This window comes from Gymnoscopelus braueri, assembly GCF_963280865.1.
Source record: "Gymnoscopelus braueri genome assembly, chromosome: 18".
Taxonomy (NCBI): Eukaryota; Metazoa; Chordata; class Actinopteri; order Myctophiformes; family Myctophidae; genus Gymnoscopelus; species Gymnoscopelus braueri.
Window position 1 is genome coordinate 21,815,699 of NC_137618.1, and position 284,524 is coordinate 22,100,222.

Here is a 284,524-nt window from a genome sequence, read left to right on the forward strand (position 1 = left end):
GTGTATAGTTCATAAGAGGACAGTGGGCAGTACAAGCTGGAGAGACAGGACTCAGAAGCATTGTAATTGGCTAGTAGTATTCCATTAAGCCAGATGGACAGCTTGCGCCTGATTGGCTAGTTCTGGTCCATAACCTTTTAAGTTCCTCAGTCTGCCAAGAGACATCGCATAGCATTAGATATCAAATATGTATGAAATATGTATGAATTCAATGTGTGGGAATGGAGTGTATTAAAAAAGGAAGCATATATAACTGACATGGAGACAGGACTCAATTCCTGTTCAGCAGCCTGAAGGCCTGTCTGCGGAAACTGTCCCGTTATTTTGTTCATTCAGCAGTTGATGCAGCAGTATCGCCTAGCAGCATGAACAGATTGCTGGGTTGGTAAGTGTCTTCAACTTGAGGGTTTGCAAATGCCTGCACCAGGATAAACTCTCTCATGACAAACCTTTACTGGAGAGCACCTATGTACTGTCCGCACAGAACACAGAGAGGCCTGGTGGCTTGATCAATGAGTTCGGGATCCCATTCCCCTCACACATCCATGTTTCCGTAAGGCAAATCATTCCCTAGTTTCACGGTGGAATTGTATAGGCGCCTGCCTGCTGCTGTGCTAGTGATGAATGGAATCTCTCCAGCAATATATCCAAATGGAGCAGGTAGGTGCATTGAAAAACTCTAATGTCCAAAACGGTTTACCTATCATATGTGTGTGCAGTGTGCAGCTAACTATGTAGAAAAGTAAAAAAAAAAATACTGATTGTTGGAACATTATTTCATGACGTATTTGTTACTGATGTTTCTTTAAAAAAAACAATAAAGTGTGTTTATAAAAAAATTAAAAATAAAATAACTGCAAAACCTTTGAGAACTCATATGATAGCGTCCATCCCCTAAAGCACAGTGTTTGAAACAAACCTGTGTTAGTCTACTGTATGATCTGAAACAACTACAACTTGCAATTTGCAAATACTCATACGGTAAACTTGGACATAATAAAAAAAAAAATTGTTATCAATTGTTTTTATTATCATATCAGCAATATAATTATGTTTAAATTAATACATTTGCAACAAAAACAAGATACAAACACATACACTTGAAAAACATAATAATTTTATGAAAACATTTAAACTTCCATGATCAATCAAGCGAAATGTTAAAACACAAGGACACCTTTTTCCTACTGTAAGGTATACTGTAGTAGATAATGAGCTACACAACCTAAGTTTCATCAAACGAGCCATCCTCCAGCTCCAAGTTGGTAAAATAACGTGGTCTCTACAGCCAGTTGTGAAATGAGTGTGCAGGGACTGTTACTTATAATAGGTTGTAGCTCGTTGTCTACTTTACTACGGTTAGGTAGGAAAGAGGCATCATTTGTGAGCACAGAAGTTTGTGAATATACTTCAATGTTACAAACTCTACTAATAATAAGAAAAACTGCTGAATGAATGTACAGCTTCAACTGTTTCAGAGATACCGGTATACAGCAGATTTCAGTATCTCTTACTCCAAACTGCTCACGTAGGCTCCCCTCTCCTCGAGTCGAAGAAACATCATCAACACACCCACTTGCTGTGAATTTGATGGAAAATGACCTGCTCTGCCCTGACACATGCGAATGGGGCTCAATCATCACACTGATGTACTAGGGAGTTGGCAGTGTCAAGTCTGTAGCATGTCTGACTCAGGTCCTACTGAGTCAGACATTTGTGCTCTCACAGCCACTTTCTCTCTCTCTCTCTCTCTCTCTCACTCACTCACTCACTCACTCACTCACACACACACACACACACACACACACACACACACACACGCGCGCGCACGCACACGCACACGCACACGCACACGCACACGCACACGCACATGCACATGCACATGCACATGCACATGCACAAGCAATTGCAATTGCAATATCTCTGCCTGCCTCTCGGAGATAATAAAAAAGTTGTAGGCTACTGTGGCTTAGACAGTGCCTCTGCAAGAAGACAGCAGTATAAGAGAAGACTGCCCCCAAGTAGAGGAAAAGATTCACTACAATCATCCGGGAATTCAGGCCTGAAGTTAAATGATGAAAAAGAAGGACATAAACATCAAAAACCTGAAGTTGAGCCGGTGCTGAGCGAAGAACAGCATTAAATTAAACAACAAACAAACAAAATAAACGCTCACACACCATTGGGCTTTTAAAAACGTATTTATTGCACCAACTAAGTGCTGGGATAGCACTTACAATGGGTGCTATAAAGACATTTTTCAAATGAAGCCCAACAGTGTGCGAGTGTTCTTTTGTTCCAAAAACTGTTTGATTTTCCCATCGCTGTCATGTTTGAAATGTGAGTAAGCAGAGCAGATACTAACTATTTCTATGTACTTAAACTCCAAGTTTCTCTGAAGACACACACACACACACACACACACACACACACACACACACACACACACACACACACACACACACACACACACACACACACACACACACACACACACACACACACACACACACACACACACACACACACACACACACACACACACACACACACACACACTTACTTAATTAATTATTGATCCACCCACAGGACACTTGGGTGACACGATCTAGATGTGTGTGTTACCTGTGGTAAATGTTGAGTGATGGTAGTCCCAGGAGGCCCACAACACAGACTGTCCTACACTCACTTCTCTGGGATCTGATGCAAAGCTCTCTTCCCCCAGACCAATTTGTCCCAATTATCTTGCAAAACACATTCTGTGGAAAACCATGGATGCCATTACCAAGCATATACAATTGTGTGCATTCATGCACAGAAGAATGTGTGTAGATTTTAGCATGATGACATCTACAGGTGACATTATAACATTGCTTGTCACCACCCCAACTTATCAAAGCAGCTATGGTGTTGCAATGCCTTATGCCTGCCAGGGAGCCAATCAGACATAGGTAAGGTGGGTCTATCCCATAACATTGGTGGAATTCATAATAACGCATCCAGTGGGAAAGGCCCGTTGACAATCGTGTGATCTCTTCCACAGACTGCCAGTTTAACTTTATCTGACTTCAAGGCTGTAAGGCTGAAGAGGAAACAAAGATATTCTTGGAAAAAAATAATAAACACTGACAGAAATGTTTCTCTATTCCACTTACTGACCTTTCACAGAGCTAGGCTTGTTGGCGGTGACAGATATACAGAGACAGAAATAGGACCAGTTTCTTTCTTTTTTTTTACCACACTACCCTGATTGAAAATAAAGTTCCTCTGACAGGTCCACCAAAAAGGCATCAAGCGAGCACCTTCTATAACATTAAGAAGAAAATGTTAAAATGACATCATGTCTACCCCACCTGGCCTTTATCATGAATTTGATCTCTATGCTCATACAGTACCTTACACATTTCACCATTTACCTGACAGAAAGATGATTATGAATGAATGAAACACTGGCGGTGACCCCAGCCACCCCAGCATTTGAATGAATGAAACGTCAGAAAGGGGCTTAAAACCACCCGGAGGGAGGAAGGAAAGGGAAATGTGTACACTTGGATACAAATGGATTTACGCAGGTTATTCACGTTGCCACGTGAAGAAGTTGACCTCACGTTAAGTAAAGTTATTCGTTTTTTTCCTCCCCGATCATAGTAACCCCTCCTGTGACACTCGCGAAACTGCCTCTCATATAAGCGGACCGCTTTAAATAACTCCTAAACACCTGTATTAAGACATGGTTCTGTGGCGTGCAACGTCAAATATTAGACTCACAATCCCAACGCCCTGGGATCGAATCTCTCTCCTGCTGTTGTTTTTCTATCTAATGTAAAAAACATCGCAAATTATTCTATTAGGTTTAGGAATAGTTTCTGTTGCCCCCAGCGAAGTGGACCACTCGGCCCACTTGGTGAGAACAGCCCCTAATATTAAGTTAGTAAGTAGTTAGGCAAAAAACATATACAACATCGGCGGTGCGCCGTCTCTAGTGGACTTGAGTAAAGAGAGGCGTACATGCGTAGGAAAGCGAGTTGCCGTGCCGAACGTTGCGAAGTCCACTAGAGCCGACTCAGCGCCGTTTGAGTTATGTACCGATAGGGACAGAATCGTAAATTATCGCCCCCCCCCCAGACAATGCCAGCGCCAAGCACTATTTTCCACCATGGAGGAAAGACGGCCAGTGCTACCTTTTGGAATGGCGAAGCAGTTTGGGCCAAGGGGCGTTGCCAAGTTACTACGATCGGGGAGAAAAAAAAACACACGTCCGGCCCAAGCCCCCAGAACCGAGAGGTAGCAGTGAAGCGCATTGGACATGGTGGCCGTTCATAGGTAGGCCTACTGTATTACGGCTGGGACCAGACATATGAACGAGCGAATACTGTTTCGACCAATGGGCTCGACTCATGAGCTTGCGCACAAGCTTGCGCACGGGATTGCGCATGGAGGTGACACTACTGCGCATGCGAGATGACGCGCTAAGTGACGCAAAGCGCGTCATAGGCCCCAAATAGGCCCCGCCAGTCACATTTCCTAACCCGGAAGAAGGGGTGAAAGGAGAGTACTATTAACCTGGCTCCGCCAGATGAAAGAAGCTTGCAACATCTGGCAGGTCAGGCTAGAGTTATGCGCTGGGTGAGCAACTCCATACAAGTGAATGGGTGGGGATTTCCGGTGCCCTCTCTATTATTTTTAACTCTATGGTCCCGCCCCTATTAAATGTATGTTATTTTCGACACCATCATACTACGAAGTATGAATCGGGCTTAACCAGTGGTGGACAAAGTACTCAAATTTTTTACGTAAGTGAAATGATCAATACTGCAATGTACTAGAAATACTCTGTTACAAGTAAAAGTCTGGAATTCAAAATTCCAGACTTTTTGCTTGAGTAAAACTTGAGTAAAAGTATAAAAGTATCAGTATCAAAATATACTTCAAGTACAAAAGTAAAAGTAGGCTACTCATTATGCAGAATGTCCCATTTCACAAGTTTTCAAATGTATAAAATAAAATGTATCAAATATGCAAGGTTATGACTTTTACAGGGGCCAGTTTAGAATTGCAGCCTCCTGAAGGTATTCTTTTAGGGCAGTTTTGAAAGTGAGTAGGGTTTTACACTCCTTCACTACTTTTGGTAGGGCATTCCACATTTTTGTTGCATAGCAGGAGAACAAATTCAACCCCTTGTTTGTGCCAAATCTGGGTTGGACGTGATCAGTGGAGCTTGTAGAGACCGGCTATTTTCAAATGGCCGAAATTAATATAGGGCTGAAGTGTTTAATGTAACCTATGTTTTGTAATAATAATACAAATCTACAAAGTAACAAGTAACTAAAGTTTTCAAATAATTGTAATGGAGTAAAAGTATTTAGTTTTTATTTTTTATATATTATGTGGAGTAGCCTAGAAGTAGAAAAAAGTAAAAGTACTGAGTAAAGTAAAAAAAATACCTCAAAATTGTACTTAAGTACAGTACTTGAGTAAATGTACTTTGTTACTTTACACCACTGGATTTAACCCTCCCCCAGCCACGCACCGCTTTTGGCCCCCGCTTGGCCGCTTCTCCACACTGCAGTGTCTGGTCTCCCTCACTGCTGCTGCGGCATGCTGTCAGTGTCTGGTCGTGTGCTGCTGAAAGAGTTTTATTTCTTTCCAAAGACTTAACAAACAAACCTTTTACGAACAGTTTTGCCCTCTGGAATATCAGTATTGAGTCGTAATGTCAACCAAATTATTCACTGTTGTAAGCAGCAGTCCCGCTTTGAAGTGTTTGAAAACTTTACAAAACATTCCCACGAGGGGTTTTGGGTAAGTCTAGTCCAGCTACAATCAGAACGCGTCTTTTGGTGACGTTACCATGAGCAATTTGAACGTTACCATTATGAACACGAATGTGGCTACGATAAGACACCATTCTTGTTATATTTCTTCTGGCTCCCAGGAGAGGAGATTGCGGATTACTAGCCTTGGATCAAGACATAGATGTATTTAATCGAGTCTGGCTTTTACTTTCGTATCTATGATCTAGATATGCAAATGTCAAATCGATATACATCTATGATAGTCTTGATCCAAGGCTAGCAGATTACCATTCTTTGAAATAATGAATGCATTTTGTTTGTGACACGTTGACAGCATTGGAGTCGCATTGCTTGGTTCAGTCAATTTAAAGGGTCGCAGTTTTCTCACATTAAAAGATTACAATTCAGATGAAATCAAGACTCTCCTGTCGGTCTCAGCGGATCTAAAACATCGGATCAAGCATGAAAAGCAGGTAGTTATAGCGCCCATGTCCAAGGCATTTTAACAAAGGAGACAAAATAATTGTCAAGTTAATGTAACTGTCATGTCTATTTCAGTATCTCCCTCTTCTTCAAGGAAAGTCAATTGCCATGATATTTGAGAAGAGGAGCACCAGAACAAGAATGTCCACTGAAACAGGTGTCCGTTTGTGTCATGATTTGATCTAATTGCATGCTTAGTCTAGTAAAACATCAGTAATCGTGAACTTGTTACGTAGGCTACGCTAATTAACAAGGCACAGTGGGCTATTACATTAGTTCTAATTTGTAGAGCAGATGACCTACTGAACTTGCTTTGTGATTTGAGATGTGAGATTGCATTTTTAAATATAGCCTATGCTGCCACGTTAGTAGCTGACCCATGCCATGTGTTTAGTGGCCCAGAAATGATACAGGATACAAAAGAACTGCTGAAAAGCCTTTGTCTGTGCCTTACAAAAAGGCACACTGTCTGTCTCTAAACAACTTTCTATTCTGTTATTTGTTTTCCTCCTTCAAACAATCAGTTTGTAAGTTATTTTCATGAACAATGCATGGCCTTCTAGTTATTTCATAGATTTAGGTAAAAAATAAAAATAAATGTATAGTTGTTGATTTAACAATCATTTTATTTATATATATATATCATATATATATATATATATATATATATATATATATATATATATATATATATATATATATATATAACAAGCTTCCTTTCCACAGGCTACCAAAAGAATATTGAGTCCTTGCACTTGTTCAAATGAGCTTTGGAAAACTTTCTATCGTGACAAAGAAAGGGATATCGAAACATTGATACATGGACATTTACATCTATTGCAAACATTTGAACAAGTGTGTAGACTCAATTTTATTCCATTGTTTCTGCTCAGCCAACCATATTTTATGTTTCTTAACAAGCCCTTGTGTTAACCTGTGATAACGTTCACAGGTTTTGCTCTGCTGGGTGGGCACCCCTGTTTCCTCACATCCCAGGACATCCACCTGGGGGTGAATGAGAGTAGCACCGATACAGCTAGGTGAATCTGTTCATCTAGTAAAATCCTATTATAAATGTGCAAAATCTCTGTCCGTGTGCAATAGTTCACGTTTTTCGAGAACTGTCTGAACGACGACTTCAAACTCTGCTAGAGCGCCGCAGACCCGAGGGAGTGCGGTTCTGTTTGTTGAATACTTTATGTGTATTCTATGCATGTTCATTTATCTGCAACTTACAGGGTGTACACTCTCAGAGTTCAATTAACACTGAGGATTTACTGTATATGCAGGGTTCTTTCTGGACTCTGTGACATTGTCTTGGCAAGAGTGTACAGCCACTCCACACTGGAGGAGCTAGATAGAGAGGCCTCCATCCCCATCATTAATGGCCTGTCTGACCTTTACCACCCAATCCAGATCCTGGCCGACTTCCTCACCTTACAGGTACAGACACACCCATTTTATGATATGCAACTTGGAATGCCTTTCTGCTTGCTAAACTACTATCATATCATTGTAGGAGCATTATGGTTCCCTCAGCGGACTAACAGTAAGCTGGATTGGAGATGGAAATAATGTCCTCCACTCCTTCATGATGACTGCTGCCAAGCTGGGAGTTCATCTTCGGATTGCCACGCCCAAGGTCTACTACTTTTCCATTAGACTACTGGCATGTACGCTACAGAACTACAGTATAACAGATTCATGTTAATAACTGCTGTAAATGACTCATTGTTGATTGATTGTATATTTTATCATTATATTAACTGATGATAGACTATACATATATATTATCCATATACCCACTAGCTGGCTGACACTGTATATATCGTATATCAGCCTCACATCTATCTGTCTACCTGTCAATCTACCAATCTCTTATCTATTGATCTCCGGTGACATTAATTGTTTCATCTGTTTGTGACCCTATTTGTGCCCTTATTTTTTGTAAACCGTAGTTCTCTAATACTAAATGAAAAAAATACATACTGCAACTAATAATAATTTAGTCCCCACACACTTTGGGGTCTTTTTTGCCACAGTATACATTTATCACTATACATGAAATTTGTTCTCTGCATTTACCCAGCCTAACTATTAGGAGCAGTCTGATTCCCAGACAGCCTCTCTACCCATTCAGCTACAGCCACCCTGTACATAGTATGAAGACACAATGTAAAAGTATCTCATCTCCCTGGTTACAGTACTATTATCTAGACTAGAGAGCCTCCTAGTGTCACCAACACCTGCTGCTAACGTCTCACCAGCCACCTTAAAGGGATATTTCACTTTCAAAAAAACTTTGGGTCATTTTATCTTCTACTCAGGCAGGAACACTGATGATGTGTGCAATTTGTGCATCCGTTTTATTAACTATGTGTGTGATGGAGTTTGTTGAGAAATGTACTGTACTTGTTTTCAGGGATATGAGCCAGATGGAAGTGTTATTCAAGAGGCACAGAGACTTTCCAAGCAGGTGAGTGTTTCCACAATTATAATAATATTCAACTGTAAAAACGAGGCTTGTCATGTATAAAATATGAAGTACAGTAAAAGATAAATGGCACTTAAAACTACGCTTGTCATGTATACAATATGAAGTGCAGTAAAAGATAAATGTAAGAAGCTATTTTAAACAATTTTTTGGTGGAAAAAGACATTGGTTTTCATTTTAACAGGCTGTGTGTGTATGGAAATAGCATGTTTTGAATCAAAGCAGCTTGATATCATTTTTGTCTCCACATATTGATTTAGCATGGCACAGAGCTAGTGATGACCTCTGACCCAATGGAGGCGGCCCACGGGAGTGATGTCCTGGTCACTGACACCTGGGTGAGCATGGGACAGGAGGAAGAGAAGAAAAAGAGGCTCAAAGACTTCCATGGATACCAGATTACTATGCAGGTAGGTGAAATGTTATGGGCCAGGAAGGTGCAACACAGCATCTACGGTTGGTTTATAGTCGCACTCGCATACAGTTTGTAGCGGCATTATAGACTGTGAAATTATTGTAATTTAAGCTTCTCAGCTGTGTCTGTAACAATAAACCGAGGATACGATTTTATTTTTAAAGGGTAAAATAGTATTAATAAAAAGTAAGAGTAATAAAGAAGAGAGCCATACAAATAGACAATATCTTCAATCTTGTACAGTCTGTTATCCACCTCTCTCTCTCTCTGTGTCTCTGTGTGTGTGTGTCTATATCCAACTATCATTGTTATGAATAGGTAGTTTAACTGTTGCCTGAATGCTCCCTACAGACAGGAAGCGTGGCCAAACCAGACTGGACCTTCCTGCACTGTCTGCCCCGGAAACAGGAAGAGGTGGATGACCAGGTTTTTTACTCAAAACGCTCCCTCGTCTTCCCTGAGGCTGAGAACAGGAAATGGACCATTATGGTGGGTAACCTAATATAACCTAATATATTGTAGATGCATTACATCGGTTTGATCCCATTTTAATCTGTCAGAACAGTCTGAGTCTATATATGGTTGTCAGTTTTATCCAGTGTGTTTATTCTCTTCTTTCAGGGACTGATGGTGTCTCTGCTGACTGATTATACTCCACAGAGGCCAATTAAGTTTTAAATTAAGTATCCCCAGCCCCTGTCAAATACCAAGTCTCACAGCTTTGTTGGAGATTTTGAGCAAGTGTACACTGTTTTATAACATGGATGCACCTACTATACTATGTAATAATCTGCCAAATCTTAGGGTATTAAGTTATAAATGTGTAAAGTGTACACAAATGTGCCTCAGTCACACCATGCTCTCTGCATTCAGCTACAGCTGAGGGTTGTAAGTGATGGCACAATATGCTAACATTGTGTCCTCGTGCAATCCTGAAGAAACATTGGAATTATTAATTGCAATAAAATGTTTGTGTATAAATCTTAATGGTGCTGAAACATTTCTTTAATTCATTGATTCAAACTTTTATAAGACGAAAATCATTGAGGTTTCCCTTATTTTGCAATGATGTCAAGAGTTACATAGAGTTCAAACAAAATATACAGTTAAACAAATCAAAGAGGACAGTACTCAGTGAAAACAATTGCACACTGAGGTGACAGGATTTGAGACATCAGTTTGAATGGTCCAGGGTAGTTGTTGATCAAGACAATTCCATGTGTTTGAAATGGGGGCAGATTTTCCAAATTCCAAATAAACCTGCAGGACTTGGAAGCATGAGACAGTTAGTTGAGCAAGTTTGTTAAGTTCCTGTGGTCCAGTCCGTCCTAGATGTTATATATCATAACTCATCAATTAAAGTCCAATGTTTGTTACTGTAATCGGAATTACTACAAATATAGATTTTCATCTCGGATGGTAAATCTTGGCTACAGCAGATTGAGGGAAAGTGCACGGGCGCCATCAAGCGGCCCGAGGCGACAACATCCCTCTTCTCTGATTGGCTGGCTGATACTGACGTATCTGTGCGGGAAGCTTTGATCTTCTTTGGTGGTCCAGGAGGATAAAAGTGATGCTACTTTCATTCACAATATATTGCAGTCCTACTATAAATAAAACGAAGTGGCCTTCATTGTTACTAGGGGTAACATTATGAACCATCTAGTCTACAAGTAGAGACTAGAGAGCATGCAGGCTGCATCCTACCAGATCAAATATGATTGTGACGAAGGTGTACATACAATATGTCAAAATGTAATTGGCAACAACACGCACTGAGTGCCATAAACTTCCTGTCATGGATGAAGATAGAAAAATAAGCTAAATCATCAGACCACCCACACGCCTCTAAATCTGCTAGGAGAGAGAGCGCAGTGTTGCCATGTTCGCGTATTATAAGCGACTTTGGGCTTGTTTTTCTGTAAAGTTGGGGGTTTCCTAATAAAACCAGTGTCTCAAACATTTTCATGTCATTTTAATTTTTTTTTTTCATTTTAAATAGCAGAGCTTGTAGATTGGGTATTTTCAAATAGCTGATGAATATAGATTTCAAGTGCTGATGTGGCCTAAGCCGCTTCTTTTGGGCTTGTTTTCATATAACTGGTTGCTTGTTTGTCTCGCAAAACCTGGCAATACTGAGAGAGAGAGGGAGAGTTGAAGTTGAGTGTTGGGAGGAGGAGGAGGAGGAGGACGCCATTGCACCAGCAGCTGCAGCAGCTGAGCTTGAAGAGGAGGAGGGATAACTAACTAACGATGGCAGGAGGGGGTTTCGGAGTTGTTTTTAAGTTCAGTGGTCGTTCGACTACGGTGTTCTAAAACAAAACAAATAGAATGGGAACATTTAATTTGGAGGAGAGAATGAGGAGCAACACCAACATCTTAGAACCGGTAAGTTTTGGTACTTTCTCCCCCGTTTTCTCTTAAAAATGGGCAAAAAAGAATGAAGAAAGTTTTGGCTAACGTTTTAGTTGTTTTAGCTAATGCTAAGTAACTAGCAGACTGTGGTCACTGTGCGGCACTTTGTTCACAGTTTGAGACCGATTAGCGTACCTTGGGTGGTATGGCTGAGGAAATGTAAAAAATCATGTACTGAAAGTTGTTTGTATTAAACTTTACACAGTGGTGGGGAAAGTACTAAAATGTTTTACCTGAGTAAAAGTATCAGTACCCTATTGTAGAAATACTCTGTTACAAGTTCGGCGTTCAAAATGTACTTGAGTAAAAATAGAAAAGTATTGGCACCAAAATGTACTTAAAGTATCAAAGTAGAAAGTAGCCTACTCATTATGCAGTTTCACAAGTTTTCAAATTTGATGCAACACATTGTGACTGAGCTTGTAGATCTGTAGCCCCATTAAGTACCTCTCACTCTGTTTTCAAATAGCCAAAGTATAGGGCTGAGGTGGTTAATGTATGTTTTTAATAATCAAAATCTAAGTAACTAATGTTTTCAAATAATTGTAGTGGGCTAAAAGTATAATATTTGCCTCATGAGATGTAGGGGAGTAGGAGTAAAAGTATTGAAAATTGGAAATACTCCAGTCTCCAGTAAAGTAAAAAATACCTAAAAATGTTACTTAAGCACAGTATTTGAGTACATGTACTTAGTAACTTTACACCATTGATTATGGTGTTACAAGATGTTATGCAGGTATGCTTCAAGTTGAAAGAGGACGCATGAGGCGAATGGATGTTTAAACGGTTTCATACTGAACTGTGCTTAAAAATGGACTTACTTGAGTTGTCCAAACGGCTTTTATTTAAACTCTTGGTAATATGCGTGAGATCATGAGCTTATTGAAAGTCACGACTGCATTTGCACCGTGAATAGCAGGTTAATCATTGGAATGTTAGTAGGACCCCAAGGTAACATATATTCCATCAGAGTACACAGGACAATTCCCAGTGTTGATGTATCAATTCATTTGTAACTCTTTGAGGATGTGCGCATTAAACCAAATGGTCCTTTACGGGTCCATTTGGTTACATCTGTACACTGACTCGGAATGCGGGACTCCAGTCTCCAGCTAGCCCATGAATGGCTGTGATATACGTTTCATGTATTCCAATCCAGATACACAGCCATATATCACCCCCACGCCCTCCCGGGTAGAAGACTCATTTAAAGTTGTGGCGCTGTGTGTGTACTCACTCACTCACTCACTCACTCAATAATGAATTGCTGCGACTTTGAGTCAGATATTAGTTTCATATCCATTTTGAAAGTTGTGGCAGAAATCGTGTGTTTAGTCAAATATAGGGGCACACAATTGACAGATGCGTTGCGATTGGTGTGGGGGTAACTAATCACACCTGTCAATTTTTGTGTGCCCCATACTGTATTTGCTCCCCAAAGGAAGTTTTCACTTGTTCTTCAGTCCAGCAATCATTTCTGAGTCTACGTTGGGTAGGAGAATGTTGTCCGTGTGAAGCTTGTGGAAAAGTGGAGATATTTTACTAAACACACATTTTCTGCCACAACTTTCAATTGCATGTGAAATTAGAGGACAGTATCTGACTCCAAGTCGCAGCAATTAATTATTGGGTGAGTACAGCGCCACAACTTTAAATGTCGTCAAGATGAGTCTGCAACCTGGGAGGGCATGCATGGGGGTGATCTATGGCTGTGTATCAGGAATACATGAAGAGCATGTAATATCACAGCCATTCTAGAGCTAGGAGATCCCTTACTAAGGCCACCATACCACTACAGTAACTGCAGATGTGCTATAATGTATAAAGTAGCCCACTCTACCATACATATTGGTTAAATATAGTTGTATTAATTAGAATAAGTTCTGGATTGCAGCTTTAAATTAACATGTCTTTACAATGTTTTGGACTAACATTTCATATTATTCATCGATATTTCTTCTAACCATGATGCACTCTGTCATCAGCGCTCCCCAACTATGCCTTCACCTCTGTGGCAGCCTAGTCTCTCACCATGAACAACAGCAGGAACTGCACCGCTCTGGGAAATGGCGAAGGTCCTGCGATCCTGGAGTCAGTTTCTATTGTGACCATCACACTCCTGGCCTGCCTGGGGAACCTACTGATTGTGGCGACCCTTTATCGGAGGCCTTACCTGCTCACACCCAGCAACAAGTTTGTGTTCAGCCTGACATTGTCCAACCTGCTGCTGTCCGTGCTGGTGCTGCCCTTTGTGGCAGTGAGCTCAGCCAAGAGGGAATGGGTGTTCGGGGTGGTGTGGTGCAACTTCACCGCCCTGCTATATCTGCTCATCAGCTCTGCCAGCATGCTCACTCTGGGGGCTATTGCCATTGACAGGTCAGTCACAAGGCATGCAGATGATAATCATGGATGTATGCATGTGACTGAATATAGTATTAGTCATAGATGGTGATCTGGTTAAAAGTGTATTTTCTGTCTCCTTTCTATGTTTTAAAGTATTATATATGTTCACAAATGAAGGTTGAAAACATTCAGAGATTAGTAACAAGTAAAGTTTTAGGTACTCTTCTAAGTAAATGTGTACATTTGTAAATAGAGTAAACCATGCACTCAGTCATGGTTTTATGCAAGACATTTGCCCAGTTCAACAAAAAAGTTGATTAGCAAACACAAAGTAGCCCAACTATAACTGACAGCAAAATTAATGCACCATTCATTGATAATTCTGATTATTTACCCAATTTTGTCTTCAGGATCTAAACATGCCCAGAGACTACTCAGTAATCCATCTTATTTAACTATTTTAAGCAGTTTGAGTTGTAGATTAGTCTAAAGCTTTATATTAGTCTAAAGCTTGCATTCAGTAGAAAGCATTGTGTTTTAGGTTTGTTGGGAATTAATACTGAATGCTACTTCTGTTGCACTTATGCCGTTAGTTACTCGACCCATGATGACGGATCACAAGGGACTGTGTAATGTAGATGTTTATGACCTAATGGCATTCTGCAGCATACTGTATTTACTGTTCATACATGGATTTCACCTCTGGGGATTGTGGAGTATAGGGTAGATTTTGTTTTGCAACACCTCACCTACGGCTGGGCGATATGACTTCAAACTAGAAAAAGTGCTCCTCGGAGCACAGGTCTCCACCAGGCCTGGCGAAGACGATATAATAAACATCACGATAATTTCAAACGTTTGCCTCGACTACAATTTTCAATTTTTGTACACCACCATTGGACAACAAAGTATAATTCACTGTGAAGTGGTTTGATTCTATTTTTTTTTTCTTGCCGATTTGTCGATATCGGAAATAAGGAGGAAAAAAAAAAGTGCTTCTCGATTATTTGATTAACCTACATGAGCAAGATTAAATATCGGTTTCGATATATTTTTTGGTTAATTTCCCAGCCTTAACCCCACCCCATCTGTGTTCTCTCTGCTACTTTTTGTAAATATAATTGCAACGGTCCAATAAGGAGAAACACCAACAGGGACTGTGTATTATTTGCTTAACTTTAAGATTGGTCACTGTCATCATGCTGCTTGGACCAGATACGTTTTGAGAGATATTTTGAATTGACTGTCCAGAGACCTAGGGTATCCACAATTTCATTCCTCTCACCCCAACAGGTATTATGCAGTGCTCTACCCTATGATCTATCCCATGAAGATTACAGGAAATCGGGCTGTAGTGGTCATCGCCTATGTGTGGCTGCATTCTCTGGTGGGCTGCCTCCCCCCACTGTTTGGCTGGTCTGCCTATGAGTTTGACTGCTTCAAGTGGACCTGCGTTGCATCCTGGCATCGGGAGCCAGGCTACACGTCCTTTTGGGTCATCTGGTGCAGTCTCCCACCGCTGTTCGCAATGTTGATCTGTTATGGTGTTATATTCCGCGTTGCCCGCATGAAAGCCCGGAAGGTGCACTGTGGGACCGTGGTAGTAGCCAAGGACGACTCTGCAGGTTCTCTGAAGAATGGCCGTAAGAATTCGAACACCTCGACCTCCTCCAACAGCAGCCGACGAAGCCTGGTGTATGCCGGGAGCCAGTGTAAGGCCTTTGTCACCATCCTGGTAGTCGTAGGCACCTTCCTCATGACATGGGGTCCATATGTGGTGGTTGTGTGTACTGAGGCCTTATGGGGGCAAGGGAGTGTGTCTCAGGGGATAGAGACTCTGGTAGCCTGGCTGTCCTTCTGTAGTGCAGTATGCCATCCACTTATTTATGGTCTTTGGAATAAGACGGTACGGAAGGAGTTACTGGGGATGTGCTTTGGAGATCGCTACTACAGAGAGTCATTTGCCACTCGCCAAAGGACATCGCGCCTCTTCAGCATCTCTAACAGAATCACAGGTTTGAGGACACATTTAGCTTTTATTCTGGTGTAAAATGTGACTCATGTAACCCAATTTTGCATTACTGTTCCCAAGTTGATGGGGAGCTAGTTTATCATGGTAGCTTTAGCTAATGGAATTGCAAACACACTTGAAATTTCTGTTATGTTTAGTGTTTGAATGAGATGTATTGTATGGTGATTAACCTATTGTGGTCTTGCAGACTTAGGTATGTCCCCACACCTGACAGCCATGCTAGCTGGTGGGGGGCAGCTGGTGGCCCCTGGGAGCAGCACAGGAGACACCGGCTTCAGCTTCACTCAGGACTCATGTAAGTCTTGCTCACAGGATCCTGAAAAAAATGTCTGCCTTTAAATTCTAGCATAGGAATAAAGTGATCCATTCAGTGCACAATGTATGAGGTTATAAAGATGTCTTTGGCCGGAAGATAATGTTAAATTTCAATTGCACAATACCTCTAGCACTGTGGTACGGTCAACCTCACATTCCTGTTCCACAGCTTGGCAGAAGATGCATAGGACATGTATTGTCATGTGTGATAAGAAATATGCTTGATGGCGTCATTGGTATTCTTTCCCTTGAATGTGGTGTGGTGGCCAGTTTGTCTAGCTTAGTATTAATTAGTTTACTTTATTTATTTACCATGGACAGTTCAATAACTAACAGGAATGGCAACAAAGCTAAATTGTATCTATAGTCCCTGATCTACATACACTACAGCAGTTAACCAAGTTTACAGCCATGTGAAAATAAAAAGTATATTTCAATACATTAATAATAATAATGAACATTTAAAAGAAGAGTATACTAATAATTAGCTTGATTTCTTCTATCATTTTAGTTGTCATTGTTCAGTGGGTAGAGCACTCGCCCTTGAATCCCAAGGTTCTGGGTTTGATCCCGGGCACTGTCAACTCGGTCTATGATTAACATGGCTTGGGTAACTAAGACATGTGGGTACTGGGAGCTCACTATTGATGTGGTGCTCCACATCCAGTTTTTATACATATTTTTTTGATTTACGCATAAAGAACCCTGAAAATAAAAATTAATAATAAAAAATAAAATATCACAAAGAGGTTATGCGTTAATGTGCTAATTTGGAGATTGAAACACTTGCCAAATAATTTCACTCGCATGACTATCGATTTTGCACAATTATAACTAAGTAGTATTATAAGTAAATGTATATATTGGGCCTGTAAGTAGAAGCCATTTTTAATACCTCGCCTTCCAAACACATTTCAGATGATAAAATTAATGAATGTCACTTTGTTAGTGGACACATTGTATATCCTACACTTTAAGATAAGATCTTAAGATCATATAATACTCTCCTACGTGTCATGAATAATGAATTTGAAACTCAGGTGACAGTTTGGACCAAATAAGATTTTGCAGGATTTCCTCATTCAAGGACATGGTGACCATGGGCACCTGGGCAGCCTGGGGAAAGCGTAATGACTGGCCAGATGTATCATAAGTAAAAAAGGTGCTCGGGTGGGGAAAAGTCAGCAGAACTGGTTTGCCAGTGATTACGACCCAATTCAAGCATGTAACTTCTTAATGTCATTTATGAATAGTCTGATTTTCCGACTGCCTGATTGAAAGAAACATTTCACAGCCATTGTTCAACCAGCAGAGGTCAGTGTGCAGCCTAATGGACAACAAGGGAGGCCATGTAAAATATTATTTTCTGACAAAAAAAAGTTACACCTACTGCATCAAAATGTAAAATTCTCATAAAAGTAGTGGATGGAAATGTGCATAAATTAGCTTTTTCTTTTGCAGATTTTCTGAAAATTTGATTAATATTTCCAATACATTTGAATGGAAACCCAACTAGTAATCCAATCTGACCTACTTGTCACTGCGTTTAGTTCCCTAGTGGTTGTACTGTAGGTCTAATGAAGAAAGCTGATTAATTTACTACTTAAGGGAAATTTCACTTTCAAATAAAATAAACATTGACAAAAGTAATGGAAAAATCACAGCCCCCTCACCCTTAAGAAGAACATTCTAATGCGTGAGGGGGACGTGATTTTTTCCATTACTTTTTTTCATCTAATTTTTATATATTTTTAAATGTTTATTTTATTTGAAAGTGAAATATCCCTTTAATAGGAAACTTGTACTTTTTATGTTGTTGCTTTGGCCGTTAAATATTATTCAAAATCCCTTCTGCCTCTAACTTTGTCATACAGGTACAGATGTGATGCTGTTGGATAACTTCTCCACTGATGGCTCCTCCACTCCCCACTACCATGGAAACATAGCCGGGAAGAGGCGGAGCTCGGTTACCTTTGAAGACCAGGTGGAGCATTCCAAAGGTATATGTCACTTCCCGCCTTGAAAGGAGATTAGAGGGAAGCTGGCTCACTCCATTCTCATTCAGACTGAGTAATGAGAAGTCTGTCAGTAGACAACTAGTAGGCCAAAAAAAAGGACTGAGTGAATGAAAACAATCTCAAACAGAAGCTGTCCTAAGATGTTATGCCGAAATTCATACCAGCAGTGTTTTGTTGCAAAATGGGCGTTTCTGAGGTATGAGTGACTCTCATAAATAAGTGAGTTTTGGTCCAGTTTATAGGCAGGGAGAAGTACAGGCACTCTTATGCTCATCTATACATTTTAGGTAAGAAATAGGCCATGCAGTTGCTCAATCTTGATTAATTTCACATCTATAAATGCTACTTGAAAAAACGTTCTTGTCAATATCCAGTGCTTCTGAGGCAATCCGACAGTCAAATATTTGTACGCATAGTATCACATGGGCGCACAATGCTTTGATCAGGATGTCATCTCACTACTCTCTCTGCATTTGCTGTCTCTCTCTACTGTCGCTATCAATAATCAAAAATTCCCCCAAAATAAAAATGTCATTACTTCAGTAGTCAATTGCTGTTCATCTTAACTCTTACCCTGCCAGAGTTTTTTCAAAAAGTCTGTAGCCTCTGCCAGGGTTTTGACCGATTTTGGTACCTTTTCGCATAGCCACAGAATATTTTTCTCCAGTATGATTGATCCCAGATAATTTCTAAGCACAGATGAGATTCAGGTGTGGTTTCACAAATGTCAACGAGGTCATTATGACCTTGTTGTCATGTGTTGTTTTATGTTTGAAAATAGCTCAAAACCAGTAGTTTCAAACCAAAAAACATTGTGAATTGTTTGTCCGTTTCAATTTTAACATTGAAGTGGATGGAGCAGCTAATCTTTGGGAATTGTTATCTCCTTATTCGTTTGGAATATCGAAAAGGTGTCAATCTTAAATAATTAGAGAATCTTTTTAGATTTTTTTTTTTTTTTAAATAGTTTTTTTTTTTTTTTTTTTTTTTTCAAAGACGTTTTTAAACGTCTTTGGCAGGCAATAGCTGAAGGCCCAAAGACGTTTATAAACGTCTTTGGCAGTTATAGAGTTAAGTGTGTTAAATACACACTCAACACCACTTGAGATTGACAGAAACTGACCGCTATATATGGAAGTAATGTATACCTACTTACCTAGTCTGTGCCTACTTCAGAGGACAGCACCGCGGTGGGGAAAGCTCACCATAGACCAGTGTTTCCCAACCTTTTTGGTGCCAAGGCACACCTGGCATGGCCAAAAGATCCCAGGGCACATCTAGATATACGGTGCGCACATATATATATATATATATATATATATATATATATATATATATATATATATATATATATATATATATATATATATATATATATATATATATATATATATATATATATATATATAAAAAATAAAGGGAACACTTTGATCCCTTAATTCTTTTGAGCAGTTTTCGTTAGCATTATGTACACAGTTCATATGAGAATTAAGGGATCAAAGTGTTCCCTTTTATTTTTTTGAGCGCTATATATATATATATGAGAGAGAGAGATTATTGGGCAGGTATAAAGAAACCTTGACCATTACAAAATGTCTTAGGCCTACAAATGTATAAACTTGGGTCAGTGCAATGAATGGAGGAGTCTGATTTTACCTTCCCAGAGTAAAACTTCTTTGGTAAGTATATTTGGTACCCAATATACTTCTAATATCTGATAATAATCTCTAATAATCTATTGCGGACACATTATTGCAGACGCATGCGCTGTTGCCCACTACAGACGAACACCAAAACTCTCGCCCCAAAACAGTCACCCCGGGGGAAATCCGGTGGTATTCACCTGGTATTCCTAAACGTAACCTCATTAAACTATGCCTAAATCTAACCTTATTCCTAAACGTAACCTCAGTAAAACTAATAATATGGCAAACCCTAAACTTATTTCTAACCTTATTCTCAGTAAAACAAATACAGGAATACAAGAACCGCTGGTCCGCGTAAAGAAATGGGGGCGAGCGTGTTTTGGGGCGAGTTTTCCGGACGACGGCACCGCGGCTTGAAGTTGCAAGAGATTCTCTCCGCGTGGAGTAATTAAACACCACAAACTACACGGATTACGTTGACACAAACACACTGGCATGATTTAGAAGCACTTATTATAAGAAAACTAACACTTATGTTGATTTAACGTAGGCCTGTATGTGTTTTATTGTTGGACATGCGGCAGGTTATAACATGGGCTTTTGACAACCCCTCTTCTTCCCGGTTTGGCGGATCTGCTGAACGCCGTATCGGCCCGTTCCGACCCACTTTCATCCCTGAGTACCTGCCAGGGGAGTACATGTGATGGCCCCATGAAGACAAAGCCACACATTTGCATTCCTATGGGCGAGGGTCGATTGGCTGTGCCTGTGTGTCTGCGACGGACTAGAGCTCAAGGCAGCGGCAGCCTGAGCCCACGTATATATTGTGTATATTGTGTATATGTGTGTGTGTGTGGGGGGGAGTTGTTCTTTTTTCATTCTAAATTTGAATCGGAACCCCAAGACATGTCACACGGCACAAAAAGGTCCGCCGTGCCGAGGTTGGGAAACGCTGCCATAGACGATGCATAGAACCCATGCCGCTTTCTCAGAGGGCGGCAGCAAAAACACAGCTGCTAGATGAATTGAGCATTAGTCTGTTTGAGAAATATTCAGCAACATAACATTAATATTGTTAAATATCTGCCTCCACTCCTCAGCTGAAAACCCACCCACTGTCCAAGTCCATGCAGAAATACACAAATCTCTGGACACCTTTGCTTCCTGCCTGGCAAAGGCTATTGAAAGCGATGTAAAGTTCACTCTCTTTGGGGAGGGGACGGACCTGCCAGGGGGACTATCTGCGACCAAGACAACGCCGCGACCCAGATACCTTGACGGTCAGAGGCTGCGACTGGAGAGTATCGATGAAGGTATTGTCAAAGATGACAGAGAAGATGATGGGGACATGGAGGATTTATCAGCCTAAATATAAGTGGCTTTAAAGTACTGGGCATCGTAGAGATGTATTCTCATATCTTTGTTGGGTGACATAGTTTACATGCAAACATAGTAGATGAAGTTACATTTCTCTACCCATGAGGGGTCCATACTTGAAATGAGGATTTTTATTTTAAGTGGCACATTATTCATTCCACTATGTTGGACTCTATGACTTGCTCCCAATCGTACATATTAATGTAAACAAATAGGAAGCCTTTTACTACTGCATCTTAAATGATTCAACTTTTCTTTTTGAACAAAGGTTTTGTTTACTCCTGATATTAATCATAATCTTGTGTATCTGGATTTCATCATTTGTGCCTCACGAAATTAACAGAATCTGTTAGCCACCATTTGTAGCATTAGTCAGGTACTTAGAGACTGAAGCGTTCTTTTAATCTATAGATGCCCTATTTATCGAGTGCATAAGTATGTGGTACAAAGATGGTTCCTAAAATGTCATTTATGCCACAGTTTATTATGCCATATTATTGCACTTGAATATGCAGTATGAATAATCCGTCCTCAGCATACTACATGTTAGGAATGATAATCCTTATGTTAGTGTTAATCTATACAGTACAGTCCCAGAGGGAGAAGAATTCATACGTAATCAAGTTCAATAAGATAGACACAGGGTGTGGTTAATGCCAATTTCCAGACTACGACAATCTTTCCAAAGATGGAAAAGGATGTTTAACCACATGAACCCTAGCATCCCTATTCTGGGCATGTCATAGGTGAACATTCTGCAAGCACAAGCACACCATGCATCACAATGCGATGCTTTGTTTGCGAGCTTGTAGATCAGCTATTTTTGCAGAAGAGATTTGGTGCAGAGGGAAATAAGGAGGGGACAAAGTATAGACTCATGGGAAGTATATACTGTATAGTTTAAGCGGTTAAGACTCTTCACTTCCTCTAAAGAATCGAATAGGCCTGGATTTAAAACAAATAACGAAAGTAACAAAGTAAAACATTTAGATTTGCGCTTATCTACAGCCCTGTAAACTGGTGATAAGGAATATTAGTCGAGGGATCCTTTTGTATATTTGGTTTCCTCCGTGTATTAATAGACTGATTATTTTAAACACTGAATATTAGTTTTTACTCAAGTAGCGGCTGACCACAAATGATGACTGTGGATATTGTTGACCAGTTCTGGTGTTTTAGTCTTACCTCACACGTTTTTGTATGTTTGCATTTGGTACTATATTGTAAGAGGACCACAGTACATCAATCAGTATGGTATTAAACATTTGATTTCCACTATAACATCTTAAAGCAAATTTTGCATTTAAGTTTTGTATTCTTTTGTATGAAAATCTTTGTATAAATGTTTTTACATAAACAATTGCATGAAATCATTGTATTTATTCCAATATTTATTGGACTGGTGAATGATAAATCGCTTTATTACACTAACTTATTTCCTTTGTGGTGGGGACAATAGGGTGAGGTGAGTTGGGTGTAAATGTAGGCCATCCTGTGTTTAATGGAACAGTGATGGAATAAGTACTCGCATTTCCTTTAGTATCAATACTGCAATGTAGAAATACAAGTAAAGGTATCAAATAGGTACTTGAGTAAAGTAAAAAAGTATTAGCATCAAAATGTACTTCCAAGAAGTAGAAGTACTGATGCAGGTATGTCCCATTTCACAAGTTTTCAGATGTATAAAAACCTTTTAAAAATAGTAATAGTTTTTAAGTATAAAAAGGGGTAAAGTGGTTAATGTATGTTTTGTACTAATCAAAATATATACAAACTAAAGTTTTCCAAAGTACAACATTTGCCTCAGTGATGTAGAGTAGAAGAAGTAAAAGTATTGGAAATACTCCAGTAAAGTAAATATACCTCAACATTGTACATGTCCTCAATTACTTTCCACCAGTGTTTATGGCTACCAAAACAACCACTTGTCCAGGGGCCTATTTCACAAAAGCAGAATTAGGGGTTAAGCCTGGATTTAACACCTATCCTGGTTTAATTTAGCCAGGATTAGCGATGAATCGGTTTCATGAAAGCTGAATTATCTTGCCAGATTAGTTTAGCCAGAGCACACTGGATAAGTTTATCCATGACTCGATTTCACGAAAGAAAATGTACGCAATCCTACTTTAGTTACCATGGAAATTTAGCTGTGAAGTTGGCCTGCACAGAACCTGGCGTCTGTGGAAGAAATAAGCAACCAGCATCATGTCGTTCTGCACGAACGATAGCTCACTCGCGACATTCAGTGCACGTTTGAGTATCATGACACTCCACGATGAGCAGTAGTAGAGAAAATACTAACTTTGCATCGGTTATAATAGACGATTTTCACTCTTACACGGGCTCCCATTATGCCACGGAGGGGGTCGCCAGACTGAACGACACGGGACTCTCTGAAATAACTCAACGTCCCTTTCAATGATGGTGAGTTTATGTTTATGTTTATGTTTATTAAAGGATCCCCATTAGAGTCACATGACTGAGCCTCTAGTCTTCCTGGGGTCCTGAACAAAGAAAATACAATACAAATGTACAACTAAAAATACAAATAATAGTAAAATAAAAAATAAAATAAACAATACAAATGAAAATGAATACAAAAAGACAAATTAACATTTTAAAATCAATTCCAACAATCCAGTCAAATTAAACAAATAACAGTTATATACTTGACAAGTTACTTGCAAGGTATCTCTTAATTAGTTTTTTGAATGTAATTTTGTTATGGATTGTACATAAGATGTTTTTGGGCAGAGCATTCCAGAGTTCTATTGACCTGTATATACCAGTGAGTTTTAGAAAATTCGTTTTGGGTGTTTTTGTTCTTAAATTACCAGAAGCTGCTCAACTGGTGTTGTAGGCTACCCATGTTCTGAAGTCATGTGTAACTGTTTTGCCAAGCTAGGCGGCTTATTGGTGCTAATAATGTTCCGCAGTAGCATTAGAAGACTCACCGATAATTTCTGTTGAACCATCAGCCATGCCAGATGTTCATGCATATAGCTTACTTGTCCTGTATGAACATCCTAGTGCCAGACGAGCCGCTTTATTCTGAGCAACCTGTAATTTTTTCAAATCAGTTTGTGTAGCTGACGACCAGATTACAGGGCAATATTCTAAATTGGACAGAACTAAAGAATGAATAACTGATTTCATTATAGAGGGAGTGATGAAACCAGAACACTTCCTAGTCATCCCTATTCCTCTTCCCATTTTGATGACAATATTGTTTATATGTTTGGACCAAGATAAAGAGCTGTCAATAGTTACTCCCAGAAGTTTTATTGTATTCACTTGTTCAATTTGTGTGGTACCAATTGACAGTTTTAACAGAGGATTCTTGCCCAACATGTGTCTTGATCCAAACACATGAGTGATTAGCGACACATCAAAGATAACACTTAAAATGGGCGGATCTCTCCTTTAATCCAGTGCCTTGTTCTTCAAGTTTTTCCACAGTTAATTCAACACATGTTTGTATATGGACTCATTTTAATGACCCTGCACTCAAATAAAATGAAATAAATACAATAAGATATAATCAATTTAATTATATTACTGAAATAGTGTGACCATGAATCAAAATGGTTTCACAATGACTCATGTGATATGTCATTGTCACTCTGTTAACACTATAGTTCATATTGTTGTTAGATGTTTGATAATATATTACAGATGTTTTTTTATATGATAAAAAATGTCTGACACACACACACACACACACACACACACTTTTTTTTTCTTAATTTTTTAAAAATATATCAAAATAGATATAAACAGCTTTCCAATCCATTCGAGGCTCTTAAAAAACATCCAACATGGCCCCCCAAACAGTCAGGGCCTCAACACTAGGGCCTCCCTCAAACCAGAGGAGACTTATTCCATATAGGCCACCGGCATAAAGACTTTTTAAGTGCTATACTGTAGTTATAGCAGTGACTGAGACAACAGACTGAAAAACAATGCTTTTTAACTGAATGCCACCATTGGAGAGAAAGAAAGAGTGATATTATTTAATTTATAACAATTCACTATGAATACAACTTGTAATGTAGTGAGATTGGAATAGAGTTATCAGAGAGACAGACAGTCTGTCTGTCTGTGGACACACACACACACATGTGTATATTTAGGAAAAAACGTTATAGCTCGAGCTGCTATTTTCACTCCTTTAAATAATATATACATTTCATTTTAATTTTTTTGTAAAACGTATTTTGAAATAATTAAAAACTAAATGTAGGAAACAAAAAATAAAGGGCTATTTACTCGAGACCCTGAAAAATTGGTCCGCGACCCCCATATGGGTCCCGACCCAGGGGCCTCATACTGGGGTTTGCCTAGGGCCTCCTTAAGCACGCCCCTGTACGCTGGTGTGTGTCACAATGTTCACACTGGAATGTTTTTTCTCCAGTGTGGACACGCTGGTGTCTCTTCAGGTAACCTGACTGACTGAAACTCTTGTTACACAGTTTACACTGGAATGTTTTTTCTCCAGTGTGGACACGCTGGTGTCTCTTCAGGTAACGTGACTCACTGAAACTCTTGTCACAATGTTTACACTGGAAAGGTTTTTCTCCAGTGTGGACACGCTGGTGTTTGTTCAGACTACCTGACTCACTGAAAGTCTTGTTACACAGTTTACACTGGAATGGTTTTTCTCCAGTGTGGACACGCTGGTGTCTCTTCAGGTCACCTGACTCACTGAAACTCTTGTCACAATGTTTACACTGGAAAGCTTTTTCCCCAGTGTGGACACTCTGATGTCGTTTCAGTTCAGATGACTGACTGAAACTCTTGTTACACAGTTTACACTGGAATGGTTTTTCTCCAGTGTGGACACGCTGGTGTCTCTTCAGGTCACCTGACTCTCTGAAACTCTTGTTACACAGTTTACACTGGAATGGTTTTTCTCCAGTGTGGACACGCTGGTGTGTCTTCAGCTTACCTGACTGACTGAAACTCTTGTTACACAGTTTACACTGGAATGGTTTTTCTCCAGTGTGGACACGCTGGTGTCTCTTCAGGTCACCTGACTCACTGAAACTCTTGTCACAATGTTTACACTGGAATGGTTTTTCTCCAGTGTGGACACGCTGGTGTTTGTTCAGACTACCTGACTCACTGAAACTCTTGTTACACAGTTTACACTGGAATGGTTTTTCTCCAGTGTGGACACGCTGGTGTCTCTTCAGGTAACCTGACTCTCTGAAACTCTTGTTACACAGTTTACACTGGAATGTTTTTTCTCCAGTGTGGACACCTCCACTTGTCTCACCCCAATCATCACTGTCTTCAGTTACTTCAGTGTCAGATTCAAGCTCAACTTCAACTTCAGAGCAGTGTGAAGAGATGTCTTCATCAATTTCACTTTTCACTGCTAGTGATGTCAACATTGATCCATCAGGCTCCTCTGGTCTTTGAAGTAGCTCCTCCTGTTCCTCTTTAATGTGTGAAGGCTCTGGTTTCTCGTGGAGCAGACTGGGGCTCCTCTCCTGTTCAGAAGAATCGTCCTCTTTACACACAACAAGGTGCAGGATGTCTAGGAGCAGAACAATAACATGATATTGAACAATGGATTTCTAAAATGTAACACTAGTCTTCCTTTGTCCATGTAGAACAGGGGTCGGCAACCTTTTCGACATGAGTGCCATGTTTTAATTTTCTTGATAGTCAGTGTGCAATGTCAACATTAAGTTTAATTATGACACCACATCAAAAAGTTATATTTCCAACTGATTTTGATTGTCCATATACTATACATAACAGTTTTTTCTTCTTCTTTATCGGGATGTAATGATCATTAGACTCAATACAAATAGATCAATAACCCACTTATCTCCCAGACAATTTGCTATGTACCCTCTACACCAAATCTCTTTACCTAAAATAGCTGATCTACAAGCTAGAGATCTTGTAGATCAGTTAATTTCAGCAAATCCCCCCCCCCCCCCCCCCCATATGGATGCTAGGGATCAGTGTTATTATTGTAACAGCTCTACAACAAAACAGAAAATATGAAAGAAAGAGAGAGTATATGAAACTTACTGAGGTGTGGATGGTCTTCAGGTTCCTCCTGTTTAATAGAAATGTCCCTGGCTGAGTCTGGAGAGTTCATCTTCACTTGCAGTCTGGACTCCACAGACTAGTCTGAAATGAAGCAATTGAAAAAGGACTTTGTTAACTGAAGAAAAAAATTACAATAATATTTGCAGAAGGCAAAGGCAAAATGGCAAAGACCAACTCTCCAACATATGAATATTGGGAGCAAAGATTATAGGATTCATATATTAGGGAAGAAATCCTTCGTAATTTAGGATTACACGAGGAAGAATGTGTCAAAAGATGGATTCCTGCGATGCAAATAATGGTCTTAAGTGAATAAGGTGAAAGTAGCCAATCAGTTTTTCATGTTTCTGCAACCAGACAGAGTGAGCAATTTGTTTTAATCATCAGGATATTATCATTGTCATGATATATTTTGTCATGATTATTTCTTAGTAAAATTAGATATTGTGACAGCCCTACACAACAGAAGAGAAAAGAATAGTGGGTGCCTGGTCTTCAGGTTCCTCCTGTTTAATAAAAATGTTCCTGGCTGAGTCTGGAGAGTTCATCGTCACCTGCAGTCTATCTTGTTATGGACATGACAAACCTAAAATGCTGTTCTAACACAGTATTGGTGAGATGTCAGCTATACTCCATATGAAATATGAAATCTAGCCTAGCTGTAGCCCTGAAACATGACTGTCATACCATGATAGTCATGGGCCCACTTGTTCCTGGTTTGCGATTTTTTTTTACATTTACAACTGCCACAACTACATAAACGTTCAGATTTCAAATATAAAGTGCTGCTGACCCCCGAGCCACGGATGTAACAAGTTGAGGCGCAAAAGGTCTAAGTACCTGTATCTTCCGTATTGTTCAATAAAAAGCATTTTAATCCGATCGGCGGGCATTTTCCATTTTTTTGTGTGTAATGTATCAGAGTGCAATACACCTCCCAACCAGTAGTGTTGCATAGTTGAAAGCATCAGAGAAAATTCGGAGACAATGGCCGGCGATCGGATTAAAAAGCTTTTTATTGAACAATACGGCAGATACAGGACCTTAGACTATTTGCGCCTCAACTTGTTACATCCGTGGCATGGTGGTCAGCACTTTATATTTGATATCTGAACGTTTATGTAGATTTGCGCTGCAGTAATCTGATCACTGGTCAGTCAGTCTATCGTAGCAGCACTTGATTCTTGCAGCCCGAGCCCCACGGGCATCTGCTTCTTTCACACCCACAGGCAGAATACGTAAAGTACAGCGATTTGTTGAGTATTAGCTTGTCTGGCTCCTAGTTTATCGAGTTGAGAGAGCAACTGCACACGTAGCCAGTAACAGAACGGTCAGAACTGGCTGAGTCTGGAGAGTTCATCTTCACCTTTAGTCTGGACTCCACACACTTGTCTGAAATGAAGGAATTGAATAAGGACTTTAGGGTTCCATGGTTCTAGTTTCCCCTAAAAAAGGTGATCATTGGGTATTATTAATATATGAGGAAGAATGTTTTTTCCAAAAATTGTACAGTAAGTGTTAAAATGATATTTGTATGTGGACAAAACCCACCAGTTCATCAAGTATACCTGGTTGGCACCTTACCACCACCCATCTGACCAAGTCCCTCCCCTCCTCCTACATGACCACACCCACGTGTGTCGTTTTCCTACCCGATGGTAGTAACTTGGCAACGCCCCCTTCTGTGACGCACGTGGAACTGCTTCGCCCCGGGACCGTACCTATGTTCCCCGGGTCCTATGTTCCCCGGGTCCTATGTTCCCCGTTTCCTAGGGAGAGCGGGGAATATAGGACCTAACCTAAACCTAACCCTAACCATAACCTTAGTGGGGAACATAGAACCCGGGGAACATAGGTATGACCCCCTTCGGCCCTAATCACTGCGTCTCATTCCAGGAGGACAGCACTGGCCGGCTTTCCTCCATGGTGGAAGATAGTCCTCGGCGCTGGCACTGCCTGGGGGGGGGGGAATAATTTACAATTCTGTCCCTATCGGTACATTGCTCCAACGGCGCTGAGTCGGCTCTAGTGGACTTCGCAACGTTCGGCACGGCGGCTCGCTCGGCGGTGCCTCTTGTTGCTCAAGTCCACTAGAGTCGGCGCGCCTCCGACGTTGTAACTGTTATTTGCCTAACTACTTCCTCTTCCTAACTTAAAGGGATTCTAGGTAACTTTAAGGTGACAGCCGGAATGTAGACGGCATCCGGGAGCAGTTTGGGTTGGCGCCCCAGTCTGTGTCTTCCGTGAGGAAGAAGCCCAACAAATCCACGGTGAGGCCTTTAGGAGGACCATTCAAGCAAGACGCAAAGGGAGCCTGCAGTACCACCACGGGCCAAGACTATCTGGGACGTAAGTCGGGGCTTGATCAACCCTGGCTGGGTCACCTGGGCGAGGGTGTATGTTGCGAGACCCGAAACATCCTATGACCCCAGGCTACAACACTGATGATACGTCCCAGGTGCATCCATGTGATGTTTTTTCGTTATAAGCCTAAATTTAAAAATATTGATATATATATATTTTGCATTTTTTCCCCCTCTATCAGCCACTATGTAATGATGCTGGGGTGTTTTCCTGCATTGAAACAGTCCTCTTTCTGAAATCCGTATTTTCCCTACTATTTATGTTTTGACATCCGGGTATCCAGCTCTGTCCGGGACGTAAATGAAACGCACGCATGCATGTGCGTGTCCGTGTGAACTGTCCTGTCAGCGTCCTCGCTCAATGTTCTGTGATTGACAGCAAAGGTTGGCCAATCAGGTGGCGAGCTCAAGTGAAACCGAATGGAGCCGAGTCCAGCCTGATTGCACCCGAGCAAAAACGAGCGGCAGCCATCTTGTCTATGCGCTATTTTTTCTTTGGGTTTTAAAACTTGAAAACGCTCTCAAACTTATTTTTTGAGGCACGGAATTTACTTTTAAGATATCTTTTGGATAGAATTTAATTGTTTAACTTCATATATCTGGTCAATTAATCATGTCAGAGCCTATTTAAAAATAAAAATACATAGAACCGGCAGGGGCGGGCAGTGACACGCATTGTATCCGAATAAAGCAACCTATTTTCGGCATGGCCCGTTCAGAAGTCCCCCCTGCGTCACCCCCTGTGGTCGGGGAAACGAACTGCTGAGGAGGAGGGGGGGGAGTGGAAGGGCGGTGTTTGACAACAGTTTTTTTCTTTTTTTGATCTCTGAAGTTGCCTAGAATCCCTTTAATGGCTGTAGTCTGTTCTCACCAAGTGGGCCGAGTGGTCCGCTTCGCTGGTCGAGACAAAAACTATGCCTAAACCTAACCTTAATCCTAATAAAATAATGTGACACATTTTAGATTAGATAAATAAACAATGGCGGGAGAGGGATTCCATCCAGACTAGATGCTGGGATTGGAAGTCCAATGTTTAACGTTGAACGCTACAGAACCATGTGGTATTTAGGGATGGGACCATAATCCTTATTATCGTTTATCGTGATAAAAAAACACTCACAATAATCATATCGCAGAGATTTAAATTTATCGTGAAATTGTCCTCCGTCATACACTGGGATCAATTCAGCTTTGCCGAGCAGCATATCCGGTACCACTTACACCCTGTAGGATGGGTAAAACGCACCTATAAAGGACGTACTTGATACAGTCTTTTTTTCACTCTAAATCTCTTTGCCAAAAATAGCTGATCTACAAGCTCACAACGCGTCGCGTTGTGAGCTTGTAGATCTGCTATTTTTGGCAAATGTTCCACCCCAGACTAGGGATGCTGGGGTTCAAGTGGTTAACAAAAGTGGCATTTTAAGAGTTTTAAAGCATATTTTGATTATCGTGATAATATCGTAAATCGCAATTATTTTGGTCACAATACTCGTGACATGAAATGTTCATATGGTCCCATCCCTAGTGGTATTTCAGGGTTTGGGGATTTATTTAAAGTGGTCCGCTCATGTGAGAGGCAGTTTCGCGGACCCCCAGCAAAATGTATAGCATCAAAATCACTGTAACCAGTTTAAACCTAATTTATATACGTAGGTGATCTGAAAATAGCAGATCTAAAAGGTATTGAATAATGATGCATCCCGATGAGACACATTGGGCCCGATTCACTAACCTGTTTACGCACATATTTTTTACGTAAAAGGAATTTACGTAACTTCCAATGTTAGTAGTCTGATCCATTCATTCTTTTGTCTGTGAATTTTGCGGGAGGCTCGCTCTTTCTCACGTCTGCTCGAAGGCAGACTTACATAGGACCAAAGCTTTGGTATGTCATTAGAATGCATTATTCTTCATGAAAAATCTATTACAATAGTGCCAAACCTCAAATAAAATATGTATGTGCCCAACATTTGTCAACACATATATAAAAAAAAGATATAGGCCTATGGCCCTATGTCAAACGATCTATTGCTTGTAGGCTTATGCATATTATAGACATGATGCAAATTCAACCGATTTCTTTTTCCTTTTCAGCATTTAGAGCTGAATTAATATTCCCACTGCGTGTTTGCCGTTTTTGTAAAATTGTGATGTAACAATAAAGTTTACACATTATATAATTAGAAAATTAAGGAGAAAACCTTTGTCAATTAGCAGCAGACAGGTGAGTTTGGAGCTAAAACTGTCAATTTGCAGCCCATGAACAAGACAGGGAGATCATTTCCAATGCCATGCATTATCTGGATGGTCATTCTAGGTCTGACACAATACAGCATGACAGATGTTTAGTTGGTATAAGGATTCAAGGTGCATGAAGACATGGAGTTCTAACTTCCCTTGACAATCACATTAACATTACACATTACAGTCTGACAGAGTAAAGATACTACTGGTGGTTTACAGGATACGTTTGCACCTCATTGCTTATTATGGAGACAGATTAACCAATGTAATGATGTAGCATTGACAATAGTGACGTCAACAACAACAAACCCATACATGTATACTGCTGCTATGGAGCTCAAATTGTTTGTGTTTATGATCACCTTATAACAACCTAACAGCTAAGAGTAACTGGATGTATGTTCCAACTTAAACGATGCGTTAATAAAGACAAATAGATTAAACAAGACGTGATCCGTTCATCTAAAATGATACATAGATGCAAAACAACCTGAATGAGTTGATCTTTATACCTGCTGTGTTTCAGTGGTTGAGCTGCTAACAAACGTCCTCCTGCTGCTTAACGACGACACTGTTTAGAAACGACACGTTTTACTTTTCTTCGCATTTTACTTTGATATAAATCTATGGTATTTTAAAGTGTCAACAACAGTCAGTCAACACACCATGCTGTTTTCACTACTGCATTGTGGCACTAGCTTTGTGTTGCCAGATTTTGTGAGAGAAATAAGCAACCAGGTCTAGGAAAACAAGCCCAAAAGCAGGCCACATGAGCACTTTAAACCTATATATCTAGCTAGCCTAGTTGAAAAGAGCCAATCTACAAGCTCACAACACGTTGTGACTGTGAGCTTGTAGATCTGCTAGATCTGCAATTATCTTTGAAACATTTTAACAACACAAATCTGGTGCGGGGGTCCCTGGCGCAAAAAAACACAACTCGCCGCAACTTTTAATATTTACAAGAAACCTTACTTATAATAAGCAGACATGGCAACCCTGATTTGTTGTTCTTCTTGTCTGGCATTTCAAGGATGTTGCGTCCGACTCCAATCAGCAGGCGCGCCGCCTACTGGGCAGGAGAAGAATAAGAAAATGTGGCACTACAGATTCCCAAACTTTTCAGACGTGACCCCCCAAAAATTAAATAATGACATTTGAAATGGGGACCCCTCACCCTGACAACTTAAGCACTTGGCATTGTAGGAGTTGAGGCATTTAGTTAGCATTACATACAATTAGTATCCCAACCTGAAACTGTAGCTATCTTCTATTTAGTAAAGATAAAGATAAGATAAGATAGAGAGCTGGAGTGACACCTGTTACTGAACAAAAGTGGGGTTCAACCTTTTTCATGCCAAGGACCCCTAAATTGATATACATTTGGCCGCAGACCCCAATCTGAAAATGTTTTGTGCCAGGGACCCCCAGAAGCAATGATTTGAGTTAAAAATGTTCGCATATAAATATTCAAAGATATGCACAAATGTTCAAGATTTTTCAAAAAGAGCAGATCTACAAGATCTACAAGCTCATAGCGCGGCACCGAGTGCCGCGCTATGAGCTTGTAGATCTGCTATTTTTGTCGTTATCAGTGAGAACCAGATACAACAGGTTTATCAAGCTGTGGGCTAGCACACAGGAGCACATTGAGAATGTATTAAAATTGCATTAACATTAACATTGAAGTTCAACCTGTGGAGTGTGGATGGTCGTGTCCAGCAGTCCTATTTTGGACATGTTATTAATACACAACCAAACAACAAAAACAACAACTTTTAAAGAGGTTTTGACATGTTTATTAATTGAAATTCAGCATCTCAACATCTAAAAAGCTATGAGGTCAAGTTTTCAGGATGGATGGGGCTGGGGTTGGTTGGTGGAGGAGGTATCTCTCTTCAGTTATAGCAGGGGTCATCACCATGCTTTCTTGTGGTGGACATTTTGGTCAAAATTCCATTTTTTCCACAGACATGCAAAATGAGTGGACAATAATATTACCAGAAACACATAAAGAGCTAGCCCTGAATGACCTTATAACAGGTCTGTAACTCTGAGAGTGTACATTTGTAAACTCTCAGAGTTATGGTGGTCCTTGCAAATAAAACATTAAAGAACCACTAGTACTAGTAGGTCTCCTAATGTTCCATACATAGTGTCATAGTAAATCAGAGTCATACATATTCTGAAGAAAACTAAATAAGAACATTATAATGGTGTGTAAATCAAAAAAATTGCCACGGACAAGACCAAGTCTTTGCCACGGACACATTTGTCTGTGTCTGTGTTGATGACCCCTGGTTATAGTCTTGCTTGATCTCTTTTTTTAAAAACATTTTTAGTTGGCAGCCATGACCTTTTTACCAACACACAGACGTAAAGGGTGTTCAATGGCCCTGATTTATGGAAAAACATGCAAAAGCGTCAAAAGGGAGTTAGCTGGTTTCTGCCGGACAGCATAATTGTTACCGTTAACACTTGAAGGGATATTTCACTTAAAAAAAAACGTTGGGTCATTTTATCGTCTTACTCAGGCTTTTGGGAGCACCCCGGACAGTTTTTAAGTTGCTTGATTTAGTACTTAGATATTTGATATGATTCATTTTACCCCTTCCTATACAAACCCATTGTAACTACAAACTCCATTTTAACCATGTTAGATTCATCGGAAACACCCGTCCTTCTAATACGTGAGGAGACTGTTTTTCATTTATTTTTAATATATTCTTTGGAAAATGAAAATAATTAAATACAACAAAAAAATGTATTAAAAATGGAGAAGAGATCAACGCTGGAGCAACACAGACTTTTAAGCCTTTTATTTATTTAGGTGCAAGTATAGACTGACGTTTCGGTCTTTCGACCTTCCTCAGAGTCAGCTGATTAAAAATGGAGTTTGAAGTTATAATGGGTTTGTATAGGAAGGGGGCGTGTCTGATAAAATTAATATCAAATATCTAAATACTGAATCAAGCAATTTAAAAACTGTCTGGGTGGCTCAAAAAAGCCTGAGTAGACGATAAAAACGTTTTTTTGAAAGCGAAATATCCCTTTAAAACAAATGAATGTGAGGATTTAAAAGAAGAAAACAAAAGAGCTGGAGAATGTCTCTAAAGCAGGGGTTCTCAAACGTTTTTTCGGCCGCCTGGGCCACCACACAGGCAGAGGGCCCCATGAGATCTCAACACTAGGGCCTCCCTCAAACCAGAGGAGACAACTCTTGAGCGCTGCATTTACATTTGAATCGGCACAATCTAATCTACATTCACACTCTCTCTCTCTCTCTCTCGCGACCCAGGGGCCTCATACTGGGGTTTGCCTAGGGCCTCCTGATCATTAAGCACGCCCCTGCATACCTGCCAACCTCAGACCGTCTGATAACAGGAGATTTTTTCCAAGGGGAGGGGGGGGGGGCTCTTGACCACGCTGGGGGTCCCCCCCCAGGTTTTTTTTTTAACAGATGTAATTTCCAGTGTTCTGGTGGATTTTGGGAGTTTGACACTTTTATCAGGTTTTACTTACAAGGCAGCCTACTGTAAGTCATAAACAAAATATATAAAACATAACCCTAACCCTCAACAGTGGGATAAAATCAATATGGTAACGTCTTATGCAAATGAGCCATGTGGTCGAATGTAAAAAAACGAATGTAAAAAAACGCTAGTGCAGTCTGGATCTGTCATGACCGTCATGGATGAACTTCAACCTGGTGTTTGCACTTTCTAAATTTTTTACCCTTTCATTCATCTACAATTAAACGTTCGGATTTCAAATATAAAGTTTTTGACCCTGGCAAGGGTGGGAGTTGAAAGTGTGACTTCTACTTATAAACCGGCTGCTCCAACCTTCCCAGCTTTAGCTCAGTCTGAAGAGCTCTTGACTTCAGACCACAAGATCATGGGATCGAATCCTAGCACAGCATTTGAGCAATCTGCATTCCATGAGTTTATTATATTTGTTTGCCTTTATCATAAAGGACAATATAGGCCTATAGAGGATGAAATGCATAATTTATTAAATAATATAAAGGTAATATCAAATACATTGTAAAAAATGAGAGACATGACTTTATTAGCAAGACAGTCTTTTATTATATTATTCCTCATTTTGCTGTTTTCCCCTGAAACCCCTTTACTGTTACAGAGTAGAACTGCCTTAGAATCTCTGCTGATGATGTCACACAGACGCGTTGCTAGCGTGCATGTGTCCGTTGTAAAAACGTGTCTTTTCAACAGATATCTCTTTACCCACTGGGCACACACAATACAACGCCCATACGCCGTGCATACGCCGTGCATACGACGTCCGAGTCAGACCTCAGTCAGCAGCTGTTTTGCAAACAAGTAAGACGCGCGAACGCGGGAAGCGAACGCAATTTTTTTTTTTAAAATATGAAAAAAAATGATTAAAAAAAAAGTCACCAAAAAAAAAATATTTACAAATACAAAAAAAATCTGCGTTAAAGGGAGCATCTTAGAAAAATACAAATTCACTAAAAAAAAACTTTTAATGTTTTTGAACAATTCAACAAAGTGTTTGAAGTGCCTGTTTCACCCACTTCCGGGGGGCGGACCCAAAATCCGAGCCCGAAGTATTTGTTCGTAGACCCCCACTTAGGGGGGGTAGAAAAAGTTTCGGAGCGATTCGGGCACTTTTCATTTAACATGGGGTTTCAATGGGGAGTTTTTAGGAGCCTTCTCCGGGGCGTGGCTTCCGGGGGAAGGGGCGGGCTTAAACGCAACCTTGACAGGTGTGTTCAGTTTTCAAAGACCTTTCATTTGATGTATGGTACGTCTAAATTGGACATTTACTTATCTCAGAGGAGCTGCAGGCAGGCAGTGAACACAGACACACACGGACACACGCACACACACTCACAAGCCGAGCACGGTTTCATAGTAAGCTCCACTTGCGCGGAGGCGCGCCTTCGGCGCGCCTCCTTCCGCTGCGTTCGCAAAAATACGTTGAAACGATGTCGACACACGTCTGACTCGGACGTCGTATGGACGGCGTATGCACGGCGTTTGGGCGTTGTTGTATTGTGTGCCCAGTGGGTAGGGTAGGGACGTCTGTTGAAAAGACATGTCTTTGTGCAACTTGAATTATGGATTTTTGATTGCATTTTAAGTTTTAGATGACTTTTCCCAACCCCGTAGCCTAAGTGAACGGTGAACACCAGTGATATTGTACGTTTATTAAGTGGAATTCATAATTCATAATTGTCAATTATTGTTTCCCCCCTTCCTATAAATGTAAGGCAAGTTTTAGATTCATCACGCACAAACCTTACATTTCCCCACCAACATAGAAAGAATGCTATCAGTAATTTATCTAAGTAATGTATATACACAATAAAAATATGCTATGAATAATTATGTTGTCAGTGCTGTTTATAAAGCCCTGCATTGACTTTTTTCAGCCAGCAGGTGTTGCGGCAACAACATGAGACCAAAATACTTGATAGTCACGTGACTTTTTTCCTTTTGTAGTCAAATGCATTTATATATTTAAAAAAAAAAAAAAAAAAATATATATATATATATATATATATATATAATATATGAACTTTAACCTGGTGTTTGCACTTTCTCCATATAAACGTTCGGATTGCAAATATAAAGCTTTTGGTGGCCAGGGTGGGAGTTGAAAGTGTGAGTTCTGCTAGTGTAATGTTCCCCAGCTTTAGCTCAGTCGGAAGAGCTCTTGAGTACAGACTACAAGGTCATGGGATCGAATCCCAGCACAGGAACCTTGGCATCTGAGCAATCTGGCTCCAACAACTCTCCTATCTTTTTTCGCCTTGCTGGTTGCTGGACAATATATAGAGGATGAAATGCCTAATTTATTAAATAATATAAAGGTAATATCAAATACAATGTAAAAAATTAGAGACATGACACTTTATTAGCAAGACAGTCTTTTATTATATTATTCCTCATTTTGCTGTTTTCCTCTGAAACCCCTTTACTGTTACAGAGTAGAACTGACTTAGAATCTCTGCTGATGATGTGGCCATAGCTGAATGGTCAGAGAGCCTGCCTGGCAAGCCAAAATTCCCAGGTTCGCCAGGCCTTGACAAAGTGTCCTTGAACAAGACACTTAAAAGAATAGTTCACCCAAAAAATACTTATTTTCTATCAATTACACACTCCATGAAGCCTTGAATTCATGGAGATTTTTTAGTTTTTGACACATTCCTGAGCACAGACTCAGACATATTGGTTGCATGGCGCATATAATAGGCTATCACATTGTAGATTAGTAGGCGATAATTCCAATATTCACTCCTCATGTTTAAGCCTAACTGAATTATATATTTATGGACTTGTATATAAATTGTGTATATTTTTGGGCGACTTGTGCATTTAATTTGTCGGCAATACTTTGCCACGCTTTCTCCCTGGATCCATTTATTGCGGCCGTGTTTCCTTTATTGCTTATTATACATTTTACTTCCTCGTATGATTCCGGGGAGACATCAAATTTCTGTTTTGGGTCTTGAGTCAAGACCCCGGCTCCCGGGGAGACATCAAATTTCTCTTTTGGGTCTTGAGTCTTGGGACTCAAGACCCAAAAGAGAAATTTGATGTCTCCCCGGGAGCCAGGACCCAAGCCTCAAGACTCTTGAGCTAAAATGTTTGTGAACCACTGCCATTTAGAACAGTGGTTTTCAACCTTTTTCAAGCCAAGGACCCCTAAATTGAATATACATTTGGCCGCGGACCCCCATCTGAAAATGTTTTGTGCCATCACCTGTACTCACCTGGCATAAAAGGGGCTCTGAGAGCAGCTTGAGCCATTCATTACTAAACTACAACATGAAGAGACCACCGCTGAAGAATTGATTGATTGATTATACTTGCATATTGTTTTTATTAACGTTTTTCAGTTTTGTAGTCAGTGTGTGTAGTGTTGTTAACTTGTTTCCCCCGACATTTTTCCTCGGGGGGGGGGGGGGGGGATCTCGCCTGCCCTAAATGTAATTCCTGGGAACGCCACTGTTCCATGAGCTGCTGCAGTGCTGCTGTTCAGCTCTGGCCGCTCTGGTTTTGGGCTCCATGATTGGTCAAGTTCAAGGATTCTGCTATCGACTTTCATGGTCTTTTATAGGAATGCGTGAAGCCTGGCTTTGCCATCCTGGCTCGACACAGCCTGGCTTGACAAGGTCTAGCTCGAAAAAGTCGCTCCTTTTCAGCCTGGCTTGGCGTTCATGGAACGGAATAAACCAGGCTGTACGGACCAGACTTTGTCAAACCTGGATTTGACTTAAATCCAGGCTTATTCAATTCTCCTTTCGTGAGGCCCCAGTGCAGGTGTGACAGATCCCTGTTCCTCTCGTGGGTCTTTTGTGGCGCCCAAACACTCAAGTATCACAGGAGCGCTAGAATCACTCAAAAGTCCTTGAAACACTAAGAATCACTGTGCAAAGATCAGATTGTTCTTTATTTGTGGAAAGAATTTGCCAGTTAATTTGCTTGAGGGGTCAGTTACACAACTTCTAGGTAATCCTGACCTGACAATAACATCTCTGAGATGCATGAGATACATTTTTTAAAAGATTGGTTTGATTTAACCCTTTGGGGATGAGAAGCACAGATTTGTTTCAACAAAGAGTTAAAGCATACTTTGAGTATGGTTTACTTAAATCAAAAATCTTGTTTACATGCGTAACTGCAAGTGCAGTACATAAACATTTCAGGTCTTTACCTTGTGCTACAAATAAGAAATTTCACACATAACACTGATCAAAGCTCACTTTCTCCTGACAAAATAATATTGCACTTAACATCTTAACACACCAGTCACCATAGTTCCCTCACTCTCTTAGTATATATATCGTATATATATTTACTTGCTTGCCCTTTGCATTCACACACATTTTCTCAGATGTAGTTTTCTCATACAGAAACATCAGTAAGAAAGTCATCTTAAAAAACAAGAGAGGGGACTACAAATTCAACTAATTCTCATAAGGAAGTATTCTACAGTATACTTATACAAATCTCAAGTGCTTGAAAGCAAAAGAAAAACGGTGTTCAAACAATCAGCTGGCTATTGCTCATCCTCATTCTCCTGGCCAGAACCTTCAGAGCGATCACCCTCCAACCGATCTAAAAGGAGCAAATGGGCACATGTAAAGAGATACCGCAACAAAAAGGAGCAGGCCAAAGGCATGACAACGTGCGGGCTCATAAAAATGTTACTGCTCGGTTAAATAAAAATCAATTACGACTGCATTCTTTTGTAATAAAAGCGTTGAGCCAAGCCCAAAGTATTAGGGGGCTTACTGATGGCATGGCTGCCATGCATAATTACTAATAATTTCTTTAGCAGAATTTGGCTAAGTAAATAACTAGGTAGTGTGTACCTGTTCTGATATGGTTGAGGGAGGCCAGCATTCGAAGCATGAACGAGGCTGGGACTGTGATAGTGTTCCTAGTTTCCTCTAGCATCAGCTCGTTGCGAGTTATTACCTGGGAAGAAGAGAAGAAAAGTATAAGAGAAGGCTGCAGAAAGTGGGAGAGCAGGAGTGAGAATTTGACAATAGTACTCTTAAATAATTCTCTCATTCTTTTCTCTCCAAGTAGAATGATGGCAAGGATGAAATTCTGCCCTGATAATAGAAACGGCAGAAAGAAAGGGCCCCTGTCTCATTTGCAAGGAAGCTTCCTCATTAGGCAGCATTTTTAGGAAACTTGTAGGAAGCATCCTAGTTTGGTTCCTTGATTGGGTGAAAGATATAGAAATCATCAAGCGGTTCCATGGCAGCTATTCCCCCTTTTAGCCACTGCAGATTTCCCATGTCTACTGCGGTCTCTGTCACTGCCAACTGTTGGCCTGAGGAGGGTGTAGATTTCCATGTGCCTCCTACGATACACATGGAGTCAGCCTCTTCTTTTCATCTGACAGTGAGGAGTTTCACAAGGAAAGCATAAGGTTCATGGCATCTCCTCCAGATTCCCCTCCCTGCTGAATAGGCAACCAGACCAACCAGCAGGGTTCGCTGGTGCAGCGACAAGGACATCGGCAACCATTGCCAATATGTCTTTTTTAAGCATACGGCCAAGCCAGAGGCACCACAGCTGGGAATTGTGGTGGAGGATGTTCTACATCTACACCACCTGGACGCCTCTACATGTGGTTATTTTAAGATTTCTTTCAGCATTGCTTTATTTCTGATAGTGAGAGAGTGACAGGAGAGGCGAGAGAGAGAGAGAGAGGATGACATGCAGCAAAGAGCCTTGGGTCAGATCTGAACCGGGGTCAGCTGCAGGAAGGACTATAACCTTATTTATGTGCTCTTAACAGGTAGTCGAGTGGCCGCTTGGGAATTGGAAGGTGTCCGAGCAACACAATGAACCCCCAACTGCTCCAGATGAGCAGGTTGATGCCTTGCATGGTTTCCTCCACCGTCTGTGTATGAATGTGTGTGTGTGAAGGATGAATCAATGCACACTGTAAAGAGCTCTGGATAAAGGTGCTACATAAATGCACCATTTACCATTTAAATGCCTCAAATAAGGCACAAGTAATCAATAAAAAATAAAAACAATATTCAGATTCACGGAGCCCTTGAAATAATCCGTCAGGGTCCCGCTGAAGCTACACGCTACTCACACTTCCGATTGTTTGTGACATCATTGTTCTATCTGTGGTATTTTTTTCTAGATGTTTTCACCAGTTCTGTTGACATTCATACCTCAGAAGCAAGAAGTCTGTTGAACGACGCTGACTGTTCCAGAGGAGACCAGATCTTGATATCATAGTCTATCCCTGATGAGGCCAGAACTGAAAAAAAGAGCAGAGAATGAACATGAACACAGAAACTCACACAAAACTAAAACACTAATGGACCAATGTTATACATTTACAATTATGTCAAATCACTTCGCGTTCAGCGAACACAGAATAGAGTGTAACTCACTGGGGTCGTAAGGGTGTGGCTGTAGGCAGTTCACCACATGGTTGTCAGCCTCCAGCAACATGAGGTGCTCTCCGGAGTGTCGGTCCCAGATGAAGATGTGGCCACAATCTGAACCACTCATGACAAAGTTGTCGCCCCAAAAACAGGACTCCTTTATCTACAGTACAAATAAAACAAACAATAATCTATCTGTCTGTCTGTCTCTTATATGTCATCATGATTTGTGTGCATGGGGATCTCATCTTAAACAAGCTCAGTGCTTAATGAGTCTTCCAGTTTAGTAGACCTTGTATTGTGAATTTGTACTTCCATGTACTGTTGTTCTCATGTCTTACTAAATAAAGTACATCAATCAATCAATCCAAGTTACAGTAATGTTTATGATTTCGTCAAATTCAATGCGATTGTGTATGGTTTGAGAACAAACCATTGTCCTGGAGTTTCGGTGCCCCTTGTAAACTTGTTTAACTAAGGGTCTCCTGATATTCTGGGTCTCGCTCTCTTCCATCTCCCTTCTCTCCTTCCTCCTACGAAACAGCTCCTGAATACGGGCGGCCGCTGAACGCCTGTGAAACACAAGGTAACTCAATCTATCATTCATGCTTCTATCGACCCCATGCCATCACTCAATACCTTGTCATCATTCAAAAAGAATATTCAATTATTCAATCCATCACTCAGTTATCTAGTCCAGAGAGCAACGAGACAGTCACTAAACATGCTACTAATGATCTATTATAAAATAACTTCAGTAAACACAACTCAAAGCCAGAAAGCAGCCTTAATGCATTCAAAGAACTGTTTGCCACTAAATTACTGAAGAATAACATGGATAGTCTTGTGATAAGCACCCACTCATCCATATTAATTCAACATTTTCTAGGACATTCAGTATACACAAAATGCAGCTAGCCTGGAGGTAAAGAGGCTGTATTATAACTAGACGGTTGCTTGTGTGATCCTCTGTACCAACAGCAAATGTCACATCCAAGATGCCCACCAACTCTGCCATGGCAGAGCAAAACACTGAACCACCAAAAGAAAGTGTGCAAGCCAGGGGCACTAAACTGCTGTTGACCCTGTGCTCTGACCTTTGAGCAAGTGCATGTGTGCGTACCCAGGAGGGATAGTTCTGGACATTTTCCAGCCACAAACTCTGGCTGTCATAATTTTTCTTAAATCTTTGGCTCCCTCTAGTGTGTTTATGGGTTTAAGTGATGTAGTAATGAGGCAACTGGAGGTGGTGGACAGTATACACATGCAAGGCATGCTTTAACACTATAGTTAGCCATGTTTGTTAATAATTTGCAAGCATATTGGCCAAACTTTACAAAACAAAAACCATAAACATAATAGTGAAAAATGACAAATCACTTTTTCCACCTTGCTTATTTTTTTACTTGCCACACGCGTTGCAGGTTAGATGCTTTAATTGTCAGTACAAATATTTTACCTGATCATTCTATCTCCTACTGCAGATCCCCTGGAATTAAGTCTATATGTACAGTAGAATAATCAATGGCAAGGCATCCATAAAAGAAAACATAATTCCACACCTTGAAATACCATGCAAAAGGAGAGTGATATTTGAATCTAGTAAAAAGTGTGCACGCCTTTTCTTGCCTACCAGATACCAATGCATACAGAAACATGTACACTAATTAATTATATGCCATTGGTTAAGGTACAGTATGTATTGGTCCATACCTCTGCCCCTGTCCTCTGTACCTCGAAGAAGGGATAAGTATTGGATCATCATCACTGTCATCAGAGTCCTGGTTGCTCCGTGCCGGCTGCCCCTGTCCCCCTGCTCCCTCCTGTCCCGCCTGGCCTTCCTCTCCCACAGGCTCCTCTCTCCTGCACCCACCTGAAGTGTCCTCCATACCCTCCGGCTGGCTTCTCTCCGGGGGGGAGGAGGTCGTGCCGCCCCCCTCAGGGGAGGCCTCTGCTGGGGCTGGGGCAGACAGACTGCCCTGTGAGCTGGAGGAGGAAGCCTCACACGTTGGCTCTGTACAGGGAGCAGGCCTGCTCTGGGTTGAGGGTTCGGACACAGCTGAAACTGGAATACCAGCAGGAAAGGCAAGGTGAGATTGAGTCATGAACAGGAGTACACTTACGCCTGACTTATACTTAGTTGTGCGCCGGTGTCTAGCAGTGAAAATAGCAGATCTACAAGCTCACAATGCATGGCAGCGCATGATGTGCAACCAAGTATAAATCAGGCTTTACAGGTCTAATTCTTTCCATTTTTACACTCATTAAATTTCATCAATTCGTTTCTATTATGATTGCCTGTGTTTGTCACCTTGCTGTGATGTGGAGCTCTGTTCTGACAGGCACTCTTTGTTCTGTACAGGGTCAGATGGTTTGGGCCCTCCGCTGCCTCTGGAGCTCGATGTTCTGCTACTCCTGAAAGAGGACAAAAGAAAATAGACACCTCAGAACTAAATCTATTCTCAAATGGAGTGAGAATAAGTGTGGAAAAGCTTAAATGAATGAGCATTTCCCCACAACTTGAGATGCATTCAGTTTTTTTCAGCAGAAGACAGAATTCTCACCACTCATCTGTGAAGTCCAGTTTGATGGTACTGGTGGTGGTTCCTTCAGAACTGTAGTGCAGGCTCAGGACTGGTTCTGCTGCACTGGTTCGGCCACTGCTAGTTCCAGTAGTAGTGGTGGTGGTGGTGGTGATGCTGCTGGAAGCCACCGATTCACTTGTAGGTGCAGGCTCTGTTTCAATAGGGCATGAACATACAGCATCTGAGCCTCCTGGAAAAGGCAAACAAAGAGACAGGAGAAAGAGAAGCAGTGTGAATTGAGGATGAATCACGATCAAAACACTAGCTCATCCTACCTGGCCAAAACATTCAGAGAATAAACTGACAAATGGACACGTCTCAAAGACTCTCCAATAGGCTTGGTTGTGCATAGGCATGCAGACTTCTGTTGCATGACCCCCCAACGGACTAGCACACCAACAACACATGGACACATGCAACAATGCTGGCAGGTTGGGTATAATGTACACGCACACTATAAAGAAGACAATGGTATCAATTATCAATAGCAACACAGAAAAGATGGTGCAGAAACACACAAATTCAAGCCCTTAAAAAGGGAACATTACACTAAGCCCAATTTATGCTTTGTTGTACCAACAGGTTCCTCGTGGAAAATAACTGAAATCCGTTATTCTTCAGCAAGTGATGCAGTCGTACAGCAATTTATAAATTAGCCTTTAGTGCAATTAAAGAAAAGAAGGTGCCCTCAGGCTCAGGTTTTTGTTGTTGCCCTTTTATCTTAGTTGAAAAACAATTACAAAAGGAACACTATTTTTAATCTATTAGGGTCCAACTTGAACTACACCTTGGGAAAGACAAAATTACATCATCCAGTCCACTGACCAACATCGGAAAATCAACGGAGATGGGAGATTCTCTGACGAAAAAAAAGGGACAAGTAGTGGTTTCCCCAAAGGGCAAACAGGAGTGCATGAGCTGGATCAGATAGGCAGAATCTATCTTTCCACACATTACATTACTGAGGGAGGGGGAGATTGTCTCATGCAAATGCAAAAGCTGCATCACACGTGGAGACATAGAGAAGGGGCAGCGGGAAAGTAGTGGTGGATAGCGACAAAGCGAGGGAGTGGAAAATGATGGGAGAAAGGTCTGGAGGAGCGTGTGAGAGAGGGTAGAGGTCTTGCATAGCCAGACGATTGGATATCTCCGCCTACGAATCAGTAGGCAGAGGCATCTCTGAAAGTCTGGCTAAGTGAGTAAAGGGTTGAGGAGGGCAGAAGAGAAGAGAAAGCAAGAGGCAGGGAGAGAGAAAACGCACCCTGCTGCTCATCAAGAGTCATGGATCCCAGCTGTTTGTTTACCACAGATGAGGGGGAATCTGGAACACAAATGAGACTGACTAAACATCGGACAGTGAGTTCAAACCATCGGGGGCACACAGTCAGGGCACATACAGGATAGAGTTCAAATTCATGTACACGTCAAGGCCAAGCATGAAGCCACCAAATTGGGCAAAGAAAGGGCATAACGCATTCCCCTCAATGAGCTCCACGGAAGGAGCCCTATGGGAGTGTCATCCTCTACCCTTCGCCCCCAATACCTTTTTTCTGTAAATATATATAGTATTGTTTTTAGTGCTGATATGTAATGTATTGTATGTATTGATGATGAATAAGTACAAAGGGCCACAGTGAAAACAAGCTCCCCAGGGCTTTTTGTCCTTTTGGCATAGCTTTTGTATCTGTACTGCCCTACTGTTTTCCCACACTTGCAAATAAAGTATTCAATCAATCAATTAACCGACATAGTAATACTGTGAAAACCGCATTTGAGCTTCAGTGTCATTATTCACTATAAAGACTGTAGTATTAGACTGTCATTACACCCATGACAAACTCACATGAGCTTATCTTTATAGAAACAATGTGACAGAGGTCTGCCTGAGAGCCGACAGAGAAACATTCACACACAAAAAAAAGGTATATAACCATATAACTCTCTCTGTATCACCTGCCTGTAAGCTATGTACGGTACAATTGTAAATGGAACTCGTACAGGACATCACTTCATTAACATCCCCGACATACTTTGAAAGCTAAGAAATGTGAATGGCCATCTTGTGATAGGTGCTGGATGGACATTAATGTATTAATATCCCATTGGCCTGTTCTGCCTTTTTTTATTCCACCAAATTTTGGGGATTCACATGCTAGAATTGTTTCATGCCGCTAGAATCAGCTCATAAGTAAGGCCTGTAGTACAAAGTGCAATATGGCGAATGTATTACAGCAGAGCGCACATGACAACCACACAAACATCCAGATCTTGTCAGAAGTATAAGTGATTAATAGTGCAAGAGTGCTGGTTTCCCCTGTTAGAGAAATATTATCTGGTTATGGGTTGGGTCACTGATGATATCTTCTAGTCATGAGACTTGAGCATTGTACATTCTACTGCACTGTCAAACACAGGTACACAACCACACAAGCTGTGGGGATGCCAAAGCAATGCTCCATGTTGGCTGTTGCCACACAAACAGGGAAACTATAGAGGTCTCAAGCAGCAAGTGGCGTGATTGATTAAATGAGAGGAATCAGGAGTTGAGGACTGAACATCACAGCATAAAGGGGAAAACATCACAGCTACACAGTAAATCCTCAGTGTTCATTTTGATTTATCTCAGAGAGTGCACAAATGTAAACAAATGGACCTGTACGAATCCATGTGGGCCCTCTCTGTGGATGGATACAGAACAGAATGGATACAGAACACTGGATTTTACTGTGTATAGCGGTTAACGTGGACGTGATTTTGTGAATGGGTGGCGGTGGGGGATTATTTTAATTCTGTCAAAATTATACCAAGCCACTTCCTCCTAGTTTTACGGCACACTTTGTGTAAAGAGACAACTCTGCCATGCCTAGTAGTGGTGAGGAGCGGGATGGGATGGGGCTGTGAGTTGAGGAGAGGCCAGGCAAACGACAGCTATGAAAGGGGGCGGGTGTGCAATCGTGGGAGGGTGGGGCAGGAAACCTGTACGGGGGGGCCTCTCAGCAGTGGCTGTGGCAGCAGCAACAACAGCAGTAGTGGTAGTGCCAGCTCTTTCTGACTGTCTCTCAGTGGCTTCAGTAGAAGAAGAGGCTGTCCGCTCACCCTGTCCTGGAGGGTCGGCCAGCAGCAGCAACCTCTGCAAGCGCCTACACACTAAACTTACCGGCAGCCGATGAGAGCCGTACTCTGACAAAGAGGTAGAGGGAGAGAGGAAGAGTGAATGCAGGAGCAGGAATACTGGGAGAGGAGGGGAAGAGGAGGGCGATGACGAGAAGGAAAGAGCGACAACAGAGGCAAAGGAAGGAAATGTAGCAAATAGTATGCAGAGTAAAAGATAAGAGTGAGGTGATGCTGCCGCTTGAGTGGAGTGGCTCCAACACACACACACACACACACACACACACACACACACACACATACATACATACATACATACATACATACACACACACACACACACACACACACCACAGAGACTCAGCGCTACAAATTATACAAATGAAAGGCAGATTACTCTGCTGGACTGGGGGGTGGGCACTGACTTTCTGGGACTGCACTTTTTTATTTACGTGCCCAGGTGAGGAACAAGGAGTACTTGCGCTTTTTTTCATAAGGATGAAACTCTTACCGGACAGTGTGGGGTCTAAGGTGGGTGTAGGCGTTTGCGTTGGCATGGGAGTCCCAGCAGTGTCAGCTCGACTCCTCTGCTCCGAGTCCGGGGAGGGGGTGGGAGGCGAGGAGGAGGCGGCCGAGCTCTCCACTGACGAGGAGCTGGAAGGAGCTGGAAGGGGAGGTGCTGAGACGATAGATGATGACCCTGAGGAGGAGGAGGGTGATTTAGGTATGGCGTTGGAGGCAGCGGGGCTGCCACACGCCTCCGGTTCCACCGCGGTATGCCTCACTGGAGCGGCACTGGGGCCCTGAGCAACGGCCAGCATGGGGGGAGACGGGGCAGCGGAGGTCCCCTCTGGACGGAGAGCCGTTCCTATAGGCGAAGAAGAAACAACACAAATGGATGCTTAAGCATTGTCCCGTCTCAGCATCTGCAGGAAAGCTCATCTTGCATCATTCTGACGTGATGTTTGGTGTGTCTCACCCCTGGGTCGTGTCTGTGGCCTGGTTCCTCTGCTGCCCTGAGCTTCGCTGGCCTCCTCAAACCAGCGGGAAAGCATGTCGGACATTCTTTGCATCAGAGACACATTGGGACTCTGCTCTCCTGCACGAGTGTGGACACAGTGATTTAAGATCAGACTTAGCTCAAACTAAATACATGCATTGCTCCAGTGTGCTATTAATGCTAGTATGAAACAGGTGGGCATCATGAAGTATAACTAATATGATAAGGTATTGCATTCTCATGCCAGTTCACAACAGAGGCTGCAAATAGCTTCAGTCTTCATTCCACCCTGGAAGGATGCCGTTATGTCCCGTGTGAAGGCCTTTCCCACTAGACATGCTGCACACAGCTCCTCTTAAGATTCACTACACTGGTGCTTGCAAGTGAGCATGCAGATCAATGGACGTAAGAGAAAATAGACACACACGAAGCAAAACATTATTAAGGGTGCAGGGGCCCTTGAGATGGTCCATGGTTGCTCAGGAGAAGAAGGCCAAAATAGGGGACTGCGACACCCATGCTGAATATGTGGACATTGACATTGGCTCAGTGTCATCTCATTCATTTGTTCTTCTCAGAACAGAAACATCCCTGAAAAAATACAATTAATGAAGTTAAGGTATTCTTCAAAATATCACACTACTTCTCTTCATAGCCCTAATACTGTATGTGCTGGTGTGTGCAGTCCTTTCTTGCTAATGGCATCCCTGTAGATTGGCCAGCGCTTATTTCAAATTCACGGCCAAACTCCGGACCTGGAGATTGAGCCCTCATTGATGACAACAGACAGATACAGTACATTCAACAACACATGTTGATACACAACTCAGGAGGAGAGGAATTGCGTATGTGGAACAGCATTTTGGGCAACTCACACATCACTGCTGTTCAGAGATGTGTGCGTGTGAGATGCGCGGATCGCGGTTTTACCCGCAGGTAACCGCAGTTTGGGTGGATTTGGGTCAATCAAATATAATTATCAATTAATATTGGATAAACCTCGGGTGAAATAACGCAGGAATTACATTAATGATATCTATCTATAGGCCTATTATAGCTTTTAAAAAGCACGAAATCTCGCCATGCGTTTGTAGTATTTTAATATTATGTAATTTTACACCAGGCACAAATTAGCCACCTACTGCACGTTGCTTTGCAGGCAGCCAGTGTTGCCAGATGTTGCGAGAGAAATAAGCAGCCAGGTCTATGAAAACAAGCCCAAAACAAGCGCCAAACAAGCCCAAAAGTCGCTTATAAAAAGCAGACATGGCAACAGAATTGGGAAAGTGAAAGTGACTGAATGAAGAGTGCTTGTTGTTATGGATATGGATTGTATACAGTCACTACATCACGACAGTGGTGAGTAATATTGTTTATAAGAAAACTAACGTCAGGGAAATAATAATTATTTGAGGCGGTTGGTGCGGATCTATTAATAGGATGATATAATTAATGCGGTTGGATGACGGATGGATAATGAACATATCGATGCGGATTGGGTGACAAAAAAAAACATCCGCGCATCTCTAGTGCGTGTCATGCGTGTCTGCCCTGAGTGCGACTCAAAAGACCTCTCACCATCTCTCTCTCTCTCGCTCTCAGGACGAGCTCGGGGCCCGGTGTCAGACCAGTCCCCTCGCAAACGAAGACGCTTCACTGGGGGCTGCCTCAGCTGTGGACATAAACACACACACACGCACAAACACACACAGATTAGCAAACCGTCAGTCAAAACACAGTTAAAAATATCCCATCTGCCAAAGCAAAACACTGCATGTCTGTCACCATCCTTTTTAATAACCCCCACCCTCCTTCTTTCTAGCAACATGACTGAGGTCTGCCTTATTTTTCCATCCACTCATTTGTCTCTCTGCAAGACAACAGGCTGAGAGCCAGAGATGGGGGGGGGGGGGGTCACAGTGGGAAGCTATCAAAGGATTTACAAAGGGAAAATGTGGTACAGGTCTGGTTATGGGAGGACAGGTGCTGTAAGAAGCACAGGACATTAGAGATTATGACAGATAGGAGAGTCAGACTGAAAAGGAGGGAACAGGAAAGGACCAGTGGAGCTACAGGTTGGAGGGAGAAGACATGGACATGGGGTCAAGTGGAGTAAAGAGAGAGGGGTAATGAGACTCTCCTTGGCAGGCCCTCCACTTCGGCCAGGGGCTATTTTTGTCGCATGGCAGTGAACTGCCTGCGTCGGTCGCTGTATTTGGAATGGAATGTGTGTGGTGGTTGAATGCAGACACAGCTGAACACACCACGAGCCAGTGGAAGTGTTGGCACCATGATCCAGCACATTTTGTTCGCGCGCACGTGAAGCAAACCCCCCCCCCTGCCCCCCCAAACTCTTGACCAGAACCACCAAATTCAGATTCTGGATGAAAATACCTCTACAGGTACATACATGTACGCGTTATGCTATGTGCAGCTCTCTCTTTTACAGAACGGGAGATGCACATCAAGAGGAGAAGATCTCATTATCTGAACCTCAAGACTTCCAACCTGGGTTAACCAACGGGTACAACAACGACCCCAAACATGTGGTGGTGCAAATATGATGTAAATTATGCAGAACAGTAATTGTCTATTTGTCATGCAAATGTATTCATACTTATGGTGTGGGGTGTTGGGTCACAAAAACTTTTCATAATATGGATTCCAGCTTCTGCTGTACTGGTTCCTTTCCCTTCAATGTAGATAAATTAATCCTATTGTAAATTCCTTATCTCTGTTCCTCTCTCATCTCATCCTCCGTCATCTTGTCCTGGCTTTTCAGGGTAATTTAGTCCTCTATGTGCTGGTTCAGCCAACAGAATGGTTTTAGCAGCGATGCGCCGATGCCTGCAGAGCAGGCCAAAACAAAGTCTCATCTCGTTTACAATACACATCCCATGAGCAGAGAGGGTGAGATATTATCTGATCAAAGCCTCTACATGCAGTGTTGTGTTACAGTCCCAAGCAAGTGTATACAAATATGTATATCTACTATATGTACCATATAGCCAGGTATACCAAGTATAACTTGACATTAAAGATAACATATGGAGGAGCAGACATCACGTTACAAATACAAGCTGAAAGGTTGAATCATAGTCAGAAAATAAACATTATTTGTAGCCCGTTTCAGACAGAATGACAGAAAGAAAATGTGCTGAACAGGGTATCACCACAGACCTGCTCTGAGCATCCGAGACATTGACATTTATTCAAAACAGCCTCACCTCCTCCCTCCGCTCTTCGGAGGGGCTCTTCAGTACTCTCGCCTGGTCGTCTTTGGGATCAAACAGGTAGATGTAGTCTGAGGAGTAACTGACCAGCACCTCCTGACCATCTCCGCTGTAGCACAGGGACGTCACTCTGCAGGACTTGTTGGATAGGTGGGTGGGAACGAACCTCACACACATGCCTGTCGTCCCACGGCCCATGTAGTTACCTGGTAGTTAAGGAAGAGAGTTTTAACTTCTATTCAGTCAATGCAGACTTGCATATCAACATTTAGCTGTGTAAAATTGCTGTGTAGTTTTTCAGACCAAGGTTGTTGCCGGTTATATAAACACGGCTGTACTGAATAATCAATAGCATGAACTGATTTGAAATGTTGCAAATAAAAACAGCCTACTGGCCTAGTGGAGTAGTAGACTGGCTACAGTTTCCTGAACATACAAAACAAGTCTATTCATGAGACCAACAGAACATCCACAGATCAGACAGTAAAAGCAGTCATCATTCCACTTGGAAACCCCATGAGCATGGCTCATAACACATGCCTGTCAACTAACATATTTTTCACGTATCATCCTTTGTGTGTGCAAAGGATGATACATGCTCTTATTGGCCATTTCTTCTGTCTGTAAATACGAGGAGGAAAAAGAAAAAGAAAGATGGAGAACATCACAAAGATGAGCACAATCACATAAAGATCAAATTCAATCCTACAATATTACATGCAGTATGAAGACAGCAGAACAGCATACAGTGTGTGGTGCAGTTTTACCCGTAGCTCTGGTGCCCAGCATGCGTCTGTCGTAGATGCGCACTGAGCTGTCTGAGCAGCCCACAGCCAAGTAGTAGGGCACCAGTGGAGAAATGGAAATAGAAGTCGCTGCCCTTCGACAGTTTATGAGTATGTCCTGAAATCAAAATGTACACCAGGATTCAAATATGAAATTGATATGAGCCAAAAACACATACACAAAAGACTAGAGGGTAGAGTAAGTCTTCCATGAGATTCAATCACTGCTTGCATTCAAGTGTTGTTACTTGTCGTTAATATTAACAGTCTACAGATGACCATAGAAGCGTCTTATATCATGTATTAAACAGAGATGTCCTGTCTTATCCTCAGTGTTGAGAGACGGTGGCAGCACTTCCTATTAAAACTCCCCTGACAGCTTTAAGCTCACAGCTACTGATATTGAGCATCCAATAAATGAAAGGATGCAACATCCCTAGGTGTGAAGAAGAAAATGTGTGTGCCTGCACAAACACACACACACACACACAGTGAGTTGATGCAGCTGGGTGTCGGACCAATAAAATGATCTCTCCCTTTTTAACTCCAGAGTCTCTCCATTAACACATCGACCGCCAGAGGTTAATCTCATAATGTACTCACCAGTGCCAAGGTGTTTTTTTGTTTTTTTCATGTCGCCATAGATCTTGTTAAAATCCTTAAGATTGAGATTGAGCCGGTCTGTTTACATCCGCGAGATCTCCCTGTATCTCCCAGTGAAGATCGCGTGTCAAACGGGGCATCCATGTTTGAGTTAGAGCGGATTACGTTAAACAGTGAAATGCGAGGAGAAAAAACTACAGGAAGAGAATTGAGTTTCAGTTTCGTCTGTAGAACGAGGGCGGACGTGATCGTCAAAACCGGATCCCAAATAATTCCGTTTCCTGTCATCAAACCGGAAACGGAAGTGGATCAAAAAAAATCCGAAAGTGCACCCGGACCGCGCATGCGCTTAACAGTTGGATTTAACGGACCGTAGGACTACGTTCTTGGCGGTTAATGTGTTAAGTGAGAACAGAATGGGCAGAGAAGCAAGTAAAGCATAATTCCATACAAAATCCAACAACAAGCAAGGAATTAAAAAAAAGAATATATATATATATATATATATATATATAAGATACGATAAAATACAGTAGAATAATAAATGTATAACATTTTCAAGAGCGCGCAGATTTTGGCAGTGTGCCTTCCGCGCCCTCAGAAAAGAAAATGGTATTATGGTTGCCTCCGTACATCTTTGCAGTCTTCTTTAGTGCAGCTAATCTTCATGCGCAGGTCAAACCATCGGACTGTGCCGTCCTCCCCGCATGACAGAAATGTGTAGGGGTCATTTGGTACCGTCATAATCTGCCCAGGAAACAAGAACAGAAAAGCATAAAAAGCAATGATCAAGGGTAACACAGGTAACAGGAGAGAGAAACACACTACCAAAAAGCAGAGGCCTATTTTTCACAGTCTTAATTTAGTCTAAGTAGGCCACTAGTTGGGTTCTTAAAAAGATTGATGAGAATTTCTGTTGTCAAGTACCTCGTATGCAGTTCCGTAGTGGCAGGTGAACTGGCATTGTCTGTTGAACTCATGGCTCTTCTCTGTGTGGGTGTAGTAGATGATGCCATCCCCCGAGCAGGAGATGATCTCCTGGTCGTTGGTGTGGGGCATGAACTTTGCACTGAAAATGTTCGCACGATGACCCGACCGTATGGACTTCTTAACCTGAGGAGCAGTAAAGGAATCAGAGCTTGGAGTAAATACAGTAGGTCAATTCAATAATGTTGGTTGGCAGCTCAGAGAAATTGTGTGTTTGTGTGTGCACATGGGGAGGGGCTGCTGTTTTTGAACTTTTTTTAACAATCAGAACCTTGTTGCACTTAATGTCCGATTTGTCAAGTTGAAGTCTTGCTTCGTGAATGTTGTGTATTAATACAGAGATTACCTTTACCTTCCTATTATATGGGTTGGTGATGACCAGGAAGGTGTCATCTGAACCTGACAGGATGTATTCTCCTGTTTCGTTCCAGGATATTGTGTTGACCTGTGTGCAAAAGGTATACAGTATACAGAGCATAACATGAAATATGTATTGTACATTCACACTGAAACCAATTTAAATAACTAAAGCGAAGAGAGAAAAAAAGAATACTGCATGATATCGACACAGTTTAACCTTTTGCATTATCTGTCGTCTCTACAGATCAATATTTCATTAATTACAATAGTAATCATTGCTATAGTGTGTTCAGTAACAGGGGACTCAGCATCTCCCCAGCACTTTAGTAAGCAGATAATACATTTTTAGTTTAGGATAGAAATTGTATCCAATCAGGAGAGAGAACCACAGAAAGATAATTTATCACCTTCTATTTTATAGCGTTCCAGTTCCACTACTGTCTGCTTATTTTCTTGTTTCATCACTTCCAATTTCAAGTGTTTATCCTGTACCCTGTATGAGTCTTCTCTCCTGATTCAATATGGTATCCTGACCTGACAATGTCTTTTCTGTTTACAAAAGAGCTGGAGAGTTGGGGAAACTGACTGTTACTGAACAGTTTTAAGGCTGCAATCTATAACATTTATAGTGAATATTTTTTTATTTTGACCAATCAGTATGGTAGACATTGTCTACTACTGGTTGACAAGTCCCATGACCAAGCAGGCGTGCTCAGTGGTAGAAATGTGTTGAATACCCAGGTTCAAATCTCAGGTAGGATATAAAAGTTAAGATTGCAGATACAACACTTATTTTCACTTATAAAAAATAAAAATAAAGATATCACCCCCTTTAACTGGCAACCACACCACACTCAAGTAACTGCCTTTTATTGCCAAAACCTACCTCTCCATAATGCTTCTATGTCATTTTTCATCTTCTTCACCATCTAATGAAACCTTAATTAAGAACTCTATACTCCATACCTGCCAACACTCCGGAGAGTCCCGATTCTCGCAAGAGTCTCCTTATTTTTAACCCTTTATCCAGCTGTGCTTCTATTTGGTAATTTCTCCTGTTAATCTTCTGGTTCATGTGCAGCGGAAAAAAACAAAACCCTGCCTGATGTGTCGCTCATCATAGCTCAAGCCACACTCAGTTTGCTGCTGAAAATGGGTTTAACAGCTCCCAAGAAGAAATACACTTCAGTGTATTTCAGTCCACTTGGTGCGAGACCTTCCCCTTTCTAATCCCCAAAACATTCGTATTCTAACCACTACACTGACTAAATGTACACTTTGTGTCCTGTTGCATTTCAACAGGTTTGCTAAATGTCTTGAGAAACTGCACCAACAACACCCGATGAAAGAAAGTAAAAGGAAATATTATGAAGCATCTATTCTACATCTCCCTCCTTCTCTCCACGTTTAAGAGAGTTACACAGACAGACGGGGAGAGGATGGGGTAATCTAAAAGTGGAGTAACATGTATGTAACACATTTGAGAGTGAAAGACTATCTTTGTCCCTGATATAAAGAGGTTGTCTACCCCAGAGGATAGAAAAGACAGGGGGAACATCCTCTCCTTTTGTCACTGCTCAGCTGGCGGCGCTCATATTTCAAATACTGTACGCAAAATTGTCTCACATGCGTGCACTGTGACGTATAGATAGACACAAGCTCACTACACGACTAAAAGTTCTTTGTCAGGTTTTTATATCAGGTCAAGACAGACAGCAGACACCATCTGATGCTCAGAATCTGTTATTATAGTTTATCATCAGACACATGCAGATTTTAGTCAAGCTAGAAGGCACTACGTCCTTATGTCTTTAAAACAATACAGGGTATAATAACGTAGCAGTACTGTCAGAGTCTGACTTCATCAATATGATGTCAGTCACCACCATATTTGGACAACAACTTCATTGGGAAAAATACTGTTAAAAAAAAAGATGAAATTTTTATGCCATTCACATTTATTTTAAAGATATTTTTTGGGGGCTTTTTATGCCTTTATTTAGAGAGGGATAGGGAAAGTAGGCTGACAGGAAATGGGGAGCGAGATGGGGGGGGACGCGCAGCAAAGGTCGCCGGGAACGGGAGTCGAACCCGCGACACGCTGTCAGGCTGGCATTGCAGCCTAGGGTGCCTGGACCGTCACGCTACGGCCCTGGCACATTATTATTTTTTTAATGTATTTGTCACTGTACATTTGCACGTGTGAAATTTGGCCTCTTCATTGTATTGTTTTAAAGACTAGCTTGACTAAAATCTGAATGAGTCTGATGATAAACTATAATAACAGATTCTGAGCATCAGATGGTGTCTGCTTGTATACTTGTTATAACTTATGTAGTGTATTGATATCTGTTATGTTGTTATGTAGTGTTGTCGATGTCATTCGTCATGTTGTTTAGTGTTTTTTGTTGAAGAGGACCGCAATGGAAATAAGCCCTTGGGCTTTATTGTGTTTTCATCCTCGGTGGGTTTTCATCCTCGGTGATGCATCCGACATACAGTCAGTATGTCGGAAAGTGCTCTTGTGCTCTTTTATGTCACCAAATAAAATCAATCATCATCATCATATCAATCATAACATGACAAGCTTAATCTTTTTTTTAAATTAATTAATAAAAAATAAAAAATCCATAATGAATAGTCCGTGTTCATTATGGAATAAAGCCTGTTCTCTGCCTGTGTTCTTAATGCTACAACTTTACATCACATGGATTAGTCCACCACTGGAAGATCTTCCTGGAAGTTTATTGTTTATCACAAAATGGATGTTTAGAATGATGCAGCTCGCAACAATCTAATATGTTTCGGTGTAGGACTCTCCAAAATGTGGGTGAGTGTGTACCCTTGTGAATGCAGGTGTACCCCCCCCCCCCCCCCCCACGCGTTGTATTCATTGCTACTGCGATGGAGAGAGATACAGAAAAAGACAAAGTACATTGTCACAATGTGTCACACAGTCCAATAAGAGTTTGAGCTACAACAGTGCTGGTGGTAGCATATGTCGAAGTGCTCATCTTCCTCTAATACTTCCTGTTTATGACAGCTAATAAATATCAGCTTAAACCGCCTGAGCAGTTTCATAAAACTAGATATAGAGAAGGCTGCAGCAAGAACGAATTAGTCAGGCTAAGTAAGACATAACATTGAACCTACCCTCTATACAATTACAAAAATGCAGGATGTATCTAAACATTTGATTGACACTATTTTGCATCAAAGTATAAATTAGGCTTTCAAATCACTTTCAACTGTAGCTCTGACTGAGATAAAGCAACTGCTGGACTGAACCTCCCCTGGGACTTCCATGCTGTGGTTAATGTGTGGAGGGAGTGATTGCCTGGGTAGTTCCGTGACAGGGCTTGTGGCCGAATGTCAGCCTCAGGTTTCTCAGAGGTATCAACAACCTTGGCTCAGGCTGTTGCTCTACTCTGTGTCGGAACCAGGATTTCACACCAAGACTGGCACAGAGAGAGATAGAGGAAAGGTGACGTGATGCAGTGTTCTGCAACAAAACATCAGCCGACACAGACAGACAGAAAATGCAGAAATAAATAAATAACGTCACAAAGGGCACTTACACAGCCATCATGTACATTCAGCGTCGCTTCGAGTTTAAGCCTCTGGACAAATTCTTTCCTACCTGTAAGGGAAGAAGAAATGCAATCATTAATTGTCTCCACACTACATTACTTTTTTTTTTGTTTATTTCGTACATGGGGAGAGTGGAGTGGGATTAAATGTCACATTAAACATTTGCATTCAGAGTTTCCGTTGCAAGTAATGTATTATTCATCTGGAGGAAACCTCTCACATCTGCTGGCACCATCAGAGAAGGTAAAGAAGAACAAACAAAATGCCATATGGTAACAATTCCATGCTAATAGATTAACATTATAAATGCACAGGAAGGGGTTGGATTAGGCTAAAAGAAATTGTCAAAGTGTTTCAGGTTTCTTTCATAATGCTGATACATTTAATAAAAAGTAATTATTAAAAACAAAATTGCTTGAGGACAGTTTCTCTTGCTACTGTATAAGTCCCCCTATAGCACTTCCGTCCTTCAAAACATCATGTCATATTAATGAAAAGGAAAATGTCAAATCGCAAGGATGTCTGTGTAGTTTCTAGCCTTGAAAAAGAGTGGTTTGTGTTCTGTTCACAATTACTGATGATGTCTTTAACAGAAATAAGGAATCTTGTAGATTACGCAGTTGTTACAGTACTTGTCCAAGACTCATATGCCTTCAATTTAGAGACAAATGTTTATAATTAAATGTATGCGTATTTGTTGCTTAATTCAAGAAGCAAGCTCATACTGTAGCAAGTGAACCATTGACCTGCACAGAATGATACAACAAAGAAAGTAAGCCGAATATGTCTACAGTATATATCGTATATTATTAGACTCAACATCCCTGGTCTATGCATCTAAATCCACAGTTATTATTCTAGCTGTCATTTTTTGCTAAATACAAGATTACACACAATCAACAGCAGACAATGGAGGCCAGCACAAGGGTTGCTCTCAGTATGTAAATAGAACAATTTATTCAAAACATGGCCACTTGATTCCTGCTAATACTGTACTTGCCAAGACAAAATTACATAGTATCAAATTTGGAGATGCACAGATAAAAAACAGAAAGGTGGTGACAGTATACTGGTTAGGCAAAATAAATAGTAATAACCTTATTATCTCCTGTATATATAAATGTTATTTAGCATATTTTGTTCTCTCTTTTCACCTATAGGACAATGTGATTCCCAAAATGTAGGTAGAGAATATTCTGTCTATTACTATGATTTTTGAAGGATTTAAAAGTTTCTTACTGAGAAGGGTCAATCAGTTTTATTTCCGCCTATTATGCCAACATTTACGTTGTGTTATTGAACAGTTCTCAGCAGGCTCCATCACCATTAAAACCCCACTCGAGTGGCAATTTCACCTTTTCATAAGCCTGTGCAAAAGTCAAAACTAGTTCCTGCCAGATCTAATGCGTTCAAGAGGAAGTGAGGGACCGTCTATGTGAGGCAAAAAGGAACGTTCATTTAACTTCCCCGATATTGTCTCGACTACGTTGAGATTTAACATAGATCCTTCCTTGATGCCCCAACCCTCCAATGAGCCAAATACATACTGTACTATAACAGGCCTGACACATGGGTGAGTCTGCTGTTCCCTTGTCCAAAGACAATGACAGCTCTAACCACATCCAAGTCAAGTTAAATACAGCGCAAGCTAAATCCATGTGGCAAGCAACTGCCCCACCCCAACAGACTTTCACATTTTCATCCAAATAGCTTTTTATTTAACAAAAATGTGATAAGTGAGCCACACTTGAAAAAATAAGTCGTAACATTTTCCAACATAAAATGAGTTTTTTTTTAAGCAATATTCTGTCCACCTGTCAGTGGGACAGACAAGTGTCATATCTCTGTGATACACAACACAGAGAGAAGGCAGGCTTATTTTTTATCTGAATATGCTAACATTATACCAAAAAACATTATACAAAGAAACCCTATAGTCTCCTTAAGAGTCTACGCAGTCAAATATACAGTAGTTTCACTAGTGAGTTTTGAGTATATCAAGTGAAGTTGCTCGTTATGCCAATTTATTCCTCTCCTGTCTCCACACATTTATTTGAGTTTTGTCACTGCTGTTGTATCCTACTGACTCACCTGCCAGTGAGGAGCCACCCCTGGGAGGATGTAGAGCCCTGGGAGGATGTAGAGCCTTCGTGCTACTCCTCCCATCCAACACTCCTTGTGACAGATGTCACCCAGCCGGTAGGAATACCTGCAGTGACCACCCTTTCCGCCCGGCTTCCCTCCCCCGGCCCGAACACGGGCCAATTATGTTAGACCAATTGTATAGACGCTCGAAAAAAGCCGGATGCACCACGGCGGAATCGAACCCACAACCTGTGTGGTGGTGGGCAGGCACTTTACCAATGCGCCACCCGAGCACAAGTGAAGTTGATCCTGAATTGCAAACACACAATCCCTTTCAAAACACATAGATCTGTATACAGTTTAATACAGTCTCTCATAGATTAAATATTCTGCCCTCTATGCTTCACATACAGCCCTGAAGATCTGATGGGAACTCGACATGTCATTTTTGCACTGTAAAAAAGGATTATGCTCAATTATAAATCCCGTCCCACATATCTGGCAACCTTGGAGGAGGCATTGGGGTATGTGAGAAGATTTCTTACTTGATACGTTCTGATTCTCAAATTACAAAAACATTAAGATCAAGGGAAGTTGATCTTGGATTACAAATAGACAACATATCACTTTCCAAACACACAGATGTGCTACAGTTGAACCTCTCTCATATAGTATACTGTAGTATATTCTGCCCTCTATGCCTCAGAGCAGACCATCTGATGGGAACTTTGAACGTGGACATATAAATGTAATTTTTGCACAGTAAAATTATGATGATCAATTATAAATCCCACATATCTGGCAACCTTGGAGGAGGCACTTGCACTACTAGGGTATCTGATTCTCAAATTTAAAAAGCATTAAGAATAAGCCCATGATGAATAAGACAATTTGCAGTAATTATTACGGATTTTTACATTAATTAAAACAGCAAAATCCGCAGTGGTTAAATTATCCATTGATAACTCTGATTAGTGTACAAATGGAAACCAAATCGACCCGTACCCCGGCGGTCTTTGATTGTTTGATTGAATACTTAAAAAAAGGCACAGAGGTACAGATTTATACAAAAGGATGCTAAAAAGATAACCCAAGAAATCCAATGGCTTATTTCCATTTGGGTCCTGTGTATTCAATTGATCTGATTGTACAATCAGAATTAAAAGGATTTTGCCGTGTAATATGTGTGCTACCAAGAACACTAAAATAACGCTGACCAAAGTCAGTGTTTTTGTTAGTTCAGGTCTAACAGTGACTGTAGTGTGTGTGTGGGCATGTTGTTGTTAGTGTAGGTACAGGCTGCTTGATGCGTTCCTTGTGTAAGCCATGGCGAGCTTACAAAGGCTTGATGTTATTATTCTTACCCAAATAGTTGGTCCTGATGATATTCGGGTCGTTGTATCCAATTGAACGCTTGTTTACATCCCAAACCAGATTGCCAGTGCGGGACATTGTGAAAGAGCGCAGCTTTTAAACAATAACATTGAAATGGTAAGAAGCCAACCCTCTTCTTCCTCCTGAATGTCGCTTATTATTATTATCGTCGTTTTGCCATCGAGGAGAAGAACCCCAGAGTGTTGGTGGGGCACAGTTAGCAAGCTACAACAACATTGAACAGTGGCATAGCTGGCACTGCCAACCCCTCTTCACCCTTTGCTGTCCTCAGCGCCTGAGTTTATGATGTATGTGTGATGTTGTTAGCTATATATCTATCTGCCCTGCTAGCCTAGCCTGCTCATTGTTGCCAGGTTTTGTGAGAGACATAAGCAACAAGGTCTATGAAAACAAGCCCAAAAGAAGCGAGTATGGCACTTTAAACATATACCTTGGCTATTTGAAAATGGTAGCTCTACCAGCTCGATCTGCTATTTTAAATAAATGAAAAATAATTGACATTTTAACAACACAAATCTTTGACATTTTAACAACACAACAAGTCCCTGGCATAAAATGTTTTCACATGGGCCGTCCGCAGACAAATACATATTAATTTGGGGGTCCTTGACCTGAAATTTGTTTGAGAACTACTGGTTTAAACAACATTAGGAAACAAGCCCAAATAAGCAACAACACTTAAAAAGAAACGCAACCTGCAACTATCAACATTTAAGCAACTATACAGAAAAACAAGCCCAAAGTCGCTTATAATAAGCGGACATGGCAACACTGCCTGCTGCTCTGCTCTGTGGTTTGTCTTGCATTGCAGACAGCAGTTCGGCTGCAGCCAATAACGAAGCGCCCCTCAGACCCCAACAGCGTAAACAACGCGATAAATGCATGTTGGCAAAGATTAGATGCGCTCGCTTTATAGCTCAGCTCAGTATAACATTATCGGTATAGCATTCTCTAGGTGCTCTGCAAATGCCATCAAAGCTCTTAGTGTGTTTGTGTGAGTGATTGAGTGATTGATTGATTGATTGATTGATTGATTACTTTATTAACAGTTAGCTAAAAAGTACTGTGGTATGATTATACAAATGGTGCTAAAAGGATAACACAAAAAGCCCTAAGGGCTTGTTTCCATTGTGGTCCTCATGTGTATTAATTCATCGAGAAATTTAAATACATGCAATCATTTACAATAATATGCAAGACAGCATCTACACTAGTAGCAATAAAAAATATGTACAGGTGCAGGGGGAGGGGGGGTCATTTCTGGTGTTAAGCTTAGATTTACAGACTGTGTGTGTGTGTGTGTGTGTGTGTGTGTGTGTGTGTGTGTGTGTGTGTGTGTGTGTGTTCTACAGTGCAGTTATTTTTTAAGCAAGGGGAATACAAAAAAGTCACAAATAAAATAAAATAAATCTACCCATATCAAAATGTTTTTCATCTGAATTATGGGGGTTTATCCCACCATTTAACCCCTCGAGCACTAAATACGTATGCATTTTTAAACTGAATATATGTATTATTTTGTATATTTTTCAAATATCTTTATGGGTCAGAACTAACTACCCTTCTCCCTCCTCTCGTTCGAACTTTTGACTAAAAGCTCAATGTTCTTGTTTTTTTTACATCGTGAAACATCCACCCGCTCTGGTAACACCGGGTTACAATTTAAGCGCACCTATCTCAACCAATCCTATACCGAGCTACTGCTCCAATGAGAGCCAATGAAAACAAGCATAGTATTGCTCAGATCCCATATTCCAGAGGAGTGGCCATTATGTGATTGGCTGATTGGTTGTCACGTATCCTCTGATTCGTTGTCAGTGTTGTTTACAAAAACTGCAGCCAGACGGCGTTGTCCACTCACTTTGTTTCTAGTTAAGCTACTTTTGCTTGTTTAGACCATAGTTATAGACGATTATAGTATTTTCCTGTATGCGATCTTTGAATAGGTAATGTGTGCCTGTCCTGCCATAATATCTATACTATTAGCCCACTGCACGTTCCAACTACTAGCTTTAGCCTTTAGGAAATATGTCTGTGTTCACAACAAACCCAGTGTGTGCGTACTGCATTATATTTCTTGAATGTCTGTAAATTGTAGTTTTGTTAGTAGTACGGTAGTTTTTTTTTGACAACGCCGTACTTTTATGGTTGCTTGGCAACCAACTAGTAGGCCTGTCACAATTATTACATAATCGTCTAATTGTTATTATTTTAGATAATCGCAATTATTTTGCATAATCGTCAGAATTGTTTCCATGTAGAAACATGTTCATACATTTTCAAACATTTCCCAAAAATAGCAGAAATAGCTATTTCAACATGTCACTTCGTGACGAGTTATAAGCTTGTTATTAAATATATATATATATATTATTATGTGTCAGTAATTTGTATATTTAAGTTATTTTGCCATATCTGCCCTGTACAATTTGTGATTACGAAGCCTATAAACATAACAGAAATTAAAGTTGTATTCATTCAATGCCAAAAAACGTTCAAATTAAATCGTTAATCACAATTATTTGGTGTGACAATATTAATCGTCTCAACTTAAACGTGTAATCGTGACAGCCCTACCAACTAGCCAATCAAAGCGCGAGAGTCCCCCCTAGCTATGGCAACTTGAGCCTACCGTGGTAGGTAGGTTGCACCGCGGGAGGAGGAAAGTCACCTCGTAGCACCGGGTCGAATCCGTCCAGTCTGCTGGAGGCGCTTGTAGCACTAGCATGCTTTGGAAGGTCGACAGCAGGACAGCATCATTTCACCCTATATAGTTTCTTGCACTAGTAACGTTACGCCTATAGATTCTGTCAACGCCGTACATTGCTATTTTGAAGATTATTATTTATTTATTTATTTATCAAAGGACTTAACTCGCAAGCTTGAAGCCAGCTAGCTGAAAGCTCAGTTTTGGTATCTATTTACTGTATTAGCTAGCTGCCATAGCTACTGTAAACCATGGCTGCACTGAGAGCGTCCTTCCACAGGATTCTGGATAAGATCGAGCACACCCTGCCCGCTAAACTTAGACCTTTGTACAACCACCCAGCAGGTAATGTACATTACACTGACGTTATTGGTGTATACTCTGTATACATACTGTTACTGTGTAACAGAAACCAATAGGATGTCTTGGGTTTAAAATCCTCTTAGCAAACCTTGTATTGAACTGTACTTTCCTGTGCTTACTTTTGCAAACTGCGAATAAAGTATTCAATCAATCAATCACATATATATATATTGGTAATTTAGGTGCCTTGTCTCAGTGTTCATTTAACAACAAGAGTGCACACATGTAACCATGGACCCAAATTGAGCACTGAGGATGTTACTGTGTAGCTCAGTATGATAGTGATGATCATCATCACCATCATCATGGTGTAGCAGCAGCAGACCCTGATCTGGTTTAAAATAAAAAGCTGTACTCGTCTACAGTTGGTTTGTCTGCCAAGGAGATTGCAAGTATATTTAGTGTCAGCTGTGGTATGTATAGTTCTGTGAAAATAGAGGTCTCCTTTGTCTGAATAGAAAGGCTAAGTTTCGTGCAGACCACTGTTGCCAGCACAATATACAGCAACAACTTGTGTTTACTGATGTAATATGGTTTATTATAAGTGCTTATAACTGTCATGGCAACAACTGGAGTGGAGGGCACAAGACCGAAGGGGATGAAGGAGTTTCATCAATGGCCTATGTTCCTCAGGGAATTTAAAGGCCTAAGCTTGTAACTGGAGTATTTAGCACCCTACTGTCCTTTTTAGGGATTCATGTCTAGCAGTTTCAACAACAGTGGATACTGGTATCGTAGAGATATATACAAATAAATAAACAGTATTTAAAGGTAGGGTAAGTGATTAAAATAAGAGATAAATATCTCTATATTCTGTTGCTGTATATAGTGTTGTTGTTTGTTTAGTAACAGGAGTCTCTCCAGCTCTTTATTAAACAGCAAAATGCTTTTTCAGGTCGGGACATCAATTTTATCCAATCAGGATAGAGACCTCAGACAGGATACAGATTAAACCAGTTACATTGGAAGTGATGACACAAAGAAACAAGAAGACAAATTGGAACTGGAACGCTATAAAAAATTAAGCTGATAAATAAGTACTCTCCTGATTGGCTGAAATTTTGTCACCTACCTGAAAGTGTATTTTCTGTTTATTAAAGAGCTGGAGAGATGGGGAACTGAACAAACACTCAATAGCAATGATTACTATCAGAATATAGTGCTTTAACAAAAAACAAAACATCACTTACCCTACCCTTTAAAGTCTAGGCTGTCCTACTTATGGCGGTGGATTTAGTGATCAAAGATCATATCAAATTTATGACTTGTTCTGAATAGTTATAGTTATTGTGAGATAAGCTTAATATATCTCATGTTCAACGCATGGTAGATTAGCTGACAGAACAAAGTCCTTGGGACATAGAGGGACAAAGACTGGCTAGACAGACAATAAAATAGACAAGGTGATAAGCAGCATTGTTGTTTTCATCCAATGGTGTATATAGAAAGTTAAAAGTGTAGCGAGCAGTTAAAGATACCTAGATTAACATAAAAACAAACAAAAACACCTGCCACTCTTAAGATTTGTTGTTGGGACATTAGACCAGTCAATACTGAGACAACCTGGTTTGTCTACTCTGTGCATTGTGCAAGGGTACAGTATGGAATCCAGGTTGTCAAGGACAACTTCCTGACCATTTACTGAGGGGTGGTAACAAATGTCAACTCCCTTGAAGATGATTGGTTAAGATAACATGTTCCTTTTCTTATGATTGGTCTAGATTCAGCAGCTGAGACAACATGTTCTCTTTTTTGTATCTGCAACAGTAGTACCACAAGAGTCACTAGAGTAGTAAGTAGACTAAAGTGGATAGACCAGAGCGGTTTCATGTTCTCTCACAATATTTTCCATCCCCTAGGGAATTTTGTGTAATGTTTTGTATCTCTGTGTCGTTTTTTATTTGTTTGTGTGAGTGACTGTGTGCATGTTTTGGCAACATTTCATTACTTTATATACAGTACAGTTATGTTATCAATACAAAGCACCATTTTTATATTCTGTTATTCTGGCATTTGGCTGGTTATTCTGGCATGTCTTCTAAAACTAAATCTCTACGACACCCATAGGACGGCAGTAACTGAGTGGGTATACTAGAGAGGATATCGGGATCAGAAGGTTGCAGGTTCGCCCCCGATCCGCCCAGTCTATGTGTCAAAGTGTTCCAGAGCAAGACACTTAACCCCTAACTAACTGCTCCCTGGGTGCTGTAATAATGGTAGCCACTGCTCCTAATAGTTAGGATAAATGCAGAGGACAAATTTCCATGTACAGTGTATGAAAATGTACTGTGGCAAATACTTTGATGAAATGAAGTCTTAAATGTAACAGCTATCATTAAATAATAACTGCTTTGTGTAACAATTTGTTTTCTTTGACTCTAGGTCCAAGGACAGTTTTTTTCTGGGCCCCAATGTTTAAATGGGTAAGGAAGGATTTTGTAATGCCTTTGACATTTAAGAGTAGACCTGTCACCTGTGTATAAGTAATCAAGGTAATCAATCCACTATTGTCTGACTAGGGCCTGGTCGGAGCTGGACTGGCTGATATGACCCGACCAGCAGATAAACTCAGTCTCTCCCAGTCAGGAGTGCTAACGGCTACAGGTAAGATGAAGCTCATTTTATACTGAGAAGGAAATACTGAAATGTTGTTCCAGACAGGACAGTGGACACTGGAACCGTTTAAACCTCACCAAATGCACACATGCTTTTGTTTAAATGTAAAATACTACTTGTGACCTTTTTACAGTTGTTGTACAGTTGTAAGGGCACCGCAAAAAAAAAGGATCCATACAACAACACATAAAATCCTGATATGTTACAACAGATCTATTGGTCTATCTGGAAATTGCATATTTATTGAGTGCAAATAGTGGATATTTTGGTATGTTAAAAATGACTCCTGTCGGAGTCATGTTCCCAAGATGTTCTGTATCCTCTGGTAGTTCCTTGTTTAAGGATCATTACCCAACAGAAATTTTAAGAAGCCTACGTTGAATGCAAGCTGTCTTCCTCCTTAAGTGCACCTCACTGTGACTGCAACGATAAGATACGATAAGATAAATTTTTATTGATCCCCAGAGTGAAATTCAGGTGTCATGGCAGCGACAGCAGTGGGGTTGAAAGTTAAACACAGGAGAGGTACAGGTCAGAGAAGTCTCGTGAGCCAGACTGTTGCTTCCCACAATTTTCAAATGCTTCTGTCATACAGTCTGGAGCACGGAAAAGGGTCAGAGGATAAAGTGGATGTGACGTCTCCTCCCCGCTTCCGTTTCATCTTTACAGTCGCACAAATTTGTCCTAATATAAATCGAAATAATCTAAGCATATATTCAAGATTCAAGAGATTTATTGTCACAAGGATGGACGGGTACATGCACTGTGAAAAACATAAGTTGTGTGAGCCGTATAGCTTGCTGCTTATCAGAAATGGAAATTCTAAAATAGAATGTAAAGAAGAATGAACGGAAATGATGAACAGATGCCAGCTTCCGTTCTCGGCTTTCGGGATGTGTAGTTCCAGACTATATAGCATTTGGAGATTGTGGAATAGTTGTCAGGCTACGTGAGACTAAGGTCAGAGTAAAGGTCTTTTACACACAGAGAGCGTAACAAATAAAAAATCCGAAAATGCATCAGTTAATATTGATATAATTGATGGCTCATTTATACATGTTAAAGTGAGATGTTTTAATGAATAAAACGTAATTTTGTCAAATCTGTAGGGTAGATTATGTTAATACAATATAACTTATACGATTGGGGTGGTTGTATTTTGTCTCCCTGCTCTTCTATTGAGACATTTAGATTAGAGTGTCAAAGGTCATGTCTCACCTAGACACAGGATCTGACACGAACATGATTCAATTTATCCCCTGAGCAAGCAGGCAGGCTCTATTAGCTCAATGGGAAAAATGTCCGCACTTGCACAGGAAACCGGGTTCAAATCCAGGGTAGAAGAGGAACGTTACATAGTGCAGCTTTAATGCTTTTATTTGTGGCTTTAATATTTTTTTGTATTCTGTAGTGTATGTAAATGTTTCTGTTGTTTGTTCTATGTTGTAGCTTTTGTACTGCTGCTACCCTGAACAGGGCTCCCTTGTAAAAGAGATATTGTACGTATCTCAAAGGGATTTTAACCTATATAAATAAAGGTAAAAACATTTAATTTAAAAATCAACATTGTTTCGCAAGTTACTTCACTTTATAACCACATAATATTTGTGTTCTGTGTGTATGTACTCATGGCACAAAACAACACTTTAAATAAAAGTATTTCGGGTGAACTAATCGCTGGTGTGTAAGGACCTTAAGGCTGTGTGTGTCCACCAAAGCATCCCCCCAGAAAAGAAAACAAGATAAACAGGATTTGGAAGGAAGTTTAAGCTTCGGGCACTAGTGAGTAAGTAGGTCGGAGAGGCTTACTATCGGTATCAGCCAGAGCGCGGGGGTCTATCCCTGTTTCACAATCCATCTCGCCTGGGAGATGGATTGCTGAGGTGGAGCGCAACACCTACCATCAGCTCCCAGTACTTCATTTCTCATTTATTTAAGATTTTCAGAGAGATCATTGAGGGAGACCCTCATTTACAATGATGCCGAGATTACACACATATAAATAACATAAGAACAATAAAGAAAAACGATAATGTTTAAACAGTTGCATGTTGATAGCAATTGATTGATTGATTGAAATTTTTATTAGGCAAAAGAATGTAAAACAACAGTTACATTTATAATACTTTTGTCTAAAAGGTCCGATCAAAAAAGTCCTTGAATAAATTTCATAGACATATATCAGTTAAATCAGTTAAAACAGTTGCATACAGGTAATGCACGGTTATTATATGACTTCCAAAAATGGCCAATAGATGCTAGGGTATTCAGTTTAAGATCTTGTTGCAAGAGTTTCCAAGAATCAGGTGCACCAATGCTGAAAGCAGTCTTTCCCAGTTCTGAACTGGCAAAAGGAACCAGAAGGACTAGCCTATCGCTAGAGCAAGTTAGAATGTGACGAGGTTCCTGACGTAGCATGGATGAGACTTACCGCATGACTTGCCACACAAGTCATGCTACTCGTACGCTGAGTTGGCGCTGCCCGGGATCGAACCCATGACCTATGGTCGAAAGGCGAGTGCTCCACCGAATGAGCTGCCCGAACACAATAGTACTTATATAACACATTATGATATTTTGTAGCTTGTAAGAGCCTAGATGTCTCCACTAGGCCTGATAGCTATCCTTTTGGTGCAGCCTATCTTGTTATGGTTCAGCTTGTCCTTGAAGCAGCTAGTATAACTATTGTCTGATCCCTGTGCTCCTTGGCAGAACTACCGTACCACCAACCTGAGTGTTATTGTACTTCTCCCCATATCATGTACATTAAAGTATAACCATCACCACCTAGAATATTGTCTCGACTCCTATTGCCTCATCAATTACTGATTGATCCAGAATTCCACGACACTTGTCAAATAATGGTACAGAAAGCATAGTTTTGTTTCAGAGAGCTGTTTATTTATTTAGCTAGAAGCAACCTATCAACCATATAGTGTGTTTCAACTAACCTTTTACTAATCAACAAGCAAAGAGATATACAATACCTCTCTACCCAGGGAGCTAATCTCTCCAGAAACGATAAAGGAGAGATACTGCTGAGATTTAGCAAAAACTGGAATGCAGCCAAGAGCATTTATCAAATAGAGGAACAGGTATACAACAATCAAATTAATACAATAAAATAAAAAATACCATCACGGTAAAGGTTGGAGAGAGGATAGATAGGTAGGCCTGAAATACCTATTCTCCCCATCAGTCTTTCCATATGTATGCAGAGGCCCCTGTTATTCAAGAAAGGCAGTGCTATCAGGCTTCTTTCTTGAAACTATCTTCCAGGCCATTGAAGTAGCAACTTTCTAAGATTAGGGCAAAATCAATGCAGAAGAATCTTGAGCGGAGAAACAACAGCTCTAAGTGCAGAAATAGCAGAGGAGCCAGGGAGAAATCTCTCTAAATCAAAAAGTTATAATATTGTGGAATTGTAAGGACTTTCCAACTTATTCAAGATTTGTGACCATGTACAGTACCTCCTCTGCAGGATAATTCCAAATATCTTCATATGTAGTTAAAACCTTGATAAAGTACAATCATCAAAATACAATGTTTTAATTGGACTTGTTGGATTTGCTGCAGGGTTGTATCTAATTAGACATCAAGACAAATAATAGAATACTTAGGAATTATATACAGTAGAGCTTCTTTGTCCTTTTAAAATATTTGTTTTAACCTTGCACACAGGGACCTTATGACTCCTCTGTGAAATCAAATTCCAGTTGCATTCCTACTAATAAAATTGCAAAAATTCATTCATTGATGATAGTTGATTCATAAGATATTAATAACGGTGGTTATGTGTCATATACCGTACAATACATCATTATTTTACTGACAACTTTTAAAGCCCTGCATGGCCAGGCCCCCAGCTACATTACAGATATGCTGGAGCTGTATAAGCCGGCGAACAGCCTTAGATCCTCGGGCAAGGCTCTCCTGGAAGTTCCCCCTACTCCACTTGTTACCATGGGTGACCAGGCTTTCTCTGCCTGGGCACCTAGGCGCTGGAATGCCCTGCCCGAGGCTCTAAGACTAGCTAGCTCACTGTATTCTTTTATGTATTATTATGTTTTTACTTGTTTACCTTTTATTTTTTGTTGTTTTACCTTATTGCACTGTATTTATTCTGCCAAAAGAAGCACTTTGTAATATTTAGGCATTTGTAATGTTTCCTCAACCACAGTGTTTTACTGTATGTTTTACTACAGTAGGTTCAGGGAATTAACTGGAAGGCTTTTTATATTCTGGGATTCACTGGGAGATTTTCTAGTCTTATCAGATGATGTTATCAATCTGTGAAAAATGTTGCTCGCTGTGTCTACCAGCGCAATATGTGTGTGCAAACAACTTAAGAGGTCATTCACATCATATGTCTTTCTATGAACTATTGTTTTATTTAAATACGGTGTGCTGTGCTCAGCTGTTTGCTGTCTGTCTCCCCCAGGTACGGTTTGGTCCAGATATTCTTTGGTCATTATTCCAAAGAACTGGAACCTATTTGCTGTCAACTTCTTCCTTGCCTGTGCAGGAAGCAGCCAGCTCTACAGGATCTGGAGGTGAGTGTGGTCCCCAGTGCCCATCATCGAACTACTATACTACTACAAAATAACTAGTCATTTACTTGCCTTCATCGCCTCTAGCTTGATTCTAATGATTTAGTTTGAGATAATTGCACAGAAGCAAGTAACACGTTGTTTATAGTTCATTTCACCTAACAGTAGCATCCTGTCCATGATTCACCTGTCTAGTCCAGGGATTTTGTTGACTGTCCAGGAAAAAAAATAGTGACACAATGTCCAGGAATCTGACTATTTTCAAGTGTTGTAAACATGAGTGTTGCTTAAACACATGGAGCCAGTTGCACCTCCTCGAACTAGCCTAGGCTATAACTAGGCTTGAACTTAGTGTGATGGTGCAACTGGCTCCTGAACCATAGTGCCCCCATCTGGGCATAATAGACTAGCTGAACATTCTGCAAAATTAGCAGATCTACAAGCTCACAATGCATCCCAAAGCAACATGTTGTGAGTGTGTAGCTCTGCTATTTTCACTATTTGACATACAATTAAGTATATAGGGGGTTTGAGTAATTTTCTAGATGCCATCACTTTATTTTAGTAATATCACAGCCAGTCTGATCATTTTCAGTTGAGATTATGCTGCTGTGGAACAGAACAATTTCACCATCAAATGTGGCATACACCTTCTAAATGTGCTCTATTGATGTGATTACCACTATTTATTCATATTTAGTCATCCAAGGGGTAATTCACTAAGCTGGACTATGTAAAACCTGGAACCCCTTCTTATGCCTAAATTGCATTTGTTCGTAGCCTAGTCATAGAGGATTGATAATTGGAAACCAGGATTGATTGTAAAATACATAAATTCTTTCATTTGTTTTAATAGGCATGAGCAAGATAAGAAGGCAGAGGCTAAGGCGGTGCCGGCAATTGAGTCCTGAGTGTTTGTGTTGCCAATCCTCTACTCCAGTGGATAGAAAGGGAGACCCCACACTGGGCACAAGCCTGCACCCCCTCCTCTCGTCCATCCCATGCCGTCTCCATGAAATCCACGCCTAACCATTATTTTACCACAGAAAGCAGCCCTGTTGGAGATGTACAGTCTTTCTGACGTTTCATAATTTCCTCAGGGTGTTAAGGAGAAAACATTTCTAAACATACCGTGGTCAACATGTCGAAGAACGGTTGTCATCAACGCACAAGTTGTAGTATTGCTAAGTGCTACATCTTCAACATAATGTACGATTGTACATTCGTAATTTAACTTAATGCTTTCTACAGTAGTATGTCATGCACTTAAAACATTAAATTCCTAAGAATAAAACTTGGTTGTGTTGAATGTGATTTAAGGAATGTTATCAAATGAATTTAATAAGGATGTCAAATTTTTATCAAGTCTTCTCATCATTTAGTAATCATTTAAACTGTACCTGAATAATTATTAAATGATTCTTAACGATGTAAGTTGTCTATTTTAATGTAGTTGCGTGCAGTAGCAGGCAACGTTAAGTTGAATATTTGATTACTTTCTCATTGCCTACATCTTTGACAGTTTGTGCAGATTCTTTTAACACATACATTACCAGACATGTTAAGGACTAAATTAATTATGGTGCTGAGAGAGCCTACAAGGGAATAGGAAAATGGCTCAAATATTAATGGCTGCACTGTATTTCACACAAGCATAGTTATATCCCGACTATAGCATATTGTTTTTTAATATGCATTTTAATTTTACTTGAATATTTAACAATATAACTTGGGTGTGATCTGACTATGGCTCTGTGGCTATGTAATGGCAATAAATACAATGTAACACCTACATTTGCCTACTGACTACGTTAATATGGGTATTGTAGTTTCCATCAGTACAGTAGCTATGTCAGTACACTAACCTATAAACCAGTGGTTCTCAAAGTGGGGTCCCCAGCTAAATTTGTTAATACATCACAATCATTAAACCCCATAATCCATATTTTATATGTTGGCTATTTAAAAATAGCAGATGTACAAGCTCGCAGCGCAGCAAAAACAGCCATTTAAGAATAATGTGGTCTGCGGCCAAATACATACCATGGGTCCTTGGTAAGAAAGTTTGAGAACTACTGCTATAAACTATAAGTGTGTAAAAATCTGTCAATGGTCATCTCAGAATTGTGTGGAACCAAGCTCACCATCTACTAGGTCAAGACTCAACCTGAAGTCGATAGTGAGCTTAGTTCCACACAGCCCCACCATACAAAAGTCGAAATACTAAACGTAAAAGTATTTATACTTATCCTATGTTGGAGCTTTGTCTCCCTCTTCTGTTTTCATAATCATATTGCTCAGAAATGAGTTTAGTTTAAATAAATTCTGAAGCATGCATTCCATGTTTACACAGCGGAAAGAATTACCCTTAGAAGAAAATCCAGCCTATTGCAAGAATTAGCAAATGCAATTGTTGGACCCATCCTTAGAGGAATTAACACTAGTCCCGTTAAGACATCAATCGATGGAATATAATAGGTACTGTTATAAAGTCACTGTCACACAAAGTAGTTATCCAACAAAGTTTTATTCACAACCAAAACAAACAGCTTCTAGCGTTTTCCTCCAACACGAGGTGCATTCACCTTCATAGGCTTTGCAATCTTGGCAGGCTTTGCAGCCTTGGTAGGAGCCTGCAAAGAAAAAAAAAAAAAAGATCTATACACACATCACACTGAAAAAATACTTCTTTGCAGGGGCCTGACAACATAATTAAAATGAAAATATTTAACCAATATTCTTCATTAACAGAACAGCACTGCAGCATGTGACTTGTGGCTAACTGAGTCACATATACTGTAGGTTTCAACTCCCAACCAGAAACCCCCATCTAGTTGGCAGGTACAAATCTACCCACCTAAAGTGGGAGAAAAAAAAAAACTTTTCAAGAGACATTTAGTCTTTAATATATAGTCAACTACATAGTTAGCACAGTCTTACAGAACATGCCACACCAACATTTCACTGATTGTACCTGTATGACTTAGAGTGACAAATAAAACCCTCAACACAAACCACAACGCCACCATCTCTGCTCTCATGATGTAAATGTACAAAGTAACTTGTAAGAGAATATGGAGGCCGACCAATGGTATGTCTAATAAGACGTCAAGAGCCGGTACTATGATCTCTAGTCGCTCTATGGCTGCAGGTGTGGAGTGAGCACTGTTGCACAGGCTGTAAGACACAGCCCAGCAACAGCACATAACACAGACCAAAACTATGCACACCATCCACCCGCAGCCAAACATGGACGTGAATATCCGTATAATAGTGCATCATTCAATGTTGACTATCATTTTAAGATTTGTACTAAATTATCATGACACTTGTGGCAAATGTATAGGTATACAGCATGTAACTTACTGACAGGCTCTTCTTGTGCTTCATTATATAAAAGACTTAAGTCTAATTATTTTATCATCATTAAATACAATAAGCAAGATTCTACAATGGAACTTCCCTATATAATTAGTCAATAACTATCCCAATTGTCAAGTCATCATGAGAAGCAGGGTTTTCTACTTGCCAAAAATAGCCAATGTACAACCTCGCAACACGTTTTATATTTTTTCTGGTGTGTAGTTCGTTTGACTAACTGAAAAAAGGCGGCAAAACAACAAGAAAAATGCCTGCCAACTTAAGTTGAGTCAGCCACTTGACGTTTCTTTCTTATTGGTTGATCCCTGATCAAAGTTTAGCTATATTGAACGCCAAGCTTCAGACACACTGAAAGCCACACGAATAAACGCTCAATGTGCCACAACGAGAAGCGCCACCCCTTTGCTCCCACACAATGGAAGAGAACGGGAGGCTAATGCTTCTGAAGGCAACTCCGCACCAAACAGACTCGTCCAGACTATTGCAGACTACTCCAGACTGCAACAGACTGGTATTCGGTTGGCAAAAGTTGCCATTTAAGTCTGTCAGCCGACTGGCCATTCATGTGCTAATTTGACTTTTAGCCTGCCAGCGTTGCCAGGTCTGCTTATTATAAGCGACTTTGGGCTTGTTTCCCTGCAAAGCCACTTAGGGATGTTCCCAGCGTTTTTTCTTCACTGACATGCAGTGGTGTAAAGTAACTAGTACATTTACTCAAGTATTGTACTTAAGTACAATTTTGAGGTACTTTTACTTTACTGGAGTATTTCCAATTGTCTATACTTGTACTCCACAACAATTATTTGAAATGTTTAGTTACTAGTTACTTTGCAGATATAAATCATTATGAAACATACATTAACCACTTTAGCCCTATTTTATACCTATGAGCTATTTGAAAATATAGGCCCTGCCCGGCCTTCATGCCAGGGCAGGAAGGCCATCCAAAAAAATAATAAAGATTTTTAAGTCCAAAAATGTTTTTTAAGTCCACGGAAATAATGCATTTAACTTGAAGGTTAAGGATGATTGTATTTTAATATATTATAAGAATAGTATAACTATCTGTGAAATATTACCCATTTATTTCACAAAATAATGTGTTGGCAAATGACCAATATTTAGTTATATAGGTCTCAATATGTCACATTCAGCCCTGGACTACTGACTGAAGTAGGGGTCACATTAATCACATTAGATTCACAGAATGTATTTTACCCGCAAGTTATTTTCATTCAAATGAAATGTGAATGAACTTGCACTAATAATGACTTTAGTTGATTTTTCACTCTTTAAAATATAGTATTTCTTAATTATTAATAATTACAGCTTGTAGATTGGCTATTTTCACGATTTTAAATGGTTTTTAAATAATAATAAAAAAGGAACATACAAGATTTCCACCCGACAGCCATAATATATAGCCAATATATGGTTCTGTATCAGTATATGAGTCAGTTTTTGCAGATTTCATTCTAATTGGCTACTATGCCTGAATATGAATTTCATGAGCCTGGGTAGGTCACCCTGGCTTGGCGGAGATATGCCCTGTAGCACACTCCGCGCAGCAGGTGAAAGCAATTCACTTAATTGCTCGTTCTCTCTCTCCCTCTTTCCGTCTCTCGCTCGCTCTCTCAATCTTTCACTCTCCCTTTTTTCTCTCCCTTTTTTCTCTCCCTCTGTCTCTCCCTCTCTCTCCTCTCTCTGCCGCTTTTTACCTCCCTCTTTCTCCCTCCCTCCGTTTCTCTCCCTCCCGCTTTCTCCGTTCCTCTCTCTCCCGGTATCTCCCTCTCTCTCACCCACTTTCTCCCACCCTCTTTCTCTCTGTCTTCCTCCCCTCTCTCCCTTCCTCTCTCTCACTCTCTCTCTCCCCTCTCTCCCTTCCTCTCTCTCTTTCTCCCCCCTCTTTCTCTCCCCCTCTCCCTCACGAGAAACAGTGAATGTAGGTTTTCTTAGACATGGTCGCTTGTTTCTCTCACATAATCTGGCAACACCGACAGCCCTCTGTTGTCACTGCCACTGCGCTACCAGTCGGCTAAAAAGCTGAACATGTTCGGTCGGCTCTGGGTCGGCCGAAAAGGTCCCGACGGACCCCCCGACGGACCCCTAACCGACGGCCGACGCTTCCCGAAGCCAATTCGGCCCAAAATCGGGCCGATTAGGATTGGTCTGGAGCCAGCTTGACATGCGTGTGTTAAGGGCAAGACCACTTTGGTAGAGGTTTGGGTTGTGTAGTTACCTTGCCATGATGCAACTCCAAAGGTGGGCAAGAAATAAAAAATAATTGCTCCATTGATTAGAAATTGATAATTCAAAATATGCTCCTCATTGACTTACATTGTACGGTAAGGTAAAACTGCTCTCAAAGTCACTCTTTTAGCACAAAAACGAACGCAAACAAAGTTGATTCAGACAATATAGAACATCACCAAACCCAGTACTGTTTTTTTTTTATATAAAAATGTCAACTTCCTGTTGATTTTGCCATTTTTAATAAGTAGAAAACCCGGACTGGATCGGCGGATCCGGGTCCAGATCTTCAAATAGTAAAATCAACAGGAAGTTCACATTTTTATCAAAAAAACAAACAGTACTGGGTTTGGTGATACTCTATATTGTCTGAATCAGCTATGTTTGGGTTCATTTATGTGCTAAAAGAGTGACTTTGAGAGCTGTTTTACCGTACAATGTAAGTCAATGAGGAGCATATTTTTTAATTATCAATTTCTAATCAATGGAGCAATTATTTTAGATTTCTTGCCCACCTTTGGAGTTACATCATGGCAAGGTAACTAATCAACCCAAACCTCTATCAAAGTGGTCTTACCCTTTAAGGCAAAAATGTTTTGCCACCAAGCAGTACTAAAGTCACTTGCCTGACAGTGTTTCTCACACTTGACATCCCCACCCGTATTGTTTACAGCCAATCCAGTGAGTACGATTGCTTCACTGTCAATTTAATCAACAATCCATGTTAGGATTGATTGTTAGGAAATATTAGTACCTGTAGAGTGATCTTACCTTAGTACTGGGTGCAGAGGGCTTCTTTGTTGCCTGCTTTGCCTTCTTGGCCTCCTTGGCAGCCCTGGAAAATAGGAGAACCATGAATGAGCCACAAACTACATTGACAACATTTTAGCCACCAACTAAATCACATCAGCAAACGGGTCCCTTATAAGCACATAATGCACATGCAAGTAGGGCTGCAACTATTATTATTTTGGGATCGACTCTCTAGACAACTTTTTTTGATTAATCAAGAAGCACCGTTTAATATATTTTTAATACATCAACTAATTGATTAACCAATTAAGCCCAATTTTATAAAAAATATTAGGTCTATAAGCTCACTATGCATTGTGACACCTTATTATCATCAGGTATTTCCATACATAAAAAGGGACATTTTTGTACAACCGCAACACACGTTAACTTTGACCTTTCCCGAGATATGAAGGAGCAGGACAGACCCAATCAGATTCCACAAAGCCCTCAAGGCCAGGGCTACACGTATATAGATCTTTCCAACTGATATTTTCATCAAGAAAAAAAATCCTGTCCACTGCAGAAACGCACTGAACACAGGAGTGCATTCCTGATCAGCAGTAGGTCAGGAGTGCTTGTCTGTTAAATTCGGCACAAGCTGTCAGAGAATCACATTTGAATAGGTCGATACAAAACTGTTCTGTATACTATGCCGTCTTTACTATAGACATTAATAGAAACTCTGGACTACCTTTACATTTTTTGATAGAATGTTCTGAAATGGATCAAATACAAAGCATTCTACCATTAAGCCACCAAAATGTGCCCTACCAACAGCCATTGATAAGTGAGACTCCCTACAGTCCTTCAAAACCACCATAAAAGAGCACCCGTCTGCAATTTACAACAGGACCTAGACAAGTCTATTAGCTTGCCAAAAGAAATGACACCCACTGTTTTTCTGTAAATATACCTTTACTGCTCCTAGTATTGATGATTTCTTGTACAGTATTGTATGTCTTTAGATGTCTTGATGAATTGAATACACAGGACCACAATGGAAACAAGCCCTCAGGGCTTTTTGTGTTATCCTTTTAGCATTAATGTATAACTGTACCCATGTACTTTTTGTAAAATGTACTTTTTGCAAACCGTTTAAGTATTCAATCAAACCAATTCTGAATAGTAATTCAGAGTCTCGGAGCACCGGCGGACATTACACAGTGGGGACCAAGTAATATTGGGCGTAGCAGTCACCTTTGTTAAGTGGTGTAGTTGATGCTACAATGCCATGTTAAGTTCCAGTGAAACTGATGTTTTTGAAAATCTTTTTTTTATCCGTTTAACAAAAATCTGTTTGTGACCAGAGAATGTCGTTTGTGTGGATGAGAGGCCCAAACATGCAGGAAGATGTGTTAGGAAAATATACATAATGTGTAGCCTATGTCCAAGACTACACAGTAAGTCTATTTTCTTTTTACAACTTCCTCCATTTAACTTAAATGAAGTGTGTAAATGTATAAACAGGTGAAAGCAGTTTATACGGGTGAGGAAATTAGCATGTTTACATGCACACTATCGCACAATGAATCCTTGTCTACGTTAACATTTATGAAGACGTTTATCTATAGGAAAAAAAAATGAATTGACAACATGTGTCCATTTAGTGGGGATTCTACTTAAAACTCCAGAAGAGTTGCTTAATAAATAGTCAACTGGTAAGTCTGCCTCCTCAGATGTATTCTTACCTGATGGCCTGCTCACGCTGGGCCTTACGGACCTCAGGCTTCTGGTTCCTCTTGGCCATGATTTCAGCCAGAGAGGCCCCAGTGATGGCCCTTGTGAACTTCACTGCACGGCGTGTACGCCTCTTTGACACCTCTTCCTGTTAAGACACATTTTGATACAACTTTAGAAGGGGGTATTTCTTCCCATGTAGAGTTGTGTGTGGCCATATGTCCATTGCTTTTGGCTACACAAACACAACACTACGACCTCAGCCAGACAAGGCAGATGCTGTTCAGATTTCCCATTGCTGCCAAGTGTTGTTACCTGTCCTATACAATATGTTTTTATTTAGTTCCAGTTTTATCGTCATCTAGTTATATAGTATAGTTGTTAGCAGCATAGTCTCTTACCAACATTTCTGTGTAGCTGTATGACTTGGCGACAAGTAAACCCTCTTGAATCTTGGAATCAGTCACACACCACTAGTATCTCTGCTCTCATGATGTAAATGTACAAAGCAACTTGTAAGAGAATATGGAGGCCGACCAATGGTATAATGTCTAATAAGACGTCAAGAGCCGGTACTATGATCTCTAGTTGCTCTATGGCTGCAGGTGTGGAGTGAGCACTGTTGCACAGGATGTAAGACACAGCCCAGCAACAGCACATGACACAGACCAAAACCATGCACACCATCCACCCGCAGCCAAACATGGACGTGAACATCCAAACAATAGTGAATCATTCAATGTTGACTATCATCTTTAGATTTGTATCAAATTATTATGACACTTGTGGCAAATGTACAGGCTACAGCATTTGACTTACAGACAGGCCCTTCTTGTGCTTGCGTCTGTACAAGACAGTCCAGTTGATCTGTCTTGGGTTCCTTTTGGCCAGGAAAGCAGCCTCACACTTGGCGTTCACGAACTGGAACACCTGAAGAGAACAAACGAATGTAACCACCACGGCACTAGCATGACAACAAGTTACAATGACCAAGATATGACCAGATACATGTGCACGCTATTTCATTAACAAAGGTTACTAATGACCTTAATATAATGTTGTGAAATACATTACAGGCTTCAAGTTAGTATATAATCACAGAAACGTGGACACTGTTTTGAACACAGAAGTCAAGAAGAACCCCAACACAGACAGGTTAGCAATTAGCATCAACAGTAGCTCGCTAGCAAGTGTTCAAAGTTAGCTCTCATGAACACTTGCTTAGTTAGCTGCTAACCAGACCAAGGTCCATCAAACTTTGCATGTGTTTATTGAAAAAGTAAGCTTAAAACAACGGCAATAGACAAGCGTAATAACCGGTGTCAGTATCAGGCCCAAGCGTTACCTTTCCATCTATCCTGGCGTATCGGCGGCCATGGCCAGGGTATATTTTATACCCGCTGAAACTGCACAACTCGACCCTAAAATGGACAAATGAACATAATGACCGATAGAAGGAGACACAAGTATACACATAACAACGATATTATTTAGATATAGTTTATTTAAAGGCTACGATGAAGCTAGATTATGATGCGTGAACTCACTTCATGATGGCTACGACGGGGCGCAAAACCGGAAAGGAAGATGGTGAATACGGAAGCTGAATTTGTGTAACCCGGATGCACATCTATAAACAGTTTCTCAAACATTGTCATTTAAAATCATGCTATATATGCTATATTATATATGATCAAACTGACACTCATTTTCACTCATTTTTGTAGTATTCTTGTGTCAAATGTTTATCATGCCAATTAATTAATTAATTATGACATCCATAGACCAACACGGGAACTACAAATTGCACGCCCACTTTTGAGACAGCGCCGCTATTCGAGGTCCGTGAGAACTGCAGCTGCCAATGCATTCGATGAGAGGATATGATAGTTAGCCTACTTTTAAATATTCCTACATTAACTGGAGACGATATTGATTTAAATAAAAAATATATTTCCAAATGTATGGAGTGTCTTTGTCAACATATCTTCTTGTTTTCTTAATAGTTGATGTGTTTCACATTTAATTTGCCACTTTAACGAGTTACCCATAAGGTTAACACGGAGGGTAGACGGCAGACCAGCGGCAGACAGACAAGTTGTCGCATTTCAGTGACATCACTGTCTTTACGAGCGCCCAAGATATATTTAAAGAAGGTAGGGTCATCTACGTCATTTCTACGTCATTTTCGCTATCATCCAATTCCAGCCGGCAGATTCGTCGCACCACGGGAGCCAGACTGCAGCCGTGAGTTCAGTGGAATGCATTGGAGTTAATGAGAGCCCTGTGGATCAGCTCATGAACAAAATATATTATTTCTGAATGACTGAGACCTTTGTAAAGTAATTGCTTCTGGAAAATAAAAGAAGACATATCACACATTGTTTTCTGCTGTGTTGCTTTTCGATGTGTCCACTGTATAAGTTTATTGAGCTATCTAAAGAGCACAAAGTACGCGATACTGCCGAGCCAGAAACCAGTGTTGCCATGTCCACTTATTATAAGTGAGTTTGGGCTTATTTTTCTGTGAAGTTGCTTGTAAATATTGGTGGTTGCGTTTTTTTGGGCTTTTTTCTTAAGTGTAGTTGATTATTTGGACTTGGGCTTCACAATTTTAAAGTTATTTTAACCAGTGGTTCTCAATTATGTTTATGTCATGGACCCTCAAATTAATATGTATTTGTCCCTAACCCCCATCTGAAAATGTTGTGCCAGGGAGCCCCGTACCAGATTTGTGGTGTTATTATATCCAAATGGACTGTGTGAACTAGAGTTCTCAAATTTACGTCCGACCCTATCCGACCTGACCCAACGTTTTTGAGCCAGGCCGAAAATGTATGCTAATTGGTCGGGCCGAGCCAGGCCTCGGACTCGGAAGAAATATTATTAACTAGAAAATGTGCTCCTCGGAGCACAAGTCTCCGCCAGCAGACCCGTGCTATTTTAATAGCACGGGTCGTCTTGGTAGAACGGGTCGTCTTGGTAGAAGATGTTCTTCTACCAAGATAATGGGAGTTAGTTACATTGTGTGATCTCAGCCTCCTATTTATATATTTATATTACATATTGTGATGTCACGTAAAACTGACCAATGTTAGGTGTTCTCAGAGGAACACACACACGCACGGACGGGTGATTTGTACTGCAAGGTACTGTTGGTAGAATGTGCGTGGTTTTTGGTGTTCTGCAGGGGCGACTGAATATGTAGTGTTTGCATCTAAAGAATGTTCTTCTGGAAGCAATGTGTCATATGGGAGTGGTCGTAATTGACTGGTTTGTTCAAATACTTGTCTGTCTTTTTCATCTTCATTGTTGTCTTGAACAGTTTCAGCAGTTGATTGGTGTGTTTGATCTATGTCAGTTTTCTCTAGTGATAATGTATTTGATCAAGGTGGCCAATTGTTACAGTATTAAGACTTCGGCCTTGTTGTTGTGGGATCAATTCAACTCTATAGTCCTCTTCTGTGTTACTGTTGTAGTTGTAGATGAGTATGCTTTCTTAGCTTTGGCCTTCTGCGCCTTTGCTTGACCAATGTTAGGTGTTCTCAGAGGGAGTCTGATTTGGACTGGAAGGTACTGTTCCAATCAAGACTGATTGATCCTGTCTTACCTCACTTCAAAAAGTAGAGGCTTTTTGAAGTGACACACCTATTTATAGGATTGTATTTCGTCATGCGTCCCTCTAGCCAATCAAAGGCATTGGTGTCAACATATTGACACGTGTCACGTGGAGCTTGACCAATGTTAGCTTGGCTAACAATGTTTGCTCACACACGGCGGGACGAAGCGAAAACATATTCTCCACCTACGGCGGAGACAATAATAATAATAATTCTATTCTGTCGGTTTGTGTATTTATTATTTATTATGAAGAGGGCACTGACTGGCGTTTCACTTTTACTCTGTGACAGTGGCGTAGCCAGAACGCTAGCCGAGGCTGGGCCTCGGGAGTTGCGAGTTTTGATTGATTGATGTACTTTATTTAGTAAGACATGAGAACAACAGTACATGGAAGTACAAATTCACATGCGTGCGTGCACGTGCGGCCGCACTGTGCGCGTGCGAAAATGGGCGGTTATTAGTGGTTTTAGACACTTTTTTCGCGGGTTTGTGATGGATTTCGGATACCTATATATACACTGTTATCAAAATGGCTGAATATGATATAAAAAATATCACACCCAGTGTGAAGTGGGCGGTGTCTTGCTAGCTAATAATAAAATAATAATAATAATGAATTGCATTTTTATGGCGCTTTTCTAAGTACTCAAACTTACTCAAAGCGCTTTACAATGGTTCATTCAATCATACAGGGGGGGGACATTGGGAGGTGGAGCGGCGAACAGTCCCACTTTTCCCACATTCACACACCAATGGTGGCAAGCTAGCGCCGACCGAATCATTGGAGGCAATGTAGGGTAGCTAATCACGGTGATGGAAGCTCACTTAAAAGAATAATGTGTTTTTTTTAATACCCTTTCCACCCACAATGTGTGATTCACTTTAAAAAAAACATAAATGTGTTTTTTTTAAGTGCATAGTCCTATTTATAGGGCTATGCACATGTGTCATGTTTCCCTAGCCAATCACAGTCCTGAATAGACTGTGATTGGCCAATCACGGTGCAGGGTTAGGGGGGTACACTGGTGGCCAATCACAGCGCAGGATTTGGTGTGCAAATATCCAAACCTCACATATAGGGTTTCACCGCCCAAAAATACAAAAATAAATAAAGAAATTATAATTTTTTCAAAAAAGTTTTTTTCCCAAGAATGTTGGGGTGGGCAGAAAAACCAAATGGGTGGGCCCAGGCCTACCTATGCCCACCAGTGGCTACGCCCCTGCTCTGTGACTGGAGCGGAGGGAGGCTCAGTCAGGGCCTCAGGGCAGCTACAGGGCACAGTGACAGTCAGGCAGCAGAGAAGTGAGAGAACCGTTGTTGCAGCCATTCAATCTACAAGTCCACTAAAGTCTACATGCATCACAATATTGCACTCCCTGTAACACTGCTTACCAGAATTGGACTGCCAGCAAAGAATCAACCCCATCAAAGTGCCAGTGATGCTAAGCCTGATCAAACTTCTGCCATCAGTGCTATTTATAACTATTGAATAATGTCATTTGTAGTTTGGATCAGTCAGCAGACTGGGCTGTGATTCACATCAATGGTTCTGGGCCAGTTGTATGGGCTAACGTCACCTCTCAGCCTCCAAAGGCACCTGCACCTAAAAAGAGGGGCGTCAGCAGCAGCACCACCCACCATGTTACCAGCTACAATCAAACTGGGGGTCCTTGAAATTAAAAAGGTTGAGAATCACTGCATTTGATGACCACACACATCAACTGTCAAAAGTTTACCTCTTGTGCCACAGAACTACTATCACAAATTGATTGAGTTCAGTCACCCGGGAGAGTCTCAGAGTAGAGCTGCTGCTCCTTCACTTGGAAGGGAGCCACCCTCCATGAAGCCATTCCAGAATCTGCGATAGAAAACCCAAATGTGGCATGGAAATAATGGCCGCTACTGTAGGAAGGACCGCTATGGTCTCATATGTCCAGTGAATCTTGTGTCATCAATATGACATTGTATTGACGTCCAAATATGGAATTCCTCATGGCTCCATATTTGGACAAGACTGATCGGTTGTTTGGTGGATCAGCGAGATCGGTGGATCTGAGATTATTGTATAGTACTTGGTGACCACGCAAGTCGAGAACTATGTAAATCGGGAACGATGCAAGTTGGTAATGCATGCCCCCCCTCCATTTATGCAATACCCGCTGTCTGTCCGCAGGTCCTTCACAGACCTGCGGACAGACAGATACAGACATTTGTGGGTTTTTTTGTTTTTGTTTCTCGGAAACCATTGGTCCGACCGAATTGCCACTCAGCACTGCATAGGCCATACGCCCTCGGGTCATCTGGGACAAACACATCAAGTTTATTTATTATAATTCCCCAAATGTGATACTATTCACAAAACAAGTCTCTGCCAGGGAATCTCTGACCTCATCAATATTGATCGTGGATAGCCAGGACGGTGGGTCAGAGATTATGAATTCCATTTTCTTTAATTATAAAGTCAGGCATATAATCAGAAGATAACGTGTGATATATCTTCTATGTTCCTGAACCAGTTATCTGACAAAGGTTGCAATTATTACAAAATGTTGTTCATAAACTGGTCCAGCTTATTCTCTTGTCTCATTGACTTCAATGCATTCATCGAACATCCGGTTCCAGTTTGCCTCCCAGGGGTGTCAATAACCTGCAGTCGAGCACTACCGTTCCTTCGTTATATCTTCCTTGGGTGTTGACAATGATATTAATTAAGGTTGTGTTCCATTCAGGTCAAACAGAGTCAGGGTGCTACTATTGTGCATGTTGGCTCACTGTGCTGCAACTCTATATGGAACAGAGCCTTAATTAGTATCATTTGTATTACCAATCATACTAGTTGATACTAAATGATAAGAAATCAGTCACAGGTGTTAAACACCTCTGAAGGAAATAAGAAGTTGATCAACTTATCTATTGTGCAGTAAAGGGTATCCACATATACATAGGCTATATATACTGTATCTTTATGATGACAGAACTAGGACACCATTGTCTGTTGTCAGAGTACTTAGTGTAGTGGCCAGTTTAGAGTGTCAGTACAGCATGCAGCTATGACTAGCTGTGACTAGAATCAACGATGTCACCGTGATGTCAGAGCAGTGGCTTTATATTCTATCCAAAGTTGGTCTTATGTCAGTGTGTAGTCTTGTCAGTGTGTAGTCTTGGCCTCTGAGGAAGATAGTTGCAGTATGAATGGTACGGACCTTTAAAAGAAGGTCAGAACCCTGAATAGTTTTATCTATTAATCTTATTTCAATGAATGAATTTAGTAAGATCCAGACGATGGACAAGCGCCACCCCACAGAACTAAAGATGAGCAAGTATTATTATGTAAACTACGTTGTGATGAAATACCATTTAGAGAACCTAAAACAAAATTTTGAAGAGATGTTTGCAAACCAGCAGAGCTGCGATGAGGAGAAAACACAACTGGTTGAAGAGCTGAAGGCATCGGCTGAAAAGTTATCTCATGCAGAGAAAACAATTAAAACCACGGAGCAAGAGAGCACAGAGAAAAAGTACATGTTACAGGCAATGGATGAGACCCTCCAACAACTCCAAAAGAGGTTGGAGGAGAAGGAGAAAGAAATCAACTCCCTCAAAGAGAGCCTCTGCATTCAGATGGAGGACCGTTACAAGTGTGAGGATAAAAAGAGTTCCAAAGGAACTCCAAAGGAAGTTATCATTCATGGAGATGCGTCTAATTGTGAGAGTGAGAGCACTACTGGGAACAGTCATCTGGAGGCCAGCAGGACTGCATACTCTGAACTCAGTGACTACAGCCTCCTGTGCACCAAGCCAGAGACCATATCAGTTCAATGTAACGCGCATACCGATATGTTACCCATGATGCATAGTAGTCCTGCCTGGCCAATGAATAAATGTCACCCTGATGAAGGCATGAAAGCCCGCAAACTGCAGCAGACAGATCAAAGCTCCCACACTTATGATGACCCAATGGAACCAATGGTAGAACACAACGAAGAACAGTCGGTAATCATGGCAAGTCAGATAAAAAAGAACAAGAAGGAAGGCTAGGAAAACACAGTGGTTTACTTCAGTTCCGTAAACGGTGAGTAAGGAGTTCCTCAGTGATCTGACTGCAGATTGATCAGCAGCTCCCTGAACAGGACTCTTCAAAGCAGTGTGAATTGGCCTCGGTGATGGAAGGTACATTTAGATGGGTTACTAATGTAACCTACATGCCAAACTAACATAAAGGAAAGTAGCACACGACACACTTTTTTTTTAACTTTGTGAGAAAATATACGAAGTACAGTTGCAAACGGTCTGTTTTACTACGTATATAGAGGGAAGTAGATAAGAAGCGAGACTGCTATGAACGCTTGGCCACAGGCTCAAAAGATGGTGAACCTGGGCAGTCCTGCAAATTGGTCATACGACCTTGGTATAGGGCGCTCTGGATAGCTGGCGCCAGATTTTCTATCTGGTAAAGTGAATGATTAGAGGCCTTGGGGCCAAAACTATTTCAACAAAGTTTTACAAAGAGGCCTGGCTTGCTGGTATGGAGCATCATCAATTCATCAAACCCCACAAAAGGTATAATAAGCTGATATAGACAGCAGCACCTGCCAAGTCAACTAGCCCTGATAATGGACCTCTGGGAGGCCATTTGTTATTGCTTTTTGTCTGGTCACCACTTCTGTCTCAGTTAAATCTACAGTATATGTCTGCAACGCTAGCAAGGCTCAGCTAATTCCCCTGTAGGCCTACGTTCATGACATACACATACATTATACACAAGTGGTTGGCAGATTCAGATCCAGCAGGGGTGAATTAGCCTAGACCAGGAAGCTTCCCTAGCTTCCAGTTGCAAACCGGTAAACTAGCGGTGGCCTAAAATCCTATATTTGCGGGCTCACAACTGAACATGCCTCTAAGGCCTCATGTACAAAGGCCTGTGCATAGGGCTGCTTATGAATGGGCCCGGGGGGCGCCAGATGATGGAGCAGGTGCGGGTCGCCAGCCTCTACATTCTGTAAAACAAAATTGGCAACTTCTGTGACAGTGAGGGTTTTCAGACAAACAGGTGTTTCTCACAATAAATGTCATTCAGTCACACAGACTATGTTATCCCAGTTGTTCAGCAGATGATGCTTGGGAGTCATCTGTTCTGTTCCACTGTGTTGGGTTCCCCTACGCAGTGACGGTTCTAGCTTTTATGGCACCCTGGGTAAACCTACCTTCAGTGAACACCCATCAAAAATGATGTCTTAAAAAAAAAAGATCTTAAAGTTAAAAAAAAAAAAAACTACGTAGGCGGTAGTTTGGGGTGCAGGTTATGGTTATTCATCAATCTAGATTTACGCCCCATCACCTTGTCCACCAGGCCAGTTTCACTTGGTCTTCCTTGCCGACCGTGAATGGTGCACAAGTAGTGAACGGCACAATGGTTTATGGTTAAAACCACTGTGTCTTCCTAGCCCTCCTTGTTCCTTCTTGCAGTTGTCGTTTTGTGCCAGGATGACTGACGCCCACAGGGAAGGAACCATTTATTTGTTCACCAGAACATTGTTCATTGTTGTTAGGTGAGTCAACATAAGGGCAGCAGCTGTGATCTGACTTCTGCATTTTGCGGCGTTTGCGGGCTTTCTGGCCGGCATCACTCTTAAGTGTATTCATTGACTGATCAGTATGCTCACCCTGTATTGGGGTGTCATCTGGCTTGGTGCAGATGCTGACCTCCAGATGACTGTCCCCAGTAGTGCTGTCGCTCTCACACTTATCTTCCTCAATGAGAACTTCCATTGGAAAAGAAGGAGTTACTTCACACTGACATAGGTGTGAGTGCTCACTCTTGTCCCCATTAATTATACCTTCTTTTGGAAGAGGACTCTTTTTACCCTTGCAATTATATTCTTTCTCTGGAAAAGGACTAATGTCAGAACTCCACGGGCTTTCCAACTTCTCACTTTCCTCTTTCCTCCACAGGCTTTCCAACTTCTCACTTTCCTCTTTCCTCGAGGCTTTGTCTTTCATACTCCTCTTGCTGTAGTCCCTTTTTTGAAGTCTCTCTCTGAGGGTGGAGATCTCTTTCTCCTTCTCCTCCAACCTCGTTTGGAGTTGTATGAGGGTCTTGTCCCGTGCCTGTAACGTGCACCCTTTATTTGTGTTCTCTTCCTTCGTGGCCTTAATTGTTTGCTCCGCATGTGACAACCTTTCAACCATCACCTTCAGCTCTTCAACCAGTTGTGTTTTCTCATCATCACAGCGCTGCTGTTTTGCAAACATCTCTTCAAACTGTCGTGTTAGGCTTTCTAAATGGCATGTCATCACGATGTAGTTTGCATGTATGCACGTCTTCAGTTCTGTGGGGCGCTCGTCCATCTTTTGGATTTTATGAATTTAATTATTAATTTATTTAAGAAAAATGTATAATAATGTACCTAGCTTCCTCTGAGGTCAAGACTATACTGACTATGCTGGCAACGTTGCAAATAATATAAAGCCAGTGCTCTGACGTCACAGTGACGTTATTGCATAAGGTCTTGCCTTTATTTGCATTGCTATTGGTACATTTCTATTGTAGAAACTAATGGACAGTCAATATTATTCTCCATATTTGGGCATAGCTGCATTGGGAAGTCCCAGAGCCATATAAGGAGAGTTGCGTCACCTCCGTTCACTTCATTGGGCCATATAAATATATATATAATATATATATATAATATATATATATAATATATATATATATATATATATATATATATATATATATATATATATATATATATATATATATAAATATGTATTTATTTATTTTTCTTTGATGGTAAACATTTCTTGTTGCTGATAAATATTTTCTTATTACCCATGAAGTTCAGATTAATTTCACAGAAGCGATAAGACTCAGAGGCAGCCATTGTATAGTAATTAATTGCTGTATTCAGAGAGAGCGGACGAGGTTCCAGTACCAGTACAGATGCTGCTAGGCTAAATGCTCTCTGAAGAGGCACAGAATGTAAGGGGGTTATAACAGGACTCTTATCAGGGGGGTTGCCAAGACAACATATCAAGGTGGTTTAACACATATGACATCATTTGTTATACATATTTGTCTTCTTCCTGTGGCCATCTTGCTTTGTTTCCTTGGCAACCAAGTTCCTTTAGGCTTTAAGTTTATCAATCCTGAAAGTCCTGTAAACCATCTGAGATTAACCTACTATCTGATTATAACATTCCAGGAGGCCAGCTAGACAAAAACAATGTTAGTGGCAGAAATGAAGCAGGCAGTGACCTTGCATAGAGAGAAGACATAAGGTTCAACTTCAAGGACTGAGAAGCAAATTTAATATGACTCGAGTTAGGCCAAAGATGACATAAAAATATGATATGATGGCAAGTACCAAGATCATTCATAAAATAGATTTTTAGACCTATCAGTTGCCTTGAATATGATGATGATGTCTCTCTTCATGCTGTATCTACTGTACTTTTGTTTCTCTCTAACGGGTTTTCCCCAACGGGATCAACTATCTCATCTTATCTTAGAGATTCCAATGCTGTTTGTTTTGCGCTTCTTCTTTTTTGCATGCCCCTCTAAAGTCCCATAGAATAAATAAATGAAGGCATTATGATGGTATGATGTTTCTTTCTTGCAACATAACATCTACAAAGTAAATTCACGCAAAGGCTCAGGCAGGCTAGCCCACTGTGCGGTAATCCACCCCTGGTGACACCCCCTTGATGAGTCCCAGGGCTTTGCACGCTCTGTAACCTATAGGATGGGGGGGCCATTGCAGTTCAGGACTTTTGGGTGGTTGTCTTTTCCTTGTAGGCCTATCTGCCTAATGCCGACCATCTGTGTGTATGTGTGTTTGTCTGTGTTTGTCCAGACTAGAGCCAATATCTAAACCCATTTGGTTAAAACAAATTTAAAACACATCATTCCCCGTTTTATATAGCTATATACATTTTTTTGTGAGGTACTGGTAGGGAATACAGACTACATGGTTATACAGGTTGTTCAAGAATTACATTTTGGTATTGTCTTTGGGACAAAAATAAAATGAAATGGTAGAAAAGTGCAAGTACCCCCCCCCCCCCCCAAAAAAAAAGAACAGGATTGGCAATACAGTACATGGTTACAATACATATACTCACGCACATACACACAGGCTTTCATGCTCGTATCAATCATTCTTGAGTGAGAAGCCTCTGGCTTGGTGCAGATGCTGGCAGGCTATCAAAGGCAGGCTGATATTCTGCATGCAGCTAGCAAGCCCACTGACAGAATAAGGACATCATCAATCTGCTTCCACACTGGATCCCTGTGTTGTTGCACATGTGCTGCTCCTGAGTAGAAACCCATACTGTACCTTGTGCTTCTATCCACTAGCTGGTGGCTTTCAACAGACATGACAGAATAAGTCCTCAACTCCACACCTGAGTACATTTGGTAACGGGTGCATAAGAGAGAGAACTCAGCTGTATACAAAGGATCTGAAGCCTGATTTGCAGTTTATACTGTCGTAAATTGGCCATGATCAGACAGGAAAATCACTATTCCCTAACTATTCCCTAAGTGCAAGAATAAGAAGCATCCAGTTTGAAAGAGGGTTTGTCCACAGAAATGTATTTATTTCCATAGACGTGACACCTGCATTGCCAATCCACAGAGTGTAACTTAAATCACCAAACATCATACTTTATACAGACAGACATTTGACTTAGGACCTCCTCCCAGTCCTCCTTCTTGACCACTCACAAACAAGTTTTTAGAAACAAAAGGCTTCTTGGCCAGCCCCTCTCAGTCATCACAAGGAATTAGCATCCGCCTAGTTTTAAACATGTGACAATTTACTTTAACCCTTATCTATAAAACTATACTTTTACACAAGCTCATATTATGAAATCTTTGTTTAACATCTTATTAACTTCAAATTAAGTCCACACACATTATACATTCACAATTGCAAACAGCAGTTAGAAATACAATGAATCAACAAAGTTGCAGTTACTTTAAGACTGAATATTTTCCTTAAATGACATTTCTCTTTGTTAACAACACAAGTCATAGTTGTCAAGACTTTAATCATTTTAACAACACACTGCAGACCTAAGACTGAAGAATATTAAAAGTGTATATATTTTAATGTCATCTTGACCTGGCTTCCAACCATTCACTACACATATCCTGTCTGTAGCTGATTGGCCCAGGAAGGAAGTTCTGCACGAACGGTAGCTCATGCGCGACATTCAGCGCATGTTTGAGTATCATGAGACTCCACGATGAGCAGTAGTAGAAAAGAAATCACACCCAGTGTGAAGTGGGCGGTGTGGTCATCACAGTGGTCATCATAGTGATGGAAGCTCACTTCCAAAAAAAATGGATTTTTGGAAGTGCATAATCCTGTTATTAATGTCATCATGTGTCTCGCTAGCCAATCACAGTGCTGAATAGAGTCAGCCAATAGAGTCAGCCAATCACAGTACAGGAAAGTGGGCCAAGTGGGCCAATCACAGTGCAGGAAACTAATACTAACGAGGTGTCCCTACCCCACTTATAGGGGCGGCTACACCGCCCAAAAAAAAAACTTTGCATCGGTTATAATAGACGATTTTCACTCTTACACACGTCTCCCATCTGCAGAATGGACAACAGGGGCAGATCTGGAAAAATTCAACGTTCCTTTGTATGTTGGTGAGTGATTAGCGACACATCAAACACACAACCTAAAATGACCGGCACTCTCCTTTAATGCCACTTGATGTCTCTGTTGCTGTGCATTCCAAAACCCTGCCAAATCCTCCTACCTGTAGTCCTTCCCTCACTGCAGCCGGGAGACTGTAAGGGGTGTGGCACTGCCAAAGTCCAAGAAGAAGGGTCCTTCCTGTTTGGGTAGAAAGGTGGTGGGGATGACATTGTAGATGCCTGCTGGAATATGGTCTGCCTCCATGTAGCTGAAACCCCACCTGTAATCTCCACTGGTCTTCTTCTGGAAGCCTGCTGCGGCTGCATCCACCACCGTGGACACAGTCACCACCTCAAAGCCAACATTGTACTGCCTGGACCCTCTGAGCTCAATAAGCAAGGGCCCTGGTCGTTTTAGATTAAATTGATAGATGGGGTTGTGCTTGTAGGAGTCCTTGTAGTTGCCACAGCCTCCTGCACTGGCCCCCTTCCATTGGCCGTTGATCCTTTTTATGTTTGTGAAGGGTGTTGGAATCTTGGAGAAGGTGAACTTACATCCAGAGTACACCCGGAGCGTGTAGTTGATGGTGTTTTGCTTCTCATACTGGGACACCACCAGAGTGAAGGTGTGCGTCCCTGCACTAGTCAGCCTCATCTTGGTCAAGTAGTGGGGACTGTTGATACGGATACCGTCGATGTAGGGAGGAGGATCAGCAGGGTAGTAAACTTTCTTCCCATCTGTCTTGTAAACAACAAGTGTGATGAACTCCCGATTTTGTGCAAAGTCATCCTTATCAGTGATGTGTCTGGTAAGCAGCACCCACACAGCTGCGCTGTGTGGGTGCTTAACTGGGCCCCTCCGCTTAATTACTTAATTATCCGCTGGTAACATCATATTCTGCTAACGTTTGACAGCGGTGTTGTTTATCAAAACAACCATGTTGCTTCCGAGAATGTCCTGCGCAGGAGAGTCTCGCTCTCTCTCTCGCTCTCTCTCAGCTATATTTTGTTTAATATAATGATTAATTCCTTAAATGGAAGTCAATGGGCCGGATCGAGCTGAAACTTTACCCAAATTTGGAGTCATACATACGTCATCAATCGAGAGTATGTTTTTCCCCCTGTCCGTCTGTGTGTCCGTGTGTGTGTCATTCTGTGTACAGCTAATCTCCGGCACTGTTGGCTTGATCGCAAGGAAACTGTGCACACACACTTCCTGGATGCCACAGCAGAACCTCCGCCCAAGGGAGGGCCAAATCCTCCTACCTGTAGTCCTTCCCTCACTGCAGCCGGGAGACTGTAAGGGGTGTGGCACTGCCAAAGTCCAAGAAGAAGGGTCCTTCCTGTTTGGGTAGAAAGGTGGTGGGGATGACATTGTAGATGCCTGCTGGAATATGGTCTTCCTCCATGTAGCTGAAACCCCACCTGTAATCTCCACTGGTCTTCTTCTGGAAGCCTGCTGCGGCTGCATCCACCACCGTGGACACAGTCACCACCTCAAAGCCAACATTGTACTGCCTGGACCCTCTGAGCTCAATAAGCAAGGGCCCTGGTCGTTTTAGATTAAATTGATAGATGGGGTTGTGCTTGTAGGAGTCCTTGTAGTTGCCACAGCCTCCTGCACTGGCCCCCTTCCATTGGCCGTTGATCCTTTTTATGTTTGTGAAGGGTGTTGGAATCTTGGAGAAGGTGAACTTACATCCAGAGTACACCCGGAGCGTGTAGTTGATGGTGTTTTGCTTCTCATACTGGGACACCACCAGAGTGAAGGTGTGCATCCCTGCACTAGTCAGCCTCATCTTGGTCAAGTAGTGGGGACTGTTGATACGGATACCGTCGATGTAGGGAGGAGGATCAGCAGGGTAGTAAACTTTCTTCCCATCTGTCTTGTAAACAACAAGTGTGATGAACTCCCGATTTTGTGCAAAGTCATCCTTATCAGTGATGTGTCTGGTAAGCAGCACCCACACAGCTGCGCCCCCTGCTGGACACTGGACCTCCAGTCTGAACTGAGGGTTGTTGGCCAAGCTGTAGGCATCCTTAACTGGGCCCTGCTTACCATCCCAGCTACTGTGGATGCAAGAGGATTCTCTGAACAGGCTAGGGTTCCAGCTCAGATAGATGACATTGTAGTATTGACAAAAGTCCTCCCAGGTTATCCAGAACACACCATTATCACATTTCTGTGCCGTCTTGGGATCAAAGTTGAGGTACTTGAGGAGGTCAGGAGTCCAGCTCTTCTCGTCTCTCTCGCTGAATCGTCCCTTCCATCGCAGATGGCTCCATGGGTTCTTTAGTTGAAGGAAACGCATCCCCTTGTGGTCCCGGATGTCAAGGACAGCGTAGGCATGTGTGGGCACCAGGCCCCACCTCTCCCCCTCCTCCTCTGTCATCACCCCTGTCGCCGTGGTGACGAGGACATCACCCTGATGAAACCTCTGGTACAGCATGCGGAAGGAGTCATCCTTGCTGAAGGACTGATTGTCTGAGTGCATAGCGATGCGTTCAGGGATCCAGCCAGTGAGCACGTGGAGATCAACGTTCGAGTTGGATCCAGGGAAGTCGTAGCCTCCCGTGACCTTCATGTAGGCCTTCTCAATGAGAGAGACCCACAGCTCATTCCTGTTGCTAGAGTAGGAACACAGCAGCTCCCTGTTGCGATCCACAGGCAGGTAATCATCTATGATCACCTTCCTGGGAACGCCGTTGATATGAAGTTTAACCATATACTTTCCACAAGGGTTATACTCTGGTTGCCCTCTGCGGTTCTGAGGGTAGATGATGCTGGTGATAAGCTTCTTGCTGTAACGCCTCTCATAGGCTGCGCTGACGGCCAATGAAGCCACAAACGAACAGTCAGACACCACTGTCTGTTTGATGCTGAAGCTAGACACAGACAGGATCATGGTGGGGTTATTGCAGATCTCATCTGGTCGGACCCAGCGGGAGAAGATAGCTTTCTGATTAGGTGATAGCGCCAGCTTGCCCATTTTGTCTGAGAAAGGGACAGGGAAGGCAAATCTCTCCTTCAGGTCCACACTCATAAAGGGAACATAGGCTATGCTGTTGATTGTAGATGTGCTTCTGAGCACCTCAATCTCCTCTGAGGTGTACCTCTGGCCCTGAGGCTTGCTGGACTGGACTGCCCAGACCGGCTGGGGCCGATCATGAAGGGAGAACTCTGGCCCAAGGGGAAAAAACTGACGAACCGGACCATCAGAAGGAGCACTGCTGGACTTGGCCCCAGACAGTCCCTGTCTGTCCTGAGGCTGGGCTTGAGCCGATTTGGAAAGGGCGTCTTTGAGCCCCTCCGCTCGGTCTAAAGCCTGTCGAGCCAATTTCTTCAGTTTGACCTGCAGTGCCTGGTCTGATGTCTCATTGGACGTCTTGATACACAGTTCCACAGCTTGCATGTAGAGCTCAATGGCCTCGTCACTACAGTGTAACTCATCCTCATCGAAGGCCTGGGTGACCAGGAAGTGGGCTCGCTCCAAGTCCACCTGCTGCCGCGACTTCAGTGGATCACTGCTCTGTGCCTGGACAGCATTATGGAGGGCTTGTACTCTATCCAGATACTCTGTCACCTTATCCTGAATGGCCTCAAGCTTGGACCCTGCCATGCTCGCATAGATCAGGGCTTGGGCTGCCTCCTTATAATAAAAGACAGCCTCGTTATATTTCCCATTCTGGTCACAGGTCACAGCCGTTTTAGCAAGTTTGATGGCATCCAGCTCCAACGCTGTGCAGTCCATAGTGAGACAATTTATTAAGTTAGGAAATAGGCTAGCTGGCTAACAAGCTAACGGGCAGTCCGTTTTTATATAAACTGAAGACACCAATCATTTACAGGTTTGAAAATCATACTAAATGTTACACTGGCCTTTAAATACTTAATTATCCGCTGGTAACATCATATTCTGCTAACGTTTGACAGCGGTGTTGTTTATCAAAACAACCATGTTGCTTCCGAGAATGTCCTGCGCAGGAGAGTCTCTCTCTCTCTCTCGCTCTCTCTCAGCTATATTTTGTTTAATATAATGATTAATTCCTTAAATGGAAGTCAATGGGCCGGATCGAGCTGAAACTTTACCCAAATTTGGAGTCATACATACGTCATCAATCGAGAGTATGTTTTTCCCCCTGTCCGTCTGTGTGTCCGTGTGTGTGTCATTCTGTGTACAGCTAATCTCCGGCACTGTTGGCTTGATCGCAAGGAAACTGTGCACACACACTTCCTGGATGCCACAGCAGAACCTCCGCCCCATATTTTTCACATGGGCCTTTTATAGCGCCACCAGGAGGCCGATTTGTGCACATTTTTTGACAGTACTCCTACAGATTTTGTCCAACAATCCTGCAAATCGGTACACAGTATCTCTATAGTCATTAAACGAAACTGGTCTTTCAGATTTTTCATATTTCATCCTGATTGGCTAAAATTGGCTTCCAAAGTTTGCAGGAGTACTCCACACACATTCCCATTAGGCCGAGGAAGAAATGCCACTTGAAATCTTTCAAATCAGCCTCATGGTGGCGCTATAACAGGCCGATTTGTGTTTTTACCAAAAACTGCACCGATCTGTGTAAAACTTTGTATGCACACTCTCTAGAGGCCAAGGAAAGACCTTTGCCCTGCATTTTTAACATTTGCTTTTTATAGCGCCACCAGGAGGCCGACTTATGTAAAACATTTTTTTTAATTCAGATTTTATCCAAATTTCATGCAAATCGGTACACATGATCTCTATAGTCATGTGATCAAGACGGATCTGCTTGATTTTTCATATTCCATCCTGATTGGCTAAGATTGACATCTAAAGTTTGCAGGAGTGGCCCGTTTTGAACAAAATGCCGCAAATCATGAACGCAGTGTCCGATTGCGGTGAAACACATTTGCACTACATTGAGGAACAAATGCCACCCTTTTAACATTGCCCTATTATAGCGCCACCAGGAGGCCAATTTTTGCAACACTTTTCTTTTTTATATTACTCATACAAATGTTGTCCAAACATCATGCAAATCGGTACACATTATCTCTATAGTCAAGTGATCAAGATGGTTCCGTCCGATTTTTTATATTCCATCCTGATTGGCGAATTCCGAACATTGCTGGCCCACAATAACCTACCTGACCTGGCGGAGACCTGTGCTTATTCTCAGTAGTCTATTTAACACAACTGTTGTGAATTGCTGACATAAAATAAAGTCATCCACTTCTTTAGCTGGTTTAAACATGTGATGTGATAAACTTTACGTTTAGATAAAATAGTTGCCTGTGAACATCATGTCTAAAATTCAGTTACGGGCATTTGAAGTACCCCATGCGGTTGCCTAGAGCCACAGCACAAGCGGGAACCAACATGGAGAAATTCACGTCACACTAACAGACAGTACACAACAAATCATTAACGATGTCTAGGCAGTCCAAGCGCGCTATTCTGTGTATCCATCTGTCATCGTTATGCTAGCAACGGGGGCAATGCTTTAACCGTTACAACGTAACATTAGCGTGTTTAATCCATATATTATAGGTTTAATCATCAGTTAGCTTGAACGTCCAAATGTGTAGTCCTTTGTAAAGCCTAAAGCACCAGCCACCAGAGCTACCATTGTGGAGACCGTCGTTTGGAACTACATTTTCCAGCAAACCCCCTTGAATCGTAACGAGCGTCAGGACCATTCCTGCCATACTGCAGCTTTTATAGTTAGCTACATTTGGTATTTAGTACAGCCTAAAGATGGGTGTATCAGATTTGAAAACTGATTCAAATACTGGTGAGTATTAATAACTGTGTAATCATCATATTTAACTGTTCTGGTGTCTGTGATGTGGTCAAGACTTATTGGTGGTAGACTGGTAGCTAATGTTAGTAGCTACAACCAGGATTTATTATGATGCAGCTCTGGTCCATAGCGTTAGAAGGAGTTCTCCTTATTAACTCCTTCTATATGGACCAGAGTTAATGCAGCCAGGTAGATGTATCAAAACAATCCATTTTCAGTCCCCTTTATTTCGCAATGGCGATGCCAAGTTCTAACGTTAGGAAGCTGCCAGAATAAGCCTATATTATACATTATGTATTGATTTGTTAATAAAACACTGGTGTTTGCCAAAGGTATGCTATTTGACCTCTACAAGGTGATGTCTGTTAAGGTTTTTGCCTTTGCTCAAGTATAAGTCATGTCTCTTTTTAAACGGCACCATCGGGGATGGCATGGCGTTAGCATAATGTGGGCAGCAGAACTATCAGCCTCTGAGTCTGAGGCATAGGGTCTGAGGCATAGAGTTAAAAATAAGGGTCTGAGGTCATGAGCCAGTGAAAATATCCATGTTGTCACGATGATGATAACATGAGATGACAATTGTCATCCCTGTTATCATTGTCAACAAAAATAAATTCATAGGTAGGCCTATGACATTGTCATTTCACTAGCTCTGTTGATGTATTTTTTATTAAAATGTGTCTTATATCTACTAAGTAGAACTAAGTAGATGTCTGCTTTTGTCTGTCTGTTACAATGTGTTTAATTGTGTGTTCAGCTGAGCTAATGCGTTTACCTGCTTAGTGTGACTGCATATCTAGCTGGCATGTTACAATCAATGCACTTTTGTGTGGTCATGGTGATGAGCAACATTGCGCTTATGGATTGTAATGTTTATTCGGTAGGCATATTGGACCTTTCAGCCCAGGGCATTCAAAAGTTGGACCCTAGTTTTGTCTGCTCTGATGACACTCACACTCTCATCTTGGATCGCAATCATATCATGAAACTGGATAATCTAGAAAGGAGTCCAGGCCTCCAACAGGTAACATTCCTCAATGCTGCATGTTGTTTACGACAGCAGTGTGTGTAACGTTCTTAATTTTGTTGTTCTTTGCCCATTTTCTTTGCAACATTTATTGTTTTTGTTGTATGTCTATCTTAATAGAACATCCACCAGCTATTGGACTATGTTTTAAAACATTTGACATTTTAAGGAGGCAATGCAGGGCCTTGTTCAGAAGTTGTCCACTGCTCTTGTTTGGATGGGTTAAATGCATAGGACAAATTCCAGGTTTGTGCAAATGTACTTGGCCAATACCCAGCAACAACTAAAGGGAACACATTCTTATTTTTTACTATTATTATTATTATTATGATGATTATTATTATACACAAGCATTCGTGTATTGTTTTATAGCTGATTGTAAGCATTTCATGTGGGAAAACTCCCATTTTCAACTGTTAATAACAGTTATATAATTATAATAACACAATTTTCATCCTGACCCTACGTCTAACCAATAAGCATATAAATGCTTTCCACATTATAGTCATACTTTGCAATGAAGACTTGTGGGATGGGAATATGGCGCATTTAATACATTTTCCAGATTGCATCCCCATAACTGTAGCTGTCCACACATCATTGAGATTTGAACTCATCAGATCTCCATGTAGCTAAGGATCGACCTGAGGGGATACACTACACATCTGACATTTAATGTGACCTGGCATGATCGGATGGCCAGGATGCATTGAAAAGCTGTGTAACTCCAGCCTACATCTCTCATCCCTTTCTTTCTAGCTGTCCGTTGCCAACAACCGTCTGGTGAGAATGATGGGAGTGTCTCGACTAACAGAAGTCAGAGTTCTCAACCTGCCCAATAATAGCATTGGCTACATTGAGGGTCTAAGGGACCTGCCACACCTTGAATGGCTTAACTTGGCTGGCAACAATATCAAGGTGATTATTGGAGCCATCCATTATGGTGCTAAATTGTTTCACATATTTGTATTTCATTTTTGGTTGACTGGGGTAATTTCTTTAAATGTGGCAATACATACTTACAACTATAATTTTAACTCATTAAACACTTTATTCAGGTCATTGAGCATCTTGGCAATTGTGTTGCCCTTCAACACCTGGACCTGTCTGACAATAATATATCTAACATCGGTGATCTGACCAAACTGTTGGCCTTAAAGGTAAGCATTGATGAAGATTGAGTTCAAAGGGAAAGTGTGAACATTTAACAAATGATGGCAAGGTCATGGTATTGGTGCACCTTTTATTATTGGTTGTAATTTTTTTCACAGACACTTTTGCTCCATGGAAACAGCGTTACAACACTTCGTACTGTTCCTATCCACCTACCTGCTCACTTATCAATCCTCTCCCTGGCAGAAAATGAGATCCAGGATCTCAACGAAGTAATGTCATCTTTTTAGTTTTTCATGTATGTGCAAGAAAATGAAATATACTGTAGTGATAAATTAATTGCCAGCATTTACATGATTTGTTTGGCTTCTTTTAGTGTGTAGGCTCTTCAAAGTAACATTTGATGGGGGGGGGGGGGGGGAACAAACAAAACGAAGGCCTGTTCTCTTATAATGACTGAAGCAACAACAACCAGGATATTGAATTATTTATTGACAGTCTCGCCATGGCATTTAGTATGGCAGCAGCCTGAAACATGTTTGTCAATAAATAATTCAATGAACTGACTCATCATAAAAGTTCAGAGAATCTAATGTTATAATGACTAATTTCAGGACTTGTAATTTTTCTGCCTCTCTTCCTCTGCATTTCCTAGGTTTCATACCTGGCACCTCTCCATGAACTGGAACAGCTGTCCATTATGAGCAACCCTTGTGTCATGGCGACCCCCTCGCTGCCTGGATTTGACTACCGACCATACATCATGAGCTGGTGCCTAAACCTGAAAATCTTGGACGGATATGTAGTCGCACAAAAAGAAGGGTGTGTATGGACTTGTGCTGTCGAATAGAAGGGTGTGTATGGACTTGTGCTGTAGAATGTCGTCCCTATAATAAGTCAGAAGCAGTTTATTGCCAAGCACACCTTAAAAAAATTGGTTGCCTTGGACTTGACTAGACAGCAGACATAAAGGTCTGTTTGATGTTAAGCATTGTTGAGGTGACATTTCCAGAATGTTTGTTAATGATGATACAGTGTATGATGAGGAATGAGTACCTGAGCCCAGTGTAGCAGAAGAAATTGTGATGGATTGTTTATTTAATTTCTTTACTGTTATTTTTGTGAGCACAGTTTGAAAGCAGAATGGCTGTACAGCCAGGGCAAAGGTCGCTCATATCGACCGGGTCAGCATGTACAGCTGGTTCAGTACCTGGCAACTGTGTGCACTCTGATCTCGACTCCAGCCCTGGAGACCGCAGAAGACGCCAAGTTGGAGAAGATCCTGACTAAACAGAGGTAAGCGTGAAAACATTGATCCCAGACTGGATGTGCCAATATTTCCTTCAACTTAACAAAGACAAAACCGAGATAATTGTCTTTGGTGCCAAGGACAAAGGCTGAAAGTTAGTGTTCACCTTGACTTCCCTTTCTTTGAAGACTAACAAACATGGGCACACGGCCGGCGCCGCGAGGGGGCGACGGCCCCTCAAGCGTACCGTTCTGCCCCCTCAGTCAATAAATATAAAACTTTTTTAATTAACATAATATCAATGGAGCACAGTTTCAAAATGCATATTCGGAAATGGACGAAAAACAGACAGAATCTGCTGCAAGTGCAACCACCTCTGTTCATGGGCTCGCAACTAGCACTGTGAGTGTGGACGATAACAACAACACAAGCAGCATGGTCCAGTCGCGGACCGTGACTGACTGACAGACAGACAGCTGCTGTAAATAGCCACCTTGACTCCACGACACTGTAAATGTCAAAGACACCTAACTTAATATATTGAGGGCAAATAAATTGCCTACATTAAAAAAATATTTAAAAAAATCTCTCCGGTACTTTCACCCCCCCCCCCCACCTTTCTCCGCTGACGCCGGGCATGCATGGGCATTCATGAAAAATATTCAATTTACTGACATCCTGCTTGACCTGCCTTCTTTCTCCCAGGTTTCACCAAAGGCAGCTTTTGCACCAGACCCATGAGGGCTTTCGCAGCCCTCCTCGCCCAACTCAACTAGATGTGGAGGCCCACAGCCCTCAGCATACGGTCCCTCAAGGGGGAGCCAGAGAGACAAACAAAGCCATTGCACCTTCACCAACTGCTACTCCATCAAGCAGAGAGACGGGTAGCACATCAGTGCTATTAGGGCTTCCTCCCTCAGGTATCAGTTTTCTTTATAATGCATCCTCGTTCCAGAGATTGAGCTGTCTTGTCATCGTCTTTCTCTTCTTGCTTTAGAGCCAACTCTGCAGATTAATACGTGGGTGGGCACGGAATCATCTCACCCATCAGCTCCTGTGATTCACAGCCCCAGGGTGGCTGAGGAGCACCTCCAGATGGAAGACGTGCAAACAGATGAGGAGAGGGTCAATGGTAGCCTGCTCTCTGAGTCCACCTTTCTCCCCATCAGTTCTAACCCAGATCCCCAACCAAACCACTCTGAGAGTGAGGATGAAACTGAGACATTTGAGCCTGACTCCCTGGCCCCAGAGTGTCCGAACTGGCGGAAGAAACCTGTTATGGAAAAGACTTATCCTCCACCTTCATGGGAAGATAAAGAAAATGCAGGAAGGGCAGCTAAGTCGACAGGAAGTCATCCGAGTTGTGCTTCAGCCACAATTGCTGGCCAACAGGGGGACAGAGGCAACCAACCTCAGAGTAATCTTTTTCAGGAAATCTCGTCTGAGCCAAAGGTTGGCCCCAGGCATGAAGAATCTGTGGTTGATGCTACTAAATCATGCTCCTTTGAGTCAGATAGGGCAGCAGTCAGAATCCAGTCTTGGTGGAGGGGACTGCACACTCGCCATCACCATCCGGTTGCCAGAGAGGTGCGAAGTGAAATCCGTTTACGTAGGATGCAAGATCACATACTCTTCCTTTCTGGAGAGTTTGAAAGGTATGACACAGATTTTCTCCATAGATAGCAGGTGGTGCAATCTGTAATGCTTTTTGTTTTTTGTAGTATAATTTCATCCTGAGTCATCAATATGATGTCATACTGGCCTAGACTCCATATTTGGGCATGCCTGACAAGGAACGCCATATGCGCATAAAAGGGACACAGACACAGAAATCTAACGCACAAATCTGGCGAGCGTTGCGGTTACCGGCGGGCATGCATTTCCAACTTGCATCGTTCACGACTTGCATCGTTCACAAGTAGGCCGGTGCCTGTTTATTGGCCATACTTAGTTGACCGGCAGCATATAAATAACAGGGTTCCCACGGTCATGAAATTCCTGGAAATATTTTGGAATTCGTTTTCCAGGCCTGGCGAAGGTTTGGAATTAATAAAATGTTTTGGGAAATGTTTGGATATTAATATTTTTTTGCTATTAATTTTGTTCATAAAAAACATGTCTAACATTACTTGAAATACATAACATGGTAAGAATTAGTGATGCGTTGCACAAGCTGTGTGAGTGCGGCCTAATGTATACAGGACATCACGTGACAAAAATAATCGATTTTCAAGGTTGCACGGTGACAAGTTGTTAGCTTGTAGCTCTGTTCTTTTTGTCACGTGACATCTTCTCTCGGGTCTGTCTCGGGGCATTGATAGCGCACTGGTGTAAGAGCCTCATTATTGCACCGTATGATTGCTATAGGCCTGGAAATGTGGGGAAATACTTTGGAAAAGTTTTGAAAATTCATCGTTCAAAATGTCTGGGAACCCTGAAATAATATATATGATGTGATGTTATTGATTTGGAAAGACATCAAAGATTCTAATTGCAAAGAAATGATTGTGTTTACGATGCAGAGTGCAGAAATTGTATGAAGAAGAGCGACTACAAAGGCTGGTTCAGGAGGAGGCTGTGAAGTTTCTGTGGAAACAGGTCAGTGACCAAAATTATTGATGCAAATACATACAGCCAGGTTCAAAATTGTACACACTTTCACATGAAGGGTTTCCGGTTTCCGATCTTGGCTGACAAGATTCTATTTCAAATGTTAAATTGGCCGACCATAACCTACATAATCTTCTTTCATTTTTGTTACTATCATGTTAACTGTTTTATGATGCCAACATAGTCAGTCACTTGCCTATTCGTCAATCGCTTTGCTCCAAAACGCTTTCTTCATTGACAGTCACTGTGCTTGTACAGTATTATATCCACGTCGGTTCCAAAGTCAGTTCCATGTAATTTCCAGCTTTCAGAGGTGGACAAAGTACTCAACCCCAGTACTTGAGTAAGAGTACAGATACTCCTGGTCAAATTTACTCCACTACAAGTAAAAGTAGCTCAGTCAAAATGTTACTCAAGTAAGAGTAAAAAAGTAATTGCTTTTAAATATACTTAAGTATTCAAAAGTACATGCTTTTAAAAATACTTAAGTAAAAGTAAAAGTCCTTTGAAGTCCTCGACTACCTCAAGCACTGTCCCGTTGGCAGTGGCAATGATGTCCTCTGTGTTAAATACCCATACTTTGGTTTTCTTGACATAGAGCTTGAGGCAGATCTTCCTGCACTCCATTTCTACTGCCAGTAGTTCCCTTACATTCTCTGCTGTGTCTGAGACTCGGGCAATGTCATCTGCATAGTAGATGTCAGTAATCATGATGGGAGTCACTAGCTAATCAATCAATCAATCAATCAATCAATCAATAAAACGTTATTTATAGAGCACATTTTCACACAACCTTAGTTGACCAAAGTGCTGCACAGTTAAAGCAAAGTAATTACATCAAATCAAAGAACAAAAACACATAACATGTATAAAATACATTACATGTATGCATATAGGAGACACAGACACAGAGCGAGATTGTATTTACACCTATACACAGAAGGTAGGAAACGTTAGATAGGAGTTAAAATAGGAATTTTTAGGAGTGGACCAGAGAGAAAAGGTGAGTTTTTAGTAAGGACTTAAAATCTTGATGGACTTGGCAGATCTGATGTGGGGGGAGATTGTTCCACAGCTCTGGGGCTGCCACCGCAAAAGCACGGTCAGCTTAGTCTTCCTTGGGACGAGCGTGAACCCCAGTGCCTCAAAAGATTATTATTTTCTCATGAGGAAATAACAGGAGTCACACATGAGTGACACATCGCTGACAAAGCTGCACTCAGATCACATTAATTATATTCAAGTTCTTAATGTACTTTGGTGATAATCTGATAAAGAAAATCTATTTGGTACACATTCTCAGATCCAGGGCCATCAACTGTGACCTTTTTGTCAAGATACAATAATATTCAGCTTCAAAGATTAGGACATGGAGCTAACTTTAAACTGAGACCGACCGTAAAAAAAATGATAAATGCATAGAGTAACTGTCATGAAGGGCGTTTTGATTACAGTGATTACACATATTTTTCACCAGCTCATAAGTAAAGAGGATGTGTTCACAAAGAGGAAGCTGTTGTCTGCATTTTCATATGAACCCACACGCACAACCGTTAACTTCAAAACAAGATGACACCGACATGCACAGCGGCAAACTTCACCCTGTCAAAACAAGATGGCACAGAGACAAGTTGACTTGCTTGGTCTCATACAACCTTTGATTTCCTATACTAATACATCTCACCTGTGTGAGACATGACCTTTGACACAATCTAAATGTCTCAATAGAAGAGCAGGGAGACAAAATATAGCCGACCCAATTGTATAAGTTATATTGTATTAACAATACTACCATACAGATAGGACAACATTACGTTTTATTCATAAAAAAAACCTCTTTAAGTAGATCTCATGTCATTATTTTTTACAGTGCTTTTAAAAATACTTAAAGGGTCTACACCATGAAAATCACCTTTTTCTTGTTTTTTTGTATTTTTTGGTGTCCCCAGTGTCTCTTTTTTTTAAATTCAGTCATTCCTTCTCATTTCATGGATTTCCAGAATGGGCGTGTCTGAACAGGCGATCTCAGAATGGAAATGTTCATGATGTCACAAACATTTTTGATGGCAAACCCAATGTTAAATGAAAAGTGCCCGAATCGCTCCGAAACTTTTTCTACCCCCCCTAAGTGGGGGTCTACGAACAAATACTTCGGGCTCGGATTTTGGCTCCGCCCCCCGGAAGTGGGTGAAACAGGCACCTCAAACACTTGGTGGAATTGTTCAAAAATGTTCAAAGTGTTTTTTTTTCGATTTTGTATTTTTCTTAGATGCTTCTTTTTATGCACAATTTTTCCTTTTTTTTTTTTTTTTTTAATCTTTTTTTAATAATTTTTAATAATAAAACAGACAGAATTGCTCAGTAGCCCCCCCCTGCCCAAGAGGACGTTTTGGTATTGCAGCTGAAAGTGCTGTATAAGCCAGAGACAATTGACTTGGGATGAGTATATCTGAGTGATGATTTAGGCTCAAACCTTTTGAAAAAGGTTTGAGGGACATACACCATATGATATTAAATATCAAATATTTTTTTTAAATTCATGGTGTAGATCCTTTAAAGTAAAAGTAGAAGCACATAGCCATAGCTGAGTGGTTAGTGAGCCCGCCTAGGGAGCCAGAGGCCCTGGTTGCCCCAGGTACGATTCCAGGCCACGCCAGCATATGTGTCGATGAAATGAAATTTGTCCCTGAGCAAGACTCTTAACCCCTAATTGCTCACAGGCCCTCATTGGAAACAAGCCCGCAAGGACTTTCATGAACGTCCTGTTAAAAGGAATTATCCATATCCTTATCCTACATTTCTTAATTTTTATATCAATGAATTGCTGTAATGTTTTCACAATTAATTTATAGGACCGTGTAACTCTTGTTTCAGAGAAGTAACTCTTTGAAACCACCTGTACTGCAAGCACTGATGTGCTTGTAGAAGCACTACGTTATACAAAGCCTGCAGAAACACCTATAAAAACGAAAATAGAAATGACTGAACCAGAACTAAATACTTTTACTCCTATACACCCATACAAGATGTAACAAAGAGGTGAGCGGAGGGGGAAGCCAGAAACACGGCTAGTGTGAGAGCAGAAGTGTGACCAATTGCATTTTAGGGAAGAAAAAAGAAACGGCCAACCTAAAAGTACTCAGTACTTTACAACCTTCCTCTTTGTGGTCACAAAGAGGAAGCTGTTGTCTGCATTTTCATATGTACCCACACGCACAACTGTTAACTTCACCAAAACAAGATTACACCGACATGCACAGCGGCGAACTTCACCCTGTCAAAACAAGATGGCACAGAGACAAGTTGACTTGCTTGGTCTCCATACAACCTTTGATTTCCTATACTAATACATCTGGTCAAAATTCATGTCAGATCCTGTGTGAGACATGACCTTTGACACGATCTAAATGTCTCAATAAAGAGGCGAGAGGATAGTCTGGTTCACTATGTAATTTTGTCGGATTTTTTTGAAGATTTGCAAAACTATACATTTTTGGAAAGGTTATTGTCTAAGGAATCAGAAAATCAATGTTTGCATTTGCCCAGATGTGTATATGGCGGCCATATTGGCAATTATAAAATGGCCACCCTAAAATGTACGTTTTTTAATATCTCGGCCTCTAAATAAGCTGGAACATTGATTTTAACTCTTAAACCTACATTTTCAGTGTCGAGGAATCCAATGGTGGTAATTATAAAGCTACAACACTTTACAATATTAACCCTTAGATGCATGACTGAGTCCAAAATGACCAGATGTGGTTGTTTTCTTGCAATATCTTTGTAATTAAAAAAACATTTATCAATTAATATTGAAGATTTGCAAAACTACATTTTTGGAAAGGTTATTGTCTAAGGAATCATAAAATCAATGTTTGCATTTGCCCAGATGTCTGTGGCCATATTGGAATTGACAAAATGGCCGCCGTAAAATGTATGTTTTGTAATATCTTGGCTTCTAAATAAGATGGAACATTGTTTTTAATGGCTAAACCTACATTTTCAGGGTCAAGGAATCCAATGGTGCAAGTTATCATTTCATTTTTTGTAACATCCCATTGACATAATCCATCATATGGGTAAAAATAGCACAGCCCAGGCAGTCAGTCAGATACTAACTCAGTGTTCTTTTTATTTATTTTAACTGTGAACTTTGGATGTTTGTGTAACCATCTTAAACATCATGACATGTGTAATCTTAGACAGTCTCTATCCATCATCATCATCATCATCATCATCATCATCATCATCATCATCATCATCATCATCACTTTCGTGCATCACAGCTTGGGAATCATCATCGTTCTGGCACTGGCTGCTGCACTGACACATTTCAGTACAGGCTAAGTCCTTAGCTTTGCAGGAACATCTGCCAGAAGAACAGTCTGATTTGCACTTGCATTGAACCATCTCAAGGATGGCCTTTGGAGCTGGGAGGACCTCTGTGGTCGTTGGTTTCAGCATGCCACCCGAGTGTTTGAAGTACCCATTTTGCAGGGGATCCAGCTGTGGATCCTGCAGAGCAATGGCTGCTTGTGCCCATGCCCTTGTTTGGACATGGACTCTCAAAATGTGCTGTTTCAGAGCTCCAGGTGTTGGAGGGAGCTTGTCACTTTCTGCCCTGTGCTTGCAGAACAGATGCCATCGCAGTTCAGGGATTGTCTTGATGTTGATACCCTTGGGTGAGTAAGCTGCACATACAAAGGACTCCAGTGTTGACAGCATTCCTTCTGTCACTTCTGCTTCATCCAAAAGCATCTGCAGAGCTTTGATAATATCGCCATCCGTTTTGAGGTAGACCTGCAGCCAGGTTGCCTTGCTTATACGGGAGAACCTCCCTGTGTTGTCGGCCCCAGTGAATGCATGGAAGGCTGGCAAAGCCTTTGCTCTTTCTTTACCTAGAGCTCGCCACAATCTTCAATCTGCACAACACCAGAGGCCATAGAAATGGACGTGTTCATCAGCAGGAGGTCATAGTTTGCTGTGACTAGCACTAAAACGTCCGTATCTGGGGAGAAAAATACCAACGGTGCATCAGGTGGGTTTCGCTGTGAAGCCAGCACAGCCTGGTGGATCAGCAGTGTGTCTGCTTCTTCGTGGTTATTTTCTTCAAAGACCAGGTCTTTGTTGCTCCTGGTGTATCTAGAAGCAGACGTGATGATCAGCTTGGAGGATCCCCTGTTGTACTCTAGTGTTTTGGTATCAAGATAGTCAGTCAGATCAGCCTTCGTCTTGTCATGGGAGAGGAACCTGCTCATCGGGATGTGTTTGATGGTAGGCAAGGCAACCTGGCTGCAGGTCTACCTCAAAACCGATGAAGATGTTATCAATGCTCTACAGATGCTTTTGGATGAAGCAGAAGTGATGGAAGGAATGCTGTCAACACTGGAGTCCTTACAGCTTACTCACCCAAGGGTATCAACATCAAGACAATCCCTGAACTGCGATGGCATCTGTTCTGCAAACACAGGGCAGAAAGTGACAAGCTCCCTCCAACACCTGGAGCTCTGAAGCAGCACATCTTGAGAATCCATGTCCAAACAAGGGCATGGGCACAAGCAGCCATTAATATGCAGGATCCACAGTTGCATCCCCTGCAAAATGGGTACTTCAAACACTTGGATGGCATGCTGAAACCAACGACCACAGAGGTCCTCCCAGCCCAAAAGGCCATCCTTGAGATGGTTCAATGCAAGTGTAAATCTGACTGTTCTTCTGGCAGATGTTCCTGCAAAGCTAAGGACTTAGCCTATACTGAAATGTGTCATTGCAGCAGCCAGTGTCAGAACGATGACGATTCCCAAGCTGTGACGCACGAAAGTGATGATGATGATGATGATGATGATGATGCATAGACTGTCTAAGATTACACATGTCATGATGTTTAAGATGGTTACACAAACATCCAAAGTTCACAGTTAAAAGAAATAAAAAGAACACTGAGTTAGTATCTGACTGACTGCCTGGGCTGTGCTGTTTTTACCCATATGATGGATTATGTCAATGGGATGATACAAAAAATGAAATGATAACTTGCACCATTGGATTCCTTGACCCTGAAAATGTAGGTTTAGCCATTAAAAACAATGTTCCATCTTATTTAGAAGCCAAGATATTACAAGACATACATTTTACGGCGGCCATTTTGTCAATTCCAATATGGCCACAGACATCTGGGCAAATGCAAAAATTGATTTTATGATTTCTTAGACAATAACCTTTCCAAAAATGTATAGTTTTGCAAATCTTCAATATGAATTGATAAATGTTTTTTAATTACAAAGATATTGCAAGAAAACAACCACATCTGGTCATTTTGGACTAAGTCATGCATCTAAGGGTTAATATTGTAAAGTTTTGTAGCTTTATAATTACCACCATTGGATTCCTCAACACTGAAAATGTAGGTTTAGGAGTTAAAATCAATGTTCCAGCTTATTTAGAGGCCGAGATATTAAAAAACGTACATTTTAGGGTGGCCATTTTGTAATTGCCAATATGGCCGCCATATACACATCTGGGCAAATGCAAACATTGATTTTCTGATTCCTTAGACAATAACCTTTCCAAAAATGTATAGTTTTGCAAATCTTCAAAAAAATCCTACAACATTGTAAATCTAAGCATAAGGAACCAGACTAGGAGGGGGAAGCCAGAAACACGGCTAATGTGAGAGCAGAAGTGTGGCCAATTGCATTATAGGGAAGAAAAACTAAACTGCCAACCTAAAAGTACTCAGTACTTTCCAGCCTTCCTAGAAATGTACTTGAGTAAAAGTAAAATATTTTTCTTGGAAATGTACTCAAGTAAGAGTAATAAGTATTTAAAAAATCTAATACTCAAGTACTCAGTGGACTTAAGTACAGTACTCAAGTACATTTACTCCGTTACTGTCCACCACTGCCAGCTTTACAGACTGTACTAACTTGCTCATTGCAATGAATTGATGAATTACAGTATGTCATTTTGTGACATGTACAACCTATATGAAAGATGACTGCTTGGTTTTATCCTTCATTGTAGCTACTGCTGCTCATGATCAATGCTGATCATTTGTTACTCCCCATTTCATATAGGTCGCACGGCTCGCACCCTTTGTAAATCCATTCATTCAGTATGAATGTATTTCACTTATTATTTCACTTTAAAAGACTTCTGGGTTCATTGTCACATCTCTGACTTTTGTGCACCTCAGACAATTTTTAAGTTGCTTGATTCAATATTTTGATATTAATTTGATCAGACAAGCCCCCCTCCTCTGAGCCCATTCAACTTCAAAACCCACGTTAACCATGTTAGACTAATTTAAAAAACATGTTGATGGCAGATATTGTCATTTTTATTTTATTTTTGTTTTCTAATGTTACACATTTGTTGGACATGTTTTTTCAATGAGTCTATGACATGGTTATAGTGGAGTTTGAAGTTGAATGGGCTTATATAGGAGGATGCCTGTCTGATCAACTCCGTGTCCGACCGCTGATCAACTATTTTTGTTAATAATACTTTTTGCCTCCAAAGTGGTTTGCTGTTTAATTTGTTTTGAATTTAAACAAGTATGTTAGACTGCCTTTACTACTTCACATACAAATGTTTCCTGCCATCTCTATGTAGGTCCAGTCTATGCAAAAGTGGCAGCAGTCTGTTGAGCAGCAGCTAGCCAGCATTCCTCAGGCTGTGACCCCAGCTCAAAACTCAGCCTCTGGGCTTTGCCAGCCCGTCCTCAATCTGCCCCTGCCTGTCGCATCTAGCACTGCAGATCCTGCATGCACGGACATCTCCTTTCCAGATTCTGGCTTCCAGTCAACCGGTGAGCAGCCAGCAGGACGAGAGGACAGCTTCCTGAGCAGCGGGACAGCGGACTCTCTGGAAACGGTGCGAGCATTGAATTTGGCGGCCCCTAATTCAATAGGGACAGACCAGACTGGGAACAGTCCAGACTGCAGTCTGCTGGAGCAGTACCTTAACTCAGTACAGCAGCGGGAAGAGGAGTCAGAGGAGGGCATGTCCAGCGATAGAACAGAGACACCTCAGCCCCCCTCACCCTTCTCTCCCAACAAAATGGTTCAGCCCACCTCGCCGTTAGACAAGCAATCAGAACTGCAGTGCAAACAGGAAACTCCTCCCAGTCCTGTCTTAACAGCCTGAAGAACGTAACAAGCACTATGTGCACACATTCTGCTCTGGCTTAAGTATCTACTGTATATATGGAAGCCTGTTTCCGTCAATGTGGTGAAAGAAAAAATATCCTTTCTCATAATTATGACTTAGTATCTCATAATTATGAGTTACTTTCTCATAATTATGAGAGACTAAGTCATAATTATGAGAAAGCATCTAATTATTATGACTTTTTTCTTACACCACATTGGCGGAAACGGGCTTCCATATGTATAGATATGTTGTTGCTTTTGGAAACATTGCCCATGTCTGAAAGTACTTCTCGTGAGCATCATCAACCCAGACGCCAGATAAAAACGTGGTGAAGCGGTAGCTTCCTCTGAATGTAACTCCAGTTTATGTTGCTGAAAGTTTAAGTTGTAGGACATTTTCCCTGTTTCATGATGATTCACAAGAAAAGACCTTGCTTATTTGCTTAATAGGACAATCGTGGCCTGGAACATTTTAAGTTCACTTAAGTAGCTCAGTACTTTTTACAGATTAAAAAAGACCGTGAACTTAATCACATATCTATTTGATATCCAATACTTCAATTTGTCAGAAACTGCAATAAGTCATTTTAGGATTATAAGAATATGCCCTGTGTCCACAGGAAATTATAAAACATATAGGTTACGTTGTGAGAGCAGTAACACTGTAGGCTAAATGGGCATTGGAAGATGTATATAATTTTGCATAACTATAGAGCAGTGCCTGCTCATTTTTGCTGTGACTACTTATCTGAAGTTCTAATGTTGAAAGAAAAATGTTAACACTTTAGATTATTTATCTCCCTAAAATTAAATAAATCGATTTTTTTTTCTCACATGGTTTCATGTTTCATTGGTGAAATATTTTGTGATCAGCAATGTTAGATGTTTCTTGTTAGGTATAAGTCCTTTGTGACCATAAGTGACCATGTCTGACATAATGGCATGTTTATACGGCATTTATTGACCCCATATCATTTTTTTAAATTGTCCATTCAGACTAAATGTATTCTCATGACTAACACTAGTCTTTTACAACCTATTTTTGGAAATCCGAATTCATGTTTTAGGGCATGTGGATTAACCTGACTTTTTTAATATACTGTATCTAACCGAAAACAAGCTGTGTGGTTTAGTATATGGCTGAAACTATTGATTATCTTCTTAGCAATTCTATTGATGAATTTTTCAGTTAATCAAATAATTGAGAGGTATGTTTGTATTTTCTATATTTTATATGTCAAGGAATCAATTAACCACTTGAGCCCTATATTTTATACATCGTCGCACAATGATGTTGTGCAAAAATAGTGAAAGTAGCAGATGAAGCTCACATTATCTGCTTCACTATTTAAGTTTTAAATGTTTTCTTTCTGCCTATAATGCCTAACATAGTACAAAATAGTAATTAAAAATAAATCAATTATTAGTCAATTATTTTATTAAATTATATATATATTTCATAATCGATTAGTTTGATTATCTGTTGCACCCCTAGTTTAGTATGATTCTGAAAATATCCAACAAAATGGGTGAGACTGATTTAACTTTTAATGGGAAATGCTAAATGCACTTGTTGGACATACAGTACATGTAAATGATGGCAAATGGCCTGCATAGCATTTCATTTTTATACCTTTATCCAGGGTGCTTTGTAATGTGTGTAACATTCACCCATAAACACATTAGGTTATGGTTAAGTTTAGACATCGATTTCATCATTTTAGTTACGTTTAGACACTTGGTATATTTATTACCACCACAATTGATTGCCTTGATAGTTTATTGCAACCAACATTATCAAATGCACAATTACAGTTCATGCTTTAAACTTACAGAACTTAAAACTTAAAGAAAACGAATTGGCTCAAAAGCTTCATTCAAACCACGAGATGCTGTCTCAAGTATACTGTAATGCCAGTGCCTCTCTCTGCACAAGCTTTTTATCTCCCTGGTCTGCTTTTGTATTTGTTTCAGGATAACATAAGATAAACCTGAAAAATTGCTACTCTCCTGATTGGCTGAAATTGGCAACACACCAGATTTCCCCCCCTGTTTATTAAAGAGCTAGAGAGATGAGGAGACCCCTGTTACTGAACAGACACTCTAAGCAATGATTACTATCAGAATACTATCAGAGCAATGATATGCGAATATAGTGATTTAACCTGTAGGCAAAGTACAGTATAGGGTTGAAGTGGTTAATGTGCATTTGTAATAAGGTAAGGTAAGGTAAGGTAAACTTTATTGTCCCGAAGGAAATTTGGCTTGGGCTTTCACCCCAGCTGCAGCCACACACAAAACAATGACAAGACAAAGTACAAAATACATAACATTGGATAATAATATCCAATATCTTCAAATTAACTAGTAACCAAAGTTTTCAAATAATTGTATCAGAGTAAAAGTACAATATTTACCTCTGAGATGTAGTGGAGTATAAGTAAAAGTATTGAAATTTGGAAATACTCAAGTAAAGTAAAAAAAAAAAAGCCTTAACATTTTACTTACGTACAGTACTTGAGTAAATGTACTTAGTTACTTTACACCACTGCGTGTATAGCTGATAATTGATCCATTATGTATTATTGGTGACCACAGGGAGACCACTAGAGGGCGCAGCGAAACAAAACATAGCACATTACAAAGGGTATTACAACATAGTTCTGGGGTAGCGGAGAAGCTGCTTTCCCGATGGTGGATCTTGGTGTGTTGCCCAAATGAATCACTGTAAGGGACCCTCAACACAAATTACGTCTGATTACCGATGTCAAGCAGTCGTGTTCATTGTAATCTACGCGTTACTCCGCTTGACGGGCCTCAACAATGATTCATCCACGCGCCGAAAAACGAATATTATGGTGTCGGTCAACCCATGTAAGTAACATTATATTGTATATATATATAAATTCTAATTCAGGACTAAAATAAAGTAGACCTCTTAACAAATGTAATATTTATAAAGGTCTATTTCTAATACTTATAGGTGTAATCAGTTATTTTCTGTTGACCATTACATACATTGATTGCAATTGCGTTAGTGCAGGAGGTTTCACTGGTGCTCCGTGCATGTTATCATGTGACAGTCACGTATGCTGGACTATGGGGGGGGGGGGGGGGGGGGGTGTTTAAGCTTAATGCTGGACCACAGATCTCTACATCCACCCAGTGCCCTATGCTATGCAGCAGATATAACGTCAGCAAGGCAGCAGAACAGAAGACTAGCTATTTTTGTACTGTGTGGCTGGAGTGGATCCTTTCAGCACGGTCTAAATACGACCAATCAATCAATCATACCCAAAGCATATCAGTGAACATAAATCATAAGGTACTCCTGTCTGTACGCTATATCATGCGGTACCGTTGTCGCTTTACTGACCATAGTCTACGACCTTTACACTAATCTCGATTGTCGACCAATAAGCCGGGTACAGTAGCTACTAGGCTAATTCAAAAACATCACGAGATTATTTGCGTGGAGTGGAGAGCAGAACAGCAGCATTGTCTTCACCAAGACGGTGATTTTGGGTCAGTCTGTGTCCTGTAGAGGCTGTTCTCTTCTAGAAGATTTCTCCCTGAATCCGAGGTTAAAGCGTAGGCTACAGATATGGCTGCCAATCCATAGCACCCAAGGTGACCAAACTATTTGGGATTTTTGTCTTTCTGCATGCCTAGTTTATACATTGGTACATAACTCTGCCTATCTTGTAGTTTGATGACAGTTATTATCATCACTCTAAACAAACCTACCCTCAGATAACCCTGATGTGACGTCTTAGTCTAGACAATATGGAAACCAATGGTCATTACCAAACCTTTCTCAGTTGATTGATTGTATTGTGCATATTTCAATAGCCAGAGATATGTTGCATATTTGAACAAATTAGTGGAAATAATGTAATAAATAAATGTATTGATACTTTGGCTGTAGGTAAACAGAGTAATGTCTCTATGGCACAATTAAAAAATGTTGTTATAAAATATTAGAAATTAGGTTTTTGGATTGGATATTGCAGATACATTATACAAATAGGCAAATCCATAGTTTATTGTTTGTTAATATGAGTCATTCTCCCTCAGAGTCCCTGTACCTGGTCAACAGTGCACCTACAGCAGCCCTGGTCAAATGTCTTTTTAATTAAATCTATCTATCGCCCTTTAAACAAAACCATCTAGCTTTCTTCTATTATTTTAAGTTATTGTAATTGTTGAGTTCCCTTTAACTCAGTTAAACCAAAAGATGGCATCATAGGCTAACAGCAAAAAAACAAGGTGAAAAAACAAAACATCATCTGCTCAGATTCTGCGGCTTCGAGGGGTGGGACATTAAAGTTTCACCTGCTCCTGGAGATTGTGTGCTTTTTAGGATTGAGAAAATGGGCTGATGTGGGTTTTTGTGGATACCTTGACACACAGGTTGAGGGAGATGCGATCTCTTGACAAATTGGCTAAGCCGGACACTCTGTTGGGGGAAATGATTGATCAGAAGGTTCAGTTGGGAAAATGTGTTTTAGCAATTGCAAAGAAAAACTAGAGCTTCAATGACAAATTGAGTGGACAGAAGAACGAAGGGATAGGTATTAGTTATTTCTCTTTGCAGTCATGTTAAAAGTAAGAAGTATGATAACTCTGGGAAGAAGGGATGATGATGTTTTAACCAGGCTGAGACTGGGGCATTGTGGTCCAGCCAGTTATTTGAAAGTCATTCACAATACAAACATGTAAGTGTGGAAATAGGAAAACAATGCAACATGTTATGTTCTAATCATATAACAAAGACAGAAATGAAAGGTAGCAGATTATTCAGGGTTCAGCTATCAGATCTGTGTCTTTCAGCTTTATCTTAATTCTATTCTTGTATCTGAAATGAATTTTCACAAAGAAATGGCAAACCCTTGCTTGTGGAGGGTGGCATTATGTTTTTTTAGTGTACAGCCTGCTGGAAATAATCTAGATCTTATTGGGTGGTATTATTAAATTACATTAGGTCTATCATTCATTTTTTTTCTTTTCTTTTCTCTACTCCAACATAGGGCAATAACAATATTTGGCAATATTCATGTGTCAAAAATGAAAGGTGCTGAAAACAACATGATGCCATCATTACCATGGTGACAGCGGAATGTGAAATGGGACCTGAGCATGGGAGACAGAAGGGGGGCAGTATGTGGCGGAATCTGTCCAAATATGCCCCCATCTTCCTCCTCGTGGCCTTTTCTGGCCTCATCTTCCTACTACGTAACATTCACACTCTGGAGGTAAGAACAGGTGTTGTTAGATAAAAGAGATCTGGGGACTTGCTGGGCTATGCTGCCTGCGCCATATGTGCTGCCAGCCTATCCAGAATGATGCTTTTCTACCAGAGGATGATATGCAGTTATTTGATTGCAAGACTCATGTAATGGTTGCTATGGATGAGAGTACCAAGTTTGTCCATATAAGTGCGTTCTTTAACTGTTGCATTCCTCCAGTATAGGCCTAATATGCGCCAGTGGTCATGTGAGAAAATGTATAGCCTAAAATATAGAAGTAGTCTAGTAAATATTGAATTCTCATCTTGCTTACATACTTGCCTCTTCTCTTGTTATAGTTAGTTTGATATCTATACAGTCTTGATCAGAGAGCAGTCTTTGCTGGTAGTATTTTATTATCAGAAACAAACGATAAAGCATGCACATCCACTCACTTAAAACCAGGTGCCGGGCAGAGGTCAGAATCCCAAAACAACGAAGTCTGCACACTGGATCATGCTGCAAAGTTTAAAATGTATTGGTTCCTTTCCACCATTGCCATGGACTGACGTTTCGAGCCTCACCGGCTCTTCATCAGACCTGATGAAGAGCGTCACGTCCAATGGTCGAAAGGATAGGAACTTTGGAGCATGATCCAGTGTGCAGACTTTATTGTTTTTGATATTTTATTATCAACCTAGGTAATTGGTCAGATCCAGAGCAAGCAGACCCTTTCTGGTGGGCTTGTAAGAATTAAACGTTGGAATACCAGGACAATAAGTTAGTATTTTTTGTTAACCAAACAGACCAATAAATACAGACCTTTATGCCTATAATATATTAAATTACAGTGGACAAAACATGATATTATAAAACATTTCTATCTTTTGATTAAAAGGGAGGCAAAGATGACAGTGATAGCAGCAGTAAATGTTATTTCATACATTTTCGCTCCAACTGACAAATCTGACAAGTTTTAAACACAAATTTACACATCATGGATTCCAATTTGCCTATGCCCTTCATTGCCCATTGCCAGAAAATGCTGCCCTAATAGTGTTGTCATTGTATCATCACATTACAACTCCACCATTACTGCTGTCAGCAATCTCTCTCTCTGTCAACAGAACCTGAAATGTCACACGGTTTCAACCCTCTACCAGTTCCAGAGCAGAATTCACTCCGCCTTTACCCAGGACGGGCCCCAAGTCCTATATCACAATCACACCTACTGTGGTCACCTCGACCAAAAGCCGTCACCCGAAAACACTCTGGAGGAACGCTACCTCTTAGACTCTATAGCGTGGCCGGAGCCCCCGGCCCGCTCCACCCTAGTGCCACTACGCCAGACAAGTGACCCTGTGCACAGCCTCTTCGCAATCCTTCCAACTAAAGAAGGAAGAGAGTGGCATGTTGGGGACCAGCTGGAGGCTCTCATACAAATGCATGACTTTCAGGGCCGCCCCAAACGCTACGGTGGGGATTTCCTGCTGGCTCGGCTTCACTCCCCTGACCTGGGAGCAGGTGTAGCGGGTCAGGTGCTGGACCACCGTAATGGATTCTATTCTGCTGTTTTCCCTCTTCTCTGGGAGGGTTCCACCCTGGTTGAGATTACCCTGGTGCACCCAAGTGAGGCCATTACTGTGCTACGCAGGCTGAGGGAGGAACGACCCGACCGTGTTTTCTTCAAAAGCCTGTTCCGCTCAGGTTTTCTGTCTGAGTCCACTGTGTGTAACATGTGCCTGCCTCCCAACCAGCAGCCACTGTGCAACTTCACAGACCCCCACACAGGAGAGCCCTGGTACTGCTACAAGCCCAAACTGCTGAGCTGTGACACCAGAATCAACCATGCCAAGGGGGGCTATCAGAAACACCTGATCTCCAACAAAGAAGCGCTGCTCTTCCAGAGGTTAGTTGTTTTGTGCATGAGTAAAACTTAGTTGCAATGCTACGAATCAGGTTCACTTTTCACTGTACCAATATTAGTTTTTCTTTTTCTTCTGTCTCTCAGCGGTGTAAATATCAAAGTTCGCATCCATGCCTCAGGGACCGATAGAGTCAATGTACTACCTAAGAAGAAAGGTAAGAGATCATATGGATGTACAATACAGTATTGTTTTTTTTACTATATTGTATTCAGTAAATTAATTGACATTTTTGCACCCTATGTCAGACCAAAAAGAGGCAGAGAGCAGCAGCATGAAGCCAGAGCCCATCAAGCTAATACCTCCTGGGTATTACTTTGAGGGCTCATGGCGACATTTGGGTGGAGTTACAATGCACCAGTTCAATGAGTCATCAGCCATCACACAGTGTCTGATGGGCAAGGTGGTCAACATGTATGGGGACTCCACCGTCAGACAATGGTTTGAGTATCTCAACGCATTCGTGCCAGGTGAGCATTACCTCAAAGAGTAATGTGACGTTTTGCACTGCTCTCAAATGCTCTGACATATGTACACCTGTCTTACAGTATATTTGTTTATTCTGACTTTAGACTTGAAGGAGTTCAACTTGCACAGTCCTAAAAATGTTGGCCCTTACCTGGCAGTGGACAGCACCCACAACATCCTTGTGAAGTATCGCTGCCACGGCCCCCCGATTCGCTTCACAACCGTCTCCTCCAGCGAGTTGCGCTACATCGCTAACGAGCTGGATGGCCTGCCCGGTGGTCCCGACACCGTAGTAGTCCTCAGCATATGGGCTCATTTCAGCACTTTCCCCGTGGAGGTCTACATTCGCCGGCTGCGCAACATTCGCCAGGCACTGGTACGGTTACTGGACCGGGCTCCAGGGACCCTGGTGGTTATCCGATCAGCCAACCTTCAGGCCTTGGACCCAGAGGTGAGCCTCTACAACAGTGACTGGTATTCACTGCAGCTGGATGGGGTGCTGAGGGCAATGTTTAAGGGACTGGATGTCCTGCTCGTGGACGCCTGGGAGATGACTTTAGCGCACCACCTCCCCCACGCTCTCCATCCACCACCAACTATTGTCAAGAACATGATAGACCTCCTCTTGTCTTACATTTGTCCTGGAAAGAAAAAGAGCTAACAGAGAAAAGAGGCTTGCCTGAGAAAACGAATGTGTTTTTCAGGGAAGTCGAGTTTACAGAAAACCAGATACTGTTTGAATTCCAAATGTGTGTACATGGAAAATATGGCCTAATGTATCTGCTACGATCTAGTACTCTCAAAGACACACCAGATGATGGCATTCAACAGCATAACTCAGCCATTCATGATTACTCCCCAATCATACTGCGAACGGTTTGTGAAATTACACAAATAAGAACGGCTGCTGATAAAATATACCATGAGCATTGTGTGCTTGGTTTATTGCCACTGCCATTCTACGTCAACATTGTGTTTTTTGTGCTATTAATGATACATACAGTACACTAAGGTGGCTTTGACACAGTTCCACACCATCATCCACAAGTTATTAAGTTTGCAACTAAATAAAGGAGCAGCATTGGTTGCTTATTACTTAGCTTTATATTATTTTCTTGCCAAAGGCAGACTGTGGGTGTCCTTGTTTCAAAGGGCAATTCATGTTTTTGAAAACTTGGTGCAATGTTTTGTTGTGGATTAAGCCATAACACAAGTTGGAGAATGAATTAACTGAAATTATGCTTTACACCATGTGCATATATTTATGGAAAAGGAAAACTGAACTAGACAATCTATTTGGTTATCTGCACAGCATGGCTACATTGGGTTTAAAGTGCACCTTATTTGGTTTTTTTCTTGTTGGTTATTTTTCAAATGTAATATTTCAGTATTAGAAATACAGTATTATTTTGCAAACTGCACATCAAATGGTGTTTTGATATCACCAATTGGCCTACATGAAAGTTATGCCTTTTTTTTATGTGTGCTTGAAAAAAACAGACCATTTAAAAGCCATTGCAAAAAGCATGAACCATACATTTTTAGTATGTATGGTATGTAATTGTAGTTCTCATAGCCTGGAATAATAAGTAGGCCTACTGTATGATTGGTTTTACAGGTGTAAGAAAATTATACTTAACTTTTTACAAATGCCGTCTATCCTCATTCAACATGAGCAGCTTTTAAGTAATGTCATGTTATTGCTGTGCATCTGCCAAATGCTGAAGCTTTTTTGTTCCGAATTGTATTTTTCTATATTTGTCACTCACTCTAATTTGAAGTTTTCTGTGACTATTTGATAGTCAGAGCGAAGAATTTAAGGACTGGTGTTCATGAATGTGCAAAAGAGGAGAGGAAGGCATGAAAATGTTTTTGTAAAGAGCTTTTTTATTTATCAGATACTGTATCTCTAATTAAAGTTGAGGTGTATCTAATGTGCTTACAGTTATTCTTTTAATATTTTGCCAAGCTTTGGTCGAAGAAATGGGGGATATGTCGTTCTATTCACATAGTGACTCACAACAGTGATTGTACCACTGATTACAAGTGCTAAATGCAGTTGTGCACTTTTGTCAAGTATTCTCTGAAATGATTGCTTACCCCTTGACTTCAACTGGAAACTTATCTTGTTCACAGTTCCAACTCCTCTGAAAGCATATTACAATGGAGCACATGTTCAGACTTATTGTGTCCTATATACTCACGTTGAGTATAAAGTCTTTATACTTTGTCATAGCTCGTGCGACACTGGATAATCAAATATTCTCTGTGAGCAACATGGGAGTAAGACAAAGTATAAATTAGGCTTAAATATCCCTCATCTGCTTGCTCTTGAATATTTTATGGACACATTTTATTCACACAAAGCAGCACCATTAGAGAGCCATGGCTGGGGTGATTGTATAAGTGTTAAATTTATCAGCATAAATTAGGCAGTATTAGGCAGCATTTCAATCATTTATTTCATTTCATGCAACAAGCCTGTTGAAATGCATGGATTGCACTTTTAAACAGTTGCACTAAACCACAGATGAAGTCGATATTAAATGAAGCATTATGCAGCAATGGTGTTTGTGTTTGTTTTGAATGCATTGAAATAGTACACATTAAGCAACCATTTGCTCCTGATGGGTTTAGACCTATAGTACAGTACTACAGAGGCAGGAGTGGAAGTACTGTATATGCAAAGGAATACCCAATTAGCCATTATAATTTAGTTATTCAATTGAAATTACTTGTTTTCCTCTAAATACTTAGACAGCATAGTGTGTCACAGCCTTAAAGGGAAAAAACTTTGGGTCATTTTATCGTCTACTCAGGCTTTTGTGAACCCCCCAGAGACTCACCCTGGCCTCCTAATACGCGAGGGGGCCGTGTTTTTTCGATTACTTTATTTATTTTTAATATATATTTTTTTTAATGAAAAAACAATACAATGAAAAAATTAAATAAAATAAATGAAAAAAGTTATCGAAATAAATGAAAAAAGTAATCGAAATAACACGGCCCCCTCGCGTATTAGGAGGCCAGGGTGAGTCACCAGAAGCAAGGATGGGTGTTTTTTGATATATCTAACATGTTAAAAATGGAGTTTGAAGTTATAATGGGTTTGTATAGGAAGGGGGCGTGTCTGGGCGTGTCTGGCGTGTCTGGGCGTGTCTTTCATCAACTGGATGTGTTCCTACAGAACAATAAGGTTCATAACAAATTCCAATCTGGCTTCAGGAAAGGTCATAGTACAGAAACAGCACTTGTAAAAGTAATTAATGATCTTAGGGTGTCCGCTGACGACAAAAATGTATCTGTTCTCCTACTCCTTGACTTAACCGCTGCTTTTGATACGATTGATCACACAATTCTACTACAACGTTTGGAGTACTGGATTGGTTTGTCAGGCACAGCCCTGTCTTGGTTTCACTCTTACCTAACAGGCAGAAGCTATTTTGTCAGTCTAGCTAACTTTGACTCAGACAAACACAACATCTGTTCTGGTATTCCACAGGGCTCAATTCTGGGTCCCTTATTGTTTTCCCTGTATATACTACCGCTGGGAGAACTCATCGCCGATCACGGAGTGAACTTCCATTTCTATGCTGATGATACCCAGCTGTATCTTTCAGTAGCTCCAGACGACCCCTGCGCTTTAGACCCATTGTTGACCTGTCTGTCCAGTATAAAATGCTGGATGAGTGAGAACTTTCTTAAGCTAAATGAGGATAAAACAGAAGTTCTCATAATTGGCTCCAGTGAGCAGAGAGAATCAATAACAAGTAGACTTGGTAACCTGGCTGTAGAAAGTAACACCACAGTAAAGAACCTGGGGGTGATTATCGATTCTGAATTGAATTTCAATACACACATTAATCATGTCACCAAGATTGCTTTCTTTCATCTTAGAAATATTGCACGTATTAGAGATTATCTGTCGTTAGACGATGCAAAAACGCTGATCCACGCTTTTGTTTTCTCTCGGCTTGATTACTGCAACGCACTCTACTCTGGCCTGCCAAAGAAAACAACTGACAGATTACAACTTGTTCAAAATGCGGCAGCCAGAATTTTAACTAAAACCAGGATGAGAGAACATATCACTCCAGTTCTAGCTTCACTACACTGGCTCCCGGTTGTTTTTAGGATTGATTTTAAAATTCTTTTAATAGTTTATAAAGCTCTAAATGGTCTGGCACCTTCCTACCTCTCCGACTGCCTAGAGAGATATGTTCCAAACCGGGCCCTCAGGTCTTCAAGTGCTGACCTGCTCGAGGTGCCTACAATGACATATAAAAAATACGGTGAAGCAGCATTCTGCTTTTACGGACCGACAGTGTGGAATAAACTCCCACTACACTTAAGACAGGCAGCCTCTGTCGATAGCTTTAAAGCACAGCTCAAGACCTATTACTTCACTCTTGCTTTTAGCTGATTCTTTGGTTGATTTTTAATTCCTCACTGTATTCCCTATTTTAATGTTGTTTTATGCCTTTGCTTTTGTTTTGTGTGAGTGGAAGAGAAAGTCACGGTAGTTAAAAGACAAGAGTCTGATAACTCCATCCGGAGGATTTAGTGAATTATCCTCTGGGGCATGTCGACACGTGGTGGACCCTCCAGGGCAGATCCTTTTGTCTATGTTTATTCTATATATCTTGTATAACCCCGATATCATTCTCAGGGGTGTATGGTGTATGGTTTGGATGTGATAAGTTAGCAGATCCCCTGGGCTAGTCCACACGTGGTAAACATGGTGAAAATATATTACTAAGGTGTAATATTACTAAGTGAAAATATATTACTAAGGTGTAATATTGACAATTGTGTGAAGATATATTACTAAGGTACACAAGGTACACATGTAATATTGGCAATTGTGTGTGTTGTAGTTGTGTTGTGGCGAGGGCCACTGCATTTTACTGCATTTTACTGCTTTTATTTTATTTTATTTTATTTTTAGTCTGATAACTCCATCCGGAGGATTTAGTGAATTATCCTCTGGGGCACGTTGACACGTTGTGGACCCTCCAGGGCAGATCCTTTTGTCTATGTTTATTCTATATATCTTGTATAACCCCGATATCATTCTCAGGGGTGTACGGTGTGTGGTTTGGATGTGATAAGTTAGCAGATCCCCTGGGCTAGTCCACACGTGGTAAACATGGTGAAAATATATTACTAAGGTGTAATATTACTAAGTGAAAATATATTACTAAGGTGTAATATTGACAATTGTGTGAAGATATATTACTAAGGTACACAAGGTACACATGTAATATTGGCAATTGTGTGAAGTGTGGATATTTCTTTAGCTGTGTTGTAGAGGACAGTGGTCACTACATTTAAGTTATATCCATTTGTGTTGTAGTTGTGTAGTGGCGAGGGCCACTGCATTTTACTGCATTTTACTGCTTTTATTTTATTTTATTTTATTTTTGTTTGCTTTATTGTTAAATTGGTTCTAACTGTAATTGTATCCTTGCTCTGTAAAGCACTTTGAGCTGCATTTCATGTCATGAAAGGTGCTATACAAATAAAGTTTATTATTATTATTATTATTGATAAAATGAATATCAAATATCTAAATACTGAATCAAGGAACTTAAAAACGGTCTGGGGGGCTCACAAAAGCCTGAGTAGACAATAAAATGACCCAAAGTTTTTTTGAAAGTGAAATATCCCTTTAACTTTTTAAAAGGCGGCAGGATTAAGAGCAGTCTGACAGAGAAACAAGCCTAGCTGAGAATATAGCTTGAATAGATGAAACACCTCCCAAAATTAACATGTGCACTCTCAAGCAGCTCTGGTGGTATTCACACACTGTCCAAACGGTGTAATCGGAAGTGATCCAAAAGAGAATAAAACACTGAGTAATTTGAGTAACAATATTTATTTTGAATTACATTCCCTTCTGTAACATTTGATTTCCTCGACCCCACTATGTGTAACTTTCACCCATACAATCAGTGCTTAGCACATCATCATTTTCTCTGGGAGAAAAAAAATATATAGGATTCATCGTGTCTATCAGTAACTTTGGCAGAAACACTGGAAGCAGAACTTTGTACAAAATGAATCTAAAAGAAAACCTAATATATAGGGGAAAAGAAGAAGAAAAAAAACAACAAAAATGACAATCGAGTACTAAGCAAAGCACATTTTCGCCTCATTCTTTAAATAGCTACCCAGTCTTGCAGCATTTTAACAGGGAACCAGAGACAATGTCTAAATTGAAACAGAAATACGACTTTAACAAATGAGCGTTATGGACAGGGAGTCCAATATGCAAGTAATTTTTTTGCCATCGGTGACAGGAGTGTAAAACAAGCCATGACTATAAGAGGTCACAAGCTGCTCTATGTTGTTACAAGCAATAATAAACTAGTTAATTTGTAGGTGCCTCATACAGCCTCAGAGAAAAACAAAGGAAAACTTGTGCAAGAAACAAAGAGGATAAAAGATGTGAGAGACATGATCTTGGGAGTGTTCATTAATGGGTCAGCCATCAACAATGTGAAGAAGACTTAACTCAGTAGAATGTGATACGACATCCTGAGGTCAAACAGGCAAGTTCAAGTGCCTTCAAGATGGACTAGCTGGGTCACTACTGTGGCATACTGTGAGATCAACATGCCTCTGTGCATCATATCCTGCTCCATCTGGTGCTCAAAAATGGTAAAAGAAAGAAAATTCTTTACTTCAACATTGCTGATAACGTATACCACAACAGGTGGGCTCGGATAGATTCAAGATATTTGTCATTGCGAAGCACAATGAAATTGCAATACCCGACAAAAGGAGTGCAGTTCGGGTTTCTGGGGTATACAGGACATGCTTATGACACTAGATATAGTGTTTCATCTATATAAATATTATACGTTTTCAGTCAGTTGAAGAGCACAGAGCACTGATATGAAGAAAGCACAACATTGATATAAAAACATCTCCTATATGAAATATCCTGACAAAAATAAGCAATAGTGCATTACTTTGGTTGACTAACCATTTCGCAATTCATTTATGATTATATGAATTAAACTCCTGTTTGGATCCAAGAAGGGAACAGACACATACCAGCGTTTACAAAAAAACTATATAGTATTCTATATAAAAGGCATGAACGATTGGCAGCTTTTTTTAGGTGGAGACATTACAAGAATTGTATGACTCTATAGGGCATAGCAGTGGCAGCCATTTTCTGGTTCCACTTCAAAATACTCAATGCATTTTTCCCATTGACATTTCCAAAAATATTTATATCAATTCATTTAAGCCTAGAATCAAGCCATCCAGGGTCCTGGTGAATCATGACCATAAAACTTTTTTTCTGTGATTTTTTTTTATTTTATATTTAATTATATGATATAATATATTTAATAAATACCCTTTGTTTTGCCGTTTTCAAAAAAGAAAATCTTTTTTTTTTGTGTTCATTTCTGTTTTTTCCCCATCTTTTGTGTTTTTTGGGCGGTGAAACCGCCCCTATAAGTGAGATTTGGAAAAATGTACATTTTCCTGCGCTGTGATCTGGGCCCAGGAAATTTGTAGAATTATCCTGCGCTGTGATTGGCCAATCACAGTCTATTCAGGACTGTGATTGGCCAGTGTCACATGACACATGTGCATAGCCCTATATAAGAAACCATAACTTGAAAAAAACCAAATATTGGTTTTTTTCAAGTTATGGTTTCGTCCATCATAAAGAGTGTTTCAATAAATGTATTTATCTTTTGTACATGATTGGTTGACTCCATTCAGTATTGTGATTAGCTAGCAAGACACCGCCCACTTCACACAGGGTGTGATTTTTTATTTTTTAATGGGTAAAATTCAGTCCTCAAAGTTGAGTGTCATGGGTAATGACAGTCTTCGCCATCAATGAAATTCTGCTGAAGGATCCAGGAACATGCAAGCCTCGTAGTGGAGGTGCCTAGGGGGCTCCTGTGGATCCGAGAGACTCCTTTCTCTCACATAATCAAACGTTTTATGGTCATGATTCACCAGGACCCTGGATCGCTTGATTCTAGGCATTAATGAATTGATATAAATATTTTTGGAAATGTCAATGGGAAAAATGCATTGAGTATTTTGAAGTGGAACCAGAAAATGGCTGCCACTGCTATGCCCTATTGTGTCATGAAATGCAGCCAAAAATATGTTAAGGAAATATTGGTGCACTCAAACATCCTGGACATTCATGGCTTCCTGGGGCCATGTGTATGTGTCGAGAGTGAAGTCGTCATAATCTGGGCTGTAGATATGAGACAGCACAAATGCCTCCTTGTCCTTGGGCTCAGGATACAGTGAAGCAATGTTGTGTTTGTACGCATAGGAGACGACCTGAGAGAGAGAGAGGGGGGGAAATAAAGAGTGGAAGTGGAGTATGTTTGAGTAGAAACCTAGGCTCACAAGTATTTGCAAAGGAGAAAAGTGACAAACTTTGTTTAATTTAAGGAATGAGGGTGGAAAACATGTAAAGATGTCCTACCTTCACAGCAATCTTAAATGATACCTCTCTTATGGTACTGAGAGGGGGATACAGCCTTCCTTCAGCCAAGTTCTCCTCTGTTACCATGTCAGATATTGCCTGAGAGATAAACAGAAATTAGAATCTCACCAAAAGTGGAAGAGGCATGTGGAGTACAGATGACAGGGATGCTCATGAAAACCAGCCTAGCTAAAACACACAATTGATTTGTGGGTTGTTTTACTTTTTTCCCTTTCTACTATATTTACATCCTGTATAAACCATTAGTCAAAATAAATGTATTATTACCACAGTGAAATTGAACTGACTGACCCCTGAGGGGAACAACTACTGTATTTGCCTGTCTGCTATCAAACAATCTTTAAGTAAGTTAAATATCACTTATTTTCTTTCCCATTGCTTTCCAGGTCGCTTTTTATAAATCAAATACATTTTTCATTTGGAATCCATAACCCTTCATATACACATACTGTGGTGTAATATTATGCTTGCTTTATTTACATGGGAGGACAAAAGGAAAAGAAGCTGAGGTTAGAGACAACATGCAACACATGGTTGGTCTGATGTAACTCATCTCTCATGTTGTGGTTGGTGCCTCACCCATTAACACACTGGTGCATCCCAGTATAACAAGTTATTTATATATGTCACAAACACTTTCTACAGTGACAAACATAAAAACACAAAATAACTCACCTCTGCAGTGGTGAGGAAAACGTCATCTGATATGTGGCGCACACCACAGGCAATAACACCCAAAGCCACCCCAGGGAACACATAGGCATTGTTACCCTGGCCTGGATAGAAGGTACGCCCATCAGCCAGTGTCACCTTGTTAAAGGGGCTCCCACTAGCAAAGATTCCCCGACCCTGAAAATGAGTGGAAGACAGGTTATTGAAGTAGTAGTCAGTGTAGTCGGGTGACGGGTCCCTTGATGTAAAATAATAATCAATGTCTGTGAAGTTGAAGTAACGATTTTACTTTTCATACCGTATTTGCAGTACTACTGTATTTAATAATCTAACATAGCTGTACAGTGATATGCTTCATACCATACTTGTGTCTCCATTCCTCCTAAAGTGACTCATATTGCTCCACTTTCACCCTAATTTAACTTTGTGTACCATTTATTTGCTTTAGTATTATAGATTGATATGTCCTGTTCTTCTAAAGGATTCTTATGGATATTAAATAGTTTCTAGGGTTTTTAGTGCATTGACTCGGGAGTTGAACATTTACATTTTGTTACGCCTGGAATGACAACAAAGGCATTGAATTAAATTGAGTACAAGAGGGTTCCTTACGTTAGTGAGTGTGTAACACTGCTCTGCAGTGCACTCTGCCTTGCTGGTGGGATTACTCAGGGCAAAGATGATTGGCCTCTCGTTGAAGGATGCCATGTCTTTAATGATCTTCTCAGTAAATGCTCCAGCAATGGCAGCCACTCCTTCAATTCAGAGGGACAATGAATTGAGTCACATCTCAAGCAATTTTCCCCAATATCAATAATATGACAATTCATATTCGTTTTCTGATCTCTGGGAATATAAATTGTGGTCATGTAGTGTTTATAAATGCACCCCATAACACAGATAATCTGTGAAATCAACTGCGCTATTCAAAGAGAATATAGGTCAGCTACTGTATGAATAAGCCTATGAAAAATCACCGAAACCCTGATCAAGCACATTAAATCAGGGGACAAACCATAGGTAACATTTGTTCACTCACAACAAATGTCAATGTTATTCAGTCATTCTGTCACAGTTCGACAGCTGGAATGAAAAGCCCCCCCCCCCCCCCCCCACCCCAAGTAACCATGCAAGCTCATCGTGATCCATCATAGATTATATCCATGACTGTGGTTTTGTATTGGGCTTGCAAATTAACGTTACCAATTGAAACTAACAAACTTAGGCAATAGTGCACCAGCTGAAAACAACCAATATATTAAATGAGTTTGTAGATATTTGCAATACTTTCTAATGGTCAAATTTCACCAGTCAGCCATCATTACCAAAAGCTGTTTTTTGGGGGGCTTTTAAAAACACAACAGTTTTGTTTGATACTTTTTAGTACTCTTTAATAGTGCTACATGAGAAACCCCCAATAAGAGTCAACAAAGCTTAGCCAGGTGAGGTGTGATGGCCAAAGGGAGACGTTCACAGAGGGCTTTCTGTCAGAAAGCCTCATTTGATTGATCGAGCCCCGGGCCAATCAAATGGGCAATCAGGTTAAGTTAGACCCAAGTATTTTCTGTCATATCTGTCAGCCATCTCAACTTAACCATGCTAAGACCCAAGTATTTTCTGTCATATCTGTCAGCCATCTCAACTTAACCATGCTAACAGTGCTTAACCATAACCAAAATTAAATAGCTAACCTTAATTATTACCTAAACTTAATAAAAGATATGTTCCCAAACGAGAATCAAACCAGGAATCTTTAACTGACTCAACCACTACACAGAAGACCAAACAAACTGTTAGCGTCTATGTCATATCTAAACTGAAGCAGCTGTAAGGTATAGGTTTCTAAAAGAAAGCAGAGTTAACTTCTACTAAGTGGAGTGACGTGCAGTGAAGCTCACCTATGATAGCCGTGGGTTTGATGGTATTCACCACCTCGTCTAGTGTCTTCAGGTGAGCGTGCTCGTGAGCAAACTCCTCCTTCTCATTGTTGAGATTGCCTCTTCCCTATATTGGGTAAAAAGGTTTTATTCAATGAAAGAAGTCAATGCACTCTAGGAATTTTAGTGAAGTGCTGCTGATCACCGAGAAGAATTATAAAAAGGAAGAAATAAATGTGTACATACAGTATGATGCACCATATGCATTTATTTTTATTCAAATGTAATAAGAGCAATGCATGTGGAGCTGGAGTATGTTGCATATTTTACCGATGCATGCATTACATTTTTCATGCAGAATTCATTGGTGACCTAACTTAACCTAACTGGGATTGTATAAGAGAAGAGTGACAGAGAAATGTGTGAGTGAGTGAGTCAAAAACAGCAATACTACCTTTACAATGAGACCTTTGGAGTCAACCAACCAGATCTTCTTGACGGCTTCTTCTTTAGACACACCTTCTTTTGCCATCGCCATAGTGAGCAAATGGGCAATACCCAAAGCAGCCTGCGAGAGAAGGAGCACAAATCAACACCTTGCACATAAAGCCATACTACTATATTTACATCCAGGAAGACCAGAGGCTCATTCATGTGTCTCTAATGGGAATTGGGGATCCTTTAATAAACAAACTTCAGTCCTTTCCCATAACTAGCTTCTGTCTTCACCGTTTAGATCAGTGGTTCCCAACCCATTTTTTTGGGGTCGCAAGTAAAAAGCCCATCCCCTTTTCCTTAAAAAAAAGAATAATTTAAAAAATAGATCTCGAGCTGAAAGGTTTGGGAACCACTGGTTTAGACGAAGCCTCGGTCTCAGGGGTGGAATTAAAGACAGGTCCTGCGGTTATTTTTATTCATCATGATGGATTTATCTCATGGAGATCTTTTTGTTTTTGTCGCATTCCTGAGCCAATAATTTGATGGCCAGTGGAGTCTCCGGTAGGACTCTCCTCCTGACCAGCCACCTGGTCATTGAATTATTGGCTCAGGAATACGACAAAAACAAAATCTTCATGAATTCAAGGCTTCATGGGGTGTGTAATTGATAGAAAATAAGTATTTTTTTGGGTGAACTACTCCATTAAATGATCACAGGCAAATTTTACCTCTCCTGCTCCCTGGAACACAAACGTGTGGTCTGAGAGCTTGTTCTTGGTGATTTTCAATGCAGCCAAGACCCCGGCAACTGCTACTGAGGCTGTGCCTATGACAGAAGAATGACAATAAAATGTGCCGCTTAGCCATTGAAGAGAGTATTTGAAAGATTGTGGATCTGTAATACAGATCATGTGAGCAACTCAAAGAGATTAAAAACAAAATACATTATGTAGAAAGGATTTCAAATTATATTATTAGGTACTATGTAATACTATTTAACCAACATAATAATCATTAAAATGTCACAGTGCTGATCTTGGCAGTGCACCCAATACCCAATCTGGGAACCCATCGCCAAATAAAAAGGAAAAACTGTGTTTTTTACTCTTTCACAGGCTCTAGGGGGAGCTAAATGGAGCACCCGTGCGCAAGGAAACCGGGGTTTTTGGTCTGCCCTCAGTGCTCCACTTCCGGTGGTGCGCTTATGTTTTCATTCCCACTAACAATATTTCTACACGGAACACTCCCAGAGAACATGGATTGTTTTGGTTATAGGTCCACTTGTTTCTATGATGAAAGAGCAAGTTAAAATGTGAATATCTTTCCGTGGTTTTGTCTGCTCCGAGGACGCTATTGTTAAATGAGTTTCGGTTTGTTTTCAGTGGGAAGCGAGAGCAGACAGTAAATCCCGCCCACTACATTTGATTGGGTAAAGCGCGGCCTGCTTCCTGATCTGAAGGCACGCCCACTTGTAGGCCAGTGCGTACACATTATGACGAACCCCCCCCCCCCCCCCCCCCCCCCCCCGACAGATTCAAGCGGAGAGCAGAATCTGTTCTTGAGAGATTACCCAATACCAGACACTGTTAAAGCTGCAGTGCAACCCACAACTTTTGTGTTCTGCCTGGGATTCAAGCCCGGTCTTCCACATGAGACCACATTTCTACCAGCATTTCCGCTTGCCCAGGGGAGATGGTGTGCTCATCATGACCCTTTAGCCTAATAGGGTCCCATGTCATGGTTTGGTTGCCTTTGCTTTTTATGCCATGTTTTTAAACCCTGTAGCACTTTGATATTTGCAAAAATGTAAAGTGCGTTATAAATAAAATGTATTATTATTATTATCATGAGTTTCAGGCAGTAGTGCTTGTCAACCATTAGGTGTCCTACCCGGCCGACACTAAGGGTTTACATTTCTCAATGGAATAGTAGGGTGACCACCTCTATCCACTGCAGATGTGCTATTTATATTCGTTTTAAATGAAATCATTTCTGGATTGCAGCAGCTGAACTCTGAGCCAATAACAATCAGGCATTACTCTGCCCTAACCCAAATACCACTGCTCATTTTGAAACTTGATCCAATAGCTGGATGTAGTCCAGCAACTTCAAAATACATGAAGGTCAGGACAGTACAGTGATGTGGCTGTAGGCTTCAGGAAAGACAAAACACTGAGCATTACCTTGGATGTCATCATTGAAGGTGCAGTAACGGTTGCGATATTTGCTGAGAATTCGAAAAGCATTGATGTTGGCAAAGTCCTCAAATTGAATCAGGCAGTTCATCCCATACCTGTGAAGTGATGATGCAATTAAACATCAATTGACATAGACATACTGTACATACACACAAAACATAAATGCATTTAACTTTTCCGTTGGCCCCACACACACACTCGGGGTCGTGGGGTCTCCCATCCCTCGAGTGTGACATACACAGTAAAATACTTCCATCTTCTGCCTGACGCAAAGTGGTGCAAAACCGCATCGCGCCGAGTGCAAGGCACATTTTGATACCGTTCCCCTGATGCACATGCCTTGCGTCAGTGTCGTCTAGATACCAAATGATCTTGCGCCGATTTTGCCCATGGTCGTGTGTTTATCTTAAAATGATGTGTGGTCTGGCGTGATCAGGGCGCGATCCCCACAGACATTGCACTTATAAGTTAACCAGCTTGGAGCTGGTCTTATGTGATTTTGTTATTTAGGCAGCGGAGTGCATTGTTTGGATTGGTGGGTTCACAATGCGCACACATTGATTGCAATCAAAATCCATTCGATCTGAACACTCACGTTCAGCAATTGTGGTGGCATTTCAAGCACTTGATTCTTCATTAATCCTATGAAATTAAAGTTGCTGTGCGTGTTAAACGAGTGATGATGGAAAGAAGCCTATGCCTCATTTACAGTAGTTGCGTGTCGTGCGCACTGAAAATATCTGATCTACAACGTGTCGCACAATGTGAGCTTGTAGATCAGATAAGATCTTCAGTGCAGCTCTAGCAGCAGGCAGGCAACCAATGAAGCAGAGAATGTCTCCCCACTCTGTACGCACTACGTACTTTGGAGAGCTCTGTGGCGAAAGAGAGGGAGAAACATCTTCATGCAGCTGATAAATATCCTCAAATAGCCTATACCTCTCATAATGTAAGAATGTTTTGAATCTTTAGCGTCATTGTGCCATTCTACATCTTTCGCTGTAGTTATTTGTCCACATCGATCGGAACACATGGAATTGGCATGCTTTAATATGACCTAATAATATAACTGAGAATGAGCATGTGAATAAAAAGTTAAGATAGGGCCCTTAAGTGTCAATTGAACTCAGAAGAGTGTACAAATGGAACCCAATGGACCCAAGGATAGTACTCACTTGTCCGTCACTGCCTGCATGAACTCGTCAATAAGATCATCATACTCCTTTCCTCTAACTCTTTTGCTCTTAAGGCCAATGTACAAGGGATCATCAAGGAGTTCCTGATCAGAAAAACAAATGCGGATGTTTGCTTTTGTTTATTATAAATGATTACACATGATTTGCATGATACCACAAACAAATCTGTGCTTTGCAATCACTGCTTATATATACACATTGGTTCAAATCTATCATAGCCAAGGTCATGTTAGTAGTAATAATAATTCTATTCTGATATTGAGGCCCCAAACAGAAAGGTCTCACAGTTCTGAAGCACCTGGTTGTTAGTTCCCACATCCAGCAGCACAGGTAGACATTGCTGGGGAGCTACACCTCCGCAGGCTGTGTAGAGGGCTAGTTTTCCCACAGGAATGCCCATGCCGTAACTTCCCAGGTCACCCAGACCCAAGATACGTTCCCCATCGGTCACCACCACCGCCTGGGTGGAGACATTAACCACAGTTAACAAAACGCTAAACAAGCTCCGACGTACAAATCTAAATCTGAGAGGACAGAGTACAGTACCTTAATGTTTTCCTCAGGCCAGGAGTTGAGCACAGTGGCAATGTGGCCTTTGTCATGGATGGTAATGAAGAGCCCTCTGTAAAGCAGTCAGGTTCATAAATCAGTTTATTTTCCAGTAATGACATGCTTACTATACATTATCCTGCTTATTAAATGGTTACTTATGAAAAAAAAAACATGTTTACAGAGGCAGAATACTGGTCTGTTTTTGAGAGCTGCGTTCTGCTATCAGGAACTAACAGACTGCAGAGTGCACTGACTGACCAATTAGATATTCAACAAAGCCTTGTAATAATACAAACCGTAGCAATGGTCTGTAAAGGAACATTTCCACACACCCCTAAATTTTTAACCCCCTTTATAACGTTTCATATCTTAAAAGCACAATTTCATAACTCTTGTAAAAAAAAAAAAAAGTGATACAGAACAGTACAATTTATAGGTAACGTATAGTACAGTATGCACATTTCCATTCATAGCAACGCTGTGTGGAAGAGGAAGCGATCGATCCACGGGATGTCTCTGTGACACATTTGTTCCATATGAAGTTAGTTGTATTGATTATGGTAGCCATAGCAATAAGCGTCATGAGGTGCCCCAGCAATGTAAGGTGCTGACCTTACATGACCCATCTATTCTTTAGATGACCGTTATTGATTCCACAAGGGAAATCCGGTCGCCGTCATATGCATGATGCGTTTGTCTCACCGTGGTCTCCTGAACGCAAGGCCGTACTGTTGGCAGGCCAGCCCAACAGTGGGGGTGTACACAATGGGCATGAACTTCTCTACATCAGATGTCAGCAGACGGTAAAACAACTTCTCATTTCTGTCCTGCAGAGTCATCAGCAAGATGTACCTGTGTGTGAGGGGGGGATGGGGGGGTCATCGCTGCAACTGAAATGTGCATGTAGTAAATAGTGGATTTTCTAGTCCTACAGATGGCCAGTCATAACCCTTGGCATTACTTCATATTTTACAATGTATAGTGTAAATAATAGAGCATTCATTTAACTCTGAGAATGTACACATGTAACCAAATGGACCCATAAGGGTGCATTTGATACGAATTGGTTAACGGATAAATTAATACTGAAGATTTTACTGTGTAGTGTACTGTATGAGTATAAGCATGTGCTCACTTGTCCAGGGGTTCACGGGTTTCATAACTCTTCATGATACGCAGCACTTGGACATCCTGGGACAGGATGCAGGGTGGCAGCAGGCCATGGATGCCCAGTTGCTGGCGCTCCGCTAGGGTGAATGCCATTCCCTACAAGGCGGAGGAGTGACCATTAAGCAATATCTTTCCTGGAAAAGTATTCACTCCAGCAAGCTTAAAGAGATATTTCACTTTCAAAAAAACTTTTGGTCATTTTATCGTCTACTCAGGCCTTTGTTAGCCCCCCAGAACGTTTTGTCTGGGGGGCTGGGTGAGTCCCCAGAACCAAGGAGGGGTGTTTTTGATGAATCTAACATGTTAAAAATGGAGTTTGAAGTTATAATGGGTTTGTATAGGAAGGGGGCGTGTCTGATAAAATGAATATCAAATATCTAAATACTGAATCAAGCAACTTAAAAACTGATTGGGGGGCTCACAAAAGCCTGTGTAGACGATAAAATTACCCAAAGTTTTTTTGAAAGTGAAATATCCCTTTAAGCCAAAACGAATAGGAAACCAAAGTTCCACCACAATGAATCACTGGTTCCATCAATAGAGCTAGAGGGCGGGGCTAAATCTGACTCATACATCCCAAATACAGGAAAACGCCTTTTTATCCCTTTGGCTGCTCAGTATTCATTTAAAATGTTGATGAATAACGTTTACATTGATGTGTAATACGGATTAACACACATCATATTTCAACAATGTTTATTCAGAATCTAAGTTATAGATTTATATAGGCAGTAAAGTACTAATAATGTTATATAATGAAAAAACATATCATTGACAATTTGAAATTGATCATTTTGAGTCACAATCACTAGTAAACAATACTGGGCCAGGTCACTGAAAACCGTCCTGGCAAACTTTCTGACCCCGCCTCTGCCTCCTGGTTGCGATTAGTGCCGTTACACACATGCAAGGCTGGCAGTCTTTCCACTGGGTTATGGGGGTAGTGCAAGACTTAATCTATTTATTCTATCCAATCGCATGGGAGCCTGGCTTCCCTCCCCTGCCAACACTCCACTTTCATGTCTTCCTACTGTACATTCTCTCATTGCTACTTCATTCTTGTACGCCTGCAAAAGCCCAAGAGCTTTGTAGGAAATAAAACGACCAAATAGGGTTGTCTATTGTAAAGTACATTCATGCCTCTTCTGAATCAGATGTTTTCTCGTGTAGGTTTTGCGATGCGGTATACACTATTAGTCTATCAGACTGTCAATACTCTGCCTGGCTCCATTTTCACATGGCACATGCTCATTTAAAACTACTCATATTTATGACAGAGTAGTAGGTGATGAAAAGGTCTGCTAAAACTAATGCTGTAGACAAAGCAGTGTGTCAAGAGCAAACTGAAAATAGCACCGTGCAACATAAACACACTAACATAGTCTACGAGGGAGAGAGAAGACAGGGTCACAGATTAAAGGTATCATGACATTCATTTTCACTTTTTTAATTTTCAATGTTTTATTTGGGGTTTTATGACCTCAATTACACCCAAAAAAACTGAACTTAGAACATTCAGTGGATTTTCTGTGGTCTGGGGTTTTCTGAATAATTAGGCTGAAAAGTAATCTGAGCTTGTCCCTTCGACAGTGAGGTCACAGTCGATTAATCCCGCCCACTCTCCTCCTCGCCCCTCCCCTCCCCTATCCTTTCCTTTGGGGGGGGGCGGAGCAGAGGCGATGATTGACAGGCAAAATCCCTCACCAGCGACACCCGCAGGCAAAGATTTATTTTTTCATTGCAGTTGAAAAGGCTTTAGAAATGTGAGAGAAAAACACCTGCCATGGATCACTGGAATGGAATTTTCACTTCAAACTTTTTGTACACTTTTGAAGGACCAGGACAAAGACTTTGAATGTGGTGTAAAAGTGAATGTCATTAAAGCTTTAACAGTTACCTTGTTAACCAGTTAACTTGACAGAGTAAGCAGTTAAATAGATACTAAAGTAAACCCATTAAGGGAGCCTGCCTGATCATCTCTACGGTAATTAACCTATCCTACCTGATGTATCCAAGCACAGCAGTGAGAGAGAGAGAGAAACTGAGTGTGTGAGGAAAGAACTTCTGTATATTCACTTAAAAGTGTTATTGCTATGGGTGGCACAATGCCTCTGATGTGTGTGTGTGTCATCGGAAAGTAAAAATGGTATTGGAATGTTCCCATATGGAACATCTCTAAAACAAACCCAATTACAGATTTCTCTGCAAGTTAACATATTATTGTACAGCCCAATATGCTTATGCCATACAATATAGTATTATAAAAATAATGTCCCACGGGGTAAATTGCATTACCTTTGTGGACAATATGATCATAGGCCAATTTCCTTTAATCGAGTTATGTCATCACTGATTTCAAAGCACACCTGACTATCATTTAACACAGCACATACTGTAAGTGCTTGCTTGCTTCTGTCCACTGGTTGAGAACAACGTCAGTGTTCATAACTAAAGCCTAATTTCACCTTTGCATCACTTGAATCATTTTTTGCAAGCTGCATGGTCCTATGACAATTCTACAAAGTAGAAATTAGCCTTACGACAGTAAAAGATGTACTGAAACTCTTATAAATCAAATCTTACTTGCTTTAAAATAAAATCCCCACCTAAGGGAATTCATCAGTGAACTGAATTCCTGGACCAGTTCCCAGCATATTGCTGACAAAGCAAAGGGACTGGAAGGAAGTGCTATCTCACGCTGTCCTAAAACTGTAACTCAAGTCACCCAAAAAAGCAGAGAATCCACTGTTATTACATATCTCTGTGCACTTTTTCAATTTAATTGAATTACATTAGAAAAAAATCAGTTTATACGGTTATAGCAGTAGTCACTACTGCTATAAGACCACAGAACTCTCAAACGGGATCAAAAGTCAAGGTATGAAAGTGAGATTTAGGAGTCTCGACGGTGGGGGCCAGTTTGATAGGGTAGGGTAGCTCATTCCATAATTTGGAGGCTACTAATGAAAAGGCTCGGTCACCTCTGGTCTTTAAACGTGTCTTTGGGACGATAAGTTTCAACAGCTCAGCAGACCGAAATGACCTTGAAGGAGTATAGACGTGTAGAAGATCAGAGAGAGACTGAGGCGCCAAACCATTCAGTGATTTAAAAACAAAAAATAAAATCAACTCTGAGGCGAACAGGGAGCCAGTGAAGAGTAGCCAGAATCGGTGTAATATGGTCATGCTTGCGGGTTCCAGTTAAGAGACGTATCGCAGCATTTTGGACCCACTGTAAACGTGCAATGGAGGCCTGGTTCAAGCCCGCATAAAGTACGCACTTTACAGTAGTCCAAAAGTGTGGAAATAAACAGCCTCAGATGATAAAAGCTGGATCTGACCACAGCATTATCCGTTTGTCAAGTTTAAGCGCATTGTCCAAGTTGAAGCCAAGATTGGAGTCCGTGGGTTTAAGGTAAGGTTGCAGGAAATCTAGTGGGTACATCATTGGATCCACTAGGCCCAAACACTACGAACTCAAGTTTGATTCTCGAACCAAATCTCCAAATTTGACAGAAAAGCATCTCTCAGATAGATAGGACGTGGACCAATCTAAAGCAGTGTCCGTCCCTGACACCAACACAATGCTCTTCTAAGCGATAAATGAGAATTTTGTGGTCGAGTGTATCAAAGGCAGCAGTTAAATCTAGAAACAGAATTGCAGTCATCAGAATCAGTGGTCTGATTTCAACAATGCTGACTCAGAAAATGTGAAAAGTTTTAAATCCCGATTGAAAAATGTCAAAAGATGCTGTGTATATGTACAAAAGACTGTAATTGTGATAGTGCAGCTTTCTCAAGGATTTTCTAAATGAACTGAAGCTTTGAAATAGGTCTGTAGTTTGCTAAGACAGAGGTATCCAGTAATCAATGAGCCACAACTTCTTTTTTGAGATATACTGGTACAATACCTGAGGCAAGACTGCTATTTATGATGTTGTGGACACTAGGCCCAATATTCTACCAGACCTCTTTAAAGAAGTAAGTGGGGATAGCATTTGTGGACATGATGAGGTTTTGAGTTGAATGACACAGGGCTGAAGTGATTACATGCAGTTGTGCATGTTTGTGCCAGGATGATTCTAGATGGAGTGCAGCTGTTTAGTGCTGATGGATGGAAATCACTGATCAGTTTATGCATCGATCAGAAATTGCTTTTCACAATCCATGAAACCAACCTTGTTTAAGTGAGGGTTTCTGGTGATATCATAGCCACGTCTCTTGGTGCTGACGCTGCCCTTATGGCTGGTTCCCGAGTGACAAACTCGCAGTGCCTGGAAGCAGGCCTTATCCTGGGCAGGAAGGCCAGGAGGAGAGCCTGCCAAGACTCCCATGGCACCTGTCGACGTGCGCCTGCATAGTGACAATACCGCTTTTCCGGGAAGGGTGTTCATTCTGCCTGCAAAAGAAAAAAGAAACACATGGGGCTACAACAGCAGCAGCACATGCGTTCAACTGTAATGCCAGTCCCCTCGTACACGTCACCAAATGGCATAAGACTTTAAAATGCAGTGCATACCACACGTGCAATTCCAGATCAACCAGTTCTCAACCTGTGCACATGATTGAGGGGGTGACCCCAGGTGACAGTGAAGTGACAATTTAAGGACTTTTAAGACCTTTAATACATCAAATAAAAAAATGTAGATAGAAAAAGAAAAGAAAAAATGACCATTACTGCATCATAAGACGTAATCAACAAACTATACTATAAGAACTGGTTTAACATTGGCCAAATTGTCAAATTATATAAGAGGCAAACATTTTGAAAATAGCTGATCTTTTGTGAGCTTGTAGATCTGCTATTTTCACAATATTTATCTGTGGAACCGAGTCATTCTCCCACAATTCCAAGTGCTTGCCAAGGTTGAGAACTAGTCTAGTAATAAGTCGTAAACAACTCCCTTTACATTTTTGACAGGCCTCATATAGCCCCGGATGAGTCACTTGGCAGCGATAAACAACAGGTGCTATATTAATCAAACACGTTATTTGCGGGCGAAAGACGTAAAATAACATGGAACGATTCGTGAGGAATTTAAATCTCCCAAGTAGTGTGACATGTACATTTGTACTACTTTGAACTGCAATGCTGTAGCAACCGACCGAAGTAACGTTAACGTTAGCTGTAGCTGTTATTATGATGAACTGCTCTTCTTCATACAGGCTGCAGCCATCTGCGCAGCTGCAAGCTAGCAACTAGCTAACGTTAATAATACCTGAACACAATCTGAAGCTGCCCTTTATGGCGTCTTCTTGTCTCCAATCTTCATAGGGTGCACGTCTCTGCCGTTATCAGTGGACGACGACGTTGGTATAATAAACTAAACTGGAGCTGCTTCTTTGACTTTGACGCTTTCACTTCACCCAGTCAGCAGCATCTGGAAGGACCTCCCCGTCTGTCTGCACCCACCAATAGGATACATTAAAACTGGAGCGGGTGTACCAGCATTTGAGAGATGCTTTGTTTGACCTGGTTCGACCCCCACCCCCCACCCCACCAGCTCCTCTTTTCGGTCGGATGAACAGATCAGATGCTACCCAACCCTCGAGTCAAGTCTCAAGTTCTTTTCTTTTTGACCAAGTCTGCTCAACTGAATGTTATGGGTTCTCCCTCAGAACAAATGGCTAATAATGGCTAAGCCTTTATTTACACATACATAACCTAAAGGTTTGATAACTATATCACAGATGTAATAGAAAGTGAAACTGTATGTGAAACAAACACACATACTAAAGAAAAACGGGTACCTTAAAATAAGCTTCAACTTCAGAACATTAATAAGACGACCCCGCCGATTTGCATTGATTTGCGGCTCCCTCTTCTGGCGAATTATGATATCGGTTGTTTATCTCTAGCAAACACAAGACTAAAATTTCTGCTCCTCCTGCAGTAGTAAGAAGGTAAAGACAAAATAGCACAGTATGCACATTAATAGCACACTTGGTGATTGAAGCTGCTGTGTGCACTACTTCTTGACAGAGTTGTCAATGACAATTTGTCATTGTCTCATATTGTCTCATCATATCATTAAAGGCTACACTTATTTGTATAAGAATCTATTCTCTCACACACACACACACACACACACACACACACACACACACACACACACACACACACACACACACACACACACACACACACACACACACACACACACACACACACATTTATTATAGCATATTCAGTCTATGGAAGTGGAACACCTGAGACTCAGACTGCAGCATACGTCAATTTATGTTTTTCATAAAAACAATATGCAACCTAGATAATCCTGGACGGTCTATATGTGGCACTCTGTGAAAGAAGGTGAAAAAGCAGGGTTAATTGTCTCCGCCGCCAGGCCGAAGGTATGTTTTGCACCCTGTCCGTCTGTCCGTCCGTCCGACAATTTTGCCATTGTCTTTCCTTGTGTCTCTGAGTGTACAGTTGACTCCGGTGAGGCCTTTTTTCACATCTGAAGTTTGCAAAGTGCTTCTTAATCTTTGCTGTGCTCATACCTTCTTTTCTGTACAGTCAATGCTCATACACTCAACCCCACCCCCCTGTTCCTGTTATCTCTGAACTGTGAATGTTTGTGTGCAGTCTTAATGCAAAGTGTCAGGTGCCTGTGTGGTATATGTTTAGATATTATAGTATGTGTGAGGGAGTTTGTGAAAACTGTGGAATGCTGAGGAAAGGTTATGTTAAATTTACAATAGACCCTTTTCATAGCAGCCTTTTTGACATAAAATAGTAGGGTAAACACAGGTGTTGCCAATGATACTACGTGCTTTGCATTCCATTCAAGTCAAACACAGTCAGGGTGCTGCTATTGTGTATGTTGGCTCACTGGAAAGGCTCTGCTACACTAAATGGAACGGACCAGCATCATTGATAACATTAATGTTTACCCAACTATTTCAGGTCAATATGGCTGCCATGAAAAAGGTTTATTACGTGAATGATCAGATCTGCCTAGCTTTTTTAGGAAGCAATAAACACAGCTCTTTCTGAATCGTCCCTAATAAAAGATAAAATCACAAGAATGCATGTTTATTATTAACATTGTAAGTCTAAATCCTCATACTATGCAATAACTGTCGTCTAATACACCCAAAGTACGACACACACGGATACTGCTAATTACTTTGCTATTGTTGCTCAGTTTGCTGTCGTTTCTTTCTTCTTTTCTTTTAAATCATTATTGTTTCTCCATGTATAGAGAAGAGGGGGGGGGAGAAAAAGGGAATACAAATGTACACCTGTACCTCTGTACTTCTTTTCCCTAATAAAAATATTTAATATAAAGATTGCATGTTTATCTACACGTTTATTGAAAATGTACAGTACACATTTCCTGACAATACATTTTCCCTATTATTCCAATTACAAAAAACAAACCCCAATTGAAATAAAAAGTTAAATAGCAGTTGTTCAAGAGCATCTGAATATTGCCAATCCTCTCAAATTAGGATTGCCTTTAATTGCTGTTATGATTCATGATATAAAAACATTAATGATCTAAAAAAAACTAAAAAATAATACAATTTAGAAAAAAATACATTTCTGCCCACATGCATGTGTGGGCACATACTGTATACATATATATATACATAATTCTACACATACTTCATTTATCTGACTGGTGTCTTTCCCTCTGAGAAATGACAAACTTCATACCGTCTTAAAATAGTTGATACTTGCTACTTGTAAAAATAAAAAAGTGAAGTACTGTACAAAAGTAACCACGCAAAGACTCTCACAGCACAAATAACACAGAACACACTATTCCCCCACCAGACAAAACACTTAACATGAAAAATTACACTATGTTGGTACAAGTCAGACAAGCATCGAGAAAACTTGCATGAATTATTCCAAAATAGGAGCATGCTTCATTAAACTGCGAAAAGAACCAATTACATAATAGTGTAGTAGTAGTACACATAACCATATTAGTCCTTCAGAAATGTTCAACACATATTTCAACGCAAATTTATATCCTTATTATGAATTTCATGGTATGAATTCAAAGTACCTATTGTCCGTCTTCATTTTCACCAAGTGGAAGAAAACACAGAAAAGGCTTCAGATGACTACGCTGGTTCCACTACGGGAGCTTCTATCCTACAAGAGAAAGCAACAGACAAAAGTCAAAAGCAAGTAAATGAGGAAGAGAGACACACCGAAACAGACAAGTAATAAAGTGTGGCAGAGAGAGAGAAGCAAAAAACAAAGAAGACACATACAAAACACATTCAGATTTACTGGACAGTATGTCAGTGTATTTGTGCAAGATCAACTCATGTACTCATGTGTAGTAGGTCTTACAGAAAGGCGATCGTAGTTCCTTCTACCGCTGTGGTGTCCAGGCTGGATCTCCAGAGAGTAACTGGGAGGTTTTTCTGGCCAGTCCTTCCCTTTCCCTTTTCGTCCTGCTCCTCTCCTGCTATCCTCTTCATCAGAGCTCCAGGACCCTCGTCGACGTTGTGGGGGTGTATAGCTCCTGTCCCGTCTCGGTGCAGAACGGCGCAGTTCGTCCATCAGGTCATCGCGGCTACGGGAGCGTGGTGCAGACCCGCCGCTTTTCCTCCCCCTCTCATTTCTCCCTCCTCCCCCACCCGCCCCACCTCTTCCTGCTCCTCCTCGGCTCTCCCAGTCAGAGTCGTCACTGTAGCCTCGCAGGATCCCCCGGCGGGGTGAGGAGGGATCTCTACTCCCGTGGCTGTCGCGGTGGCGAGCCCCTCCACCAACGGTGCGACTGGAGCTTCCGCTGGAATGGTTCGACATGCGGTGGCCCCCCCTGGTCCCCTCTCCTTCTCTGGGCCCCCTGCGTGAGGAAAAGCTGGGTGCCCGTTGGACGATAGGTGGCAGGGTTATTACCCTTCTTTCTAATCCTCTCACCCCCATCTCGTCCAGGGCTGACAGCATGCTAGGAGGCCCTGCAGTAAAGGGCACTGCCTGGGAAGTGGGCTGAGGATGAGGTTGTAATTGGGGCAGGTGCTGTGCATTGTGGGGATGCATCATAGGTGCCCCGGCATCCATTCCCCTCACTTGGTTCTCCAGGTAGTCCAGTACCTGATTAGTACCTTGGAAACTGCCATGTGCGCTGCCGTTGCTGTGAAAAGCGTGTGGTGGTGGGGGAGGGGCCTGCTGCAGGTGGTGGGTCATCATGGGTGCCGGGCCCATAGGACCCATTGGGCCCATAGGACCCATGGCATAGTTCTGCTTAGAGGGGTAGTCTGAAAATGAGCCTGGAACGACAGCGAGTGAAATGGTTTATTTCATATAAAAAACGACAGCATGGAGATCTAATGGATATACTCTTAACTATAACTGGGACAAGCATCTCCATAAAGTATGCTGATAGATAGTGGTGTTAAGACCTTTACTTCTGGATACTTGTCCTTGCAGGTATATGACAAAATTGCATACCATCAATATGCTAACTGATCTTTCCCATTAAGGTCAATTTGTGCTTCGAGCTACAAGTGTCGAACGACACGTGTTTCACAAGTTTTGAGCATTCATACCGTCTGCCGCTCGCCGATAGTATTGCCAGAAAATGTTGCCAGGAATTGAATATAACGTTATAAATTGTTACATTTGTCCATTTGCAAAGGTCACAAGGACACATTTTTGTTGTTTTGACGTCACTTTCGTCCGGTAGGTAGACAACACGTCGGTTGACTCACAAAGCATACATTTATGTTGTCTGCCTGAATAAAAGAAAATACGACTGAGGGCAGAGGCCTGCCACTCACCTTAAAACAACAGTGTAAAGAAAGAATGTCACCTGTACCTGAGTATAGTACTGGGTTGCCATGGGAGGAGGGGTTGGAACCAATGGGAGCATAGATGGGTTGTCCATGGAGCCATGGTGCCATGGCCTTCTGAGCATCTCGTATCATTCGATGCTGCATCACCGCTGGAGCAAGTGGAGAAAAGGTGTCAGCTTGGCTGATAGCATGATAGGGACACCAACATGAACAAGGGGGTGCATCTCATATCTCTTATTTAGGGCTGCCCCTGAAAATCGACGATTCAAGTAGTCAGTCGGAGACCCCTCAGTCGACAGAGATCATTTGATTTGAGCAGTCAGTTTTTTTGTGTTTTTTTGCCTGTTAATTTCTTCCCATTAGCGTCAAGTTAGTTTCACCTACTGCTGCGTAGTAGACTTGCAGCAAGTAGACTTCAAAATAAAACCTTGTCCATGTATGCAAGTACAATAGTGCAATTATGAACAATGAACACCGCAATTTGGTGTCACGGTGGCACAATCTCAGTCCATGGAACAGGTACTCAGATGTGTTGACTAATCATATTAATTATTATTACGTTTCCAATAGTGTAATAAATAAAAGTGGGTCTTATTTTGAAATCTGACCAGTTTTGAGAGACGCTGGTCAAAGAAAACAAACGGACATGGATTAAATGCAAGATTTTGGCAACACTTCATATTTATGAAATGAAAACCCTGCGCACGAAGAACAATGTAAACATTTTGGTGTACTCTTGTGTTCTCTTTCAACCTCCGTAGCAGTAGGCGAGTCATTAATAATCTCCTGCTGACTACAGTAGTGTTGCGATACAGTCACAGCAACTTTTCAGGCCGCAATCATTTGGGGGCCTGACCCCTAGTTTGGGAACCACTGCGCTACAGAACTATACTACAGTACACACAATCTGCACCCAGTCTGATGCAATCTAGTCTACCATCATATGTAGTTGCCTTTCCAGATGTATTGATTTTACATCAAAGCTCAAAGTTGACTATGCAAAATGGTCTAAATCCCAATTAAATGTAGGCTACTTTGTCATAAAGACGACCGAGTGTGTCAAAGGAATTGTCAAGTATTGGCATTAAAATCCTGAATCTTATTAGACTAATTCAATTCTATTCGGATACAGCCTTACTCTTAATTGCATCCTTTTCCCCTCATTTGTGTCTTTTCCGAGGATTGATGGAGAGAACGGAGACTTGGATCAAAGGTGTAATGTGCAGCTAAATTCATCAGATGGCACTAATGAGTCCCTCTATTACACATACTGTAGCTGTTCAAGTCAGTATTTAGTATTGGAATGTATTGTAGCTGTATTATAACTTTGCATGTATAACTTGTATAATGTATTATTATTATCCAACTAGACATAGCGTATTAGTAGGTTCAGGTTATGTTTATTGTAGCCTTTACTAATATTTCAGGCTATTAAGTTGATGTTTACAATGTGTTTTGGTTTGTTTTCCTTTTTATTCCTATAAAACCACATACACAAACCCCAAAAAACTGTATCAACCCAAGTTATTATTAAACATCAACAGAACCATTCAGAGGTCCTTTTATTGTCTTTTGACCGACACTCAGGGGCGAGTGTTGGTTATCCACCACACTAAGCAGATAGGCAGTCCATTGACCTCTCACCTACCCACCCAGAGGGTCGATGTTTATGGGCGGGTTTAAAATACGACTGTATTACCTTTCTCTGGGCAGCAGCATGTCTGTGGGCAACAGGGACAGCGGACATAGCAGCAGCACTTTTGTGGGCAACACTGGCAGCAGCATATGCAAAACAGCATGATCAGCATCAAGGCACCAATGATGATGAACAAGACAGTCAGCCAATCTGGAACAGTATTTGAGGTCACGGGTCACTATACAAGGGCATTCAACAGGCCAGGAATAATTCATTTAAAAAAACACAGTTCAAATCTGTTCACTAGCAGTGCAGTAAATTATTAGATTACAAAGACTGCCAAGTTACAACTCTATCCACTTGTTGTATGCCTAACTTACGGTAAACAATGAGCTTGACTTCACGATCCGAGTCTCCTGTAGTGTCACCGGGAGCATCAATGGAGCAGTAATACACGCCGTTATCCCACCACATTACCTCAGTAATGACTAAATCAGCCTCTGTTGACGATATGGAAACATTTCAAAAACAGAAAACACAAAAACGGTTTTACCACTATGGATGTTCTTGAAGTTACTTTTCCATATATTTAAGGGCCATATATAACTTTTCTCTGTTTGTGTCTCACTGTAGGCGTGTATATTCATTCCTTATAGAGCACCGAAGTCTGACGTAATTTACACATCCTACCTGGTTTGCGATTTTCCACCCCCGTTCTGAATAGATATCTTTAATATCGCGTCAAATAAGAACTGTGTTCCAAAAATAAACAAATGATCCCGGCGGTTTGACTCTTATGGATATGAAGCATCAACTGACGGTGAGAAAACGATAATGTTACTTCCGCCGAATTAGTTACATTTTCGCCAGAAACAGACTATCAAATATAAGTGACTGACTATCATAAACGATACAGAACCTCCTCCCTGACAATATCGCCGAGACAGTTTGTTTATTTTTGGACCACAATTCTTATATGAGACGATTCTAAGATGACCCAATGTTATTCTCCATAGAGAAATTACTTTACGAACCAGGGGATGAACGAGTGACGTCAGGACTTCTTTACTCTATACTGTAATGAATCACAAATGATTGTCATCAAAATGTTAAAGAGTTAAAGTGTTAAAGATAAATGTTTGATGAGATTGTAAATAGTGGCTTGATGACAAATAGTTGACAGACAGGGAGTTGGAGATAAGAATAGAATAGATAGTGATTGTGAATCTAATCCAAGGAAGAAAAAAACCCTCACTGTTTTGAACGGTTATCTTGCGCTCCCGATACTCCGCACCCAACATGGCCTCATTATTTCCCCTCTTCTGGATCACGGTGCGAACTGTACGCTGGCGGTCTGGGCAGTCATTGGCTGGGTCCTGACCCAGTTGCAGAGAAGCCTGATAGGCTTCAGAGGGAGAACAGAGGATGATGAGAAATATTGATATTATAAATTGTTAACATCTCACATTGCGCAAAGACCATTTACACTTCATACAAATATATGACCACATAAGCCAGGTTAGAGCAGTGGTTCTAAAAGTGGGGTCCAGGAACCCCCAGGGGTCGTTGAGGGGGTTCCAGGCGGTCCCAAGCAAAAATAATTAAATGGCAAAATCAGTATAACTCTATTTTATACTTCGGCTATTCAAAAATAGCTGATCTACAACCACACGATGACAAATTGTGAGCTTGTAGATAGAAATTGTGAAAACTAACACACAAATCTCCTTTTATTGGGGGCACAAAATCTTTTCAGCCAAATACATATCAATTTAGGGGTCCTTGACATGAAAATGTTTGAGGACCACTGGTTTAGAGGAGCCTTCAGTCACTGACTAAAGGTCGTTTCAGACGGGGAGCGGTTGACGCTGGCATTCTCGCTCGGATCAGCGGGGATCGCACCGCGATCATTGTGGTTTTGACCTCCTGCGCGTGCGGGGGAAAAAAGAGATGACCACAATCCAGCTCTTGCCGCCCGCAGGCGTGGGCACAAACGAGCACGAGAATTTCACAGAACCGCGCCCGCTTGCCTCTACGCCCCTCAACTTCTCCACAGGTCCCAAATAATCGCCCGCCTCTCGCGCAAATTACTATGGCACGTCAACCGCTCCCCGTCTGAAACGACCTAAATGTCAGATGTCAGAACATTGCATTTTTGGGAATTTTAAATAAACTTATTTTATTATTTGTCACTTTTTACTTTTATTGTCTCTTATTTCATCATTTTATTTATTATCTTTTTTGTATATTCTTAACTTGATTTATTTATTTATTTATATCAATTTAGTTTATCATTGCTTATCATTAACAGTTTGTCTATGTTTGTTTACCATTCTTGTTCTTTATGTGAGGCACATTAATGATGATTAATGATTTTACTTTATTGTCCCAGACTTGTATTGCCAGGACTTTGCTCAAGAGCACTGGCAGTACCTAGCATGCATCTCTTTTGATATGGGAAAACCGGAGTACCCAGAGCGGAGGAAACCCAACACAAACACAGGGAGAACATGCAAACTCCACCCAGAAAGGCCACCGTGCGTGGGTTTGAACCAGGGACCTTCTTGCTGTGAGGCAACCGTGGAGCCTGGGCTGCATTGTTTTGTATGAAAGGTGTTATTAAATTAAAACTTTACTAAATTAAGAAATTTCAGTGCACAAAACAGCATTTTATCTAACCCTTTTGATCAAAATTACTTACAAAGCACAAGTAATTTAAATGTTACGCAAGCAGAAATTGTAGATTTTGTCAAAGTCATCAACAATATAATTTCCCACACTACATTATGATGTTCCAACTAGTTATCATCCATCCAGTAGTATAGTCTAAGATACGCATGTACTGTATACACCAGAAACCCACTATAAAAGCTCCAGGACTTCCGTATAATCACTAAATGTCAAGGATACATAACAATATAATTTTGTAAAAGCAACTGAAAGCATTAAGTATTTATGACAATGATTACTAAGGAAATAAAATCAAGTGTAAAGTCCGGTCAAATTGCTATTGTGATCAATGGTGTGGTAATTCTTCTGCAGCCAAGCAGGGGGGAAACGACGACACCTTGTAGGCCATTAATGAGAACTGCAGTGCTGAAAAGCACTTTCTTATTTATTGGCTTAATGGCTTCATATCCAACGGAGCTTCTTTGCCGCCTGGTGCCGTCGCAAGTTTAAAATGAGCTCATGTTAATGTAGAATCACTATTCTATAGTATTGTAGCATAGTAATAAGCATACTAAAAATAGAGATAGTAAACAAAAGCATAAACTACACTCTTTCAGTGTTTTCGTAAGCCTGGTCCTGAAGCTTGTCCTGCTGCTCCAGATGACCTTGCAGAGTGCATATTGTTGCTGTCGGGTGGAAACTGTGTATGATAACTGTTACTTTTCAGGAAATTGAAAAAATGACCTGTATTCCAATGGATTCAATGTTGTTATTATTTACTCGCATGTTCTTGTTAATACTTTTCATTGATTCAATTTCGTTTCTTTTAAAACATATTTAAAACATATAGCAGATCTACAAGTTCACAACAAGTGCATCACGACACGTTGTGAGCTTGGAAATCTGTCTATTTTTGCTACTTTTGTGTGACACTGTAGTATGATGAAGTAGGGCATTAATTTATTAAAAAAACATACACAGTTGGGTCGCTCGGGTGGCGCAGTGGCAAAGTGCCTGCCCACCACCGCGCAGGTTGTGGGTTCAAATCCACCGTGTTGCATTCCAGCTTTATCAAGCATCTACGAACACAGTTAGTAGACCCCGTGTTCAGGGGAGGGAAGCCAGGCGGGGAGGGAAGCCAGGCGGGGAGGGTGATATCTCTCCACCTGGGCAGGGGCAGCACCTGTCAGCAGGGGGTGATGGGTGAGAGGAGTAGGACGAAAGCTCTACATCCTCCCGGTGGGGGCTCCTCACTGGCAGGAGTCAGTAGGATACAACAGCAGTGACAACAAACAAATACGTTGTCACTTCTGTGACAAGGGGTAAAAAGCACACCCCAAAAAAAAGAACGTTTTCTGCCTGACAGCAACAATATGAGACTGACTTGACTGAGTGAAGGTTGCAAAGAAGTTAGCAGATATTTATACATGCTGAATTAAATGTACTGCAATAGTGTAACTAACTAATAATTAGCTTACGTGTGTATGCACGTGTGATAATGAGTGTTTCTGACAGAACTGACAGGAATGTTCACCGTTAATACTATGAACATTTGTGTTCCCCAGTGTCCTCATTCATAAAACAACCAAGGCTAAAAGTAGATTGTAACTGGCTCTTAAGTGGCTGAGTTAGATGGTGATTAACACTAAAACAGCCCAAAATCCATCAAAGCATTAACATGTCTGCCCAGCTGTAAATGTCATTGGCTGTTAAAGTCTTGTGTTACTTACAATAAATAGTTGATAACACATACCCAGTCTTTCAGAATGTTCTCAATTACAGTATGTGTGGATGCATGTATTACAGTATAATAACAATAATAATATGGTCCCCAGTCCTTGGGGTATTTGTAACGTATATTTGTGTGTCCTCTGCATTTAATCCATCCTAGCTATTTAGGAGTAGTGGGCGCACGTTCAAGCGCAACACCCAGGGAGCAGTCAGGTGTCCTGCTCAAGGACACTTCGACACACACCGGGGTGGTGAACCAGGGACCGTCAGTTTCCCAGATGGCCTCTCTATATCCACTCAGCTATGGCCTACGCATTACGCATTAGTGAGTGTGGGGGTGCGTATGTCTGGTGTCACTCCAGGGACGGAGTGTGTACGAGGCTGGGAAGGAATCAGAAACTAGACAGCATCACTCCCTCCGTCCAACTGCAACAGTTGGAAAGCAAACCCTGCCCCCCCCCCCACCCCCAAATCCATCACCCTGTATGTACAGTATAGCCTTACCTGTGGAGTAGAACTCCAGCACAGGGTCTTTACAAAAGGATTTGTATCGCCAGGTCACCAGGACATCTTGCTGGTTAGCTGAGGTGGAGTAATCACAGCGGATGATCACTGAGGCAAAGAGGAATGTGCTCCTCTCTGTCTGGGGAACAATCACCTGGATGGAGAACACCTCTAATGGAAATAAGGGGGGGGGGGGGGGGGTAATGTAAACAGCTGCCTATATATTTTCAGATAATTCAAACGTCCCTATTGCTATTGCTACTTGCAGGTGCCAAAGTGTTATTGTTTTCTTTTTAATGATAGATAGGAATCTGACCAGACTGGTATTAAAGAACAACGAACTGTAGTATCCCACAAGTAAAACTACTCCCACACACATTAGTATATCATTGTTATACATGTAATTGTAGCTGTCAATCATCAGGGTCAATACAATAAGCAATAAGCTCTAAAGCATTCCAGCATGTTTATAGTTTATAAAAATGTTATAGGCCTAGGCTATTGGCTGCCATATGATGATGATTATTATTATTATGTTGTTAGTATTCTTCAATAACCATTAGCCAATACTGGGTCACGTGGCACATCGCCGGCCTTGTATTGTTTACAGCCTGTTGTAATGATTAACTTGCAGACATACTTTCACCATTTTTGCTCGTCTTCTTGAACCCATACCTCTCGGTGTAAGCATTTAACAGATACTCATGTTGTATTTTTTAGCAGTGGTGTAACTAAGTAACTAAGTAGGCTACATTTACTCAAGTACTGTACTTAAGTACAATTTTGATTTTTTTTTACTTTACTGGAGTATTTCCTATTTTCTGTACTTTTATTTCTATTCCACTACATCTCAGGCAAATATTGAACTTTTTTACTCCACTACAATTATTTGACAACTTTAGTTAGTTACTAGTTACTTAGTGGATTTTGATTATTATTACATAACATACATTAGCCACTTCAGCCCTATAGGCTATACATTTCGGCCATTTGAAAATAGCCAATATACAAGCTCGACATTGTGATCTTGTAGATCTGCTATTTTTAAAGGATTTCTATACATTTGAAAACTTGTGAATTGGGGACATTCTGCATAATAAGTATTTTCTACTTTTGGTGCTTTAAGTACATTTTGATAATACCAATACTTTTGTACTTTTACTCAAGTACATTTTGAATTCCAGACTTTTACCAGTAGGCTAACTGAGTATTTCTGCATTGCAGTATTGATTACTTTTACTTGAGTAAAAAAAAAAAAAGTGTTTTCCAACACCGGTAAAAAGCCTTACCTTTAGGCAGGTAACCAAGTAGAAGCGCCACCAATATCACATTTCTTCCCATCTCGTTCTTCATGGCGACGCGGAAGCGCGTCTCACTAAACTATAACCTAAGGTTTGCCGATTTCCACCCAATATCGTGAACCTTTACACCGACGCTTTGCACAGGTTCCACTCGGCATAGTGCATACTCTCTCTACACTCTCAAGACAATATCATTTAAGGTCCGAAAAATGCCATGCACCGTCCGAGAGACGAGTAAATTTCCACCTGTTGTTGGCAGGACAACTTTCCCCTCAGGCCCGTGGAATCGACTAGTCCCCATCCCCCAGCTTCAGGTGACATCACTAACCCCGCCTCGTAACAGGTGCAAACAGAGCGCCTGGCTCGACTGTCACATAATACACTGAACACTAGATGGGACTGTAATAATCCCTTTGTGATTTTTGCATAATCTGTAACAGCAGTGGTTCAGCTGGTTCTCAAACTTTTTCATGTCAAGGACCCCCAAAAATGATATGTATTTGGCCGCAGACCCCCATCTGAAAATGTTTTGTTCCAGGAACCCCCAGAAGCAATGATTTGAGTTACAAATGTTTGCTTTAAAAATATATATATTCAAAGGTTTGCACACATTTTCAAGATTTTGTGCCGCGCTATGAGCTTGTATATCTGCTATTTTTGAATTGCTAAAGTATAAAAGGTTAAAATTATTGTGATGCTATATTTTGCTGGGGACCCCCTGGAATCCCCCCAAGGACCCCTGGGGGTCCCCGAACCCCACTTTGAGAACCAATGTGTAACAGAACAGTGCGTTTATTGTTAATGGACCTAAAACAAAAATGAAAGAATGCAATAACATAGCCTAGCCTACTATGTATGTAGCACTTGTAGCACTGATTATTTTGTGTATAAAATTTACATCTAGACCAAGATTTCTTGTCTTTGTCTTTGCCAGTAGGCTCGCAGTCGCACGAAACTGCATCCAGAGGGATTTGAATATGAATTGAAAGAGAAGGCCACTAGACATTGTTCAGAGAAGGTGAAGGTCACCTAGTCTAAAAAGATGGTGTTCATTCACCCTGATAGACAGATTCAATATAAAGTTCAGTCCTGGGATAAGTATCCTTAAACAAGCTTTTGTGGTCTTTGTGTCATGTGTGGTTGTTTACATCTGCAGCTTTACTATTTATGCAAAACATGCTTGCCAGAGCTGAACTCAAGCACTCCTCTCAGCTGAACAGGCTGCACTTGAAAATGCCTCATAATGTTACCCATTCTGATTCATTCTGAACCTTTACGAGGTTCCAGAATCTAATTTCCTTCCTGGTATTGTGATGTCAGTATGTGGGAAGGATGCACCTTTTATATCCTGTGTCCTGTTATCTTATACTTTATGTTTGCATATTTTGTCATGGATGTCTTCCATTCTTTTGCCCCTAACTTTTGTCTTACTATATACTATTCTATACTAACACATATTTTATAGTAAGCTCTGAAATTTACAATAGCCCACGTATTTTCTAAATCTTTACATATACCCCAGATATAAAGTTGGTTGTGTGTAGTGTCACGCAACAGGAAATAGCCGATTTGAAAGCTCACAATGCATTGCGATGCAAAATTGTAACCGCTGGCTATTTTTGGTCCACGACACTGGCACACAACTATAAGCATAAATCAGGCTTTAGATTCATATACATGTTGTACTTAACACAAGTGTGCACACTGAGTAGTTTACTTTAGATGAAGGTTGTGAGCAACACCGGTGTGTATTTAGCTGTGTATGTTTGATAAGCAGTGATAAGGAAAACACAAATTTATCCAAAGCACACAATGTTATCACACACATTATCAGACATTAACCACACACAGTCACAATCTCTGTCAGACAATAGGTGTTTTATATCAAAATCAGTGACGTAAAAATAGTTATATAGCAATATCCTATGGCACAGTCTCATAGCCCATCACTTAGCCTAGAGGCCAGTTTATACAACCTTGGGCTAGGGTAGTTCATGTAACAGTGCAATTGAAGTTTGCAGTAAAAATGTAAGTTAAAATACATAATACATTTACAAAAGACATAAACATATGCACACACCAACAAAGTGAACCTGAGTTGCAGCACTTTGAGAAAACATATTTTAAGTGTGTATAGTGAAAAATACAAAACTTTACATCCACAGTGGCCGCTACCTATTCATACGTAGTGTATTCAACACAAGGCAGCACAAGGCATGTATAAACATCCTTAAATTGGCAGAATTAACATGATAAATATACAGCAAAAGTATTGGCACAAGTACATCCACTGAATTCACCCCCCAACACACACACACACACACACACACACACACACACACACACACACACACACACACACACACACACACACACACACACACACACACACACACACACACACACACACACACACACACACACACACACACACACACACACACTTTACTATCTTTGTGGGAATACCAACTTTTCATTTGAAATACCATTTTTACTTAACCTGCTGGCCCAAAGTAACTTCAACTGTTACCTCAAAATCCCCATCGCTAAACACAAAAAATAATCCTAACCTTAACCATGAAATATTTTCAGAATTGTAACCCTATAGAAATATTTTCCAACCATAAAATTTACCCTTTTCCAGAATAAATCCCTACAATGTCAATCTTTTCTGGTTTAATCCCCATCAATAATAAAAGAATACACCTGCACACTGCCGAATTGCAGCACGGAACAGGAGTATATTTGTGGGTTTACTCCCCACAAAGATAGTAAAATATGGAACACATGTGCACGCAGGCGTGCACACACACACACACACACACACACACACACACACACACACACACACACACACACACACACACACACACACACACACACACACACACACACACACACACACACACACACACACACACACACACACACACACACACACATTTACATACCATTTGTAGGCTACATATGTGCTTAATTACTCAAGTATAATGCATGGCATGTACATATGCATTCACACACACAAACACAACCATAAACTGTATTAATATAACCTATATTAAAACAAACTACTGCACATGATGCTCTTTCCATTTCTCCTGATTTTACATCCAATTCCATTGTTTGTCAGTGCTGTTATTTTAATGAGATGACCCACACATCATGTGACTGCTGGTAGAACAGTTAGTCCCTCCTGCTTAGGAACAGAGTGGTTTAAAAGAGTGGTGTGAGATTCACAACATGGGCAGTGCAGTATGGACCAAGGCTTGAACGCTGACAGTGTCACACTATGAGAGAATCTCTGCTCAGTGCTGTGCTCTGTTAAGGAAATAGATGCAGGAGCCATACATTAGAAACCTTGCATTCATGCTGTTCATGCTGGGTTAGTCATGCCTGGTCACTGAGGCATTTTGGTTATAATAATAAAAAATAAAAAAATAAAACAAAATCATGCAGGTCTGTTAGTAGTTATGGTGATGATGATTTTAGAGAGCAAATCACAAATGTTTTTTGAATATGTGGTTTGATTGAAATGAAGCACTTTGGACTGATATCTGGCAACGACATTAACACTTGACAACATATTTTGTGCTTGTGAAGCATAAAGAACTTACAGCTACCTAATAATGATTTAAAAAAGAAAACTATTAATTAGAATACTTGTGTATGAGTGTGTACAGTGTAAGACTTGACTCGTCAGTTATATACTGAGAGTACATTACCCCATTGTCAAAATAGAGACATGCAGATTATGTACAGCATATACGCTGGCCAACAGTATAACAGTTTACGTTTAGTTTGTGTTGGAAGATTTGTGGTGCTCATTGTAAGCTCATTGTAAGAGCAAGGATGTACTCTTTGCAACTACAAGTAACTCACCATGTTTCTGTTCCTGTCCCAGTCCTCTCTGCCCCCCTGCAAAGTGTGTGATATTCCCTGGGGTGGGCGGGTGTAAGAGAAAGGCCTCATGGCTGGATCAGTGGTCCTGTACTGTTCACTTTGTGGTTCTACCGTGCGGTAACGTTCTGTTTGCTGTTGGTCAAACCTTCGATGTCTCTCCACTTCGCGCTCTGAGTATGGAGGCAAAGAGTCTTCGTCCTCGAGACGGTTGCTAGGTGACCGGCTGTGGTAACAGTCACTGCCCTTGCCCTTGCCTCTAGAACTTCCCCTGGAGGGAGTGTCACTGTCCTCGTCATCCCTCCTACCACCCCTGTCCCCTCCCCGCCCCCTCGCCTTGCTTTCCAGCGCGCTGTTGAGCAAGGCATCATCATAGCCCAACCCTCTCTGAGCGCGGTGGCGGGAGGGACGGGAGGGGCGGTCATTGTCCCACGTGCCCCTCCGCTTCTGTGGCAAAGGAGAAGGGCTGCGGCGATGCCAGCCATCATCCTCGTCACCATAGAAACGACGTGGGGGGCTGCCACCCGGGTGATTGCGGTCGTAGTCCTGTGTTCGGGGTTCGCATCGGCGAGCACGGCTGCCGTAGGACTGGGCAAATTCCTCCAGCTCATCCAGAGAGCCAGTGCGCCCCCTGCTGCTCAGTGTCTTCCTCTGCAGGTGTTCAGAGCGAGGGTTCCACCTGGTCCAACAGGAGACAGCATGAAACCTAATTGATACTTTAACATGCGACCATGTCGTCACTCACCTAAAATAACGGATTCTCTGAAATAAATGTCACAAATTGTGTCACATTTTACAGTTGATGGTGCATTTGATTTATACTTGTTGAACATTGTACCTGCTGTCTTGCTCATCCTCTGAGTGGTTGTCCCTGTCCCTCCTGTGCCTGCGACCCTGAGTTAACGGTGCTCTCAGCACTGTCTGGTCATCAAGATCTGGAATGGGCGGGAGCGCCTTCATCTGGACAGTCTGATAGGTCTGCTTGAAATCTGTATTCCCTCCATCGTGAAGAGAGCTCAGCTCTGATAGGCTACTGGCTGTTGGGATAGACATGTCACTCTGGAGGCCATTAACGGCTTTCAAAATAAGGCTCACAGTAAAACATTGTCACAGTGGTGTATTAAGGGTTATGCAGTTTCTACATTAATACAAATCTACTTTAACATACGCTGACCACTAGTGAGTTAATTCATGAGTATGATAATATGATCCTATTCATTTAGTGGTCGTTTTTACCACTGTCAAAACTATGCAAGGTCAGCTTTAAAAAACAGATGTTTAGAGTAACAATATAGTAGATAGATAGTAGCAGCCACATTAGACAGTTTGAGGTTTGGGATGACTATGAGCGCATTATTGTGTGAGCAGAGCACTGATTATAGTTTACTGAAAATTACATCCAAAGCGAGAAAAGTTTACTGTGTTTGACTGAGGATAAAAAACAGAACATGACATTGTGCCATTCACACACAGGACATGCATGGGGGCAACTTTGCTACTATGGTCAACGCAAGTAGAGAGCGAAGTCGCAAGAACAAGAAATACCTGGCTAACTCAGCGAGCTAGTGCTGCTGCCCGGTAAAGCAGATATGTAGGAGTGCTTATTTGTTACAAACATGGTAGCCCAGATTTAAAACTGATGTTTTGTGTGCAAATTTATATTTAGCCTATTTAAATCACAGTAGTCCTCAGTGTTTGACTGGTACAACACAGGGACCTTGCGTTTGCAAAGTTGGTCCATTCAGTGTCATCCACTCTCTCTAGCTATTAGCCATGTGTTGAAAGATCAGCAGCTGGAGTCAAAGTTGAATTTGGTTGAACTTTGAGTGGAGCGGCAGACAGTGGAGATGCGCTGCACTCACGACACCAGAGCGCAAAACGTATGCACAAATCTTCATTGATGTCAATGGCACTTGCCATCTATGCATGTCCTGTGTGAAGGGCCTGTGGGGTTAGTTATTGTGATAGTTTAAAAGTGAGATGGAGCATGTGAGAATGAGATGAAGATTTGACATGCTTTGTCTACACCAAACATTGAAAACAAAGACATTTAAGCTAAAAACACAAACACTCACACATACACACAGATCACAGAAACGTGCCAACTGATTACAGGCTTACATTTAGGTGCAGCCACCTTGGCAGAGGGAAACTGAGCCAGCTCCTTCTCTATGTAGTACAGAACTTTCATTGAGTCCTGGCCTTGATTGGCCTGGAGTCGATACCCACTGCGCACTGTGGACGTGGACACGTGCACATTCACACATGCCAGAACATCAACATGCAGGGCAGACACACTTGCAAATAGCCACCGTGGGCTACAGACATGAACAATCATACAAAACAAACAGCTAACCCACAACCAAACAAAACAAACAGGCAGCAACACACAAACACACACACACACACACACACACACACACACACACACACACACACACACACACACACACACACACACACACACACACACACACACACACACACACACACACACACACACACACACACACACACACACACACACACACACACACACACACACAGAACATGCACATTGATGTTGCCAACACTTGTCAATTATACTACTACTCCATTCAAGTTAGGGACAAAATAGAGGGTGATGAATGGATTACAGAGAATTAAATGAGGGTTAGTCAACTCAGTGTTGCTGAAAGGAAATGTTGCAGGTTTATCTCACTCTCAATGCCTAGTGCTACTGCACTGTACTGTATGTGTGGGGTTCATGAACATTGTTCATAGTACTTACCTCCAGGCAGATTATTTTCTACTGAGGGGAGGGAGACCATTTTAGGTTCCATATGGGATGAAGGAGCCATGGGGATCATAGTGGAACCCATAGGAATGTAGTAGGGATACATGGGAACCTGGGGTGGCAGGCCACTCTTTGCCATCTTCCCTGCCTCATATACTGAGAAAATGATGAGAAATTATATTTATCAAATAGACGACTGCCTTTAAATTAAACCCAATTCATAATTAGCTGCATGTCAATGTCGCGCACCTACAATAGCTGACCTACAATGTTTTTCATCATGATGTGTTCAGGCCCTGTAGATCAGCTATTTTCACAACACTGGCACACATCTAGGTATACATTTAGCATTACTGTTGGGACAGCTTCACTAATGGAGCGGAAATCAAACACTTTACTAAAAAGTAGTTGGTCTTGTCCACTCACAGTGGCTTCGGAAGACTTGTAATATGTTACTCAAGGTGTATGGAGTAATTTATAGCAATCTTGCCCTTTCTGGCACTCCTACACTACAGGGTCATCAATGGAGAAAGTGGCTACAAAGTTAGTCAAATAATTGCGATTAGGCGATTATGTAATAATTGCAACGGGCCTAGTAGTAGCTACCGTTTTCAAGTACATCACATACTAGTGCACATTACTCACAGTGTCGTGGGCAGCAGCAGGTGTCAGGGCAGCAGCAGCAGCTGATGTAACAGCAGCACGAGTGTGGACAACACTGGCACCAACAGATCCCCACCAACAACAGGAACAGGATGCTGCCCAGCACCACAGACCCCACGAACACCCACTCTGGAATACACACAGAGAGATAAACAAATACACCCTCTGCACGCACAAGCACTCAGTCTTAACAGATAAGCAAGATAAGTTCGTTGTTGTTTTAAAGTAGAGTACAAAATGACCAAATTACAAGTAATGGTACCATTTCTGAGTGTTCTACAGAAACTACAACACAATTGTGCAACATATAATTTCCAGAAACAGTGGAGAAGAGTAGCATTTGCAAATTACATCACTTTCTGTGAGGCAGCCTCTGAAGCCATCGCTGACTGAAAAAAAGAGCCTTTAGGGTGCGGTCACACCGAACGTTCATTCTGCCTATGCGGGCGGATTCTGCCAAAGCTTTTCAATGGGAACGGAGCGTTTTTTCACGGAAAACCTCGAATGGCAACAAACCGCTCCGTTCCTATTGAAAAGCATTGGCAGAATCCGCCCGCATAGGCAGAATCCGCCCGCATAGGCAGAATCAAAATTCAGTGTGACTGCACCCTCGATAAGGTATTTAGAACCAAACTAATTTCCTCTGTCCGTTAGAGAGACATAACGTCATTAAACATAGTAATCTTTAGGAAACCTCTAGGGAACTCTATCAGTTGTGGTTAGACTTCCATTCTTATCCACCTTCCTGTCTTTCAAGCATCTCTTGACCATAATGACACACTTCCTTTGGGTGTGGCCAAAAATGACAAATAATAGTCCAATCAACTCCTTGCCAAGTGAACACACACATCCTGTAGAATGTGTGTCACACAGAAAACTACATGTATGTTTAAAATTGTAGGTGTTTAAAACATACATGGTGTTGGCTGCATGTATTGTTTTCACTTACAGTATAGTAGTCAACATTTAGCAGTGAGAGAAACTAATTAAAAAATAAGCAGAAAGCCAAGATGATATGGAGCATCAGTGAAACAGAATAAAGGTCTCAGATGAGATTCAATCCTGCCGGCAGGGGTACGTGGTATAAAAGAAGCAACACTTAACTACACCATCTGTAGTCAAGGCAGTAATCTTATGCACATGACTGTACACATGTACAGTACATATTTAAGATTGGCTCACTGAGCACAGAGAATCGAAAACTTGTTTCATCTCGATTTGTTAGTAAAAGTGCATTTTGATTGGATAGTTAAGGAGCAAAACAGAGGGCATTAGCTAAGCCAGAAGGTGCCAGTGAAGGAGCCAGAGGTACAGGTGAGGTGCCATACCTGGCATAATCTCCACATCAAACTCAGGTAGGAGATCGTTCTGCTCACCTGTCCTACCTGCAGAGAGAGGGAGAGCAAAAGTGAGGGCTGGAAAAGGAAGCCGAAAAGCAAGAGAAAAAGGTGTGGCAAATATGGAGTCGGAGTGACTGATTAATGGCTCATGCAATAAAACGAATAAACAGGGCCCACGAACATTATCTCATCAGCCTCCAACAAAGTCATGGGACAATCAGAAAAAAAGATTATGCTTAAAACAGTATAATCAGGGTTTGATTTGTAAAAAAAACAAAAAAACAGAGGGGGGGACTTTTGTTCAATCACGACCTAAATACTTCGTAGTATTCCTCACGACGCAATTTTTGAAAAAGCAATTATTTGATAATATTGTCAAATTTAAATATCAAACATATCAGGCAAACTACATTTCCCAAAAGGAAGTGCATGTATTTAATTTAATCTGACCAGCAGGGAAAAAGCATATCTCCACCAGCGATAAAAATGAATATCAAAAGCAGAGGCAGGGATTTCATCCCCAGAAAATCTAACCCTGAGTGTATCAACTAAGGTTGCAAGTGCAGACTAAATATACAGCCACAGAGGTGTAAGAGAGACATGGTACATGCTGTATGCGTGATATCGTACTCCATGTCCCTGACTTTTAAGTCCTGCGCAAATTTAGCGCAGGATGTTTTGCATTGACATGAATACATTGTGCTGTCCAGAGTCCATGCTCCTAATTTCTGATGCGACTGAGAGATTCTGAGAAATAGGCCTCAAAATACTAACCTATGACCATAAACACAACTCTCAAAAGTCATGGTTCAGAGTTCAAATGCCAAACTCATTACACTTTTAATTTTAGCAGGGGCCCAGTGGTGCAACATTTCTGCAAAGTGGTACACAAACATGTGTCTCACTCACTGATCACATTAAACATGCACAACGGTTCCAACCAGTAAAGTACATGCACAATTGTGCATAAATGCACACATTGTATACAGTATAAATTCATTAAAATTGGGATGGGTTATAGGTGGAGCCTGGAGGGGTTGCAAGAGAAAGTGTGGGAGTTTAAAAGCACAAAGAGGGGGCTAGGGAAAATGGAGCGCAAAGTGTAATAGTGAAATCTAGGGCACCAATTTACCAGTACTCATCAAGGCAGGGTCATATCATCAGGAGACAATGACCCTTTGTGTTTATTATAAGAGCTATAGTAAATAAGCAGTAATAGAGATAGAAGGACCAAAAGAGCAAATATTTAAGAGAAATCTGCGTTGATTTACATAGAAAGCGTTGGATGGTCAGGTAAACTGGACTAAAAAGAATATCAGGAAAAACAAATGTGGTTTTACACTATCAAACAACAGGCACACAGTACTCAGCTGCTCATTCTCATGGCCCAGGGAAAATAACATTAATTTCGTCTGCAACAGGTGATTTGATGGGTACACTCAGATTGTTAATATGTATGTGTAGTTAACAACAGGTGTTCTGTGTTTTCAGTATGTGCTGGTGTGAGGTCTCTGGAGGCTGTTATTATGGTAAGCCTCAGCCTCACCGTCTGAGTTGTCTGACTACAGTCGAAGACTATAGGCAGTCAGGCTACAGCCTGTGCTGAGTAGGCAGTTACCATGGATAGCATAACCTCCCCTTCTGATAAAAGTGTGCACACAAGGCATCTAGCTGTGCTGGCCGGCAAACTCATCTAAATACCACAACGCTGAGTAATATACTCAGTAACCTGAGAGACAGCAGAAGATATGCAACCCTGAGAAGAAGGGTGGTAGTGAGAGATGGAAAGAGACCATTAAACGGTAAGGAATGAATAGAGGAGGGAGTGGACAACGAGATTCTGGAAGAAAGTGGGGATAGAGTGGTACAAAGGAAGAAAAATGAAAGGGAGGGAATAAGACCAAGAGAGACTTGAAGCTTGATTTTGATGAAAGAAAACATCTTTTGAGATTTGAGAAAGGTGTTAATATTGTCTGACTTTCCAGCTTTTTAGCTTCCAGCTAAATACATAGACAATCTGATGTTCCTTTCATTTCAATGCCCCATGGCTTCTCTCTCTCCTGTGAGCTGATTATAAAGAGATTAGCGGAGGGCATATACATGAGCACTCTTTAGTGCAACATGGCACTGTTACAGATACAGGCAAGTTTCCAGTGCTCACACAGAAAGAAAATGTGTTTGGGCAATGGCCTTATTCTGGTATGTTTGGGGTCACTGTCAAGCCTACTTCTGTCTGCTTCTGTCTCTTTAGCCTACATGTCCACACCATTGAACACATGCTTTAGAAGTTTAGCCCCTTCAGGAAAAAAAAGGGAATGTTGCTATAGTAACAGCTTAAGAAGTGGCTTGTGGTTCCGACAACAATAGCCTACACACAGAACTTCTCTCTGGCATGAGTCAGTAGATGAAGATATTGCAATTACAGTAGTATATGCTAAAACACAGGCTGCTCGTACCGAAACACTGACCTACTTTTTAGGAGTCGTGTATAATCATTAATCAACAACAAACAATGTAATGAGCAAACATAAACCAAATACACACAATGTCTGTGCGACTCAGCTTGTGATCCTAGTAGTCCCTCTATCTTCACAAATTTTACATTGTATCTAACTGACTAAGTTGTACCAAAAGTGGGATCCAGTAAAAGTGTAGGCTTGGGCAAACAATAGAGCCTCTAACAGAGGATCAGGAGCATGTAAAGAGACCATTACCACTTGGCTGTCTCCACGGAAGCTTGTGTATGGTCCTTTTGGAATGCAGGAGACAAAAAGTGCATTCACAATAGCGTTACAAACCAATAAAAAGAGAATACCCAAAGCTGCCCCCTGACTTGTTTGTTTGTTTGTTTGTTTGTTTATTTGCATCTCTTTTAGCTTGAATGGTAGTATTCCAATTTCCAAGTGTCCATACTGTGTAATCAAATAAGAGCCGAATACATATTCAGAGGAGCTGAATTGTATTCTTTCAATGTTTGCGTCATTTGCATCATGAGGTTTCTGGTGCTGGGTGTTAATGAGCTTTTGGTATGAAGGCAGTAGGGACGTACCAAGCACAAGTAACTCCACCTGGGCTTCATTCTTCCCCTCCAGGTCATTGGCAATGACAACTTTACAGAAGTACACTCCGCTATCTCCCCATTGTAACTCTCCGATCCGCAAGTCTGCTTCTGCACAGGGAAAGGTAACAAAAGGTCAAATGACTTGAGAGCATGCACAGATAATGATCATAAAACATGTCAGCACCCTGGATAGAACCTATATTCAGAGCAGACATTTGGACTTGCAATAGATGGTAAATGCAGCTGAAGGTAATAACATAAATTCTGGGTATATTTCATTGCCAAAATAGATTCTCTGGAGCACTGAAGATTGTGGAAAAGAAAGACTGGCTTGAGAGACTACAGCATAGACAACTCAAGTTCAACAAATTTAGTGTTGATACACAGAAACACTTGAATGAAACATGAAATAATGAAACGGACACAGAATTAATGTTATTAGTACCTTCAGCCAGGTTTATCATCTATGAGACTTATTAAAATGTCTGCTGTGAAAATGTAGTGTGCCCAGCTCTTCCCACCTAACTAAATAGATTAGACAACATTTAGGTCTGACGTTCCTTCTGAAGTTTACTTTGGTGTCAATGGAAGAGAACTAAAAAGTAAAGTAAATTGGAATAGCTCTTAACATTTCTGTCAGTCATCTGGCATTCGTACCAATAGTTAGTATTGTAAATATCTGAATACTGCTAGCTTTTTGGGGCTAAATGTGTTCTGTATATCACTAGGGGGTGACATGTTTTACAATCCATAGTGAGTTAAGAGCGTCAACACATCTTTACTTCCTAATGTAATTAATGATGACAGCAGGGGCATTGTTGAAGGTGGTGTGTTCTATTGATGTACTTTAATGAAAGGCAGGTGTTTGGTTTTGATAAGGAGTGTGCTGTAAAAGCAGTATAGTCATGAAAATAAATGAATAAGGGAACAGGGGACTGCGATATTTTCATAGTAGCCAGTCTATTGTGAGACAAGGACAAAAGAGAACCATTAAAGGAACAGGAAACCCACAGCACAATCAGCTTTGAGTCCTACTGAGGGATGAATCACACATAGTAGTGGCCACCAGTAATCCTGAACAAGACAGTAAGCAGTGAACAGGGACCTCAACAACCTAAGTAGGACATATGACAATATTCAATTCAACATATTCAAATAATGTATAGGAATCACCACATTACTGTTTATAATGGAGATATCTCTGCCTTTGTAGTGTTCAGACAGCGTTATGGAGGGTCCCTGTCCAGAGGCCACAACACGAACTGTGCGGGTGCTGTCAGAGCACTCCAGATGGGATGTGGGACCCAGATCTGACACACGGGCCCCCAGACTTTCAGGAAAAGTGAAGGAGTCTCTTGTGCGGTCGCGGCAGTAGGACTTGTACCACCACTGCACCACTGGGGTCTGGGTGGAGGCAGTGTGGTACTGACACTGGAGGACCACCGACTGGAAGAGCATAGCCCATCGCTTGTCCTCCCGCACTGTAACCTGCACACCATCACACACACAGACTGAAACACAAACACACCAAACAAACAGAGGTGAAATATGGGGACATTTGGAGGGAACACCAGTAAGTAAAACAGCTGCAGGTGATGATTACCAGTATAACGATACCAGTATGAGGGTAATTCTAGGGAAAAAATATACAATTACAACTTGCCCATCTGGCTGTCCTGTGTTCAACTTCTGATCAACATGTGTCCAGTTAAAACCAAGCAGAAGAGTAGACTGTGTGAAGCACCAGGTGCTCTGAGTGCATGTGCATGTGTGCGAATGTGCATGTGTTTGAGGCTGATTCATGAGAGGAGATTAGACCTAATAAACAGCTGACATGAGCAATATCGAAACAAGCCTAGAGGCAAGAACAGAGATGGGGGGCTCCTCTTGTTCAGTACTGGGGTCACAGAGGTGAAATTCCTCTGTGCGTGGGGGGGGCTGGGGAGGTTTGTGGAGAGGTAGGGGGTTGTCATTATAAAGGGAGCTGTGAGAGGCATTGTGGATGCACTCTGCACTGTAGCCAGTGATATTAGGCCTGGGTGGGGCAAGAACCACATCTAAACATTTCCCAGAAGGGAGGAAATCACAACAATGACAAGCCCACTAGCCCTCTACTTTTAAGACCAATCTGACCAAGTGCACTGTATGGGTAAATGATTGCATGTAACAAAAAATTGCCCCTTTTCATAATTTCCATAGGTCCTATTTCTATTACACCAACACAGTAACATCCTCAGTGTTAATGTAACTCTGAGATTGTGCAAATGGAACCAAATGGATTGGTTCCATTTGCACACTCAGGGGTTACAAATGGATAACACTGAGGAATTTACTACGAAGGCTAACAATTAGTCCACTCATTTCCATCCGTGCTACATTGACTCAAGGTGCTAGTAAGTGTTCTTGTGAAAGTTTTAAAACTTTTTATTCTGAGGCTTATCTTGATCCCAGATGAGGATCAAGTTGTGTAATACACAACAGGTTGTTTTCTGAGTGGATGGCAGGATGACATTAGAAGGGTCAGGGAAATTAGAAGAGTGTAGTATAAAAGTTGTGAGTAAGCGTAATAATGTTACTGTGCATGTGTATGGATATAAAACGCCCCTAAACTCCGTCACAGGGCAACTGTCGTCTTCTTTGTCTTCTTGATCAGGGGGTCTACCCATTGTTGTTATAGCTTTACAGAAATTCTCCCCTTGTCCCGAGAGGGGGAGGTGACTAGACATAAAACCAGCCAATAAGATGATTTCATCTCTTCCAGCTGGGTGTGGACAGCCAATTAACTGTTAGAGATTTAAAGAAAACCGTTATGTGCTGAACCCCATCAGTTAAGGGTGAGATGGAGTTAGGGAAGGTGGAGCAAAGCAACAAAGTTTTGCATTTGCTAGCTAATCATTCACCTGAAAGCTTTTTGCATTTTCTAAAAGTCTTTCAAAATTATCATTTCATTGTGTTTTCATAATTGTTCTTAAACAAGATAAGTAAACAATACAATAATGATAGTATTTCAATTCTATGAACATGTGGATTAACCTCTCCAGATTGGATATATATTAGTCGTCTGGTCAAAGCTGTGCCACAGGACACTCCATGTTTCCTGAACACAGACTTTTCCTCTTAGACTAAGCTGTCACATTTCCTGAACAGCAGACACACATTTCCCTGCTTATACATTCCTTCGCATTGACTCATTTGCCTGAAAACTCTGATAAGAAGAACAAATAGTCTCCACATTTGAAAAAGTGTAGCCTAATGGGTGTTTTAATAGTAATTGTATCACTGATCATTGGCTACCTCTTCACTTCATTCATATATAGTATAAAATAATACCACCAGTGGAAAAAGTACTCAAAATGTTTACTTAAGTAAAAGTATCAACACTGCAATGTAGAAATACTCTGTTTTCTTTTACAAGTAGAAAGTAGCCTACTCATTATTGCAGAATGTCCCATTTCACAAGTTTTCAAGTGTATAAAAATGTATAAAGATCTTTTGAAAATAGCAGATCTACAAGCTCACAATGCATCGCCATCGGCTATTTTCAAATGGTCGAAATGTATAGGGCTGCAGTGGTTAATGTATCATGTTTTGTAATAATAATCAAACTCTACAAAGTAACTAGTAGCCTAACTACAGTTTTCAAATAATTGTAGTGGAGTAAAAGTACAATATTTGCCTCTGAGATGAGTAGAAGTAAAAGTAGGCTACTGAAAATTGGAAATAGGCCAGTAAAGTAAATAATATACCTCAAAATTGTACTTAAGTTGTACAGTACTTGAGTAAATGTACTTAGTCACTTTACACCACTGCTAGTAGCCTACTGTATATTTTGGCATGCAGTCAATAGCGCATATTGGATTAACCTGTTGCACGTCGTCCGCTGTTTTCGCAAGAATGAAAAGGGTTACTTTTGAAAAGTCAAACTTACCCCATGCTGCCAGTAAAATGGCTAACTGGCCAAAAATCATTTTACAGCCAGTTTACAGCAATCTGTGAATAATCCACATGATGGTCATTCTCGTTGTCCGCTTTGGGTTCTTTGGTCCACCACCAACGCACTACCGACTGCTCAAGATACAGGAGGGGGGCAGCGTTGCCAGATTTTGCGAGAGCATTAAGCAACCAGGTCTATTAAAACAAGCCCAAAAGAAGCTTCACATAGCACTTTAAACCTATGCATCAAGCTCACAGAGACAGAGCTTGTAATCTGCTATTTAGAAGAAAAAAAATTGGAGAGAATGTGAAAAAATTTGAATATTTTTGAAACATTTTAACAGCACAAATCTTGTATGGGGGGGGGGGGGTGCTGGGCCCTGGGCTGGCACAAATATATATTCAGATGGGGGGGTCTGTGACTCTGCAGACAAATATATATGAATCTGGGGGTCTTTGACATGAAAATGTTTCAGAACCACTGGTTTAAACAACATTAAGTCCAAAATAAGCAACTACACAAGCCCCAAAAAACCCAACTACCAATATTTACAAGCCACTTTGCAGAAAAACTAGCCCAAAGTCGCGTATAATAGGCGGACATGGCAACACTGCTCAAGAGACAGGACGGGGGAATCCGTCTGTGACTAACGGGACTGTACCATTTAATGAATGGGTGTCGCCACAAGACCACAATACTACAAAACATCATTTTGAATACCATCATGCTGATTTAATTATGAACTATAATTAGGTAGTTATTATATTATAGCGTCTACAGTAAAATCCAAACTACAACAGCACAGTATAGACTGTTTAATTTCTTACAAAATGCAACATACCTATTTAACAAGATAGTTGAGTCCGGGAAGGGGGCAGCTTATTAATAAAATCAGGTCAGATTTGTAGTAGGCTACTGAGGAATTTACCCCAAAAAAGGTGAAAAAAAGGCAAGAACTTCTTCGTAGATTACAAAATTATTTATTTCATGTATTAATTAGTTGGAATTAATTATCCATAGAAGATAATTTCAGTACAAAACAATACAAATATGAAAATTCCAATTTCATAAAAATTCAAGAATTAGATTTAATCTTTACAAACAACAGCAAAACCTGACATAGGCTACCAACAGCAACATTTAAGTGATTCTCAATGTGAGGTCGGAGGACCCACAAATGTCCTTTTTAGGGGGTACAGGGGGTCCTCAACTAAATTAATGATAGACCGTATCTTCACTATTATTATCATTATTATGTACAAGTAGCCTAAATACAACTAGAGAAAATGTCTATCATAGTTTCACCGTTATTCCTGTAGACATTAAAGAAATTGAACCAAATTACAGACCATATTGAACCAAATCAACATAAAAAGGTTCTTATTGGTCCCAGAGTCAGAGATACACATCTTAATACATATAAAATTGGGGGACCTAGAAATTAAAATGGTTGAGAATCACTGGCCTACACAATCTACAGTTGCAATAACAGTAGTGTTAAAAAATAACAACAGTAATGCAGCACAATATTTGCAGTTTGTTTTGTAGAAAACGTTTTAACAGTACAATTTCAGTAGCCCACATGATTCCAAGCACGAAGCACCAGCTCAACATTTTAAAAGCAGATGTTACCTGAATGTGCATGACTACAAGGGCATATCCAGAAAGAATAGGTTTAAATATAGTAATGTAAGGTCAGTCTGTAAGGTCAGTCAGTGATAAGTATTTTGACACACACTCTCACTCTCAGCAAAAACATAGTTAAACTAGGTGTTTGAATTCTCTGACTTCTAGGCTATAAACATATAATTACTTCAAGGATAGTAGCCTATTTGCAGAGTGAATAATGAAGCGATATAGTACATTCAGAGTGTTCTCATGACCGACCCACTGGCTGAGTGGTTCCTAGCCTAAGTCAGACCACACTAGTCCCTGAATTCCAGGTGAATGCAATTAACATTCTGGTAGGATAGAAAACCAGTAGTTCCAATAAAACTATTTGGCTGCCATCTATGTGATGAAGAGTCCCTGAGCAATACACATAACCGCTTACTGCCTCCCACAGGCCTCCCCACCCCCAGCACTCATCACAACCATCTGAGCAGAAATCAGCTGGGTGAGGCTGAAACAGAATTTCCCCCGTGGGATTATAAGGCATCCAAAAACCCAAATCCCCCCCAAAAATTGAGTGACCCTGTGTCATGTATCCCTAAAGATATATGGTCTTGACCTGCATGTACAATCTAAAATGTTATGACACAGGATACATTCAAATCAGTCAATGAGCCCCTGCACAGGGCTCTATGTAGCAAAGTGTACATTCATTAACGCATCTCATTGCTACAAGTATAAAATGCGAAAGAAAACAGCACCAGTGATACCACATAATGTGGTATCATAATGCTCAATTCATGGCATGTTTGAAAGGCACCAGTTTCAACATTGACTATGAGTGCTGTTTAATTTTAGTGGGCCCAATAAATATGTCATGTGTGGCCCTTGGTAAACTGAATAGACACAGAGATTATGATCTCTGCTAGAGTTGAGCAATATAACGATGTCAATATAATATTGAAATCTTGATATGAGACTAGAGAATATCATCTGGGATTTTGGGTTGTATCATGATGTAACTGCGATCCGTAACTTCTATGTCTTATGTCACGATTCGAACAATGGTCTCCCACATGAGAGACCAAATATCTACCTCTCAGACTAGAGGCATTGGGGAGATGTGCTTATGAGCTTCAGGCAGTGTCCTACCTGACACCAGGGTCAAACTTTCTCAAGTGAGAAGAGAAGGGAGACCACCTCCAACCACTGCAGATGTGCCAGTTTTGTTGTATTAATATACTCTACCCTACAGATTGCTTAAAATAATATTAATTCAAATAAGTTCCGAATTGCAGCTTTAAATGTTTCTTAAAGGCTTCATCATAGTACAGTGATGCAATTACAAAACAACTTTTTAGAAATGCTTGTGAAAATGCTTCTACCTTTTTGCTCATTGTATCACTAATAATCCATATTTTCCAGTGTGAAAATATATTTTGAAAGCATAATAGTCATCCCCAAAATATTGTCACATTACCGATATCAAGGTATTCGGTCAAAAAAAAAAGATATTTCATTTTGTTAATATCACCCAGCCCTACTCAATGTGTTTTGGCCATGGTGATACTTGGAATACTATGTATAACCATGGGAAAGGGGAAAATTAAGAGAATACATTTTGCCTACAAATCCATGCCAAAATTGATTGGAATGCAGACATAAAAGGGTATGTATGAATATTTTGAGTATGCACTACCTAAGTGACATGACAAAAATTAGCCATATCTCTTTTTGTCACTGAGGCGATCATCACTACCACCATAGCGATCACGCCTCTCATCAAGATGCTCTCGACTACCACCATAGCGATCGTGTTTGTCATCAAGGCGATCACGACTACCACCATAGCGATCACGATGATCGTCAAGGCGATCACGACTACCACTATCACGACCACGACTGTCATCAAGGCGATCACGACTACCACTATCACGACCACGACTGTCATCAAGGCGATCACGGCTACCACCATAGCGATCACGATGATCGTCAAGGCGATCACGACTACCACTATTACGACCACGACTGTCATCAAGGCGATCACGACTACCACTATCACGACCACGACTGTCATCAAGGCGATCGCGACTACCACCATAGCGATCTTGTCTCTTGTCCGTATCATAGGCTCTGCCGTCATTGCTCTCTTTATTGCTATAATAACTGTGTTGGTCATCCTCATACTTATGTTTGTCAGTTCCAACTTTGTCGTTGTAATCACTTTGGTGGGTGACATCTTTCTCCTCAAATTGCTCAGAGGGCTCTATGCGTGCCTTTGTCTGGTTGTTTGACTTGTCATCCCAGTGCTGCTCTCCATCTTCAACAGAGGGTTTGTCATGGAACTCCATGGTTTCTGGGGAGCTAAAGAACAAACATTGATATGATACACACCAGTCATTACATAGCCTGGTTCCAGACGAATCTGCCATTGCAAAAATTGCCATTGGCAGATTAGGTCTGGCCCCTCTCAATAGAGATTGTATTTCTCTCCCTCCGAAGTTGTGAGGGACCAATCAGGGCCCAGTATGCAAATATGGGGCAGGTTCATCACCAGAGGCATTTTTTTTATTTGCCCCTCGGAAATGCAGGTTCCACACAGAGATTCCAGACTAATATCTATGCAGTGATATTAGTCTGGGCATGCCAGGCTAGTCATTACACACACACACACACACACACACACAGACACAGACACAGACACAGACACACACACACACACACACACACACACACACACACACACACACACACACACACACACACACACACACACACACACAGACACACACACACACACACACACACACACACACACACACACACACACACACACACACACACACACACACACACACACACACACACACACAAAAAAACTAAAACAGCCCTCCCTGTGCAATCTTTAGCTAGCGATAAGTTACTGGCTGTGCACTTTGTTAACAAATTGTGTACATGGTGTGTGTCTGTCCTCTGCTGCAGCAAGTTAAAGCATAGTTCAGATTATAAGCCAGGGATGCAACAAATTGTTAAAGAGCTGGTGCCATGTTTTTGCACTTTTTCTGTTTTTCATGTGTCTATGAGGTTGATAGAACTTCATTAAGCCCCCCGGTGGTGTTTTTATGGTGTTTTATGTCTTCTCTGACTATTTGGAGTTTCTTCCTGGAGGCTGAAACCTTGAGGGTCAAACGTGCCAATAGAGAAACAGCGCTTTAGTGACATCACAAAGCCATACCCTCCCCCTCATTATCATAACACAACAGGTGTGGGCATGAGGAGGAGGAGGGACTAGGACAGGTGGGTGGTGCTAAGGTGGTGGAGGAGGTTCTAAGGTGAGAACCAGGTATACTTAATGAACTGGAGGCGTGTCCACATAAAAACATAATTTTAACCATTTCTGTACACTTTTTTTTTGTTGAAAAAAATCCTTACATAATAATAATACCTTATGATCAGGTTTTAGGGTTGAGAAATATCATGGCACTCCATCTTTAACCTCAGGCCGTTTTGTGGTCATACAGATAAACCCTGCTCTAGACGGTGTGTCCAGAAAAGAAAATACAGGCTACCCACAGTAGATCCTCATTATCTCAAACATATATTTTTTTTAATGAAATAATTTTGAAATAAAGATAATATCATAAAATTAATTACACAAAAAGAAAAGAACGGCATACATACCCTTCGGTATTTTTTTGTTTTTCTTTCTTCCGGCAGCAACAAAAGAGGATAATCGCCAGGACAATGATACCTGCTAGGACTCCCACAACAATCCCTGCGGTGGCCCCAAGGTTCATGGAGGCTAGATTGAAATGGGAAACATAAGAGTGCAGGGAAAATTACATACTGATGGTCAAGTATCCAATACTTCTCAACTTTACTACCTATGTCTGCTTTTCCTGTTCCCCTCAGAAAGAAGCTAAGTCATGTTGAACACTCACAGTGTGTCACAGCCAGGGTAAAGTTGCAGCTGGCAGAGCCGATTCGATTTGTTGAGGCACAGATGTAGAATCCAGACGTCACCATTGATATATTGAAGAGAGACAGGACACCATCCTCTACAACACGATGAGATTGTGTAACGTTAGTATACAGTATATAAAATTGATATTGGACTAGAAGGCAATAATAGTGAAAACAAGAAAATGAAGGTATCGCTGTTCAGGTACAGCTTTCCTTATTTGCTAGACATAATAGATACCAAAATAATGAATGGAATGCAAAACGTGTATTCTTTATCTCCTTATTCTATATTCAAACTGAGTTATTCAAGACAGAGAAAATAATCCACATAATGTGGTATATGTGTCACTAGAGCATACATGAGTGGTAGGATCTCCAACAGACGTAATTAGTGTTGGTTCTACCCATAAACACATGGGGTCAAGTGATAAGAGCCACAATAAAATAACGATTTTGTTGCCATACAAGTTCATGTTAGTTCTATGAATAAAGATTCACATTTTTGCACCGATAAAAAGTAAAGGAAATGCAACAAAAACATGTATGGATCAAATACACACTCTCTGTAGTCCTTGGGGGAAATTGTCGGGGGATGTTCTGGACATCGTGGCTCTGCCAGGCATACGTGGGTGTGGGAAAGCCGTTCTCAGACTTACAGGTGAGGCTAATGTTGTTCCCATACACTGCAGTGCCTTGCAAGTTGCATAGGGGCTTAGAGGGAGCCTCTGGAATAAAACAAATGTCCATGACATGTCATATACAGTACTTCCTTCTATTGCAAAATCATCATCGTAGAGAACACAATAAATTCTGCAGTGTTCATTTATCAATTTGTAACTCTGTACAAAACCAGAGTGGTGGTTTTGTACACTATGAGTGTACAGAAACAAATCGAACTTTATGGTTCCTTTTGGTTTCATTTGTATACTCTTACCGGAAATTACCGGAAAGCAAATAGCACTGGTGTGTCACAAAGTATGGGCGAATGTAAAGCAGCATACATTATGGCAATGAGAAATTCTCACCCAGAACCAAAAGGGATGTGGTGGCGGCTGTTGTTCCCTCATCATCATTTGGGATTGTGAGACTGCACTGGAAAATGTGGCTGTCCTCCTGATTCACATTATTTATTTGGAGGGTGCTTTCCCGTTTGGCAATGTCAGCGGACAGAATTGCTCTGCCTTCATACTTAGGACCAATGTCTATGTGGCCATCGGAAAAGTAGGTGGCCACAGGTATCTACAGGAATATAGATGAGTAACATTTTACAAAAAAACACCACTCACGACTCATCAGCATCATACTCACATTATTACATTATTTTCAGTATCCTGGTACTAATCATACTGTTGTTAGGTGTATACTCTTAAATATTGTACATGATCTGATTTTCATATCTTTGTTCTTTAAAAAAAACGTAGGCTACTCAAGTGCTAATTAAATATGCAAATCACTCACATATCCACTATTGATAATGTACATGTACTGTATTGTATAGAAGCACAATATCTCCTCCTTTACTTGGAAGTTGTTGGTAAAGTAGTAGTACTCCTTTAAATAATGGAATGACCCTGTGTGCTACATTAATTATTTCCCATATATGGTTACAATTTCTAATCTTTAAACTAATTTGAAAATCATGCCATTGCACAGAATATTGGCACAACCCTTGTATTTTACATAAATCTTAGTGAATAGATATAAATTCTTAAGAGATTTCATTGCTTTGTGCCTTCATTGTGAAATATATATCTAAAAATCAGCTTAATAACAAATGTGGGCACTCTGGCATTTTTGACTGGCTGATACCTAACCATTAATGCATGTCATTATTTTGTGGTGATGTCAAGAATCATTTTTTTTCTTACCACTGGTTGATTGTTGCCAGGTAGGATTTCCCAGGTGAGGATTAAAAAATTTGCGTCTGGGTTGACGGGAATAAATGTACATGTCATGGTGATGTCACCTCCTTTTGCAACCTCATATTCTTTGTTTGGGATTGAAACTTCCAAGGCCCTGGAACAGGGCAGAGCTGAAATGACAGAAATGAAAATGAAAACATGTTAATTATACAGCCTGTGCCTTCATCTGTTCAAGGCTGGACTGCTGCAGCATTCTCTTCATCAGGTTCTGTGGTAAGAACCTGCAGAATCTACAGTGTATTAGCACCAGGTTCCTGATCAGAGTGAGAAGACATAGGCCTACACCCCTTCTGCACACACTGCATTGACTTCCTGTATCCTTCAGGGTTGAATTAAAAACCATTCTCGTGGTGTAACAGTACATCCACGGACCTGAACCCCCTATCTGAAGCATCTCTTCATCCTCAATTCATTGCACCACAAGCTCAGATCCAACAACTGCCCCCAAGACAATACCCTGAACTGTGGGGTTCGGACTTTCTGATCGGATGAAACTTGTCTTTGGAACGCCCTTCCTGGCCACCTGAAAGCGCCAAAGACTATGGCCTACCCTCCAGCTCACTCCTACTTCTTCTTGTCGATCTTTTTGTATCTTTTTGTTACACGCTGAGATTTATTGTTGGTGAAAAGTTTTAAAAATTCATGAATTATTACTGTTATTATTATAATTGTTGTTGTTATTATTATTGTTGTTGTTATTATTATTGCTAGGTTATTTACTGGGTACATTAACTTTTTTCTATGAGCAAATCTAACAAACTGTCTCACCTATAGGTTTAATTCAGACAACAGGCAATGGTCTTCCATTTTGGTGAGTGGCAATAGGTAAAGGATTATTCATTAACCAGGGTGACTATACGGAAAAGGTGTGGTGTCCCTTTTCAGAAATGAGAACAAATGTAATTACAAACCTACCTGTGAGTATCAGAAGAAGATTTCTCAAACTAGGCCACCTTTCTTTTGTCATCTCTGGTACAGGATATATGATAATGAAGATCCAACAATTAAAAATGACAATCCACACGTATGGCAACGAGTCCCAGAATCGGTCTAACCTTCACGTTGGACTTGTAGGTGTGGCGGAGTCCCCCCACCCAGTCCAGATAAAAAATTAACAGCCGTAGGTCACATGCAGTCAGATGAGCCTATCAGTGCGCTTATACTCCTTTGATAAGGCACACCTTTTAGTACTGAATGGTGATAAGGCAGGAAATATTAATCACAATGACCAGAATATCCTCATGTATGACTTAGTTTCAGTTAAACAAACCAAACAGTCCTGGTATGAACGCGCCCTTAGTTTCAGTTAAATGAAACAATATGAACCAAAACCTAAACAAAACAAACTTGGTTGAATGTAATGATGTTTTATTAGACTCATCTGACCAGGCAAATAAGTTTTACTGTGTTATGTTTGTTGTTATGTTTAACATTTCCTGCAGGTTGCAGTATTGGACTTAAAATTGAGCCAAATGTGCCAGTTACACAAGAACTGTTGGGATCTCATATGAGCATTCTTTCAAAGCTGCTGGCAGGTTCAAGAGTAAACGAATGCCTTGTTGTTGGTGTTAATAAGCTCAACTGGCATCAAGAAGTTAATATTTTTGGGATTAACCATTCTCATATAAATGAATAATCTCCAATATAACTATATCATCTCCTGCTAAAGAGATACTCTGCTCCTTTAGAGATCATTTACAGAAATATCTAATTTATACAGGTGTAATAGAGAGTGTACAAATGTCACCAAATGGACCCTTACAGGTCCATTTGGTTCCATTTATACTCTCAGAGTTAAATGAACACTGATCAATTGTGTTCAATATGATTAGGTTGGGTAGACAGTGGCAGAATTCATCTAAACAGCTACAGTGACAGTGTTGTGATCTTGCAGATCTGAGCAGATCTGAGCTTTTTTTCGCTGAATGTTTGCCCCAGAATGCATTGGATTCATGTGGTTAAAATTCTGGTCATCCAAAAGCATTTGGTGTTGGAAGTAACACTAAAAGACATGACGGAGTTGATACTGTATAGTTTAGATATTACTGACAAATATTGGCCATCTACAGATATTTCTAGTTATGTTGTAATAGTAGTAATCTCTTCATTATGGTTAATCTTCAAGATATTTGCTATTTAGCTACTTTCATACAGTTTGGAATTATGACTGTCTTAATGAAAATGTGATATTGAAATATATTGTCTGTGTCAAACTGCTTTCACTGTACTTTTTCTCAACTGCCAAAGCATAAAAACAGATAGATGAGTCATGATGGATATTTACATTTTCACCTAAGGCCTAGGTTTTCATGTGTTCATATTTGATTTGACAACACACGCACGCACACACACAGCTGTTCAGTTGTTTTTCCTTTGAATACTCTCTGGAAGTAGGCCTACAGTACATTGTGCAGACCTGCCCCCCTGTTTACATTAACCACTGCAATTTAATATATTAAAAACTTGTGTTAGTAGAACTAGTTTGAAACGAAATAATTATATTTATGTGTTTATTTCCAGTATGATTTTCTTTATTTGCATATTGTATTGTATATGTATGTTATTTCATGTAGCCCCCAAAAAATAAAACATCATGCTTAGCCACCTAAGACAGATCCTAATATGTAGAATAATATATAAAAGATAAAATTTGTAATTTACCAACTAGGATGGTAAATTACAAATATCTTCATATTTTATCCTACAGATGGTGGAACAGTGGCCTTATGCAAAACGATGTGTGAAATCAGTTCAAATAAATCCAATGTAGACTGTTTGGGTCAGGGTGAGGGGTCCTTTTTTCAACCTCCTGGACTAAAGTATTCAGTATTCAGGCGGATGCAGGATAATGTACTCATATATAGCCATATGAGTTTTATCATACAGCATTGGTTCCCAAAGTGGGGTCCGGGGCCCACCAGGGGTCCTTCCCAGCCAGCACGCCCACGTGGGACCCATATGGGCCCAATGCGGGCTACTTGGGTACCAAGTGGGCATGGGTTTGAACTGGGCAAATTATGAGGGTCCCAGGTGGGCTGCATGTGGGCTAACTGGGCGTGGGTTGGAAGTGGGCAAGCCCACGTGGTTCCCGCGTGGGCTGCATGTGGGCTAACTGGGCGTGGGTTGGAAGCGGGCAAGCCCACGTGGTTCCCACGTGGGCTGCATGTGGGCTAACTGGGCGTGGGTTGGAAGCGGGCAAGCCCACGTGGTTCCCGCGTGGGCTGCATGTGGGCTAACTGGGCGTGGGTTGGAAGCGGGCAAGCCCACGTGGTTCCCGCGTGGGCTGCATGTGGGCTAACCGGCATGGGTTGGAAGCGGGCAAGCCCACGTGGTTCCCGCGTGGGCTGCATGTGGGCTAACCGGCATGGGTTGGAAAGGGGCAAGCCCACGTGGTTCCCGCGTGGGCTGCATGTGGGCTAACCGGCATGGGTTGGAAGCGGGCAAGCCCACGTGGTTTCCGCGTGGGCTGCATGTGGGCTAACTGGGCGTGGGTTGGAAGCGGGCAAGCCCACGTGGTTCCCGCGTGGGCTGCATGTGGGCTAACCGGCATGGGTTGGAAGCGGGCAAGCCCACGTGGTTCCCGCGTGGGCTGCATGTGGGCTAACTGGGCGTGGGTTGGAAGCGGGCAAGCCCACGTGGTTCCCGCGTGGGCTGCATGTGGGCTAACCGGCATGGGTTGGAAGCGGGCAAGCCCACGTGGTTCCCGCGTGGGCTGCATGTGGGCTAACCGGCATGGATTGGAAGAGGGCAAGCCCACGTGGTTCCCGCGTGGGCTGCATGTGGGCTAACCGGCATGGGTTGGAAGCGGGCAATCCCACGTGGTTCCCGCGTGGGCTGCATGTGGGCTAACCGGCATGGGTTGGAAGCGGGCAAGCCAACGTGGTTCCCGCGTGGGCTGCATGTGGGCTAACTGGGCGTGGGTTGGAAGCGGGCAAGCCTACGTGGTTCCCGCGTGGGCTGCATGTGGGCTAACCGGCATGGGTTGGAAGCGGGCAAGCCCACGTGGTTCCCGCGTGGGCTGCATGTGGGCTAACCGGCATGGGTTGGAAGCGGGCAAGCCCACGTGGTTCACGCGTGGGCTGCATGTGGGCTAACCGGCATGGGTTGGAAGCGGGCAAGCCCACGTGGTTCCCGTGTGGTCTGCATGTGGGCTAACCGGCATGGGTTGGAAGCGGGGAAGCCCATGTGATTCCCACGTGGTGTACATGCTGGCTAACTGACATGTACATATGGGCTAACTGGGCATGGGTTGGAACACACACACACACACGCGCGCACTCACTCACTCACTATAAATCGAATAATGTGTAAACAGATTTGTTTTTGTTTTTTGTTTTACCACTGCCAAACTAAACACTAATGCCAAAAACAGCCAATATACAAGCTCACAAAGACGGACAAACTATTCAACCCCATTTTAAGTTGTACTATATCTTCCTCTTCTACCCCAGATTTTAACCCAGTTTCCTGCACAAGTGCTGACATATTTTACCATTAAGATAGAGCCTGCCTGTTCAGGGGATGATTTCAATCTTGACCATCAGGTCAGAATTTGTGTCAGATCCTGTGTCTAGGTGAGACATGACCTTTGACACAATCGAAATGTCTCAATAGAAGAGCAGGGAGACTAAATGCAACCACCCCAATTATATATATAGTATAAGTTATATTGTATGAACATACTCTACCATACAGATTGGACATTACATTGTATTTTTAAGTATTTAAGTATTTGTTTTTATTTATTAGAGATGGCCATGGCAGGTTAACTTTTTAACTGTTAACCGTTTAACCATTAAAAGGATCCCTGGCTAATAAACCAATCTACAAGCTCAAGCTTGTAGATCGGCTATTTTTGGCAAAGAGGTTTGGTGTAGAGGGGGAAAAAAGAGCAGACCAAGTACAAGTTTACTAAGGGTTTAAGTGGTTAAAGCCCAACTCACTTTTTCTTAGATTTTAACAAGTATAAATGTGTCGTTTGTGATAGGGAGCAATGATAATACAATTTGTTCATAAGCTTGTGGATTCAGAGCTTTCTGTTTTCTTTCAGTTACATGTGCTGCTTCAAGTCAAACTACATTTGTATTATCCTGTTCAAGTCCAGACTAAATCCCCTCCCCCTGACTGCCTGTTAATGGCCCTATCTGAGTGTGACCCTGTGGAGGTCACACACAGATAGCAACAATGGAACAATGGGTATTCAAATTATCACTTCAAGGCATGCCAGACTAGTCTGGGTTTGGAGGGGTGGGTGGTTTAGTTTATTTCTTTCTTTAAAGTTTAGTTTTAATTTTTTATTGTAATATGGATTTTTTTTTAATAGCCGACCTACAAGCTCTTTTTCAGATAGATTGTTTTAGTTAACTTTGAAAATACACAATCCTGTTTCAGTTAGTTATATTTTTTGTAAAGCCTTGTTTCCTGGCTTAGGCAGCAGTGGGGACACACATATCTTCCTTTTAGAAAGACAGAGAGTCTTTTTTAAAACATAATGAAAACAAGAAGTACAGTTGGAGGGGGTACAGCATTGTGTTGAACAGAGCTGTGTGTGTGTGTGTGTGTGTGTGTGTGTGTGTGTGTGTGTGTGTGTGTGTGTGTGTGTGTGTGTGTGTGTGTGTGTGTGTGTGTGTGTGTGTGTGTGTGTGTGTGTGTGTGTGTGAGAGAGAGAGAGCTCGGGTGTTCATTTAGAAAGTCGAATGTTTACATCAGCACAGGTTATGTTTATAAAGGCTGGCGATGTTTGCTTTAATGCAGTATTACACACTTTACTTAAGACAGGCAAGCCCATTGTATTTAGTTTTCAGTTAGTATTTTATTGTTATTTATTTATTGTTTATTTGCTCAGGCATTTCTAAGGACAGCTAAAGGTCCTGTTTGCTTTGGGTCCTAAAGGCCCCCTCTGTTTGTCCACTAAATTCAAATTTAAACTGACAAAGGACTCAAGGAGCAAAGCAGAGAGGAGGATTGCCTTGTGATGGATTTCTGCTTTCATAACTAAGTAAGTAAATATTTAAATTCAGTACTGATCTCCTTAAGTTAGTAGATTGTGCATTACTCTGTTCTCAAGCTAAACTTTATTTTCATGCTGTTTTATGCTGCTCAGTTTGGGCATTCTTCCTGCTTGTCTTGGTGAATCATTGTGTGTGTGTGTGTGTGTGTGTGTGTGTGTGTGTGTGTGTGTGTGTGTGTGTGTGTGTGTGTGTGTGTGTGTGTGTGTGTGTGTGTGTGTGTGTGTGTGTGTGTGTGTGTGTGTGTGTGTGTGATTAATTTTCCTTTATCTGTCTAACTTTAAATGTAATTTGGCAACACATTTGATGTATACCAGTAGAAGGCATGCCACAGCATATACAGTAATGGAAAGTTTCATAATTCTATAATTTCTAACAGTTGGCTTCTTGTCATTTCTATTAGGAGGACTGAAGAACACAAGGATGCAGAGAAGGCTCTCTCCAAGTGGTTCACTGGGGCTTGTGATAGAGGTGGAAACAGAGTTTGAGCTCAGAGACAGCTTCCACAACTGGATGATGCACCACCCTAGTAGACAAAGTCTCTGTCTCTCTTTCTCTCCCCTTAGCAGCACAATACTTGGTTGGTTCTGTCACTGGGGATTTAAACAGAAAGGCTCAAGAGACACCCACGTACACATAGGGCCCAGATTCATCTGCAACATGAAACTGGATCTCAGAATCCCTCTGCCCTGTTACATGGACAATGGAAGTTTTTGATGCACCTCTTATACACTATTTATACATTTTTTGGACCATTTTTATTCTTATATTTTGTTCTGTTAATAGTCTCTGTGGAGCATTGTCAGAATATTATGTTGCATTTTTGTGATTTTATGTATATACTGTATGTACACTTGCACGTTTAATGTGTGTGCCTTCTCTTCCTGCACCTTTACACTACTGCTATATTTATTTCCATTTGTATTTTCATTGTATTTTCATTATCTTGTAATATTGTTTTTAATAAATTTGTCAAAATATATATTGTCTATTTTCATCCTGGTAAAACTGAAGACGTGTAAAATGTTATATACCCAATTTTTATTTTAGGTGTGTTTACAAGAATTAACACGGTTCATGTTTGCTGCTTAATCTATTTTATTTATATTTAAATCTTATTAGGACACACGTTGGAAATCAAAGGAACCATTGCACAAACAAACCCAGTTAGGACCCACCTCTGTCCCATATAGACTTGCCTAGTTGGGGCCCACCTGGGGCCCAGGTAGAACCCACCTAAAGCCCACATGGGCATCCCAGTTGGGACCCACCTCGGTCCCACATAGACTTGCCTAGTTGGGGCCCACCTGGGGCCCAGGTAGAACCCACCTAAAGCCCACATGGGGCCCATGTGGGGCCCAGGCAGAACCCACCTAAAAGCCCACATGGGGCCCATGTGGGGCCCAGGTAGTACCCACGTAAGGCCCACATGGGCATCCCAGATGGGACCCAAGTGGATCCCGCTGACATGCCGACATGGGGCCCATATGGTTTAGCCCACCTTGAAACCATAAGGGACCCACCTAGGGCCCCGGTGGAACCCACCTAAAGCCCACATGGGGCCCATGTGGGGCCCAGGTAGTACCCACCTAAAGCCCACATGGGGCCCAGGTAGTACCCACCTAAAGCCCACATGGGGCCCATGTGGGGCCCAGGTAGAACCCACCTAAAGCCCACATGGGGCCCACATGGGGCCCAGGTAGTACCCACCTAAAGCCCATATGGGGCCCATGGGGGGCCCAGGTAGAACCCACCTAAAGCCCACATGGGGCCCATGTGGGGCCCAGGTAGTACCCACCTAAAGCCCACATGGGGCCCACGTGGGGCCCAGGTAGAACCCACCTAAAAGCCCACATGGGGCCCATGTGGGGCCCAGGTAATACCCACGTAAGGCCCACATGGGCATCCCAGATGGGACCCAAGTGGATCCCGCTGACATGCCGACATGGGGCCCATATGGTTTAGCCCACCTTGAACCCATATGGGACCCACGTGGGCGTGCTGGCTGGGTTGAGGGAGTTCCAGGGGGTCAACTAAATGATGGATAGTGGGATTTGTACACTCAGGGTTAAATTAGCATTGATTTTACAATATAAATTGGGGTCCCAAAGTTAGAAATGCCATTCAATGGGGGTCCGTAGCCTAATGCATGTCAGGGGGTCCTTGAAATTAAAATGGTTTAGAATCACTGCTAGAGCCATAAAAATCTTTTAAGGGAGTCCCTGGCATATCTTTTCAAATGGGTGTCCGTGGGCTAAGAAGTGTCAAGTTGGGGCCTTGACATGAAAAAGTTTGAGAACCACTGTAGGCTATATAGGTACTATACCATAAACAAGCCTGCAACACATCTTGTATGATCCTGACCACTTTTTAAAACCAAAGTCACTGGACAGTTAGTCAAGTATAAAGTTGAATGGATACTGTATCAAAGTAGCTTCTGCGTCGTGTGTGCGTGCATATGTTTGTATGTACAATACCATGCGTGCAATTCCTCGTGTATTTATGTGCGTGCGTGTGTGTGGCACGCTCGGGGCTGGGATTTCGGGTTAAATATTCAAAATGGCGGACGGAGGAGCAGCGAGTCAAGATGAGAGTTCAGGACCAGGTAATCATTACAGCATTTTACATATTCATACTCATATTCAAACTCTCTAACTCCACAATCCAAAATGCACACAACACTGGCGAAAAGAGGCTTATTTGACCCAATAGGCTTGGCGATAATAGTAGGTTTAGTTTATTTATATCCAGCTGTAATTTGACAAGAGGAGGAAACGGGCTATTGCAGTGCGACGGCAAATTACAGGGAAAAACATGCCTCCCTTTGTGTGATTAGACCGCTGTATACGCCGCTACATATTCATACCTCTGTCGACAAATACAATTTAGCATATTGTATTAGTAATCGCCGACGTGACTCTTGGTTCTTGGATGACACATTAACCCATATCAAAAATGCAGTTTGGGTTGAAATGGAAGTAGCAAGCAGGCTAACGTTAGCCAGCCTGCTAAAGGCAGGCAGCAGGCAGGTTGGCTGTGCTTTGTGTGTGTTGATGCACACAGACGTGAAGCTTTTGAAAGCGGTTTGCATATTCATTTTTTAAGGGTTGAGCGGGGCAGCGTACTGCTGCCTGGATCGCACATTTACACACGCAAATGAATTAACAATACGACATGTTGTTGCCCTAGCTGTGGTTGATGATGATGGGGAAGAATAGTTTTTTTTACTAAGCGTGATTTTATAGCTGTGTGCCTTTTTTTCTCCCCTTCTTGTGCCTTTGTGTGCTCGGTGCTGCATACAGGCAGGCTGTTGTGTTATTCATGTGGGCCTCCCATCCATCCCCGGCACACACACACAGGACCAGAATGCGGAGTGTTGTTAGGCATTATAAACTCGAACAACTAACGGCTAATTTTTGGACTTCGTCGCCCGAGCCTTTCGTCAAAAATGACGCATTTTCAACTGAAATAAGTGTCGACACAAACACTTTTTTCAGTATAGAATAATATTTCCACCCACAGTGCTTTCTTGGGTTTAATCCTTTTGTATTGAACTGTACTTTCTGTGCTTTTTTTTGGGGCAAACTGTTAATAAAGTATTACATTTTTAAAAAGCCGACCGAAAGGCTCGCGCCACGGTGTAATGGCTAGTGCGATATTATTACATTGTAAACGCGAAGTTAAGGTCTCGACTTGCTTTTGGCAAAATGAACTGACCTACAAGCTAAGATTAGTTTGTTGTTCCGTTCTTTTTGGCAAGTTATAATAACCCGATGTAGTATGATTATGAATTGCGGATAATCGTCAATTTAGCACTCGGTGCTGGTGGTATTTAGTTTAGGAACCGAGTAACTTGTTTCCTAAACTAAATACCACGAGTGCTAAATGCGAACGGGTCGCAACTTGGTTCCAGAATTTTCGAATGCAGTTGAATTGTTATCTTTTACATTGTAGTGTTAAATGGTGCATTATTGGAGCAGTCGGCTTACATTCGCGATGTTTCGCATTGTTTTTCGAAGAGGACAAATTGCGCGTTGGTACAAGTTTTACAACAAGTCTCACAGTTCCATTCAGTTCCAGTGCGTCTGTCTGTCTGTCTGTGCAGGCGGGTTGAGTTTGAGGGGGGGTGGGCGTTTATTTTTCCTCAACAAATATTCATTTCGCTGTTTTAGAATAGCTTACATTTAGGATTGTTGCAGTAAACAGACAAACGTGCGTTCATTGTAATGCGAAGACCAAGACTATTGTTGGAGGTAGTTTAACTAAACGACTTTATTGGCGATGCCGTTTTCACAGTTTAAAACATGGGTACCTGTGCAGTGTGTGTGCATTCCCCCCAAGGCCCGGGGGGTGGTGAGGCCCACTTCCGGAAGGCCACAACAACAGGCAGGGCATTCTAATTCCCCCTCTCAGTCTGTTTAATAATAGGGCAAGTCACAGCTTGCGGATACCTCGTTCTCCCCTGTGGTTTGGCGAATTTGTTTAAAGGGGCAAACCGACCCTAACAACTTGTAGCAACAGCATATAGACGGTTTTAGCTAAATGAAAACAAGTGATACTTCCCATAATCCCATACATACTATGAGGACAAGAGGCACTGGCTGGAATGTGTAGGCAATTGATACAAGTTTAAACACACAAGTCTGCTTTCTATTACTATCGTTTTATTATTTTCTAATGTTTAATATGCTTACAACTAATTATATCTTCGTACAATTATCCAATGAATTGTAACATGAAACCCTTGAAAAAGACAGCTCTGCCAGGCGTGGCAATCAAATACCTGAAATAGCCAGGCTTGACAAACGAATAACTCACAAAGAATACACTAGAAGGTCTGTTGATGACAAATGTCAGTATTGATGACATGCTAATGATTTTTGATATATTTCTTTCTAAATGGAAAAACAATAGGCTACTGTGCCTTCACAGGATAACTTCATGTAGGTCAAGTGTACTGTGCTATCAAAGGTTTAGCAATGCGGTTCCTTTTCAGTACAATCAAAAGAGAAGCACTTATAGTAGTGAGTGTTTGTTGATATGAATTAATGCATATGGTGCTTTTTGTCTAAAGAACATGGTATAGAAAAAATATTCCAGTACTGTAGCCGATCTGCTTAACATGTGGTTGCATTAATGGTCTAATTCATATTATCGTTTTGCAGTCATAATATATTGTGAGAAATTATATCAGCTGTGTGAAAATGGCCTTCTACTCAAACCCTGATTGATTTATTGACCTAGGCTACTTGGTGTACAGAGGAGAAATAATTTTTTCATCCTCGCACTTGGGCACACTAAGGCACACTTTTCTCATTTAATCAGTTTTACTGTTCCACCCTCATTCCATCCTAGGAGTTCCATCATGAATATTCATTGATGTAAACACAGTCATCATGAATAATGCATAATTCCCAGTAATAGATTCAAGACATGGGCATCTCAAAGTATTGAGTAGGCCTACATGAAGGCTCCAGTCAAACAAGCTGTTGCAGAGTGGAGGAAGAGAATCATAACTAATAGCCTTGTGTGATGCACCAAAAAAGATAACGGTTTATTTCTGACAGCCTGTATAGGAATGAAAGGAATTAAAGACAGAGTGCCAAGAAAGAATGCCTTATGAGCATAGAGAAGTTGTGCTCATAAATATATATTACGCTGTAATAGCATAGAATAGTTAGTAAACAAAGAATATGATATATTACCATGCCAGATTAAATGTTAGAATCCATAAAATTAACATAAATTTGGCAATTTGAGTACAAAATTATGTTCAATATTTGTATTGTTACGTACACAAGAGTTAAATTCTTTCATGTCAATACATATATAATAATATACATGCAGTAATACATTAGTAACTTAATATAGAACTGTCTCCAATCCTTTGTAGGGGGGGGGGCATGTCCATACTTAGGAGCTGTAAGTTGAGTGGAATATTAATGTGCTTATTAATTTCTTCACTGTCTCCCATGTTGAATCACTTGGGTCTGTACTAATGTGCTAATGAGCTACACATTTAAAATTTGCTATGGCATAAGACATCGTTCCACAGTTGAAGTTTTGTACACTATTCTGTAAATGTAGCATATCTTTTGTTTTCACATTTGGTGAGAGAACCAATATGTATCCCATGAATATTGCAATTGAGTCTGCATATTGACTATGACTATTGGCATTTGTTTCTGGGTCTTCCGTATTAAGGTGCTACATTATTCTGTACTGTACAGGCTAAAGTGGCTTACAGTGACTGGTGACAGAGGATGAGTATTGTAGAATTAGAGTGATAATTTTGTCTTGTGGGTTTATTTCAGTTTATCTTAGGTTGAACTTCCTAGAATTGACCTTGAGCACAATTGCCCATTGATTAGGCTACTTGTCCAATATTTCCTCAGCACTCTTGTTACTGTTTATGTAGTCTCGCATAGCCAGACAACTATTCCACAATCTCTGAATGCTATATAGAGTCTGGAACTACAACTCCCAAAATCCGAGAGAGGAAACTGGCACTTCCGTTCACGAAAATATCTTTTAAAATATCGTCACACTTTACTTTTTAATTTCCATTTCTGCTAAGCAGCAAGCTATGTATACTTAGATGATTTGTTAATAGGATAAATTTGCGCGACTGTAAAGACGAAAAGGAAATGGATAGGAGGCTCCACATCCGGTTTATATCCTAATCATGATCAGAGCTTCCGAGTCCCAGACTGTATACCGGAAACATTTGAAAATTGTGGGAGGCAACAGTCTGGTAACGCGAGACTACTGTTTATGTGTCATGGTCTTTCGAGCGTAACGAGACTATATGGTTTACTTCCTGTCTTGTGTAAACCTCACCATGCCCTCTTGGTCCTGTTTGTTTTGGTCTAATCTCTCAAGAACAGATTCAGAGCTTCGCAAAAGTGAAAAACACTGGGGGCGCTGTTTTTTCTTTTTATTTGACGATGGGTTCCCAGATTGGTTTTGGTCAAATAAGGCTATAAATACCTTTTTTGGCAAGCATGGACTATGTGAATGAGGTGCCCAGAATTTTGTCCAGGTCAATATTTTTGGAACAACCACATAAAGCCCAAACTTCAAGATCTACAGCACATGCTCAGCCATTCAGCTCTTGTCATCCTAATCTCCATTTATTTGACACCTGTGCCTCACCATAGCATGCTTGTTTCTCTGGCACATTAGCTCTCAGAGCATGTTTTAAAATGAATTAAAAAGAGCTCCGAAGTGAAATACTAATGGAATTTAAAGCTAATCTAAATATGCTAATCTTCAAACACTTCATAAACATAGCCAGCAATACCCACTCTCTGTAGTTGTTCACTGTGGAATGCTTTAGCCACAGGGGGTGTAGCAGTAATGACGGGCTCGTGGTGGATTAATGTGGAGTTATTTATTTCCGATTGAGCGAGTCCCCCCTCCCACTCATGCCCCCCTCCCCTCCCGTTAATAGTTGGGCCTGGTTTCCATGACTCCTGGAGGTGCTCCGGACTGAGACATTCTATTATCGCCATCTCTCCTCGCTAACATGCTCAGACCACCGCCGACAGGCCTCACGTTGCATTCTGGGATATCTTCAGCCCTTTACCTGCTCTTAGCTAATTACATTTTTGGCTGTTCACTCACACAATAATTGGCCTTGTGCTGTTGCTGCCTCTGCTGTGCTGAGTGCTGGTTTGAGCACAATTTTTTTCTTCCCTCCCTCCGTGTCCTCCTTATTCCCCTGTTTTTTTTTATCGTCCTCCAAAAGCCATCCAATTAATATGCTAATGAGCTGATAAATATTTATGGGGGTTTTAAATTATGCAGAAAGCTTTCAGAGCCCGGTGTGAAATGCGTCGCTCGCAGGACTTCAAAGCCTTGCATCGCTAACGAGGCAGGGGCAAATTTGCATACGGCTTTAATCAGCTGAATACTGATTATCCTTCATTATAGTGGGGTGGGGGGGTGGAGGGGAAAGTTAGAGGAGGCTGCCAGCTGCACTCGTCGTTTCTGTTTCATTCTAGAAAGAGAGGCAGAGAGAAGTTTTTCTGAAGTCGTGACAACCCTGGCACACGAGAGACAGAAAGAAAAGAGGGCAACGTGGGGAGTGTTAAAAGAGGGCGTCAGAGGGGGTAAAGAAAAGACAAGGGAGAGAGGATAGGAGAGTTGTTTGCCTCAACCCTGTTGGCTTTCCCAGTGTGTGTATCCCAGTGTTGTTCACTGGACCGTGTGGTGGACAGTGCCACTGTGTCTGTGTGTGTAGCTGTAGTTGTATTGGATTCTGCTCGCTGACCAGTGGAGAGTGAACAGGGGGAGGAGTGAGGGGAGGGGCAGAGTGCCGGGCAGCGGGCACCCATTCTGAGGGTCTGCAGTCTGCACAGACAGTTTTCTCCTGGTAGCTCTTGCAACCATGCTGGAGAAAACGCGTGGACCAGAAGAGGGTGAGTGATGGAATAAGTGTTGAGGTGTGCTTTTAATGGAGGGTTGTTGGCTGTCGTTGGAGTTGTTGTGAAACTCTTCGCATTAGAAAAAGTCAGTTATTACAGATGTTATTTGTATTTATTCAACATAGTAGTAGTAGTGGCGTGTGTGTGTGTGTGTATGTATATATATATATATATATATATATATATATATATATATATATATATAATGGCACTTTTTTTTTTTTTACTTGCCCTAATTAGTTTTTCTATTGGCTAATTGGCAGTTGTCTTTCAGCGCACAGCATCTTGTTTTTTATGTTGAATGTAATTGTATTGTGTATTGTATTGTGTCAAACAGTAATGGGATGATTGATAGCTTTTGAATGTAGAGATTTCTTACTCTGTCCCCTTCTGTCTGTCTCTTCCAGATTCCAAAATGAATATACAGTCAGGAACTAAATTTGCAATGGAGAGCGTTGGTGGAAACTTAGGTGGGTAACCTGCAACTTTTCTCTAACTTTTCTTTTTTGGGGTGTCAGAATTGGAGGAAAGCAAAGTTCTACAGGCTGAATCAACAGGTTTCCAAATGAAAATTTGGCCCTTAACATGTTATGTGAAAGGTGCTTATTTTTGCTTTTGACAATGAAAATGATTCCAGAATGATAAAAACCCTAATCTTTGCAGTCATTTTTGTGTAATGAAATGATTAGTCCACACTGTAATTTGGTCCCTCTCTTGCCTATTGAATATGAACATTGATTTCCTCTGCCTTGGTGCTTGAGTGATTCTGTAATATAAATTATTGTAGGAGTGAGCAATGAGCATTGTAGGGCAAATATTCAATTGCATGATATTTATGCTGTGTAATGAGGTATAAGATTAATACTGACAATGTTGCTTAATGTGAATATTCATACAGGACTGTAATGTTAATATTTAATGCTGTTGTGATTTGCAAATCAAATTCACCAGCTTAACATTCCAGCAGATTTATGTGAGCATATCATGAAATTGTGATCCTTCTTAGCTATGCTGTTTTTTTTTACGCCTTGAAATATCCTGCGTGCTAAATGCGCCTTAACAATATTTTATTTGATTGATTGAATACTTTATTAACCAGTTTGTTATCATCAGTATGGTAGTGCAGTCAGAAAAGCTATGCTAAAAGGATAACACAAAAAGCCCTGGGGGCTTGTTTCTATTGTGGTCCATTGCACTCAATTAATTAGCAATACAATACAATACATTAAATCTGGGCTCAAGTAGTCTGATATTACTTGTAGAGGACTGTGTGGCCTGTTAGTCTTGTGTTCTCAGTCTCCATGTGAGACCTTTCACACTGGATATGTGGCTGGACACACTGCCAGCCACACCAAAAGTCATGGAAAACCCCTAATATACACATGGCTTTAAATTGTGTGTGTGTGTGTGTGTGTGTGTGTGTGTTTGCGTGCGTGTGTGGGTAAAGCATTTCCCGGTGCTATCCTCAATGAGCTGTTTCTGTCCTTAGGTGTCCAAACAAATGGACTGGACTTTCAGAGGCAGACGATGCCAACCACAAGTGCAATCACTAATGCCCATGCACAAGCCCTCCTCCAACAGGTAACTTACCCACATACCCCTGCCCTCCTGCTCCACACACACGCCATAGGCATGTCTATTCTATATTAACATCTGAGTTCTTGTTTCCCTGACTTTATGCCAACAAATAATTACACTGATCAGAACATTAACAAAACAGGTGACACTTATTCAATTTGAGGTGCACTTTTTTATTATCTTGGCTTCCAATATCCAAATCTTTATAAAATTTTGGATTTACACGGTTGTTGGATTGTAATTGCAATGAAAATGAGGTAGGAAGTTTGACTAAGAGGCTTGCAGACATGTACACGCACATGCAGAAAGAGTTCCATTTAAACGAGCCAGGCTCTCTTGGTGTCGCCTGGCAACAAGGCAGATTAATCAACCCCGTATGCTAATTAGCTGCTCTGCGGTTGCTCGGAAACAGATGGTAGAGAATATGCAAATCTATGCAGAATTTACATGCACTGCATAACAGTTATTTTAATTAGCACCCCCCTCTCCCTTGTCTCTGAAGGCTGCAGTACATTTTAAACACCCACCTTCTCACTTGCTTTTTAATTTAAATCCTCTTGCTCTCTTAAAGACAAAGGACTCATTCTGTGAGTCTAGTTTGGGTGTCAGAGTTTCTGTGTGACTTTGAATTCCTTGGCCTTGTCAATTTGTATTTGAGTGGGTCTGTTTATGTTGTTTTTTTATCTGGATTAACTGCACCATCTATTCGTTTTTCATCCAAATGAATTTGGACTGTCCATCCTCTTGTCTTTTAACCCTACCATCACGTTTCACACTTTTTCAGTGTAGCCTACACTGTCTGATTAGGTCTCCTGGCCAGGTTGTCTCAATATCGCATTCTGTCCTTTACCTCTACTAGTGTAAGTCGGAAGACTCGGGTGCTCTTCCGACCTCCGTCCAGCAGAGTGTGTTGCCCCAAACCCAGTTAATGTTGGCCGGGGGACAGATAGCTGGAGTAAGTGGCATGTTGCCTCCTTGGTTTAAGTTAGAACTTGGCCCTAGCCATGTATCTGGGATCAGTTGATACTCTCAAGAATATGTTTGAAGTGATTTCTGACCCTGATTCAGTGGCTACGGCAGTTTTCTTCTCCACCTGCCTGCTTTTTTTAATCTTTATTCTTTATCCCAGTGGTGGTCAGGCTATGTCCAAATTCTTCCACAGCAGAAGGAGCTGTTTGGACATAGCCTTGGTGTGTCTCTCTGCACGCTTGTAATATCAGGCCAACCACATGATGCACCTGGATTCCATGTTTTTACATCAATGGCTGAGTCCATATTTTATTTGTGGAGAGGAGACTGGATGTTTGAGCTGCACTTGCACTACACAAGAGTGAATGTTTGTTATGCATGTGGGCTGTGAGTTCGTGAATGAAATCTTCATGTTCATTTGTACTTGTGCCTGGCTCAGCCAAATGAGTCCTCCTCCATTTATCTGTCTGGCCACAGTGTGATTACACCTTTTAATTTTTTTAAAGAATATTTAATGTTTATTGCTGACTTTTGACCCTCTTCCTAACTCCTACCTCTCCTTGTCTACTACCTCTTGTGCCTACTGTCCGGCTTCCTCCTTTAGCTGACCCTGAGCCCGGCACAGCAGCAGATGTTGCTCCAGCAGGCCCAGGCCCAGCTTCTGGCGGCAGCTGTACAGCACCAACAGCAACAGAACAACACCACTGGAGCCAACATCTCAGCCTCTGCAGCCACACCCATCAACCAGCTGCCCCTGTCACAGCCCATCCATATCACCCAAGTAAGACACACAACATGCACGCACACGCACACACACACACACACACACACATACACATACACATACACATACACATACACATACATACACACACACACAATTGCTGGCTATATTCAATGATGTTTTTCACATTTGTCCAGCAACAATTACAGCAGCTACAGCAGCAGAATCTAAGTATGCCCCAGTTTGTCCTGGTGCAGCCCGGCCACCACATCGCCACACCACTACAACCTGCTCAGTTCATCATCTCACAGTCGCCGCAGGGCCAGCAGAGTGCGTACTGGCGTTTCTTTTCTCTGCCTATAAACAACAAACATAAAACGTTGAGGTTTAAAACATTACATTGGGTTTTACATTTGTTCCTGGGATGTTACTCCTCGCCTTACTTCCCTGCTCTCTTTCACGCTCTAGGCCTCTTGCAAGCCCAGAGTCTTCTAACTCAACTACCTCAAAGCCAAGCCAACCTCCTGCCTACCCAACCAAGCATCACCCTTGCCACTCAGGTCAGCAATGATGAACACAACTCCTCCTTGAAATTATGAAAGATAAGGCAGAGTGTCTGAACAAGCTGCCTGACATAACCATGTGGCATAATCCATGTTTTGTATTTGTTTGTCCTCTACAGCCAGCGACACCAACCCGTACGATAGCAGCCACCCCCATCCAGTCCCTCCCCCACAGTCAGACACCACCCAAAAGGTTGGATACCCCCACCATGGAGGAGCCCAGTGACCTAGAGGAGCTGGAGCAGTTTGCCAAGACCTTCAAACAGAGACGGATCAAACTGGGATTCACACAGGTGTGTGAGGAAAGGAAGTAATTAATAAAAAAAAACAAGACTGGGGGGCTGGGCTATTTCGACGATCTATGGCACAGGGTGCAACTTGAGTTGGGGTGTTTCCCCTCCAATTTAGCTAGTTGGACATCGCTTATATGGGCGGTCAGAATCACTGTGGTCAGAATCACAGTACTCGTGGGCTAATGTCTTCCCATATGTGAAATCTTGACATATCAACTTAAAGTTATACAGTGCAGGTCCACAAATAACGATTTTTAGCAGCCTCTGCTGGTCATTAACGTCACTGCAGGCCGTTTGTTTATTCCTCTGTTACCCAGAATTCCATTTGTTTTCACCGGAAGACGGAAGCGTTTCAAAAAGCGTTCTTTTAATTGTTTTATACGATCTGTGGATCGTTTCTCTTAGCCAGTGGAGCTTTAGTTACCGTGAGCTGTGTTTTCTTTTTCTGTTGTTTTTCGACCTTCAAATCATACAATCTCTTAAAATCAGCGTGAGTTTCCCTTTTGTTATTAGCGCGGTAGTTCCTGGCCAAACAGGAAACCGGTGCGGTAGTTCCTGGCCAAACAGGAAACCGGTGCATTTCCGCCTCCGTTTTCCGTCCAGATGACGTCATTTTCGCGGGAAAGTCCCCCTCGACACCGTTCAATAGAAAATATATAAATAAAAGGCTTTCGGGGGTGAAATTCATGGAGTGGGTGTTGTGAAACTTTTGCCACTCACAAAAGATATACAATTTAACTTTAGTTTTGTTGAAAAAGTTACCTAGTATTACTTTAATATTCACACTAACTCATTCTCAGTTAGGTTGTTTTTTTTACAGAGACACAGCAGGAACAGACCAACTGAAAGCTGTTAGTAGCTTAAAGCCTGTGCATAAGATAGCAGTGCGCCTTGATTGTGCCAGACAACATTGCATTTTAATACCAAGCCATTGACACTACATAGGCATAAGATAATTTCTTATCTAAAAAACGTGGACACAGGGTGTACAAATGACATCTGCATGGGTTGGAAGATATCAATGATAATTGCGCTGTCCCTTTTGCGCCACCTTGCGCCGGGCAAAGATCGGGCCCACAGAGACTAACAGCAGTGTGGCCTTCCTGTCCAATCTTCACCTAAGTTAGTATTATGTGCAGTTTGGGAACAAGCCACACAAATCACAATGTGGTGTTCAGTGTGGAAGCCATACTATACAGGCTGGCTACTTGTGTCCATGTCATAGTGTGGTGATGGTCTATGCCTCATTTGGTTTTTAATCATTTATAAATACTTAACCAATAAGAACAAAAGTCCTTAACAAGAACAATGTTGTTATAACTAAGAGATGCGTTGCAACCTTTAAAAAAATAATAAATATATATGTATACTAGATTGTCAACTATGCCCCAACTTCATAAGTTTCACTTTTACCTCTCCTCAATAAGGCTTTCTTGACCAGAGTGATTCTGGTTCATGACATCATGCATGTAGCAGTATACAGACAAACCCTGTTCTAGACGGCTTGCCTTACACCCATGCCATTAAAAAGGACTTGTATACATTCTGATTCCAGAAATCAAGAAAAACACATTGAATATCAATATAGAGTTTGCACTAACTTATATTTCTCTACCTCTCTCCATTTCATGTGGTTGCCTTCCTTCGCTCACTCCAGGGGGACGTTGGCCTGGCCATGGGGAAGCTGTACGGGAATGACTTCAGCCAGACCACCATCTCTCGGTTTGAGGCCTTGAACCTGAGCTTTAAAAATATGTGCAAACTCAAGCCGCTGCTGGAAAAGTGGCTCAACGATGCAGGTTTGTCCCTGAACTCACCCAGCCAGTGTGTTGTCAGAGAAATGGGTATGGGGTGTAACCCGTTTATGTGTATTATGTATGTTGTATATGTGCTTTTCTTTTACAGGCTGCAGGTCTGTGCTTGCCACTACCTGCCTGGCTGCATTGCATGCCATGGCGATAAGCATGAATGTACAGTATAGTACCCTGTCTTTACCTCTATCCCGGTCCCTTGCGTCTGTGCTGTTTGTGCAGAGAACCTGACGTCTGACCAGGCCCTGTCCAGCCCCAGTGCCCTGGGTTCCCCTGGCCTTGGCTTGGAGGGGCTCAACCGCCGACGGAAGAAAAGGACCAGTATTGAGACCAACATCCGAGTGGCCTTAGAAAAGAGCTTTATAGAGGTGAGTGACTCACATTTTGTAAGCACATTTAACTTTTTTCTATTATTATTATTATTATTATGTATTTTATAATATTGTCAAACTCCTGTGGTTCCTTTTTATTACTATTTAAAAAATAAAATAATTAAAATTGCTATTTTCACGACTTTTGTGTGCCACTCTTGGTGAAGTTAATTCATGTACAAATAATCACAGAGTATACATTTGGACAGTTTTGATGGCATCAGGGATTCCCATATCTCCAGTTGGACGGTTCCTGAGATACACGTACACGCACACATGCATTTATAGATGCCGTATATACTGTAGATGGTGCCTTTTTCAGATACACCGTCCAGCATAACATTCCACACACAACACCACTGTGGATGAAGTCGAGTCTTGCTATGCTAAGAATGGAGTATTATTGTGCCATTTATATTGGTACAGTGGCGCAATTGAAGCTTTGTCAATCTGTGAAGCCGATGGGTGGGTTGGCCATTATGACCAATCAGAGAAGCCGATGCCTGTTGAGATCATCAGCCACACACACAGATTTGGTGTGTCCTCCAAGAACCTCCACACATGGGCATGAATGGGAGACAGACAGACAGACACAGACAGACATTAGTGGACAACCGCCGGTCCGACTGAATTAGCAGATGGCACAACACATCCCCGGGTCATCGGCGACACATGCCAAGTTTGCACGCCCATCCACACATGCACACAGATTTAGTGAATTATAGATATTATTATTATCATTATTGGAAATCGTAGTGTGTCACATTATTTTGTGGAGATCACTCTAAATATGAGACCACCTCAACTTAATTAATGCATTACATTCTCACTTCAATAGAGTTGCCCTATCAAATAAATAGTCTAGATGGATAATTTGAGGAAGGGGGAATAGGAAGTCTTAAAAAATCACTAGTATGATCCAAACTCTGATTTAGATTTTGTAACTTTGAGTATATATATAGAAACCGTTAAAATCCCACATAGCACCTACATCAGACTAATCCACCGCATTCTACCTCTCTAGAGTGTCTCATTAATCTGCGGTGCTGCGTTTGATGTATCCTGGCTAACTCATACTGAAAGGGAATCCCGATGTCTTTGACCTCTTTAAGCAGAACCAAAAGCCTACCTCTGAAGAGATCACCATGATTGCTGACCAGCTCAACATGGAGAAGGAGGTGATTCGGGTCTGGTTCTGCAACCGGCGGCAGAAAGAGAAAAGGATCAACCCCCCCAGCAGTGGCCATATTATCGGAGGAAGCACCCCCATCAAAACTATCTTCACCCCCAGTAGCCCTCTGGTACAGACGCACACAATCTGTCCGTCTCTGTCTGTGTGTCTCTCTCTCTCTCTCGCTCTCTATCACTTATATTTTTGTCTTTATCCCATTCAGTCTCTTGTATCTCTCTGTTGTCATCCAGGTGGCGAGCACAGCAAGCCTTGTGAGCAGCCCCATTAACACACCCACCACTCTGACTGTAAACCCAATAATGCCTCTCACCAGCACCAGCGTCTCCGGCTTGACCTTCACAGGTGTGTGTGGGTAGCTTACAGTATGCATGCATGTACTGTATGTATGACCGACTACATATTCACGTTCATCACATTGTTCCTCCCAAGGTACAACAGTCGGAATGACAAACACGGCATCGGTCATCTCCACTGCGCCTATGATTACCATGGCAAGCTCTCCCTCTTTAAGCCCGTCCCTTACGACTGCTCTGTCCACGTCGACTGAGACCAGCAGAGCCCTGGAACAAGCGATCTTCACCCAAGCGCCCTTGGGGACGGGCCAGGTGATGGTGGCCTCGCCGGGGCTGTCCGCTGCGCTGCAGAGTGCTGCCCAGCTACCAACCAGTGCCAGCTTCGCTGCCATGGCGGCCGCGGCCGGGCTCAACCCAGGACTGATGGCCTCCTCCCAGTTTGCACCAGGGTTAGTGAAAGCCATCTCCAAAAACTTGACGAATATCTTTCACTGAAATGCTTATTGCGCTGATCTACTGTATGTCTATCAGCCTTGCCGTGTGTTGACTGTATATCTGTGTGACCAGGGCCTTTCTGAGCCTCGCTCCTGGTGCTCTGGGCAGTGCTCTGAGTCCTGCCCTCATGAGCAACAGCACTCTGGCCACCATCCAAGGTCTATTTCAGGGCAAGTACATCAAGTTTTCTTTTACCATGCATTTAAAGCACATAAGCACCCCTCACTGTCAGCCATCCAGCTCATGATGATGATGCCTCAACTCGTTTGCCATCTTTCTCTTGCAGCTCTCGCGTCGAGCAATGCTCTCCCCATCACCTCCCTGGATGGTGGGAACCTGCTGTTTGCCAATACCTCCGCGGGCGGCACCCCCCACCTAGTGAATGCACCCCTCTTCTTGAACCCCCAGAACCTGTCGCTGCTCGCCAGTAATCCCGTCAGCCTGGTGTCGGCTGCAGGGGCGGGGCACCTCCACCTCTCTACCGATGGCCACCACCAAGCCACCACAGCGGCCGTGCCAGTGTCGGCCTCCACCATTACCACTGCCTCTAAGGCTCAGTGAAGCCACCCCCTGTTTCTTATACGTTGTGCACTTCTTTGTTAACCACACCGTATAGAGAACCAGGAGGTTGTTTGATCTAGGCTTTATGCTTCACTCCTCCCTTTTTCATCTATCATTATTTAAACATTTTGCTGCCACCAAAAAGATATCCTCCTCTGAAGAGGCTTGGATTGATTCTCTTTATCTTTTTTGCCGTCTTCTTTTCTTTCTTACTTAAAAACGTTTTTTTAGTTTGTATTTAAATTTTTCGGTTGGCCCCTGTGTCACATTCAGTGGCTCAACTGGTTCAGTTTCTGGCCTGTCACTCCTTGTGAATTCTGACATATTATATCCAGGAAGAAAATAACCATGGTACCATCAAGGTGTTTGTTTTTTTCACTTCACATTTTGTGTGTATATACAGTATATGTACATATATACAGTGTATATATATAGTGTGTGTGTGTATATGCATACACACACAATATATTCATACATATATATGTACATGAAATACTTTTTTTTTTTTCCTCTCTCTTTCTAAACATTCTAACCAAAAATTAACTACTAATTTCACAATATATTATACATCACTAATGGGGATTGGTGTGTTGCCCCTATCTGTAGTTTTATCTCTTTTGGATTCTGTTGGTCAGGCCTTTACACAAATCATATCAGTTATATATTAGAGAATCTCAGTTTTCTTTTCTTTTAACTATGTGTTGACACTTTCAGAACTTTTAAAAATCTAATATGTTAAGTTAAGATTTAACTCCTATAACAATTTTTTTAATCGTGGTTATAAGGCTTTATAAAAACAAAGTAATAAGTGGCCGATATAATGGTTATCATTGCTTTAAGGACCTTAAGGGACCAGGTGTGTCTCTCCGGTTCTCTCTTGTCTGGAAACACTGAGTTTTACATTTTGCTGCAGTGGTGAACTGGCCGCAGGAGCTTTTGTAAAATTGACGTCTGGGCGTGATCCATAGACACTGATAGGAAATGACTGAAAAACGTTGAGCTTTAAAAAAATAAAGAGCTGCATGCGTGCAGTTCCACGTCTGATTGAGGGTGTCTTGGTGGATGGCGGTAGTCACAGGGAGAGACGTTGGATTCAGATGCCCAAAGTTCAGTCATTGTATGACACAAGTGCTCTGTGGCTGACTGCGCTCTCTTTTTTGGGCTCATGGTCATCATACCAGCTGTATGTTGACGTTGGGGGGTGGGGGGGTTTGTCTGTTTTTTGAAGTACCGTTGTATCTACTTGTGCACAGTATCTGTACCAAAAAAAACTGGATTGATGAGCTGCAGTCTGCCTGTTTTGGAGGAATGAAACTCGTTTTGATTTGAAAGGTCCGTTTGTCTGCAGTCGTTTGACTGGCTCTCTTCAAGATATACCAAAAATATTTGTTAAAACAGTGTGTATAGTCTGTGTAGCTTAGCCTAGTCAATATATTTATGAGTACAAAATCTCTCTCATAGTGGCAAAAATAGAGAAATGCAATATTTTGATGATCACTTTCCAAAGACCTTTTTTCTTCTTTCTTTCTTTTTATTGTGGGGGGTGGGGGATAAAGTTTCTTCTAGCTCAGCTTTTAATTGGCAGCACAAGTGACCAAAAAAGATCAGGATTGGCAGGTCAAGGTGTGAAAAGGTAGTTTTCCTTTCTAATAGTTTCTGTGTAATTAAGCTGTGTTTGAATGGTAGGGGTTCTGTTTTTTGGGCCTGGCCCTTAAGGCTTGATCCTGGTTTCCTTTGAGGTTCGCCAAGTTATTTGATCTAGGACAACTTTCTTATTTTATTTTTAGGCCAGTTTAGTTTTCAACTGTAAATGAAGCATATGTGAGTGCTGTCTGTTTGGTTTTGTTTTCTACTAATATTCAGCCATGAAACAAGCTTGAACCAAAGTGGTTTTCTCACTAGCTGCTGTGCCTGGGTGAGCACACAAGATGCCATTCACATTCATCACTAATTCCACTACACACCGCTGGCAAATAATTTTCCTCCCATGCCTATTTCGATACTTTATCCATTCCTGATCTGTTGCTGCTCGGTAAGGATCACAGAAACTTAGCTTTAACAATTCGCTGCTTAAGCTTCTGATAGAGTTGAACTGTTGAGAGGCCTGCATGTGTTTTTATAGCTTTATGACTACATCCTGGTAAAATCTGGGTTTGTGGTTCCATTCTCCTTCCTCTGGAGGGCTCAACTATTTTAAAACGATACCACTGATTATCAGATGACATACCCACCCTCTGTCATTTAACATTAGTGCCACCCATTTTAAATAGCATGTCACAGGAAAGATGTGGTGTTACTCAATTCTGGCTATGAACCATTCAGACCTGCCAAATCACCTTACCTAACCTGTTAGGCTAAGCGATGTAGACCATGTGCTACCCACTGTACTGCCCCTTGATAAAGTGACCCCACGAAAAAAAGTAGCGCTATTCTACTACTTCCAATGTCATCAAATTAATAGCCACCGTGGTTATTAAATCACAGAGACTGTAAGCAGTGACATTTGTCCACATTATCCTTTTTATGTGCTTGTTTGTATTGTTGGAATTGCTTTTGACTGAATATACCTCAGCAGCACTTAAACACAAAGTTCACAATTAGAAATGTCTATCTGTAGAACATTGTAGAATGTACAAGTACTGTCTGGCTCGCCATTTCAAAATTGATAATAATTAACCATACACGATAAAGGACAACCTTACTACTGCTATTTTCTAGTACTACTATTTATGGGGTATTTCCAGGTTTAAATATTATTTTGTGGTCCTTCTTGCCAAAGTAATAGCCTTTCTCTTTCCAGCTAGGTGGGTGTCTTGCTGCTCATTTAGCTGGTTGTCTGTCTTTAGTCCACGATGGACCTAAAGACTCAGTCCTGTTTTAGTGCTGTTTGTTTGTAATTACTTAAGAGGTTGGAAGTGCGTGAGCAAGGTGAACCAGTAGCCATCGGCACCAGTGAGATGTTACTGAAATATTTATCTGAGGAACGACTTAAGAATTAGAGAAATTGATCTTTTCTTAATTCTATATATAAATATATATATATACAACACATGTAAGATATTCATATTTTATATTTGAAACCAGTATGTTATCAAGACTGAATGTAGTGTTTATCATACTTCTACTCAAACTCCCGCCCCCTCCACAAATAACTTCCTTCTCCGATTGCAAAACCGCAATCTTGAAAAACTGTCAAGACCAAAAACTAAAAAGAAACCGTGACCACGCCTTGTGGGTGTGTGAGTCGCTGATACCTGTGTCTGTTCTGTATAGACGGGGTCTTTTGGAATGGGAGGGGGCTCAGCGGTCCCTGTGGTTGTGAGGAAAACGAGACTCTGACGCATCTGATCTTAATCTTTTAATAGATTTTTTGAGGGGTTTGTTTTGTTTGATTTATTGTGGACTTGATTTGCTGTGCTGTCTTTAACAATCATTTGAATTTTTTTTATATATATATTACTTTATGCCTTTTAATTGTTTTGTATCGTGTGAGAGGGCAAGATCACTGGCTTTCTTAGTTTGACAAAAGATTAACATTATCATTTATGCCTTATCGTTACATAGAAGACAAGAGCATTGTAGCATTATTGTCGTCGGCGAGTGTGTGTGTGTGTGTGTGAGAGCAAACGAGAGGGTCACATCTCTTTGGCTTTAGCTTTGAGCTCGCCTGGTGCATTGTTTTCACTGAAACAATACAGTGTACTTGGGGCATTTTCAGTGTGTGCTGTCCTGGCATGATTATGTGGCTACATATGGTTTTTAGGTGTGACTCAAAACAGGTTGAAGATACCTGTAAGAAAAGCTTTACTAATTACTCAATTCCAGCAGGTGCGCTTGTATGTGTGTTGGTGTCAAAGCGAGTGAATAGGGAGGACTGTCTGCAAAACATTATGGTCTGTTTTCTTTCCCATCTTCCAGTGTTTAAAAAGAAAATCAAATTAAGAATGAAACAACGGAAGTAAGAAATGAAAATATGGTTTTATTGTTTGGTGTTTTTTTTTTGTTTTGGAGTGGATTCCTCTACTTTTTCCCCAAAGCCTCTAAGCAGTCCATTGCCAGGAAAGTATTTGGCTTACAATGGTGCAACCAAAGTTTGTGGGAAGAGTAGAGTTGATCGACTTCAGTTTGGTCAGTGAGAGTGGACAAACCCTTTGGAAATTCACTATCCACGATTCAGTGTCTCCCTGGCATCTGCTTAACCCATTAAGACCTGTTACACCTATACATTGTTGTACCTTTCAAGCTGGGAACGCCTCTGTGTCATTTTAGTTGTTGCTATATATCGCTGTTGCTGGGCAGAAACATCTCATCTCCTTATTCTATCTTTTTGTGTTATTTCGTAAATGCCATGCTCAATGATCATACTACAGCATCAAAAGTAGTCGCTTCGGCGCGTTTCGAGCTTGTAGATTTGCTACTTTTGCTATATTTGAATCCTGAAAAGTAACAGTTTTGGACATATGAGGTTTCCACCCGACAGAGACGATATTTAGCAACATAACGTATTTATTTTTTTCTCCAGAAAACTTAGGTAGGATTTTGTCTCAGGTCTAAATGGGTTAATGTTGATGCATTTGGTTCAGTATTGGATCCCTTGCTCCTTTGATCTCAGTAGGTTGACCCACCACATTGGTTTCCTTGTTTAATGGGGAAATAGAAAAAAGAGTGTGGAGCACCAGTAACGCGCGCGCAAGCAAGCTGTTGTATACCTCATTTCTAACTAAAACTTGCTTTAATCTACTTAACAAATAAAATATACAAAAAGTAACAAAAAACAAACAAAAAACAAACAAAACACATTGTCATTGTTGGAGAAGCCCACTTGTCTTGTTTTCTTTTTTTTTGTTGAGTGTTGTGGGAAATTCCGCCACAAGGGGGAGACATGTTACATACGTGTACAAAGAATTAATGAATGTCTTTATTTTTTCTGTCCTCAGCCTGTTACCATTCACAATGTTCTCACAGGGCACAATGACTATTGCAAACCTTTGGATGTATAATTTATTTAGTATATTTTATTTCATTTTTTTTTTTTTTTTTTAAGTTGGCCCCATCTGAAATTTATATTTTGGCTGTCTTTTGAACAGAAACTGACTTTACATTGTAGCGTAGATACTAGTACACTTTAAGGGTCTTCTGTTTAAAATTTTCTATGATTTTGACAATCGTGTCTTGTTTTGATTGTGAGCAGGTACAGGTATGTACGTGTCTTGTCCCAACGCGGTGTCACAGCGCTTTGTCTAGTGCTCTCTCCTGTGGTAACAACATTAACCAAAGACTTCTAGTGATTGTATATGGACTACCCCAACTCTTACCTCTTCCCACACCACTGATCAAGATTAAATCCCAACAACTAACTGTTGGAATGCCAAAAATAACATATTTGCAAGCCATAAACATGACACGCTGGCCTACGGATAAATTAGTCTTCAATCTTGATACTCCTGTATGACAAACAGTGTTTGCATGTGTATGCACATTCCATGCACATCACACACCCGCCCTGTCAGTGCAGTGGCATCAGTGCCTGTGGGTGGGGTTTGGTAGAGTTTGGCAATGGTCAAAGTGGGCTTCTCTAACGGACCAATAGATGATCCAATCCGGTGGTAGCTGGGTGATGTTTGCTAATACACACTGAGGGTTGATCCTGTGCACACTGTAAATGCTCAGGACTTACATGTCTGTCTGTCATCAGTGCTGTTGCTATGATACATATGAAAATGCTCCGTTCCTGCCTCTTTGCATTACAGTGCGTCTGTCTCTGTCTCCTCATCTGTACACTGTAGTTCCTTGGATAATACAGCGCTGTCTCCTCGATACACACTCTGTGGTTTCTAGAGTTTCCTGTCTCACCACTGTGCTCTCTTTTTCTCTGTCCTCGCTATATCTGTGACATTGTCTTCTCAGCTGTGTGACACTATGCATCACAGTCCTTCACTCTGCACGGACTGTGTCCCGCTGGTTGGGTGCTCTCTGGCCACCGGGCTTCAGTGACACTTTGTTTAATGCTTTAACTCCATGTGAGGTTGTAGGAAACTCACAATCGCTATCTATCCCAAAGCAAAAATCCAAATATTTTAACTTTTGACAAATGCAGATACCAAAGATAACTCTCTGTCCTGTCTCTCTTTCTCTTTTGTTTTCACCCCGCAGCTTGTGTATTAAGAGACAAACCCAGCACTGGCTTTAGTCCTAGCCTCAGCAATTCCAAAGCTTAGATGTATATTTTGGTATATTTCTGAGAAAACTTAAGTGGGAAAAAAAAAGTCTGTTTAACTTCTTGTTGGTTTGTTGTATCACTTTTTTTCTGTCACAGCATGGAACTAATTGCAGAACTGTCTTACTATTGGTAGGTTAAAGATATAGTATTTTTGTATGTTTTGGGTGTGTCATGTGTGCGATTATCAATTCACAGCCCAAGCGTTGATGGTTTAAAATGAGAATAACGAGAATAGGAAAAAAAACGAAAAAGGTAAACCTGTACATATTACTTCCGTTTGTGTATCTCAATAACTGAATTCTGTAAAACATTTATTACTCTCACTCGGAGGCTTGGGCTAAACTACAGGAATGTGTCCCCCAGTTTTTTTTTCTTTTCCTTATATTCTGATTCCACAGTCTGTTGTGAATCAGCTCTGTCACTAGAACTCTATAGGATCCCAGACACTGTCATTGTGACATGATATGTCATTGTCGGAATCCTGGGTTCCACTATGGACTACAACACTGCTCACCTGACAGACCAGGTTGGGGGGGATGGGGACACTTCTCTGATCTGACTACATAAAAACCCTCCAGTCATGGGGGGCGCATAGAACTGAAAGATTGTGTAGAAATTTAAGTATGTGAATCAGGATACATAGTAGATTTTGATGCATTTGTCTGCTGTATTTTTGTTTGTTTTGTTTTTATACACATATAAAGATCTTTTACTGTAAACTGTACAGTTCTCTTTTGTTGTAAACATCATTAAACCATTTTCCAAGTGATTTGACATTCATGCTGTCCTTTATTGAAGAATCTGGTATATAGCATAGCGGTAGAGGTTATAGTGTAAGTAAGATAACCTACACAAAAATGGCACAATGCAAATCATTTATCCCATATGCAAGTGGGCATCAACTTAAAGGAATACAAAGGCACAGGCTAATATTTGCTTTGTTGCATGTTCAATGATATAACAGAAATCAACACGGTAGTGACAAAGTATAAATCATTAGGCTTAAGACGGAATGCAACTTGAGTGATAGAAGATGGTTTGGATCAGAGGCCAGACCGATGCACAAAGGGACCAGGAGACGTCAGCGGCGTGTAGGCCTAGACGAAGTGGAAGCTGTGCCCGAAGTTGAGGCTGTGGCCGAAGTTGAGGCTGTGGCCCTCGGGTTCAAAGCTTCGTATGGATCCTCATCCCGGGTGTTTGCTTGGAGAGACTGGGTAGAGGAAATGACATAGCATAGCAAATTTCGGAGTGTTAATTTAAACAAGTAACAGTTGAATTATTTGTGCACTCGTTTAATTAAATGGACATTTCACTTTCAAACACGTGTGAGCACCCCAGACAGTTTTTAAGCTCCTTGATTCAGTATTTGGATATTTGATTTCCATTTTATCAGACACGCCCCCTTCCTATATAAACCCATTGTAACTTCAAACTCTATTTTAACCATGTTGGATTCATTGAAAACACCCGTCCTTTGTTCTGGTGACTGATATTGTTGTTCTAATGCGTGAGGGGGCTGTTTTTTGGGGGGGGCTCTCTATCAGTTAAATATGTTCTGAGTGCGCTCTTTGTCCCAGAATCAAACCAGTCTTCAATAAAGTAGGTAGGGCCATTTATATTCTAATAACTTATCCTCTTCATCCATTACAGTAGGTTGTTACCCAGAGCAGTGTAGATGTTTTCAGGCTGTTCTTTGTCAACAAGGCACAAGTTGTAATTTGAAGGGGACACTAATGATGCTAAAGCCTAATTTATACTTCATTGCACAATGGTCTGTTATTTTCGGTGAGCGACAGCTGACCATTGTGTGTGATAAAGCATAAATTAGGCTTTAGGCATTGCTATGACCAAATGTGATCTCAAATCAATAGATTGAATATTGATTGACTACTTTATTAGACAGAAATGTAAATAGCAGGAGGTACAGTCAATTTCAGATGACTGCTTCAAATGTCTGAAACAGGATTTAGAAAAGTGCAAACATGGGCAGTATATGTATTTTATCCATGTTGGTCATTTCAATGTGAGAACCAGCAAGTTCATAGAATTGAAAAGGAAGTCTGTATCTTCGTTGCATGTCACGCATGGTCCCCGAGGAAGTTGTGGGCTACTTATGAAACGTAACCAGTTCACATCGCCTTACAAGAGTTTGTCATGATACAGCAGAGTATATTGAGCACAGTGGTGTAAATCTAGGGGGTGAAGAGGATGAAACCACACCTACAGGGGGCCCACAGCAGGGCCTGCCATTTATGGTGTTTTATTTCACAACATACACTATAATTAATAGTTATAATTAATAACCATCACGTTCATCACTGAATGAGTGGACAGATCCAAATTAAATCTTGGTGGCCCCACATAAGCCAATCAAGATTACACATATTATGTAATATGTCTTGAAAACAAGATAAATCCCTGCCCAACTGCTTATTTGATTCCTCAAATAATGCCAAGAATGATTTGGATATAACCAAACGTATAAGTAAAGAAGATAATTTCACTTCATCACTGAGTAAACTATAATGTAGCATAATAAGTATAATGTGCATTACATTCATCCATTGACACACCAACAGCTGGCGAAACCATGAAAGCAACAACCTGCTCATCGGGAGCAGTTAGGGGTTCAGTGTATTGCTCAAAGACATTTAAATCAGTTTGTATGCATTAGGAGAGTGGTTCCCAAACTTTTTAGCTCGAGACCCAAATGAGACATTTGATGTCTGCCTGGGGCCCAAACTAGTGAAAATAGGGCATAGCAGTGGTGGCCATTTTCTGGTTCCACTTCAAAATACTCAATGCATTTTTCCCATTGACATTTCCAAAAATATTTATATCAATTCATTTAAGCCTAGAATCAAGCCATCCAGGGTCCTGGTGAATCATGACCATAAAACTTTTTTTTCTGTGATTTTATTTTATTTTATATTTAATTATAGATATACTATATTTAATAAATACCCTTTGTTTTGCCGTTTTCAAAAAAGTTTTTTCACAGAATCAAACGTTTTATGGTCATGATTCACCAGGACCCTGGATGGCTTGATTCTAGGCTTAAATTAATTGATATAAATATTTTTGGAAATGTCAATGGGAAAAATGCATTGAGTATTTTGAAGTGGAACCAGAAAATGGCCGCCACTGCTATGCCCTATAGCAGATCTACAAGCTCACAACGCGTCGCATCGTGACACGTTGTGAGCTTGTAGATAAGCTATTTTCACTACTACTTAAGCATTTGTTTTCTAATTCATGGGATTTCTGATTTCTTATTTATTAAAATGTTTTAATTCATGACATTGTTTGCATTTTTGGGGATTTGCTTGGAAAATATTTTGAAATAATAAACAAATCAAAATGTAGAAAACAAAAAATGAGGGGATATTTACTCCCGACCCACAAAAATCATTCCGTGACCCACAAATGGGTCCTAGCCCACTGTTTAAGAAACAGTGCATTAGGCCATGCCACCGCATAACTCCGAGAGTGTACAAAGGGTCCGTTTGGTTCCATATGTACTATCTCTGAGTTACAGATGTGTGGGTCCATTTGGTTCCTTACTATCAATCATTTAGCTGGGGAACCCCCCCCCCCCCAGACCCCACTTTGAGAACCACTGATTTAAACGATTTAAACATTTTGTTTGCAATCTTTTGATAGCATGAAAATAACTATTAATAATTGTGATTACCTCATATATTTGTGCTTGTGGGTTCCTCTCCTTGCGAGATTTTTTCTAGAGACAAAATAGCAGCAGGATTATAATAATTAAATGACAAAAACAGGACTTTAGGGATGACAGGTTTAATGTTATTCTATTTTCAATAGCAATGACTCACCTTTTGCTTTAATTCAAGCCCCTGATCAGTGCCCTTTGCCTGGGGAAGACAATATTGAAAAGAAAAACAACACATCTTTAAAGTTAAATTGTATCACAGAGGATTGTGAAGCCTATGGGTACTATTCAGTTATTTAAGGCAACAGATAGGGACAACGGAAATTACTTTAAATGATGAAAACGTTTCAGCATTCTGGATATGAAGAACCATGACATCACTAATGGAGGAAGTTGCTAGTTGTACATACTGTATTGTATGTACTTTGTATTATATTGACCTATAAATGTACATTGTAAAAGTGTTGCATTCACAGCCAGCTATACTTGCAATGCTCTGGAAGCCTCTGTACTATGTTAACTGTGAAATAAATGTGTATTGATGATGATATAAGTATGCTTGTATTTGTTTATACAGAGTTGGGCTGAGTTTGCCAGAGTGGACTTCTTCACTGCTTACATCATAAAATGTTATTTACTGGATGTTTTCTGAATGTTGGAGGCGGGGCAGATTAAGCTGTTCCAAAATGTACTGTACATAACATATTTATTGTTCATGAGAATGTCACATTATAACATAGGATTTTTTTTTCACATTATTTGAATTTCCAGCGTTTTTAATTATCGGTTGCCTGACTTTAATAATCAGCACCCGCAACAGCCAGAAAAAATATACAATAACAATAATACTGTTATCAAAACCAAAGCAAAACACAAAATCCTGAGTGATAATTTAACCACTTGAGCCCTACTGTATATGTCACATAGCAGCATGTTGTGAGCTTGAAGATCAGCTATTTTCACTATTTTTATGAATATTATTTTATGAAAACATTTGAAAAGTTTTCATCTATAAAATGACATGCCCAAAATAGGGATTCTAGGGTTAGAATGGTTATTACCCACGTTACAAACGGAAACATTAACACTGAGGATTTTACTGTGTATAGAAATGATGTTGGTACGTACAGATGTTGAATCTTTCCCACAAAACTGCACAGAGATGAGAGGGGACAAGAACAAAACATTTCCTGTGAAATCACACCTTTTTATCTTTACAAACATACTTTAACTTACTAGGTTAACCACTTGAGCCCTATTTTCAGTTTCAGTGAAACAGACCTGAGTTAGAACTATGCTCAGTCTGCTGTTCTTTCCTTTAGACAACAGCAGACCAACAAGCTCACAACACGTCACAACGCGGTGTGAGCTTGTAGATCTGCTATTTCTTGCGAATGTTCCCCCCAGAATAAGGGGTGTTGGGGTTCAAGTTGATAATTGTTTTTTTTTGTTGCATATAATGCCATGCCCAAAATAAGGATGCCAGCGTTATATGAGGCTACACTGTATCGTTGCCTTTGTTCAATCCCAATTTGTTAGGGACTAACGTTTATGTTACTGTTGCTTACCTTCTCTTTGAAGAAGAACCCAGTGGCAAGGATACAATAAACGAGCAGAATCCCATCCAGGACATAACAGATTTCTGGGTCCTTGAAGGCCTCTACAGGACATGTAGTACAGAAAATAACTTAATTTTTTTGCATTTGTGTGTATGTACGTATGTCCAGCATGCATGGGTATGTGTGGGTGTGGGTGTATGTGTGTGTGTGTGTGTGTGTGTGTGTGTGTGTGTGTGTGTGTGTGTGTGTGTGTGTGTGTGTGTGTGTGTGTGTGTGTGTGTGTGTGTGTGTGTGTGTGCAAATGCTTGAGTGTCCTGAGATAGGAAATAACTAGAGATCATCTTGCGATCTTGGGGTCACAGCAGCTGCAACGCCAAATTTGTATTTATGATGCCCTGGAACACATGATATTTGGGGAAATTTGGAGTTTGGTGAAACACGTAAACTGTGCCAGATTTTCAATATGGTTAAATCCTTGCATGGTCAACTTTTAACCTATAGGTTATGTTAGTATTGACATTTCCAGTATAAGTGTTGTATGGCCACCAAAACTTTTTTGATGAAACATCAAACTAATTTCTGATTACGGGGGTGCGGGGCTCTTGCAGACGGTAATAATTACACCAACTGTATGTGTAGACTAGGCTGCATTCTACATACTGTACAAGTAAAGTTTTAATGCTGCTTCTCTCTAAATATACAGTATGTATATTTTTTAAATGAAGGTTCTAATGATCATTCTTAACAGATATTAAGAATACAAAATACTAGGTTGCTAGTTCAAAGTGATTTGGTGATTTTATTATCTCTGCCATGAGAGATTATGTTTTAATGGTGGCAGTCTCACAAGTTAATACGGACAGAGGAAACTGTTTTTACCAATACATTTATAAATAAGTCTAACTTTAAAATCTGTAAAACGTCTCTCAATATAATAACCTCTAAATGAACCTCTCTATAAATCTTGTCACGATGCACTGATGTTAATAAATTAATAATAAGCACTCCATATCAAATGTTGTCAAGTATACCACTCTCGTGGAGATACATTTACTAAACTTAATATGGACCTAAGTGCTTCTTCTTCTTTCTTTTTTTAAAACAAACATAGCATCCGATCGATAATTTAAGTTACTATAGTTAGTTGAGCTTATATTGTATATTTTGTTGTATGGACGGTAGCAATTATTTAAAAATTATTGTTAAAACCCTGTAACTACTACTATTAGATTAAATGTAAGCAAATTAAATATAGAGAATACATCTTTTAGAAATTGCCATTTTTCTGTTAATTTAATTCATATTTTATATAGTGTTCCACTATATATAAATTGCTCTGTTATTTTGAACTTGAACACTGATGGTAGGATCTTTTGAATTCCATGTATCAATTGAATCAATCAGTTTTATTTGTGGGTTCCTAAAGTATGGCGACAAGTGAATTGAGAGAATGTGACTGATTCAATTATATCACTTGCAAGTCAGATATCATGCCAAAGTACATTTCCTCCAATCATTCCCGTCTACAATATGTTTTAGATTTATTTTCCTTATAGCATAACCTCAAACATCTCAATTTTTTCACAGCAAAGTGCTTTGTACCTAGAGTATGTGCTTCAATTATCTTGCTATTTGGTGATGTGGAAATCAGAAAGGGGACTCTGTTTCCTCCAAAACCATCTCCGAACAACAAAAAATGGAAGCACATGCAGAGGCTCTAAAGTCTAAATGAACGATGTTGGAAAATGTCTAAAACAAATTACATTCTTAAAAAATCGTATCTTTATCAAAAACCTTCATGAATATCCTTGCAATTACACCGATAGCAATAATATAGTCCTTTTTTCTTTTTTCTTTAATAAATAAATATGTCCCCCTTTTCGTACAAACAGCTTTGGGTCTACTACACTTACCTGCAGAGGATACAAGCGACAAAACCAAAAAGAGCACAAACATAGTCATCCTCAATCTGTCCATTGTGTTCGTTCTTTGTCTCTCTCTTCTTTAAGTAAAGGTTGTTTTCTCTCTTTTGGGCTGACAACAGGTTTCTTCTTGTTGTCTAATTTTAACACACATCGCCGTTTCCCCTCACCCTCATCACAGGAAGTGGCTAGCCTGACACAATTTACTGCATACCTATGGACTGAGTCTTGGTTTGTCTCTTTCCATTCTTCAAAGCATTGTACAAACTTCTAAGATCTAGGTCTGTAACTGACTCTGCCTGCCCTGTTCCACTCTGCTTTTTCTCTTTTGCCTTTCCCTTTTTTGCACTGTTAGCATCAATTTAACATTACTTATGAGGTTTTGTGTCTCATATTTTCTTCTTAACCACCATAAATTGGTGATTAGTGGCTACACTTTGATGCAGTTTCCATCAAAATATGTTTTTGGTTATTGACATTTAAAAAGGATTTATGCTTTACTAAAGCACACAATCGAGACAGACAGGAAAGAGGGGTAAAGGCCAAGGAGATAATCGAGAACATAGAACACAGGGCCGAGAACATAGGACTGACTACATAGAACAGAGAACCTAGAACAGAAGACACAGGGCTGAGAACATAGAACACAAGGCTGAGAATATAGGACAAAGAAACAAAAAGAGAATACAGGGCTGAGCACATAAGACAGAGATTATTACAGAGACTATGGCCGAGAACAGTGAACAAAGGGCAGAGAACACTGAGAACACACAGTAGGACAAAGAACATACAACAGAGAACACAGGGTTGAGAACATAAAGTAAGGCAGAAAACACAGGGCTGAGAACCTACAGTAGGACTGTCCTATTAGAACAGAGAACATTAGCCAAATTGAAACCCATGTCATATTGCAAAGTTGTGCCCACAAAGTACATGGACAATGAACCGGCAGAGCCACCAGGTTGCCAGTGCCACCTGCTTACAATTAATTATCAATTAATCATCAAATCGGAGATTTTCAATAGACCGTAATTGTCATTAAAAGTTTAAAAGAGTGATAATAATTACTATACAGTATACAGAGTACAAATGTATGCAAAGGTTTATATTGCCTAGATAGCCTATCAATAAAGGACATGTGTAGAGGACATGTTTCTTGTATACCGGTAATATATTTTGATTCAACCAAATGGTGGATTAAAATCACACTATAATTGTAAACACAGTACTGTGATGCATTTATATACACCTAAAAAAACTATTCATTGGGCTGTACGTGACGACCTTGCAGGCTTATGCAAAGGTTAAAATTTAATTTAGATGTTATGTAGACAGATGCCAGGTTCATTTGTTGACCAGGCATCCTATAGTTTGTATAGTTTCAATGTAGCCTACAGATTATTAAATTGTGATATTATACTGTTTAGACTGATGATAGGTTCTTGGTTTACCTATGATCCTAGATTACTATTTGAATGCACCTTGTGTTCACTGTGCTTACTGTAAATCGCTCTGGATTAAGAGTGTCTGCTAATGCTTAAATTGTAAATTGTATGTGATATTTCTTTGTTAAAATAAGTGTTGTGATGCGATACGATACGATCTGAAAGTGAGGTCTAGCCAACACCAACTCGGGACTCCTGAATCGCTGCCTTCCACACCCTCCTGTGACTAGCATCAGGGTCTTGAGCTCTATAGTGTTGTTAGCTCCACTGTCGCACCGCAGTGCATCTACGTAGTTGGTGCGCCTCTTTCCTTTATATGTGAAAATAAGTGTTAAATAGTTCCATATTCTGATTCTGAATATCCATGGATATTCTGATTGAAATCATTGCTATATATACTATAGAGTATTTGTTCAGTAACAGGGGTCTCCTCATCTCTCCAGGTCTTAAGTGTACAGAAAATACAGGTCGGGGATACCAATTTAATCCAATCAGGAGGGCTTACAGGGTAAACAAGTCAAATTGGAACTGGAACAACACTTCAAAAATGAAGCTGATAAATTGGTTCTCTCTTGATTGGATGAAATTGGAAACCCACCTGAAAATGTATTTTCTGTCTACAATGTCTAGTGCTGGAGAGATGGGGAGACCCCTGGCAGTTACTGAACAAGCACTCTAGCAATGATTACTAACAAAAAACGTTTTTTTTTTTTTTATAGGAGTCATTTTAAGAGGGGGGGAGAAGAATATATATATATATATATATATATATATATATATATATATATATATATATATATATATATATATGAGATCATCAACTCGTGTTGTCAGTCTTCAGTTGCCTAATCACATTGATTTACACAGGACCAACAGAGCACATGGTGAAATTGGAAGGAGGGAGCTGAGGTGCACAAAGAGGAGAATGTATTTTCACACTGGCACATCAAATGCCCATTGTCATCTGACCTAAACTATAGGCTACTGTAGTGTCCTTACTCTCCTTCAAAACCCACTTTCCAGGTGGCTGCAATTCGGAACTGGCCCCTGTAAAAAGTCAAAGCCAATCACCAGAAATTCCCCCGAACTGTACTTATTCTTCTTTTTTATTACTACTCGTTTATATGATGTTTTTTTTGCATAGTTGCATATTTGTCTGTCATTAAATGCTTTTGATTAATTGAATACACAGGACGCCAATGGAAACAAGCCTTAGTGCTTTCTTGGGTTTTAATCCTTTTAGCAGACCTTGTATAGAACTGAAGCCTACTTTCTGTGCCTTTTTTTTGCAAACTGTTGATAAAGTATTCAATCAATCAATTTCACTTGATTGAATCAAGTGAAATGCTGCTTGACTCTCTCTTGAGCCTGTAGTTGTAATGTTGCGCAACCATACTGTATGGTTAGTCAATTACCAAACAAACAAACAAACAACAAACGTGTGTTTTATTTTGTATGTATAGTCCATACTTACAAAATAAAACACACGTTTGTTAGTTTGGTAATTTTAACATCCGCTTTGCATGTTTTATTGTTTCCCCTAACGAATTAACACAAAATATAGTGCGCAAAGTGTGCTTAGGCCTATTTATAAAAACTAAAAAGACGCTGTTCAGGGGTAAACAGGTGCGAATTATGAGCTTATGCAAAACCAGAGCAACTAGTTCCCAGTGGTGTGAAGTAACTAAGTACAATTACTCAAGTAATGTACTTAAGTACAATTTTGAGGTATTTTTTACTTTACTGGAGTAATTTTCAGTACTTTTACTTCTACCCCACACTATACATCTCAGAGGCAAATATTGTACTTTTACTCGCTCCACTACAATATTTGAAAACTTTAGTTACTAGTTACTTTGTAGATTTTGTTTATTATTACAAAACATACATTAACCACTTCTTCAGCCCTATATACATTTCGGCCATTTGAAAATAGCCAATCTGCTATTTTCAAAAGACTTTTATACATTTTATACATTATGATAACTTGTGAAACGGGACATTCTGCACAATGACTGAGCACTTTCTACTTTTGACACCAATACTTTTGTACTCCTTACTTATTTTGAATTCCGGACTTTTACTTGGACCAGAGTATTTCTAACATTGCAGTATTGATACTTTTACTTAAGTGAAAAATGCGAGTACTTGTTTCCACCACTGCGAGTTCCTACTTCCTACTGCATTAATCACGTGACTCCAGCTGGGTGGCTCTTCATCACATGACGCTGAAGTCATTTCCACTGGCGGAGCATCACAGCGGCGAGCAGCAGGGGAACATTAACCTCTAACCACGTATATTACTGTTAAACCGCAAGGAGAAACTGTTTAATTACCTCGGAATCTGAACGTGTGATCTGATCTTCTCGTTTAGCGGGAACCTCGTTGTTTTGCCAAAGTAGTGTGCTTTAGTTTTTTACCTTGCCTTGGTCTTGTTGTTGTGACGCTACACTAGCATAGCAAACAAACAAAACTAGCATCCAACCAACGTTGACGTCGGCGGGTTTGTTGTTGTTTTATTGAGGAACACTGAACAAAACCAACATGAAGCTTCAGCACAGTCATTGCGACACACCTGGTCGCCTGGTCGGGCTGTTCGTTGCGCTATTAGGTGAGTGTGTATTGTTGTCTAACATTCCTCTCCAGCATTGTTGCCAGGTTTTGCGAGAGAAGCAAGCAACCAGTTATATGAAAACAAGCCTAAAAGAAACTACTACTAAGGCTACATGAGCACTTTAAACATCGGCTATTTGAAAATGGCAGATCTACAACAGATCTGGTCTGGGGATCTTAGTATAATCAGAAAAATAGACTTTTTAGAAGTCAATTCCAATTGACGCTCAGATTATACTAAGATCCCCGGCCAAGATCTGTTGTAGACATATTATTTGCTATTTTCAAAAATACATTGGAACAAAATGTGAGAAAATTAGGAATATTATTGAAACCTACCCATACGTCATGTCCTAGTATGAGCGAATAGGGTAAGGGGATCAACGTCATGCGATTCCTTTGTTTGACCCGGCAAAAACTCGAATGTGTCTCAAAGAATATGATAATTGGCAGAATCGCGGAAAGTTAAGAATATTTTGCGGTCCCGTTTTAATTTATCACAAGATTGGTGGTTGTTGCAATTACCTGCACCATGATATTTGACCAAATGTTGCGCTATGACGAAATAAACCCATGAAATGTAACTATGTGTACGTTCTGTAATGCAATTCCAATGTTGAAAGCTGTGTTTCACCCGGGGAAGGAATGGCGGATTCGGCCACGCCCCGAAATACCCGTATGTGTGTCTCAAAGAATGGGGGTCAATGGCATAAAATGTATTCAGATGGGGGTCCGCAGACAAATATATATTCATTTGGGGGTCCTTGACTTGAAAATGAAACGCCGGTTTAAACATTTGGAAACGAGCCCAAATAATCAACTTCACTTTAGAAACCAGCCCAAAGAAACAGCAACAACTTTACAGAAAAACAAGCCCAAAGTCGCTTATATTAAGCGGACATGGCAACACTGCTCTCCAGTCAGTGGTCTGTATACTTCGTCGTACGAAAGGGTCGCGCGCTGAAAACGGCCGATCTACAAGCTCACAGCACTGTGATCGCGGTGCGCGGCACCGTCGTACGAGGTTGGCTTCTTACGTGATTTTGCTCTTCAACAATATTGACGTAATATGTCAACTGAAAAGTCTGTCGTCACTGTGTCGCTCGACACTTGTCGATTGTTTAAAAGATGCAAATCTTACTACAAGGCCGGGGCAAAAATGTACTTATGCGTCCAGACCCCCGGGGTAGAGCACCATTGCGGCTTGTGGCTAAGTGTCCCTCCCAAAGGTATTAGTACACGGGACTCATACACCAATACATTCAATAGTTAAAAATTGACTTTGTGAAAATGGATGAGTTTGCTTCGACAGATTGACAATACAGACTGCGGAGTACAGTCCTAATCATGAAGTTGATTTTTGCACCAAAATTGTTTCGCTACCGCCATCTTCAGGCGAGCTGATGAACATAACATCTCATCTACTAGAGATGAAGAAAACGAGTCATTGTAGTATTAATGTTTGTATTGAATTTTTCAACATGTTATCAAAGAAAGAGACAATACCATAAATGATGGCATAAAATATCACTGTATGCCATAGACTGTTAAAGGTTAGAGCTCTATATTCTGATAGTAATTCATTGCTGTAGAGCGTTTGTTGAGTAACAGGAGCTCTAACTGTATCGCCACTCGCGAGCTTTTTAGTAAACAGAAAATACATTTTCAGTTGTTAAACATGTCATCTAATCAGGAGAGAGAACTCTACTAAAGAGATGGGGAGACCCCTGTTATCACACTATAGCAATGATTGCTATGTGAATATAGTTAGTTACAAAGCAGAGCAATTGACTAAATGTTGTACCCATGATGTTTTTCAGTGTTATACCAGACATATCACATGCCCAAGTTGAATATCCAATTATTGACCTTTAAATAACCAGAGACATATTAGTCACACTATTGTGTCACTTTGTCGTAACCGTTGGCCTGAGCTGTGCATACAGTACATGCATACGGTACATACATACTGCCCAATATGCATGCATACTGTACATTCATAACATACCATATTTGTCATCAGAACAGCACAAATTGTAAAGTATACATGGCATGATATATTACAATGTGATTTTGAAAGGGGGGGGGGGGGGAACAGTGAAATCCATAGAATTAAGATGGTCTACAATACATCATATCCTTTTGGTGTATGCATATTTGCATATGTTTCTAGACTGCAGCAGACAAGCTTTACTAGCCAGGTTTGACTGAGTTTATTATGAGCTGAGTATGTTCACCACAAGGCTCCTCTTGTACAGAGCACATGGCATGCTCAGGAACAATGGGAAACAGCCAAATGTTTAAGGGCACTATAGTTCATGTAATTGTCACCCTCACAATTTTGAAGGTTTTGGAATTCCTCTTGGTGATCATTGGATACTTGTAACTTGAGTAATGTTCATGTGACCATCTCAGAAGTTAAACCATTGTTTAAATCCAGTTTTAACCTCAAACATGGCAGGAATTTAACATGGCCAAAGACAGACTATATTTTAGCAAGTGCATTTTCATCTTTGTAGACAGCACTATAAGCACTAAAGTCTGCCACAACGCATGACATAGATTTCACTTTACTATTCAGGGTTTAATGGTACATATTAAGTAGGGTTGTTTATTCAACTGCACTGCACTACAGTATATTTCATTAACTCAAATGACTCAATTTGTCCTCCAACATCAGCTGCCACCTTTCACCAGAGCTTTGCCGCTGATGCCCCACCCACTGGTTCTCCCCAAATCTCTGCCCCACCCGTCAACAACCCAGGAAGACCAGAAACGGGCAATTACACAGTCACCAACCGTAATGGAACTGCTTGTCTGATGGCACGCATGGGCTTACAGCTCAACATCTCCTTCAATTCTACCACCCAGAATACGGTACTTTAAAAAAAAAAATTGCATTGGCACTTTTCCCATTAAATTGCAGTTGTGCAATTTCTCCTAATGTATTAATGCACTTGGCCAAAGTGTTGGAGAAATAAATGGTATCCAAGATTACTAATACTAACATGATTGGGGCTGGCTGTGTACTCCTGGGTACCTCTATGCCAAGTTGAAAACCCTATATTACGTTCACAGAAGTTCCAATAGAGCTCAACAGTGATGTGCCGGAAGTAAAAATCCCATTCATTCTCTGCATAGAGTATTTTATTATCAGCCTTAATGTCTTATCAATCAAGTAGACTTACCATGAGCAACGTGGTTGCAAAACAATGCTATATGCTCTTGTAAAAGCCACACGTCTGAATGCAATCAATGTAGTTTTAAGAAAAACTTGTTTTGTTCGTGATGACACAAGATACTACTCAGGATTGGTGGAGCTCACGTTACCATGGAAATGTTACCGCCCCGCGAATGATACGCGAGTTTCTGCTACACTAGATTCCATAGCCCGGAGACATCAAAATCACTAAAAGTCAATCTCAATATTTTGAGATTGACTTTTTGGTGAGAAATCGTAATGGAACAACCAAAAGCTGATAACCAACTTTCAATTAATAATTGAAATTTGAACCTATAGTCTATAAAGTACATAAAGTGTTAAGTATAAAAAATAAATGAACGTTCGGCCCTGGACCTTGCACAGCAGCTGGCCTCGCTAGATCAGAGCCAACTAAAACAACATGCTACACACGTTGCACCCCCTCTTTCTACTGTCCGCAGACAGCTGAAAAAATGACAAAATTAGAAAAATGGTTATCATAATGAAACTTCCCCTATTGATTAATTACATGAAGACAATGATTTATCGTATTACAAGTTTTCTGAAATTGTATATTTAAATATGCAAATTGGGCATTAGGAAAATATGCCTGAATTTGCATACCAGAATCAACATTGGAACATTGTACAAAGCCAAAGTCAACATTCTTATTTCATTTTGTTAAGATGTTGGAGTCAAAGGTTTTTAGCGAGGGAATATTCAATATCTGGCTCAATTTTGGGGCTCATGGACTAAATGCCTAATTTGCATATTTAAATATACAATTTCCGAAAACTTGTAATACGATAAATCATTGTCTTCATGTAAGTAATCAACTGGGGAAGTTTCATTATGGGAAAAATAACAAAATGTGTGATAAATATGAAAAAGCTGCTGCTCCTGTGGAAAGGTTATCATATATTTATTTACTTATATTGACTCTATAAACAATTTAATATACGTATGGTTTTGTCCACTCAAATCTTTGCTCAATTTTGGGGCTCTGGCTCATGGACTAATACATCTTATTCAAATTATTAATTTCAACACAACAGGCAAGCTGATGGATGCACAGCATTCTTGCACAGCATTCTGGGTAGTATTATACCATTGTCATTTTATTACAAAAATATTCAGAACAATCAAACTGTATAACATCTACAAACGTCTGCAAACTAATGATTCTCAATTTGGGCAAGGTAATTCTAAAATGTTATCTCAAGCTCAGGAATAAAAAAACGATTTACATTCTTATCTGGAGTCTTCCGGGACTGAAGTTTAATAACCAAAGTCCTTATTTACTTGTACTCAGTAGTCAAGATAAGTGCAAGGACCTGGAAGGAGCTCTTTAAAATACCTGGTGATCTTTATCTGTTGCATTATTAAATCAGTTCATATTAAGCGTTTAAGACAAATACTTACAGTAGGTGTGTATTCTTTAGTCTGCCTGCCCTTATACTTTGTCCCTTGAAATCCATAGTCCTCATGTTCTATCCACTGCAGAGTCCGTGGTAAACTGTTGGCACCTTTTTTGTCCTTAATTCCTTGTCCTTAATGCTAATTGGTTGCAGGTGAGGTAGTCTCACAAGCAATACAGAATTTGACTGGAGGAAGATTTGCACACCACAACGTTTCCATCTTTTTGTTGCATGACCAAAACCTTTGTCCAGCACTTTTCTTTTTACTAGAACACTTAATTGAGCATGTACCTTAAACTTTTTGTGCTGTGCAATTCTTTCTCCACTAATTTTCCCTATCTGCAGAGTAAAGTGCTTGGAGCCACAACATCAATGTGCCTCTGTGTTGACTCTAACAAGTTCATCTGCTTAAACGCATAGAAACACTGGTGATATAATGTATGTCCTGCTCTGTTTTGTATTTACAGACCGTGTTGGATTTGATGAATCTTCAGCCAAATATAACAAAGAGCTCTGGTTCATGTGACGCAGACAGTGCCTCCCTGGTTTTAACAGCAGATGTAGATAAAACCAACCTCACATTTGTGTTCTTACTGGTAGGCTCCTTTTGTCTTTTTTGTCTTACAATTAATTACTCTGGCAACTAAATGTAAGGGAAGAAACAAGTTCTGTGTGGAACTCTTCATCCTCTGTCGTCCTGGGTGTGTTCGAATTGTCTTTTGCTTAGGTTCCTAACTGAGATAAATGTCCCAGAACTATTTAAGCAGCAGCCAAGATGAGAGCCAGTTGAATTCCCCAATGCACACTACTGGTGGGTGTGTGCCAGTGCGTCCGAGAGAGCGAGAGTGTGTTTGTTAGGTATAAGATGATAGACAGGAAAGAGAATTTCATGTCTATTTGGCAATTTCAGAATGTCTATTTTTGTAGTGCTTTTATGTAAAGGAAAAATATGTACAGTAGGAAAGGAAATCCAGACGGCTTTTTCTGAGAGCTCGTGCATTGAGATTTTCACTTACTGTTAAGCACCACTAGATGGCAGCCTCAGAACATGCGTGTGTTACTGTTGCTTGTTTGAATGTCATGTGACTGAGGGGTTATTGATTCTTTACCTTCAGAATTCTACATCCAATAAGTACCACTTAAGTGGAGTGACTCTGTCAGCTGCCTGGCCAGACATGAGTGGTGAGTAAACATCCCATTATCAACATGAATAATATACATTATATGCATCAATTTTGTAACCCTCTTCAAACCCTAATCTGCCAAGCGGAAATTTTGTATAGTGGGCAATTTGTGATCATCCCATTTTGTATCTTGCCTTTCTGTCCCATAACTATTTGTTCTGTCTTCTGCATTTCCCTGGCCCCCCTTTTCACTTTTTTGTTTCTCCTCTTCTACAGTACCCTTCTCAGCCAGTAACGGTAGTCTGGACTACCTGCAGGGTACCCTGGGTCGTTCATACATGTGTCATGGGGAACAGACCTTGGATGTGGTCCAGAGCCTTTCCATCAACACCTTCCAGCTGCAAGTGCAGCCCTTTGGCCTCACTGGAGATAATTTTGGAGCAGGTATATGCTTTCAAGATTTGCTTTTAGTTCCATACTTGCAACAGGGATGGTAGTTGTTTATAACCTTTCTTTCACCAGGCCAAAAATCACGTTTGAACCATTCAAACGTATTGAATTTTCAAACGTATTGAATTTTGAACTTTGAACCTATCTATTTTTTATAAAATATTAAAGTCTCGATCTGTCTGTGTACTGTCGTTGGAGCGGAAAAACTTGCTCTCTTGTGAGATCAAATAAATTATCCATACTTTATATCTTGTTCCATAGCCACATTTGAATAAAGTTAGGTACTATAATGGTTTAAATAAAAGCCCAGGCTAACTGAAGTCTTAGGGAGAACAGTGACATGCATCGCTCTGAGCGACATGCTTTGATGGAACAATATTTACCGAACAATATTTACCTTTTGCTTTGATGGAACAATATTTAACCAGGAAATTATAACCAATCTATTCAGTCAGACTCAATATAGCCTACACTTTTGCAATGTTTGTGTTGACTGAAGGTACACAATGTTACAACAAGGAAGTTTTAGCCTGAGGGACAATTCCAAACGGGTTTAGAACGCTTTCTTCAATCGAGTCTGGTTGTGAACTTGTCTGCCATCATTGCCAAATGTGTGTACCCAGTCAGGGTTGTCTGTCTGCGGAGTGCGGACAGTAGAAAGAGGGGGTGCAACTTGTGTAGCATGTTGTTTTAGTTGGCTCTGTGATCTAGCGAGGCCAGCTGCTGTGCAAGGTCCAGGGCCGAACCTTAATTTTTTATTTATATTGGAACGTTCATTTATTTTTTATACTTAACACTTTATGTACTTTATAGACTATAGGTTCAAATTTCAATTATTCATTGAAAGTTGGTTATCAGAAAAATATATTATCCATGATCAACCAAAAGGGAGAGAAAAAAATCTCAGCTTAAATATGGCTCCTATGATAATCAATTTATTTGTACTCCTCTGTCTCCTTTCACTCTCCAAGCTGAGGAATGTCAGCTGGATGAAGACGACATGTTGATCCCCATCATAGTTGGAGCAGCTTTGGCCGGCCTTGTCCTCATTGTCCTTGTGGCCTACCTCATCGGCAGGAAGAGGAGCCATGCTGGGTACCAGACCATTTGAGGTCACTTTCCGTCACGTGGCCACAGAGGCCAGAGAGCGCTATCCCACCCATGCAATTAACCACTATTTTAAAAGACTGACACTCCCCCCATTCTTCTTCTTCGTCCCTTCATCCCTCTACCATGCCCCCCTTCCTTCTGTATGTCTATGAAGTGTTCTTGCTGCTCCCACTCCATTTGCCTGTATCCTACTACTAGAAAAATGTCATTACTACCTTATGGGTTTTCTTGATGGTGATATGCGCTTTCTTGACTGACTTGCTCTTTTGTACAAAATGGGACTTTGGTGAGAAATCGTAATGGAACAACCAAAAGCTGTTTACTTACAGTGTAAGGAAGGGGTTCAGTGTTGGCTGGCTCTAGTAACCGTAGGTCAGATATTCCACAATCTTCACTTGCTTCGCGACGTGTAGTTTAGAGCTTGAATCATACATATTATTTATTGCTTTCTGACAATGGAATTTTGAGGGATTTTCTGTGCAGGCATTGGAATAATTGTTTTTATTGATTGCTTATCTGTTGTTTTTGTGTGTGGCCATTTTAGTGGTCTTGTCATTGAGGAGCTGTTGTTACTTCAGTGTAAAGGGAATATATGGTTCTATTCAATCCCCTTCTGTGAAGACAAACCTTCCAGTGTTTTATATTGTAAGTCAACACATAGCCAAAGAGTGCATACAGTAGAGATCTGCAAAGAGGCAGCTGGGACTATCAGCTGCAAACGAGTAAGTGTAAGGAGTTGTGCTCCGTTTTCAGAAATAGCCGTCACATTTTTAATGGTTGGACCTTGGATACAAAGTCCAGTTTGATGTGATTTAGTTGAGGTGTCCTTGTTGACCAGGTTAACTGAACTAACAACGGGTGTTACTGTATGTGCTGCACTGAGGCTGATGCCCACCCCCAGATATTGCTGGTACTACACACGCACAATAAGGGTCGTTAATTGAGACTACAACCTCTGTTTGCTGAGGAGGTTGAACATTTCTCAGGATGTCTTTGTAATGGAGGGATTAACTGTAGTGAAGAGATAATGTTCTGGTGTCTCAACATGAGCAATCTGGGAACCAATTTGTTTTATTTTTTATTTTTATTTTTCTGAATCTGTTACATGAGCAATGTTCTACTCAATAGCAAACTTGCTTAAAACGCAACTTGGATTTTTGTCACATAAGGGAAAGCGACCGGACTGAAGTCTGGAGAGAAATCCCAATTTAACTAAAGATGGCCAAAATACCCATGCCAAATTTTCGTGTGCCTTTCCAGCTGTGAAATCGATGAGAAATACGTTATGCCAATAATACCAGAGGTACTCGCTCATAGACAGTGCATACTGTCAAGTTTGGGACATAGCCAACCTGTACTGTTGTTTGAAGATGTACGTTCACTACGTTGTATGAAGTCGAAGGAGAAAGTTCAAAGTACGTTAACATTTTCTCCCTCATCTAGAAATGTTAATATCCATGTAGCGGTTTAATAAGGTTTTAATGGGATGTTTGCATTGTTTTCTAAAAGGTCAATAAAAGTGGAAGAACAAGGCTTTTTTAACTGTGTTTTTTTACACTACAGTATAAACGAACGGTGCATTTAAACCCTTAATATCAAAACTACTTGTTAAATTGAGACAGTTGAGAAGAATTGTGTGTTCACTTATGTTCACACATGTGCACATACAGTACTTAAAGTATTAACCGGCTGTTCAGATGCTCTAAAGATGATGATGCAACGAGAATAGGTTTTATGTAGATAATCTTTCTCCATTTAGTTATGGCAATTCCCAATTTTCCCCCGCACACGTTAGTCGCTGTTACTTCTAACCCCTACAGTTTATTTGGGATGGTGTAGACGAGCACGTGTCTCCTCCGATACTCATGAAGCTACCAGCCGCTCCCTTTCACCAGGGTCCACATATGCATACAGAGGACCACTAGTTGTCGTCCCTGCTGATCAGGTGCCCTGGCCAACCTGTAGGAGTTGCTATAGTACAGCGATAGATGGCCCACTTCCCTCCCGTGACCATGGCCATTTATGTTCATTGGAACGTCCGGCCTAGCCGGATGCACTGTGGAGGATTCAAACCCATAGTCTCTGTGGTGGTGGGCAGAAACTTCACCCCTGCACCACCTGGAATCCCCAAATTTTTCTTTTTCATCACATTTAGATAGAGGCCCTTAAAACATGCTGAAATAGTTTTTGTAGGACATGAAACGGTAAACGTGAACAGTGAATTTATTGAGGCAACTTCAGTGATACAAAGTAAACCAAACAAAAGATTCTGAAAGGAATTTGATCCTAGCACAGCAGCGACCAATATTGTTTAATAACATCACCACAGCATTGTTGGGGCAACTTAGAATCAAGCGAGTATTTGCATGCAGTTGGGGTCTAATGCCATCTGTAATCACCTTTCCTACATATTTGAAAATCATTCAACATAACCTCACACAAAATAAATAATTCAGAGGGACACTTGAAGCAAAACTATATCCCTGAGGTCTAAGACACTTGTAACAATTAAAATTATTAGTGTATGCTTTAATGAAAGAAGTCTAGGAAAAGGGCATAGTCAACAACAGTTTGCATTTGAAAAACGCATTTTATAATTCACCCTCCAAGTATAGCTAAGTCAGGTGAAAACTGTTTAAACAGAAGTGTACTAGTCCATAATCCCATGGAGACAGGATTTTCTTTTAGGGTGTAACCGTTTATGCACATAATTACCGATTTACATCTTGTATTCAATTATTTACAGGAGATCGAGACAGGCTTTTAAAGGGAAAAGAGCCTCAAAATCCAAAACCTAGAGATTCTGCTGCACTGGGTCAGCATAAAAACACCATGTCCAATACCTGTACATAAATGTTGTGAAGGTTACCAGGTCTTCATTTTAGTTATAGGAGAGTTCACGGGTGTCCTTGGGTGTCAAATATTACTTTTGCTGTGAGGCCGGAAAACAACCCCATCAGATCCAGGATATCATGTTTTTCTAGTGTTCTCCTCCGCCATTACACGTTGTCTACATGTCTCTCTCAACTTAGTGATCGTTGCCATCGACAGACTTCCTGGTTTGTCAAAGATTTTCTGCAAATATAAAAATTAAGTTAAAGTCACAATGACACGCACCAAGACTGCTACACTCCAGAGCAGACCGTGTGTATCCATCCTTGTCCTGTGTTATCTCACCTGCATAAAGGTGTGGCAGTCCATTGTGAATGCTCCGCGGGTGATCTGTTTGAAGCACTCACACACATCAGGCAGAGAGCGAGCCCTCAGGATCTCAGGTTGGTGGTGACGGATCAGAGTGAGAGCGACACGGAACAGGACCTTAGAACCCTCATAGAAAAGGCAATCCCAGATCCGCAGGACTGTCTGGTAGAGAACAGGGATGGCTGATGTTTATGTATATTATGAAATCTGGAATGAACGTTGCAGATTGCTTTGCTTTATTGCCATGTCGGGTAGAGAGACATTTAAAAGGCTTCAATCTGGTCAATTGTCTTTTTACCAATAAGTTGTATAATTGCTTCTATATTTGTTGAACACAATCAATACATTTCAAATTAAGTCATTTTTTCAATTCCATTAGAATTGTTTTGGGCAAATATTCTATCAACCACTTGTGTCAAGCTCTCTGGGGCGATCCTTGGGAGAATAAAATCATTATAAATATCTCACCATGTGCATTACATCACCAAGAAATCCTTCCACTTACCTCTATAGGGAGTACATCTATGTAAAGACAGATGAACCAGCGTGCGACCACCAGGGTCCATATGCCAGGATACTGGTCCATGAGCTGACCTACTGCTGGAGATTTGACCTTTACCAGCTCACCAAGAACCTCCTGGTCAACCCTCAGACCCAGCATGGCAGGGCTGTAGAAGTCTATAACATATCACGACATTAACTTACGTATGCGTTAGTAACTGAAACACAAGTGTGTGTGTGTGTGTGTGTATATATATAAACATCCCTGGCTGCCAAATAGCTGCAAGGGATGCCACATTATAACTACCTGGGAGTATTCTGCCTAACAATGCATCCATCAGCCAGAATGACTTCTCTTCATCCTTGGTAATGATCATAAGGTAACCTGCAATGAAGTTCATGCCCTAGAATAAAAAGGGGATGATATTACTCATCTGTATGTGCTCATTGTACCGAAGGTTACGAGTGCATCGGACAGTGTATTAGACACGACCACTGAGTGTCGGATGGACAAGCATTTTTTATGTTATATACCGGTTTTCCATTTATAGTGGACGTTGTGAGACTGCCATATGTTCCTTACCTGACAGTATCCCACTGTCTTATTGTGGTGTCCGTAGGCCAGCAGCACATTATACAGGGCTGTCTGTAGGCCTGGCTCAGTGCTGTTCCGGAACAGGACATTGTCAGGAAATGTCCTATGCATGTCTACAGACAAACAGAGGAGATGTTTGAACCGATCATTACTCATGTTTTATGTATGGCCTGGTCTATAGCCTTCACTGCTCAGTCTTGTTATCAATTTGCTGTGTATATAAGGACAACAAGATCTAAATCACGCCAACTGTCTGATATAAAATCACTAACAATCGTTTTGATCAGACTATATAAGAATTTCATTAAGATAAGAGACCACAAATTAAAGTTTGAGGACAGCTAGTGTACTAGAGGCATACATAATTACAATTTAGACATTCGGCAAACGCTATTATCCAGAGTGACTTACAGTGCAAAGTGCAACATGAATCCTTGTCAACCATCAACAGGGTAAGTGTCAAGTAAATAGAGTGCCAAGAAAACAAGATGGTGCTACAAAGTAACTAGAATAGCAGGTAGACATCAACACTAGCATGTGTCTAAATAACAAACTTGGCACCTGTGGGTAAGCAAATGGTATACATCTATCCAAAATAAAAACATACCTACAAGTAAAGAACATACATCTGGATATCAAGTCTAGCTTACATCCAATAATAGATTCAAGATGGTTTATTTGTCAAACACTCGCTCATACAAGTACTGTATGTGCAGTGAAATGTGTGACATGCAAACTATGCAAATAGTATAATTAATTAATAAACCAATAATTAAGTAATAAAGTAATAAGTGAAAAGTGTATGAAGTGTGTAAAGTCATTATTATTAGGTTATTATTAGGGTTCTAATACTTGTTGCCTATTATGATAGGTGAAGTGGATTGAGAACACTATAGTGCAAAGAGCTGACCCGTATGAATGGTCTCCTTCAGTTTGGCATCGTGCTCCATGCCGAGCAGAGAGTGGTAGTAACCTGGGTTCTCATCAAGTCGTTCCTGGGCGCCGCTGGCTGCCATCCAGATTCTAGTACGATGCTCACCGGGCACACCTTTACGCACATACCTTTTAACTACCACAAGAGCAATTATAAGCAATAACGCATTACGGCAGACGATCAGAGGGCATATAAGAACTTTACCTGTGCTTGTGTGTGTCTGTGTCTGTGTCTGTGTGTGTGTCTCTGTGTGTGTGTGTGTGTGTGTGTGTGTGTGTGTGTGTGTGTGTGTGTGTGTGTGTGTGTGTGTGTGTGTGTGTCTGTGTGTGTCTGTGTGTGTGTGTTCCCAACATTTTGGACTTTAAACCAGTTGATTAGGGACAGCATGAAATTAGGTTTTACAGCAGTTTCATAAGGTTAGGGTTACATTCAGTATGTATCTGTTAGGATTAGATGGGTTATAGGGATATGAAATGAAATAATTCAATCCAATGTTCCTTTAGGCCTGGCTCAGTGCTGTTCCGGAACAGGACATTGTCAGGAAAGGTCCTATGCATCAGGGGCGCAGCCATGGGTGGGCCTGGGTGGGCCGTGGCCCACCCACATAGAGAGCTGGCCCACCCAATCAATTTAGCAAAAAAAAAGATATATATTATTTTTTATTTTTTATCTTTTTATAATTAATTTTTGGATAAAGAATCGGTAAAATCAGGCAAAAATAAGAATTAAATAACATTAACATAGCCCTAACCCTAAAACCGAAATAAAGTTAAAAAAAAAAAAAAGCCCAATATAACCGCAATAACCGCGGGGGTGCCCACCCGCTCCTGCTCAGGCCCAGCCTATACTAGCGATCTGGCTGCGCCACTGCTATGCATGTCTACATGAGAGAGAGAGAGAGAGAGAGAGAGAGAGAGAGAGAGAGAGAGAGAGAGAGAGAGAGAGAGAGAGAGAGAGAGAGGGGGTGGTCAACCTGTCAGATTCTTCTCCACATGTGTTTTCCCTTGAAGGAGTTTGGACCATCTCTCGGATCTTCTGTTGACGACAGCTACATACTCATTCATCATCTCCTTGTAGGATTCAAAATCTTGAGTTCTCTCAAACCCATATGGGTCAATCCTGCAGAGGCAAATTTAATTTGCATTTTATTTAGGCATTGAATGATTTTCTTATGCACAACGTATGCATGTAGAAATAGCTAAACATTCTCCATTCTTGAACAGCTTCTTGATTCTAGAACATTAAAAGTAACCAGTAGTAAAACGTACAAGTGTCAGTTGCCCAGTCCCCAGACAATTCATAAATTGACATGTAATTGTATGTGTCCTTTTAAAGTAATTTCTGTACCATACACAATTGATAGCTGAGGACTGCTGTGCTGTTGTTACAAGAAGTACAATGTAACTCCCATCTTTTTCCTTGATGATTGACACTACAAACAGCCTCACCTGGGTAGAGTTTCTGTTGCTGGGAGATCAGATTTCACAGCTGAATCACACAGTATTACATTACCTTCCCAAAGAGGAACCGGCATAAATTACAACATTCAAGTCTCATACAAACTTATTTCTGTGTAGTGGTACAGGTATTTTACACAGTCAATTTTAAAAAGGTATTGATTTCAAATCTGTTGATTGGTGATTTAGGGCTGGCTATATGATCCCATTATTTCCACCTGCCCTGTGCAAGTATAGGACCTTGCACACTACACTAATCCCCACAAAAATAAATTAAACACAAATAAATAAATAAACAACCTTCCAAGAAAACAGATCAACAATATCCTACAACTAATATAGTTGTGTAGCAATCATAATTGCTAGTCTTGGGGAAGAAAAAAAGAAGACAGCAAGCATGCCTGTGATGTGGAAAGTAGATCATTGTAAAACCAATGAAAGCAGAAAGATCTATTTCAAGATGGTAAACATTACCTGTCATTGCTGCATAGGGGTTGACCAGGATGTGTGTTAATGTCCTCATCCATTGCACACGAATTGCAAGTGAGTAAATTGTAATGCACTAGAAACAGCGTGCACTGAGGTACTCCACAGTCCCTTGAAAAAATACTATCAAAAATAAATAATAAAAGGAAACGTATAGCGGTCTAAATTTCAACCAACTCCTCATCTTACATTCTCATTTGGAGGCGGGGCTTGTTTGAGAAACGCCCAGGTACTGTACTGGTCTGCAGGTGTGCAGTCAATTTGCATGCACAAAACCTAAGGGAAGGGATTGTGAGAACTATTATTTGCACTGAAGCACAGTGGTGGAAAAAGTACTCACATTTTTTTCTTAAGTAAAAGTATCAATACTGCAATGCAGAAATACTCCGTTACAAGTAAATGTCCGGAATTCAAAATTGACAAGTTTTCAAATGTATAAAAATCCTTGAAAATAGTAGATCTACAAGCTCACAATGCGTCGCATAGCAGTACTTGGGTAACTTGGGTAAATGTACTTAATACTTTACACCACTGCTGAAGCAAATTCCTATTAACCTAGTTGACATGGCAATATTGGGGGGGGGGGGGGGGATTGTGTTTATAGCTGTCATTGAGCAGCCTAACATACAAGCACATAGGACTTGCTGATAGAATTTTCTGATCCCATTGTTAACTCAAAACATAGAGCTATATTGTCTCCAGTGTTGGTAATCAAAACATTTACAGCATATAAATATGGGACACCTGCTCATGACCTTTGTACTACAGTAGCTGCAAGCAACTTAGATGCTATAATGCTATCTAGATGCCAGATAGCATTATAGCATCTAAGTTGCTTGCAGCTATAGCTTTGTGCCATGTCATCCACCCTCATGCAGCATGTCTATCTTATTTGTCTGCAGTGTCTATCATTCTCTGAAATGTTGTAATAGAACAAGATTCGCAATGAAAATAAATAAAATAAACAAACAACTGAATTTCCCTCATGGGATCAAATCAAAATGTCAATCAATCAATATAGATATATTGAGATATATTAAGATAAAAAGATAAAAATAAGATAACAATAGACTTGGCCTACATCTATGTTCAATAGCATGTAAACTATGTGGACATTACAATGACAGCGAAAACAAAAATTCAAATCTTGTTGATTTTAAATCCCCGTGGTGCAGACAATTGAAGGAAAAATATCAATGACACTGTATGGTTTTATGGCAAAGTATTCGTGAAGTAAATTTTGAGCGTGATATAAAATGTAGAGCATGTCAGCCCTGGGGTATTCAGGGGTTGACACTAAGGTCTCAGAGGCACTTGCCCATCGGGCAAGTACAGGTCATGTTCTACTTGCCCAAAGGTCATGCCCACTTGCCCGAAAAGCAAATCGTCCATTATAAAATGACAGGTAGACTTTGAATTGCCGTTCAATTTAATACTTATTTTTTTACTTTCTGGGGCTGTGCAATAAAAAAAATCACACTTATTATTTTATATTTTTAAGTGTAGCGAGTAGCGACAGTGAAAACAGCACATTATAGGTAAACAGTGCTCTTATTTTACATTCCACAGATCAGAAGACAGAGCTCTGGCCATGTTCAGGTGTTTACAAAAATCTCTCCTGAAAGCAAACTCCACCTGCCCGCAAGTTTTATTTACCTGCCAGGGGCAGGTGGGCAACCCTTTAAGTGTCAATGCCTGCGTGTACAGTTCAAAACAAAGCATTAACAAATGCTAATTATGTGTAATTTACACTCATCTGTTCAACATGGAAATATTGTGGTATATTTTTCAATATAGTCTTGTCATCAAAAAAAGACTAATTATTTGTTATTTAAACAAATACATGCTTTATTCAAGTCTCTTAATATTCATAGGCTACTTACACAATGGGTCAATGTTTTAATTTGTTTATACTACCTGTGGTAATACTTAACAAATGTGGTTTGTAGCATATAGGGATTAACCAAAAATGTGACAATTCAAAACACCTCTGGGGTAGATTGTGCCAACCTCTTATTGTCCTTCGGTACCCTGGTTCCTGAAATAACAGCTATACCATGCCAATCCCAAAGGACTGTTGTGTTTACACAACATTTCTCACAGAGATGGGAGACCATGACCCAATAGTTGAGTTGTTAGGGCTTTAATGCCTGAAAGCAAGTCCCCTATTTGATTCCTGGCCTGCCAGACGATTTGCTACATGTCACTCCCCTACCCTCCCTCTCCACTGTACTTATCAAAGGCTCAGAACTCCCCACCTCACCCCAATAACAAAACAATTCTCACAGAGATGTTGTAATTGTTCAGAGTGAACGAAAAATAGGATTTTCCTTAACACGTGCAAATTATATAAGACAATGCAATCTCCAGTTAATGAGGCGGGCATTACATGTATTGGTTTAACCCACCCACTCCAACTCATCTGGTTTTCACTGTTATAGTTCTATTGAATCACATTGACAACAGCCTACATTGAAATAATGTCTGTTGTACATATAGTGATAGGTGACGAACACACTATAGCGATAACTGAGATGGCTGGACAGAAAATAACAAAGATCAAAATCCTCTGCTAATCATGGTCAGTTCTAGGGTAGACATTGAACTGTGTAACATGTAGAAGATGGGCTCCAACTTTACTTATTATGTCTAATTTATTTGTTAAATTGATGATCAGACGAAACAAAAATATGGTTAACATGCTTTCAAAAAGAGTAGCTCAACAAAGTCGGGACTTCATAGAACCACCTGACGCACCTACACCTATAGTATATCAATCAAATGATACTGAGGCATCCTGTAAGAGATCTGAGCATTCACTAAACACAAAAAAAGAAAAATGTTCAATATTTATAAATGTAACATGTTTATATTATTCTTCATATAGCTCTTTGTAAACCATCTTAATAGATACAGTATGTACAGTAACAACTGCAACAGTTCTGTTGGTGCTGGTGTAGTGAGCACTCTGTCCCAAAGTCAGTGTAAAGCCACAGGAACAGATCCTTCAGAGCTTTGCAGAACACACCAATTCTAACAAGAATAAACCTTTGAACAAACATGAGCCTCCTCTCCAGTAATTCCACATACACAAAGCCAGTCCCGTCCGCCCTGCGTTCCGTCTATGCCCACTGAAAAGGCTGTAGCTGTGTCTGACAGATAGCTCTTCTCCTGGTAGCAGGGACAAGGGTACGTAGATTCCGAATAGGAGTGACAGAGGCAAATCTGGCAATGTCCGTGTGTGATGCCTCAATCTTGCGAGGGCAAAATACAACCAGTTCTCAGTGGTTTAGCTCAGCTCCCTGATAGGTGGTTTCCTGGATAGTTCAAGTGCTTCTGTTATTGTTTTGTTTTTTTACTCTGAAGTCTACAATTTCTCATTTTGTAAAGGTCTTAAAAAAAACTACAAAGTCACTTTTAGAGGAAACACAGTTCTGGTTCTCCAGAGGTAGCGTTTAATTTAGAGACTTTTTCGCTTTGATCCTGAAACAATTGGTCGGGCATATTCCACAAAATCATCTATGAGGACTGGCCATGCACCTGTGAGAAAGGAAAAAACATCAGATTGTCATAAATTCATTAAAAAATGAAAGTGAAATAGCAAAATATCATTACTTCTCGTATGTCCTCAAAATCAAATAGGCTGAAGTTAAACCTGAAGAATTCTAAGCCATTCTGTCATTCCCAGCTCACCTTCTTCATCATAGTTTGACATGTCGTCTGCAATAATGTTACCGAAGTCCAACAACAGGTTCCATGTGTCTTTAGGAATTGACCGTTTATGGTGTTCCTATCAAAGCAGTTAAATGTACAGTGTAAGTGTTTACACAACATATTTTCAAACAAGGATCTATATTTAAAATGATCTCTGTCTGTAATTCAGAGTATTATATTGTTGATTATACTGTCATTCTAAAGTTTGCATCCACAGCTTACCAATAGAAATCTATTCCAAAGATCCAGGAACTTAAAACGTCCTGTCAGAATCAGGTTCCAGTAAGCTACAGCCATCTCTAAATCTAAAGACAAAGAGAAAGGGATGTGACTTTAGATCAGCAGTTTGCATTGCATTACTAGATCATTACTACCCTAGTAGTCACCATGACTGCATCACTGTGGTGCCCACATTCTTTTCAAATTAATTAAGAATGGATTTTGATCCCATCCTGCTTACCTAGGCCCTTCTGTCCTGGATTTTTAGCAAAGTTAAAGGTGAACTGGTAGAAATCCTTGAACTTGCCACCATCTTTGAGCTCCTGTTCTAATCTTGGTAAAAGAGCCTTCAATTTCTCCGGGCTGTCACACCTGGGGAGGAGAGAATCAATTTAAGGCATATATATAAGTAAGCAAACAAGACTACATGTAAGTAAACACTCAAAGAAGTTGTGAAAGTAGCTCACAAACTTTGAGCCATTGAGATACCAACTGCATGCAAGATGTCTCTTGACACATTGGCTGAATAATTAAAACAACATAGCTCCTACACCGAGATGTGCGTGAGGACATGAAATACTTAAGGCGTGGTTGAGTGAGTCTATTCATAGAAATTCTCCCCTGCCAAGGGGGCACAGCAAAAAAACAACAACACCTTGGTAAGTTACAGTCCTTGTAGTTTTGTGTTTATGTCTGTCTACAGGGCATGCCAGAAGGTGGAGAAGTTACAGTATCACTCACCCAAGATCTGTCATGCCATCCAGAAACTCTTTCTTGCTGAACTCGCACTGGGTGGCGGCACGGAATTTCCACGCCACAACTAACACAGAGATGTTGGCTGGATGCAGTGAGAGATCATCACAAAACTGTTGGATCCCATCGATACCAATTTTGTTCTCATCCTGAGGATCTATCCAAACAAGATACGACACATTTACACAATGCAGATACCACCATAAAAAGAACATAATTGTAATGACAAGATAGAGACATTGTATTTAATCTAATCTCTAGTTAATGGCACAGGCCTTCTGGCACACAACTCAAGCATGCTAATACACTTGCCTTTGTAGCGATTGAAAAGTTGGTCCAACTTCTTCCGGTCTACAGATGTTTTCATGGATTCCTTACAGTACAGATCTGGGTTCTGGAAGTAGTTGTCCGTGGCCGCCTCTAGTTTCCAGTCATTCTGTGTTAGGCAGTAGACAGCTGTCTTCTCCCCTGCCTGTGTGAAGGACATGAACTGCCGAACTTTGTCCCTCTGCGACGACTTCAGCTTATGCTGCACAAATACAGGGCATGGACTGTCAGGCACCAGTGCACACAGGCCAGGGAGTACAGAAATCAGCAAACATACACAGACGGAGACACAAAAAAGAACGCACAGAGAGAAACACAGATCTAAAGGCATTCAGGCAACAAAAACAAGGCCAGGAAAGACGGAGAGACACAGTGAGACACTAGGACACATATTTAAAAAAGGTTAGACAACCGTGTCGGTGAACAGACAACACAAATAGAGCAAATAAGCTATAGTAACGGTGTCCTGTCCAAAAGCGAGGCAGACATTGAGCTATTCTGAGGTTGAACACTGAGTGTACTCGAAGCACGTGCTGCACCCCAGAAGGCCCCTCAAATAAGTAGTGGCTGTAACATGAGTAGGGAGATGCCATCAACAAGACCTTGAAGTGCAACAAGTCTGGAGTGTAACACAAGCACCCTGTCAATGTAAAGAAGTCATTTCATCACTAACACTGACCATGCAATCTTCTCTCACTCTCACTAGCTGAATTTGAATAAGATTGTAGATTTCACAACAGCAGGTCAGCAGTGTGTCTAAAATAACCTTATCAGCATGCCATTTAAGTAATGAACACTAAAGATCATGGCAACTTTGATATTTTTTATTCAATCGCCATATTACTGTATTAAGCCAAAGTTCGTGTTAAACATAAAACCCAAAACGGGACGTGGTCATGGATTTCATTACTTTGGCATGATCTAAACCAGTGGTTCTCAAAGTGGATTCCAGGGACTCTCTGGAAATTGTCCCTTTACAGGTCTGTAACTCTGACAGCACACAAATGGAACCAAACGGGTACATTTGGTTCCATTTCTATACTGAGACCTTGAAATGTTAAAGTTTGAGAACTACTGATCTATCTAAACATCACCAGCTAAGTGTGTAGGATAACATTAGCTAGGCTAGCTACTGACAGTCACGTTGGGCATAGCACAGCACAGCAGCATGGCAAACAGATTGTCATCGGTGTTATACAGTTGGGATTGCCTTCCACTAAGTTACCGTGCGTCACTAGACACACTTTCAACTGCTGTGCTCTTACCAGGATACCAAAAAAGGTAGATACGGCTAGCTAGCTAGTCTCAAAATATAAGCAACTGACCTTCATCTTTCTGATAGCAAAACATTTAAAGAAATTATAAACTACCAATACATGGTAAACGAAAGCGTATATGAGATTCTACCATATATAAAACCTTAGCACCGCCAGAAACTTGTCTTTTTGTTTATTTTGGTCGCCTACCATTTTCACAGCCGCTGTTTCACCAATTTGTCCTGACGCTTGAGCAAAGTGCGCTTGCGCGGAAGTAGAGTTAGGCAGCTCATTGATTGTAGCTATTCTCTCATCAATTTGCAGTTTATCTGGTTACTCCAGTATGCTGCGAGTATGTATTTCTGCTAGATAAATAAGCAAATAAATAAACACATTGATTTTTATGGTGGAGAATGTGTACATTAAAAGAAAAGATATTGTCCCAAAATGCATAATGCATCATTCTTCAGACAACTAACTTGCCTGTCTTGGAGAATATGTGGTTTGATTGGGGTCAGGCACTGCACTGGAAGTACTCTCTCTCTCTCTCTCGTCTAATTGTTATGAAAAATTGTTCAATGTTGAGCCACCCAATATTGTGGAATATGTTGACCCATCTGAGGTCATTGGTGTATCTCTTGGCAAACATAAACATTGGGGGCATGAAGGGAGGGAGAGCTAAGATGGGAGTTTTATCTCCCACTTTACTATAGTATAAACGACAGGCAGCACCCTGGCTGATAATGGGTGCGTTCGGAAATACAGCACTGAGCGCACTGGCCAATACAAACTAATAGGCGAGTGCGCTCCGGTGTGCAATATCCGAACGCACCCACAGTATCTCTGGATGTCAGCCTTCCTTTTTGTGTGCTGGGCTAAGTGGGCTGGGTTTTAAAGATGTAGGCTTGCCTGACGTAGTAGTGTACATTTAATTTCAAATAATTCAAAATCAAGGATCTTTTCTTTTTACATTGTTTCAACCTGTTTCTCTTTCTTATTCACATGGATGACGTTATTATTAAAGGCCTGTCCTATGATCAAAAAAAATACACGAGATGCATCAGATTTGATAGTCACTTCTTCACTGAGGGGCAACACAATAGTAGGCTACAAACAAACACAATGCACAATACATTACAATATTGTTCCTAACAAAGTATTTAATATTTTAAATATCCAAATTGTTGTTGCAGACTGGTGCAATTGTTTTATACTTTTTATACAGTATTCATTTGCTTATTTATTCACTGTTGATAGATGGTACATATATATTTACTGATAGACTGTACATAATTATTCATTCATTCGTGCAGATGCTCATTGTATTATTTTTTATTTATCTTAGTTTGGTTCTTTTTTGAATGATTGATTGATGTTTTATCGACAAAAATGCATACAGTATACATGACCATATTTGTACATCTGTCAATAGAACACAAAAAAGCACAAGAGCTTATTTTCATTGTGGTCCTAGACTTTTATACTCTTACCAGTGCCTCTCCTGTGCTTCGTTCTTACTGCTGTTGCTGGTCTATGGTATTTACCTCTGGGGATCAATACCTTATCTTTTATCTCATATGATAGGCCAGTTATTCTGTTAAATAGCTCAATGGTTTAGTCTTGTTAATTTTTTGTTTCTGTCTTTTTGTGGTCCACTTATCTATTTTATTCTATTATTATTTATGTATCTTTTGCTTTTGTTTGGCTTTAATATTCAAAAGTCACTCAGGCCAGGTCAAACAATGGGGCATATATTGGCAATTTGTTGTATTTAAGTGTAGGCCTATATGTTATTTTCAAGATTTAACTGATTTTATTGATTGACAGATTGAGACATAGTAAAATAAAACAAATAATAAATACATTCATTCATTCAGTGCACAAAACAACTAAAATAACAATAAACAACATGGGTATATGGTACTTGCTACAACGCAACTACACAATGGTTATACATTTATATACGTGGTTCATAACCAATATCAGACAAAAAAACAAAACAAAACAAAATTACTGATAAACCTAGGGGTTGTAGGAGGAGGGCCAGTGGTGCCATGTCGACTTCTTATAAGCAACTTGGGCTTGTTTTTCTGTAAAGTTGCTTGTAAAAATTGGTGGTTGCGGTTTGCGTTTTTTGGGGCTGGTTTCTAACGTGTACTTGTTTATTTAGGCTTGCTTCCAAAACAAATTATTGTTTTTTTAAACCAGTGGTTCTCAAATATGTCCATAAATGTTTTGTGCCAGGGAGTTTCTGTTTGTGTTGTTAGAAATATTCCAAATATTCCACATTTTATTTGAAGAGTTAAAAAAAAATGCAGATCTACAAGCTGACAACGCGTTGCATCGTTGTGAGCTTGTACATCTACTATTTTCAAATAGTAAGCCGATGCATAATAGGTTTAAAGACAAGTGCTCGATCATGTGGCCTAAGTTGCTTCTTTTGGGCTAGTTTTCCTAGACCTGGTTGCTTATTTCTCTCACAAAACATGGCAACACTGGAGGAGGGCCATAGCAGACATGTATGACCAATGGAAGACCTTGGTGAAGAGAGACTCGCAAGCTCTCAACGGCGCCAACCAACCAGAAACAGATACAGGCGTGGCTTTCTCGTGATGACGTTGTCCAATCAGACGTCGCAAATGCTAGACACCGCCAAGATCAGATTGTGTGAGAAGCTTCTCCAGTACAACAAGGCTAGCAGCTAGCATAGCGCGAGCGGACTGAAGAGGCTAATGTACTTGCTAACCTGTTTGAACCGAGCCGGTAAGCCGCATTCATTGAGCCACAGCAGGCCGTCTATACGATGCATAAAAGTTCGTGAAGTTGTCTAAATCATATTGTAGCACTAAGATTTATCTTCGGTTGCGATTGTCAAAGCTTTCCTTTGCAAATGTTTGGCGTTATTAAACGCTAGATTCAGAAGAACAGCAGTGTTGTCGATGAATCTGGGTGGCTCTGTTGGTGACAGCTGTGTGGATTAGCCGATCGGCTAGCTAGCTGTCAGGCTGGCTAACAGCGCGCGCCGTTAGCATCTTATCGGTCTAGTTAGGCTGGTAGCCATGCTAACTACCACGCTAGCCACCTGCTAAAAGCCAATGGCTAACAATGACTCGATCGTAAGCTTACACACCAGCCATTTGATAGTTAGAATGTCGTGTGGTATTGTTTTTTTTTTGGCCGCCCAAGGAAGTTGTTAACAAGCTTTTAGGAACAACCACTTGCTGTTTAACATTCATTACAACAAACTATATATACTTAAGTCTTGTTATTTACTACCACTTCACTGACGTTAACATGGGGGGGCTACTAACGTATGGCTTAATATATAGAGTCGCATGAGCCTTTCGTTCGACGAAAATGACGTATTTTCAACTACAAAAAGTCTTAACACACGTCGTTTTTCTTTCGAGCGAAAGGCTCGTGCGACGAAACGTAAATGAGGCAAAGTTGTCGACCGATGTTGTCATTCAAACCGCAGCTTTAGCCAATGTTGGCTAAATGTAATATTTCTGCCTGGAGTTGTTTGTAAACAACCGGACTCGTTCACACTCACAGATGTATTTACTTTGTCGTGGAAACTTTATTATTGGTTAGTTAGTTATCAAGCTTCCAATTTTAAATGTAAAACATAACTACATAGTTATGTGTCTGTCTGTCTGTGCAAATGAATCAAAGCGATCCGACAGTTGGACCATTGATGGGGAAAGCAGGGGGTCAGTGGTTTTGTTGGCAGAGTTGAATTATAATGAACACATCTTGTCTTTAACGTTTCCTGCTGTTTTTGTTCATGATAAATTAAACCTAAAAGTGAGACTTTGGAGTGTTTTGATGCATATAGGCTGGAACTAGAATAGGAATGTTGTAAATTACTTTTTGATTGTTAACTTTTAGTCAATATATAAGATTAAGTGTCAAGTCTCTTTTTGAAAAGGGCCCATTTAAAACGTTCAGGCTAGCAGGCAAAACTTGGTAGGACTTGATCATTAACGCCAGCTGATTGAACCAGAAACTTAATATAACATCAACCAAGCAAGGTTAACATGTAGTCTTACTTTATTTTTCTGAAATATGTGAATTGATGATAAACTACTTGGACATTGAGTAGTTTAGTTTCCTGTTTGGCGGTAGGGAATTAGACCTCCTCTTCCTCCATTCTCAAATGCCAACAAAAACAGCCGTCGAAGAAGCAAGAGTGCACTCGTAAGTGCACAGAAAAATAATATTTGCGTTACTTTTCTTGCAGATGCCTGCACGTTTACTGTACCTCCATTAATTTTCAAATGTAATCTTGAATCTTTCATGGCAAATAATTTAGTTGTGAAATTTCGCCAGGATCCCATTTTTAAAACGTGCATAAGCTAACCAGCTAGCTACCGTCAGCAACATTAACCCAACTGTTAGCAGCAGCTAGCTGAACTCAACAAAAGCTTTGCTCGTTGGCATCGGAATTGCGACGCTGTTGCTGCCGTATGCAACTTAACGTTCTCAACGTGTATTAAACCACATTTGATCTCAACGATATTCCGCAACGGTAAAGTGAAGTTAGCGAGTTTAAGTTGACCTGTAGCTGAAGTTCGTCGATGCATCTCCTCCGGACGTGGTCTTAGCTAGGCCTTACTACACAGTTAGCATGGTAAAAGTTGAGAGCATCTTTGGTAGGTTTAACGTGGTTTGGGATGCAGAGAAAACTTTCCGAAATGTGTTCAAATACATATATACAATCGACGTGGTTATCCGATTAACCCCCTATCCGTCAGTTTAGTCTTGTGCTCGTCAACTGAGGAGCTTGCTAGTTAGGCTAACATTAGTGGGGGTGCTTTGGACAATGTGTTGGCTGCAAGCAGATGCGGAGGGCCTTGTTCAAAACATGTCTTTGAGTTGTTTATTTAGTTTCCGATCAAAATACTTTTTAGTAAAATGAGTAGACACTCCTTATTGATTGTATTCAAAATAAATGAATTTGCTGTGATATAAGAAATGCACACCTATTTCATGTCATATGCCTCTTCTTTTTCAGTTATCTGATTAGTGATAAATAGAGGAAGCTTTTCAGTCTGAAGCTTTACTTCTCCGGTCCTTTGGGATCATGGCTAAAGATGTAAGTGACACTTGCACAACACAACTATACACTTATTCTTTACCAAAACGAGTATTACTTCAATCCCCAAAATACTGTAGATAACCTTCATCAATGACAAAATATCTGCTTTTTATTTTAGAACAATAGCAATGCAGCAATGTTTGTCCTCAGTGCCCTTGTTTATGCAGTGTACTTGAATAGAGCATGATGACCTGCCTCTGCATGAGTTACTGTATTTTAATTCTCCACAGGTTGGTCTGATTGAAACAAACGGAGAGCTGAAGCTTTTCATCGATCAGAATCTGAGCCCTAGTAAAGGTACAACTTTTATCAGCTACTTTTTTGCTCTTGTATTTTCTTCATTTACTGTTTACTTTTCATGCTTTTATTGTAATGCTAGTCACAAAGAGGCATTGATTTTGTTGTAGCTCCACCTCTCTGGTGCAGGCCCATGGGTCTCTGGTTTGACAACAGGGGGCAATGGAGCCTCAGTTAAAGAGGCCTAATCTAATCTGTTCCCGTTCTCTACCTTTCTATTAGGTGTACTGTCTTTGGTTACTGTTCAGCCTGCCATTCTTCCTGTGGCCAAACAGCTACTGCCCAAAACACTTGGGCCATCCAATGTCAACATCGCCCCACACATGCAACACATACCACACATGGTGAGTGATGTTCCACATAGCTGCTCATTAAACCATGGTTGAAAAGATGAAGCACAATAAGTCAATGTGTAATTATATTATGTATAGTCAGCTTATTTAACCCATTTAGACCGGCAACGCATCTGTGTAAGCACTTTAACCATTATTTTATACTTTGGCTATTCAAAAATAGCAGATGTACGAGCTCGTAGTGCGGCACCGAGTGCCGCACTACGAGCTTGTAGATCTGCTATTTTTGAAAAATCATGCATTTTTGTTGCAAATCTTTGAATTATATATGTATTTTTAAAGCAAACAAAACTCAAATCTTTGCTTCTGGGGTCCCTGGAACAACATATTTTGAGATGGGGGTCCGTGACCAAATACATATAATTTTGGGGGTCCTTGACATGAAAAAGCTGGAGCACCACTGATATAGTAACATAAGTTTTTTTTCAGAAAACTGTTTGTAGAATCGACCTCAGGGTTTAACCTCATTGGGTTAACAGCTTGCTTGCCTACAGCCAGTCTCAACCTTTGAAGACCACTGGAACTTTCTTTTCGATTATTATTTTTTGTTCTGTCATTTTTTGTGTTTTTTGTGTGCTTTTAAATGATATTCATCAAAAAGAATATCTATCAACCAGCATAGTTTTTTATTGTCAGAATGTGTGGTGGAAAAGTTTGTCATGCCATAATTAAGAACACCTATCACATGGCATATGTCTAGTTACTCATTCACAGCCTCTTGGTGTTTGAAAATGGGCATTCATTTGCCGGCCCAGTTTCTCTGCTGTTTATCTTTCCCATTCTTGTTTATTTAAGCCCCTCTATTAGCATGGTGAGGTGACTGGGGGAGGGTGGGTGGTTGATCCTAAGCTAATCAAACTACAGTCAGCAGGATTACTCCCATCATCCCATTATATACATGAAATATATAGACACTGAATGAAAAGATCACCAGCCTTCTAGATGTCTTTATGCTGTTTTATTTAAATATCACCTGATGAAAAATGGTTATTCACAGACCCATTACTTGAACATAATGTTTTAACATCAAAACAATACTTTGTTTGGATGTCCCAAGTTGTCATGCACAAAGCTTCCTTATGGATACATGTGGTTTTTCTTTTTACAGGTGATTGGAACACCCCAGAGGCCCACGGTCTCCAATACCATATTAGTGAACAGTCCACATACGCCCAGCTCTCAATTCCTTACCCAGAGCCAGCCACCAGATGCCTCTCCATGGTCATCAGGGTAAGAGGTCAACCAGTCCACCCTAAATTTCATAGTCTAGACTAGAGGGCAGCATTCCTGGCTTTGCTTCTGTGCATGTATACTAAGTGTCATGTTGCTCGCACATTTATAGGTTTTAACGTGGATGTGATCTATCTGGTCATGTTTATTTTAGAATAATAATACATTTTTTGTAATGTATTTGGAGAAAAAAAAAGACCCTCTTGTAAGGCTCCAATATTGATTATCTTCTTGGCATCTTATCTATATTAATCTAGAAGAGTTATTTTTTGAGAATTTAAATTTATTTCCTTATCTTAAAGATGGGGTTAGTGGGGGGTTTTGTGTTAAAATAAGTGTTAGATAGCTCTATATTCTGATTGTACTCATTGATATAGTGTTTGTTCAGTAACAGTCTCCATGTCTCCAGCTCCTTATTAAACAGAAAATGTATTTTCAGGTCGGGATACCAATTGTATCCAATCAGGATACAGTTAAACAAGTGGAATTGGAAGTAATGACACAAAGAAATGAGCAGACTCATTTTAAACTGGAACAGTGTAAATTTGAAGCTGATAAATGGGTACTCTCTCCTGATTGGCTTGAATTTTGCAACCCACATGAAAATGTATTTTCTGTTTAAGAGCTGGAGAAACGAGGAGACCCCTGTTACTGAACAAACACTAATGATTACTATCACAATATAGTGCTTTAACCTTTTAACAAAACTTTTAGTTTTAACTAAAAAATATCACATACTCTACCTTTAAAGAATTCACACGGGACAATTCATATTTTGGCCTCATTTCTCCTCAATTTAGTCGTTACGCCAATTGATTCTTCCCCACACACATTTCTGTGTGTTGTCACTGCTGTTATATCCTACTGGCTCACCTGCTAGTGAGGAGCCCCCACCGGGGCGACGTAGAGCCTTTGTCCTACTTCTCCCGCCCACCACTGATCGGTGCCGACCCAGCACCTAGGAGTATGTGTAGTGACAAATATTACTCTTCCCGCCCCCGAACACGGGCCAATTGTGTTCGTCTAGAGACGCTCGACAAAGCCGGATGCACCACGGTGGATTTGAACACCCAGACTGGTGGGGTGGTGGGCAGTTACTTAACCATTGCGCCATCCGAGCGCCCTAATTTTTTATTATGTTTTAAACTATTGACTAAATCAATTAGTCTCAACCACTGAAGCTGTATTTGATACTGTAGAACAGTATCGTGCCAAAATAGCAGATGTACAAGTACAAGCTCACAACGCGTCACATTGCGAAGCATTGCGAAGCGTTTTGATCAGCCATTTTCGCTAATGTATTTTTTATAATCTATTATATCAGTTGGTTTAATTAACTGTTGTAGCTCTTGTCAGTTCCGTTAAAAAAAATATGAATTGCTTTTGTGTACTAAGAATCACTGTAGTTGATGTGATAATGTGGTGGTATTCCTGTTAACAGGAAACGTGGTAAGAAAGGGGAGAAGAATGGGAAAGGCTTGAGGCATTTCTCCATGAAGGTCTGTGAGAAAGTGCAGAAGAAAGGTGTCACAACCTACAATGAAGTGGCAGATGAACTGGTTGCAGAATTCAGCTCCACGGACAACCACATGTCGCCCAATGACTCGGTTAGTGCTGCAGTTGAACAATAAAGCTTTGACATTACATGTTATGAAAGTCATTCAAATGCAATTGATTTTTGTCCTTAGGCGGAATTGTTTGGGAAATTCTTTGATGTGAAAGTACCACAATACTTGTCCATTATTACATCACATTGGATTCAAATGGAATTCTCAGTTATGACAGAACATCTTCTTCCCCCAGGGATATTATGGCGGCAATATATGGAGATGAAGTACATTCATATTTAGCAACATGATGAGCAAACTCTATTGCCACTTTTATACAGAGATCCTGCAATAGTGGTGTAATGAAGAGCAGTCATTAATGCTGGCTTTGCTTTTCTCACTTGGAACCAAAGTCGCCACGGGATATTGCATGCCGGCATGCCGGCCTTCCAGAATCAGGCTTGACATGTAACAGATTTATAGGGCTATAAAAAATAGTTAAACCTCGAATAATCATCGGCTTTGTGGCAAAAATGCACAGTCGAATGTAAAAATATATCCGATTAATGGGCGCAGCTGTCGTTCAATGTTTATAATGTCCAAACCACAGTTCAGTGCACATTGACGGTATTGGATACACAACTGTGTAACCTATGTTGAGTGTATGCGGTCATGTCGGCCATCTAAACAAGCAAATCAATACACATTGCATGTTCATAGCATGACCGGAAAACGGTGACACGTTCACCGTGATTAGAGTGCTGTGATTGTTTTGTTTAGTGTGAATGCACATAAAAAAAGACTACGTCGGACAAACAACGGCATGAGGAATTTTGGTGGACAACTAATAATGGTATAAAATATGTTAAGTGACGTAAAAGTGTCAAAGTAAACATTTCCTGCTCTAGTATATGTTATGGTTGTTTTCCGGTTTGGTTGTCTTCTATTGACACCCAGCTCTTGCTTTAAAATACTTTATTGTGTTATATGTATGTACCATATATACACACAAATATAAATAGCTTTGTAATATTTTCAAAACTTTCAGATTGCATTTAGGCAGCTCCGCTTAATTTACAACTTGAGAAACATTTGTTTTGCTTTTATGTACAGGTACCATTTGATTAACTATTGATAACAAATGTATCTGAAGAATTATGGTTTCACCCAGTTGCTCACATCCTTTTCCCCCTCTTTTTTTTCAATGCAGCACGTGTATGACCAGAAGAATATCCGGAGACGTGTGTACGATGCACTTAATGTGCTCATGGCCATGAACATCATCTCAAAAGAAAAGAAGGAAATTAAATGGATTGGCCTGCCTACAAATTCAGCCCAGGAGTGCCAAAACCTAGAGGTGCACACAGTAACACATTGGAATATTCTATTTGACTGATGGAGGAAATTGAAAAATGTAGCTAGGGCCTAAAGAGAAAACATACGGTTTTCCCAATCACTCATTTCCTCTCCTCTCTCTCTCCAATTGTAGGTGGAGAGACAAAGACGGCTAGAGAGAATCAAGCAGAAACAGTCACAGCTTCAAGAGCTCATATTGCAGGTAAACAAAAAAACTACAAAAAAAGAGCATGCCACTCATTTACACGTACACGATAACAGACTTATGCAAATAAAAATAAAATGCTTCTCTGGAATCTGAAAAGAATACATAGACGGGGAAAAACCCCTGCTTGACCCACAATAATAAATAATGATTTTAAGTCAAAATCTATGTAATTTGTTACACTGGGTTTGTATAGGAAGGTGCTCACAAAAGCCTGAGTAGACGTTAAAATGATCCCAAACATGTGTGAAAGTGAAATATCCCTTAAGTCCTCTCGAATGTTATGATTCTAATGGATATACTTGTTTCTCTGCAGCAAATAGCCTTTAAGAACCTGGTGCAAAGGAACAGACAGGCAGAGCAGCAGACAAACAGACCCCCCCCTCCCAACTCTGTTATCCACCTTCCCTTCATTATTGTCAACACCAGCAAGAAGACAGTGATCGACTGTAGCATCTCCAATGACAAGTATGTGTGTGTGATGGCAATCTTAATGTATGTGTATTTTATCTTTATCAGCATATATTTACAATTTATATGTACATTTGTCTTTCTTGAAGCCTGTTTGAAATGGGCCTGTGTTGTAAAGCCTATTTACCCATGGTGTTTATTTAGGGACTACCACATTAACTCACATTTTTCCTTCCCATCTGTCTGCAGGTTTGAGTACTTGTTTAACTTCGACAGCATGTTTGAGATCCATGACGACATTGAGGTTCTGAAACGTATGGGCATGGCCTGTGGTCTGGAAGTGGGCAAGTGTTCACCAGAGGACCTGAAGGTGGCCCGCAGCCTGGTACCCAAAGCCCTGGAGCCCTACGTCACAGGTCAGAGCCAGAGATTGTGTTATCTAAAACCAAGTGGGCATGATAGGCGGTGTCAAACCTGTCTTTTTAACCCATTCAAAACGGGAAAGCATCGGTGTCATTTTAGATTTTTTGCGTTGGCTATTTAATTCAAAAATAGCAGATGTGCAAGCTCACAGCGCGTCATTGTAAAACGTTGAATATTCAGAATATGAGGGGGGCTGTTCTAACAAAGACAAAAATAACGCACATCCTCCGTCCTTGGTGCTGAGCCAAACTGCAAAAGCAGCAAAATCACAGAGCAAAAAAAGGGCTTGCAACTCACTTTAGATTAATTTGGATTAATGTAAATGTGAAATATTTTTTGTAATTTATTTGAATAAAGTTGTTCAGAAAACTTACTTCAGGATTTAGAAGGCATTTTTAGAATCGGCCTCTGGTCTAAATGGGCTGAAATGCCGCCACGTCAGTGATGCTGCCTTTAATTCCTGACTCTGCTTCAACATCCAAAAACCTTGAATATGCCATTACCCAGAATACAAATTACTAGCATTTTATCCTTATTGTGCTATAAAATTGTGTTAGATTTATTGTCTACAAGAGTTTTCCCATCATGAACCATGATGGGACATTGACAGCATTTGTCGGATTATCAAATCAGGGAAATTTGATTCACTTAAGTGGCACAATGGCAACTTTTCTTTTTTTACAAGGAACTGGAGTCTGATGGCACAGGGCCATTTTAGTATGACCACAAATCCAGAGACATTTCTACATGTGTTATTTCTTACATGTTTATGAAGACATGTCAACTGTGTTGTAATTAGAATCATCTCAACATCTTAGCTTTAATTTCTGTATGTGTGAATCATCGTCTCTCTCTTCTCCCACAGAGATGGCAAAGGGTCCCATCAACAATGTCTACATCACTGGAGGGTCCTCGGCCAATGGATCCCGTTACCCCGTGGGCAGGTAAGAGGCCTCTAATATAAACACAAACCAATGAGAGACCAGAAACAAAATGACACTTAATGACTCAAAATTCACCTTGGAACACCTTGCTCTCTGTTTGTTCTCTTGTCTTTGTGAAAATAAATAATCCCTGTTTAGTAATATGAAAAACCCCAAATTGTGTGCTTTACTTTGTAGCGATAGTGGTGCAGATGGTACCATGGCCTCCAGCTCTAACGACTCTCACTACAGTGGGTCTCGTGTGGAGACCCCGGTGTCTTACATGGGGGATGAGGATGATGAGGACGACTATGATGAGAATGACGACGAAGACTAACTTGCCACTCCACGCCTTGCCTCTCCAACAAGCACAGTCCTTCAAACCACCGTCACAGAAGGATTCCAATCTCCTTTAGTGTGTGCCCCCCTTTCCCTCCCCCCTACCGGTATTTTTCTCAGCCTGGCTTTCTCAGGGGTGTGGATGAATATTGAGGTAAAAAGAGGTGTGCGTGTTACACCCTTTTCTTTTGTGGCTCCTGAATTCACGAGCACCTGCACCACAGCTCTGGGGGAACTGTAGTCTGCGGCCAGGGCACCATGCTGAAGTCTTTGTATGTCTAACCCACTTTTCAAAAAGCCATCCCACTTGAAATTAAAGAAAAGGAGAAAAAGAAAACTGTACAACCCACTGCTGTTGGAGAATGTATAGTGTAATGCGTGTGAAATAGTTACCCCTATTATGTTATGCTTGCATTTGGCAGACTTTCAGATGATGATCCAATGTTCCCAAATGGCCGCCAAAATATCTGTTGACACGCATTGTCAGTGTGACTCCATGGATCAATAATGGCCTATACAGTTGCCGTGGTACCCAAGGATGGGCAGGCTGGTTCGTCGAATGTGTGGATACTTTTGTGTTCTGGACATTGATCTCAAACAAGTTCTTATCCCCCACTGTGTTGGGCTGGCTTCCTTCTGTTCTGTAGGCAGCTGCTTTCCTGATATTGTTTGCTTGTTTATTTTTGTTTTGTATTCTGGAGTTGTTGAGGAATTCTCCTTCATTGCCCTGTCACACCTTGGTAGTGTTTACGTAAAAATGGCACCAGCAAGGTAAAGACCTCCATAACCCAGGCTCCCTATAGGAAAATAAGCTCTGTTTGTTGAATACGTATATGGATCCTATGATTGATTTGTAGCTTATAGTATCCTTTAGAGGCCAGAGGTGAAAGGTAGACCTGAAGATTATTGATGTATCAAATGTGGTTGTAAAGGTCTTTGTACTCACTTCAAAGATCTCCTTTTTAAAACTGAGCAACACGTACTGACTCTTCCAAATACCTTTTCTGTAATCTAATATAAGTTTGCAAATTAAATATAGATTGTTTTAATAAGTTGGTATCCATCAATTGTGTGTGTTCTGTCAAAGAATTGATTGAAAACCAGTTAAGAGATGTGGTTAGCCAGCACACATCTATACCGTCTGTCATCAAAATCAAGTTAGGTTATCAATCTGGCAAGCTTTTGTCAGCATTCCCATCTAGGTCGGTAAATGTATTTTATACTAGAAAAAGTGCTCCTTGGAGCACAGGTCTCTGGCAGGCCAGGTAGATTATTGTAGCCTCTTGGTGGTGCTATAATAGGCCAATATGAAAAGGGTACCTTTTCTTCCTAGGCCTTTTACGTCACTTTGATACTGTGTGCGGGATTTCAGGCATTTTGTTCCAAAAATGTGTTGCAGACATCGACCTGCTGGTGGCGCTACAACAGGCCAATGTGAAAAGGGTGACTGAGTGCCAGTCTCTCGGCCATGGCTTTGGCCTGGCATAGACACAAATGAATGCATAAATTTAAACATATCTTCTATTGTGATGCCAGATTGCACATTGTCTGAAAATCGACAAGTAAACACTGGTCAGATTCTCAATTTGCTGCACATGTAGTAGATGACCCGACTCAATAAATTAAATATTCAAATGTAAGGAAATACACTTTTTTAAATCAAGATATTCAGGAACCATTAAAATGTGATCAATTTAAAAGGGTTTAATCTCCACACATTCATTTTTGTATTCCTCACTCAATGTATGTAGTCTTATTAGGATATATTGACATTTATTAGCACAGTCAATGGGACAATTTCTCTGGAATACCACAGTACATTCCAAACTGTAAACTATGACTTCAAAGCAATGATTCATTGACCTTCACTAATGCTGAAACTTGCAAAGGGGAAGTGGTTTTCTTTTTTATATTTAGATGTTCTCCTACTTGGTGAATTAGGCATTCAAAACCCATTTACCATAAGCAACATTTAAGTAGTTTGCCAGTTGGAGTTTGGTTTTCCTGATGTCTGTGGCAGCCTAATTGCACCACCTGTCTGTATCGCTCCGTCTCAGCAGGAGCTTGTGCACATTGTCTGGGGCATTAAGGTGTTAGTGGATTATTGAAAGGTGTTGACTCAGGTATGTGTGTCTCTGTGTGTATATGTGCACACTTGTGTCTATGGGTGAATGCGTAATGTGAAGCGCTCAACGCAGTATGCCTAGGTCGTGTGCAGACACAAGTCTCAAATCTCCCCTTTCTCTTTCATGCTCCCTCTTTATGCTCCATCGCTAGTAGCTTGTATTCTCTATCGGCTGTTGATTCCTTTAGCTTTCTCACCCTAGCCCCCTCCTTTCACCAGCTCACACCTGTTTGGACTCCCCACCACTTCTCTCCCTCAGTTTTCTCTTTACAGTGGTGTCTCTTTAAGTCGCTCAACATGGATCTGGGTAGCCTAACCACAGTGGTGGCCAATTCTGCCTACATTTCTGCCCGTGGAAGCATTGATGGCGGCTCAGCAGCTGCCCGAGACAAGAAGTACCTTGCTCGCCTCAAGCTTCCGCAAATCACCATATGTGAAGGCCTGAGGGATACCTTGGATTTGGCCTTCGATTCAATCTGCATGGAGCAACCTATTGGCAAGCGCCTGTTCAGAGAATTTCTGGATGCAAATCCAGAATACAAGGGGGGGTCTTCTCTGTGGAGGGACATTGAGGCCTATGATCTGGAGGAAGACTGTAACAGGGTGCAGAAGGCCACCAAGATTGTCGACCGCTACATGGATCCCTCTGCCAAGCGCTACTGTTCCTTCCTTCCGGGGGACATCATAGCTAAGGTGAAGGAAGACCAAGGGAGTGCCTCGGATGGACTGTTTGCCCCAGCACTGGCCTCGCTTCTGGATTATCTCCGTGGGGCCCCGTATACTTTATTCCTGGAGAGCGTGTTCCTGAAGAGGTTCCTGCAGTGGAAGTGGCTGGAGATGCAACCCATGGATGACGACTGGTTTCTAGAATTTCGTGTGCTTGGGAGAGGGGGGTTCGGGGAGGTGTCTGCCTGTCAGATGAAGGCCACAGGGAAACTATATGCCTGTAAGAAGCTCAACAAAAAGAGGCTGAAGAAAAGGAAAGGCTATGAGGTAAGACAAACCAGACATGGATGCATAAAGGCTAAAATGTGGCATGGTAACTGGGGCAGAGGTTAATTAAGTATTATTTAGAAATGGAACTGAAATGTGCATCAAATGTCAATGTTCCACAATATGCAGAGTATGTAGGCAGGACATTTCTCCAGTATAATTGAAATCCAAAGGGATCCAAAAGATGGTGTGTGGGCCCTTGCTTATTTTATTTCCAGTGTTGTAGATAAAGTATTTGTAGTGGTGTTTGCCTGGTACAAAATTATGCTCATGTGGCATACTGTACATGTATTATGGTTATTAAATACAGTATGTGTATCTGCCTGTTCTGCTCCAGACAAAGAGATCTGCGATGAGCAGGATATAGTATGATAGGGTTAATCATGTTTGTCCTGCCTCTCTTCTGGCCTTAGCTCATGGTATTAAACACTGAGACAGGGATAGAGTGATTACTGAGAGCTTTAGTGAAAAGCCGTTCTGAATGGATGATTATATGTTGCCCTTGACTCATCTGGGGTCATCGTTTGAAATTCATTCATATCTCCCAAATAGTTTCACAAGATGACAAAAATAATCATTTATCTTAAGTATACACTTCCATCAACACACTTGTTCCATTTAACCCTGTGAGCTATGTCTGACCAATGTTCACATTTCATTTTGAACAAAAGAAAATGTCTTGTTTTGACATACTTTGTTCAGCATTGTTGGTCACAATCTTCTCCTGTAGGGGGCAATGGTGGAGAAGAGGATTCTAGCCAGGGTTCACAGTCCGTTCATTGTGTCTTTGGCATACGCTTTCCAGACCAAGGATGAGCTCTGTCTGGTTATGACCATCATGAACGGAGGAGATCTCAAGTAACTTCACAGTCTGATGCAAAATTACACTTAAAAGCACAAACACAGCCATGCAAGTGGGAGATGGGACAGTTAAAACACCTTTTTTTTTCTTATTACCCCATTACTATACTGTTATTTCATCTATGGACTTCAATGTGGCAGAGAGTAGCCTACCTACAAATTTTTGCAATGAAATGGCATAACCATAATCAATCCATTATTTCCAACAGAGAAAGTTAAAGTTGATGTTAAGTATCTGTTGATTGTCCACATGACAATCAACAGTGATAAACAGTCCCACCACTCAAAGCTAATGGCACCAATCAATTTAATTAAATGTAATACAATGATTAACTCTGGGTTAATTAATAATGAAGGTGTAATTATGTTGCATTTAAATAAGATATCAATCAATCAACTTAAGTGTGGACTGTTTTTTTAAAGCAAAATCACAATTGCGTTAAACAACATAACATAACTAGTTTCTATATAAATAGTTATAAGAGAAATGCAGTCACAAAGTCACAAGTCTTTTAAAAAAAAAGATAAAGGGAACCCAATTAAACAACTGGGGGGTGGGGAGGGGGTGGTGGTGTCATAGATGGTCATTTATGTATTCAGGAAGATTATCCAATAGTATATTGTGAGTGGCAAAAGTGTGTGAACCTTTGCTTTTGTTGCAACTGCACCTAAAAGGTTGGGCTAACTGTTGATTAGTCCATCCTATTGGCTTTGAGGAATTTTACTCCATTCTTCCATACAGAACAGTTTAAACGCTGGGATTTTGGTGGGTTTCCTCACATGAACTACTCACTTAAGGTCCCTCCACAACATTTCTATTGGATTAAAGGGGGCGGCCATAGCTGAGAGGTTGGTGAGCCCGCCTGGTTGTCCCAGGTACGATTCCAGGCCAGGCCAGCAATGTGTCGATGTGTGTCCCTGAGCAAGACTCCCCTAATTGCTCCCCGAGCGCCGTAGGAGCTCACTGCTCCTAGATGTTATAGGATGGGTAAATGCAGAGGACGAATTTCACGTATGTACATATACATATACGGTGACAAAAAACACCCCAAGGAGTGGGGAATATTCTATTCTATCTAAGGGATATTTCACTTTCAAACATGTCATTTTAACGTCTACTCAGGCTTTTGTGAGCACCGCAGACACATTTTAAGTTGCTTGATTCAGTAATTAGATATTTGATATTAATTTGATCAGACACGCCCCCTTCCTATATAAGCCCATTGTAACTTCAAACGTCAACATTTTTAACCATGTTAGATTAAAAAACAAAAAAGCCATGTGTTTTTTTAGACACATATCCTTGGTTCTGGTGACTGATATTACTAATACATTTGATTTGTAACGCAATTTATATTTTACACAAATCTTAAAGTGCAACATGGTATAAATAGTGAAGAAAATAGATTAAATAAAAAATAAGAAATGAAAGAAATTCAGATCTATAATAAAACAATGATATTGTCCTAATGTGCGAGGGGGCAGTGTTTTTTCAATTACCCTCTTAATTTATTTTGTATAACTTTTGAAAATGAAGAAAAATAAATAAAATGATAAAATAAAGTAATTGAAACACATAATTCAAAAGACACGGCCGACTCACGTATTGGAAGGACAATATCAGTCACTAGAACCAAGGATGGGTGTTTTCAATGAATCTAACATGGTTTAAATGGAGTTTGAGGTTACAATGGGTTTGTATAGGAAGGGTTAAAATGGAGTTTGAGGTTACAATGGGTTTGTATAGGAAGGGGGCGTGTCTGATTAAATATCTAAATACTGAATCAAGCAACATATTTAAACTGTCTGGGGTGCTCACAAAAGCCTGAGTAGACGTTAAAATGACCCCAAACATGTTTGAAAGTGAAATATCCCTTTAAGGTCAGGACTTATATTGACTTGTCCATTCCAAAACATGAATTTTATTCTTCTTTGTTCCATCAATTATGGTGTGGTGGTGGGGAATGCTACCATAGTGCAAGTGAGTTAGTGAAGCAGCCACAACAAGCCTGACTCCTCCCCCAACCAATACTGGCTCTTTTGGTTTCTGTCCTCTGTCTGGTGCTACAGGCAGACATGTTGTTAAAGTGATCACTAACATACATGTTTCAGCTTTTCTTTCATGTGTTTGGCATACAGTATTGTGTGAATGTGAAACCCTAACTTTTTGAGTCATCCCGTGGTGTGCGAAGGTAGTAAGTAGGGTCATGAATCAAAATCATTTTAATATGCAGCATGTTAATTCCTGTTCTCCCTTTTAGTCCATGAGCCAGACAAGATTTCATTATCGAAAGAGTGGGCAAAACCATACTTATATTAAATTGTTTATAGGGTCAATATAAGTAAATAAATATATGATAACCTCTCCACAGGAGCAGCTTTTTCATATTTATCACACATTTTGTTATTTTCATGTACATGACAGGTGAAAAAATTACAAAATAAAAAAAAATAGTTATCATAATGAAACTTCCCCAGTTGATTACTTACATGAAGACAATGATTTATCGTATTACAAGTTTTCAAATTTGTTATATGCAAATTAGGCATTTAGTACATGAGCCAGAGCTCCAAAATTGAGCCAGATATTGAATATTCCCTCGTTAAAAACCTTTGACTCCAACATCTTAACAAAATGAAATAAGAATGTTGACTCTGGCTTTGTCCAATGTTCCAATGTTGATTCTGGAAAGTTATGCAAATTCGGGCATATTTTCCTAATTCCCAATTTGCATATTTAAATATACAATTTCAGAAAACTTGTAATACGATAAATCATTGTCTTCATGTAAGTAATCAACTGGGGAAGTTTCAGTATGATAACTATTTTTAAAATGTAATTTTTTCACCTGTCATGTACGTATGGGGAAAATAACAAAATGTGTGATAAATATGAAAAAGCTGCTCCTGTGGAAAGGTTACCATGTATTTATTTACTTATATTGACCCTATAAACAATTTAATATAGGTATTGTTTTGTCCACTCTTTCGATAATCATTGCTCAATTTTGGGGCTCTGGCTCATGGACTATTTGTAGGTTCACCTGCTGCTGTATTTCTCCTTGTTTTGAGTTGTCTTTTTTCTTCTTCTTGTCAAACCAACTGGGTTGTTTATTTGTTGAAAAAATCTGACTCACCTAAAAATCCTAGAGGTTCTCACACTTTTGCCACAAATGACCAAGTAAATACAATATTTGTTTGATTTGTTTAATTGGGTTGTTTTTATCTACTTTTTAAATCAGATATTTTAAACTTAATAAATGCTAGTAAATGATGTGGAGTTTGAAAACATTCTATTATGGACTAAGGTTTTAAAATGTGTTTTGTACAGGTTAACAATTGTTAACTGTAACACACACCCAAAGAAAGTACAATTTCTCAGAGCTGCAAAACTTAGGTTATCATCACTAATTTGATGGCTGTAGTTTGCTACAGAAAAGGGACTCATTAAACTCAGATTTGAACCTAATGCCTGCTTGCTCTGGGGAGAAATATATTTTTTACCTTCAGGTAAAGATTTGCAAGGAGACCAAATACAGCCACCCCAATTGTATATTGTAGTTATATTGTATTAACATACTCTACCATACAGATTGGACAAAATAACATATCATGCAAAACATTGCATGATAGAGCTTTAATTAATTTGATTGTTATTGCATTCAATTGCACAGTAAGTCTAGGATGCAGGGCCAGGCTTTGCTTTTTCTAAGGACATTATCTCAGAAAAGCACCACGCAACAGATTGTCCACTATTTCTGCTACAGCTCATAGAAACACAATGTTACAACTGTTCCCTTTCTCTGCCACATACATATCCAAGTCTCTACATTACAGTCTTTTTATACACAAAAGGGAGACATACTATCATTCCCCAATTACTTTAGGTACCATATCTACCTGGTGGATGAGAACAACCAGGGGTTTGGTGAGCCCAGAGCCTGTTTCTACATTGCCCAGATCATTCAAGGCCTAGAGCACCTCCACCAGAAGAGAATCATCTACAGAGATCTCAAACCAGAAAATGTGCTGCTTGATAATGAAGGTAACTACAGTATCTTGAGGCAAGTGCAGTAACATATACAGATATATATCTGCTCATCTGTGTGTATGAGATGTACAATATTTATCTGTGTGTGTGTGTGTGTGCGCGTGTGTGCGTGCGCGTGCATGTTTCCTCCGTTAGGGAATGTGCGCATATCTGACTTGGGTCTTGCTGTAGAGTTAAAAGAAGGTGCTACACAAACCAAGGGCTATGGTGGAACTCCAGGTTTGTCTAACCTCTTGTATCTGCAAAGCTATTAAGCAGTGTCATGTTCTTGGTGTTATATGATAAGTCTTTTTGTGGTAGCCTACGAGCTATCTTTGGTGTTTCGCCTAAGTGGGCGTGGTTTTGAGGTTAGATTTAGGCATAGTTTTTGTGAGGTTAAGATTAGGGATAGGCATATAACCACGCCCACTTTAGCAAAACGCCAAAGAAAGAGGGAGTCCCTCAGTAGCCTACAGCAGTCTAATATCTTAAATTCCACCCTGCAGGGTACATGCCACCAGAGATGCTGAAAGGTGAAAAATATGACACGTGCGTGGACTACTTCTGCCTTGGGGTGACATTGTATGAGTTCATTATGGCCAAGAACCCCTGGAGGGTCAAGGGGGAAAAGGTAACGTCTTGAACGGCCTGAACATTTTGTTCGTCATTTTACTCAAGGCATAGATTTGAAAGTCTTTGTGACATTCTGTATTTGAAAAAGTCACATTTGGTCTCGTTGCTTTACCATCCAGCTTGACCGTGAGGCGTGGAAGGAACGAGTTACTACCAAGAAGGTAGAATATGAAGAAAAATTCAGCGCAAATACAAAGTCCTTCTGTGAAGGGCTCCTTCACGGCGACGTTGAACAGAGACTGGGCTTTAAGAACGGAAGCTGTGATCAGCTTAGAGAACATCCCTTCTTCAGTGATATCAACTGGAGGAAACTGAACGCAGGTACTATATTCTCTGATGTAAACTGATGCCTCACGTTTCCACAAATCTTGCTGATTTGTATTGCTGTGTCCATAGTACATTAGATCACCTTTGTTTGATACTCCAGTGTTGGATTTGCACTATAAGACACCCATCTCTTGTCCTTAGGTATCCTGCCTCCTCCTTTTGTCCCTAACCGTGGGGTTGTGTATGCCAAGGGTCTGGACGATGTCGGGGCTTTCTCCACAGTGAAGGGGGTGGACCTAGACGATCCTGACACTGTCTTCTTCGATGAGTTCTCTTCGGGGAACATCGCCATACCCTGGCAGGAGGAGATGATTGAGACAGGAATCTATGGGGAGCTCAATGTGTGGGCCCCTGATGGCAGCCTTCCCACTGATGATACAAAGGACTCTGTAGAACCACCAAAGTCATCTACCTGCTGTGTGTCATAGAGGGATGCGGTCAAGGCTCCCCCGATCCAAGCCCACCTATAGCTTGGGAGGGGTACCGAGAATCGATGCCAATTTGGTACCGGTTCGTAATTGGTCTGAACCAAAATACCAATAAGCTCCTGGACAAATGGTGCTGCTATCGGTATATGACAATTCATTCTAACTATGTGTTTAACAACCATAAGCTTTACTGGAGTTGGCTTCTCTGGTATACTAACAGCTGCTGCGATATATTTGAATGTTTCTGTTTTCCATCAGAGAAAAAGGTGGCATCCACAACTAGCGGACAGTCTCTGTCAGTCTTTGTCCCTCAGGTCCCTGTTTGTTCACAGTAAAACACAATAGCCTCTGCAGTATTATATTAGGTACCACAATCACAAACTTTCTTCTGTTCTGCTTTTTGTATAATTAGAAGAAACCTGGAAAAGAACCGGTCTCTAGGTGGGCAGCCATCTGCTTTGAACCGTGGGGTTGAGAGGGAGGTAAAGAGAGAGAGACACAGATGTGCAGCAACAACAGCTCTAATAAGTCTGCACTTTGCAGCCATAGCCGATGGAAATCCTCGATCTGCTGCAATCACTATTCATGGAGCCTGTGAGATAAGAAAGCACAAAAACGCTGGTGAAGAAGTCCATTTATTAACATGCATTGATGGGACATGAATACATACAGACGAAGGGGAGACTTGAGCTCAGTGAATCATGGGAAGATTAACTATGGACTATAAAGTTTGTCAAAAAGGAAATTTTTAATCCTACTCTTAATTGTAGAGTAGGTGTCTACCTCCTGGTGTGAAACTGGACGATGGTTCCACTACTTCTTTTGGAAATTCAAGGAAAAAGAAGAAGGCCTGCATTCTTGACTGCAGTGTTCTAGTGGGGTAATAAGAGAACAATGAGCTATTTACACTATGATGGTGCCTAACCATTAAGGGTTCTGTATATGAGACGATATAAACTATATTCTGGATTTTACAGTGAGCCAGTGCAGAGAAGCTAATAGGGGAGACATTTCTTTTCCTTGCTCTTCACAGTACACATGCAGCAGCATTCTGGATCAGCTGGAGAGTCTTTGGAGACTTGTTGGCACAGCCTGATAATATGGAATTGCAATAACCAAGCCTGGATTTAGCAAATGCGTGGACAGTTTTTCTACATCTTTTTGAGGCAGGATGTGCCTGATTCTTGCAATGTTATGTAGGGGCAAAAGAGGCATTAATTGACATTTGTTTCATGTGGGAGTTAAAGAGCATACTCACTGCATCCTGATAAAAGATGACTCAGATTCCTTATGGAGGTGCTGGTGTTTCTAAGCTATTTAGGGCCAAGCACAATAACTTTATTTTTGAGTTTATGTCCTTAAGACATGCTTGAAGATTAGTTAACTGATTGGTTACATCTGGTTTCATTGATAGATATAATTGGGTCTCATCCGCATGTGTGTTTCCTAATATTACCTAAAAGGAAGCTTATATAAGGTGAATATTATTGGCCTAAGCACAGCATTTCATTAAATACCGGTATAAAGGCTTCCTTAAATTTAACTACAGCACTATCAGATTTCAACATCAATTAAGCTACTATTTTGTAACCAAATATTTTTTGGTATGCCTCCTAAAAACGTGAGCCATATTTTTAAATAGTCTTTGCTTCTGAGAAGCACAAGAACTAAAGTTCTTTGGTATAATATTTTAAAGTTTATTTGTAATGGGACACTACCAGACATTATTGCGATTGGTCCCCTCACTATTATGGGGAGAAGTATATCAATATTTATCAAAATATTGATAAAATCTCAATGATATCCAACCCTATAGCTGGCCATGCACAGGCACTCGGGTGGTTAGACAGTGCAGAATGAAAGATTCCAACAGCGATCTTCTCAACCCTTTCATTTAAAACCTACGGTAGTTTATGACTGAAAACTGTTTATTCATATTTTTCTGGTTCTGAATTTTTTTATCAGTAGGCACAGAATTAAAGTCCATGCCGATGTTGCCATTGAGAAGGACTTCCAACCTGCAGTGGTTTGGTGATGGAAAAATGTAACTTCAGTACATTATAATGACATATTGAACTCATCATTGCTGTGTGTGCATGTATATGTGTGCATGTCCATTTTTGTGGGGGTGTGCGTGCATGTTTGTGTGTATTTGCGTGTACACATACACATGCGTTTGTCCATGTGTATGTTGTGGGCAAGGAGACACTCCCCATATATCTATTATATTATATCATTTACAAAGTAACATTTTGAGTGTTCATTTAAATGAACAGAGTTAAATTACCACTCTGGATTTTACTAAGTACCAATGCTTCTGGTTTCACAATGCAAGATGTATATTAAAGCAACTGTTTAGTTATGTGGTATCTGTGTGGTGTGAACTGACAAGCGGATGCTCTCTAGCATGTCATTTCATGGGTTATTACCTCATTATCTCATGTCTTCTAGTTTGTACTTAAAGCCATTTAATGTATTTGTTTTCTTTGAATTGAGCTGAATGTCTCCTAGATTTCACAAAATGTTTAAAACGGTTGTCAAATATTATGACTTTTGGAAATAATTAAAAAATGACAAGTCACACTGCTTCATATTTGTGAAAGAGATCTACATTTTCTTACGTTTTCCTGCCATTCCTTTTTATGAGTTCTATGCATAAATGTCAGAGCACCTTTGATAAAGCTTTAGTGCAGGCTAGTAAATAGAGGCTCAACGTGAATATACTTGACATTTTCCACAAATTGTTTAGAGCAAAGCATTTTATTTATAAAAGTGTTGCATAAATCAAAAAACATCAAATGTATGAAAGAATATGGCAAATAAAATGGCTTAACTATCATAAATATGAGTTTAGACCTTTTCTCCCTTCTGTTGCACAGGTTAGAAGAGCCAGGTTGAAATGTAATTTAAGCGTAGAGTCAAAGCTCTATTCATGCCAATCAGTAAGAGAGAAGTTCAGCTTTCATTCTTTCTGGGATTTTAAGTGCCTTTTTTGCAATTGTTCCATACTGAGAGATCTTCCATCACCTGCAGTACAAAATCCTGGTTCACACATTGTGTTATTTCTCCGTCCCCTCTCAAATCTCTGCTATTGTCTCTCCCTCACTCCTTTGCAGTGGCCCTGTATATCTTCACCCCCTCCTGTGGTAGGTCAGAGAGCAGTGTGGTGTGGAAGTTGTTATTAAAACTCTCTGTGAACCTCAGGTCTGACTGGAACCGAACCTTATTAGCCCACAACAGTGTTGTTCCACTGCCTGGTCGGCAGAAGTGACGCATCGTTGCCAGCAGGTCGTCGAGGCAGTCATGGTGATAGACCACATCTGCTGCTAGCACATAGTCGTAGTGACAAGAAGTGTGTGGGAAATCCCGTTCCAGGTTTTGACCCCAGGAAAGAGTCACCACCTGAGGTGTGTAACGGCAGCGACCCTTGGTGTTCCTTGAGAGGTTAAAGGACAGGTTAGACAGGATGTCCGGCTGGTCAGTGGCTGTTACCCAGGCACCTGAGGAGAAGACAGTGTCTTTCACAATAAAGCAACAGAAGTACAGAAAGGAAACATTACAAACAGAGAAAGAGACAAACCGACAGATAAAAAATAACGGATGAAAATCAGTTATTTTCGGTCGAGGAATGCAGCCGTCGTCTGAGGTATAAATTAGGCTTGACTCACCAAGCAGACATGACACAATGGACAGCAAACCAGTTCCAGCTCCAATTTCTAGCACAGCTTTATCCATGAAGTTCACTTGTTGCTGGTTATTCTCCAAGAACTGTCCCAAAGCCACTGCCTGCACAATTAAATGGTCATTATCATCACTACTAAATAATCCAGGCTTGTGAAAGCCACATATCAGTGCTATACAGTCATTTCCAAACTCACCCCAGGCCAGATGAGAGCCCCATATGTGTCCAGAGACTCTCGGATGCTTATGTGATGTCCAGCAAAGATGAAGGACTCCTTTCCTAGTGCATAGTAAACGCTAGGTTCCCAGACATTCCTTCGATCCAGTGCCTCTCCTGCCATCAGTTTACGATCAGCCACAACTGCAGAGATGAGGATCACATCTGTGACCATATACTGTGTACTATCATGTGTTACAGTATAATTTTACAGTAAGAGAATGTTCACACATTTGCTATTATTTCATAAACAATAACCAGAGCAAGTTAGAATGTTCTTCTATCTATTCTCATGGATTTTCAGCAGTATGTTTTATTGAAGATCTGTTACCTTCGTTGTCTCTTTCTTCCACCTGTTGACTGTCATCCAGAGTCTTGTCTCTCCCAGCATCCAACATCATTCTCTCCTTCCCATCATCCCTCTGTTGGTTGGATTGGCTGGCTGCGGATGACCTCTCCATGAGCTTAAAATTAAGCTGTTGAAGATAGTACACTTTGACTTTGGGTTTGAGTTATAGAGTAATAGTTTGTTATAATTTCGTGATACTCCCAAAAAGTGTGATATGAGATAGTGGAGCCATATCGCACCTCATAAATCATTAATAAAAAAAATGTTGTTGTTCACGTCAAATAACTGTTCAAACCACTGAATCTCCTTGGTTTGTAGGTTATGTGTTCAAGAGACTGAAATATACACAGTGGAGTAAAAGCTCTATTATCAGTGCAGAATAACACAAATGGTTTGCCACTGTAAATATCTATCCTTCATAGTATCTTTATTAGTTTGTGCTCTTTTGAAGTACATTAAGCATTTATATTTTCATGTTTTACATCTATATATAAAGGTGTTAAAACTCTAACTTGCATTTTTTATTGTAAGTCACTAAATATATATAACAGCATTGGTTGGTTACAGGTTAAAATAATTAAAATAATACTATATTAAAAACACTGTTCAGAACTTATTAGACTATGCTGTAGTAACTCCATTTGACAAATGGTGCAATTCTAAGGTTTCACTACAAGGTTAGAAAGGTTTGAGACATACTTGTATAAAGCAGCAATCTCTTTTCGATGTGGTTCTCCGTTTCTGTCTCTGTTTCTCTCCCTATTCCTCGCTGTTAGACTCTTGTGTTTATAGGAGCAGCATCATTTCTGACACACCCCTGACAGAGACAGGGTTGGGGTGAGGGGGGCATTGGCACTCAGAAAGGAGAGCCTGGTGGAAAGTTGATGCACATGAGTCACATTCTTTAGATAAATCAAATTAAATCAAAGCCTTTTATATTTTCACATATCCCTTGTCCCACTCAATATTTCACAGTCTGTTAATAAGCTGTATTTGTTGCCTTTTGTGGTCTTAAAAAGAAAAAGAAATCATATCAGAATCTATTATTTTACGTAGGTATGCAACATCAGCATGCCATATTTTCCTCCTCTAGAGCCCATTTTCAGTGGCTTGAGTCCAAATTGAGATATTGAGGTAAGAATCTTGGGAACATTATTTTATTTAAACCCTCTAGACTAAGTAAACTGGACCTGCATTGGCTCTGTACTTGGACCGCTTTTACCCATCTACACCAAATCTCTTCGCCAAAAATAGCAGATCAACAGGCTCGAACCTGTAATGGACCCTTGTATTGTGAGCTTTTTGCAATTTTTGTCCAATATTCCTCCCAGAATATGGATGCTGGTGTTCAACTGGTTCAAGTATTTATTCAAAGAGGAATGGTTAAATGATTTGGTTTCCAAATATACAAGCCGTTTAAGAATAGACCAGTCTGTGTAGGCTACTACAGGCAGAACCCATGCTGTTGTGAAAAGTTCATGACTGAATGAGAATGGAGTGGTATTTAATCCACTGATTATGTTTGTAAACCCGCTGTCGCTCACTCAGGGACAGCTGTGTCAGGATACACACTCTGTCCTATTCTCTCTCTCTCTCTCTCTCTCTCTCTCTCTCTCTCTCTCTCTCTCTCTCTCTCTCTCACAACTCATGAAGCTAGAAAATGGCCTGAAGTGACACAGTGTGATCTGTAAAGTATCACTGACTCAGTCCCATCCACACGTCAAAATCCTGAGTGTTAGTTTAACTCTGAGAGTGTAAAAATAGGACCACAAGGGTCTTAGAATTAAACACTCAGTCAAGATATCAGAGGAATTCCCTTTTCTTCAAAACATAGCAATGATCACCAGGATTACTTTCCTTGTTGCATCATCTCTGTCCCATATATCATTGAAGATGTCATTTTTGATTGGAGTCTTTTAGTGACTCTGTTGTCAGAATGGCATGACAAACCACCCGTTTTAATGTTTGACACTGACACATATGTTCTTTTAGCAACTGTGACTAACCAGATCAGATTATGCGCTCAGTCTAAAAATACTATTAAATTCTATACTGTAGCTGCACCCGTGTAGGCTAATGCATCGTAAAGCTCCTTCTGCACATACAGTAGAAGTCCAGTGATATGCTGGAGCAATAAAAGTCACATTTCCTGGTAGAAGAACAATCGGATTGCTTCTCATTAAATCCACTTTACTTACTTACTTTGGTGATGTGACAGTACTGTCTTGATTTATAGCCTAATTATTTATAGATTTATGTATGACTGTATTCTTTGGGTTGTCATATAAAACAAGATAGTCTATGTGTGGGTGTGTATCTGAAGTGGCAATTAAAATAGAAGGGTAAAAGCATTGTCAGTCTTCACTTGAGACTTGCTAATCCCCACCTCCATCTCAGTAGATCATGAAAAGGCTGTGGTGGACATTGTGAACAATGGAAAATGAGTCATACCCACACAGCAACATGTGGGTCCCTGCAGGCTTACTGTGAAAGTTAATGGGTGCTAAGCTTCTCTAATGATGAAGGGGAGGTGCATATTGGAATACAGCAGCACTGCAGCACACAATGCTACATTCATACAGGAACATTTATATCAGGCACAATTATCCATAAAACAGTCAAGCAAACCATGAGCTCTAAATGTAAAATCTGGCTGTGAGCAGTCTTTGCCACCAAAGGATTGCTGTCACAGGTGAAGATCAGCTTCTATGCCAGAGGGGCTCTTTCCTGATCCTGCACAACAGACCAGGGTGCCAGTGCCTGGAATCCAGGGGCGATATCAGGACAGGATGCCATTTATGTGTTATGATTCAATAGTGTACACTACAGATGTACATGTTTTTATCGTTGTTGTCTCTGGCACTCTCATCCAAAGCCTGAGCACAACCAAATTGTGATCTAAGGGCCAAACAGTACAGAACAACACAGCACAGTAAAGGGACATACAGCATGTCATCACAGCACAATCAATATTAACAATATTCTTGTCTTTATTACTTTATTTACAGAATGCTACATGCTACAAACAAAGCAAATACTGTTTTTATTTAATTAAATAAATTACTAAAAGTTCCACAGATTGAGTATACCAAGTGCAAAAGTGGCTGACATATTTCTGAGGCTGCCAACTGTGACTGAAGATGTTAGTTTGACAAAACATAAAACTGTGACAGAGGAAGCTCTAACATTCGAGGTTGTGGTAGTTGATTTGAAGGTTTGAAGTACACTCTCTACTCATTCACTATTGTTTCTAAAGAGGGTAGGAACAAATGAACGCCCGAAGGTCCCAGCACGGCATATCATTGAATTTCCCATTTCCTGAAAAAGACACACAAACTGTGGATCAGAAATACAGCAGCAGAACGTTGAAATATAATAACCATAATCATAATCATCATCTTTGTTTATAAAGAACATTTTTATTATAACACAGTTGTTCAAACCCTTTACATAAACAATTGAATAAAACAAGCAATACAATTTGAAAATAGTTCAAATGTAAACTGAAGAATAGTAGAAACAAAGAACATAAAATGCAGTGAAACTGAACTAATGTTGTACAAATATTGATAAATAAATCAAATAAGACATGATAAGAATGAATAAGACACAGGTCAGTGTCAAGTACATGTGCAGGACAGAGATCAACAGTATTGTGAAGACTACCAGACATACCAGCTGCCAACAGCTCCACACAGTCCTCTACATCCGCTGTGTTATTGGGTTCACCAGGCAGCCAATCAGCATAGCTCCAGTGGGCACCATCCAACCAGATAAAGCGACCAGTCTGACAGATAAGATGAGATAAATACAGGCTTATGTTATTCATTCTATAGGCATGCACATGCTGCTACACAGTAAAATCCTCAGTGTCATTTAACTCTGAGACTGGTCCATTTAGTAACATTTGTACACACTCTGAGTTAAAAATGGGTAAATTAATTATGAGGATTTTACTGTGTAATTTAATTTAAGAAGGAAATATAAGCAATAACAATGCAGTGTATTTTATGCTTTGTTGACAATATATCGTATCAACATGCACTCTGGCGTGCGCACTTGTGTGTACAGACATACGTATGTAGGCTACACAGGCTATGCCTGCACACACGCACGCACGCACAAGCACACACACACACACACACACACACACACACACACACACACACACACACACACACACACACACACACACACACACACACACACACACACACACACACACACACACACACACACCTCCAGGTAGCGTAGTCCTCCAACCCAGGTGCGTGTGTATGCCCCATTGTACTGAAGCATCATGTTCATCACTTGTCTGTGAATATACTGGTTTGTGATGGAGGCAAGATGGCCTTTGGGGAATTGTTTCTGGCAGAAGAACTGGAGAAGAGTAGATTAAAGATTAGATTATGATTCACTTGTGGATATAGTGCTAGTAGTGTTTTGCATAAAGACAAAATATAACAATGTGAAAGTCACTTGCCTCGGCATCAGCAGCCTGCTTTGGCCCTTTGAAGAACTGGTAACATTTCCCTTCAAAGACTACACCGTTGCAAGACTCCCGCCCTGTGGCTAAGAGATGGAATTGCATTTTCTTAATTGTAGCTCTCTCTTTTTCTCTCTGTCTGTCAGTGTGTCCACCATGTGTGTGCGCGTGTGCGTGCGTGCGTGCGTGCGTGCGTGCGTGCGTGCGTGCGTGCGTGCGTGCGTGCGTGCGTTGGTAGGAACTCACTCTCCAGACATACCTACAGACTGGTTGTTAGAGGGTTTCAACAACTCGGGCCAAAAGGCTGGCAAAGTATTGTGCTTTCTCTGCTATAATTGGCAGCCACCATATGGCAGAGACGCTGTTACTTATACCCATAGAGTACTGAGTGATATGCTTATTCTATCAAGACATATGCCTGATTGTGTGAATATTTTTGTACTGCACCTTTAATATTTGTGTCCTTGTATGCTCTCCTTTATGTGCACATGAATACATTTTTTAAATGTTTGTGTGCGCGTGCGTGCTTGTGTGCGTGTGTTCGTGTGTGTGTTGGGAACTCACTCTCCATAGCTAACTCCCCCTCTTCTTCCAGCAAAGCCCTTCTTTCTTGGTTCAGTTCCATCACTGGCTCCTTATCCATCATGACCGGCTGATATTCAAGGACTTCATTAGTGAACTCAGGCTCTGCCTCCATGACTGATTTTTCACCTTCAAGCCCCTTAACTTCCAGTTCCATGAAACTGTGAAGGAACTGTGCCCCTAAAGCCAGATCGTCCTGTGGCAACTCATCCTTGTTGTTAAGTTTCTCTCCAATCATGATGTCCTCAGAGAGTGGGTTCAACTCCACGATTGGTTCCTCTACCATCATGTAGTCTTCCTCGCTGGGACTTTTTCCCACCTCAAAGTCCAGGTTAGTCTCCACTTCAGGCTCAAGGTGCATCTCATACTCAGGCCACGACTGTAACTGTGGGTCCTCCTGAAATTCTGGATCCACTTGAACTTCTGACTCTACTGGAACCTCTTTGTCCATCTCTGGATACAACTGGACTTCTTTCATCTGAAACTCTGGGTCCGTCTGAAACTCTGCATCCAACTGGACATCTTTCATCTGAAACTCTGGATCCACCTGAAACTCTGGATTCACCTGAAACTCTGGATCCAACTGGACGTATTTCATCTGAAACTCTGGATCCACCTGAAACTCTGGATCCAACTGGACGTATTTCATCTGAAACTCTGGATCCACCTGAAACTCTGGATCCACCTGAAACTCTGGATCCACCTGAAACTCTGGATCCACCTGAAATTCTGGATCCAACTGGACGTCTTTCATCTGAAACTCTGGGTCCATCTTAAACTCTGGGTCCTCCTGAATCTCTGGATCCAACTGAGCCTCTGTCTCTATGGCAATCTCTGGTAAAACTTCAGCATCCAACACTGACTGCTCTTGTACTTCTGGTTCCTGCTGTTTTGCTACATGCCATTCTTCATTCTTTTCAGACATCTCTGGGCTTAGTATGACCTGTGGCCCATTTACCTCCACCTCCACATGACCCTGCACTGGAACCCAGTCTGCAATAACAGGACTGTGGTCTCCTTGTGGTAAGGATGGATTTTCTTCTGCGATATCAACCTGAAAGGTTGGCATCCCCAAGGCCACTGCAAAATAGAGAACAAAACAAAACTTCTTCTAAAAATACACAATACACAATTTAGCATTTGAAAATATGAAAAAACAACTCTGTGGTATTCTGTTTCTTTTCTTTTCTTGTTTTGTTTTTTACGCACATCACCACAACTCTCCCCTCTCTGTCTCTCTGTCTATCTGTCTCTCTCTCTCTCTCTCTGTCTGTCTCTCTCTCTCTCTCTCTCTCTCTCTCTCTCTCTCTAGGATATATATATATATTATTATATATCCTTTATATATTATTTATTTATTTTTAAGAGGGGAAAAAGCACACCGTGAAAACTAGGTGCTTTATCGTCTCCATCTTATCAAGACAAACCTCAGAAGTTCCTGGCTGTACTGCCCCCAAACACAGTAAACAGGAAATGATGTTAACTTATACCCCCACACCCCCACACCTCACTAGGAAATGGCTGGCTTATATAATTTTCACCAGTTTCTCATTGGTTTGTACATGACATGCTATAAACGTCTGTCGTTAATGGTAAAACTAGCCTGATTATGTCATAAACCTAGTGTACTATGACACAAAGCAAAGGCATAACAATTCTGTTGTGAGTTTTCCAGAGACTCTTCTCATAATGAATCTAAAATAATGCTCCTGCATTATTTTAGATTCATTATGAGAAGAGTCTCATGAGAAGAGTCACATGTATAGAAAATGAATGTATCCTGATCAAATTTAACTGAAGAACTGAATTAGACAAATATGATTAACAATAATCAATCTTTTGCAGAACACCCTTTAGATTGAAATGTTTACCTGTTAAACTCAGTGTGAGCAATGCTATTGTCTTCATGTTTACCTAAGAGAAGAAAGACACCATGATTATATTCTATTTAGATTACAAATATTTGAAGTCTGCGCTGAGATTGCTTTAATGCCCATCAACATTTCTGAAAAGTCAATTTTTATGTAATACAGTGCAAAACACATGAACATAGGCTATTACAAGGCACAGTTTTAACAACACTTTGTTATTGCCTTACCTGTGTAGACTGCTCTACCGTGTTTGTCTCTCTGGTTCCTATTTATCTGTGGCTGAATTTATGATTCTCCTGAAGTCCTTGAAGATGACTAATCCCTCCCCTTTTAATTGGACTCTTTACGGTAAGTTCAAGGATGTGGCCTTTGGCCTTACTGGTAACCTAATCTTCTCAAAGGCAAATTTTCACTGTCGCTTCCTTATGATGTTCAATAATAATGAATCAGCAATACCAAAGATCTTCTGAAGAGTAAAAGATAATGATAAATGTACAGTACAATATAACAAATAATAAATACCAGTAGCTGGTATTTCCCAGTTATAGACTCCTCAAGAGAGATGAATAAAAAAACTGTGTCCATTCTGATCCATATTGTTGCAGATAAACTGTAATATGTACAACAAGATGGTTCATACTGCTATAAGGTTGTTGATACTCTTCCGCACCTTAATGTATAATCTCCTGTACATACCTGCTGCTATGTGGACCTACCGAAGTGTTATCGCCTTTGTGTCTAACCGTATGCACCTTATGTCTAACCCAGGGGTCATCAAATATGTCTGTACACAGACAAATGTGTCCGTGGCAAGACTTGGCCTCGCCAGTGGTTTTTACTCACCATTATAATTGTTCTTATATAAGACCCAATTACTGAATGTCAGTCTCCAGGTTTTCTTCAGAATATGTATGACACTGATTTACTATGACACTATATATGGCACATTTGGAGTCCACTTGTACAGTGGCTCTCAAACGTTTTATTTTCAAGGACCCCCTTAACTCTGAGAGTTACAGACCTGTAATGGTAATTTAGGGCTATAGCTCGTTATGTGTTTGTCTACTCATTTTGTATATGGCAAAAATATAATTTTGCCAAAAATGTCCACCAAAAGGCAGCATGACGATGATCCCTGTAACCTCATGTAGCCTACCTACTGTACCTGCTGGTTTATGCTATGTGTAATTTATGTAAACAGCTTAGACTTTTGCCTCTGCTTGACATGGTTTCTTTACTGTTAGATTGTTTCCTCCTCGCTCCCCCTGCCCCCCTCCCCTTTTCTCTTTCTGAAAACAACAAAAACGATGGAGCTTGCACAAAAAATAATTTCAACCACTTCTTTACACCTGTAAACCTGTGATGTGAATGCAATGACGTTCATTCTGATTCTGATCCTGATCTTTTTTTTTGCGTACGGTGCTTGAAAACTAGACATGATGCCTAAATGTTTTGCATGCTTAGCAACACATAAAAGTGATAAAGGAACTACAACCAGCTTTCAGCGTCAACATTGTGTGATCTCACTGGGGCTTGGTTTCAGTGCTGATAAAAGTGGGTTGAGAAGGAAATAGATCATCGCATATTTATCTAGTTGATTCAGAAGTGAACTTTGCAAGTTGTGGAACTTTTTACAACACAATAAATCAAGCTGATGGGTTTCGACTCCCCAGCTGATAAAAAAGAGCATTTCTTTCCTTTCCTTTCCTTTCCTTTTCCTTAATAGCTTTCCCTGAAATATTTACTGTAGTCTAATATGTACATCAGATGTACATCAGGATACATGGTAACTATGTGTGTGTGTGTGTGTGTGTGTGTGTGTGTGTGTGTGCGCGTGCATATTATGTGCAGGTGTAGTGAGCTGGGATTGAACCCGAGGCTCCCACTCGCCAGTCCGACGTGTTACCAGTCATGCCAATAGGGCTGAGTCCGACTGGCAGGTCTTTTGCACGCCGGTTCTGGCTACTATGACTGTGGGGGCTACAATCACGACCCCCTGATCTTTGGAGCGCGTCCTCGCGCTTCGCACTTCACGCCGCGGACCACCGTACACGACGTCCCTCATGTTCCTCACGCAAGGATATTACGCTCCTCGTCCTGCCGACTACGCCAGATTGTAGTGAAGTGCAGTGAGCTGGGATTGAACTCGAGGCTCCCACTCGCCAGTCCGACGTGTTACCAGTCATGCCAATAGGGCTGAGCCCGATTGGCAGGTCTTTTGCACGCCGGTTCTGGCTACTATGACTGTGGGGGCTACAATCACCCCCCTGATCTTTGGAGCGCGTCCTCGCGCTTCGCACTTCACGCCGCGGACCACTGTACACGACGTCCCTCATGTTCCTCACGCAAGGATATTACGCTCCTCGTCCTGCCGACTACGCCAGATTGTAGTGAAGTGCAGTGAGCTGGGATTGAACCCGAGGCTCCAACTCGCCAGTCCGACGTGTTACCAGTCATGCCAATAGGGCTGAGCCCGATTGGCAGGTCTTTTGCACGCCTGTTCTGGCTACTATGACTGTGGGGGCTACACAGGCATAGCCTATGTGTACAAACGTATACGCTTGTGCACATGCATGTGTGCTACATTAGGTCCTGCTTGTGGCATATAGCAGCTGGCATCGTACGGTAGTTTGAAAACAGGTGCTAAAACAGACATTTAAAGTGTCTGTCTGTGTGTGTGTGTGTGTGTGTGTGTGTGTGTGTGTGTGTGTGTGTGTGTGTGTGTGTGTGTGTGTGTGTGTGTGTGTGTGTGTGTGTGTGTGTGTGTGTGTGTGTGTGTGCGCATATGGCCACAAATGTAAGCACAAATGTTTGCACATGAACCCAAGTAACTGACAATGAACTCTTCTGTTGATAATAGTTGTGAGAGAAACCTAATAGCCATGATACTCAGGAGCAAGGTCATAGTAGCTCACCCAGCTGTCCCGACCTGCATCGCTGTGGTCCCCCCAACAGGGAACAGCAGCTTGTCAATGAACAATGGCTGTGGCGATATAGGCAACAAGTGGGCTTTCAACTCAGCTCTAGATCTTCAAAAAGTCTATCTGCAAACTTTGTTAGTGTTAACCTGACACATTTTATACGTTTTATTTTGAAGCTGTATTTATCAACACCAATTAGGAGCAACAAAGCCAAAGGCTGCTTGATATGTAACATACATAATAGATTTCAATAAACTGTCTTTTTGTAAACCCCCCCCCCACCAAAAAAAAAATACAATACAATCCTGGGAAAGGTCTGCTTTCTGTTCCTACAACCACAAATAAAAGTGGTCTGCTGCCACTCTTATTTCTTTTAAGACACAACTAAAGACCATTCTGTTTGCTGCCTTTGATTGTCATTTTTCTCTCATTTTTCTTTTCTTTTCTCCTCTGTAACTGTATCTATTCATTTTACTTCTTTTGTTTTATGCATCCTAATGTAATTTTATAATTGTATTATTGTTTCATTTGCTTGATGTTTTGTGTAAAGCACATTGAATTGCCTTGTTGTTGAAATGTGCAAATAAAATTGCCTTGCCTTACCACTGCCAATTAACATAACTTTATGATTTTTGCCAAAGTAAAACAAAAATAGACGATAATAATAAGACTGCAAGTAAAGTTATAAGAGTCTATCTATCTTCTCAGGAAAAAAAAAAAAAAAAAAAAAAAAAAAAAAAATATATATATATATATATATATATATATATATATATATATATATATATATATATCCAGTGGTGGAAAGTAACTAAGTACATTTACTCAAGTACTGTACTTAAGTACAATTTTGAGGTATTTGTACTTTACTTGAGTATTTCCAATTTCCAATACTTTTACTTCTACTCCACTACATCTCAGAGGCAAATATTGTACTTTTACTCCACTACAATTATTTGAAAACTTTAGTTACTAGTTACTTTTCAGATATAAATTATGATATAATGAAACATACATTAACCACTTTAGCCCTATTTTATACATAGGCTATTTTAAAATAGCAGATCTACAAGCTCACAACGCGTTGCATCGCGACGCGTTGTGAGCTTGTAGATCGGCTATTTTAAAATATTTTGTACTTTTACTTTTGGTACTTTAAGTACATTTTGATGCCAATACTTTTGTACTTGTGTAAGTAATTTTTTTATTTGGGATTTTTACTTGTAACAGAGTATTTTTATATTGCAGTATTGGTACTTTTACTTAAGTAAAGAATTTGAGTACTTTTTCCACCACTGTAATATATCCCTCCCTTCCTCTTAAATTCTTTCATAGATAGACTATTTCTCTCAGGCACGCTCCCGAAGTGCGCCGTCTCACACGAACGCGCTCCCCAGTACCTCAACACACGTGCAGTTGATGAGACTTGAGCACATGTGTAGACTTTAGTTGTCCGACTGCAACAAGTTGCATCCTAGTGGTGGAGGTGGTGATAACTGGTCACTGGTCAGACATACACGTACTCAGAAACCTCAGACGGCTGCGCTGGACTCTTCACGGACAAAACATGTGTAGCTTGAAGATTTTGCCTTTACTTCTTCTCATCACCTTGATACAGAGTAAGATATTTTCAGATTTTCTGAGGAGATAAGACTCTTAGTTATAACTTTACTTGCAGTCTATTATTATCGCCTATTTGTGTTTTACTTTTGAAAAAAATCATAAAGTTATGTTAATTGGATTTAATTCGGCATGTATCCAAAAACAAGTGCCTAGACAGGCACTGAAGAGGAGGTTGTAATCATTATCAATTGGAACAATGTTATTACATTCACAAACACATATTACTGTAAAGATTGTATGATCTCTCTCCCTCTATTTTTACATTTTTGTTTGTTTCTTTTGTTTTTACAATTGATTCTCTTTAAGATTTTGGTGAGTGGTATATATAAATGTGTGTGTGTGTGTGTGTGTGTGTGTGTGTGTGTGTGTGTGTGTGTGTGTGTGTGTGTGTGTGTGTGTGTGTGTGTGTGTGTGTGTGTGTGTGTGTGTGTGTGTGTGTGTGTGTGTGTGTGTGTGTGTGTGTGTGTGTGTGTAGACCAATTATTTGTTTACCAACATTGAGACTGGATGCACAGGTGATTGTTTCACGCAATCAATTCTCAACCTGCTGTTTTGGGGTAACCCCCTCTTGTGTGTTGACTGGTGAGGCGAGTCCTTTCCTTTCCTTTCCTTTCCTTTCCTTCCTGTCCTTTCCTTAATTGCTTTCCTTCTTTCTTTCTCTGAAATATTTACTGTAGTTTAATATGTACATCAGATGTACATCAGGATACATGGTGTGTGTGTGTGTGTGTGTGTGTGTGTGTGTGTGTGTGTGTGTGTGTGTGTGTGTGTGTGTGTGTGTGTGTGTGTGTGTGTGTGTGTGTGTGTGTGTGTGTGTGTGTGTGTGTGTGTGTGTGTGTGTGTGTGTGTGTGTGTGTGTGTGTTAAGGGGTCTTTATATATATATATATATATATATATATATATATATATATATGCACAACGAGGTAATAATTATTAAGTGAAACAATACTAATTACATGAAAGATTCATATACTATCTGAGAGAGAGAGAGGCTGTGTGTGTGTGTGTGTGTGTGTGTGTGTGTGTGTGTGTGTGTGTGTGTGTGTGTGTGTGTGTGTGTGTGTGTGTGTGTGTGTGTGTGTGTGTGTGTGTGTGTGTGTGTGTGTGTGTGTGTGTGTGTGTGTGTGTGTGTGTGTGTGTGTGTGTGTGTGTGTGTGTGTGTGTGTGTGTGCGCGCGCGTGCTTTTCCATCTCGAATCCTTGAGAGGCTGTCGTCCTTCCGCGAAGGAAGATCTTTAAGGGAGGTGTGATTTGATGTGTGATTTCATTAGGGACTGACTTGAAGATAAGTGGGGAGTGGTGATGGGGGTCTGTGTTTACATTGGACCCTCTCTGATGCTGTTCAAACAGATTCTGAGCCTGATGAGTTTTGTCACAGAATCAAAAGGAGATCCCACCGTTTTAGTTTGGTGATAGCCTCTGGTTGACCCACTTGCTAATTGGACGGTGGACCGAGATTAAATCAAGCACATACTATCTTTAAAGAATGCATTTGAAGTCGATGAGAGAATGTTGACATGGTCATGTTCTTTTATTTTTTTGAATACAATATCAATAATTGCACACGTTCATGCATGTCTACTGCGTGTGTGCGCGTGGGGTGTTGAAGGGAGACGTGCATGTGTGATTGGTTTAAAACCTTCTGTTGGGCCAGCTGAGAAGAGTAGGGTTACTGTATATACAGAGAGGCTTTGTGCATATGGAGCGCGCGCACATGCATGCACCCGCACCCGCACCCACACACACACACACACACACACACACACACACACACACACACACACACACACACACACACACATATGCTTTCTTATGGGTGTTACTTGTGTGTGCAACTGCAAAGTGTGTGGGTGTGTGTGCGTTTAGGGTCATATCATGAGAGAAGGTGATTAGGTCAGGATAGACCAGCCCTCTAACAGCTTGTCAGAGAACCATCTATCACCTGCATTCCTGCACTCTGCCGTTCCTGGCACCACCACAACGTACACATTCTATATGTTTCCAAGTTAATCTTTATGTGTCTGTCCACACAAAGTCGATACATGCTATGCTTGATATGTTGTTTGTATTTATTGCAGCTTTGGCTTTGTTTGTTGGAGGTGTGGGAGTGCATGATACAACGACGATATACAAAGTATTTGTATCTCGTCTGGGTAGTTTATGATGTCATTCCACAGCTAATTCCCATGCCCTACTTTATCTGCTTGTCTGTCTGTTTGTCTGGTTTTTCTCTCTGGCTGGCACTAATGTTAACCCGGAGCACCCGTAGATTTAAGTGAGTTTGTAATAATTTTCTCATTTGAGTACCATTCGATGAATCAATAGTCTCTTGATACAGACTGTTGGCTCACACAATTTTCAATTGTGGAAGAGTTGTATGGCTCGGGAAACTAATGAATCCATTATCTATTTTACATGTTATTCTGTCTTGACTAATGTGATGTATGGTTGTAAACATCTAAGGACACAACACAAGACAGCTCACTTGTTATTTCAAATGCTGTTCTTACATCAGGTCCTTTTATTTCCACACATCAAAGTTCAAGACAAGATACACATTTGTTTCAATTTTCTTAAACAGCATTACTTTGATAATATACAAAACAACCAAGCTTACCCTTTTATCATGAATGTTGTTTTCAATTCCAGGCCCTGCCTCCCTCTCTGTGACAGTAAGCAGCAGCAAACCCAAAGTGGAGGTTCATGAACACACAGGTGATTAAACAAGGGAAATGAAATGAACCAGAATTATAGATACACCATACTTTATTCATTTCTCAGAACAACATTGAGGTTAAACTACTTCTTTATTGTATCACTGTAACATCACTTACAATTTAAATTGTCAAAACCCTACCTATCCCTTAAGAAATCACGGCTTCAAATTTTAAAATAAAATGAAAATGGAAATGAGGACATAGAAACAAATATCACACAGCAATAACAACAGGGTTTAAGAGTGTAGTGTAGTCTATCAGAGAGTTGTCTTATTCTAGGTCAATTTTTACATGCCACCATGTTTTGCCAATATAACAATTAAAAAGTACCATCATTATTTCATTATTTGTCCAAATCATTTTGTAAGACGAGTATTTTTGTCGTGGGTATCTTATTTAAAGAAAACAGCAATCCAAATCCAAACACTGTAAAGATAAAACCGTGTTCTGACAATTCTTTCAGCACATTAGTGATAAGCTATTTTTCCTTGATTCAAATGTATGTTTATGTGTACGTGCAGTATTTGTACTTCTATTCGCACTTACTGTGTTGTGATGCTGTGTTTTGTGGACTCCCAGATGCTGTGCTGGCCTGTGACTTTAAGACTGAAAAGGACCAGAACCCTCGTATTGAGTGGAAGAAGAAAGGAAAAGGGGTGACATTTGTTTACTTTGCTGGCAAATTTAGTGGTGAGCAACTGATCTTTATTACACGTTTTATTGTGTCATCTTTTGTATTGAGTGGAAGAAGAAAGGAAAAGGGGTGACATTTGTTTACTTTGCTGGCAAATTTAGTGGTGAGCAACTGATCTTTATTACACGTTTTATTGTGTCATCTTTCTTCAGTATCACTCCCTGTCTTCACAGTATTCTTGTCTTTCTGTATTCTACTGTTTGAATCCATCCCATTGTCTTTGTGCCATTCTTAGTTAACCTTCATCTCCTCCTCTCTCTCGCTCACCTCTCCATGGCTTCTGACCCCATGTATGTACTCTTTGCTTAAGGATCCTATGCCGGACGAGCCAAGATAGAGGGGGCCACCTTGACAATACACTCTGTTACCCAGAAAGACTCAGGGGAGTATCGCTGTGAGGTCACTGCTACTGAAGACCATGTCAACCTGGGAGAGACAACTGTGTCCCTTAATGTACTGGGTAAGACACCAAAGGACTATTCTGGGGGGGAAAAAGTGCTCAGACTTTGACGATTGGTCAGCCTGACGTGTGTGTGTGTGGTGTGTGTGTGTGTGTGTGTGAGTGTGTGTGTGTGTGTGTGTGTGCGTGTGCGTGTGCGTGTGCGTGTGCGTGTGCATGTGCGTGTGTGTGCGTGTGCGTGCGGTGTGTTGTGTAGAAATGTGTTGCAGATTAGAAAAAAGTGTTTGGATAAAATGCATTGGTGCAAATTAGCACACAAGTGTTGGACAAAGGAAATGAGAAACTTTAAGATGCTAACATACTTTTTTGCCTTTAGTGACTAAGTGCTTCTTCCCCCTCTCTCCCTTCAGTGCCCCCCCACGTCCCGTCCTGTGAGGTGCCCAGCTCTGTAATTGCTGGGGCAGGCCTGGAGCTTGTCTGTAAGGACACACTCAGCATCCCTCCTGCCACCTACAGTTGGTACAAAGACAACAAGGCACTGAGTCCTTCATTGGACACTTCCTCCTATAATATGGACGCAAAGAAGGGAACGCTGGTAAGCACATAGTGAAAAGTATGCAAATGTACATGCTCAAATGGATCTTTCTACGCAAAAACATGCTTGCACTGACATGGCAGCAGATGCAGACAAAGACAGAAGCAGAAGTATACACAGTAAAATGTCAAGTTTTTGTTAATGAGACGTTACTTTGACAATCTGTGTCGTAGAGTATGTTAATAACTAACACAAGCTGCGGTGGTTGCGTTTGGTCCCTACTCTTCTATTGAGACATAGGACAACTACTGGTTGACAAGAGGTATTGCATGAAACACAAATGGAAATAGCTTGCCTTCCCAAATGTGTTCTCTGCTATATCGTAACAGTAAAAATGTTGGTGCTCACGCACGCGACCCGGGTTTAAATCCCGGGAAAGTTACAGATTGCAGCTTTAAATGAACACAGATGATTTTGTTGTGTGCATGCTTGTTGTAATCGTTTTTTTATTGTCCCCTCTCTTCCTCTATAACTATATGGAACAGAAATTTAACAGCGTGTCTAAAAAAGACTCAGGGTTGTATCGCTGTGAGTCGTCTAACAGCGTGGGGGCGCCAAAGAGCTGCGTGGCTCAGCAACTGAAAGTCATCGACTGTAAGTGATTTTGTTGTCTGGGACGAGGCTGCTCATTGCAGCTGCTCAGTACTACAACTTATACTTTTACAATCTACAGCCCATGCAGACACTTTCATCTCACCCTCTCTCTCCCCTACAGATGAGCTGAGTCTGACCACTCTGATAGCTGGTGGTTCAGCCCTGTTGCTGCTAATCTTAATGTGCTGCCTTGGTGTATGTCTCTGCCGGCGCCGGGGTTGCTGCAAGAGTGAGTAGGCTACTGCTAGAGTGCGTGTGTGTGTATGTTTGTGTGTTTGTGTGTTTGTGTGTTTGCGAACTCTGGCGCCTCCGCGCAAGTGGAGCTTACTATGAAACCGTGCTCGGCTTGTGTGTGTGTCTGTCCGTCTGTCCGTCTGTCTGTGTGCAGTATTGTGTGCACTGCCTGCACTGCCTGTGTGCAGCCGCCAGAGTGCGCCAGAGTGCACTACAGTGTGGCTGAAATCCGCCTGCCCATGCACTACAGTGTGGCTGAAATCCGCCTGCCCCTGGGTGACTAATTACACTCCTGAGAGAAATATAGCAGCTACAGTAAAAAAAGAACACATCTAAAAGCATCTAGACGAGTTCAGCTATTGGGATATCTAAGAATTCCATGTCATTTGTGCATATTTCAGGCCGGATGGCAAGTTGAAAGCGTTCGCTTCCCGCGTTCGCGTGTCTTACTTGTATATTCTAGGAACAGCTAAAGAGAGATATTCAGTACTGATTCTTTTTCTTCCTTTTTTTCCCAGAGGAAAATAACAAAAAAAGGTATGTTACATTTTATGATCATTCTCTTATGTGCAGTATCTATGTGTTATTGTTGTTGAACTTAAACTGGAACTCTTTTCCATCCAGCGGCAAGCCCTACAGCCCACCACCTCCTCCTCCCATCCGCAATGTGAGTGATCAAAGCAAACACTATCGTGATCAAGTTTGTTTCAGTGGCTGCCATTAATGTGGGGCCTCTGCCAACTGTTGTTGATAAGTAGCTGATAAAAGGTTCTACCAACAAATTAAAGGAAATGTTTCATTGTACATCTTTCCACTCTCCACAGCTCAAGAACTATAAACATACTCAGTCCTTCATGATCTGAGGGCAAACAATATCCCTGTTTCCCAAGCCACACCAGTCACACACTCCAAATGGCAATATACACAGTTAACAGTCAGTGAAAATATCAGATTGCGACGTGTTGTGAGCTTGTAGATCAGCTATTTTAGGCAAAGATATTTTGTGTGGAGACAAAACAGGAGGGGACCTAGTATAGACCACTGGGGGACTGGGGTCAACTAAGCGTATAGGGTTTAATTGGTCAAGCTGGGCTCACACTACAGTTTTTAAAACCTAACCGCTTTTGAAATCAGGTTGAATCATAAGGAGAATCTTCACAGATGTTCTCTCTAATGCACAACACTACACTACAATATTTTTGAAATAATGGCACATCACACACACTACAGGATTATATTATTAATATTATATTGCCTGGCTCAGTAACACACCACCTCACGTGATCTGAACTCATGTGATTATATGCGGAAGCAGATATAAACAATTGAGCTGTGTAAACTTGCAGTGGTAATGCTTTGCACTGTGAAAAGAGAAAAGAAGCAGAAGTCTAAACGAGTCTGGGTGAACAACAGGTTGTTTCTGTGCAGTCTCCATGTCAAAAGTCCTATCATTGACTTCACGTCTGTCTCCTTGTAAACTTATCTCTCTCGGCTACTGTGGGGGTGCTCGACTGCCGGCTGCCGGCATCACCCCCTGTGGGGGTGCTCGACTGCCGGCATCACACTCGGACAATAGTGATGTAATCATCCAGATTTTAAACGCTAAATATCAAAAACGTTTGATATTATCAGGGTGGCCCGGTGAGTCTCCCAGTTGTCTGTTGGAACTGCGATTCCCTGAATTCAGTTAGAAATAAAACACGGAAGTACCACTCCAAAGTGAATGCTATTGTGGATATTTTGGAACGCAGCAACTTTTAAGAAAAAGTATTTATTCAATTTAAAATAGATAAATAAAAAAATTCCGATGCCAGCCAAATTTTGCCGCAAGTGTTGGGACAGACATTCACAAGTTAAAAATAGTGAATTTATGGTTATTGTAAATAGTTTACCAGTGAAAGATTATATAAAAAAATAACAGTAGTTTAATTGAAACAGATACACATTATGACTGTAAGCAGATTATCGGTTTCCGATCATGGGGTTTCGGACCAGCCTCGAATCAGGAAAACTCCCACGATTATTAGGGGGGGGGGGCAAATTGGACCCCAAAATCATCCCAATTAGTGTAGTGTGAGTCCAGCTTTCATGAGATTTGCACTGGGATACTTTGCAGTCAAGATAGCCACCTACTGTAGATCTCAGAAAGTTGCCCACCATGTCTTGGATAGAGCCATGGAATGGTAAAGCAAATGACTATTGGCTTGTGTGGCTTTATTCCCCTTCTTGCTTTTTGTTATTATTTAGAATCAGATTTTTATTATCTTTAGATGTTTTTCTTTGACTATG

At 40.8% G+C, this 284,524-nt stretch overlaps 22 protein-coding genes across 41 annotated transcripts; 10 read left to right on the plus strand and 12 right to left on the minus strand.

The window, feature by feature from the left end:
• The first annotated feature begins 5,614 nt into the window (after positions 1-5,614).
• otc (ornithine transcarbamylase) lies at positions 5,615-10,116 on the plus strand. Its single transcript, XM_080457243.1, has 10 exons — positions 5,615-5,802; positions 6,130-6,268; positions 6,354-6,435; positions 7,231-7,318; positions 7,568-7,721; positions 7,798-7,920; positions 8,701-8,754; positions 9,033-9,182; positions 9,539-9,676; positions 9,809-10,116. The coding sequence occupies exons 1-10, from the start codon at positions 5,714-5,716 to the stop codon at positions 9,863-9,865; spliced, it is 1,074 nt and encodes a 357-aa protein (XP_080313369.1). The 5' UTR covers positions 5,615-5,713; the 3' UTR covers positions 9,866-10,116.
• A 1,264-nt stretch (positions 10,117-11,380) lies between these two features.
• On the plus strand, positions 11,381-22,693 carry gpr161b (G protein-coupled receptor 161b). Its single transcript, XM_080456994.1, has 6 exons — positions 11,381-11,575; positions 13,588-13,978; positions 15,239-15,960; positions 16,165-16,272; positions 18,167-18,292; positions 21,057-22,693. The coding sequence occupies exons 2-6, from the start codon at positions 13,635-13,637 to the stop codon at positions 21,323-21,325; spliced, it is 1,569 nt and encodes a 522-aa protein (XP_080313120.1). The 5' UTR covers positions 11,381-11,575; positions 13,588-13,634; the 3' UTR covers positions 21,326-22,693.
• Positions 22,694-39,436: 16,743 nt separating this feature from the next.
• On the minus strand, positions 39,437-61,998 carry dcaf6 (ddb1 and cul4 associated factor 6). Of its 6 annotated transcripts, none has more exons than XM_080412787.1 (21): positions 61,636-61,998; positions 58,174-58,235; positions 54,588-54,680; positions 54,176-54,361; positions 53,882-53,995; positions 52,628-52,763; positions 51,855-52,066; positions 50,206-50,299; positions 48,607-48,726; positions 48,139-48,495; positions 47,493-47,696; positions 45,778-45,837; positions 44,496-44,706; positions 44,243-44,346; positions 43,645-43,990; positions 43,391-43,432; positions 42,365-42,503; positions 41,938-42,094; positions 41,713-41,801; positions 40,381-40,486; positions 39,437-40,123 (listed from the first exon to the last, which is right to left on the minus strand). In XM_080412787.1, exons 1-21 carry the CDS (start codon positions 61,721-61,723, stop codon positions 40,065-40,067), a joined length of 2,979 nt encoding a protein of 992 aa, XP_080268913.1. In that variant the 5' UTR covers positions 61,724-61,998; the 3' UTR covers positions 39,437-40,064. The 6 variants fall into 6 exon arrangements, with proteins under 6 accessions (XP_080268913.1, XP_080268912.1, XP_080268916.1 ...); XM_080412786.1 differs by having other exon boundaries at positions 43,645-43,996; XM_080412790.1 differs by lacking the exon at positions 47,493-47,696 and having other exon boundaries at positions 43,645-43,996.
• Positions 61,999-64,314: 2,316 nt separating this feature from the next.
• Positions 64,315-73,661, plus strand: LOC308105904 (mitochondrial pyruvate carrier 2-like). The gene is made up of 5 exons (XM_080456867.1): positions 64,315-64,718; positions 67,119-67,159; positions 67,256-67,340; positions 71,794-71,905; positions 72,759-73,661. Exons 1-5 carry the CDS (start codon positions 64,625-64,627, stop codon positions 72,811-72,813), a joined length of 387 nt encoding a protein of 128 aa, XP_080312993.1. The 5' UTR covers positions 64,315-64,624; the 3' UTR covers positions 72,814-73,661.
• Positions 73,662-74,410: 749 nt separating this feature from the next.
• On the minus strand, positions 74,411-81,613 carry rpl24 (ribosomal protein L24). Its single transcript, XM_080456998.1, has 6 exons — positions 81,553-81,613; positions 81,351-81,426; positions 80,825-80,935; positions 80,017-80,153; positions 78,305-78,368; positions 74,411-74,535 (listed from the first exon to the last, which is right to left on the minus strand). The coding sequence occupies exons 1-6, from the start codon at positions 81,555-81,557 to the stop codon at positions 74,455-74,457; spliced, it is 474 nt and encodes a 157-aa protein (XP_080313124.1). The 5' UTR covers positions 81,558-81,613; the 3' UTR covers positions 74,411-74,454.
• Positions 81,614-94,562: 12,949 nt separating this feature from the next.
• On the minus strand, positions 94,563-97,034 carry LOC308106047 (calpain-7-like; the record flags this gene model as incomplete). The annotated part of the gene is made up of 1 exon (XM_080457054.1): positions 94,563-97,034. One exon carries the CDS (start codon positions 97,032-97,034, stop codon positions 94,563-94,565), a length of 2,472 nt encoding a protein of 823 aa, XP_080313180.1.
• A 1,665-nt stretch (positions 97,035-98,699) lies between these two features.
• On the plus strand, positions 98,700-114,054 carry cep97 (centrosomal protein 97). Its single transcript, XM_080412657.1, has 11 exons — positions 98,700-99,060; positions 99,954-100,093; positions 100,856-101,014; positions 101,155-101,256; positions 101,368-101,481; positions 101,865-102,031; positions 102,341-102,505; positions 103,164-103,378; positions 103,456-104,113; positions 104,981-105,056; positions 112,683-114,054. Exons 1-11 carry the CDS (start codon positions 99,024-99,026, stop codon positions 113,214-113,216), a joined length of 2,367 nt encoding a protein of 788 aa, XP_080268783.1. The 5' UTR covers positions 98,700-99,023; the 3' UTR covers positions 113,217-114,054.
• A 1,781-nt stretch (positions 114,055-115,835) lies between these two features.
• Positions 115,836-123,521, plus strand: LOC308106107 (NXPE family member 3-like). The gene is made up of 6 exons (XM_080457142.1): positions 115,836-116,095; positions 118,252-118,476; positions 119,577-120,358; positions 120,461-120,531; positions 120,623-120,844; positions 120,947-123,521. Exons 2-6 carry the CDS (start codon positions 118,327-118,329, stop codon positions 121,501-121,503), a joined length of 1,782 nt encoding a protein of 593 aa, XP_080313268.1. The 5' UTR covers positions 115,836-116,095; positions 118,252-118,326; the 3' UTR covers positions 121,504-123,521.
• Positions 123,522-126,704: 3,183 nt separating this feature from the next.
• On the minus strand, positions 126,705-142,812 carry me3 (malic enzyme 3, NADP(+)-dependent, mitochondrial). Of its 3 annotated transcripts, XM_080457124.1 has the most exons (16): positions 142,662-142,812; positions 141,621-141,841; positions 137,408-137,538; positions 136,975-137,124; positions 136,267-136,342; positions 136,019-136,180; positions 135,700-135,803; positions 134,510-134,619; positions 133,055-133,152; positions 132,343-132,456; positions 131,910-132,015; positions 130,624-130,766; positions 130,015-130,188; positions 129,319-129,417; positions 128,960-129,170; positions 126,705-128,000 (listed from the first exon to the last, which is right to left on the minus strand). In XM_080457124.1, exons 2-15 carry the CDS (start codon positions 141,834-141,836, stop codon positions 129,009-129,011), a joined length of 1,845 nt encoding a protein of 614 aa, XP_080313250.1. In that variant the 5' UTR covers positions 141,837-141,841; positions 142,662-142,812; the 3' UTR covers positions 126,705-128,000; positions 128,960-129,008. The 3 variants fall into 3 exon arrangements, with proteins under 3 accessions (XP_080313250.1, XP_080313249.1, XP_080313251.1); XM_080457123.1 differs by having other exon boundaries at positions 126,705-129,170; XM_080457125.1 differs by having other exon boundaries at positions 126,705-129,170; positions 141,621-141,869; positions 142,662-142,786.
• A 1,931-nt stretch (positions 142,813-144,743) lies between these two features.
• LOC308073463 (immunoglobulin-like domain-containing receptor 1) lies at positions 144,744-155,344 on the minus strand. Its single transcript, XM_080412385.1, has 8 exons — positions 155,038-155,344; positions 153,749-153,919; positions 150,099-150,248; positions 149,224-149,343; positions 148,907-149,053; positions 147,231-147,356; positions 145,760-146,682; positions 144,744-145,555 (listed from the first exon to the last, which is right to left on the minus strand). Exons 1-8 carry the CDS (start codon positions 155,099-155,101, stop codon positions 145,517-145,519), a joined length of 1,740 nt encoding a protein of 579 aa, XP_080268511.1. The 5' UTR covers positions 155,102-155,344; the 3' UTR covers positions 144,744-145,516.
• A 1,562-nt stretch (positions 155,345-156,906) lies between these two features.
• LOC308073713 (immunoglobulin-like domain-containing receptor 2) lies at positions 156,907-170,836 on the minus strand. Of its 3 annotated transcripts, XM_080412794.1 has the most exons (10): positions 170,715-170,836; positions 167,968-168,297; positions 166,775-166,894; positions 163,714-163,770; positions 162,368-162,514; positions 161,717-161,878; positions 161,068-161,181; positions 159,785-159,983; positions 158,929-159,625; positions 156,907-158,367 (listed from the first exon to the last, which is right to left on the minus strand). In XM_080412794.1, the coding sequence occupies exons 1-10, from the start codon at positions 170,752-170,754 to the stop codon at positions 158,332-158,334; spliced, it is 1,902 nt and encodes a 633-aa protein (XP_080268920.1). In that variant the 5' UTR covers positions 170,755-170,836; the 3' UTR covers positions 156,907-158,331. The 3 variants fall into 3 exon arrangements, with proteins under 3 accessions (XP_080268920.1, XP_080268921.1, XP_080268922.1); XM_080412795.1 differs by lacking the exon at positions 163,714-163,770; XM_080412796.1 differs by lacking the exon at positions 161,068-161,181.
• Positions 170,837-174,049: 3,213 nt separating this feature from the next.
• Positions 174,050-178,249, minus strand: LOC308073274 (cell surface A33 antigen-like; the record flags this gene model as incomplete). The annotated part of the gene is made up of 6 exons (XM_080412152.1): positions 174,050-174,695; positions 176,013-176,133; positions 176,273-176,389; positions 176,855-177,019; positions 177,320-177,533; positions 178,163-178,249. 6 exons carry the CDS (start codon positions 178,247-178,249, stop codon positions 174,050-174,052), a joined length of 1,350 nt encoding a protein of 449 aa, XP_080268278.1.
• An 8,534-nt stretch (positions 178,250-186,783) lies between these two features.
• On the plus strand, positions 186,784-208,492 carry LOC308105896 (POU domain, class 2, transcription factor 1-like; the record flags this gene model as incomplete). 3 transcript variants are annotated; one of them, XM_080456853.1, is made up of 14 exons in its annotated part: positions 186,784-186,829; positions 193,061-193,123; positions 194,143-194,234; positions 195,805-195,981; positions 196,122-196,254; positions 196,393-196,484; positions 196,607-196,780; positions 198,438-198,579; positions 198,814-198,959; positions 200,075-200,263; positions 200,385-200,496; positions 200,584-200,896; positions 201,015-201,112; positions 201,229-208,492. In XM_080456853.1, 14 exons carry the CDS (start codon positions 186,784-186,786, stop codon positions 201,501-201,503), a joined length of 2,052 nt encoding a protein of 683 aa, XP_080312979.1. In that variant the 3' UTR covers positions 201,504-208,492. The 3 variants fall into 3 exon arrangements, with proteins under 3 accessions (XP_080312979.1, XP_080312978.1, XP_080312980.1); XM_080456852.1 differs by having other exon boundaries at positions 198,438-198,578; positions 198,804-198,959; XM_080456854.1 differs by having other exon boundaries at positions 186,795-186,829; positions 194,101-194,234; positions 198,438-198,578; positions 198,804-198,959.
• Positions 208,493-208,521: 29 nt separating this feature from the next.
• On the minus strand, positions 208,522-215,115 carry LOC308105957 (T-cell surface glycoprotein CD3 zeta chain-like). 2 transcript variants are annotated; one of them, XM_080456929.1, is made up of 6 exons: positions 214,875-215,115; positions 212,971-213,062; positions 212,531-212,554; positions 211,566-211,604; positions 211,418-211,462; positions 208,522-208,933 (listed from the first exon to the last, which is right to left on the minus strand). In XM_080456929.1, the coding sequence occupies exons 1-6, from the start codon at positions 214,936-214,938 to the stop codon at positions 208,805-208,807; spliced, it is 393 nt and encodes a 130-aa protein (XP_080313055.1). In that variant the 5' UTR covers positions 214,939-215,115; the 3' UTR covers positions 208,522-208,804. The 2 variants fall into 2 exon arrangements, with proteins under 2 accessions (XP_080313055.1, XP_080313056.1); XM_080456930.1 differs by lacking the exon at positions 212,531-212,554.
• Positions 215,116-218,566: 3,451 nt separating this feature from the next.
• On the plus strand, positions 218,567-227,778 carry lamp1b (lysosomal associated membrane protein 1b). Its single transcript, XM_080412396.1, has 6 exons — positions 218,567-218,939; positions 221,622-221,818; positions 224,029-224,157; positions 224,677-224,743; positions 224,962-225,129; positions 226,107-227,778. Exons 1-6 carry the CDS (start codon positions 218,873-218,875, stop codon positions 226,244-226,246), a joined length of 768 nt encoding a protein of 255 aa, XP_080268522.1. The 5' UTR covers positions 218,567-218,872; the 3' UTR covers positions 226,247-227,778.
• A 680-nt stretch (positions 227,779-228,458) lies between these two features.
• LOC308105933 (growth hormone-regulated TBC protein 1-A-like) lies at positions 228,459-233,602 on the minus strand. Its single transcript, XM_080456899.1, has 8 exons — positions 233,408-233,602; positions 232,450-232,595; positions 231,453-231,611; positions 230,531-230,655; positions 230,255-230,351; positions 229,952-230,124; positions 229,423-229,608; positions 228,459-229,320 (listed from the first exon to the last, which is right to left on the minus strand). The coding sequence occupies exons 1-8, from the start codon at positions 233,458-233,460 to the stop codon at positions 229,216-229,218; spliced, it is 1,044 nt and encodes a 347-aa protein (XP_080313025.1). The 5' UTR covers positions 233,461-233,602; the 3' UTR covers positions 228,459-229,215.
• Positions 233,603-236,261: 2,659 nt separating this feature from the next.
• On the minus strand, positions 236,262-239,924 carry dcun1d2a (DCN1, defective in cullin neddylation 1, domain containing 2a). Of its 3 annotated transcripts, none has more exons than XM_080412773.1 (7): positions 239,899-239,924; positions 238,418-238,634; positions 238,094-238,262; positions 237,594-237,724; positions 237,356-237,438; positions 237,113-237,209; positions 236,262-236,959 (listed from the first exon to the last, which is right to left on the minus strand). In XM_080412773.1, exons 1-7 carry the CDS (start codon positions 239,899-239,901, stop codon positions 236,880-236,882), a joined length of 780 nt encoding a protein of 259 aa, XP_080268899.1. In that variant the 5' UTR covers positions 239,902-239,924; the 3' UTR covers positions 236,262-236,879. The 3 variants fall into 3 exon arrangements, with proteins under 3 accessions (XP_080268899.1, XP_080268900.1, XP_080268898.1); XM_080412774.1 differs by having other exon boundaries at positions 238,418-238,656; positions 239,899-239,920; XM_080412772.1 differs by lacking the exon at positions 239,899-239,924 and having other exon boundaries at positions 238,418-239,128.
• A 2,383-nt stretch (positions 239,925-242,307) lies between these two features.
• tfdp1a (transcription factor Dp-1, a) lies at positions 242,308-252,925 on the plus strand. Of its 3 annotated transcripts, none has more exons than XM_080412769.1 (12): positions 242,308-242,451; positions 244,706-244,786; positions 245,020-245,086; positions 245,309-245,430; positions 246,548-246,669; positions 248,111-248,276; positions 249,427-249,573; positions 249,706-249,774; positions 250,094-250,245; positions 250,438-250,604; positions 251,477-251,555; positions 251,733-252,925. In XM_080412769.1, exons 2-12 carry the CDS (start codon positions 244,775-244,777, stop codon positions 251,869-251,871), a joined length of 1,242 nt encoding a protein of 413 aa, XP_080268895.1. In that variant the 5' UTR covers positions 242,308-242,451; positions 244,706-244,774; the 3' UTR covers positions 251,872-252,925. The 3 variants fall into 3 exon arrangements, with proteins under 3 accessions (XP_080268895.1, XP_080268896.1, XP_080268897.1); XM_080412770.1 differs by lacking the exon at positions 242,308-242,451 and adding an exon at positions 243,843-243,888; XM_080412771.1 differs by lacking the exon at positions 242,308-242,451 and adding an exon at positions 244,323-244,343.
• Positions 252,926-254,295: 1,370 nt separating this feature from the next.
• Positions 254,296-261,270, plus strand: LOC308105919 (rhodopsin kinase GRK1-like; the record flags this gene model as incomplete). The annotated part of the gene is made up of 7 exons (XM_080456885.1): positions 254,296-254,991; positions 255,722-255,849; positions 259,740-259,897; positions 260,039-260,122; positions 260,389-260,513; positions 260,635-260,836; positions 260,984-261,270. The coding sequence occupies 7 exons, from the start codon at positions 254,296-254,298 to the stop codon at positions 261,268-261,270; spliced, it is 1,680 nt and encodes a 559-aa protein (XP_080313011.1).
• Positions 261,271-264,111: 2,841 nt separating this feature from the next.
• Positions 264,112-265,308, minus strand: mettl21cb (methyltransferase 21C, AARS1 lysine b). The gene is made up of 3 exons (XM_080456928.1): positions 265,149-265,308; positions 264,939-265,056; positions 264,112-264,770 (listed from the first exon to the last, which is right to left on the minus strand). The coding sequence occupies exons 1-3, from the start codon at positions 265,290-265,292 to the stop codon at positions 264,373-264,375; spliced, it is 660 nt and encodes a 219-aa protein (XP_080313054.1). The 5' UTR covers positions 265,293-265,308; the 3' UTR covers positions 264,112-264,372.
• A 3,390-nt stretch (positions 265,309-268,698) lies between these two features.
• On the minus strand, positions 268,699-269,889 carry LOC308105935 (low affinity immunoglobulin epsilon Fc receptor-like). The gene is made up of 3 exons (XM_080456901.1): positions 269,757-269,889; positions 269,193-269,304; positions 268,699-268,835 (listed from the first exon to the last, which is right to left on the minus strand). The coding sequence occupies exons 1-3, from the start codon at positions 269,823-269,825 to the stop codon at positions 268,768-268,770; spliced, it is 249 nt and encodes an 82-aa protein (XP_080313027.1). The 5' UTR covers positions 269,826-269,889; the 3' UTR covers positions 268,699-268,767.
• Positions 269,890-276,828: 6,939 nt separating this feature from the next.
• On the plus strand, positions 276,829-283,769 carry jam2b (junctional adhesion molecule 2b). 4 transcript variants are annotated; one of them, XM_080457196.1, is made up of 10 exons: positions 276,829-276,996; positions 279,651-279,716; positions 280,298-280,408; positions 280,723-280,872; positions 281,223-281,407; positions 281,893-282,001; positions 282,123-282,230; positions 282,754-282,772; positions 282,860-282,902; positions 283,060-283,769. In XM_080457196.1, exons 1-10 carry the CDS (start codon positions 276,945-276,947, stop codon positions 283,096-283,098), a joined length of 882 nt encoding a protein of 293 aa, XP_080313322.1. In that variant the 5' UTR covers positions 276,829-276,944; the 3' UTR covers positions 283,099-283,769. The 4 variants fall into 4 exon arrangements, 3 of the variants coding, with proteins under 3 accessions (XP_080313322.1, XP_080313321.1, XP_080313323.1); XR_013934973.1 differs by lacking the exon at positions 282,754-282,772 and having other exon boundaries at positions 282,123-282,256; positions 282,867-282,902; XM_080457195.1 differs by having other exon boundaries at positions 282,860-283,769.
• The last annotated feature ends 755 nt before the right edge of the window (positions 283,770-284,524 follow it).

What these genes read in the sequence shown, in the direction of transcription:
- LOC308105957 (XM_080456929.1), bottom strand. Translation starts at nt 214,938, where the DNA reads ATGGACAGATTGAGGATGACTATGTTTGTGCTCTTTTTGGTTTTGTCG. An exon ending in GTGGGAAAGATTCAACATCT is followed by an intron (nt 211,605 to 212,530) that starts GTACGTACCAAC and finishes TGTCTTCCCCAG; the next exon opens with GCAAAGGGCACTGATCAGGG. An exon ending in CACAAGCACAAATATATGAG is followed by an intron (nt 208,934 to 211,417) that starts GTAATCACAATT and finishes TCCTCTACCCAG; the next exon opens with TCTCTCCAAGCAAACACCCG.
- LOC308073713 (XM_080412794.1), bottom strand. Translation starts at nt 170,754, where the DNA reads ATGATTTTTGGCCAGTTAGCCATTTTACTGGCAGCATGGG. An exon ending in CATTTTACTGGCAGCATGGG is followed by an intron (nt 168,298 to 170,714) that starts GTAAGTTTGACT and finishes TTTGTGTTTCAG; the next exon opens with TCTGTGTGTGTGATGGTGTG. An exon ending in CTGCTGCTGCCCACGACACT is followed by an intron (nt 161,879 to 162,367) that starts GTGAGTAATGTG and finishes TCATTTTCTCAG; the next exon opens with TATATGAGGCAGGGAAGATG.
- LOC308105935 (XM_080456901.1), bottom strand. Translation starts at nt 269,825, where the DNA reads ATGAACATGATGCTTCAGTACAATGGGGCATACACACGCACCTGGGTT. An exon ending in GAGGACTACGCTACCTGGAG is followed by an intron (nt 269,305 to 269,756) that starts GTGTGTGTGTGT and finishes CTTATCTGTCAG; the next exon opens with ACTGGTCGCTTTATCTGGTT. An exon ending in TGTGGAGCTGTTGGCAGCTG is followed by an intron (nt 268,836 to 269,192) that starts GTATGTCTGGTA and finishes TGTCTTTTTCAG; the next exon opens with GAAATGGGAAATTCAATGAT.
- lamp1b (XM_080412396.1), top strand. Translation starts at nt 218,873, where the DNA reads ATGAAGCTTCAGCACAGTCATTGCGACACACCTGGTCGCCTGGTCGGG. An exon ending in GCTGTTCGTTGCGCTATTAG is followed by an intron (nt 218,940 to 221,621) that starts GTGAGTGTGTAT and finishes CTCCAACATCAG; the next exon opens with CTGCCACCTTTCACCAGAGC. An exon ending in TGCCTGGCCAGACATGAGTG is followed by an intron (nt 224,744 to 224,961) that starts GTGAGTAAACAT and finishes CCTCTTCTACAG; the next exon opens with TACCCTTCTCAGCCAGTAAC.
- me3 (XM_080457124.1), bottom strand. Translation starts at nt 141,836, where the DNA reads ATGAACACCCTTCCCGGAAAAGCGGTATTGTCACTATGCAGGCGCACG. An exon ending in TTTTCCTCACCACTGCAGAG is followed by an intron (nt 129,418 to 130,014) that starts GTGAGTTATTTT and finishes TTTATCTCTCAG; the next exon opens with GCAATATCTGACATGGTAAC. An exon ending in CATTTAAGATTGCTGTGAAG is followed by an intron (nt 129,171 to 129,318) that starts GTAGGACATCTT and finishes TCTCTCTCTCAG; the next exon opens with GTCGTCTCCTATGCGTACAA.
- LOC308073463 (XM_080412385.1), bottom strand. Translation starts at nt 155,101, where the DNA reads ATGAAGAACGAGATGGGAAGAAATGTGATATTGGTGGCGCTTCTACTT. An exon ending in GCTGGAGTTCTACTCCACAG is followed by an intron (nt 150,249 to 153,748) that starts GTAAGGCTATAC and finishes CTCCCTCTGAAG; the next exon opens with CCTATCAGGCTTCTCTGCAA. An exon ending in CAAGATAACCGTTCAAAACA is followed by an intron (nt 149,344 to 150,098) that starts GTGAGGGTTTTT and finishes TATCGTCAACAG; the next exon opens with AGGCTGATTTAGTCATTACT.
- mettl21cb (XM_080456928.1), bottom strand. Translation starts at nt 265,292, where the DNA reads ATGGCAGGAGAGGCACTGGATCGAAGGAATGTCTGGGAACCTAGCGTT. An exon ending in GGGCTCTCATCTGGCCTGGG is followed by an intron (nt 265,057 to 265,148) that starts GTGAGTTTGGAA and finishes TTAATTGTGCAG; the next exon opens with GCAGTGGCTTTGGGACAGTT. An exon ending in CATTGTGTCATGTCTGCTTG is followed by an intron (nt 264,771 to 264,938) that starts GTGAGTCAAGCC and finishes TCTTCTCCTCAG; the next exon opens with GTGCCTGGGTAACAGCCACT.
- dcun1d2a (XM_080412772.1), bottom strand. Translation starts at nt 238,763, where the DNA reads ATGCCTTTAGATCTGTGTTTCTCTCTGTGCGTTCTTTTTTGTGTCTCC. An exon ending in GATGGCATGACAGATCTTGG is followed by an intron (nt 237,725 to 238,093) that starts GTGAGTGATACT and finishes TCTCCTCCCCAG; the next exon opens with GTGTGACAGCCCGGAGAAAT. An exon ending in GTCAAACTATGATGAAGAAG is followed by an intron (nt 236,960 to 237,112) that starts GTGAGCTGGGAA and finishes CCTTTCTCACAG; the next exon opens with GTGCATGGCCAGTCCTCATA.
- LOC308105904 (XM_080456867.1), top strand. Translation starts at nt 64,625, where the DNA reads ATGGCTGCACTGAGAGCGTCCTTCCACAGGATTCTGGATAAGATCGAG. An exon ending in AGGAGTGCTAACGGCTACAG is followed by an intron (nt 67,341 to 71,793) that starts GTAAGATGAAGC and finishes TGTCTCCCCCAG; the next exon opens with GTACGGTTTGGTCCAGATAT. An exon ending in CAGCTCTACAGGATCTGGAG is followed by an intron (nt 71,906 to 72,758) that starts GTGAGTGTGGTC and finishes TTGTTTTAATAG; the next exon opens with GCATGAGCAAGATAAGAAGG.
- jam2b (XM_080457195.1), top strand. Translation starts at nt 276,945, where the DNA reads ATGTGTAGCTTGAAGATTTTGCCTTTACTTCTTCTCATCACCTTGATA. An exon ending in TCTCATCACCTTGATACAGA is followed by an intron (nt 276,997 to 279,650) that starts GTAAGATATTTT and finishes TTTCAATTCCAG; the next exon opens with GCCCTGCCTCCCTCTCTGTG. An exon ending in GCAACTGAAAGTCATCGACT is followed by an intron (nt 282,002 to 282,122) that starts GTAAGTGATTTT and finishes TCTCCCCTACAG; the next exon opens with ATGAGCTGAGTCTGACCACT.
- gpr161b (XM_080456994.1), top strand. Translation starts at nt 13,635, where the DNA reads ATGAACAACAGCAGGAACTGCACCGCTCTGGGAAATGGCGAAGGTCCT. An exon ending in CATCTCTAACAGAATCACAG is followed by an intron (nt 15,961 to 16,164) that starts GTTTGAGGACAC and finishes GTGGTCTTGCAG; the next exon opens with ACTTAGGTATGTCCCCACAC. An exon ending in CAGCTTCACTCAGGACTCAT is followed by an intron (nt 16,273 to 18,166) that starts GTAAGTCTTGCT and finishes TTTGTCATACAG; the next exon opens with GTACAGATGTGATGCTGTTG.
- LOC308106107 (XM_080457142.1), top strand. Translation starts at nt 118,327, where the DNA reads ATGGTGACAGCGGAATGTGAAATGGGACCTGAGCATGGGAGACAGAAG. An exon ending in GAAGCGCTGCTCTTCCAGAG is followed by an intron (nt 120,359 to 120,460) that starts GTTAGTTGTTTT and finishes TCTGTCTCTCAG; the next exon opens with CGGTGTAAATATCAAAGTTC. An exon ending in TCTCAACGCATTCGTGCCAG is followed by an intron (nt 120,845 to 120,946) that starts GTGAGCATTACC and finishes TTCTGACTTTAG; the next exon opens with ACTTGAAGGAGTTCAACTTG.
- rpl24 (XM_080456998.1), bottom strand. An exon ending in AGCACAAGAAGGGCCTGTCT is followed by an intron (nt 80,154 to 80,824) that starts GTAAGTCAAATG and finishes GTGTCTTAACAG; the next exon opens with GAAGAGGTGTCAAAGAGGCG. An exon ending in CAGCGTGAGCAGGCCATCAG is followed by an intron (nt 78,369 to 80,016) that starts GTAAGAATACAT and finishes CCTATTTTCCAG; the next exon opens with GGCTGCCAAGGAGGCCAAGA.
- cep97 (XM_080412657.1), top strand. Translation starts at nt 99,024, where the DNA reads ATGGGTGTATCAGATTTGAAAACTGATTCAAATACTG. An exon ending in CCAAACTGTTGGCCTTAAAG is followed by an intron (nt 101,257 to 101,367) that starts GTAAGCATTGAT and finishes TTTTTTTCACAG; the next exon opens with ACACTTTTGCTCCATGGAAA. An exon ending in AAGATCCTGACTAAACAGAG is followed by an intron (nt 102,506 to 103,163) that starts GTAAGCGTGAAA and finishes TCTTTCTCCCAG; the next exon opens with GTTTCACCAAAGGCAGCTTT.
- otc (XM_080457243.1), top strand. Translation starts at nt 5,714, where the DNA reads ATGTCAACCAAATTATTCACTGTTGTAAGCAGCAGTCCCGCTTTGAAG. An exon ending in ATTCCCACGAGGGGTTTTGG is followed by an intron (nt 5,803 to 6,129) that starts GTAAGTCTAGTC and finishes ACACGTTGACAG; the next exon opens with CATTGGAGTCGCATTGCTTG. An exon ending in CACAGAGACTTTCCAAGCAG is followed by an intron (nt 8,755 to 9,032) that starts GTGAGTGTTTCC and finishes ATATTGATTTAG; the next exon opens with CATGGCACAGAGCTAGTGAT.
- tfdp1a (XM_080412769.1), top strand. An exon ending in TGCAACACATACCACACATG is followed by an intron (nt 245,431 to 246,547) that starts GTGAGTGATGTT and finishes TTCTTTTTACAG; the next exon opens with GTGATTGGAACACCCCAGAG. An exon ending in CCTGGAGCCCTACGTCACAG is followed by an intron (nt 250,605 to 251,476) that starts GTCAGAGCCAGA and finishes CTTCTCCCACAG; the next exon opens with AGATGGCAAAGGGTCCCATC.
- dcaf6 (XM_080412786.1), bottom strand. Translation starts at nt 61,723, where the DNA reads ATGTCCCGCACTGGCAATCTGGTTTGGGATGTAAACAAGCGTTCAATT. An exon ending in CTTAGACCCCACACTGTCCG is followed by an intron (nt 47,697 to 48,138) that starts GTAAGAGTTTCA and finishes CCTCTTTGTCAG; the next exon opens with AGTACGGCTCTCATCGGCTG. An exon ending in GTAGGAGATAGAATGATCAG is followed by an intron (nt 42,504 to 43,390) that starts GTAAAATATTTG and finishes TGTGTTTCACAG; the next exon opens with GCGTTCAGCGGCCGCCCGTA.
- LOC308105933 (XM_080456899.1), bottom strand. Translation starts at nt 233,460, where the DNA reads ATGGATGAGGACATTAACACACATCCTGGTCAACCCCTATGCAGCAAT. An exon ending in GAAGGAGACCATTCATACGG is followed by an intron (nt 230,656 to 231,452) that starts GTCAGCTCTTTG and finishes GTTTGTCTGTAG; the next exon opens with ACATGCATAGGACATTTCCT. An exon ending in ACTGCCACACCTTTATGCAG is followed by an intron (nt 229,321 to 229,422) that starts GTGAGATAACAC and finishes TTATATTTGCAG; the next exon opens with AAAATCTTTGACAAACCAGG.